Source organism: Filicampus tigris, chromosome 12, assembly GCF_054856515.1.
Source record: "Filicampus tigris isolate MCC_2025a chromosome 12, RoL_Ftig_1.0, whole genome shotgun sequence".
Lineage (NCBI taxonomy): Eukaryota > Metazoa > Chordata > Actinopteri > Syngnathiformes > Syngnathidae > Filicampus > Filicampus tigris.
This window is the reverse complement of record NC_141228.1, coordinates 18,903,722-19,149,212: the sequence shown is the minus strand read 5'-3', so window position 1 is coordinate 19,149,212 and position 245,491 is coordinate 18,903,722. Positions and strand designations below refer to the sequence as shown.

General features: G+C 41.8%; 17 protein-coding genes and 3 long non-coding RNA genes across 45 annotated transcripts; 7 read left to right on the top strand and 13 right to left on the bottom strand.

The window, feature by feature from the left end:
- Positions 1-1,560: 1,560 nt before the first annotated feature.
- On the bottom strand, positions 1,561-8,353 carry LOC147139002 (diencephalon/mesencephalon homeobox protein 1-B-like). Its single transcript, XM_086047424.1, has 5 exons — positions 7,923-8,353; positions 5,684-5,841; positions 5,388-5,566; positions 3,917-4,334; positions 1,561-2,067 (listed from the first exon to the last, which is right to left on the bottom strand). The coding sequence occupies exons 2-5, from the start codon at positions 5,835-5,837 to the stop codon at positions 1,649-1,651; spliced, it is 1,170 nt and encodes a 389-aa protein (XP_085903550.1). The 5' UTR covers positions 5,838-5,841; positions 7,923-8,353; the 3' UTR covers positions 1,561-1,648.
- On the top strand, positions 8,271-15,489 carry LOC147139001 (uncharacterized). The gene is made up of 3 exons (XR_015088986.1): positions 8,271-8,971; positions 12,501-12,690; positions 15,222-15,489. It is a non-coding gene; the product is annotated as an uncharacterized LOC147139001 (long non-coding RNA).
- Positions 15,490-49,386: 33,897 nt separating this feature from the next.
- LOC147139000 (transmembrane protein 275-like) lies at positions 49,387-51,529 on the bottom strand. The gene is made up of 2 exons (XM_086047699.1): positions 51,235-51,529; positions 49,387-50,877 (listed from the first exon to the last, which is right to left on the bottom strand). The coding sequence occupies exon 2, from the start codon at positions 50,855-50,857 to the stop codon at positions 50,279-50,281; it is 579 nt and encodes a 192-aa protein (XP_085903825.1). The 5' UTR covers positions 50,858-50,877; positions 51,235-51,529; the 3' UTR covers positions 49,387-50,278.
- A 459-nt stretch (positions 51,530-51,988) lies between these two features.
- mknk1 (MAPK interacting serine/threonine kinase 1) lies at positions 51,989-60,074 on the bottom strand. 2 transcript variants are annotated; one of them, XM_086048097.1, is made up of 14 exons: positions 59,931-60,074; positions 59,214-59,276; positions 58,705-58,810; positions 58,526-58,624; positions 58,364-58,461; positions 57,192-57,271; positions 57,026-57,099; positions 56,842-56,946; positions 56,705-56,760; positions 56,485-56,580; positions 55,963-56,157; positions 54,690-54,854; positions 54,568-54,611; positions 51,989-53,716 (listed from the first exon to the last, which is right to left on the bottom strand). In XM_086048097.1, the coding sequence occupies exons 2-14, from the start codon at positions 59,265-59,267 to the stop codon at positions 53,461-53,463; spliced, it is 1,428 nt and encodes a 475-aa protein (XP_085904223.1). In that variant the 5' UTR covers positions 59,268-59,276; positions 59,931-60,074; the 3' UTR covers positions 51,989-53,460. The 2 variants fall into 2 exon arrangements, with proteins under 2 accessions (XP_085904223.1, XP_085904225.1); XM_086048099.1 differs by having other exon boundaries at positions 59,829-60,034.
- A 926-nt stretch (positions 60,075-61,000) lies between these two features.
- mob3c (MOB kinase activator 3C) lies at positions 61,001-69,492 on the bottom strand. 3 transcript variants are annotated; one of them, XM_086047192.1, is made up of 5 exons: positions 65,357-65,436; positions 65,144-65,222; positions 63,241-63,797; positions 61,683-61,885; positions 61,001-61,394 (listed from the first exon to the last, which is right to left on the bottom strand). In XM_086047192.1, exons 3-5 carry the CDS (start codon positions 63,656-63,658, stop codon positions 61,365-61,367), a joined length of 651 nt encoding a protein of 216 aa, XP_085903318.1. In that variant the 5' UTR covers positions 63,659-63,797; positions 65,144-65,222; positions 65,357-65,436; the 3' UTR covers positions 61,001-61,364. The 3 variants fall into 3 exon arrangements, with proteins under 3 accessions (XP_085903318.1, XP_085903317.1, XP_085903316.1); XM_086047191.1 differs by lacking the exons at positions 65,144-65,222; positions 65,357-65,436 and adding an exon at positions 69,343-69,492; XM_086047190.1 differs by lacking the exon at positions 65,144-65,222 and having other exon boundaries at positions 65,357-65,446.
- A 706-nt stretch (positions 69,493-70,198) lies between these two features.
- Positions 70,199-91,844, top strand: elovl1b (ELOVL fatty acid elongase 1b). Of its 4 annotated transcripts, XM_086046616.1 has the most exons (9): positions 81,618-81,762; positions 81,902-82,007; positions 86,951-87,044; positions 87,673-87,863; positions 87,962-88,042; positions 89,211-89,267; positions 89,397-89,502; positions 90,293-90,429; positions 91,043-91,844. In XM_086046616.1, the coding sequence occupies exons 3-9, from the start codon at positions 86,975-86,977 to the stop codon at positions 91,385-91,387; spliced, it is 987 nt and encodes a 328-aa protein (XP_085902742.1). In that variant the 5' UTR covers positions 81,618-81,762; positions 81,902-82,007; positions 86,951-86,974; the 3' UTR covers positions 91,388-91,844. The 4 variants fall into 4 exon arrangements, with proteins under 4 accessions (XP_085902741.1, XP_085902743.1, XP_085902742.1 ...); XM_086046615.1 differs by lacking the exons at positions 81,618-81,762; positions 81,902-82,007 and adding an exon at positions 70,199-70,373; XM_086046617.1 differs by lacking the exons at positions 81,618-81,762; positions 81,902-82,007 and adding an exon at positions 70,199-70,377.
- Positions 91,845-92,394: 550 nt separating this feature from the next.
- On the bottom strand, positions 92,395-105,199 carry zfyve9b (zinc finger, FYVE domain containing 9b). 2 transcript variants are annotated; one of them, XM_086046603.1, is made up of 16 exons: positions 105,058-105,199; positions 102,826-103,418; positions 102,638-102,737; positions 102,321-102,523; positions 101,348-101,459; positions 100,147-100,269; positions 99,898-100,071; positions 98,850-99,074; positions 98,654-98,736; positions 97,846-97,950; positions 97,621-97,771; positions 95,972-96,052; positions 95,577-95,739; positions 94,371-94,476; positions 94,095-94,274; positions 92,395-92,911 (listed from the first exon to the last, which is right to left on the bottom strand). In XM_086046603.1, the coding sequence occupies exons 1-16, from the start codon at positions 105,119-105,121 to the stop codon at positions 92,750-92,752; spliced, it is 2,625 nt and encodes an 874-aa protein (XP_085902729.1). In that variant the 5' UTR covers positions 105,122-105,199; the 3' UTR covers positions 92,395-92,749. The 2 variants fall into 2 exon arrangements, with proteins under 2 accessions (XP_085902729.1, XP_085902730.1); XM_086046604.1 differs by having other exon boundaries at positions 99,898-100,053.
- On the top strand, positions 96,425-117,357 carry LOC147138993 (uncharacterized). Its single transcript, XR_015088900.1, has 5 exons — positions 96,425-96,571; positions 98,869-99,098; positions 109,259-109,588; positions 116,358-116,531; positions 116,990-117,357. It is a non-coding gene; the product is annotated as an uncharacterized LOC147138993 (long non-coding RNA).
- On the bottom strand, positions 105,879-108,511 carry btf3l4 (basic transcription factor 3-like 4). Of its 2 annotated transcripts, XM_086046624.1 has the most exons (6): positions 108,360-108,511; positions 108,075-108,136; positions 107,138-107,251; positions 106,823-107,024; positions 106,684-106,746; positions 105,879-106,164 (listed from the first exon to the last, which is right to left on the bottom strand). In XM_086046624.1, exons 2-6 carry the CDS (start codon positions 108,126-108,128, stop codon positions 106,118-106,120), a joined length of 480 nt encoding a protein of 159 aa, XP_085902750.1. In that variant the 5' UTR covers positions 108,129-108,136; positions 108,360-108,511; the 3' UTR covers positions 105,879-106,117. The 2 variants fall into 2 exon arrangements, with proteins under 2 accessions (XP_085902750.1, XP_085902749.1); XM_086046623.1 differs by lacking the exon at positions 108,360-108,511 and having other exon boundaries at positions 108,075-108,155.
- ptgfr (prostaglandin F receptor (FP)) lies at positions 108,893-113,214 on the bottom strand. Of its 2 annotated transcripts, none has more exons than XM_086046613.1 (3): positions 112,309-113,214; positions 110,368-111,176; positions 108,893-109,608 (listed from the first exon to the last, which is right to left on the bottom strand). In XM_086046613.1, exons 2-3 carry the CDS (start codon positions 111,160-111,162, stop codon positions 109,255-109,257), a joined length of 1,149 nt encoding a protein of 382 aa, XP_085902739.1. In that variant the 5' UTR covers positions 111,163-111,176; positions 112,309-113,214; the 3' UTR covers positions 108,893-109,254. The 2 variants fall into 2 exon arrangements, with proteins under 2 accessions (XP_085902739.1, XP_085902738.1); XM_086046612.1 differs by having other exon boundaries at positions 112,295-113,210.
- LOC147138992 (alpha-N-acetylgalactosaminide alpha-2,6-sialyltransferase 5-like) lies at positions 116,718-126,933 on the bottom strand. 2 transcript variants are annotated; one of them, XM_086046620.1, is made up of 5 exons: positions 126,562-126,933; positions 122,048-122,250; positions 119,170-119,579; positions 118,201-118,308; positions 116,718-117,316 (listed from the first exon to the last, which is right to left on the bottom strand). In XM_086046620.1, the coding sequence occupies exons 1-5, from the start codon at positions 126,662-126,664 to the stop codon at positions 117,085-117,087; spliced, it is 1,056 nt and encodes a 351-aa protein (XP_085902746.1). In that variant the 5' UTR covers positions 126,665-126,933; the 3' UTR covers positions 116,718-117,084. The 2 variants fall into 2 exon arrangements, with proteins under 2 accessions (XP_085902746.1, XP_085902744.1); XM_086046618.1 differs by lacking the exon at positions 126,562-126,933 and adding an exon at positions 122,598-122,905 and having other exon boundaries at positions 122,048-122,257.
- LOC147138990 (choline transporter-like protein 5-B) lies at positions 123,688-153,224 on the top strand. Of its 4 annotated transcripts, XM_086046611.1 has the most exons (23): positions 123,692-126,672; positions 134,025-134,073; positions 138,404-138,514; positions 139,144-139,217; positions 141,157-141,235; positions 141,385-141,469; positions 141,624-141,737; positions 142,941-143,001; positions 143,071-143,182; positions 143,651-143,734; positions 144,827-144,939; positions 145,012-145,143; positions 145,265-145,364; positions 145,689-145,781; positions 146,577-146,667; positions 146,755-147,017; positions 147,955-148,049; positions 148,165-148,268; positions 148,337-148,410; positions 149,221-149,291; positions 149,440-149,528; positions 150,238-150,322; positions 151,557-153,224. In XM_086046611.1, exons 6-23 carry the CDS (start codon positions 141,425-141,427, stop codon positions 151,673-151,675), a joined length of 1,845 nt encoding a protein of 614 aa, XP_085902737.1. In that variant the 5' UTR covers positions 123,692-126,672; positions 134,025-134,073; positions 138,404-138,514; positions 139,144-139,217; positions 141,157-141,235; positions 141,385-141,424; the 3' UTR covers positions 151,676-153,224. The 4 variants fall into 4 exon arrangements, with proteins under 4 accessions (XP_085902734.1, XP_085902733.1, XP_085902737.1 ...); XM_086046608.1 differs by lacking the exon at positions 138,404-138,514 and having other exon boundaries at positions 123,688-126,672; positions 151,492-153,224; XM_086046607.1 differs by lacking the exon at positions 138,404-138,514 and having other exon boundaries at positions 123,691-126,672.
- LOC147138991 (uncharacterized) lies at positions 138,668-147,031 on the bottom strand. Of its 4 annotated transcripts, XR_015088902.1 has the most exons (5): positions 146,798-147,031; positions 144,774-145,177; positions 141,101-141,214; positions 140,877-140,945; positions 138,668-140,385 (listed from the first exon to the last, which is right to left on the bottom strand). It is a non-coding gene; the product is annotated as an uncharacterized LOC147138991 (long non-coding RNA). The 4 variants fall into 4 exon arrangements; XR_015088904.1 differs by lacking the exon at positions 144,774-145,177 and having other exon boundaries at positions 146,736-147,031; XR_015088901.1 differs by lacking the exon at positions 144,774-145,177.
- On the bottom strand, positions 152,494-166,992 carry hook1 (hook microtubule-tethering protein 1). Of its 2 annotated transcripts, XM_086046605.1 has the most exons (22): positions 166,833-166,992; positions 165,561-165,646; positions 165,365-165,437; positions 164,773-164,823; positions 164,407-164,539; positions 164,139-164,206; positions 163,957-164,019; positions 163,342-163,425; positions 161,538-161,698; positions 161,291-161,431; positions 160,073-160,274; positions 159,489-159,599; positions 159,327-159,414; positions 158,623-158,689; positions 158,413-158,553; positions 158,060-158,147; positions 157,938-157,969; positions 156,984-157,066; positions 156,810-156,910; positions 156,632-156,733; positions 155,536-155,604; positions 152,494-155,443 (listed from the first exon to the last, which is right to left on the bottom strand). In XM_086046605.1, the coding sequence occupies exons 1-22, from the start codon at positions 166,875-166,877 to the stop codon at positions 155,285-155,287; spliced, it is 2,148 nt and encodes a 715-aa protein (XP_085902731.1). In that variant the 5' UTR covers positions 166,878-166,992; the 3' UTR covers positions 152,494-155,284. The 2 variants fall into 2 exon arrangements, with proteins under 2 accessions (XP_085902731.1, XP_085902732.1); XM_086046606.1 differs by lacking the exons at positions 165,365-165,437; positions 165,561-165,646; positions 166,833-166,992 and adding an exon at positions 164,936-165,355.
- LOC147138988 (E3 ubiquitin-protein ligase RNF170) lies at positions 166,519-172,973 on the top strand. 2 transcript variants are annotated; one of them, XM_086046622.1, is made up of 7 exons: positions 166,581-166,610; positions 168,872-168,964; positions 169,906-169,999; positions 170,409-170,517; positions 171,601-171,674; positions 171,956-172,066; positions 172,572-172,973. In XM_086046622.1, exons 2-7 carry the CDS (start codon positions 168,936-168,938, stop codon positions 172,878-172,880), a joined length of 726 nt encoding a protein of 241 aa, XP_085902748.1. In that variant the 5' UTR covers positions 166,581-166,610; positions 168,872-168,935; the 3' UTR covers positions 172,881-172,973. The 2 variants fall into 2 exon arrangements, with proteins under 2 accessions (XP_085902747.1, XP_085902748.1); XM_086046621.1 differs by lacking the exon at positions 168,872-168,964 and having other exon boundaries at positions 166,519-166,610.
- Positions 172,974-173,626: 653 nt separating this feature from the next.
- Positions 173,627-187,405, bottom strand: pfas (phosphoribosylformylglycinamidine synthase). Of its 2 annotated transcripts, none has more exons than XM_086048318.1 (26): positions 187,229-187,405; positions 185,710-185,829; positions 185,358-185,493; positions 184,776-184,881; positions 183,916-184,114; positions 182,918-183,164; positions 182,723-182,847; positions 182,148-182,276; positions 181,919-182,056; positions 181,708-181,836; positions 181,211-181,284; positions 180,976-181,132; positions 180,845-180,906; positions 180,238-180,399; positions 179,246-179,482; positions 178,834-179,064; positions 178,480-178,660; positions 177,746-177,829; positions 177,513-177,668; positions 176,664-176,786; positions 175,884-176,029; positions 175,599-175,806; positions 175,027-175,118; positions 174,647-174,911; positions 174,146-174,286; positions 173,627-174,072 (listed from the first exon to the last, which is right to left on the bottom strand). In XM_086048318.1, the coding sequence occupies exons 2-26, from the start codon at positions 185,825-185,827 to the stop codon at positions 173,762-173,764; spliced, it is 3,957 nt and encodes a 1,318-aa protein (XP_085904444.1). In that variant the 5' UTR covers positions 185,828-185,829; positions 187,229-187,405; the 3' UTR covers positions 173,627-173,761. The 2 variants fall into 2 exon arrangements, with proteins under 2 accessions (XP_085904444.1, XP_085904445.1); XM_086048319.1 differs by having other exon boundaries at positions 175,027-175,115.
- A 2,383-nt stretch (positions 187,406-189,788) lies between these two features.
- Positions 189,789-214,718, bottom strand: ipo13b (importin 13b). Of its 4 annotated transcripts, XM_086047692.1 has the most exons (23): positions 214,560-214,718; positions 214,144-214,260; positions 209,073-209,198; positions 208,647-209,003; positions 208,043-208,296; positions 204,262-204,402; positions 203,961-204,102; positions 203,308-203,474; positions 203,115-203,235; positions 202,453-202,600; positions 201,751-201,932; positions 201,635-201,661; positions 200,852-200,986; positions 198,819-198,971; positions 197,729-197,809; positions 197,500-197,637; positions 197,025-197,121; positions 193,942-193,994; positions 191,898-191,964; positions 190,725-190,783; positions 190,559-190,648; positions 190,311-190,492; positions 189,789-190,133 (listed from the first exon to the last, which is right to left on the bottom strand). In XM_086047692.1, exons 2-23 carry the CDS (start codon positions 214,213-214,215, stop codon positions 190,037-190,039), a joined length of 2,889 nt encoding a protein of 962 aa, XP_085903818.1. In that variant the 5' UTR covers positions 214,216-214,260; positions 214,560-214,718; the 3' UTR covers positions 189,789-190,036. The 4 variants fall into 4 exon arrangements, 3 of the variants coding, with proteins under 3 accessions (XP_085903818.1, XP_085903820.1, XP_085903819.1); XR_015089026.1 differs by lacking the exons at positions 189,789-190,133; positions 190,311-190,492; positions 193,942-193,994; XM_086047694.1 differs by lacking the exons at positions 189,789-190,133; positions 190,311-190,492; positions 190,559-190,648; positions 190,725-190,783; positions 191,898-191,964 and adding an exon at positions 191,975-192,416.
- Positions 214,719-215,925: 1,207 nt separating this feature from the next.
- LOC147138985 (uncharacterized) lies at positions 215,926-227,998 on the top strand. Its single transcript, XM_086046366.1, has 5 exons — positions 215,926-216,174; positions 222,188-222,355; positions 223,236-223,751; positions 225,703-225,860; positions 226,581-227,998. Exons 1-5 carry the CDS (start codon positions 216,102-216,104, stop codon positions 226,623-226,625), a joined length of 960 nt encoding a protein of 319 aa, XP_085902492.1. The 5' UTR covers positions 215,926-216,101; the 3' UTR covers positions 226,626-227,998.
- Positions 223,367-233,841, bottom strand: LOC147138984 (uncharacterized). 4 transcript variants are annotated; one of them, XM_086046361.1, is made up of 13 exons: positions 233,573-233,841; positions 233,319-233,396; positions 233,051-233,093; positions 232,782-232,939; positions 232,376-232,457; positions 232,186-232,300; positions 232,045-232,118; positions 231,818-231,894; positions 230,658-230,752; positions 230,518-230,585; positions 230,077-230,202; positions 229,300-229,449; positions 223,367-225,806 (listed from the first exon to the last, which is right to left on the bottom strand). In XM_086046361.1, exons 2-12 carry the CDS (start codon positions 233,382-233,384, stop codon positions 229,316-229,318), a joined length of 1,038 nt encoding a protein of 345 aa, XP_085902487.1. In that variant the 5' UTR covers positions 233,385-233,396; positions 233,573-233,841; the 3' UTR covers positions 223,367-225,806; positions 229,300-229,315. The 4 variants fall into 4 exon arrangements, with proteins under 4 accessions (XP_085902487.1, XP_085902491.1, XP_085902490.1 ...); XM_086046364.1 differs by lacking the exon at positions 223,367-225,806 and adding an exon at positions 227,680-228,381; XM_086046363.1 differs by lacking the exon at positions 223,367-225,806 and adding an exon at positions 228,389-228,777.
- Positions 233,842-234,052: 211 nt separating this feature from the next.
- Positions 234,053-236,858, top strand: mmachc (metabolism of cobalamin associated C). The gene is made up of 5 exons (XM_086046368.1): positions 234,053-234,197; positions 234,360-234,557; positions 235,421-235,573; positions 235,797-235,973; positions 236,048-236,858. The coding sequence occupies exons 1-5, from the start codon at positions 234,108-234,110 to the stop codon at positions 236,228-236,230; spliced, it is 801 nt and encodes a 266-aa protein (XP_085902494.1). The 5' UTR covers positions 234,053-234,107; the 3' UTR covers positions 236,231-236,858.
- Positions 236,859-245,491: the final 8,633 nt, after the last annotated feature.

The window sequence follows — 245,491 nt, the reverse complement described above, 5'->3', positions numbered from 1 at the left end:
CATCTTAAATGTACAGAGATAATATACATAGACTTGGCTCGCTCTTGTTTTTTTGTTTTTAAAGCGACAACTTGTCGAATTTTGACAGTTTCTCTTGTCGCTTCTGTGGTGTAAAATTCTTTTGGACCAGCCCGACACACGTTGCTCACGTTCCCTTTTTTTTTTTTTGCAGTTTGCTCAAATGATCAGACAGCGCTTATTTCAAGATTTCCCATAACAATACGGCTGTTTTGTTTTTTTTGTTTTTGTTTTTTTTGTTAGCCTTAGCACGTACATTCATCGCTTGACTTCTTTAGCGATTTAAAAAAAAAATTTAAAAAAAGTGAATAATCATTTGTGTTTGAATTTAAAACAACTCATTGTACTTTCCATTTTATACAGTAATCCCTAACAACATTCATGGTTTGCTTATCACAAATTCACCTATTTGCATTTTTTTTTGGGGGGGGTAATTTCTGTTATTCACAAAAAAATAACTCACTTATTTCAATTTTTTGTGCTCTTTTGGAAATCCAATAAGACGGCGCCACAGCCTTGTCTAAAAAGGGAAATAAAGTAAAGTTCGTCCAAGAGGGTATGTTGAAGTGGTACATCTCGACTGAGAGACAAGCTTTGTATGTTGGGGAGCTAAGCTCAGCCTGGGTTGTTACGGAGAGTCTTCTTCACATGTACTGCACGTGTCCACTTCCGGTTCCTTTTTTTTTTTTTTCTAAACCCAGTCATCTGGAAGCCACATTTTTAACAGTATTGTTGTAAGATGAGTAGAAATTATATAAACGCGCTAGGATCCTATTTTGTGATATGTTTACGGTTTAAACTACCGCTAATAATATAGGCAATTATGAAGTGTGTGAGGGAGGGGCATCAATTACTCTTGATTTTTCACTGTTCGCGGGAGGCGGGGATTGCTGTGTTTTTTTTTTTTGTTTTTTTTTCCAAGTTAATTTACACTTCACATCAACTGAGGGAGCACTTGAGCAAAAATAAGTGTGCGCATTACTGTTATGATGTCAAGCATTTAAAAAAAAAAAAAAATCAAAGTAAACAAACACTATGAATTTGGATTATAGCGACCAATTTATATTCCGAACTTGCTTTTTGTTGAACGTTAATTCAACGGCAACGGAAAGCCTTGCTTCAGCTCAATGCGATGTTTGCAAGCATGCATCTGGCTTATGAGAGGATTTCATTCTGTTGCAAAAGTGGAATAGGAAACGCAACAATATCCACAAGCATAGTGTACAGTGAAGCCCTACTTTTTTTTTTCTTTTTTTTTTTTCTTTTCCGAAAACTAACTATTGCTGGAAAAACTCACCTACTCTTGATCATCTCGGTGCCAAAGAAGTAGACTGAAGTGAGTCGAATTTCAACGGCTTTGCCGCCCTCTTGTGGCATCTTTAGACAATTACAAACATTTTTTGCGGGTGCCATCAATTGTAGATTTAGAGTTCACTCCAGTGCATTCATCTTACCCCCCCCCCCCCCCTTATCTTCTCCCGGCAGCCACATGCTCATGTCGAAGTTTTTGCGCGCAGGCGAGATGGTCGAGTGAGGAAATCGCCCGTCGCCCCCGGCCCCCCCCCCCCCCTGCCTCGGGATCGTAGGGCGAACACGCAAAGTGCGGACGCGCTTTGGCATGGCAGCGCCCTCAGTTGGGGAGCGTGTCCAATCCCAGCGAGGCGGCATGCTGCTTGGCTCTCAGCCGGAGGTTCTCGATGCTGGTGGTCTTGCTATTGAGGCTCCCCGTAAGGCCGCCCGAGGCCCCCGGCAGCAGCGGGCTGTTCCACACCTGCTGGGCTTGTGACAGCGTCTGGTAGTACGACTGGCAGGGCAGCGAGCCCAGCGGCGGCGGCATGTTGACGTTCATGCCCAAGTAGGGCAGCGAGGACGGCGCGCTCATGTCGAAGGACGGGTAGTGCACCAGGTTGTTGGTGGCCGCCATGTGCTGGCGGAACTGCTCCTGCAGCCGGAAGAGGCTGAGAGGCGACGACGCGTACGAGTTGCCCTGGGCCGGGCCGCCCGACGCGCTGCTGGAGGACGGCAGGGCGGGCGAGCTCAGGGGGGAGTCTGAGAGACAGGAAGAGGATTTGGTTACTTCACGTCAACGCGCCTTGACAAAAAAAAAAAAAAAAGTACATTTTTCATCGATTGGCACCAGCCGTTGGGGTTCCGATTCGGCTACGAATAGTTTTGAGTGTTTTTGAGGGCCGATTGCAAAATGTCCGCGTCAAACTAAAATGGCTGACTTTCCGTGTCTTTTTGAGCATGGTTCCTTGAGACTTGTTTGTGGCTCTCGAAATATACGTCAGGGGCGGGGCCAGAACGTGGCTAATGGGTGGGCCTGGAAAAATCAGGGTGGGCCTGAATATTTCCCTCACTGAGCACAATCCTCCTGTCCAATGACAAACTGAATAATATCAAGTTCAGATCTTCCTTCGACAACCACAATTGTGCCATTCTTAATCTTCAATACAATAAAAAAAAAACCAACGACACACAAATTCAAAAATGATTTCATAATTTACAAAAAATGTAAAAGTGTATTTTTTGCATGAATCTCACTGGGTCTGCCAAATTTCAAGTTGCTAAGTGAAACTGGTATCACATGCATGCCCCTAAAACTAGAATTATTGGACATTGGTGTTTTATGGGGAGTTATAAAATTTCGCCAATGCTTAATGTGTCTTTTCGAGACATGGGTTCTTTTTTTTTTTTGTGGGTCTACTCATAAGAGACATGCCTACCAAAATGTTATGTTGCTACGCCTAACTGGGTTCGGGAGCTGAATTTTCAATCAACTCTTTTTATAAATAACTGATGTGGTTGCACAAGTATGCACATCGTCTCCTCTTATAAAAGTGTGGATGTTTTCAAAACAAGACATGACATTCGATCGAATGTTAAATGGGAGTCAGCGCACACTTGCCACCGGTCCAGTCTGATTAATCCCAAATAAGCTTCAGCTGTCCTAGTAGGCTTTTCCTACTTGAAGAAAAACAGCCGCAAGGGATGAGGCCGCCACCACCGTGCTACACTGCAGGTGTGGTGTTTGTTTGGATGATGCGCAGTGTTGTTCTCACCAAACATATACCTTTTAGAATTAAGGCCCTGTCGTTGCGTTTTTAAGCGCCGTCTGATTAGTGTAGTGGCCACCGTCGTAGTGTCGTAACCCGTCTTGGGGGCGTTTACGTATGTTGAATCGGCGTCGCCAGTCGTGACATTTGATCACTCTGATTTGCTGTTAGCTAGCAAATCCGCGCTCGGAGCACCTACGTGGAGTGACAAAGGCGGAAAAACAGCGAGCACGCCTCCGCCGACTTTATCTTCTTACAAGTACAAGAGCGAGAGTTGACCATGTAAGTATTTCACAATACCGTGTCAAGAACGTGATGGTTTACTGCGCGTGGGAGTTCATCGTGAGCGAAGAATAGAGCCGAATGCATCGTTTACGTTGTTATAATCCGCCCAACATTTTACCGGTTGGAGTTTTCTAACCATGAGAAATGGTGACTACCGCCGCCGATGGTATGGAATGGTATTACATCTTATGCGCGCAGAAGGTACATTAATTGTCAGCGTCGCTGTCTGTTGTTGCGGTGTGCTTTGCCAGCGTGACGTGCCGACAGCCGGCCGGACGCCACAGGGGGTACAGTAACTTCTACCTTTGTCTCGTCAGACCACAACAAAATATCGCGCACAGATGTGGCAAAACTGTACTACTGCACTATCATTGACGAGTCGTGGAGCCTCATGAACGTCAAGTCGAGTCTTCCTTTAGGTTTAGCCGAGTCGTAAAATGAGCAACTAAGGCCCCCACCTGTGCTGCACGGTGTCACGCTTAACTTGGCATTCACACAAAACAGGCCCCAGAATAGAGTATGTTCATGTACATCTACATGAAGACAGTATTTCATACCTGAAGTCGGACTGAGTTGCTTGTAGGAAGGCGAGCTGCTACCGGGCTGCGTCTCCCCATGCCCTTGCGCCTCCTCCCTGTTCCTCCCCCTCACTCTGTCCTCCTCGGCGTCCGCGTTGTCCTCCGCCGCCGACTCGCCGTCCGACGGCTCGGGGGAGGTGACGTTCACCTCCACGCTCGTCTCACCGGGCTCGTGAGACCTTGCCGCCGCCAGCTTGTCTGACTCGGAGTGGCAGGATGAGGCAGAGGAGGGAGGAGGCGGGGTGGGGCGGGTGTCGGCGGGGGCCGTCGCCTCGGCCTTGGTGTCCTCGGCGGAGGCCTCGGCGCCTCCTGACGCCTCCTTCTGCTTCTGGAGCTGCTCCTTCTGCAGGCTGCGCTGCTTCTTGCGAAATTTGGCACGCCGGTTCTTGAACCACACCTGTAGGTAAGACATTATGCGTTTTTTGTTTTTTTTTTGTCACCATTTAACACAATAGGCCATACGGTGGAAAAGTGGTAAGCACATCCACGTCACAATTCTGAGGTTGGGGGGTTGATTCCAGGTTTCGGTCGTACTGTGCAGAGTTGACATCTTCTCCACATTTTCTCCATTGGCAAACAAAAATACACCCCACCCCTCAGTCGACAACTTAGCCGAACATTATTATTAATGTAACCGATTAATGGTCTGATTGATTTAAAAGAACAAAACAAATAAATGAACCTTGTTTTTGGTCTCTTTATAATGAAGACATGAATTACACAGGGAAATTTAGATTTTCCATTGTTATGTGTTAAAGTTTACAAGAAAGAGAAAAATCTTTATTTGCAGTTTTTTGGGGGGGATGTTTGAATGTCATCCTTTGTCGTACGCTGTGCTGTGGCAATACAAACAACAAAAAAAGATTGGCAAAAATTGGGCAATTTTTTTACTTTGAAAATATAATACATGCCAAATAAATCAGCCGGTGATAGTAAATTCACACAATTTGCTACTGCTAAAAAAAAAAAAAATGCCAGTAATTAACCTCCCCAAAAATGACCAAAGGACTAACTTCCACTAACAACCCAGGCTAAACTGAGCTCCTTCCCAAAATACAAAGATGATGTCTCACTTGAGATCTATCACTTCAAAATACGTCTTTGACTTTATTTTCCGATTAGCCTGGGCTTCCTTCTTCCCCATCTTGTGGCATCTTGGGGCATTCCAATCAGCCAAAAGCTGAGCTAGTTGTTGATGTTGCAAAGTTGTTTTAAACACGCGATTCCCTTTGTTTGATGTTTAGTTTGACAGTAAACTTCAACCGGGCTCTTCGTTCCAGCCTTTTCGTCAGCAATTGATCACTGTCTGCCCCACTTGTACTTGTGGTGAAGTGAGTTGAGTTCCGTGCCACCATACGGCGCTTGTATCTCAAATTTTTGCTCCCAAGTCAAAGCAGAAAAAAAATTTAAAAACATCCTAATGACCGATCGTATCTCGTCGGCGTTTTACCTGCACTCGGGCCTCGGGCAAGTTGGTGCACATGGCCAGACGCTCCCGCATGACTACGTCCGGGTAGTGCGTCTTCTGGAAGGTCTTCTCCAGAGCTTCCAGCTGCTGGGCGGTGAAGGCCGTCCTGCTGCGTCGCTGCTTTCGGTGCTGAGAGCCGTAGCGGGCCTCCAGGATGATGTCTTGAAATGTGCAGCCGTTGAGAGGAAAAACAAGCCACGCGGCACGTTGAATTCAGGCCCCCCTCGGCCGCAGGGGGCGTCGGCGGCGACGCCTCGTGACCGGCGGCTGATACTTACCAGCCAGTCTTTCGGCCAACGTGAGGGCGTGCACCGAGGGCCGGTAGTCGGGGGCGTGCTGGGCCTGCTGCGCCGCCTGCTGGTGGAGGTTATACATGGCGCTGAGGGAGTTCATGGCGTGCAGGGAGTAGCCGTTTACCCCGTAGTGCTGCATGACCCTGGAGGAAGCATCAGGTCAGTGTCAGGCCACTAATTGCTGTGTTTCCAACCTTGATTGAGCCTAATGCGTATTTTACATTTCTAAAAAATTTAAAGGCACCAGCCCAAAGTGGATATGACTTTTGCTTAAGAGCGTTTGCCTGTCACTATACGTCACCGGCATAGATGGATGAATTATTTATAAAGAGTCGTTTTCTGGTTGTTCTCTGGGTGATGTGCAACACAAAATGTACACTATACTGCCAACTGCAGAGTGTAAGAATTTCTCCGTGGGGGTTATAACCAGCACAAATGAGAAATATAAGAGTCAACTTGAAGGAAGCGTTATCATTTTTTTATCGTTGAGTTTGGTGTTGGGTCATTTAGATGGCAACAGGTGGAAGCAAGTCGACAGTATGTGTGTGTGCGTGTGATTTAGAATTGGCATCAATGAATTGTAAATTGACCAGAACAGTAAGGTTGCATTTAAAGCAAAATTTCTCACACTCAATGTCGTTATAAAAAAAAAAAAGGGCTTGTGATGCTGTGGACAAATGAATAAAATAATCATACTATTACTACACTCTTATTATTTAGGTTACGCATACGACAAAAAATACATTCATGTTCAATTTAGTTGTATATTTCAAACTAAGAATGTCTAATTTAAAAAAAGAATTTAATCACATTTGCATCCTTGTGCAATTTGTTCACAGAAAATGTTGCAATCAAATGAAATGTTTTATACTAGAATAAGTATAATTACGTTTTGCAAAAAATGTCTTGATCATGATGCTTCGTTATCATCGTCAACTTATGCAATAGAACTACTTTGCAGGAAATAATTGGCTCTTCTGAACAACGATAGTCATTTTATATATCCGGTATATTTTTTCTCTTTACACTATGTTCTTTTTGTATCAAAATATTTTTCTAGTCATGTTTTTTTAAATCATTCTGACATTGACAACTTTTCAGAGTTTTTGTTTGATATTATTTATACCTTGAAATACACGTTCTTACATTCCTCTTTATATATATATATTGTTTTTCTTTTTAAAGTTGACGATGGCTATTATACATTATTAATGACCTGCCCATATCAATTGTTTTCTTTACTGTGTGACAGTTTAACTCGTTTTTTTTGGTTGTTGCTGTTTTTTTGTTTTGTTTTGTTTTGTTTTTTTTCGGGTCCTGCATGGCTCCGTGTTATGTTCCAAACGCCTGCAGGCTGACTGACACATTTGCGTGGGGTCCCCGTGGACTCTTGTCTAATGTGGGTGCAAATAGGTTTGAACTGTACCGGGCTATTAATTTATCATTCTGGCTGACACATGAAAGGTCGCGCGTGTGATCAAATTTCCTTATAAAATAACATTATCTTTCATTCTTTTGCCCACATCAACCCGAGGCAGTATTACTGATTGATCTTGGTGTAATCTGCACCGTTTTAAGATGCATTAAAGAAGAGAATAAAAATCAACATTGTCGTCGTTCAGGACACGTGGCTCCGGGCTGTGATTTAACCCTCATTATGCTAATTGCCGTGGATTTATGAGTTGCATAGCATTTGGCTCCAGGCGTGGAAGTTGTATTGAAAACGTTGTGGGGTGAAAAAAAACAAACGTGAAACGGAGATTAAAAAAAAAAGCATTTGTCATCTTACAATATCTACAATTTAAATACAATTTAAAGTACTGTGCAAAAAGTATTACAGCGCCATCCTTTATGAATCGTTTTCACAGCATTTATTTTTGACTTTAGTAATTAATAGGACATTTAGCAGAGTACACGCACACACGAAAATACAAAAACAATTTCTTGAAAACAAGTATATTGAAATAATCCGGATAATGGTGCCGATAGAGCAATTTCTGTTTTCTTTTTACCGCGTTTTAGTCTCAATATCGACTAACAAAATGCAAAGCGATGAGGTTGGCACATTTATTTATCTTTTTTTTTTGCGTTACATTTCTAAACAGCTATGTGGATTTTAACGAGTATTTTTCCTTACTTTAACAAAATAACCATAATCAACACCAAAGTAAAATTGGATATTGTCATCACAAAACAATATACTTTTCAATGTTACCCCACTTACCTCTTTCCTCGTTGTGCTCTTTTCAAGTGAAATATCTCCACCCGCTCCTAAATCGTCACACCAAATATCCTCATATTTTCATTATTTGGTTTGAAAATGTAATTTAAATGTTTCCCGTTTGACTTAGTGAGTATCCTGAAAACATCCCGGTTGGTCCCTGAAAAGTGGAGAGGATGCTTGTGGCGTCCATCTCTTGGCCCTTTTAAAAGTGCAGTGGGCGCAGTGACGTCGCCACGGGTTCGGCCAATCACGTCGCTCTCTTCCAACTAGCAGCCCCGCCTCCTTCCACCACTGAAGTTTCGCATCGGTACTTTCCTGCCAACATACATCCTTAATTTTCATTGTGGTTTGTTTTGTATAAAAAAAAGAAAACGTTTATTAACCATGCGTTATTTATTCATATGAAATTCTATTCAGATCTATTTTTTATTTGTATTTAAATGAGTGGGCCTAGTAAACTTTAGCATCCGCACTTTCATGCCAACGTCTCAGAATTAACGACTACCTACTTATTTTGTATTTACTATTCGAACTATTATTTTATCCAATATTATTAATTATTTTTACATTTGCATTTATACAAAAGAAAACTCGTGCTCTTTTGATACCGTGACCTGCTGTCATTTAAAAAGATATTGTGTTTAATGGTAATTATGACGACAAAAGAGCTTTAAATTTGAATTAATTAAGTCTTTTTTTTTTTCTGGTTCATTCGGGCCCGTTAGTTAGCGGCTGATCACCGGAAAATCACCCGAGCTGGAAACGCAGGCTGCCGGGCTCTTGCCTGCAGCATCTCCCGGGCGGGCCCCCAAGGGATTTATTTGGGGGTTCAGGATTTGGTAGACAAGACGCCATCTCACTCACACCCTCCCTAAAAAAAAAAAAAAAATGTCTTCAAATGACTGCTGGTAAGAGGATTAAAACAATAATGCCCCGCGCTCCTCTTCAAGGTTTTTCCTCAAAAGATTTCTTCTCCGCAAGGAAAAAAAAAACGTTTAGGTTTGGGAATTAAGGGCAGCGAAAAGAAGAAGACGAAGTAGCCTTTTAATGTAAGTAAAGCTTGCATATTTTGTGGAGTGCAGAGTGGGGGACAAAAAAGGGACGGGGGGGGGGGGGTTGCCGTGAGATGCTAAACTTCACCGGCGATGTTTGGACACATTTGTAGCCATGCAGCGTGGGAAAGAAAATTAACAATTGACATTTTTGTTGTATTTTTCCTCCCATGCAACAGATGGTTGGTTATCCTTGCATGTCGCCCGATTTATTTCAGAAATAAAAACATCTTTTTTTTTACTCATTTTTGTTTTAAATATTTAGATTTTTTTTTTTTGTTTGTTCCCTCAGGCCACAAAGCCCTGCATTGCCTTTTGGCCTAAAGAGAAAAGGACAATCGGATTAACTTTGTGAGCCAATGGAAATAAGACCTCTGCATTCCTGATGTGGGCAAACAATTTAAAAAGCAATTAAAACAAGAAGGAATCTCAAATCTACCTTTAAAGTCACGGAATTATCTGCTATTACAGTGGAATCCATTAAGATAAAGTATGTAGAAACACACATTATGCAGCATGTCAATGCACACAGATTTTCTTGACTGTATACAGCAAATTACATTATTTCATCAATTTAATGAGATTGACAAAAAAAAAGAAAGAACCATGTTAATATCCAAGATGAAAAAAATCTTTATAGGAACGATTTAACCATTTTGTCTGTAACATATGTAAAATAAAGAAATAAACTATAACATTGAGTCAAAAGGGGATGTTAATAGCAGAACAAAAATGGATGGATGATAGACTGATTTTTCTTTTCTTCAAACAGAAATTGATTTGAATATCACAACACGTGATTTCTTTTTTTTTTTTTTGTAGAGGAATTCAACCATGTGTGGTCTGCAACATGTAAAAATGGTATTTAAAGACTGAGCCAAAACAAATTTTAAAAGTAGGACAGGGATGGGTGGATATGCACATTAAAGTACAAAGTGCGAAGAAGCAAAATAGTGAAAATACATGTATGCATAAATGATGTGTTTGAATAGCAAATGCTGTATAAGCTGTGCAATGGGGAACTGTAAATGTATAATTGTGTGTGTACATAGAAATATTCCTCAACACGCACACACATGCACACTTTTTTGGACAAAGAAAAGCAAGTCAGTCAGTTCTCATCTGATTGATTTATTCAAAGTTGCAGCTCATTGGCTTTCGAATGGCAACCATTTTGTTCTTTTCTGGGCTGCCGCGATGGAAGTTTTCGCTCTCCTTTTGCAGACGCGGCCGTTCATTGTGCTCACCTCCAGGCTGCTAACTTTCCCTAAACCTCAAATTCATCTGAGATTTCCGTGGATTTCCCGGGCGCTCTCATTGTTCTGTGCGCCGGGCCCGCATTCAGCCCCCACTTTTAAGCCCCTCTCCAGATCTAACTCATCGCCTTTTCCTCTCCGTCATCCTCTTCCCGCCTGCAAACTTTATCCCTGCATCAGGACTCGAGGCGGCTCAGCCGAGGCGATTTATGAACCTCGTTCGGATTTTAATCAGGTTTTAGAACGCCGGCATGTTTGTCATTTCACTCCTCCAGTGGCCACTGCACAGCCTTGCGCGTCAAGTCGAGGAGAAAGTTGACGCCTTCAGCCTTCAGAGCCCATTAACTTGTATCATTAAGCTTTCTTGAACTTCATGAATATATTAGCGGGACGTGGCGCGCGCGCGCGCTCGCCGTCAAGGTTAGCCCGCACGCGCGCTCATTTGGGTGGAATTAATCATTTTGATGTATGGCCGGGAATGGAGCCCTTCCAAGGGACTCCTGCGACTGGAGCAACAAAGCGAGCTGCCATTAGCCATCCTCGGACTTGCAATTAGGCCTGTTGGCCTGGCGTGTGTCCCACGCCACGTGTCGGAATGCGGCGACCTTCTCTGCCAAACGGCAAACGGCAATGTCGCGCAGGCCTTCCACGCTGCTGGACGCCAGATGACAACTGTATTAAAAAAATAACCCAATCGTGGGTCATAAATGGACTGATCCACTACTTGGGTTCCTTTGTTGGACAGAACAACCCCAGAAATTGGGTCCTTTTGTACAGAACAACCCCCAAATTTGTGTCGTTTTGTATAAAACAATCCAGAAAGTTTGGTCAAATTGACCCAAGTAGTGGATGGGTCCATTTTTGATCCAAATGTTTAGAGTTTGTACTCAACTAAAAACATTTGTGTGGAAAAATAACCTCATTATGGGTCAATAAGGATCCAACTGCAACTTGGGTCAATTAGACCCGACTTTTGGGGTCAAATGAATAACCTATAAAACTTACCCATAATTAGGTCGTTTTTGGAATCACACGAACGATGGGGTCAGCTACACTCTAAAAAGAGTTGGGTTAAAAATAACACAATTTTGGGTCAAAAATGGACCGATCCACAAATTGTGTCAATTTGACCCACTTTTCTTGCATTGTTTTGACCAAGTTGGGTCAAACTGACCCGAGAGTGTGTGGATATGAAAAGTTTACACACCCCTGTTCAAATTACTCTCAGTTAGGTCAAAAATACGCCCCCACAAAAAATCTGCCAGGAAAAACCCACTTGAACATCTGAAATTTATTTGAGGGTTAATTAGAGGCACTTTAAATGGAGGCAGGTGTGTGCTTACTCCCATTTAACTTGAGTTGGAATGTGATTGATTCATTTTGAACACAGCCGCATCCCAGATAAGAGCGCGTCGCGTGCACACTCCTGCAACCACATTACCTCACTTGTTGATTTTTACTTTGCCCTCTAAAGATCATTTTTAAAAATGCATTGAGTTGTGCACAGTTCACCTTATCCATCCATGCATTGACTCATCTTGATGTAATTGTTTATAATATCATAAAAACTGACAATTGAACAGGGCTGTGTAGACGTGTTACTGCCATCGCTTTACTGACAATGGTGAGTCGCCTCATCCAAAGCAGATATCCGCTGTAGTACCGGCTCTGACCTGCGTGAGGCGGCGTGATGCCAAAGGGCAACCAGACTGACCTAAAATCCAAACAGGACAACATAATATTTGAGTCCCTTTTTTTTTCTCAGCCATTCACTGAAAAACTCCCGTTTGTATGTTTTCTTCTTCTTTTTTTTTTTTTTGCTCTTTCACTAGATGGCAAAATGGAGAACATAGTAATTGGTGTCAAAGAAGTAACATTAAAGTGATACATTTCGACTTCGGGAGGAGCTAAGTTTAACCTGGGTTGTTGGTGGAAGCTACAGAGAATTTTCAAGTACAGACAGGGGCAGAGCTACGCGGTGGCCAGAGGTAGCCGTGGCCACCTCCACGTCTAGGAGAAAATGTGACTTTTTTGCCATTTTTCCACGGACACAGTATTCTTAGGTACTCTACTTGATACTCTACCACAATTAATTTAGAATAGCTGCATATTTAAAAAAAAAAAAAAAAACTTAGTTGATCTGAATGTGAACTTTAAAAGCAAATCATTTTTTTATGCACCATAGCAAGCAAAAAAAATAAAAATAATAATAATTCATCATAAATGTCCCTAGGATATCTGACGGATGACGTTTTTCTCTTCCCGGACAGTTTAACGGACATGCTGATGCGTCGGTGCCAAGCAGCTCCAGAACATCCCGTAAAGACCTTGCCCACTTCCGTGAAGGTGACCACGAGTTTTGCTCACCAGTTTATCCCGACGCGATCCTGCGCAGGCAACCCGAGGCCGCTCCGGCGAAACGCTCCCCTCTTGCAGACGTTGACATATCGAGGTTGGCAGGTTTGTTTCCTCCCTCTTTCTCAGAGCCGCGCTTTGCTTGTGCCCCTCGGGCTGCGGCCCAGCACAAGGGTTCCTATTGTCGGGCCCTAATCCTGGGGCTACACCGCTTTAGCAACATGGTGGGATAAAAGCCCATCAAACCACTACTTTACGGGGGAAAATCTTTCCTAATCCCTCGCTTTATGGAAACAAAAGGAGAGAAACAAGAGGAGAGAAAGAAATTGTGCAGACGCAGGGCAAGAGCGGGGGCTAAGATGCAAAGAAGTAGTTTCTCTGGAGAAGCTAACCATTTTTGACAGGCTTTCACTAAACGATTGACACAAAACGGACAGCGGGATTGCAAAAAAGGGCCATTCAGGGTCTCTCCTTTTATTCTCAAATTGATCTTTAAAATCCTCGGCGGGATGTGTTGAAATTAGCCAGATTAAATTCCAGAACTGTAAGAGGAGGAATTGCGAGGGGGCACCTGTCAGATTTGGAAGCTGTTCCGGGTTTGCACGGATGATGTAAACTACGAGGTCTTGAACTTTGGCTCGCTCGGGGTGGGGGGTGAGGGAATGTCTCTTGTCCTGACCGTGACCTAAAAAAAAAAAAGCTCCCGGGTCAGGAAGAATCGAGCCGATTCCACGTGTGGGGATTCCCCCAAAAGACACTGAATGGCAGCGACAAACCCTAAGTCTGTTTCGACCAGCTTGCAGACGCGTCGGCCTTTGTGCGAGCGGACCTCCCGCGCACACGCGCGCCATCTCGCCGCACGCACGGCCGACGAATCCCCGTGACCCCGTTTCGCTGCCGATTCCAATTTGTGTCCGGGCCTTCCAATCCCGAGCGTCGCGTCGGGCAAATGAGCGAGCTCGGCGCTCCATTTTCTAAATGGACCACCAGAGGACCATTCGGGTCCCAAGGAGTGCTGTGAGAACAGGTCGCTTTGTTCTGGTTCTCCAAAGTCCATAAACTAGCATCGCTCCGAGGCTCTCAGGCGACGATGATAATTTACTAGCCCGCCACTGCGTACGCTACCGCTCTCCTCTCGAGACTTGAAACTTCTGGATTTTGAAAATGTGATGTACATCACGGGTACAAATGGACTTTGCTGGAATGCTATTTGTCGTCGTCCCGCCCCCACCTCCTAGCGCGGTGCCCTGTTACCCCCTGGAAGGGGGTAATTAAGAGATAACAGGCTGGGGGATGCTCATGAGGGAATGAGTGATTAGTGATTCATTACATGAGCTTAGAAGGAGCAAAAAAAAAAAAAAAAAAAGGAGGAAGTGGTCTAGTGGGGAAGTGCGGGGGGCTGACGGTGCTACTGGAGAAATTGCCAATGGATTTATCTGGGAGTAATTACCTATCACCCAGGGGAAGGGGGCGCTCCCAAACCTACAGCAGAGTCAGAGTGGAGAGGAATCCCGAACGGAGTCGGTTAATTACTATTATTGGGATGATTTCAAATGGTTACTTTGACATGTTTTCATAGCATTTACAACACTACAAACAGAGAAAACAACGCCAATGGCTAGCGCAAATGTTGCGCTAGCGGGCTACCGATCCCTCTGTGTTTACAGTAAAGAAATTGTGTTTTATTACTTATCATCTCAAAATATACATCAATAATCATGCCTGTAAATATATATGATCAAATCGACCGACAGCCGCCGCTTCCTTAGGGCGTACAATGCAGGATCAGAGCGGATTACATCATTTTCAACAAAAACTAGCTAAATAACTTCCTGTTTCCTTCTTCTTTCAAATCGACACCATATCCGACTAAATAAGTGTGCCGCCATCTCATGGTTGAGAGTGGAATTACACTCAAAATAAACACGCGTCAGCGCAAAATAGTTTTTACTGTAAATACGTCATTATTATTCTTATTCAAGGTGATGGCCGAGTGGTAGGACAGCCCTCTAGCGCCCGCTATTGGCCAGCCGCCACTGCTACACATCCTGAATTTGTGTGGAAATGCAGGAGCATTGCCCTCCAAGAACAACGTGCACGGCCCACACAATGGCTCCCATCCACTATTTGACTCCCGTGATCCTATAAAGTCCACATTCCCGTCTTCATAGTCCTCCTAAAGCCAGGCTCCCATCCAGGAGTAATCCTCTCTGGTCCACATGAGCCGCACAAAGCGGCGCGCTCTTACACGGAGAAGTTGGGTTTTCTCCGTCTGTTTTTATCTGATTTGGGAGCACTTAGAAACAGCTCGCGCTCTTTACGCCATTCAAACGGACGGGCGGCGCGATAGTGCCAAATACCGCTCGACATCTGTCTTTTGTTGTCAAATCTGCGCTAAAGCATCTGCGGGTCATGTGGATTCTGACATTTAGAGAATTGAGGCTCATCTGTGCAGCTTAAGCGCAGTCTTCTCTCAAAGGCCTTCATTGCAATAATGGCTGCTGATATATTGAAGTTAGCATGCACATACGCATGCAGGGGGGCTTCTTTTTGTAAGCTTTATTACTGTACGGTGTTGTTTTGTGAAATGAGCATAAGGGATTGTTTTTTATTGTTGCTTTATAATCTGGTTTTAGGCCGTGTTCTGCAAAGAGCCTTCTTAGAAAGGCTTTGGCTGACCTCCTCCAGTGAAGAGCCGCATCCGCCATTAAGCCACTGAGCAAGCAGTCGCGGCCTGCGAGGGCATGTGAAACAAACGCGGAGGTGCTGGAGGGTCAAATGCTGCCCGGCGGGTATGTAGAGACCCTACGGGAGCAATATTTTTTTTGTAAAAAAAAAAAACATGCCCCTGAACTTTACACTGTGCTTTATTGCTATTTGTATTGTGCAAGGTGACACGTCTTATCATGGATAACTGGCTAGTGAAACTGCATAATATTGGAATAAGTAGTATTGAAAATAGGTTTAGAAAAACATTGATTGAAATGACAATATTTCATGGTTAAGTCTAATTTTGGGAAGCGGGACAGGCAGCAAGAATATGTTCTATGCAAGCCCACTAGTTGAAACAGGGCATTCTGATAAATATTGCGCTTGTGGAATAAGTGTTAATCCACTCGTTTTTAGCCATCTCTGGGGGCGGCCATTTTGTCACTTCTGTCGATTGAAAATGACATCACAACTGCTCACAACGACCAATCACGACTCACATTCAGAAAACAGGTCAGCCGTGATTGGTCGTTGTGAGCAGTGGACAGAAGACAAAATGGCCGCCCCCAGAGAGGGCTAAAAACAGGTGCATTTTCACGCAACATGAATCAAAATGCGGTATTTCAACTAGTGGGCCTGCTGGAATGTTTGGGTTGACTCCCGCTTTAAATTAATCTTTTCAATTGTATTGATGAAATACAATAATCCTGTATAAAATGTGCAATGGGGAAATGTACTGTATATTACCTAACCCTAACGCTAAACCCTAAATACAAGAATAAACGATCAGATCAATATTCAGGACACTTTGCTTGATAAAAAAAAAAAAAAAAAGTAATAATTTTATCCAATGTTTATCCAGTTGGAGACAAATCTGCTGTCTTATTTTTGATGGGCCGACAATCATGTTTTAATGTTGGTCATTGCGGCCGTACTTATATGTGGTATAGAAATAAACATGGAGGTTGATGTTCTTATAGTAGCTATAAAAAGTTTGAAACTCACTTGACTATTATTACTAGTACTAATATACTACTACTAAGCTAATAATCGCTCCAGCTCACAGTGGTGGCAGTGAGGAGACATCAGACCCAAGCCAGCCAGAGCCGATGTGTATTTACAGTATTTGCGGACTCTACTAATGAGTGGCTCTTAGCTGCCTGCTGAGCTGTAAACGGGAGAGAATGCCACCCTAAGTACACAGCGTGGGGTGGATTTGTATTTTACAGCGTATGGTGTACTTTTCTTTCGTTCTATAAAAGTGGCGTACATATTCTTTATTGTTTATTTTGCTGACACGATTTTACGGGCTTTAATGAAGCAAATTCCAAGTTACTGTGGCATAACCTTATTCAGCTATAGCTGCTGGCCTTGCGCGGACAAATTGGAACTCTGATTCATTAAAGCGGAAGTCAACCCAAACATATTTTTTTTAAGAATATGTTCTATGCAAGCCCACTAGTTGAAACGAGGCATTCTGATAAATATTGCGTTTGTGGAATAAGGGTTAATCCACTTGTTTTTAGCCATCTCCGGGGGCGGCCATTTTGTCACCTTTGTCGACTGAAAATGACATCGCATTTGCCCAGTTAACGACCAATCATGGCTGACCTGTTTTTTGAAGCTGAGCTGCGATTGGTCGTTACTTGAGCCCGGCCCTGAGTAGTTGTGATGTCCTTTTCAGTCGACAGAAATGACAAAATGGCCGCCCCCTGAGATGGCTAAAAAACGGGTGGATTAACTCCTATTCCACAAACGCAATATTAATAAGAATGCCGTGTTTCAACTACTGGTCCTGCTGGGAACATATTGTTGAAAAAAAAAAAACATGTTCGGGTTGATTTCCATCCATCCATCCATCCATCCATTATCTGTACCGCTTCTCCTCACAAGGGTCACGGGGCGTGCTGGAGCCTATCCCAGCTGTCTTTGGGCAGTAGGCGGGGGACACCCTGAACTGGTTGCCAGCCAATCGCAGGGCACACAGAGACAAACAACCGCACTCACAATCACACCTAGGGGCAATTTAGAGTATCCAATCAACTTACCATGCATGTTTTTGGAATGTGGGAGGAAACCGGAGTGCCCGGAGAAAACCCACGCAGGCACGGGGAGAACATGCAAACTCCACACAGGGAGGCCGGAGCCGGGATCGAACCCACGACCTCTGAACTGTGAGGCGGACGTGCTAACCAGTTGACCACCGTGCCGCCGGGTTGATTTCCTTCCTTAAAAAATTGCTAATATAGTACTACTGACTCTGACTATCATTTCTTATTTTTTGGCTCATGTAAATTTCCCCAAATACTTCCTTGTCTCAAGACTTGCGACAAGAATCAAAGCGGTGTTGATTTTTGTTTGGCGTCCAAGAACAAGCAACTGGGATACATGTGGACATAATAGACTTGCTAATATTAGTCCATTTGGCTCATGACTCTGAATGAGATGAATGAGCTGCTAACACACAAGGGAGTGTCATGGAAGCTGATGACAGTGCACTAAAAGGACGCGCGGGGACTTCTCACTCACACCCCCCGTCCGTCACTGATATGATCAAGTGGCCGCAGTCACATTCTGTGTGTGTGTGTGTGTGTGCGCACGGGTGTGTTTCAGCGCCGCGCCGTCAGATGGTTATGAATAATGTATTGATCGCCGGCCCCCCCTGTGGTATAGTCCTCGCAATCCCGCCGTGTGTTGTGCTGCGTTGTGTTTAGGCTGCCCAGCTGGCGGGGGTCGCACACGCACACGCACGTTTTCAGTCGGTCCCACGAGAGGTGTGTGCGTGTCCATGTTCGCTTTTCATTCATCAATCAGTGGCCCAAAGTGTTTAACAGCAACAATGGGGCTGTTAAGAGGCCCCTCTCCACGTAGCGGGAGTGGTGATAATTACCCAAACATGAAGTTGTCACTCTTCAGCGTGCCTCCTCCTCAGCATCTGCCCCCCTAATTTCCTCCTCCTGTTTTTTTTTTTTTTTTCTTAAATGTATGCCGAGGCAAGCGTGACACCGGGATGGACAGTAATTGGTGAGATTGATTTTTAAAAGCATGTTCATTTGGCCCCTTCCTTTGTGCGGAGGGAGGGTTTTCATTAAGCCTGATAAATGCTTCAGTGTGTTTCCTGTCACACACTATATTTAATGTCCTCAAACATCGTTTTTATCCGTTATATCAAAGGAACCCTTCGCTCATTTCATTGGAATTATGTCCAGTCAGCGACCTTCATCCTAATTGCACATTGATTAAAATGAATATGTATAAGATTTAGGCAACACGTGTGACAATAGGGATTTCAAAATGCAAACTCATTTTCAAATTTTCAATTTCACATAGATTGGAGTGAAACTGCATTTCAGGGGATCTCAAACAAGACCCCCCCAAACTACTTTTTCAAGAATATGGTCTATGCCAGCCCACTAGTTGAAACAAGGCATTCTGATGAATATTGCGTTTGTGGAATAAGAGTTAATCCACCCGTTTTTCGCCATCTCTGGGGGCGGCCATTTTGTCACTTTTGTCGACTGAAAATGACATCACAACCGCTCAGGGCTCAGGTAACGACCAATCACAGCTGACCTTTTTTCTAAAGCTGAGCCGCGATTGGTCGTTACCTGAGCTCTGAGCAGTTGTGATGTCATTTTCAGTCGACAGAAGTGACAAAATGGCCGCCCCCGGAGACAGCTAAAAACGAGTGAATTAACTCTTATTCCACAAACGCAATATTTATCAGAAAGCCTTGTTTCAACAACTCGCCTTGCATAGAACATATTCTTCAAAAAATATACGTTTGGGTTGATTTACGCTTTAAATCAAAGTACCGCTGTATGGGATTTTATGGGGCTAATTGTCCTTCAACTGCATCACTTGTATTGAAGTTAAGCAACGCTATGCTACAAAGTTCAAAAAAGGTCTTTATTAGTGGGCCAAGAGTGCCGCGCAAACAAACCCGACAAGCGTGATCGCATAGCCTGGAAACTCATGAGGCTAATCCATGATATTGATCAGTGCGTTTCCTATGGGCCCCTGTAATCCATCAAGCTAACAGTGTGGGATAGGCCTAATTTATATCATCTGAAAGGTGTAATCAAAGATGAATGAGCCCCGGCGTGATAGAAATGTGCGCTGGGTCATAATTTCCAGCTCCGTGAGTAATGATAGAAGAGCATGGAGAGAAACTACAAGTAGAAACAACATCCAAACTTCATGCGATATAAGGCCCCGTCCACACGTAGCCGTGGTTTTTGAAAACGCCGGATATAAGCCTGCGGTTAGCTCCATCATCCACACGTCCCCGGAGTTTTTTTTCAGTGAAAACTTGTGTTTCCGTGCGAGCTAATATGGATTCCCGCGGCGCTGCGTTGGTTATAGCCATTCTCGATGCGTTTTTTGCTTACGTATTTGTCCGCAACCAACCACTGCTTCTCGTTGAAAGGTTTAAAAGCAATCCTGACCTCTTGTCGGTTCTCCCGAACGGGTTTGGCGCCGTGTTTTTGGTTTTGTGGAAGTGACGTCAAAGGACGGAAGCTCTTCCGAATGGACAGCATTTGGCTAACTACTGCCGCCTAGAGGCTTGGCGCACTTCCGCGGTTTCCTCTGGATGCGTTTTTTTAATGTGCAGGTGGGGGGGATATACGGTTGTAAAAAAAAAAACCCGGCTACGTGTAGACAAGGCCTTGCTTTAGTCTCAACAAAAACGGGAACGTCCTTCAAATCATAGGATTCAAAATTTTTGCAAAAATTCTGGGGAAAAAAAAAAAAAAAAGAAAAAGAAATGACCATGGAAATGATTGCTGTGTTAGGACCGTGGACTCTGTTGTCAATCATAAAGGAGAGCTGCGTTAGCGTGAAGAGAATCACCTCCCAGGCAGGTGAGCTTCACGCGTTCCTGTTGCGAATAACAAACACGGGCAAATGACGTATACAGATGCGAATCAAAAGTGTACCTGGGGCGTTGCGTGAAAAGCAGCCGGCGTCTTAAGCTTACACAAAAACGCGCATAGCGCGTACGTTCGCCGAATTAGCGAACAACAGCTTGAGCCGCAACACAAAAGGCAGGCTTCGTGTAACGCGTTGACCCCGAAGGCAGGGAGATGGCGGCACCGCGAGGGAGTGTGTGTCAATAGAAGTGTAAATATATATGAATGTTTCCCCCGCTTAAGAAGCGCAACCCTTTAAATAAGGCCAGGAATAATCTGTTTCCCTCGTCGCGGTCGATCCGGCGGAGGGATTTGCGGAAACATTCGCCAGTTTGACACAGATCTACATAATCATTTTAAGTTCCTCGCCGCTCCTTCCAATGATTCTGCTGCTGTCACTTTAGATACCGCTAAAACTGATTTGGGCGCCCTAATCTCCCGCTATTTCTTAGACTGGAAAAATCTCTAATATTATAAGGAGATTATTTCATTTATAATTGATTGAGTGCATTTGCCGGAGTGCCACTTCAAAGTTGGCTGAATTAAAGACGCCTTTAAGACGCACCGGTGCCGGGCACAGCCACCCAGTCGGGGTTGTGTTTAAGAGGAGAGGTGGGAACGGTGTGTGTGGATGTTGTGGGTGTCGGGAGGTGGGGGGGGGGGGGCGATTCATGCAGATTTCTTTAAAGTGGGCTCAGGCAAAGAATCCTGCTCTTGAGAAGGCAATTTAACAGCAGGCCGACTGATTCAAATATGGATAATATTGATACGATGGTTGGTATGGAGACTGGTGCGTGCTAGTTTTTCAATTGTATGTTGTGCTTTGGTTTCGTCAAATATTTGCTTTCGTATATTTTCACCGACTGTCTCTGCGGAAATTATTAGTGTTATTATTATCGCTAATGAACCGCATTTTTGAGGGCCTAAACATAAGGCCTGGCGCAAAATGTGATATTTCAAAGTCTGTAGCGCGGATGTTTACGGATGTTTAACCGAGCCCTAATCCCAGTACGTTTGACCGAGGACTACGGAACTCGGGAGGCACCTGTAGAAACCCGAGACGTCCAAAATAGACTTTCATAGTCATGCCTTAAAATGTACAGGAAGTGAGCTATGAGTATTTGAACGTCAAATTTGGATCCATTTTTGGACATTTACTTGTCATATGGGGTTAACCTGATAGAGTTTTAGAAATATCATTTGACAGGACAGAGGCATCAAATTTGGATTCTCAAAATTACTTCTTAAAGCAACACTGTGTCATATGTCAGTTTTTGTTGATTATGGCGGCGCCATGTGGACAAAAGCGGTAGTGTTTTGACAAAAGTCAACCACATTTCCCGTGGTGTCGTGAAATCCTGAGCGCTCGCTGGCCTGCTAGTTGGACATTTGACATTTCTATTTCCAGTGGCTGTGTGAAAGATGAATAACGATGAGGTAATCAATCTAATTTTGTTCAAACAATACTTTAGTCTGTTTTGGGGCTTCTGCCATGACACCAGTAATAGACATTCGAAACGACTTCGGTCCTTATAGCGAAAGGAGGAAGTGAGTATGCCGTAAAGCAATTCAGGACATTTGTATTTTTTTGTGTGTCGGGGTTACTCCCATCCTTCTCAAAGTTGGTTAGTGCCAGTAAAAACGATACAGACCCCACCCAAACCCACCCTCCCCCCCAGGGCATGACAAAGGTCCCATTCAACTACTTGTAAGTCAATGTTTCATCAAAGGAGTTGTAAAAAAAAAAATGATTAAGGTCGAATTCTTGCCCAGTGCTGCTTTAACGAAGCATTCTCGGTTGTATATTAGCAACTCCTCGTGGTCCTTGATTTGAGTTTGATTTCTCATTGCCTCGCAACACATTTATTGCCGTTTTTGGCTATCAGGAAGTCTGGTATCGGGCTATTTCAGTATCTGCCCAATACTCGTTGAGGGTCAGAAGACTGAGAATTAATTTCCGAATGGGGTGAAACAAAAACTCGATTCACAAATGGACCCTAATGAGTAGCATCCTCCAGCACTGGCACTTTGTGTGGGGTCGGGCGACTGTAAGAGGGATCAAGCGATGCCCAATTTCCCAAATTGAAAAAGTCAAAAGCCACGTGGATCAGCCGCGTATTCATCATCCGCACGGCCGTCTTAATTGGAATTCAATTTAGCGGACGCTCTTGGCTAAATTGCCTCTGCTTGATGGGCCCTAAATTACATTTGAGCGGACTTAGATACACTTGTCACATGATCAAACGGGGGAGATACGAAGCGAGTGAACGGTGAATGAGCTTGCACTTTCTTCTGGGAGGGGCGGGGGTGGGGGGGGGGGGGGGTGGGCATCATTGGCTTCTATCATTTTTGTGCCCCCTCTGAAAACCACCCAGCAACCTCTCTCACTCTCCTTCTCACACACTTTTTTGCGCCGGTTGCTTTCATGTCATTTAGATGAATGGTTAATAAAGCGCAGCGTTAAGAGGATTATGATGTGGTCGGGCTGCAGTGTCGCTGCTGCTGCTGCTGGACAGGGGGAGGGGGCGTCAGAGCATTTAAGGCAGTGAGATATATCTGAGATGATGGGGGGGGGGGTGTCCATTGACTGGTTACAATACTGGGCTGAGCATCCTCCTCACTGTCAAGACTCATTTAGTCAGAACTAAGCACTCCAATCGTCCATATCGTCTTTCCTTTCTTTTGGCCAATGTGTCTTTAAAGACTCTCTATCTCTTTCTCTGCATTAATAAAGACCCTTAAAGAAGTGGACCAATGAGAGGGTGTTTCAAGACGGATGAGGAATCTGGGAGGCAAGGGGGGGGGGTTAAAATTTTTAGGGTCCGGTGTCCATCCGCAGAAGGAGCTTATGAAGGAAAAAAGGGCATTCCGAGGATGAGTGATATTCAAGTCTCTTCCAGGTGGACTTCCCGAAGGGCGCTTAATCCGACGTGTTCTCAAGCAACTGTGAGGACGGACAAAGCTTCAGGCGGTGTCTGTGGTGTCCTCGATACCGCAATATTTGCTTTTGATACGATGCCGAATACAGAGACGGATCACTGATATCAAGTAAATACAGGGCTAAGATTGCTGATACCGATAGCGATGCCAAGCAAACACGGGACCAGTATCGCCCATATCACCGATATCGATACCAAGTCAGTATCACCGATACCAATTTTTAATACCAAGTGCAGGTTGGGTATTTACTTTACTTTCACTTTAACTGTTACAGAGGGATAATGTACAATCATTTCAATAATAAAATGTAAATGCAGCCGATTATAGCCAAATGGCTAATATCCATTGGTAGCTAAGCTAACAGGAGTTACCATGTACCCTCTGTTGTCCGTTGTTATTGCTGGTTGTTCTCTCGTCTGTCTCTCTTTGTCCTTTCAGTTGTTTTTGTCGTTGGTTGCTTTTGCTTGTTCTCTCTTCTTTCTGTCCGGCACTTGCGGCTCACTGCTTTTGCTTTTTTTCTCCTCTCTCTTGTTTCTGTCTTTTGCCATCCAAAGATATTTCTGTTGTCTGTGGTCTCTCTTCCTTCTTTGCGTCCTCTCTGTTGCTGTTGTTGCTTCTCCCTACAACAGGAGGAGTAATCACAAAAAGACATGCAGACCACCTGAACTGCATGAATAAGATAACGTACAGGACAGGTTGAAAAATAAAACAAAACAAAGATAATATGGCGCAGAGCTTATCTTAATTAATTACAAAACGAATGTGTTTATGCTCTTTAAAGGAATATCAAATATGTTTTAGCAGATAGAGTTGGAGGTTTAAAAAAAAAAAAAAAATGTTTTCAAATAAATATTAGCACGAGAAAACTGGTTGAAGCGGCCGGCCTTCTCTCTTTACTCCCCTTGTATCACTTGAGCATGAAATAGAGCGCTACGGTTCTCCATTTGTCGCACCCGCTGTGATAAAAAGTGTCTTTCCTTTCAGCCGTCGACAAGTGAACGCCGTAACTCCTGTTAGGTTAACTAAAGACACCATGTCCGCGGGCTTTGTGAGGCCTGTTTGCTTTGCGCACATCTTGTTTTCTTGGGGCTCCTCGGCACTCTAATGTCCTTTTCAGGGAGTTTATGAGGGCCCGCGAAAAGCCTCGGCTGCGTTCGCTTCGGGGAATAGTCTGCTGACAAGCTGCTAAAGGAGCATGTCGGCGCACGGGGAGCGCAGCAGCAGAAGAAACCGCCCCTCGAAATCTGTCACACCTCCTCCAGAATAAAACGCTGCAAAGATTTTGGCACACTTCTGTCAGGGTTCGTGCTTAGTCTCCTGCCCCAAGATTGAGAGCAGAGGTGATGTTGTCATCTGTGCATCTTTACTGAGCTATAAAACACACTTGATTAGACTTATATTTCCTTATGAGGACTTTAACATGAATGACAGAAACTGTCTGCGAAATATAAAGCCATAAACGGGGCAGACATTGCGAGTTTTACCCTTCTTAGTCTTCCTAATTAGAACAATAACTCGCTATAAGCTAGTTGCTAGTAAAGTAGCTAACTAGTTAAGCACTTTTTATGCCTCTTTAGTAGGATTGGATGTTGCTATAGTTGTGCAAAGCAATTACCGATACAGTATGTACCTCCTTCCTCAGGACATGTTGAAAAAATTGTAATTCATTTACGGTAAATTAACTGTTAAGTCTTTGCGCACATAGGTAGCTAGCCAGGTAGCTAGCCAGGTAGCTAGATGGATAGATAGATGGATAGCAACTTTTTAGTTTGATTTAAGAAATCATATGGTGATGATGTGGAAGGCTGTACTGCTCCGCTCCATTTCTGAGATCTGCTTGGTACCAAATGCAAGTGGACAGTAACTTCAAAAAAGTGAGTACCGAAAACTGATATCTTTTTTTTTTTTTTTTTTTTAATCGGAGCCCCACCAAATATTCATGGATATTTGCATCTGTATTGCTCCTCCGTAAAAACGAATGGAAATTGGTTCTGTACCAACCAAAAACCATCCAACTTAACTTTTTCACGTTAGCACACATACCTGTATGTTCAAATTGTAGTGAACTGTCTAAAAAAGGTGATTTCCACTGACTTAAAATGCAGTTGGAATGTAGGTGAAACACAAAAATACTGTTGAAATATACCATTTTGAAAGAACGTTGTCCCAAGAAAACGTTGGCCGACATCTCAGTATTTGAAGTCAAATTAGTCCTGTGCTGTAGGAAAAAAAAGGCAACCTACTGTATATGTTTTCTTTCTAGCGAATTGAGGTATCTTTGTTCCCCAAAAGCCAGCATAAAATTCCCTTGAATAGGTGTCTGTGTTGTCATGTCAGTCCGTCACAGGCCGTCACGCTCGCCGAATGCGAGGAGGCGCTGCAGGAGGGCCAGACGACGAGGTGGCGTATTTGGCGTGGCCTGTCGGAGGTTTAACTCCCGCGCTGGCGTCGGGAGCATCGCCTCGCATATTCAGATTTGGGCCGGGGCTGCCATGTGGGCTCGGAGATACTCTGCTAACGCCCCCCCCCCCACCCCCTTTCCCCCCCCCCCCATGCTCCATTCAGGGGCTTGTGAGGAGCCTCGGCATGGCGTTTAAAAAGGAGATTAAGTTTCCTGCAGAAAGCAAAGCTCCTTAAGGGGGTATCTGTGTGCCTCTCAGCCGCTTGGTCAGTGAGGGATGCGCCGGGGGGGGGGGGGGGGGGGGGGGGGGGGGGGGGGCTCGGTGTGGACCCTCTAGAGGCGGTGAGAAGCGAAAGGGGGTGAGGCTGACCTGACTCCTGACCTCTGACAAGCCTTCACCTGTACCGGCCAACCTTTGGGTGTTAGTGGAAAGAGCACAAAGAAGTGGATGTTAGCACTTAAGGGCTGTTTACGCGACATGAAAATGTAGTTAATTATTATTATTATTATTTTTAATGGCATTTTTTTTAATGGCTGTTTTTTAGAAAACATGTTTAAAAGTAGCAATAGTTCGTTCTGCCTGAGATCGGCTGCGATATCGGCTCCACCTAATCTGGATAAAATGGAGGGTCAATATATATTGATGTTAGATATCAATATATGTCATTATGAAAAATATTACATGGTCTCCCCTAATTGTTTGGGTGTCACAAGTCACATTATTATGGTGCAGAGTATTTTGAAGACCGTCCATTTCCTATACCGCTTTGTAAAGGAGAAGCAAAGTGACTTTAGCACCTGTCTTTTTTGCAACTAAAACCTTTCGAGTACTTTGAATGATGAAAATCACCCACTTGGATTAGACCAAGAGTGACTTAGCGTGATATGAGATGGGTAACAGTGCAGTCAGATCGTAGATTTAAAAAAAATATATATATGTATTATGAAAATATTTTAAAAAATGAATGAAGTTGAAATCTACCCTTGAAAAGGCTTTGGTATGATCCCCTGAGCCAAAGTTGAGCGATTGGAGGAGAAGAGGGGGGAAAACCCTTACGTGTTCTTTAAGTTGATTAGCAATACTGATGACTTGAATGAAAGAGGGGCAAGAAAAAAAAAAATTCTAATGCATGGTTAAAAAAAAAAAAAAAAAAAAAAAGCCTTATCTGCTCTATTCAGCAGAGGCCTCGCCTGGGAAGCACTGTCAGATCCTGCCAATAGCCGTAATGGGCCCTAATTCCACATCAATGCAGCCTAAATGAAGTGTCACGGGAAGATTGATCTGCTCAGGAGAAGGTTGTTCTTCTGCACCTCGGTGCTTCTCCTCCTCAAACACCCTCAGGTCCTCATGTGACGCCAGTGACAGGCTGTGCATTTGCTAGCTGGGCCTTCAAATGGGACTTGGACCGATTGAATCCGCCTCTCACCACCAATGGCATCACGTCGCCATCGTAGAAACCACCAATACTATAGAAAAATGTGATATAACATAATTATAATAATCATCATCTGGCGCGGTTTGGAATAAAAATATGTTTTTAAATGATATGAGAAAAACATAAAATATTTAAATACAATACATAATTCTTACCAGCAATGGTAACATTGGTCTACATTTTTTTTTTTTTAATAAATGTTTTAATCAGAGATGCTCATATACATTTCTAGATTCATTTTTTTGTGCTGATTCTGAATTGTTCTGTAGCACATCTGGTTTTCATATTAATAATAATAATAACAACAAACTGTTATTTAATATTATATTTAGTCATTATTATGAATTGATGGTTAGGTTCAGCAATCAGCAGGTTAGGTCAAGTGGAATTTTTTTCTAAAATGTCATATCTATAAATTATAGTGCGCAAATTTTTATAGGTCAAACTTCAAAAACAAAGAAAATATCTCAAAACCTGATATGCTAGAAAAAAGTAAACATATTTTTTAAATCAGCGTCAAAAATACGTTCGGGGACACATACCGCCATCTCTGATTAAATTTTGCTGTTGACCAGTCCGGACGTGTTTTGCTAGTGGAACTTGACTAACGAATTTTGCTCTGACCAACCAATCGGAAGACGGAAAAATGCTGACATCATCGAGGGTCAACACTCTGAGCCTGTGAGGATGAATTTGAAATATGATCGAAAACAGTCCCATTGCTAATATAGTTAGCAAATGACATCAGTCAGCATTGCTGATTCTGAAGGCCCTGGGCAGATTACAGTATTGACATGGCAACACTTTGAAGCTGAAATATGATTGGACAAAAATTCAAACAGCCACATACGCATACTGGGAGCAGGTAGCCAAGAGAATCGGTAGGAAATGAAGAGGGGGAACGCGTGTGCGTACGTGTGATTACACAGTTTAAAAAAAAAAAAAAAGAGTCTTAAATATATTAAAATAAATCATTTTCCGGAGGCATCGGGGGGCCGCGCCGTCGCTAATGTTTGAAGGTTGTCTAATATTTGCTAGGCCGCTTTTGATGAAGGCGCGTTGACTCGTCGTCTTGTGTTGTCTGACAGGTGCACGGGCGCCATAATGCCGCCGGCGGGAGACTTTGCAGGGAGCTTAAACACGAGCAGTCCTCCTACTGTACACATCTAAACCCCCCATTTTGCTCCTTTGCGTGAGTAATTCTTGTCCACAGAAGTGGATTTTTACTCTCTGTCACTTTTTAAGCGCTACTTTCTCCTCTTTGCGGCGCATTAGGCTAATCGCGCACTAATTCTTAACTTCTCAGAATATACTGGGTGGCGTTGCCGGGCTCGCTTTGCCTCGTATCTACAATGAAGGATTCACCTGGCGCTCAAGGCCATGTCATTCCAGCACAACCAAAATCATATTCACGCTATTTTAAACATTTGTACACGTTGTCAACAGTACATTATATACCTTTGGTTCTCAAAATGTGGCATCATTTTTCACATTTTTTTGTAGAGGCGAGGCAAGGTGAACCAGGCAAAATATTTGCAGCCTGGAAGCACATACCTCGGGTCAAAAATGTTATGCGTTGATGAATAACTGCTTTTTTTAAAAAAAAATTTTAACAGCATGTTTTGGGAAAGTTCACCGCCATTGATTGACTTTGTGATTGTCTGCTAAGGTGCTGGCCAAGAATTTTTTTTTTTTAACCCTTTAGTAGACAAGATACAGAACAAGCACTTTGGCAATAATGAGGGATACAGTAACGAGGAATTACACTTGCTAGTCACATTTTTGAAAAGTAGTCGCTAGTGGGGTATTATCACTAGATTATCGAATATATTTTCAAAAAAGATGGTAAAGTATTTTATACAGCACCTTCATTAAGAACCGCGTAAAAACTTTCCCACAAAAGGATGACTGTCAGAGGTGTTAATTTCTCAGTATAATTTTTTTGGAGTTGTCCAAATTCTCGCCTTTTTAAAAACATATGAAACGGCTGTTATTGTATGTATCCAAATTGAACGGACATCATTTGGACTCCCTTCCAGTGACTTAAAAGTGTGACAAATGAGGTCGATAGACCCTCGTATGCTCCATTTGATGTTTAAATCACATTGAGGCGATGCTTCGAAGCTCACAGTAAAGGACCGCTCACATCAAACAGACTTTTTTTCCCCACTTAATTGGAACTCGCCCGAGAGTGTGTTTGTGTGTATGGGTGCGCGCGTGTTTGTAAGCAAACACATGCATGTGTTGTTGAAGTGTGCACTTAAGAGCCAGCAGGCCCCCGGATGAGCTTCCCAGGTGAGGCGTCAGATTGCGGCAAGTGTGTCGGTGTCACTTTGATTAAGTCGAAAAGCGCAGCTTTTGGCGCATGCGGTCAGGTTAATGAAACTCAGTGAGAAGGCACTTTTCCTCCCGCTTTCTTCCCCACCGCCAAGCCGCGGGTGATGGGATGAGGTTCATGGATTCCCTCCAACAAACTCTACCCCCTTTCCTTTCTCCCCGATCATAGGGCAGTTTGCAAATATTACTGCAACATGGCTTGACATCTTTTTTTTTTTTTTTTTTTTCCATTGGCAAAATTACCAGGCAGAGGTGGGGGCCTCAAGTATGTAACTTTTTTAGGAGCGGAGGAGCCTTTTCACCCAAGCCACTTTGAGTGGAAATGACACAATGCCGATTAAGCCTATCTGCTCTTCTGACATCTTGCTCTATTTTTCGTTATTTATCATCTATTATGTTATATTTTGTGTCGAAGGTCGAAGGCCCACTGCATTGCGCACTGAAAATGACGTAGCGGAAATGACGGGCCAGAAATGACGTTCCAGAAATGACACACTTTAGCTAGCAGTAGGCAGTGCTTATCTTATCTAAATATACTAAATATAGCTGCCCAACATGTTGCCCGACGTAAAATACATCATTCTGTCTGGTATCTTCGTCACAAACACAGACCGGCTTTGATGTAAAAAAGGAAAACAATAACTGCCGTGAACGAAGTCCACACATCTTACAAGGACCAAATACAGCATGACAAAACAAAACATCTTCTCAAGGACTTACTCGTAAGAGCTGCCCAACAAGGTGCCTGATGTAAAATACACAAAGCACAGAGTTATTGGTTAAATAATTCAAATTAAATGAATTATTATTATTCTTATTCTTATTATTATTATGAAAAACAACATCTTAAAAGTATCATCAATTGTTATTTAATTATTAAAATCAATTATTCTACATCATTTTAACCTTTTCATTAACCTCCTCTATGAATGACCTGGCCCACCTCTCCAGTTCAGAAATCAAATCTGGCACCAAAGCACACAATTCCTGAGTATTTTTTTATATTGTCTATCTGTCTAAATACGTTGCCCAACCATTTGTTCGAATATCCAGTGCTTCAAGGATTATAACACCACAATTATTTGTTAGCATTAAGCTAACGGACTTTAAGGCCAAGTTATTTAGTTGTTTTAAATACACGTGTAATTCTCTTCCATGTTTATTTGCTCGTCCTGAAGTGAGTTGAGTCGACTTGATTGTCACCATACATCGCTCGGATCTCAAATTTCTGCTCTCAAGTCAAAGCCAAAAAATCGAGCTGCGCTTTACTTGAAACTAGTGATTGCGCTCCAGTTTGTTTGATTCAAGAGGAAATCCCATACCGACCCTCCTGAGTGAAAACTTTCTTGAGGCTGCACCTCTGGGAGGATGACACGCCAGAAGCTTCCATCGATCAAAAAGCAGCCCCCCCCCACGCCCCCCCGCCATTCACCCAAGCCACCCACTTCACTTCTTTCCCCACTTTTCTGCGTCTCACTGAGGTTATCGAGACAGCGGCTCAAGTCCTTTAAAGTGTTTCTCTTTGCTCCCTCTTTCTTTGCTGACACAGAAGTAGGCCACAGCGGAGAATAAGCGACACAATTGGAGGGCATCCTGTCCCTTTAAGAGGGGTGGGGGGGGGGGGACCCTTCTAATCTTTGCCTATCCACTCAGGCCCTGGATTTATACATTTCCTGCAATCTCAAAGCCGTCTTGATTTTGAGAGAGTGTGAGAGAGGAAGTGTAGGACTGGCAAGAGGTACTATAGTGGGGGGGGGGGGGGTGTTGTGTGAGTTGAGGGTGGGATAGGGGGGGGGTTGTGGTTTGTTTGTGCTGTCCTTTAGAAAAAGAGCTTACGGGTTGAGCAGAAGAAACGCGGGGAGCTAATGTGAAGATTTAGGACTTTCTCCGAGGCTTGGCCCCGTCTAAGCTCTGTTTGCTTGAGCCGTTTGTGGGGTCCTGCTCGCGCTAAACCCAGATTAATATTCCCCCCATATCCAAGCGGCCCAGACACCGGCACCCGGCCTCGCTGTCCCGCAGCAAACGCTCCCTCCCTACCCCGCCTCGCTGCGCGCACACACACACACACACCTCACCCCCAAACCCTTCTCTCACTGCCTTTCCTGGCCCGGCTCGTCTCCTTTTCCCTAATCCAAGTCCGCTGCCTCTCATCTTGCTCTTTATCTGCTCTAAGTAAGCACCTTTCTCATGGCCGCTTTCCATAAAGGGGAGTGTGTGTGTGTGTGTGTGTGTGGGAGGAGTGTAAATATGTTTATACCTCCCCGCCGACGCCCCCCCCCCCCCATCCTCCTCACTGACCTCTTTGGGTTGTTATTGTCACAGTGAATGCCAGAGCCAGAGATTGCTTTTAGCATGTTTGCTAAGGGGAGCAAGGCTTGTTTTAACGACCCATATTGGGTTACATACCGTGCAAGAAGTCGGGGGTGGGGTGGGGGGTACACCCCGGAGTGGTTGCGAGTCAACCTCTTTTATGCACCAATCCACCCACAAAATGAGATATTACTCACATTTTTGACTTTTTGTAAGTAAGTACAGATGCTCTGGTCAAACTAGTGACTGATTCAACTCCTTGAAGCGGAAGGCAACCCAAGCGTATTTTTTTTCAAGAATATGTTCTATGCAGGCCCACTAGCAATATGATTAATATGAAATATGAGGCAAGCAGCAAAATCCGCCCGTTTTTAGCCGTCTCCGGGGGCGGCCATTTTGTCACTTCTGTCGACTGAGAATGACATCACACACCCTCGGGGCTCGGATAACGACAAATCACGGCTCGCCTGTTTTCTGAAGCCGAGCTATGATTGGTCCGTATATTTTTACTAAATTGGCAAAATAAGGTAACCAAAATTAGAATAATTATTATTTGTCATTTCTACATTTGAGTACTTGCCAATACACAGTATGGGTACTTGTTAATGACATTATAGCTTGCAATTGTGATGAAAATGTGTTTTACTTTGACCAGCTATTGTTCAGAAGGAAAAAAAAACACAATGGGTACACACATTCAGTATTGTCACCGAAACCCAATACTGGTATTGACGCATCTGTCATAAAAATATTGCTCAATGAATACCTCCCTGCAAGTGTCAGTCAAAACATGACACGACCTTTGTAAAGGCGGCTCGTGTATTGGAATTTTGTTTGAGTGTGTACCTAATATTGTGGCTAATAAGTTACAATACTTTATTGCGATTTAACTGTTAGAGTTGCACAAGAATCAGCTTCTTCTCTTTTTTTTTCGTTGCCCTCCTCTCTCGTTCATTTTCCCGATCTGGATCGAGACCGAGCGAAGAATAACAAATGCATTTTGAGCTGAGAGAGAATGAATTTGGCGTGCTAAACAGGCGGGCTAAACCCATTACCTAAGTGTTCTTTATCTTCCCATATGCTTTTGTTGTTTAATCAGCTTTGTATCTCTCCAAATCCTGGATTGAGATAACAAACAAATGGATGAGCTCAACACGCAGAAGAAGAAAAAAAAAAAAAAGCCTTTCTGCTGGCATCTTAAAGAGGCCATTCCTGGTGCCGACTCGCGGTCAGAGCACAAAACAGAAGTGGGTCACATTTTTTTCTTCTTTTTTTTTGTTGTTGTTGCCATTTTTGGCCGCGCAGCCCGCTGTGCCGCTCTCACCTAAAACCACCCCTCGTGTTTCCCTGCGACTGGCCGCCGGGTGAGGGAGGAGGGAAGGCCGCAGCTGACAGATTTGCACTCATCGGCGACGACTTCTCTTCTTTCGTCTTCAACATAAGAAAAGGAGGATTGCGGTTCCAGATTAGCTCTGGCATTCAAAGCCGAGCGCGGGGAGCCGTCCAATGCGGAGAGAGCTTCACTGCCAGTGTGCTTGTACTGCAGCCACACTCCTTATCAGATTTACTTCTGATTTGGCCTGATGTTTGCGGTTGCTTTCGGGGCTGGGGGTCATTTACTTTTTTTTTTTTTCTTTTTAATGTTTTATGGACGAATATTCTTAATAGGTCTTCTCAAAATTAAATTGTAAATCAAATTAAATATGACGTCACTTTCCAGCTCTTGCCAGAGGCAATATATTTACATGTCTTTGGGTCACACTATATTAATTGTTTCCATATAACACTTGGATTTACCGGCAAATATAATTTTTGAATTATAATTTTTTTTTTAATCACTATGTTCAAAGGCTGTCAATTCCAATATAATTTACAACACAGTTTCTGGATGACAGGTTTTTAGAGAGTGTGAGAGATGTTTTTGTTGTGTGTGAGAGGATTTTTTTCACATGTGAGTGGCAGCGTGAGTTTTTTTTTTGTGTTTTATCCTGCATGTGAAAGTTTTGTGTGAGTGTCATTTGTTTGTGTGCGAGTGTGAGATTTCTTTTTGTTAATGTGAGAGGTTTCTTTGCCTGAGTTTTTTCATTGTGAATGAGAGTTTCTCTGATATGAGAGTTTTTTCTGCGTGCGAGTTTTTTTCATGTGTGAGTTTTTGTGCTCTGTGTGAGAGGATTTTTTGTACATGTGAGAGTTTTTTGAAAGCGCGATGTTTTGGGGTGTATAACAGTTTTTTCGGTGAGTGTGAAAGGTTTTTGGTATGTCGTTTTTGGGGGTTTCAGAGCACTTTTGAGTGTCATGGGAGGTTTTTGGCAACTGTGAGAAGTCTTGGTGTGTATGAGAATTTTTCAGTGCCTGTGTGAGAGTTGTATTGGTGAGGTGAGAGATGAGTTCTTTTTAGGCATGAGAGTTTTTCAGTGTGTCTGTGTGAAACGTTTTGTCAGGGTTAGGGGTAAAGGTTCTATTTGGTGTATGTTAGGTTAATATATTAAACGTCTACATATTCCCCAAATTATTCTTAGGAAAATATGATCCCAAAAATATTTCTTTGGATGAAATTCTACAAAATCCTTACAGGCTCTCTTTGGCATGCACTCTCATTTTCGGGACTGTGATGGTGACTTGCTAAAACTAACGCCAAAAAGTTTTGCCTCACTTCTTTCCCTGAGCTTTCAAAGTTCCATCTAAAGTGACACGTTTACTATCATCTGGGGGAGGGAAAAAAAAAAAAAAAAAAACGACGCACCGAAACAATTGTGAACATTGCGATGATGAGTGCGCGAGCAGGCCACCACCGTGTGCATCTCACAGTTGAATTCCCTCAGGGGAGAGTGGCTCATCGCCGTACCCCCATCAACACGCACGCACACACACACACACACACACACACATCAACGTGCGGTAATGCTGGAGGGAAATAACCCTCATTTATTATCGCCATGCCTCGTCTCGTCCCCTCGGTTCAGCGGGTGCGGCGCCAAAGCACGCCTTCCGCCGCCAATGTCACACAATTACTTCTTAACTGCTCAAACAAATAGAGCGACCCGACGAGTGACATCAAATCAAAACTGTCACAGGTGATTGAGTCTAGTCATCAAGGCGGACCGCCCGCTACCTGTCAGAGGGCCCACAATGTGATGGCTGCTTTATAACGGAGCCCTATTAATAGACCCCGTGCCCCCCCCCCCGCCCCCCATAACCAACCCCACCACCACCATATTGAAGTTGGGCACCGAGTCGGGTGGCGTGCCCTCCTTTTCCGGCTGCCCCGCTCCCACTCGGGACTCAAGGAGGAGAGAAGCGCCTGCCGGATGGCTCGGGATGATGAGGGCAAAACGATAGAAGGGAGATTGAAATTTTCCATCGTCTCTCAACCGTGCCGATTCCCGGCTGGCCATGTTGTGGGAATGTGGGAGGAAGTCGGAGCGTGTGGAGAAAACCCACGCGATCGCTTGGGTGGGGTGGGGATATGGGGGTCCGGCCCGTCATACAGCAATAGCAATAGATAGCTATAGGTAGATATAGATATGGATAGATTTTCAGCGTTGCTTAGATACGGGCGCTGTCAGGTGGTAGGGAACTCAATTCAATAAAAGGTGCACTTTGTCAAAAAGTGAAAAATTCGGAAAAAAAAAAGAAGCTTCGAGCTGTTTATCGCCACTCCCAATTGAAGTTTACTGTCAAATTAAACATCAAACTAGGAGGATTGCATGTTGTGTATTGTAAAACAATTAGCCTGTAGTCCATTAGTTGAATGCTAATTGAACACAAATGGTGAAGCAAGACATTTAGACATTCAGTACAGATGTCCATGTGTGTTTAGCTCTTGTACTGCCCCCAGGTGGCCAAGGTGGGTATTATTAGCACAATGCCATTCCATTGATGCAAAGTGTGACAACAAATTGTTAATTCATTTTAAATGTATGTAATTACCGTGTGTTTGAGTGATCAAAAAAGGGACATTTGTAAGTGACCCCCAAACTTTGGAACGGTAGTGTATATTTACAACAATGCGCTTTGTTTGGGTGAAACCTTTGGATGTTTGTGTGTCTATATACAGTAAAGATGGGAAGCATTATTGTTAAAGGAATGTACAGTCCCTTAAAAAAAGTCAACTCCAAAAACAGTTGGGTCAAAAATACACTTTTTGGGTTCAATAGATAACTCATAACTGGGTTAATTTTTTAACCTCAATTTTTGGGGGTTGTTTTATGGGTTTTTGTAGAAAACCCAATTTCTCAGGTTGTTTGGTGGGTTATTCATTTGACCCAACTTTTTGGGTTAAATAAATGAACCAAAACCCCAAAAGTTGGGTTGTTCGCTTTTTGATCCAATTTGGGTCATTTTTGACCCCAATGTTTTTAAGCGTGTAAGCTTAAAAGTTTAGTTTGACAGCTTAGGACTCAATTGTCAGCTCCCCAAACGGCTCCTTGGCGGAGGTAACAGCGGCGCGTCACCCAGAGAAACAACAAAGACATCAAGGCGATGCGAGGGGACATTAGGGACGACGACGATGATGACGATGCGGTCGGTGTCTGATGTAAATTGGAAAACGACACAGTCGACAGACACGGTTGGCCGCCTTGCTCGCCGCCGCCTTGACACTGACAAATGGAATATTTCAGAGGACTTAATCAGAGGAAATGGGGTTTGGTCTGCAGGTGACACGCGTCCCGCTCCGGCGCTCGCGCAGAGAAAACGGATTGCCTGCTTTGACACCGCCTCCGTCGCCGCCTCTCCGGTTCCACCTCTGTTTGTCTCCTACCTTTTGCCTCTTGCGCGTGCCTTTAAGACATTAGGACATCGCAAATATGAAGACATTTCACTACAAAATGTAAACGTCGTGAGGAATCACCCAATGGCTTAATAACATTCAACAGCAGTTCGATTGACCAGAAGTATTTGCAAAGTACAAGTACTTCATTCACCAGCAGGCCCACTCGTTGAAACACGGCATTCTGATTCATTTTGCGTTTGTGGAATATAAGTTAAGCAGCAAGATGCACTTGTTTTTAGCCATATCCGGGGGCGGCCATTTTGTCTTCTATCGAGTGAAAATGACACCATAACTGCTCACCACGACCACTGAGCCGTGATTGGTCGTTGTGAGCAGTTGTGATGTCATTTTCACGCGACAGAAAACAAAATGGCCGCCCCCGGAGATGGCTAAAAACGAGAGGATTCACATTTATTCCACAAACGCAATATTTATCCGAATGCTCTGTTTCAACTCATCGGCTTGTATAGAACATATTCTTGAAAAAAAAGGTTGGTCTCGACCAAGGTTGACTTTACCTCTCTACTTTTACATCTTTACATTTACATTTTCCACCTGTAGACGTTGAAGCATTCCTTGAACCCGTGTATCACGACACGTATCGAATCGTCTTTTATTCGTAGGCCTATTACACCGAGTAATAAGCCTATTTTGACAAAGTAAAGAGCAACGAGAGTCCTCAGAACAATAAATACTCAAGAAAAGTACAGACACCTGAAAAATCGAATTCTTTACAGTAACAGTAACAAAGTACGTGTGCCTCACGACTCCTCCGACGCTGACAAAAACTAGACTAAAGTCCTTTGTTCCAACTCCATCACAAAATGCACGTCAGCTGCTGATTAGCTGCCTGAAGTCCAGCAGCCCCGGTATGAATCACAGCACAAGGGGCCGCTGCCCTGTCGCGGCGGCTGCAGATCAATGATAATTACCGCCTTGACACGAGTACGCTTATTACTGAACAGGATCAGGGTCCGGGGGGCCCCCAGAATGCGCTGGCCTTAGGGACCGATCGATAGTCTGGGAAAAATGGCTCTCCGGCGCCAGGGATTGGACTTTGGCGCTAAACAAGCCATAGCGGCCCGCACGCATGACAGCTTAGGTGGAGATACGCGTCCTAACGTCGCCTTCGCTCCGCGGCTCCCCCTCGCCTCGGTGCTCCATCTTGTCACGGAGCGTTACGGGCAGGCGAGACGTTGGCGCCTCGGGCCTTGAGATGTGTTAACAAGAAGTGAGTGATCAGGGCAAGCGTGCCGCAGCAGAACAATACGTCGCTTTCGGAGGAAAGGAAAAAAGAGGGGGCCCGATAACGTGCCCTGAGATGTGCCGGCGAGCGCTGAGATCAAACGCCGCCGCGCCCGCACGTGAACACAAACAAGGCAGGAATAAGCACATCAATGAGTAGAAGTGATGCTGATCCGTCTTTGGCAGGCCTCATCTTCTTTTCTCTTTGATTTTTTTTTTTCCCTCCTCCAGATCCCTTGTTTTTTTCCCCTCCCCCCTCTCTCCATTTTTTTTTTTTTTTTTTTTAATCCGGTCACACCTGTAATCGGGCTGTGAGACAGGAAACTTCAGAGAATCAATTAGTCGCCGCCTCATCCTGCAGCCAAGACGATTCCTCTCGACTTGAGCCGCAAACTCCTTCTATCAGGAGTCATTCTGGCTGCCTAACACCCAGACTCCTCTCTCCTGAGCCCGGATACGTTTGACTCTAAGCTTCTAAAACGTTGACAACCCAAAGCGCCTTTCTCTCACAGCCAGCCTCACCCTGGCCCTTTTTTTCCTCCTCTCCCTTTTCCTTTTTAGACGCTACCGTCGCTGCTAAATAAGGACGGAGTTGTCATTTATGTTGTTGTTTTGATTTCTTATGGCATTTCAACCACAGTTAAAGGGGGGGGGGGGGGAATCAACGCAAACATTTTTTTTTTTTTTCAAGAATATGTTCTATGCAAGCCCACTAGTTGAAATAGGGTATTCTGATAAATATTGCATTAAGTGTTAATCCACTCGTTTTTAGCCATCTCCGGGGGCGGCCATTTTGTCTTCTGTCGACTGAAAATGACATCACAACGGCCAATCACGGCTCGGATTCAGAAAACAGGTCAGCCGTGATTGGTCGTTGTGAGCAGTTGTGATGTCATTTTCAGTCGACAGAAGACAAAATGGCCGCCCCCAGAGAAGGCTGAAAACGAGTGCATTTTGCTGCTTCATTTATATTCCACAAACGCAAAATGAATCAGAATGTTTCAACTAGTGGGCCTGCTGGGAACATATTCTTGAAAAAAAAAAATGTTTGGGTTGTCTTCCACTTTACGTAAACATTTTCGGTAAAAAGATGGCGGCACATATGGGAGAAGCTAGCAAGCCCTGCCCCACTTGATAGCAGTTTTTCTATTTGTGTACAAGTGGACCCCAGCCTATTTGCGGTGGGCAATTAATCAAAATGTAATCCTAAATGTAATCCAAATATTTCTTTCTTATTTTTTTTTTTCAATTGAGTTGCACAGGTTACATTTAACATTAATGGTGGAAAGAATTTCGAAATGATTTATCTTGGTCTCATTTTTCATATCACAAAAACCTGGCATTCCAGCAGGGGTGTGTAGACTTTTTATATCCACTCCATATATAAAAATCCAACTGACAGTGGCGCTAATCCAAGCAGCCCCAAACCCAATCCAAAAGTGAGCCTCCTCCGCCGGCCCCTCCAATGGAGTCGGGAACAAACAGAACATTGAGGGGTCAGATTTAATCCCCTGCCCCTTTTCTTTTGTATTCAGATTAGAGACTAAGGAGGATTTAGAGGAGCCCGGAGTCTCTTGTTAAGAGACGGTGTTCTCCACTTAACCTGCAATTTACCTGTCACTTAAACCATCATCCAACACCTTCTATTTCCCGGGGGGAGCTTTTCTTTTTGGCTTGTTTACAACACTGAGCAGAGGTGTTGTGTTCACTTGAGCCCCTGGAAATCGTGCTTATGGAGGTCAGAGCAGCGTACACCTCTCACTTAAATGAAATCTTGACCCCCCCCCCCCCCCCCCCTACAAAGGTCAAACAAGCCTAATTTGGATCACCACTTGGTTGTACACCTCTTCTATGTGCTTCAATTTTGTCATTAAGATTCAAGCAGCACTTTCCCCGAGAAGTCACGGGTGACTAGTTTTACTTTATTTGAGTTATATTTGAGTCACTGAGAGCTGAAGTGGCCCAAATCCGTTTTTGTCATCTTTTGGTAATGTGCAGAAAGGAAGAGGGGATGCAAATCTCAAGATTTATCGCTTCAACTTACTTCCTTGATACCAATTACTGTTTTCCTATTAGCCCAGAGCTAATATAAGTGAATTTGTAACCAGATTCTCATCAAAACGGAAAGGAGATGCAAGGTAGAGAAGTAAAATATAATAAAATAAATTTTAAAAAATTATCAATTTTGGGCAAAAATTGGACTGACCCACTGCAACTTTCTGGGTTTTGTACTAAACTCAATTTTTTGTGTGTTTTGTGTGAAAACAACCCAAAGTTGCATCAAATTGACTCAAGTCATTTTTTTTCAACCAAAATGGGGTTATTTCTGACCCAGCAGTATTAGGGGTGCGGTGCTCTGCCTATCAAATGTCTTCAAAAAGCGAGTAGTTTTATTTTAGTTTTGTTTTTCGGTGGTTAACCTTTAAAGAAATAAACCAATTAAGAGGTCAAAAATGGACCGACCCCACTTGGGTTAATTTGACCCTTTCTAGCTTCATCATTTAACCCAACAATTGCTCTTCAACAAAAATCCCTTGTATGACATTCAAGGATCCATTTTCATTCTTTGTCTTCTTTTACCCTCTATTAAGCTTCTCCCACTCGCGCCATGTGATTCATTCCAAAGAAAGAAGGTTGCATCCAGGTCCATTCCATCCTTCCACAAGTTGAGTTCACTTTCAGAAAAAGAACATTCGAGGTCAACAGCAGCTGTGCTTCAAATGAGCCACTTGAGTCGCAACCAAGAGCTCTTTTTCCTCCCGTTTCCCTTTTTTTCCTTTGCAAAGGCAGACGGCGAGCAAACAAACGCGCGGCTCCGGATGGAGCTTTGCGCCAGACTTTGATACGTCCCTTAATCTCCACTAAACTGTCCCACTGGTTTTAACACCCGTACGCATTAGCCTATGTCTTAAAACTTAAGAGTTTATCGTTAGCCGCTAAATTTAGACGCCCTGCCTTAAGACTGCAGGCAGCTTGGAATCCGCGCGCGTATAAACACGCACGGAGCATATACAGCATGCAAAATTATAAACCTTCCCAAACAAAGGATGTGAAGTGTTCTTTTGTTTTTCAATTAAATCACTCATTCCCCGCTTTTGTATGCCCGTAAGGGATGACTTAAAGGCACTTTGCTGTGAAGACATTCCGTTTAGCTTCATGCTAACAAACAAAGGCAAAACCCAGGCTAACAAATAGCGCCTGTGTCGCGGTGTTCTAACCCTTTAAAGCCCAAGTCAACGCAAACATATTTTTTCATGAATATGTTCTATGTAAGACCACTAGTTGAAACAAGGCATTTTGATAAATATTGCGTTTGAGGAATAAGAGTTAATCCACTAATTTTTAGCCATCTCTGGGGGCGGCCATTTTGTCTTCTGCCGACTGAAAATGACATCACAACGGCACACAATGACCAATCACGGCTCAGTTTGACCCAAAAAAAAAAGGTCAGCCGTGGTCGTGGTGAGCAGTTGTGATGTCATTTTCACTCGACAGAAGACAAAATGGCCGCCCCCAGAGATGGCTAAAAACGAGTGCATTTTGCTGCTTAACTTATATTCCAAAATCAATCAGAATGCCGTGTTTCAAAATATGTTTGGGTTGACTTCCACTTTAAGGCTAAGAAATGTTTATTTGAATATAACATCAAGTATTTTCTTTATCCTCTGCAAAAAATATTTAAAGGAATAGCGCAATGTTCATTGAATTAAAAAGACTTTTAATTCTTCACATTCTATTTCATTATGCCATTAACATTTGGTTTTATAGGCTACAATACTATAGAGTGTGTGTGTGTGTGTGTTTTCTTTTTTTTTTTTTTTTTTAATAAAAACACAGTGCCAATATTTTTGTAGTTTTTTTGGGGTAGACTGGAATGGACTAATGGAATTTCCATTAATTTGTTCATTTTGATTGCTAAAAGATGATTTGAGTGATCTCCAGGCACCAAATGATTTAGCGTTTACAATGTTATTAATAACCTCTTCACAGGCCATGTTTGAACTTTTTATCCTACCTTTATTGATCATCAGTTTTATTCTGTACACTTATTGCATAGCGACGCCTTTATTTCGCTGCCTAAAAGAGGTTTGCCATCATCCATTCCTTATTTTTAGAATATCATCTCCTCTCTAGCCAAGGCCCCTGGAGACTTCCCCTCCGTCTTTATTCGGCAGCAACCCACCTGTCAAAAAAAAAAAAACGTCCCCGATGGGCTCGGCCGGTAAATTCCCCAACTTAAAACCCATTAGCGAGCTATCAGCCAGGCCATAATGCAGTCTAACCACCTCATTTACCTAAGTGTCAAGCGCTGTCAGGAAGCACGGGCCTAGAGACGGTCCGAGAGTGGGTCTGCTTGGAGGCATCACACACACACACACACACACACACACATGCACGGCTGGCTGGCCATCATCAAAACCAGAAAAGGACGCTCAAATATATCACACGGGAGGGTGAGAGACTTTCCGAATGAAAATGCAGAGTATTTCATTTACCATATCCACTCTATTAGTGTGATGTTGGGGGTGCGTTTTGATAGGTAAGTGAGGTGTGGTGATTGAGGGGGGGGGGGGGGGGGGGGGGCGGGGGGTTGAGGGGGCGCTTGGGAGGGTGGTCATGGAGAAATGGCGGTCACAGCAGGGCTTTTCCAGCTCACCCCAAATCAATTTGAGGAGTTGCTGTGGGTGTAAAAATGGATTATGTGCATATAAATACAAACATGGTGAACAACCCCGCCCCAGAATGCGAATGGTAGAGCCCTGACGCCTAATCTTGATGTCTAAAACGTAACATATATATATTTGTTTTGTTTTAATGAGGTTACACTGAATGATTGAATTTTTTTTTTAATTAAAATGTTCCAGCCATTTGGGGCAAAAAGATCGACCAAAAGTAGTGCAGACTTTGGAAGTGGGTGCAGGTGGTGGTATGCGTGGTGAGCAGAGAGCAAAAATAGGGGCGGGGTCTTGCCAGTTGAGGCGTTTTGATTTGAGACAGTGCAAGTCGATTTTCCATCCATCTGCTCATGCCTAACCAGTCATTTTTCATCATTTTAAAATACGGATACACACGGAAACAGGACATGTCACAACTCTTCAGCGGTAATATTAGTTGTTCTTCGTAGAAGATAAATAATATATGCCCGGTGACTATTGTTATAACATCTGCGTAACGCACACATTTACTCAGTCGATAAAGACATTTACTTGAGTACGTGTGTGTGTGTTGGAGCAGTGTGTGAATGCGTGTCTCCTCGGATCTCCCAGCGTACCTTTCTGTGAAAATGATATGGTAAATATGGAAAGGGGCCCCAAGGGCACAAAAGGCCCGGCCCCCTCTTTAGGAGTGGATAATTGACTCCTTTTTCCTGCTTGATAATTCATTGCTTGCATATGCCAGCTAATACATCAGATGAAAAGTGCCCTGGCCCCTCATCTCCCTTGACACACACACACACACACACACACACACACACACACACACACACTCGACTACAGCGCCATGCATTAAATGACAAATGGGGGCACTTCTAGATCCATGAATGAATTATGTCTTCTAAATACCTTGAGCAGAGGCAACTGTCACTCGGCTAATCTGGGACAAAATATGACCAGCTCGGCGTTACAAAGGCCGGCTAGAGAATGAGGCGAGAAATGAACGCACATTAACACGGAACGTCTGATTCAGCGTCGCTGGGCATTTGCGCATTTATCAAGAGATGGAAATACACCCCCCTTTTCGTTTTCTTTCCCGCACACACATACGCTCGCGCCCGGGCCGTCCCGTCTGTCATTTTAATGCGGGGCCCTGGCATTGAAATAGATGAGGATTATTCCAGCAGGACAGAGATATCATTTGTTTTACAACAGCCGAGTCAGCACTCACAACAGTCGTTAGGGAATTAGAAAGAGAAGGCCCTTCGCAAAGTGAAAAGAAGCGTCCAATAACGGATAAGACGAGACGCTAAACGCCCGCTCGCCAAAAACACGGCCGACGAGGCGGAAAGACAAACAGTAACGTGAGAAACGCGTGAACTCAGTCACCGGATTGTGTTCATGCCAGGGCGGTCCCCCCCCCAAAAAAAAAAAAAAAAATGTTTGACTTGCGGGAAATGCGTTCATTTAAATGTGATTTTCTGTACGCTGAACGCAAGGGCCAGCAAATAGTTGACATCCCTCGACAGCAATAGCATTAGCTAGCATACTAGCCGGAGTTACACGCTAGCACAAAGTGACGTGACATCGACAAATAATGTGCACCGACGTTTTACACAAGTAGTGTTAAATCATTAAACTCACCTTTTTGGCATTCACACATAATACTAAATATTAGGGAATATAGATATTTATATAATATATAATTATACAGTAAAGTAGACGAGCTAAGCGGGACACGCAGACAAAAAAAAAAAAGTGGATTCACCAAGTGCGAACCAAAGCCATTTTAAAAGTACATTTTAAAGGCGTTTGGCTTGAACTCAATCTCCTGATTTTGTTCACCAAGGGCGATCAAACGCATGTTGACCTTGCGATTGTTCTCTGTTGGGATATTTTGCCAATGAAATGTTTTACCTGCGGGAAATGGATCCCCCCCCCCCCCCCCAGCTATTCAATGCTGCAGGGCAATATTCAAATTCCCCTGAAAGTAGTGCTCGAGGCTCAAGGACCAAATAAATAGAAGACAGACAGTGATGCATTCAAGGCCCCCCCCCCAAATCTGCATTTTTTTTTGACACTCTGTTTTATTCAAACAATGAAAAAGGGAATCAAGTCTCACTTTTTATTTGAATTTAACAATGTTCACCAATTGTTTCATTTCATTGAATGTACATACAAAAATATAAACTCAACCCCAAGCCAATAGTGGGTTATTTATACCCAGAACATTGGGTCAACATTTATTTAGACTTCAGTACGCTGCCCGAAATGGTGACCAAATCCAATCTTCAACCCAATCTGTTCAAAATTCGACAGCTATCTAGCGAATGGTTTAGAAACACAACACAGTATTTTTTAGTGTGTGTTCCCAAAATTCCAATTTCTCTCAAGTATTGCTCGCAAATCTGTCTAATCCATTTACTTCACAGGTGCGGCATATCAAGATGCTGATTAAACAGCAGGATAATTGCACAAGTGGGTCTTAGGCTGCCCACAAGATAGGTTTTACTGTATCGTGGGTGTGTTTTGACACTTACTGCTTTCGATACAATAAGTGAGACCCTAATGAGGACAAACACTATCGGACTGTGTGGAAACAAAAGGATTGTTCCTTCTTCAGAAGGATGACTATCAGTGCACCGTCTGAATGATGAGACTACCCTCTAGTGGCGGACGTCCGTACTCCATCAACGATTTGTATCACCCAATGTGTAACCTCAACCCAAACAAAAACAACAAAAGTGAAATATAAAATCTGCTTTGAAACCCTGCCCCTGGTTTGAAACCTTAACTACTTTAAAATCTAAGGACACAAATTCTGACAGCCGAATTTTTTTAATGCAAATTTCGTAACCGATGTTAAAAATGGTGGCCTTAATTGGAAAGCTAAAACCTCCCTTGAAACGTTACTTTGAAAAACGAACCCTAGTTGAAAACCCTACATTGAAACCCTAATCCTGATACATTACTTTGAAACACTAAACCCTAGTTTGTGCTACATGTTTAACCCCAACCCTAACAAAAACAACATAACTGAAATATAAAATCTGTATCTATCCCTAGTTTGAAACCCTATCTCTAAACCCTAACCCTAATTTGAAACCCTACCTATAAACCCTAACCCCAGTTTGAAACCCTATCTCTAAACCCTAACCCTAGTTTGAAAACCCTACCTATAAACCCTAACCCTAGTTTGAAACCCTATCTCTAAACCCTAACCCTAGTCTGAAACCCTACCTATAAACCCTAACCCTAGTTTGAAACCCTATCTCTAAACCCTAACCCTAATTTGAAACCCTACCTATAAACCCTAACCCTAGTTTGAAACCCTATCTCTAAACCCTAACCCTAGTTTGAAACCCTATCTCTAAACCCTAACCCTAGTTTGAAACCCTATCTCTAAACCCTAACCCTAGTTTGAAACCCTACCTATAAACCCTAACCCTAGTTTGAAACCCTATCTCTAAACCCTAACCCTAGTTTGAAACCCTGTCTCTAAACCCTAACCCTAGTTTGAAACCCTACCTATAAACCCTAACCCTAGTTTGAAACCCTATCTCTAAACCCTAACCCTTATTTGAAACCCTACCTATAAACCCTAACCCTAGTTTGAAACCCTATCTCTAAACCCTAACCCTAGTTTGAAACCCTATCTCTAAACCCTAACCCTAGTTTGAAACCCTATCTCTAAACCCTAACCCTAGTTTGAAACCCTATCTCTAAACCCTAACCCTAGTTTGAAACCCTATCTCTAAACCCTAACCCTAGTTTGAAACCCTACCTATAAACCCTAACCCTAGTTTGAAAGCCTATCTCTAAACCCTAACCCTAGTTTGAAACCCTGTCTCTAAACCCTAACCCTAGTTTGAAACCCTACCTATAAACCCTAACCCTAGTTTGAAACCCTATCTCTAAACCCTAACCCTTATTTGAAACCCTACCTATAAACCCTAACCCTAGTTTGAAACCCTATCTCTAAACCCTAACCCTAATTTGAAACCCTACCTATAAACCCTAACCCTAGTTTGAAACCCTATCTCTAAACCCTAACCCTAGTTTGAAACCCTATCTCTAAACCCTAACCCTAGTTTGAAACCCTACCTATAAACCCTAACCCTAGTTTGAAACCCTACCTATAAACCCTAACCCTAGTAAGAAACCCTATCTCTAAACCCTAACCCTGGTTTGAAACCCTACCTATAAACCCTAACCCTAGTTTGAAACCCTATCTCTAAACACTAACCCTAGTTTGAAACCCTACCTATAAACCCTAACCCTAGTTTGAAACCCTATCTCTAAACCCTAACCCTAATTTGAAACCCTACCTATAAACCCTAACCCTAGTTTGAAACCCTATCTCTAAACCCTAACCCTAGTTTGAAACCCTATCTCTAAACCCTAACCCTAGTTTGAAACCCTACCTATAAACCCTAACCCTAGTTTGAAACCCTATCTCTAAACCCTAACCCTAGTTTGAAACCCTGTCTCTAAACCCTAACCCTAGTTTGAAACCCTACCTATAAACCCTAACCCTAGTTTGAAACCCTATCTCTAAACCCTAACCCTTATTTGAAACCCTACCTATAAACCCTAACCCTAGTTTGAAACCCTATCTCTAAACCCTAACCCTAGTTTGAAACCCTACCTATAAACCCTAACCCTAGCTTGAAACCCTATCTCTAAACCCTAACCCTAGTTTGAAACCCTATCTCTAAACCCTAACCCTAGTTTGAAACCCTATCTCTAAACCCTAACCCTAGTTTGAAACCCTACCTATAAACCCTAACCCTAGTTTGAAACCCTATCTCTAAACCCTAACCCTAATTTGAAACCCTACCTATAAACCCTAACCCTAGTTTGAAACCCTATCTCTAAACCCTAACCCTAGTTTGAAACCCTACCTATAAACCCTAACCCTAGCTTGAAACCCTATCTCTAAACCCTAACCCTAGTTTGAAACCCTACCTATAAACCCTAACCCTAGTTTGAAACCCTATCTCTAAACCCTAACCCTAATTTGAAACCCTATCTCTAAACCCTAACCCTAGTTTGAAACCCTACCTATAAACCCTAACCCTAGTTTGAAACCCTATCTCTAAACCCTAACCCTAATTTGAAACCCTACCTATAAACCCTAACCCTAGTTTGAAACCCTATCTCTAAACCCTAACCCTAGTTTGAAACCCTACCTATAAACCCTAACCCTAGCTTGAAACCCTATCTCTAAACCCTAACCCTAGTTTGAAACCCTACCTATAAACCCTAACCCTAGTTTGAAACCCTATCTCTAAACCCTAACCCTAATTTGAAACCCTACCTATAAACCCTAACCCCAGTTTGAAACCCTTTCTCTAAACCCTAACCCTAGTTTGAAACCCTACCTATAAACCCTAACCCTAGTTTGAAACCCTATCTCTAAACCCTAACCCTAGTTTGAAACCCTACCTATAAACCCTAACCCTAGTTTGAAACCCTATCTCTAAACCCTAACCCTAATTTGAAACCCTATCTCTAAACCCTAACCCTAGTTTGAAACCCTACCTATAAACCCTAACCCCAGTTTGAAACCCTATCTCTAAACCCTAACCCTAATTTGAAACCCTACCTATAAACCCTAACCCTAGTTTGAAACCCTATCTCTAAACCCTAACCCTAATTTGAAACCCTACCTATAAACCCTAACCCCAGTTTGAAACCCTTTCTCTAAACCCTAACCCTAGTTTGAAACCCTACCTATAAACCCTAACCCTAGTTTGAAACCCTATCTCTAAACCCTAACCCTAGTTTGAAACCCTACCTATAAACCCTAACCCTAGTTTGAAACCCTATCTCTAAACCCTAACCCTAGTTTGAAACCCTACCTATAAACCCTAACCCTAGTTCGAAATTAGGGCTGTGCCGGCTAGTCGACATAGTCGACATCACCGATTACGTCAATACGTCGGGACGCACATACCGTCGAGTGTCGATAATTAAAATACGTCAACACGTGCATACCGCCAGTTGTAAACAAGCGCACACAGCAGAAAAGAAAGGAGAACAAAAAAAAAAAAAAGAACAGTATAAATGGTGGCGGCGCGCTGGTTCATGCGTTCAGGGCGGGGAGGAGGAGAGCAGCATCACGAAGCAGCTAAAAAGCGAACAAGATTTCAACAAAAAGTCAAACGAGTTGGTCGTCTGTATCCTTTGTAAAGCCGAGTGATGAACGAACATAAACATTAACTTTTATTTTAAAAACCAGCATGTATAGTATGACGTTTTTGGGGGAAAAAACTACCATGTATAGTATGGTGTTTTTTCCCCCAAAAACGTATGGCGTCTTTTTTTTTTTTTTTTTTTTAAACGACCATGTATAGTATGGCATTTTGGGGAAAAAAAACAACAGACAACAGTGCGGCAGTGTAAAATCAGTGCCAAGACGCTAGTAAACCGCAACAGTGGATTGATGTAATCTGCCAGTGCAAGGTGACCTCCTCTTTTGGTTTGCCAAGACCGTCACACCGCATTCTTCTTTATAGAAACATTTGAAACTATTGGCGACTTTCATAATACAGACAAAAGAGAGACGTGGGCGCTGCAAAAAGATTGGGCAGGCCGATAGGCCTCTTATCGCTGCTACACAATGGCTGAGTTAAACTAGTCTGTTTGTTTACACGCACACACACACCCTCACACACACACAAACGCCATGCTGAGTAAACACGAATCTCACCTCGACCCGGCAGCTGCTGGCACAGACTGAAGTCCCTGATAAGTGGCTTGTAAATTTGACAAATCACAAAGTAGAGCAACTGACTAATTGGAATGAGGAAAAAAAAAAGTCAGGTATATAAAATGAGGCTGCTAAATCGTGAAAAATCAAACTATCGTCACTGCCCTCAAACACAGTGGGCGTGTCCGCTGAATGTGCTGAATCCACGCCCCGTTCAACTGTCCTCTTTCTTATGCCTACAAATACAGTAACTCTATATGTGAGCCGTCAAATATATATATTTATATCCGCGTAAAGCTTACGGTGGCCGGAATATAGTATCCCACTGGGTCATGACAACGGGGCGCTCTAAAGCGGCCACACCAGCGCAAGGCACTTTAGAAAAAGAGTTTTGCTGTCATGAGTATGTACAGGCAATCTAGAATGAAGTGTTGCTCAGTGAGCCTCCAGTCACAACTTTGAGCTAATTCAACAGTAACTTTATTTGTACACGCTACAATACAAAGAAGCCGACATTGCAAGCGCTCACAGACCAAGCCATTAGGTCCACTTGCACACTAACCAGACTCAGCAGATAACTGCAAAGAAGAAACCGTTTCCCTTCACCTTGTCTTTTTCAGGTGTATTGTGTAATTGTTAAAAATTTAAAATAAAATCCCATTTTGGAAAGATGCTGAAATATCAAATGTGAAGCAGTGAAACCCACCTACTCGCAGTTTGCTATTCACAAACTCACCCGTTCCAGATATTTGTGCTCTTTCTGCAATGCCCTAAAATGCCACAAGATGGTGCCGAAAACACAGGCTAATAGTAAAGAAGGAATTGATGTCAAGGAAGCGGGATGAAGTGACAAGAATATATAATTTTCGTATGTCAGATGCCAGCTAAGTTTAGCCTGGGTCATTAGTGGAAATTATAGAGTCTCCAACCTATGTGTATATTTTTGTTCTGCTACTTGTGTGCACAATGAAAATGACAAATCTAGTAAATGTTCGTAAGTCGGGGAGGAGCTAATGTTAGCTCTGCCAGTTGAAGTTACAGAGAGTCTTTTCATGCACATTCATTTTTAAGGATGATACTGTAAGATGAGTTTGAAATGATTGTAAAGTGTTTTGGTATCAGCTTGTGATATATTACAGATTCAGCTTTTAATGTACGCAATTATAAAACAAATTTAGTAGGAGGTACATTTTTCATCAGGCTCAGGTCCCTATCTGTACTTTCTGAATGCGCCGTGCTGAAAACATTCAACAAAATTCTACTCGTCAACACACCACATCAACTTGCCGGCAGAATTCATATCTGCCGGACTTTCAGTGACCACACACGCCACATGCTCATCGCCGCCGCCGCCGCCACCGGGACACGCAGGCAGCGCGGCGTCACAGGCGTGGGACCCACGCGACGAGGCGGGCGAGCTGCTGGGGCTGAGCTGGAGCGCCGTGGTGTCCTGCAGCGTGTGCTCGCTGGTCTCCATCTCGAAGGCCGCCCGCGCCGGCCCCTGGACTCGGGGGTCGGAGCCCGCCGGCAGGCCCCCGCCGCCGCCGGCGGCGCAGCACGCCACGAAGAAAGCCAAGGCGGTGAGCAGAAGGAGCGGCCCGATGACGATGGGGGGGTTGTCGCTCGGGACGAAAGTGCCGAAGGCGAAGGCGCCCACGAGGGTGATGTTGACGCCGGCCAGCAGCATGCACAGGCCGCACGCGCAGCAGAGCGGCGGCGAGGGCAGGCGCGCGTTGGGTTTTGGGACCCGCTTGCACGTGTTTTCTGGCAGCACCATGGAGGAGCGCGTGAGGCGTCCGGAGCAGCTGAAGATTAGATGCAGAAGCGATGGACTCATCACCTGAGATGAAGAAGAGGCTGGAAGAAATGATGAACAATCATCGGCAATGTTGCCACCTTAAAGCGCAAGTCAACCCAAACATATTTTTTTCAAGAATATGTTCTATGCAAGCCCACTATAGTTGAAATTGGGATAAATTCATCCACTCGTTTTTAGCCATCTCATTTACAGTTCTAATAACTTCCTTCATATTAATTGACAACGTATTGCATCCAACCCTCTCAAAGTGAACCGTAACATATCGAATCGTAATGCCACTGAATCTAATCGCATCGCACTTAATGTATAGTGGCGAGATGCACACGTCACGTTACTCCAGACAGTAACGTGCGCACCAAGCAGTGTTCAAAGTTCGGCGTATAACATTTACTTACTTTATATGGGAGACGTTAATGGTGATTGTCCGTCCATGTCGAAGTGAAGGCGGTGTAGCAGAATCGGACATCACGTGTCGTCTCTCTGCGGGTGCGGAGCACACAGAGCTGCTGTCTCCGCTCTGGTGCACGAAACAGAAACGGCACGCCCACTTTTAAACCTGGAATACAATCAATTACACACGCGCGCCCGAAATCATGTGGATTCATAAGTCCAATAAAAAATTGATTGTACACATAATTCAATTAAATTGAAATCAATGTAATGAAATAACACTCAATTAAAAAAACTGAAAAAAAAAATAAAAACACAAAATCAAATAAACTCGATAAAAGGAAATGGCACACGAATAATTGAAATGAAAAACTGTTTTAAAACGTAACACTAAATACAAACAAGAGCAGTATCAGTACGTTGAATCAAAAACAGTTAAATGAAGTAACACCAAATTAAAAGAAAATGTATTTAAATAACATAGCGTTAAATTGCATTCAATCACAAACAGTATAGCAAACCAATTACATTCAATTAAAAATCGATATGAAGCAGCAAAAAAATTTAAAACAAATAACTCTTGACAGTGCACAAAATAAAACACTAAAATTTAGTACCAGTAAAATAGAATGCTAAATTAAATTAATAAATGAACAGTATTTTTTTTCTAACTAATATGCTTATGTGGTTTGAGTTCGCAGAAGTGTACTTGCACTCAAGTGTTCTAAAGTGAGTTCATCTAGTGACACAACACAGTAATTCATCACCAATATTTTATTGAAAACAGCATGCCAGGGAAAATATCCTCCGCACATTACACACCAACTTGACCATAACAGCTATAAAAAAAAAAAAAAATACAAATTCAATGGTGGAAGAGTTCTGTAATTGCATACCATTCTCATTTGCTGCCACTTGCTTTAATGGTGCAAACAAACGGACAGCAGATAAGAGGCTTTTAATTTAGCCAGGGCTCGTTTTCCCCCTGCTCGTCCTGTGAGGCAGCAGCTCAGTGTTGCCATAGAGATGTTGTGTCCACGGCAACCACGTGGAATCAAAGGTGCGGACACCGGACTGCCTTACGCAAGCACACAACATATGAAAGTAACCTCTGCCAAATACAAAAATACTTCTTTAAATATCAAATTCACATGTAACGTAGAGCTCAGCTATGGTTGGTTTGCGCATCGTTCTTGGCACTCGGGAGAAACAACGTTAATGCGCCGGGTATCTGATCAATGAAAAACACTTTTCTTTGACAGGGACAGTAAACTTAAGAGGCCATACCCAGATAGCGATGAAGGATTGCTGACAAAGTTCTCTTTGGTCAGCGAAGCATGTATTCTTTATCCTCATCCGTCCAATCGATACACTACACTCACATAAAGAAAAAAAAATCCCTTTTAATACCAATATGTAATTCCATATACCGATGTTAACCTCAACAAGTGAACTGCTCACATTTTACTTAGCGAGGCATAAAATGAGGAAGGAACAGGCTAGAATAAAAAAATAAAAATAAAAAAAACTGATAACCTTGTCTCGTGCAAAACGGGCTCAAACGTGACTGCGCTGAGACGAATCCAGATTCACAACACGTGTGAACTATACTGTAAATGATATGTCAAACTTTTAAAGTACATCAGTGCTGCAGGTAAATCAAACACTGTATGTGGAAGCTTCATGACAAAAAAAAAAAATAAATCATTACTACCTCTTTCTTCACAGTCTGGAAACTGAACTAAAATTCACAACCCACTTTGAGCTAAGTACAAATCCAGACATTCCCGTTCACATACACTGACAGGCTTCATAAAAGCTACATATAATAATAATAAAAAAAAAAGATAATTCTGTTTCTTCATGCGATTATGAGGCAATCATATAAAGCAAGGTGTTGGACTACAATAAATACAAAAATAATATATGACCTACTAAATTCTTGTTTCTTAAAAAAAAAAAAGGTTAACACAAACATGTTTGGTTTAAAATGTCAGGAGCTTCCCCGAGGTTTCCAAGAGGAAGTGCTACTTTGCTGCAAGTGATAAGATTACAGGCAGTGGGAAGGGGAAAGAAAAAGTTTCCACAACACAACTTATCAATTCTGATAGGCTGGCCCATCACACACACACACACACACACACACACACACACACGCCCACACACAAACGGAGAAAGAGAGGACAGATTATCAAACGAGGTCGGAAAACAGGATGGCGAGCGGCTCGATTTCAGGCCTTGAGCTGGGCCGCGCCGTCTCGGCCGCGCAGGGCGTTGGACTGCGCCCTCCTGCGAGCCAGTCTGGAGTTGGATGGCGGAGAGAGCCTCATGGAGCAAGCAACGACGGGACACGCGACTTCCGCTTCTTCTTCCTCCTCCTCCTCCTGCTGCTGCTGCTGCTGCTGCTGCTCGTCGTGCTGCGACAGCTGCCGGTGGAAGGCGATGGCTTCGGCCGCAAATTGGCTCAGGTCTTTGGTGCTGCTGTTCCTACGAGGTCGACGCACAGAACGCTTCAGAGATGTTCTTTGACGTGAAAGGCTCAACATAAATGAGGAGAACCATTTTAACCCTACTGTTACGGTTACTTCTTTGGTACACGCAAAAATGAGCACGGCCTGCTGTATGTTAAATTGAGAGAAAAAAAAAAAGGGCTTAATAATATGGATTGTTGGGAGGCCAATATTGGTCAGAATACTATTCTAATAACGATTAATCGGCCAGTTAATTTAAATAATATAGGATGACTAAAATAAGGTCCTTTTTTTTTTTTATCCCTGTACAACAACAACGATATGAATTACAGGCAGAACATTGGAATGTTTGACAATACCTTGTGCTTTATATTTGTGCAACATTACAGAAAGAAAAAGTCTGGCAAAAATGGACAAATTTTTTGAAGGTTTTTTTTTCATATTTGTTTGAAACTCATTATTTTGTGTTGTTAATGTGTTTATGTTGGGAAAAAAAACCCTACAAAAATAGGCAGATTTTTTTTTAAGAGCTAATACAATGTAATACTATCCGCCCGATTAATCGGTCAGGCCCTCAAAAAAAAAATCTGCCTTTTTTTGCAGATTTTTTTTCCTCCAACATAAACACATTAACAACACAAAATAACGAGATTCAAACAAACATGAAAAAAAAACCCTGCAAAAAATGTGTCGATTTTTGCCAAATTGTTTTCTCTCTGTATTGTTGCACAAATATAAAGCAACCTGTTTTTTCCAAAATGTTCTAAAAATAGAGTGGGTGCGGCTTATATAACGGTGCGGCTTATAGCACGGTAAGTACCTATTTGCACGATATCTATTTGAGTGGTTTTATGACTTCTGTCTTACCTCTGTAGGGCATGAGGAGTTGGAAGACCTCTCTCTGGTGCGTTCTGTACAAAGGGAGGTAAAGCAATGTGAAACACAGGTCTTCAATCATGAACCCTCAAACACCAAAAAACAAAACCTACCCCCTGCACCCACGGGTGCTTTAGGACCCGAGCGGCACTGAGGCGCAGAGTGGCGTCTCGTACCAGCAGCTTGCTGATAAGATCCTTGGCGGCGTCTGTGATGTGAGCCCAGTCCTTGTCCGGAAACTCGTACTTGCCCTGCTGGATGCTCTCGAACAGGTGACTCTGGGGGCGGAACATTACGCGCCGTCTTAATTAGACACGGGTGACGCATTCTAGAACGGAGGCGACATTCTCAGCATGCTAACTCCATGTTCCTACTGCGGCGGCGTTCTATTTTTGAAACGCGATCTGCTCGCGACTACATGCGGCCGTCGCCCGATGGAGCGTTAGTCAGACGATGGTCAGGTGACGGCAGGGGACAAAGGTAATGAACGCCCTTCGCCTCCAACGCTCCTACTTCAGATGCACCAACTTGTTCAACGCCCGGCAGTGATAGGCGAGGCGCAAAAAATATATATAGACATTTGTGTCTATATTAGGGCTGAACAATGAATGGAATTCAAATCGATAACTCGATGAAGTAGAATGCAATTTTTAAATCACAAAGGCTGCAATTTTTTTTTGGGGGGGGGGGGGAGCCTCAAGTCTGTCAATCGGCTTTATTTTTCGTATATGTACTACTCAGTGCTTAAGAAGTGGATTACAAATGTTTACATATTTCATGAAGCATTGCAAAGTTGAAGCCACAGATTTTTTGCATTATTTTGTAATCTGCAATCTTATGATTTAATGATTTATGTTTACGCCACACGTGTTTGGCAGTATTTTGTGTCTTTCATTCTAAAGATGGGCAGAGAGGGAGCTTGCCTAATGTTTAGCTTGTTTATTTATCTAATTTATTGATTGTGTTCATTAAAAATACACGGGGAGGGAAAAATTATTGCATGTTATTTTTCAATTGCAATATTGAAGAGGGGTGGAGTCGCAATTATCTTATTTTTTTAAATTGTCAGCCCAAGCATATGTGTTTAAGTGACGGGATTAAAAAATAAATAAATTCCACTGAAAATAGTGTAAATTTAATCAAGTTCTTCTAAATTCCGTCACCATAAAAAAAACCCTTACAACCCGACAGGCAATGTTTTAAGGAATATTTTAACAATCCTAGCTGTCATCCAAGCATAAAGAGGGGTTGAAAAATAAGTTTTCTCTTTCTTTCCAAAAACATTTCAACAGGACTTTGTAAACTTTGCTTTTAGGCCAACAATATGTGGATAAGTCACACGAGAGGCCGCCGCGTAGTTGACAAGTCCAAGCTGGGCGAGCGTACCTGGCACGTGCGGCATGTTTCCCCCCGGTCCCACCCACAGTCGCTGCCACAGTGGCCCGTGAAGGGGGGGCTGCCACTTAACAGGATGTAGAGAATGACCCCGAGGCTCCACAGGTCGCAGCGTTTGTCGTAGAAGGACGCCTCGTCGGTGAACACCTCCACCACTTCTGGGGCCATGTATTCTGCTGAGCCACACTGAAAAACGACAACAAATGGCCACAGGTTTGCAGCGTTGTAGTGAGCAGCATAAGGCGCTCCGTTACACATTACAACCAGTGTTTCTCGAGCCTCATTGAACAGAGTTAAATGCTAATTCAGTTGTATGAATGACGGGTTAATTGTATCTTCCGCCATCTAGTGGGCGAACATTGAATTGTTCTGCCTGCCACTATCTCTCGCTGGCAAAGACCAATAAAGAGACATTTGTAATACCGTAAATGATTTTTGGGGGACCAACTGATCTCTCCTGGGCCGCGAATGTGCCGTAAAACAGTGGTTGGGATCACAAGCTACAAATCTTACCGGCGTGGTGAGTTCTGGAGTGGTAATAGGCGTGCAGGCGCTGCTGAGCTGCACACCGCTTCCCAGGTCAAAGTCACAGATCTTAACCGGCGACACCTGAGGAGAGACAAATGGAGGCTTCCTTAAGGTCAGAAAAAATGTTGGTGAAATGAATGGTCTACATAATCACATTCAGGCACTTTTTAGGACTTTTTAATCGCCTCACAGCAGCCTGGCTTACTTGATCAGTGTATTCACAAAGGACGTTCTCCAGTTTGAGGTCCCTGTGAGCGATGCCTGTAAGGACAACACGCTGTTACCGTGACAACTAGGACAGGTCAGCCGGATGTGGGCGGATTGGACAAGAAGGCGACTTACCCTTTATGTGTAGGAAGTCAAGCGCTTGGGCGATGTCGCGGACCACCTTGCTGGCCTCCAGCTCATCAAAGTGCTTCCGGTTCTGGATGTGCGTAAGAATGGAGCCTGGGACACCAAACAATCACATTGCGGGGGTGTCGCATAGAGCGCGCGGACAAAATGGTCGCCGTTACTTTCCGCTCACCTCCTCGTAACTTTTCAAACACCAAATAAAAGCAGGCGTCGTCTTCAAAGAACTCGATCAGTTCCAAAATGTTCCTGAGTCGAAATAGCTCCAATTTAGTTTCAGTTAACGTTAATTGTGGTACTTCCAAGGAATGTCTTTCAAACAATGACGTGAATTCCCTCACTTGTTTCCTTGACACTGGTAAAGCGTCTCCACTTCTCGGAAGACTCGGCTGCGGCTGTGACCTGCGCTCTTTTCGATGATCTGCGTGACGGACCAAAAATGTATTTCAATGCAATGTTATGTAACTATCTGCCTAGTTTCTCTTGCTTAGAGAAACTATCAGTCTTCAAACATTTCAATCTACAACAACCGCACCCACCTCAAAAAATACACAAACAGCGATTTTTTTTTTCTAAACAAGAACCGTTGACGGTTCGTTGGAAGTGTATGAGGAATTACTCAATTTGTATCCCCCAAAAAAATGAATGTATTCAACGCTTCGTAGTGGTAAACATGTTACACTATCATGATGCAGCACACTAGGATGATGGATCACCAGCTATGCAGAGAGGAGACATCAGGGATGAATTTTATTGCCCTATACTGCACTGTGTTATCCACCTCATTCCTAGCACCTATGAGCCTTTGCGGGAATTATGGGTGCATCTCCAAAAACTCAGAAGTCAGGTCACGGTTAGCTCATAGTCTGAATCGGAATCGAGAATCGTTAGGAACCCGAAAGTCTTTGCTATTGGGTGGAAACCTTGCATGTGTATTTTAACTACATTTGATTTGCGAATTTGCGACTAAAACTATTAAGCATTTTTGCCCCAAAGACTAAGACTAAATCAAAAATGCCTGCCAAAAACAACACAAAAACAACAATTTTTTGTAGTGCTCCACAAAAGCAGGTGGATCACTTTTGTTTTTATTTTTTTTTTTAAAAAACAGGCATTTGCAAACATATTTTACTTTGGAAAACACTGTTCAACCTCTTTGCCCATTTTGTGACATTTTGGGAAGCAAACAGAATTATAATCAATTTACGTTTGACCATTTTCTGCACTGTCAATTTGAATTAATTCTCTCTTTTTGATTAAAGGCACTGAATTTTTTTTTTAAGTTGTTTTTTTCTAAACGGCCCATTCATCAAAAACAATCGGAGCGATTATTCGATGATTTTAAAAATAAAAATGTAAGTTGCAGCCCTACATATAGCCCATAAATTTTGAATGTCGCTCTGAGGACTTAAAAAACTGAACAGAAAAGTACCCAACTGTGCTTTGAATGCTCAACTAATCCTATCAAAATGTCTCACATTGCCCTTTCGTAGAAACAAATTTTGAAAGTCACCTTTACTGCATACTCCTGCCCGTTCTGCAGACTGACGCATCCTTGGACTTTGGCAAAGGCACCCTGGCCAAGCACCTCATCTGTCAGCTTGTAGAGGTCTGAAATGAATGACCAGTTAAATACATATCGCAATGAGTCATATTCAAATCCTGCCATTGTTACCATCAAAAGTGCCAGTGGAGCTGTTTGTGGCTCTTGATCTTTTCTTCTTCTTTCGTTTGGCGGCATTTGGGATGTTCAAAGGCTGGCTTTTCTCAACTTCTGATGCGGCACATAAGGACAACAACAAATAGAGACATTTGAAACTATGTCGGCCGCACTGCACGATGGGGCTGTCGTACCTGCAGGGACTTGAGCGATGTGCTGCCTGTCATCTGAAACGATCCCATTCTGCTGCGGTTGTTCCCCATAACACTGCCCTACTTGGCCCAGAGCCAGGGGGTTGCCCTGGAACAGACAGGAAACGAAGGGAGGGAACGTAGGGAAGTGTGGTGTGAAATGTGCTTATGATTCTGCTGAGAAAGTAGAAGAGGCAATGTATGGTTTTCTACTCCTTCTAAACACTTATTTTTGAGAGCTACCATGCCACCAGGGGCTTTTTTTTTTTTTTTTGCAAGAACCACTATTTTTAATGCACCCCTTCTCTAAGGCAACCTGCCAGAACAGTAGCTCCCTGTCATTATGCAAAATGCCAATGTTATCAGCTATTACCGGCAGTATCTACACATACAGCCAACGTACATGACTCACTGAGAGTGATGAAACGTGTATGTGTGGAAAGGTAGATAAGGCTGACAAGTCAGTGCACAGATAAGCGGATGTTTCACATCAACGCGGTGGCGTATCATACCTGGAGCGAACGCTGGAAGACATGCAACTCCGTCATCACGCTGTGCCTCACCATAGTTGCCAACTGAGGGAACATTACAAATATTTAGTTGACCTGGAATACCTTGCAGCAGCCAAAACTTACTCAGATGCAATAACAAGATAAGCTCATGTCAAGAACACCATGTCACGCGTCAAATACTGCCTTACAGAAGGATTATTTCTTAGGGTACACATAAAAAAAATATTCAATAATAACTAAGTAACTTTGTTTATGATAGTGTAGTCCACGTGTTAATTAACTTTAGGTTGTGTCGATTTTGCATTTTGACCATATAAATAAATCGCTTTGTCAGTCCTCTGAGAGAAGCGCTATATAAATAAATGGTCTTACCAGGACACATCAGTATGAAATGCAATAGCTAGCCAACGTTTGCAAATCCAAACCAGGTCATGACGTCATCGACAGCCAAGACATCGTCAAAAGGTCTTACATATGAATTTAATATATTAAATTAATATCTTCCCATAACCGCTAGGTAAAAGAACTGAAAAGCGTCTATGTATTGAAAAGGACACACAAACGACGTAATGTTGTCAGCGTTAGCCACAGCTAGCTGGCTAGCCTAACACAAACCTGTAAAACACTGTCCGACTGTCATTCATGCCGTCCCTACGTATTTCAAAGAAAAGCCCGGTGCCGTCCAAGCGAATATTAGACATGAAATGGTCTTGTAACCTGAACATTCTCCGAACTGGCCTATTCCCCGCCGGTCAGAGCCTCCGAAAGCTGATGTGAACTGACAAGCCTGCCATCGCTAGCTGAAAGCCCCAGTCAACCGTGACGCGTTCAGCGGGAAACCACACGAAACGATATCGCCACGCCTACTTCCGCGTATTCTCTCTTCTTATTGGTTTGATAAAACGTCACGTTGACGTAATTTTGCACGCCTCTTTAAGTTACAGTACAGTATAGGAAATGTTTTATCCCGCTGGTGAACTTTACTCTGTTTCCTTCTTTATGCCTTTCACAGCATGTCATTTGTACTTTATTTTATTAGATTTACTTTATATTTAATCACTACAACTGAGAACTTTGACAACCTAATTTCCCTAATGATTAAAGTGTCTGTCTGTCTGGCTAACCTAGTCAAATCTATTCGCCATATTTTGATCGGTCTGGTGAATTTCAGAGGGTGTATTGTTTCCCCTCTTTATGCCTTTCATAGACAGTCATTTATACCAGGCAATAATTTGCAAACCCAAATTATTTTTGTGTTGAATGAGCGCACATGCTAATTTTTTAAGTCAGGGGACCCCTTACAGGGGAGAAAGGTTTTCAACATAGCACCAATTAAACAAGACTTTCATCATGGGTGCTTTGGAGTTTTATTTATTTATTGTACATTTAAATTCGAGACTTTTAAATTTGAGACCTGGTCAATCGAAACGAACGTAACCAAATTCACTTTTTTTTAAGAGGTAAGAAGCCAGAGTACCTGAAGCAAACTGACACAAGCACAGGAAAAACAAGATTGCCAAAGACATTGTGCCCATTTATATGTTGCAAAAGCAGTTATTTATGCACATTTTAAACTTTTACATTATACAGTATGTGCAGTGCTTACAAGCTGCAAATATTTTTCAACGGTCACAAATAAAATGTTTATTATGCTTGTTTTATTGGCTAGTCAGTTCCCATCTGTAGGTATGCTTTTTTATTTTGCTGACCACAAAGTAACAGCTCATAGATCCCTGGTGGACCAAAGTTTGAGAACCAATACATATAGGTAACAAACACACAGCAGGTAACTTCCATTCATTCATATTTATTGTTTCCCTTTCAGCTTGACCCTAACTTGGGGTTTCTAAAAACTTCTAAAATACAAAATATTTACTCAATAAAAGTCAAAATAAAGGCCAACCATAAATACATGCACAGGATGAAAGACAAGAGAGGAAATCATAAACCAGCTCAGAGCCAAATAAAAACAGCACCATTGTTACCCTAAGTAACACACATTTTGACACCACCTGTAAAAGTGTGGTTGGATAGGAAAAATTCACAGTGACACTCAAACCGCTCACATGATAATATGTTACACATTCATGTGAAAGTTCTTAGTTCAGAGTCCATTACCGGTGAGCATTTTGTCTTCTTCATCTTTGCAGTTTAATTGCAAATCTTCTCTGTCATCTCTTTCTGAAAGACAGCAAAACAGCGAGAGGATCACATTAAAAAACTGTGCCAGTAAGTTAATCACTGAGGGGCAAGCTTCATTTTCAATGTAGGAAAAAAAAAGTGTGTGGAGATATGAGCCTCGTCCCGATTTCATTTTACATCCCAAATTATTAAACGGCCTGAGCTTTACAATAATGAAAGCCAATGTGATGGCTTTTATATCAGTCTCATTTCATGCTTCGCGATTAGCAACATTTGACAATGACATTTCGATTGATCGTGGAACACAAGGTCGCACTGATGTCTCACCAGGGGCTCAAGTTCAGAGTGGTCGATGAGGTTGAACTCCGAAATGAAGAAGTAGTAGTGCTTGTAGCAGGTATTGATGTGTGCCTCGGCGCCCATGCTGCAGATGCTGTCAAAGTGATGGATGTAAACATGCACAAACACCCTGAAGAGCCGGCTCAGGATCTTCTTGCACACCTGCTGGAAATTCTTGGGGAAAGGAACACCTGCAGTGGACATGAAAAAATGTGTTCACTGTTCTTTCGGGGTTTAATTTATCTGCCCAGGGCCTACAGAATCAGTAGCACTTGACATTTATAGTAACAGCATGAGACTGATTTTTTAACCAATCATATTGCAAATATTCCTCACAGGGACACCTAGCTGGCTCACAACATGTCAGCATTTTTCCCTCCTCTGATTTAAACAAAACAGAACAAAACCCTTACACCTAAGTTAGACTAGCAAAATGTCGATCTGTATCACGATTCATTCTAATTTGCTACGCCCACAATGGCTGATGGAGAATTTAACATATTCTTGGACATACTTAAAAATCCACTTTCAAGGCGGACCTTTCTAGGAAATCTAGACATCGTTAATTAATGTGGTGGTATTAAGCGGTGGATTTTAATCAGGTAAATTCCCACTGAAGACCCAGGTAACATTTCAACTGATCGTCACTCACAAATGTTTTTTTAAAAGAGCCTTTTGTTGGGAAGATATAGCTGCATGTACAACAGATTTGGAGGAAATACAACCTTTGTGAATAAGGGATAATTTTCCTAATAGGACTAAATCTGGCAGCATGGTTAGCATGACTAGCACATTTTCATCTCAGGTTCATTGAGGACTAACATTTCCAGAGCTGTAAGTGTGACTGCATGGTTGCTTGTCTATATGTATACCCAAAAGTCATCTGAGATAAGCTCCAGCTCTAAAGAAAATGGACGGATTAAACGCAGGGCTATTTCGTTGTGACAACCTATCATCGTGCCCAACAATCTATGCAATTGTGGTAATTATCAAGTCTGCTGATGCGACAAAACATGGCCACCATTTGATTGCTTCTAAATGTCAGCCCCACGGTTCAATTAACCTTGTTTGGATCTGTAGCACATTAATGAAGCTTAAAGAGGGAACTGAACCCAAACATATTTTTTACAAGAATATAATTGATATTGCGATTATGGAATATGAGTTAATCAGCAAAATCCACCCCTTCTTAGCCATCCCATGGGGCGGCCATTTTGTCACTTCTGTCGAGTGAAAGGCTCAGGTAAGGACCAATCACGGCTCATCTTGAGAAAACAGGTCAGCCGTGATTGGTCGTTACCTTAGCCCTGAGTGGTTGTGATGTCATTTTCAGTCGACAGAAGTGACAAAATGGCCGCGCCCGGAGATGGCTAAAAACGAGTGGATTAAGCACTATTTCACAAACGCTATATTTATCAGAAAGCCTTATTTCAACTAGCGGGCTTGCATAGAACATATTCTTGAAAAAAATATGTTTGGGTTGACATCCGTTTTAATGAAAGCAACCGTTACAATACACACATTCGATAAAGGACTCCTCACTCACCTACTCTGGTGGGGAAGATTTCCTCATCGTTGATGAGCGACTCTATCCAGTCCATCATCAGGTTCATGTACTTGAGAGCTGGCAGCTTGGTGGGTTTCCTGTAGTCGTCGCCGTCCTGCCACCTGTACTCGTACCTGAGCCCCCCGGACATGATCGGACAGGTGCGTTCGGTGCAGTACTCGCTGACCGTGCCGTAGATCAGGTTGATTCTGTTAAAAAAATCCACCACGTGCATGGCGATCCAGTCATTGAGGCTCTCGCCCTCAGGAAGCTGCACCACCTTTCTCAGGTCAAGGCCGGACTTGAGCGAGGCTTGGGCCTTCTTGTACAGTTCAAAACGCTGGGTGCCGGGTTCAAAGCGTTTCCTAGGTCGGAACGTTTTGTCTTTGCTGAACACCTGGCCCAGACACAGAGCCATGTCCTCAGCAGTTTCTCGCCACAGATGGACAGTTTGTACTCTCCAGAATCGGCGTTTGATTGTCTTGAAGAGAGCAGTTTCTGGCCTGGGTGAGGTCACACCAGGGGAAGAGCCTGGTCAATTTGGTTCGGGACGTTCACTGTGAAGCATAAAAGAATTTAAGTTTCATGACTTTTTCTGCCAATCTTTAACGTCAGTTCTAGAAAGTGTGTGTCGCGATTGTGAGAAAACTTGATGCAATTTGTGGAGTGAATGAGGAATGCCATGTAAAAAAGCCACTGACGTCAATTCCAACCATAGAGCATGTTTTTTTTTTTTTTTTGCCATTTCTCGGTTGTCACAAGAGCAAAACATTTTAGCATTAAATGGTTGGTCAGGAACTGGATAAACCAACCATGTTCTTGCTTGAAACAAGCTTTTTTTTTCTGGTGACACTATTGTTTTGGTAATATTCTGTGGGTCTTGAAAATCAATCAAAATGCTCTAAAACGGCTGCTAACATGAGGAAATCTGCTTTGGGAAGTTAATTGAATTAGTTCATTCCTAAATTATCGTGGCGTGAATTTGAGTCTGTATGGTTGTTTGTCTATATGTGCCCTGCAAGTTGGCCTCTTGCCCAAAGTCACCTGGGATCAGCTCCACACGGATTTGCACCCGTGACCCTTGTTAGGAGAAGTAGTTTAGAATATGGATGTTTATTTTATATCTTTACCCCACAAATGCAGATGCTAAACCTTTTTACCTGTCATAAATGTTATCCATCTCATGAAAAAAAACAAAAAAACGCCTCAAGTCATTTAACCCACCTAGCAAGCATGCGTACCATTTGGCAATCACTGAAGCTGGAGACTTCGGATAAATGTCAACAACGAACCAAGCAGACACAATAAACAGCACATTACATTTGATTACTATGATTTGGCATTTGGAATACGCCAGTTTTTTTTTTTTTAACTCTCTTGGGATTATGGTCTCTATAGTGAACTTTCCATTTAGATTAGAGCATGACCTCCGCTGATTGGACTCTACAGTCAAGCGACCTTGGGTGCAACTTGACACTATCATCAACATTTGTGTGTAAAGTGACTCCATACAATTCCTGCTGTTGTTCTTCTCTGAAACATTATCAGCAAACGTTTCATTTTCGTTTTGAGTTCACAAGTCAGTCTGTGTCCAAATGTGACAGTTTGTCCATTGCTGATTGATCAAACACCCCCGAAAGAAATTGTATAGGGGAAAAGATGATGTCACCATTATGATCTGAGAGTGTGTGATCTGCAAAAGAGATCATTTTTCTTCCTCTACTGGCCAGTTCGGGGGAGTGTGAATACGTGGTCATGAGACAGCTCCATAACAAAAGGGCTTCAGAGGAAGACTCAAATATCAACCAAAGACAAACATGGACACCCTTTACTAGTGAATAAGTGTATTAACTAAAAAAGATGAACACATGCGGGCTCAAAACCTTTTGACTCCCTGCCATACCCTCAATCTTGAAGCATGTCTGATCCTGCACTCGTCTCACGTCCACACATACTTCCCGGGTGTTTACTGACGCAACACACTAAAAAAAAAAAAAAAAAAAAAAAAAACATTGAAGGCCTGCATGGTCGAATTCAAAACACGGGCTTGGCGGTTCAAAACAAGAACTTAAAGGAGATTTTCTCACAAATAGGACAAAATAGGAAAAAGTTGTACCTGGTTGCTGTCTTACAGTGGAGGCTCCACAATGTTGGCAAAAGCTTTGGGAGAGGCCGGAGTGGATTTTGGAGGACAGCTCCAGCTGCTTTACCCCCTTCTCCTCCCCCCCTGTCTCCCCCTCTCTCCCCCCTTCTCTCCGTGCTTTAAACAGACGTCCAACTTCACTCCACAGCAAAGCACAAGTCAAGGAAAAGTTGAACTAGTCGTTTGGCTTCCCTTCCTGCGGCTGATGTCACATCCTGACTTTGTCTTGTGGGCCTGCTCTTGCTACATATGCCGTAGCGTGTGAACGCAGGAGGGCCGGGAAAGGACTTCTCTCAGTCCTTCCTCTTTCTTTTCCCCTTACTTTTCCTCATCCTACCAGCCCACGGAAGCCCGGCCCCCTCTCTGCTGAAGTGGGCCACGTCTATCGGCCACAAGTACAGAGCAGAGAGCGCGACAATCCCACAAATATGTCAAAAGATCTGGCAGAGCGGGCTGCTGTTTCATGGCAACGTATCATTTAAATCATTCGCCTCTTTAAAATGCTTTCTGGGAAGCCGGTATAAAATGGGGATTTAGTCAAAAGTTCATAATAGGAAAAAGGTTGTCCAAGGTGTTTTGTGGCCCTTTAAAAGTGAATAATGGCGCAGTAGGTATTAGTTTCGCAGTTAGTTATTCAGATAGACAACAAGAAGACTCTTTCTACACATGTTGGGGGTATGAGTCACCAAGATACATGGGTGATGAAAACAATTCCCACGTGAAAGCTAGTTCACGAGTTTCAGATTCTGAAATTGTTTGCAAGAAGAAATGAAACTTCATATTTGTATATTCCGAAGTTTAATTTAAAGGTTAGTACATGTTTTGGACTATTTATAGACAGTGGTAATGAAACAAAAATACAGTTTAATTCACTCTTGTAACTCAAAACACTCGGCTCACAAATCAGCTTTCACCATTCAAATGAATGGAAACGCCAGGCCTCCCCTCGAAACAACAATGAAAATATATGTACTGTGTTTTTAAAAAGGAAAATAGCATTCTTTAACATCATCCTTTATGAGAAATAGATCAATGACATAATAAAATGTTCAATTTTATGATTAGTTCAGTGGGACTCCTTTTGGTTGGTGTGTCCACCAGATAATACAGGCATGCAGACGCAAGCAAAAATGTTCACAATTACCGTTTCTTGATAAAGAATATGTGAGTATTGTTATATTATCTGTCTATATGTGTCCATTGCTTAAAATGGTAACACAACCACATGATGCTATTCGTTAGCCTGTCTATGGCTTTTCGGATTATGGGTTAGTGTTAAGATAACAGACTTGAAAGCAATGTTATATTATTGTTTTCAATACAAAAATTCTTCACAGCAAATAAATAAATAAATAAATAAATAAATAAGGTATCTTAAGTCAAGGCACAACCACCATTTTTTATCTTCTATTTAACACAAGTCGCTGTACCTCTACCTAGCTACAGATAACAGATTGTGAGTACTGTACTTGTGTTACAGTGTTACTTGAGTTTGTACCTAATTTACCAACACAGAAAGTAATACAGTATAGTTGTAGTAACTAAAATCGCCCAGTTGGGGTCCTCCTGACACATGCGTAAGGGAAATTTAACAAGACAGTTTGAAAAGGCAACATGTCAGATCCTCCACAACCATTGTTTGTCCTGCCTCTTACAAAGTTTGCCCCGGTAGAAACATTTGTCTATGAAACAACTGTATCGTGTTCGGACACCCAAATGTTACCTTTGTGGTTGTGGGGAATACAAATACAATACATATGCTATTGTCCAGCTGCTACCTGTCAAAATTTATAACGATATACAAATATAACAAAGAGTGCTTACGTATAAAAACTAGACTTCAACAATCTGTAAATGCTATAGGCCAGCAATTTGAACACATAAGAGATTGTACTTGTAATATATTATAATTGCAATTTAAAAGATTTTTTTTTTTGTCGTGGTAAAAAGTTATCAATTTCGGTAATATAGCGCCCCCATGTGGCCAATGCGCACACACTAGAAGGAGCAGCACAGTGTCCATTGAATTGAAGAAAAAAATGTACCAAAAACCGTTTACAGTAAGTCCTTTGCATTCTATCTGATTCTATCATTGCTGTGTGTTTTATAAAGTGCAAAAGAAAGGGCTATTTTTTTTGGGGGGGGGGGGCCGTAATGGATTGTGATTTCCATTCATTTCGATAGGGAAATGTGATTTGAGATACATATGTAATGTATGATTTTATATACAGCGTATGTTTTTACTTGATCACTTCACTTGGCCAGGGAATAAACTTAAAATAAAGAAACCAATTTATTGCAACATGCGATCAAATGTATGGAAACAGTAGTTGTATAATTCATGTTAGGCATATCCTCATATAGCCCCTTCTAAAGCAGTGCCTTTCACTCTAGGAATGTGGCCATTGCGTCACCTTAACCTTGTTCACTTCAGTAATGACTCTGCTTCAAAATGGCCTATTGAAAAACTATGTGATCTCATTGGAAGAGTTGTCAGGTCAATGTGTGGATGCATTCCATATGCCTGAAACTGTCATAGGTTTCATGCCAGATGTTTTTGTCAACAGTCAGAAATGTGACACATGAGGAAGTGGAACCAGTCGGGTCTCAGTTGTCACGCTGACACTAAAAGCACTACAAAGGTAATCATGGTAAAAACACAGCCTGACATGTTAAGGACTTCCCATCCATTCTCAGAATCAACATTGACTGTGACTTGAAAGCCAATCAAGAAAATAGCTGTTCAAGACTGAAATTCTTTCACTTCATTTGGTGCACCTGCACTCCATCCATCTGTTTTCTTTTCTCGCTTGTCTGCACGCAGGTCGAGGCTGAGCTGGAGCCTATCCCAGCTGACATTGGGCAAGCTGGTTACACCCCGAACTGGACGCCAGTCAGTCACAGAGCACATAACTCGCATTTCAAGACACGCTGCAAATGAACTTAAACTTCAACATTCATTTACTTGTCCCTTCCAGGCAAGGGGTGTCATGAAAAGAGTCCCCAGCAGCAGCTGCTTTGACCTAAACTCTGTTAAATATGACAAGCATGTGGTGCAAAAGCATGTTTTTTTTACAGTGCACCTGTGCTAATCATCCGGTTGAGCTGATGTTTGACAGACAAGTACAAGTGGACTTTTATCCTTGTTTCGGACCAGGTTCTGGGATTCCTATGAAACCTGAATGGGCCGCAGGGTGACCCTGTTGAGTTGATTGTCTCTCTTTTGTAGGCTTGTATGGCAACAGGTGGATTAGACTAGACTATGACTATGTCTAGGTCTAATAGTCTAGGTCTAGTCAAGAAGAGCATGACATAGGGCCGGTTGATTAATTACGTTTATAAATGATTTCAAATGAATTGGTCGGGATCATCCTTCGATTTACTTAGCGAAACTTTTTGACCCAAGGTATTTGCTATTTTGCCGAACTCGCCTTGCCTGACCACATTTTAGGATGCTAAATTGCCCAATGTTAATACATGTTTTGAGAAAAACATTTTCCAAACATAAGCTTTTTATAAGCAAAGGGAGGGAAGGGGGGTATCAAAATGGGAAGACTGATTTTTGTGGAGAAAACAAAACAAATCTTACACTTCCAGTTACAGTGAGACAAATTGAGATGTTTGAAACAACATTATTGAATGACTATAACCCTGGATAATACATCACAAAATATATGGTAAACATTACTGTTCAAGCATTTGGGACAATTTTATATTTTCCATTAAAACACTGCTGTATTACCCTTGGTTTTTGTTATACCCCAACACACATACACACACTCACAAATACATTTTTATATGGGTATTGGTTGTTCACAATCATACTGCTCATCCAAACTCAATTTATAAGGGGTCAGTCAGTCCATCATTTTCTCAGTCCAAACACACAGAATTTTCATATGTTGTAAGATGATCAAAGGCAAAAAATGAAGGCGTTATCAAAAAAGTCTTGCACTTACCAACCATACATTCATAGTTCAGTTGTACTCGCTTTACCACTAATAAGCGGTATAGATAATGGATGGATGGATTTTGAACAGCAAACAATCCCTTGACAATATATAAAATGCATGTGCCATGAACAATAACAAAATGTAACTTGAGAATGTGAGTGCAGTAGTACACACACAGGCAATAATGCAAAGCCTTTAGAAACTTTGGCCAATTAGAGAGCGTCCCGCAGTGATGTATTGATTTTATTTATGATCTCAGTCCAATGACATTGACTCATACTTACTTTGTTTTAGTCATTTTAGGCACATTTGTATGACAGCACCAAATTCTGAATTGAAAAAGTAGGGCTAGCTCGCCCAAGCTGGATAGGTGAGAAGCAGGGTACACCTTATACTAGTTGCCAGACAATTGCGGGGCAAATAAATTCAGAACTCTGAGGCAGACTTTCTATCCGCATAGAGACCCTTGCTAGCCCTTCATAGCTGCCTGGTGGTGGCCGGTTGGGGGCCTTGACTATTGGTCCAAAACAATTACGCAACTGGACTATCACGCTTTTGTTTATGTCAATTTTCTAATAAAAAGATGGATTTTCTTGTCTATCATCCTGGTTTTTCCTCTTCTGCGGCACCAGGTGGACACAGTCCTACTAGTACAAAATTGTCTTACTAATGAAGACAAAAAGTGTACCACAATTAGATCAGGTGTCAGAATTCCCAGTGTTGTGTCAATCATTATTTCAGTAAATATTACTACTTTTTGTGGCAAATTTTTATTATTATTTTTTGTGACATATTTGTTTGTCAGTCAAGTTGTCAGTTGATGACGTAGAAATGGGGCGACTCAAAAGAGCGTCGGGGAGTCTGACTCCACCTTCTCTGAGCGCCATCAAAGGCATTTTGCTGTGCTCGGCTTCGGAGATTGATGCGGAAATGAACAGGTGGAGGCAACGTGACACACGCGCCGGGCCACATTAGCCGTCTCGTTTCGACCGTCTCCGCTGGCTTTATCTGACCCTGTGCCCCCCACCCCCCAAAAAGTGAGTGAGTAACCAACACGCCATGAAGAGACTTCCTAAAGTTACCGAGTTTAGTGCGAATTACATCTCCGTCCCGCCAATTTTAAGCAGCGCCGTACTCACTTTAAACTTTCTGTTTTTATATGTTCTGTATGTTGCCTGTTGTGAATGTAAAGCCTCTTGCAATTTTTGTGGCTATAATGTGTGACATCGGTTGTGCTTTGTGCCATCGTCATAGGTTTGCACCTGTGGCTGCTCACAACGAGATTATTGACACACACCCTCTTCGTTTTACCACCACGTTGTTGATAGACGTTGCATGCATGCATCTCAGTGCTGTGGTATGTGTGTGCAGGTTTGGTCAGTTGTGGGTGTATTTAATTGCAGCCTTGTTGAGTTAAACCATTAAAGAAGAAGCTATTAAAAATAGGAGATTGGTACTATGAAGTACACATGGCCCTTTTTTCCCTAATGCATACAAGATAAATGTATACAAGTTTAAAGTTAAAGACAACTGAATAGGAGTTAGGCAGTGATTCTGCCACATGCCACTAGTGCACAGATGTCAAACTCAGGGTCGGGGTCAGAACCCAGGCAAATCATGCACGTGGACTTAATGTTTCTTGCTAAATTTCCCAAATTTGTAAATTGTGTTTTTGACTTTTAATGACATTGAGATATTGCAAGCATGTTTTTAAAATTACCAACTCTCCTTTTGAAATAAATTGAAAAGTAGATCATTTTTTTTTACTGGCTTCTGAGTTCAAAACTAGTTATTAGGGGTGTAAAAAAAAAACTATTTGAATAAGAAAATCGTTTTTTGTTTTAAAAGATGCCGATGCATTGACTCAAACTGAATCGAACTGTTCCACTTCAACCTGGTGAGTTTGGTCATGTTTTTTTTAGCAAGCTGAGCCGTGAATGGTCGTTACATGTACGCTGAACAACTGTCATTTTACACGTATCCTCCTGAACTGAGCTGGACCATATAAAATCAAATCGTCGACGAACAGAATCGATCCCCAAAATCGTTCCCCTTTGAAATCGAACCATCCTTGAATTGTTTCGCACCCCAGATCGGAAACCGAATTGAATAATCTTTTGTGGAGAGATGCACACCCTTACTAGTTATCCATCAATTTTTTTGTGTATATGTGACAATATAAGGCAATGCATTTGTACAGGTTCACAGTTATAATGGAAGGAAAGCCATAACTACAATGTGGCCCGTGACCAAAATGAATTTAACATTAATGGTACACGTGCCACAATTTGAGAATACCTGCAGTATGGTAGTTTGTTCATTTCCAATATGAGTATGATTTTTGATTCAGGAAAGTGTTTTGTAACATGGAGGACTCTCACTTTTTCCTCCCGTTACCTCATGGTCTTCAAACACAATTTTCGTACACCGTTTAGAAGCAGTTTAAACCTTGCAATTTTTCCGTTAAAAAATGTGGCCTACTTTTAAAATTTTGCATAGTCTGTTGCCCGTGGTGTGTGATTATGTAAAGCATGCAGTTTACACAGCAAACTGTCATACTGTTTACACTGGTTTCAGTTTTTGCCCGAATTAAATAAGTAGTGGGTCAAAATATTCAGTCAATAACTGTATGGTGGGTTAAAGTTTAAACTCTATTTGTATTGTTTGTATTTTTAAAAGACCTGGCAAGTTGATTCTTACTACAGCAGCCACCATATTAAAGGGCAATGCAACCGCCATACTATTGTGCATGCACAAATGCTCATCAAAAAAACAATACTCGATATTTGACGACGCGTCACACCGACTGTCAAAAACAACAAGGAAAAAAGTATTTTTGGCTGTGTTGGCATATTAGACTTTCTATCCTGTTATTAAATTTGTCAAATAAACGTGCCTAGTTTTAAGCTGGTGCCGCAGCCACAACGTTGTTTGTTGGAGCTCGAGCTGAAACAGTATGATAATTTAATTTCACAATAATTGTGAGCAAGATTGTCATTAGGGATTCACTGAGCATGCATCCGTCTGCTGTAGAAGAGTAGTACCACACGCCCTCCAGCTCTCTCGCAACTCTTCTCATGAAGAGTTGTAAAGGTGAGGCAAAGCGACCTTGGCATAATATTTATGGCTTGTGAGCATGCATGCCAGGTCAAAATTTTCCGACAATTATAACTGCTTCTGAAGCACAAGAGGGCACAGTCTGTGGAAATGTTCAGCATGTGTGATACCATTGTCTGTTTATTAGTGGGAATTAAAATCACTATAGTCCCCTCTCCCCCCCACCCCCACCCACAAAAAAAAAATAGCCATAGATAGATTGAAAAATCCATTAAGTTGGCAGCACTGCCGGTGCTTCTGTAGACTAGCTTCTCTCTGTTCACAGACATGTTGTTGGTGCAAGTGGTGCACATTAGCAAGGGCGCAGTTTGCACTGAAGAAGCCATTAAAAAAAAAAAAAATGGGAGTAAAGTCCTCAGCCTCTTTTGAGAATTTATCAGGGCAAACAAATCTATCTTTATGTTTGGACCGTCAGCAATTATCCAAACTCACAACTGGTGGAAACGACATATCAGACAAATGAGTGGAAAATGATCGAGGGGGAAGCCAGTCTACGTTGCTGTCGTTTGTTACAGTCAAACTTTGACTTTGACTTTTATAGAACCCTGTCAATACGCTTTGATTTAATTTCCTGTAACAGGAAGTCAGACCAATGGAAGCGTGCGTTTACTCAGGCCAGTTGAGTCCTTCGCAAATTGTTGACTACGATGGAAATTGTGAACCAGTTTATTTAAAAACAATTGGCCTGTCGTTGTGACATGATGTCGCTCCATTTAACCGGAGCCAACTTGAGAATTTCTATTATGCTTTTTAAAGCCTGTTAACTTTTGAATGATTAAATGGTGGTTGGCAGAGAAAAAATTAGGGATGTCCCGAGCACATATTTTTTTGCATCCAAATCAGAATCAGACACTTGATTATTATTATTTATTTATTTTTATTTATTTTTTGTCCCGTTCCGACCGATACTTTGGCAATGCTTTAAGAACAAAAAAGGAGAGCACATCCAACAATTGGAATAAAGGTACAAATACAACACGGTTCACCATTGTAGAAGTAAAAACTTAACTCTGCATCAAACAGTGACGTTAGGATAACATCCGTTTGGATAATGCTGTGTGTGTCGCTTAGGAGCTGGTGTTCTAGCTCTTGAGTTTGTCACATGTGTATTACGCTGAGGACAGAACAAATAGTTGTTTACAAACGAGAGTGACGAGACTAGACTTCCTTCGCGGCACCAAACTCAATTCCAACTATGTACTGTAGTTGTAAGTTAGTCTATGGCTGCGCCTACTCTTGCGTTGTTCAATCTGTTGTTTAAACACGGGCGCGAGTAACAAATTAAGTTTTTGCATTCAGGAACTCACCCTGGCCTTCCATAGCTTCACATGTTCATTACTTTTCATTTTTAGGCTGTTCATCCCCAAAAGACATTTCACTAAGTGAGCAATTTCAGCGGTGCAAATGATCATATGGTTAAAATCATGAAAGCATTTTAAAAATGTATTATTTGGGAAAATTAGATCAAAGGTCACTTTGCTTCAAATGCAAAGTGACAACAATGTTGTTTCCGTCATACCAAAAGCCTTGCGTAATCCAACTAGTCTGCCAGGTTAATTTTGCACTTTCCCCATTTGTTATCCAGTGAGTTGGGTGTTTCTAGAAAAAAAAAAAAAAAAAAAAAATTTCACCCTCAGGGGTTACAATTGTCATGGGTGTGATGCTCTCCGATATGCTTATGTATATCATTGACGCATTTCAAACTTTTGGAACGTAACTCCACCTTGGAAAAGATACTTTATGTAATTTGAACATGGCTTTTTGTCTCTTTGGCAAAAGCAGGTACTAACAGGTATCATTTTAAATACCTGCCAAGTTGGCATGGGCCGATAATGGACTCTGACCGTATGATAACCGTGATTTACAGCTCTAAAAACGGCTTTTTGAAATATTTAAATAAAGACAGCATTTTTTCCCTCTGTTGAATTGAACCTATTTTTAAACAAAATATACTACAAAGCTGTATCATGTTAATTTAAAATAAATAACTACATGTAAATATTCTTCTTCAGTTTTAATCCTTCTCAGTAAGTCAAGAGTTTTCGATCACTGGTGAGCTATTTTTGGAACGGACCCGTGGGCCACTCATGATGTCCTTTGTGCTAACTAGCACCCGCTGGTATGCTATTTTTTTTATTTTTTATTTTTTTAGAAAGACAGTACACTTTAATCAAAGTAAAAGGGCATCTGTGTTGGCAATATCTGGTCTTGTCCGCTCCCTTTAGTCTCCTTCGCAGAAAAGTAAATGCACAAGACCCTCGGTCTGTTGTTAAGGTTTGAACAAAAAAAATATTCCCTTTGGTTTTATGTAACGGCAAAACAGTCACTAAACATAACATGAATATATATGCTGCTTAAAAACAAATGATCCCTGAAAATGTAAACGGAATCCTGCAACGACTTCAAGTATAATGCCGTGTTAATTATTTACACTAATTGGCAACTATTTACCTTGTTTCACATCCACCGAGTGCTAAAGGTGCAGCTCAACTTTGTCCTGCTATCCAGTGCAGACATGTGAAATCATCAAAATGTGTAGCCACGCCCACATTTCAGGCTTTTGGTTTGACTCCAAACAACTGGATATGGGCAGAGTGCAAAGCGACTCGCACCAGCTGAAAGGCAGTTTTCTCCGCCGTCGGGCATGAGCTCATTCATAGGGATGCAGCGGTGCACTTTTGTTGGTTGTGGAAAGTTCCAGAAATGTGAATCATAGGTGAGCGGGAGAAACCTGTGGAGGAGGGAAGGAAGGTGTGGCATTGGTAGAATGAGACCGGTAAAGGTGAAGGGTCATGGCTTTTTGAACAAGGTTGGGGGATGGGGCGGGGGATGCCTCTCAACCGCCCACCCACAGCAGCAGCACCTTACACCCACCCCTCATCCAAATCCATGAAACAAAGGAGAGTGAACAATGAATATGGCAGTCCTCGGGCTAGTCGTGCGACATTCCAGTAAGCTGAGGGGGGCGGTGGGGGTGCTGTAACAGTAAATTACGACTTGACTCCCGAGTAATCTCTGTCCTGTTTAAGTAATTATTCATTTGAATAGTCTGAACTTGATGATGTTCCATTTTTAGCTTTGGCTTGCCCTGTATGGTTTGCAACTGAGGCCACATTGAATAATAATTAGCATTTTTAATTCATAAAGTTTGGATGTTTTCCCCCTAAAATTGGTTGATTCAAATGTATTTATTTTTAAAAAAATCATTTATCGCAATGAATATTAATGAAAGAAAATTGTCAAATTAAAAGTGAAATATGCATTTATTGGACTAAATTGGTTGATTTATTTTTTTTTAAATTTTAAACAATTGAATTTTTTTTAATAGTTTGTCATTTTGTTTCCATCATCTCCAAATGTTCATTGTAAAAATCTTAAGTACAAACAAAAAATGCGATGTCCTTTTGTTTAAAAATAGCCTCTGAAAATGCATGTACTGCATGCTACATTTTTAAACGCTGTTTCAAATGCTATGATGCTATCATGCTAGCTATGACGCCCGCTAGTCAAAGGCTAAACTGCAGTATTTTTGTTAAGATTAACTAGTGACCAGAGCACACGTGAGTAACATTTCCTGTCCCTTACCTAACATGTTCCTTGTGGGAACTTGGTATGCCTCTGTATTTTTACCCCCAAAAAAAGTTCTTACAAACTATCCGTGACCCACTTTGAGGTCCCCACCCACCAGTTGAGAATCGCTGCTCTAGGGTATTCAAAGTAGTTCATTTCTTAACATTGTTAGGAAACTCGTTCCACAGTTTCACCTCCCTTTACCTGATTGACAATTTTAATCTCTTTTTATCTCCTTTCTCCCCCATCAAACATAAGTATTACATGTAGATTATTGATTCGAAAACTGAAGAAGCAAGTGTAATCATGCTTTGGTTTGGTTTTATTTGTTTTTATACTAGCATGGTGGGTCGGAGTGCCCTACTGTATGTTCTTCGTCTGATGCACCTAGTTGGGAAAAAAACCATAGATATCAATTGTCTTGATATATTCATACACAAACTTTTATTCTATGTAATGAATTTATTATGGCTGTTCAGTAACGGTACAAACAGCCGTGGCAGTAGACAGAACTCACTCCGAACTTTGACAATACATTTAATATGTTATTGTAAATTACACATCTAATGGCATTGACCTCGGTGCGCTAAATAATCCTTAATTTGCAAAGGGATTATAATACGACTCTTTATAAAGTAAACATTGCACAGTGTTTATGTTGAGTCTTCTTGCTACATAGCTGCCGTATGAGTGTTCAGTTTTACTTTTTTTTTTTTTTTTTTTTTCTCCTCTCGTAGCGACAAAGCGGCAGAGCAAGTTTTGTTGACATTGAGCTGCGAACAGTGTAGAATGACACCGTCTTGTTACTGCTCATTTTGACTTTGGCTCCATCCCCGGTAGCCTCAGGTTGCACCTTAATGTTTTGTCCTCCCATCGGTTTGATTTATTCAATTTTAAGGTGGATGATTATTTCGAGCGCGTGTTCACCACATCAAATGTTTTTTTTTGTATTTTTTTGTCAACTTTTAAATATGTGACATTGCTAATGTTTTTTAACAAACATACAAATGATGTATCATGGAAATATAATATGTTTTGCAAAATATGACATGAGAACCCTTCCTCTGCACGCTCATGGACGTTTGTAATCGATTTTAACGATCGAAACAATCGAATTTAGCCGATGCTACATGACGAATCTTCACTGTCTAGACTATTTTGTTGTATGTAAAGTGCTTTGTTACAGCTGTAGTTGTTGTGAAATGCGCCACATAAATAAAATTGTACTAATAAAATACTTTTAAAAAATAAATTAATAAATTGTAATATTTATTTTGAAATTTTTGATTTTAATTTTTTCTTGAAAAAAAAAATACATTGATAAATTGTAATTTATTTTGAATTTTTTTTTTTTCTTGCATATTTAACTAAGATGCATTCAATATATACACACAGATTGCCAAGATTGTACTGCAACAACAACATTTAAGATTCCTTTCAGTCAAACCTAATTTTGTTTTCTCATTTTCAATGTATTACTATTAAATGCTGTAAATTCTCATTCATCAACTTGTCATAACTTTATGGCCACTTGCGATGAGATCCAGTACAAGAGCTAATTTCCTCTGTGGAATTTTACTTTACAAAGATAGTGTTCAAAGGCAATGTTCAGTTTTGATTGACACTGTCAGAGAGGTATTAACAAGTTATTCATTATCGTGGTTGTAGCTCTGCACTGGTGTAGAGCTAGCTGCACTGCATTATAATGAGCGTTGTCTAATATGTTGGTTTCCTTAATTCTACACAACCACATTTATGAATGTGTCGTTAAATGAATACCTCGCTGACATTGGCAGTCAAAACTCACAATATAAGGTAGATGCAAAGATTTTATAATGTTGTTGGTAAAGTTTGTCAAAAAAAAAATCTGATTCAAATCGCCTTTGGTTACACACCTATTCCCATTGAACATTTTTACAAATTGCTGTAATTTTGCAACTCTTCTCAGGAGTAAACTCATCCATAAATTCTGTATTTCTATTTTTAAATGTAGGCTTTTATGCAAATGAGTCTGTTCTGCAAGATTCGCCTCAGGGTCAGGTGTTATAGCACTGCTTGTTGCTTTGAAACATGCACTCAAATGTTTTTTTTTTTTTTTAACTTAACTTAATCACCTTTCCTGGTGTGGCCATGTAAAGCGCACTGCAAGTATTTCACACGGGACATCAACAACAGAGCAAGTGTGGGCCTGACAGTAATGTCAGACTCCTCGCACCAACGTGGAAAATGGCGATGAATGTTTGCACTCGCTGCCTTAATGCGTTAGCAGCACACGCTTGATGTTTTAAATATCATTGAGTTGTTTTACTTTGTGTATGGCAATTATGATGATGATGATGATGTGGCAGCAACTCAAAAATCTTTAAACTCCACACCCAATGATATGATTTGTACATTAGGTCATAGATAGGTTACTAGAGATGGCAATGCATTGTTGCACGCGAGATGTATCAGCAATACATCTTGTCACTGGAATTTTACTGACTTCTACGTCTTGTGACTTATCCGGGTGATTGTGGCGGCGGCAGCGGACCAAATAACGTCATTGTGGCCACTAGTGTTGGGCTGAACGAGTTATCATTTTTTGGGGATCGAAATCATGATGCCAGACAGCGATCACATGATTGTCAAAATTTTTCTTTTTTTTTGTTCTTTTTTTTCTTTTTCAGCATTCCCGACTTACCCAGAATCAGTTGTATCATCTCTCTATCACACAAACGCCATCTCACTCTTAACTAATCATAAGCGGCATGCTACTTGTGAGAGGTCATGCAAACCAATCGGCTCCGAACTGCTGCTTGCGAACCGGGGGAGGCTAAAACGTGCCACATCAAGGTACAAGCTACAAGCTGCGCTTGCTATCTGGCACGGGTAAAACATCCTCCCGTGGTGCAGATCCTCTCCTCTAAGTAACTAGTCCTCGGCTCTGTGGCGGCAACTAAGACAAATTTCTTCATTATTCCTAGGCGGATGACTAGTAGCAACATCAACAGAGAGAGCACAAGGAGAAAATGCTAATCGCTAAGCTAATGGGTCTGGTCGCCAATCGCCAGAAAAATTGCTCAGCTGTCCGGCACATTTTATCACAGAAGTCTGGCAACTAGCAAGGAACATCAAATTAGCAATGCTAAATCGCTAAGCTAGTGGTTTTGGTCGCCAAACGCAAGAAAAATTGCTCAACTGTCCGGCACATTTTATCACAGAAGTCTGGCAACTAGCAAGGAACATCAAATTAGCAATGCTAAATCGCTAAGCTAGTGGTTATGGTTGCTAAAAACGCCAGAAAAATTGCTCGGCTGTACGGCACACTTTATCACGGAAGCCTGGCAACTAGCAAGGAACATCAAATTGTCAGGTCAATTAATAAGTGTTTTGATTGAAAATAGCACAGCGAATAATGACACCGTAAGCACCCCGTCAAAACAGAAACTAAGTTGCGGGCGAGGCGCTTATAAGGTCAAAAGTATTTTCTGAAAGCATCAATATTGGGCCATGTCCGGCAAAGTACGTACATTGCAGCAGAAAGGAGGCGTGAAGTCTTTCATAACTAGCTTTGAAACTAAACCACTATAATTGGCATTTCCACTTCCTCTAAGGCCACTATTTATAAGGTCGCTCATTTGACGAGGCGTTGGCCTCACGGGGCGAGATGACGATCATTTCTGAAATGGTGCTGTCAGCGACTGCGGCGCAGAACGATGGTGTATTTTGCTGTCAGGTGTGTTGTGGTATTTGGAGGAGGGGCGCTGGACCGCTGCCACCACCGCCACCCGCAAACCCGCAGCCCAACGGGGCTTGAGTGACAAGTCGAACCAGCCCAGTCGGTCTGTGCACCAGTGCACCTCTGCACTTTGTTTTAGTCAAATCCAGATTTATTTACGGTACCTGAAAGTGCCGTTCTATTCATTTCAAGTAGTTAGTGTGTGGAGCATTTGCCGAGTCGTGTATTTTTTTTTTTTTTTTTTTTTTTTTTTTTTTTAAATGACCCGCTTAAGTGACACATGACGATCTTATGAATGAAATTCCAGTGCCTCCGTTTGCATTGTTCCCCACAGTGGCTATTTAAATCCTACTAAAGAAGTGTCACAAATGGAGAATGTCACTATTGCTATTATATGACTACTACTGTTTCAAATTTGGGCTCCGACAACACAAGCGTGTGGCGGTGAAGTCATGGGGGAAAAAAATGCTAATGCTAGTTTTTATTCCTTGTGACATCCCGTTGCTATGTTTGTCACATGCGTAATTATATTTTCTGAGAAGGTTTTGCTCAGTGTTCAATTACTTGGGTTGCTCTAAAACACAAGAAGTTGCTTTCCTGACGAGGAGTTAAAAGAATTTTGAGGCATTATTGTCCTATCCAGTCATGTAGTTGGGCATCTGTTGTCATCAAGTGCCATTATCGGCCGCGCTTGCTAGCCCTCGAGTAAACATCATGGTCGGTTGGCGATGGCGCCCAGCTATGGTGTTGATTGTTCCGACAAAGCAGTTGTGCGTGATGTGTGTGTTGGCAATGTTGTCCATCAATGACGGACATATGAAATGTAGACCCAAACATGAAGAAATGACTCGCCTAATTTGTGTTTCGGCTTAAATGGTCGTGTCAGTTTTTTCAGTCTGTATTAGCACACAATCAGAATACATGGGGAAAAAAAATGCTAATGCTAGTTTTTATTCCTTGTGACATCCCGTTGCTATGTTTCTCACATGCGTAATTATATTTTCTGAGAAGGTTTTGCTCAGTATTCAATTACTTGGGTTGCTCTAAAACACAAGTGTACTTGACAACCATCATCTTGCAGCGTTATGTTTAAAATTTCACATACAATCATAGGGAATACAGTATGATTCAATTCTCATTTTTGTTGTTGTTCAGTGACAAGTGAGTACTAAATGAGTATTAATCACAAACAAATCAAAGCCATAAATGTCATTGTGAAGGCCCACCATGACAATTGTCGGCCAATGACAAAACCCAGTATTGATCACATGAGAGAAAATTCTAATTTGTTCCACGACCGCGCTTGAAACTCCAAACTCTTATCGCAAATCATCTTTACGCATTGAAATAAACGTCATTAATCTGTTCCCAAAGTAACACTCTATAATATTGTATTTTTTCAATTTTTTTTTTTAAGTTTTTTTTTTTTTTTTTTTGTGTTTTTTTTTTTTAAAGGCTCCTTCTGATGTGTGCGCCTTGGCCACCGGAGGGCATAACAATACAGTAAAGTCAGCACTACTTTCAATCAGGTGCAAGAACATACGTCTTTTATTTGTGATATCGAATCTATGCCCCTGAGTGTTACGATATTGTCCATCCGCATGTGTTGCTGCGCCCTTTGCGCTAACACCGCAACACCTCTGTTAATTGTTCAGCCCTCGTACATTCAGCAGCAGCCGCAATAAAATAGAACAATGACTGGCCTTCATCTGAATAATATTCAACTCCCACAGCGTGGAGGACAAACAGGGCAACTCGAGAGCCAGGTTTCCATGTGTGTGTAGGGTGTGGCCAGGAGAGTCGTTGAGTGGTGGGAGGAGAGACGGAGGACTGTGGGAGGGGAGTTGCGCTGAAAGTCAGGCCGTGGTCTCGGGCCGAGCAGTTTCATTTGAAACGATGTGTGTTTAAACAGGGTCGGCGACGCCACTGTAGACGCACACACATCGCCTCTCTTGACTCTCGTTCTCAACTCCTCTCCCTCCTCCTTCCGTTTCTGTGCTGGTTATTCATCCACCGGGGTGAGTCAGGGAGGGTGGGGAGTCGGAAGACGGCTGTACCAGTCGCGTTTTTTTTTTTTTTTTTTTTCCCCTTCATTCCCTCCTTCCCTCCCCTCCGTTCCACACACACACTCTGATTCTCTCCCTCATCGCACTGCAGTTTCTACTCGCTCCGCTCTTCTCTCCAAGAGAGAAGCTGCCCAAGAGGATTCTCTCAACGCTGGCTTTAGTTTTCCGAAGCTGGAAATTCCGCTTTTTTCAGCTGGGTAAGTCATTCACTTGAAGTTGAACTAGCATTTGTGCGCCCCCAATTTTTGAGCGGTGCTGTGTTTCATGTTATTTTCACTTTTGATTTTTTTTTTCTTTTTCAAAGTTGTTTATAAGTGTGTACTCTGGTGCTGGAGGTTACATATTTGGCTTTTCCATAACAAACTTTGTATTTTGGGTGTTTTTTTTTTTTTTTTTACTGTCATCCCTTCTCCCGGTTTGTTCATTAACTCTTCCCACCTTTTTTTTTTTTTTTTCCATCCTGTGATTCATTGACTCTGAACAGGAAACACTCCACTTTGTCTCCTTGACTAGACGTAAACCAGCCACTTTGTTGTCAAGGCTGCGATAAAACAACTCACGCAAAAATCTGTAACGTGACTATAATGTTGTAATGTATTTTTTCTGGTTGGGGCACTGACTAAAAATGCTGCGGAGATCATGAGTGATGGTGTCATGTGAGCTGGAAAAAAACCAAACATCTTGCACGATTTGGGAAGTTTCTGTCTTCTGGTGCAGCGTTTCTTAAAGAGTTGCTTTCTTAATATTGTAATTGTCAGTAGGGCTGAGCTTTCCTATCAGTTCATTGATAGTTGAATTCACTCAATTTGTGTGCACTTTTGATTTTCTGATGAGTCGTCTCTTGACGTAGTCGGGCGTGCGCTACTTGGCTTAAACCCGCAGATGCACTCTCAACGTGCTTTCGAAGAACGGCAAATTGAGCTCCATCCGTGCTGCGTCGCACCTCCTCCAGGCAGACTTAATCTGCTCAATACAACATTGGCATGTAAACAGGAGTTCAGAACGCCAATGAAATCGATTTGGTCCAATTCACTTTCAAGCAGGACACAATTTTTGGTAGTGTTTAAAAAAAAAAAAAAATGTCCCCCTTTTGTAGGTTTTGTCTCATGGATGCATCGAATTTACCACTGCACTTTGACAATTATAGCTTGAACTCTGTTAAATTGCCAAACACATATTTTAGCTTTGACAACACTGACCCTTTGCTGAAATCAACAGGTGGTCGAAAACTAGCAGCAGTTCCCCAAACGTGTGGGAACGTTTTTCTAAAAAATCAGGCTGGTGGCACACTCACTCACAAAATACGCACGTCTATCCGCAAAAATCACAAGCGCTATGAGTGCCCATCCGAAAAGGCATCCGCTAACGCTAGCTAGTGGCTATGAGGCTAAATCCTCATGTCGGCAAATTCACGAAAGGCCTTTCTGTAAAAATGAAGAGACGACCTAAGCCTTCATCCCGCTCGCGATCCTCTTCCTCCTTCCGCTGGCCCCACCCCTTTTAGTCACATCCAATCACAGACACCTTTGTAGTCTCACAGGCAGTCGCATCTCAAATCTTACGACAATCCACGCAACACAACTATTGCAAAGCATTCCTTCCAAATTTTTCCGTAAATTTGATACTCCAATTCTATACTGCAACAACGCTGCTGTTGTGTTGCGTGAATTGGTGTGTTTTTCATTTACAAGGTCCAACTGTTTGCGAGGCCTTGAAGGTACGGTATCAGATTGTGATTGGATGAACAAATCTGGTGTTGGGCCAGTGCAACCAAAAGTGATTAAGTTAGCGTTTGTCTTGGAGAGGCGTGAGAGTTTGGAGGCAAAAATGCTACACAGCGAGTTTACAACAGAGGAAAAAAAGTCTATGATGTCAATTAATGGCCGCGGACTTGACTAAAAATAAAAATCTGAAGTTGTTCAAGCTCCAGTTTGCCCATCCATGTTTGTTGTGTTCCGTAACGCCACTTTTCATACGGCAATGCATGATATATTTTTGTTTGTACAGTCGATCAGATCGGCGGATCTTTTGCCTCCCGTGCAAAATCAGTGATTGGTTGTAATGTCATGATTTGCAGATCGCTCAATTGGCATCATTGATCGATCTGCAAATGATGACATTACAGCAAACACAATCTCAAAATTAATAGTCCAAATTTTCTCATCATATACTGTCTTGATTTTTTTTTTTTTTTTTTTTTTTCCCCAGTATTTAGAAATAATTTGGGGGTTTGTCAGGAGTGTTTATCAATGAATGTTTTTGGGAGAATTTTTAGGGTTTAATTGTTTTTTTTTCCTCAATGCACTTCAATGAGTGTCAATTATACACAAATTTTGGCTTTTCCTGGGCCGGGCCAATCCCAATCCCCCGCAAATGGTGGGGGTCGACTGTCCAGCAAATTGTTCAAATATATTGGATGGATTGGTCCAACTTTTGATCGGATATTTTGTTTTGTTTCTTTTTTTTTTTTTTAACTCGCTGATCGGTTTTCGGCTTCAAAATCCTGATGGTGTAAAGCCTATTTGTAAGTTTGGGTCCTCGGTGGGAACCAAGTTTGTAATTTGGATCTTGAGATGAAAAGGTTTGGAATTGTACTGTAATTTTTATGTGTAACTGCTGACTGGCTGAAGTCACTCCATTTGCAATGCAGTGTGTGTAAGACTATAATTAAAGAGGGTGAGGACAGATGGTGGTGGTTTAGTTTGCGTTGAAGTGATGGACAAAGTGGAAATGGAACAATTGAATTGGTTGTCAATGGCAAGTTTTTATGGTTTTCATCCCGGTGCAAAGGCGGAGGTTTAATTTCAATTTCCCTTCAACTTTGATCTTTATCTGGGTTTCAGGTGACACGCATGTTTCTCCCTTTCCTTATGGTTGTCATGGTTGGGAGATTTTTACGCCTGATTTTTGAACTCGAATGGACGCGAGATCATTTCAGACACTTAAGGAGCTTAAGTGATAAGCTGGCAGCGGAGAGCAAATCTCATACTGCTGCTAAAAAATACAAATAAAAAACGTCCAGCGTAAGTCCCGGTTAAGGGAGAAGCTCCGCCTTCCTTTCAGCTGAACCTCTACAGTATGTTTTCTCCACAATTCAAAGTCTAGGTGTGTTTCCCCCGACCAGATGGTGACTGATCATCTGGTCGACTTAACTGTTGAGCATTTTTCCTCAGAACAAGACCTTGAAGTTTGCACTCATCACAGACATGAGTGTGCACTTGCTGAAATGCGAGGCGCCCGCCCCAAATACCTCGCCGTTGCTCAAAAACAGCCACAGAGTTTTGTGTAAGAGTTTTGTGAAATGTCATTTATCTGATGTTGTCATGCCACGCACCGCCATTTGCGATAACGCTCGGACGAAACTGCTGTCTAAATAAGTTTCGACGAGTCAGCGGAAGGGCTTACTGACTTGAGTGTTTCTTAGAGTGTGTTCGGGCAGGCCCAGATGTTTCTAGAATATTTGAAGTAGGTGGTCTAAAGATTTATATAAAAAAATGTATATATATTTTTCTGGTAAAGTTTGAGAGACACTGACTTGTTGAACGCACAAAAAGTCAATCGTAGCTGTCACTTTATGCCTGTGGAGATTTGACTGACTTGGATTCAAAATGGCGCCATTTTGAATCCAAGTCAGTTTTGTTTGGAACGTGTTTGTTTTGTTTGGCTTTCAACAATGGGCTAAAATTGGTAAAACCTGCTTCGATTTTGACAAAGTACGGTAGTATCTTGACTTTCTTGCGCCTTTTCTGAATTACCAGTTGTCATGTTTTCAATTTTTTTTTTTTTTTTTTTTTTATAGAAAGGAACAAAAAAGAAACACAGCTATGTGGTCATTTTAAATGTCCCGGGTAATCCTGTTTACACATTTCAACCGTGAGTGGCGATAGACAGCTTGAAGCCTTTTTTTTTTTTTTTTTTTTGGGAGAAATTGTTCATTATCTATCAAACCGCTGCTTGTTGTTGAAGTAAGTTGAGTTCACTGCCATCAGGCAGTGAGAATCACACTTAGATTCTCAACGCTCCAAAGACAATTGTGCTGAATGCATCGCTGGGGGGGCTTTAAATTCCAAATCTTGTTCAATCCTATCTATGGTAAATACTTAACCCGCCTTTGTTTGCGTTCCCTCGCGACAACGTATCGGCTTGTAATGATATTGGCTCAAGGCGGGCTTCTCTTGTGCGGTCGGTCATTGTTGATTGTACATCAAACAATGGCGCTTTCTGGCTCTACTTTCAAAGGAGAACACGCCCCGTTTGTCCCCAATAGTCATCAGGGTTTCAGAGTACTAGCAACATTCCTGTGAGCATGCTCGGCGTATTTGGAGTTGGCACTCATTCCGTGCGAGTAAGGCCACAGTAAGTTTAAGCTTGCCGAAGGAGATGTTACAGTTGCCCCCCCCCCCCTCGATATTTCCGCGTTGGGATTGAGAGGTGAGAAAGCAGCCAGGAGTGCCGCCTCGTCTCAGGGCGAGGAAAGACGTCCCACTTCGCCCGTGGCCCCTCCCCGGCTCATGTCAGGCCATGTCGCATGAGCAGAGCCAGGCATCCTGGGATTTTCATTGGGGTTTTTTTAGGTTGGGGAAGTACTTGGCTTTGGTAAAATTGTATTTTTGTCCAGCGGAATCAGGATTTGTCTCAAATTGCAGCTCCTTGAATTGAGAAGGCTTTAATTACTTTTTTATCCCTTAGTGGCAGCACATTTACCTCATTTATTGCCAGACATTTTCAGACTCTATTTTACCCTAACGTTTGAAAAAAAAAAAAATGTGATTTTTTAAAATTTTTTATAAATTGCTGGGATTGAATGGCTGGACTGTGAAAATACAAATAAATACGTCATTGGCAGTAAATGAGTTAAAATGTTTGGAAATTTTTGTCATTTCAGTGATCTTACTGTTTAATTTCCTAATGTCTTTGGAAATTGCAGGGTTGAGTAATGATTGACCACTTTTTTTTTACGAGGCGTGAACTCGTGCAGACTGCGAAACGTGTCACAAGGTTCCGCAAAAGAAGCGGAAGGAACGAATAAGTGTAATATGGAACCGAAAAAAAGTCGATGTGGTTTTATTTTGTTTGTGGTGTGATTTGGTGTATTAGACTTTGAGTTGAAGTGTCTTTTTTTCATACTCTCTTTTTTTAGACCACTGGCTACAAAACGGCAAACATGCTGCAGGAGATGAAGGAGTTTGGCTCACATGCCATGGATATATATGACTACCTCATCGCAGGAGTTGGTCAGTCTTTTCACCTTTTAAGTAACCTTTCACGTAAAGATTATGATTTGTACTTCTAAATGTGCATTGGAGGTGCAGTAATTGAATTTAAAAAAAAAACAATGTTAGTGCATTTTCTGCAGTCAATTTGGGAAAAAAAAGGTTCCATTTTTGAATAAAGGGATAGGCATGTTTCTTTAAATCGTATAGAAATTAAAGCATGTTTCTTTAAATCTGATTAGTCAACAGAATAATCATCAAAATCATTAGTTGCAGCCCTCGCGTTCACCTTATGGATTTATTTTTTTCAGCTAAGTTTGTGAAACGGATGTTGATTAATCGCAACCTGTTGAGTCAAATTGGAGCGCACTACTTTGTTGCAACCAGCGGAGGTGCTCTTGAGTCACTCAACTAGTTTGTTTCCCTGAAGAAGAATAATAAGACATCTTTAGAAAGTCTTAATCGTCCATTCAACGGCACAGCAAATTCTGGCAGCGTTCACCTGCTGTTTTTGATGTTGACATTAAAACAAGTATTTAGAGCATTCATAGAGCCGCCCCAAATAATATTTTAAAAAAGGAACCAATAAAATGTTTTGGTTTTTTTTCCCAATTCACATCTCTCAACCAATGTATTCTTCCCCCTCCAGATCCTCGACTGAAGAATCATTTCCTAATGCAGAGTCCTATTCCCATGACTGTAATTTTGCTGTGCTACCTGTTCTTCGTACTGTACCTGGGCCCTCGCATCATGGCCAATCGAAAGCCCTTCCAGCTGAAGGAGGCCATGATAGTCTACAACTTTGCACTTGTGGCGCTTTCGATATACATCGTCTATGAGGTGAGTATGCTTTTCATCCTCGACTATGTTGAAGCTGTATTTTTTTTTTTTTTTTTGTAAGTTTTCAACTTTTTTTTTTCCTCTCTCCCCGTCTTTAGTTCTTGATGTCTGGATGGGCCACAACGTATACTTGGCGATGTGACGCAATCGATGTGTCCAACAGCCCTGAAGCACTTAGAGTAAGTTCATGATTTTTTTTTTTTTTTTTTCCTATTCAAGCGACTGAGGCGGGAAGTGATGCAATTGAAAGTTTTAATGGAAGTGGGGGGAAAAAAAAATAAAATCGAACATCGTCACAGTGCACTGAAATGACGCAGATGCAAGGAAATGCAGAGTGGGAAAGAGTTTTGTCAGAGGCAGAATGGCATGACCCCTTCTTGTGATTGGCTCCAAGTGAGCCCTTAAGGAGTGGGCAACTCGGGTCCTCAAAAGCCGTTGTCCTGCATTTTTTTTTTATTTTTTAAGCTGCTTCCCTCCCTGCCTTATATCAATCCGAAGCTCTGACGTTGCATTGCCAAATAGATATTATGTTGCAGTATTTTTAGTTTTTCTTTGTCGGGTTCCAAAAATGAGTGCACCTGGTTTTCACCCCCCTTTCAAACACGTCCCTTAATGCCACCAAACAAGCCATCGTAATTCGTCTCAGGTGTCATAAATCAGACTGCACGTGACAAATGCAGCTTTTTTTTTTTTTTTTTTTTTTTGCCATTGCGAATTAGTTCCAATGTGTTTTTCGACATGGTGAAGCAGCATGTGGCATCATTGAAAAAGTTATTGTCTGTTCAGTGTTTAGTTTAAGTGGTAAAGCAGCTGCCATTGTTGCTCCCCCCTTGTGTGCTGCATTCTTAGAACGATAATTCTTGGTGTTTATTGTGGTAATATAGAACATGTTGCCACAACAGATCCTATCAACAATTGCGTAAAAGTCGCCGTTAACGTTGACGCAGCAGGAAAGGTGCCTGGAAGGCGAGCCCCCCCCCAGCATAAAATACTAAGCGTAGCTGGACAAACACGCATGTACAGTGCTTAACAAATATGTTTAACCAGCAGAAGTCATAAATCAATTAAATTAAATACACTAGGATCAGAGTCGTTTAAATGTACCTATGTTTATAGTTTAAGCTGTAAACATACCATGAACTATGATCCCAAAAGAGTTGAATAAAGTTTCAAGATAATCTAACATTACTCTTAAAAATAAATTGCTTCCAGATGACTTTATTTCAAATATGCACTGTGATTATTTTATATATATCCGAACAGTAACTAATATATATTTTTTAATATAATTAATTGACTATTTATGAGCGATGATTCGATGGAAGTCTCTTCTGTTCTTTCCTTCAGATGGTCGAGGTGGCCTGGCTGTTTTGGTTCTCCAAAATCATTGAGCTCATGGACACCGTAAGTCACACATTTGATTTCTTTCCCACTGGCGTACACGTGGGGGCCAAAAGTTAAGTTTTGTGTAGAAACCCTTTTTTTTTTTTTTTTTTTTTTTTTTTTTTTTTTTTTTTTTTCTTTCAATGTTAGATCTTCTTTGTGTTGAGAAAAAAGAGCGGCCAGATCACCTTCCTACACATCTTCCACCACTCCTTCATGCCCTGGACCTGGTGGTGGGGAGTTGGCTATGCTCCCGGTGAGTACACATGAACTCAAGCTGGCTTCCATCCCGGACGTGACCCCGCGCTCGCTACCTGCATACCAATCTTTTGCTATCTTGTCAAAGAGCCTTTGTCTGGAGACACTCTGGCCTACTGATAACTGTTTATAGTCGGATGAAAACCTGGTATGTCTGTTCCCTATTTTGTGCAAAAAAAAAAAAAATCTTGATAACTGTGACTTGGTCCATGGAAATACACCACAAGCGACTGTTGTTAGTCCCCCCCCCCCACCCATTCCTAAATTCAAAAGTAATTTTCAAGAAGAGTGTGCAGTTTTGAAGCTGCTAGCAAGATTTGAATGTAGCCCGCTAACGTGATTTGTTCATGAAGGAATATTGCCAAAAATGAAATGTTACCGGTTTTGGAAATTATAATCAATTGAAATACGAGAGATGATCTGTGTCCCCATGAGCCTCTGTGAGCGGCGACGCGCGTGAGCAAATCCATCACAACTTCTTTCTGTAGTTTCTGATTGGCTAGTTTTATCCGCACCGTGATAAGGTATGAAATAATCATTCAGAATTATTATAGGCATGAGTGGTGCCAGAGAGGGACGTTTGTCCTCACGGAACATTTGAATAAAATTCTGTTAGGTTAAGATGGTTTTAACATATATGACAATCAGAATCACTTCAATCAGTTATTGCCCCAAAGATTTTTGGTGAGCTTTTTGTTTCATGGCGTGCAGTGAGATTTTTCCAACGCGCCTTGGCCCCATCGCGTTTGCGAAACAACACCTTACGTTATGTGTGGTTCCGACCTCAGGTGGAATGGGGTCCTTCCACGCGATGGTGAATTCTTCCGTCCACGTGATAATGTACTTCTACTACTTCCTGGCTGCCGCCGGACCTCGCTTCCAGAAGTTCCTGTGGTGGAAGAAATACATGACAGCCATTCAGCTCGTACGTACTGCTGTACAGTCTTGAAGCTAGACTTCTCTTTCTCTTTTTTTTTTTTTTTTTTTTTCCTTTTTTTAACTTTGTGCTTGTTTTTCTTTTTCATTTTCTTCTTTTTCTTTTTCATCTTTTTTTCCTTTTTCTTTTCATTTTCCTTTTTATTTTTGTCTGCTATCTTGTTTTTACTATTTTTTTATCTTGTCTCGTCTCTTTTCTGTTTTCTTCATTTTCCACCTTGTTTTCTTTTTTTGTTTTTTTCGTACTTTTTTGTGTTCATCTTTTTACCTTTTCTTTTGCTTGTGTATTTTCTTGTTTCTTTTCCATTTTTCTTTTTTCACTTTTTTCCGCATCATTTTCATATTTTTCGTCTTCTCGGTCTTCAGCTTTTTTTCTTCATATTTTTCCCCGTTTTCCACTCTTTTAGTATTGTTTATTTTCGATTTGACCTTTTTCTTTTTTTTTTAATCATTTGCTTTTTTGGTTTTCATTTATATTTTTCTGTTGCTCTTTTTTGGTTTATAATTTTCTTTTCCCTCTTCTGTCTTTTTCATCTCGGTCTCTTTCACCGTTACTCTTTCGCTCCTCGTCATTTATTCGTCCCGCTTTTGTCCCCCGACAGATCCAGTTCGTCCTGGTATCCCTCCATGTGACTCAGTATTACTTCATGGACAGCTGCGACTACCAGTTCCCCATGATCATCCACATGGTGTGGGTTTACGGCACCTTCTTCTTTGTACTTTTCTCCAACTTCTGGGTTCAGGCGTACGTCAAGGGCAAGCGGTTGCCCAAGCAGGACATCAGGCCGTGTCGGAACGGCACCGCCGCCTCTTCCACCCCCGCCGTGTACGCCAACGGCAAGCACCGCGAGAACGGCGTCAAACACGGCACGGCCAACGGCACCAGCAATGGCACGGCCCACCACGAAAATGGCAGCGCTCCCATGGGCAAGATGAAGAAGGCCTAAGGGCGGCGGGAAGGAAACTCCCAAAAAGTATGACCTCGCGAAGCCGTCACACCGATCACGGATTCCAAAGATGATTTTGGCTGCGTTTCTTGTCCTATTTTTAGTTTTCTATGTGAAACGGGGGAGGGAGGGGAGTAACGCAGTCTGTGACTTCCACAAAGGGGGATTCCACATTTGTTTGCTTTCGTTTGTCTCTCTGAATTTTTTTTTTGGGAATGCACAATGTATGAAGAGAAGATATCCACTGACATGCAAGTTTAGTATCACACTGGTTGCCTTTCACTTAAGACATGTCTTCATATCACCCCTTTGTGGACAGATGACTGTACAGAAGACTTGAAAATACTTTTATCTGTAAATAGTTTTACAACAAAATAACTAATTGTATTGGTTAGGCTTTCTACTTTCTAAATTGTGTATTTAAAAATAAAATGCCAATAAACCATGCCATAAATGATCTTAGGTGCATTACGCGTCCTTTTTCTATTTCTGCTTTCGGGTGGAATTTCAGCATGGCTTGATTTCCTTTTTTTTTGTGATGAGATTTTTGTGTAGCCATCGTCATCATCACACCAGAGTGTGACATTGTACTGCGTTGCAACAAAGAAGAAAAGCATGTGCTTGTCTTGTGCCCCTCGCCTGGGATATGCAAAGAATGTGACGCTCTCTCGTAGGAGTTACACAAGCTACGCATTCTGCTTTGTTGAAGCAGCAGAGAAGACGGAGCACCCCCTCGGTTCAGCTGGTTCATTGGCAGAAACAAAGGGACACTTGTGTAGTTTTGCATTCAACTAATGAGCAAATATGGAAGAAAAAAAAACAAAAGGGAGGGGGAGTAAAAATATTGGATGCTATATATCGGTATGTATCATTTTACAGCAAAAATAAATGTATTCTAGTATTTTGTTATATTGATTGTCATTAAATGTATTATCACACATTATTTTTAATACACCACTTCTTGATGAATGTTTTTATGACTGATACATACACACTCCGAAAACATCTTTCTCCAGAGAAGTTATTTTCATTGCAAAGTTTAATTCCAGGCTGACCATTAAATTCAACATTCCATTCAAGAGCATCCTTCAGGCATTCATTCCATGTGCATCTACTACTCACTAAGTCATTCTCTTTGATTAAAACTAGCGGGGGCTGAATCCAGCCCCTATGTTAAAGGTATTTTTTCCCACACAAGCTGTGGAGCTGCTACTAATATTTTGTCTATTTCTTGATTGACACCCACGTTGCTGCGGGGTAAGCTCAGAAAACCACCTCGGGTGGAATCGTTGTCCTTATGAGCGGATTGTCCCGATGACTCTCAGGGGAAAAGATGCGATTAGTGGTGCGTTTGAGGTACTTCTATGTGATGTACTCAAGGATGTAAAAGATGAGCTCCATCACTATGGGCTCGTCGCCTCTCTTGCGCCCCCTGCTGTGGATGACTGGAATGAGCGTGCTGTCCAGGGCGTTCAGGTACTGAGGGGGGAGTGGATGCCCGTTGCTGCCTGCCACGAAGCCCACCTGAAATTGCGAAAAAATAAATACAGAAAGGACAATACTGTATTTTAAAAAAAAATAGACGAAAAACAATTCTAATGCATTTCAAATGCAGGTTTACCGCAATTCGTGGTCACATCAATGAAAAACTATACGGATTTTACACATAAATTACAAAGAGCAAATATTAATTTAATTCGCTATATATATAATGAAGATAAATATATATAACAAAATTTATAGATGAACGATGGCACACATTAGAAATTAAATTAAGAAAGAAATGAGAAATTAGTAATTACTGCCTGAAATGTGTATACATTCATACATATACCTGCATGTATATATATATATATATATATATATGAGAGAGAGAGAGAGAATACGTTCATAGCAACAATTATTAACACTCAAAAGTAAATCCAAATACGATCCGAAATTACTGTATGTATAATAAAAATATGAAGATGATTAAAACGACAGTAATGAGTTTTTTTTATAATTAAACCTGAAAAAATTGAAAAATTAATACAGATTAATTTTTTATAACAACAACAATAATACATCCATCCAATTTTTATACAACCTTTACATTTCAGGTTCAGGTTCGCGTGTGATGATTATAATGATCACTTGAAAAAATGCAATCACAAAAATAAAATAAAATGAAATATGTAGTCGTAATAATAATAATAATGAAATAATAAGAGGTTCGGATAATGGATGAATGGATAAATATAATAATAATAATAATAATAGTCTGAACAAAAATAAGAATACTTCTTTCAACAACAAAAAAACTACTGAAAGTGTCGACATCTAATAAAAATGCTGAAAAATATAAGAGCAATAATAAAAATAATTTAAAACTGTAAATGTGTTGTGAACTTCAAATCTTCATCTCACACCCTTCATTGAACATTTGGTTGACCCCCAACGTAGAATGAAACTATCTTTTATTTTTTTTCATCATACTGAGATGTCATTGTAATACTATGTTGCCCTGTTGCTGGAATTGAATAAGACAAATATTAGAAACAGCTGTCAGTACCAGACAGTCAACTGCAACAACAATAAATATTATCAAACAAATACCTCTCTGACAGTGTCAATCAAAAGTCAACATTAATATTATCTTTGTAAAGTCAGAATGTTCTGTTTCTCTTATTGGAATGCGCAGGTGTTCCCAATGAAGTGTCACACCGACCTGCTGGGGGTCAAAGGTAACACGCAGCCCCAACTTGGCCATGCCGTCCTCCTTGAGGAGTTTCAGGTATGGACACAGCGCCAAGCAAAAGGCTCTTGCGATCCGCTCCGTCAGCCGGTTGTGTTCCGGTATGTTGGCCGATATTCCTTTCGCGGGCTCGGCCCTCTGCAGGTAGAACACCTGCACAGTGCACACAACATACATTTACGTAAAACCTTCCAGAACTAAAAAAAAAAATAATATTTACATTATGATTTAATAGCGAGCCAAGCATACCTCTGTCCAGTGGATAATCTTCCCGTTTTCTTTGTATTCGGATTTCTGGAACATCTTTGTACTGCTGATGGACTCCATGGATTTACCATCAATGGGGCTTATAACCCTGTGAACAACAAGAAAACATCTATTAACTGTTGACTATTGTTGTTAAATAAAATTTAGGAACACGCAGAGAATTTAGTAACAAAGGCACAAAGTGGCACAGAAATTTCAGCTCATGTAATCTTCAATGAACCTAACTCCATGTTTTTATTTTCGCTGTTTTCCTGGCACCAAGAGGGCACCAAAGCACTACTTTTTCTAAATGAAGCTTCTCAACTCATGTCAACATTTCGTTTTCATTCATTCATTTGCAACATTTGCTTGGCACCAAGATGCCACAAGATGGTGCTGAAGGGCTATGTTAATCTAAATAATGTTCCTCGACTCACTTCAACTTAGTTCCTTGGCACCGAGATGCCACAAAACACTACTTTTGTCTAAAATGAAGCTTTTCTAATTAGTTCAACATAATTCCCACAGTTGGCCTGTGATATTGCAAGATAGATGGAGCCAAGGTGGTGCTTTTGTTAAAAAGAAGGTCCTCTACTCACTTCAAATTAGTTCCCAAGGCAGCAAAGCACTGCTTTTTACCAAAGTTAAGCTCACTTCAAAATAGTTAATTGGCGACATGATGGCATCAAAGCATGTCATCTGTCAAAATGAAGCTCCTCACCACACTCACTATAGCTTATTTGTCAGCATGATGTTGAAAGATGGTGCCAAAGCACTAGTTTTGTCCATATGAAATACTTCAAGTCGACTTAATTCCTATGCACCGAGATGCCACAAGATGGCACCAAAGAACTGCTTTTGTCAAAAAGAAGCTCCTCAACGCACTTCATCTACACTATTTAATCAATAACAAGATGCCATATGATAGTGCCCAAGCACATTTATCTAAATTAAGCTCCTCAACTCACTTCAAAATAGTAGAGTGGCCTCGGAATTATGAGGCACAAGTGCTCACCATTCCACTCCTATTTGCAAGTCCATTAATGATTCACAGCGAGCGCCGTAAACTGTCAACCTAAAAATTATTAACAGGATCTTTAATAAAATACAAAATAAATAATAATAAAAAAAAAGATTGTCTGTGCAAGCGTGCATGAATACTGATTTGGATCAAGAGCAATAAACTCCAAGCCGCTGGAGGAGCCCCACCCTTTATTGAGGGCGGACTTGGCCTCCAACCACTGCACACAAACGAGCTCCTGGCTGTCGGCTTGGTCCACGCGGCCGCAGGCGACGGCGTAGTCCTTCATCTCCCGGAGCGACCTGCGCAGCTCTGCCATGGTCTCCGGGGTAATCTGCACCATTAGTCCATCTGGGGCGAGGGGGGCACACACACACACACGCACACCCACACACGCACGCACACGCACACGCACGCACACACACATGCATACTCATTTGTCAACATTGACAGACAGTGCCAAACAGGCTGTTCAAGTAAACACACACACATTTGCAGTAAATGAACAAATATGAACATTGTGGATGAATGTCAATAATTAAATAGTTAAGTCCATCTTGTCGTGGAAGATGGAAGATGTTACCTTCTACTATACTGGACTTGGCGAAGTAACCTGCAGTTGCTTTCAGTGCACTGCTGAATATGAAAAAACACGAGCCAGTCACTGGAAAAGGGGAGAACAACGACAAACAAACACGTGTTTAAAACATTTTTTGTACACAAATAGCACAATCACGTGTAGCCCGGTGGTGGGGAACTTTATAGGTAGCTATGTAGTAGATGGTCGGGTTGGTAGGTTTACTGTAAGGTTTGCTGTATGTGGTAGGTGGCATTATAAAAGGATATTCGGGCGTTTTGACCTCAACTCTTCCTGATGTAATCCTGTGACAAACTAAGGGTTAAAATAGAAATAATAATAATAAATAATAATAAATTAAATTATATTGTATATATTATATTACATTATATTCCCTTCAATCTATAAACCATATATTATGTTTGAGAAAATCTGCCAAAAGTGAACGAATTGAACCGGAAGTCCCTCCTCCACAGCACGTTAGACGAATGTACCGTAGCAGAGAAAAAAAAAAAAATCAGAAACAACATTAAAAGTGAATAAAATCCATCGTATTCACATATAAAATCAACGAGGACAGCCGTAGAAGTCAGGACACTTGACCAGGTACCGGGAGAAACGTGTTTTGATCTTTATTGACCTCATAAGCAGTAACTTAATTGACAGAAGGGCTAATAGCTAAGCTAAGCTATGGCAAGGTATCATCTCAATATTAAGTGTTTCTTAAAATATTAATGCCAATGCAGAAATTTTCTTGTAGTTAATTTAATGGGTAATGCTTTACATACAAGCAAACATTACTGAAAGGGATGTTAGTATGTTTTAAGTGTTCTGATATACACGGGGATTGAAGTCCATTGGCACTCATTTCTATCACCTGTTGTTTAAAAACTTGAGTATAAATTACTATTCCAGTTACATATAAGATGTTATTGTATTGCGGGGGTCTAGTCTATTGTTTGCTTTGGCGGACCTGCATATAGCTGCCTGTAATGAGGGAGGAATAAATACAATCAGCACAATTTTTTTAGGAGTGCTGCAGTACACTCTAGTGGCTCAAGTTACGAGTTGAATGACAGATTTTTCTGAGGGTTACCTTTAAATGTTTTCACACTTTTAAAAAGGCCGTTTTTATTTATCCATTCATGCATCTATTTAAAATAGTTTATTTTCAATTCAATTATAGCAGTTAAAATCATTTCAAAATGCCACTCCGCATTTGTGTGTGAGGGCATTTCTGTGGTGTGAAAAATGAATGTGGAATTTGACTTCATTTTTCATAATCACATCATGTTAAGATACTTTTACTGAATCAAAATACATTTATTTCAGTTTATGGACAAACCTCTCATCTCAATAAATTACAATATAGTGGCAATTTAATTACGCATGTGAATTCCACAAGTGAAACTCATAGATTTTCTACACAGAGTGAAATCATTATTGATTTGATTGTGTATAATTTTGATGCTTCCGGCATGCGGCTTGTTTCGAGTCCAACGCTATAGATAATGGATGAATGGCTTTTCCAATGGCTCTTCTTTTAAACTGAATTTGAATTGTATCAACATTTCGGCCTTTAAACATATCCGAATTTTGTCATTTCAACCATGACCAAAAAAAAATCCAACAGTGTTGAAGGTGTGCTTGGTTACCTTTACGTGGCTGGTTGTGGATACTGATGGCTTGCGTCTGGTACTGGCCGTCGTCCCTTTGCACGCAGATGAGGTGAGAGTCAGCCTCCTCGTTGAAGCAAGCCCCCATGGCCAGGACCTGCTCGTTACACTTGTTCATGGCCTTCATTAGCTGACGGGACATGAAACGTGCACCGTGAATGAAAAGGTTTTCAAAATGACACAGCACCAAATCTTCCATCTCACCTCGTTGTACCCGGTCGTTGGTATCTTTATGCAGGTCTTCTGAGCCTCCAGGTCCACTGTGAGCCCTGGCACCATTGGGAGACTATAACGGAAATTCCTAAAGTCCTGCGCAGGATTGGGGGGGGATGGTTGCAAAGCGGGGAAATACAATATAAATTCACATGACATTACCTTCACGTTCACTAGCTTAATGCTAACACATAATGGGAAACACGATAGACGGGCTACCAGATGGTGTCGATGTGGCGGTGAATAGTTGAGCACAAACGGCGCAGCAACACGTGTAGACAGACAATATAACACTCACAGACATAGTCTTTATCCTCTGCAAAAAAAAACGACTAACATTACTGCAGTTAATGAGTCACTCACAGTAGTTGTGAAAGTCTTCTTCATTTGTGATGACAGACACCAGAAGGAGCTGCAATCAATTCATCATGATGCACAAACTGTTTCATTCTTTACATTCTACTTAATTATGTTATTACTGTCTTGATAAAGAACACTATTATAGAGTACTATTTTCCTTCTTGGACACTCTACCAAAAAAAATGCTGTTTTTGGGGGGGGGTGGATAGGACAGACAAATGGCATTTTTGTTCACTTCCACATGTAAGGTGATTTGATTACTCAAATCTCAAGGCACCACTGTATTCCAATTTACTGAGATGCACCTATAAAGGTGTCAAAAAATCTGAAATAAAATACAGTCTAAATAAATTTTAAAAATCCCATTAATCCAATTGAAAGCTTCCAAATTTGATACCCCGAATGGTGCAAATCTGAACAGCACACAACTCTTACTTACCACTAAAAGCCTCATGACTGTGTGGCCTATGTCCCCAAACAAAGGCTTCCTAAAGCGCACGCTGTACAGAGGACAAGGGTAAACTGCAAAACAAAACAAAAAAAGAGAGAGAGAGAACAAAAGTAATTAAGGCCCCAAAATAACATTTTGCATTGGGACTCATGGAGGCGCGGCCAGCTCTGACATAGAGACTCACATCGGTACTCTGCACCCAGGCGCAGCATGAGACGCAAGGGAAACGTCTTGGCCCAGACCACCTCGGCCCGGTGGAGCAGCAGGCCGAAGAGGTACGGCTGGCTGGGCAGGGGCAGACCCTGAAGGCACTGACGGGTGGGACGGACAAACAAGAGGCCCGCGTGCTCATCGCTGCCCAGGAAGCGGCTGCCGAACAGTGACAGCGACAGGTGCTTTATCACCTTCCCTGCGGCGCGAAAGAGAACGGAAGGTAAGTTGTGCGGAATGCATTCAAGCTTTTTTTGCTTACCACGCCGGGACAGAAAATATCGGATAAAGAGCCTCATGCTGCTTCACCGTGAGCCTATATTAGCAGCCCTGTTGTGGTAAATATTCATTCAATCACGTGGCACACAGTCTGGACAATTCAACTAAAACTGACTGGCTCAGTCTTTAACTCATTCATTGGCAGACATTTTCAGACCCTCTTTTACCCTAAATGTTTGAAAAAAAAAATAGAAAAAAATAAATAAATAATTAAATTAAATTAAATTAAAATTAAATAAATTCCAGCAAATGAATGGCTGGACTGTGAAAAGACAAATAAATACATCAATGGCAGTGAAAGAGTTAAGAACCTTGGACCGGATTGTCAACGACTCGTATCCCATGACAGCAACGAAATATAAACACCACTAAAATCCAGCCGTCCTGAAATGCAAAATGAGGCGGACAGAAAGGAAAAAAATAATTTCAAATATGGGCTTCATTAGATCATTTTCAATGTGAGAATAATACACCTAAATTTAGTCAATGGCCCTCTCACTTGTGCCACCATATTGAATTGAACTGAATTAAGATTTTTTTTTTTTTTTTTTTTTTTTTTTTCTAAGGAAGGGCTCATCCAAGAGTTGAACCCCCTCGCACCCTAAGCGAGAATCATACCCGTAGACCAACAAGCCACAAGAAACATTGGGTGATCAATTACTTGCCACTCGAGCCTAGTATATAGCTAGCTAAACTGGACAAATGACTAGATAGAGGAGGTGTACCTAATGAAATGTCCTCACCCGTGAGGCTGTCCCTGTACAGCTGGACAAAGTGGCTGAAGATGTCCCTGGGGAAGCTGTTCTCCTCAGGCAGACACTGCAGGAGCACCACCACCTCCACCTGGCCCACAGCGTGCATCCCCTTGGTGGTCACACACCAACACTTCCTGTTAACGTCTGACCCACAAGCATGCGCTATGATCAGAAGTGTCAAACGAGTGCGGCAGGAGGGGGGTGGGGTCACGATTTTCAAAAAAAACAACAACTTACAGTTGACCATCTTGACCATGGCGAGCAAGTTGGCATTGAGGACAAACACCAGAGGTTTGGAGCGGCCGCTCTCCAGCTCTTGGATGAGCAACGTCTCCGAGGGCCGCTCCTCCACGGTGTAATCTGAGTAGGGACCAGATTAAAGTGCTTTGAACAGCCGAAGGGCACCCGAAGCTGTAATTATTCTGACATCGGCCTTATCTGCGGGACCTCCAAAATTAGTCACGCTGCTTGAAAAGAAATCACTGTGAAATTGTTCTGCCTGGAGCCGCAAGGTCGGGCAACTTTGAATTTTAAGGCAAAACTGTAGTGCAGGCGTTGTCATACTCTGTTTTTTTTTTTTTTTTGGTGCATTGTAATTACAGTTTTTACAGTTACATTATGACTGTGGAATCCAAAATGGAACGCTATAAGAATGAATAGCTAACGTTACTTCGGAATGAATATGCAAAATGTCCGCTTATACCCCAGACCCTCGAACACCAATCTTGTCTCCGTAACTTCACCAGACCACGGAAGCCAGAGATTTAGTTCCTGTATCTGTGTACCAGCTGGTCTCTAAACTATGACCTATACTGTAAACGTTTTCCATTGCCTGACTTTTATGAGCTAAAAACCTAAACAGTCCCAGTGCCGTAATTTCTGGCACAAGTCTGCTGAAAGGCCAGTTAATTCAAACAATGTTTACAGAGATCAGAATTGAGTTAAAGGACGGCTGGTACAATATTGAATGAGTACACCTCTAATATGTTTATGTCTGAGTGAAAGAGGTTTGCGAACCACTGACTGAAACCGTAAATATATGCCGAACTGTGATCCCAAAACAGTTTAATATTGTCTTATAACATTACATCCTTTTCCCGACATAATTTACTGATGATTTGACTTCCGGGGGCAAAAAAAGCACCAAATGTGTGTGTGCGAAAACTCTCCGTAATATCTCAATTTATCTCCTTGCCGGCATTCACAAATTTGAGTAATATCTCAGTGAAGTTGTATCACTTCAACATACTTCCTTGACACCAATAACTACTTTCACTTTAAGACAGGCCTTTGGTGCCATCTTGTGGCATTTTAGGTCACAAAAACACACAAATCGGTGAGTTTCTCAAGAACTAGCTAAGGATAGCTAGGTATCACAGACCAAAAAAAAAAAAATGATAATAGTTGCGAATCGTGAATATGCGGGTGTTCTCTGTACCTCCTTTGACTCCTGTGGAGGTGAGGATAGGCGGCACTCCTTCTAGCGGGATGAGGTTGGACGAGCTGTTCACAAGAGTGGACATCCCTCGACTTCGAGGAGCGCACGCCTCCTGAGGGAGGGGGAGGACGGCGTCAAAACAAGACAGAGAATGATATGATTAAGATTAGGTCTGGGATTGGGACGGTGGCGGTTACGGATGAAATCGAAATCCAAATGAAATTTGAGAATTAGATTAGGATGACTCCTGACGCCGAAATCGTGGATAACATTTAGGATGGAACTGAGAGTTTTGTTTAATTTTAAGATTGAGAACAAAATTGGAATTACAAAAGGAGCTCTGATTAAGAATGAGGTTGTGTTACGATTACAACTGATAACAGAAGATTAGAGATGATTGGGATTAAGTCCAAGATCAAGATTTAAATCCAAAAGTGCATTTACGATAAATACTATAACTACCAATAGGGTTGAGATCTGAGATTGAAATAATGATTAATATTAGGGCTGGATTTGAAAATACAACACAGGTTGACATTAGTGCTGAAGTGGATATCAAGTTTAAAATTCTAAACTAATTAGATTTAATCCAAGAATGTGATTTAAAATTCTGAATAAATGTTGAAATTTAATATTCACATTAAGACCGCATTTCAATTACAAAAGGGAATGAAGTTAGATTTTAGTTTGACATTAAGATTTAGAATAAATTGAAGATGGGGATTTAGAGTAGGTCCATGGTGAAGATAAATCCTAAAATTAGTCTTTAGATTAAGTCACAATAGACTTTGAAAATAGATTTCGAGATTGCGATAAAGATGACAATTTAGAAATAAATGAAGATTGATGATCATTGCGCTATATTTTTAGCAGATCCGGACTGACATTGATATAAAATGAAAGCAACATTTGGCGATTCAGTCGAAGGATTACAAATCAGACAAGGGTGGTGTTTTCGTTTGCGTGATCCTACATTAGCGCCCACTTGTGGCCTGGAGGCTCTCCTCAGCTGCGGAGACCCTGCCGAACCTTTGGCCGTTCCGCTTCGCGCCGCTCGGCTCACCGACGGCGAGAACGCCTGCCCCCTGACGGGCGTGGCAGGAGCGGACTCGGACCGCTTGCCGATGTGGAACTCGTCTGCGAACCACACCTTCCTTTTCCCCCTCGGTGACGTGCCTGAGAGTAAGATGCCGGTTGTTATTGCGCTGTTTTAGAAAGACCCCCCGCCCCGCCCAAAAAAAAAAAAACAACAGACCATCGGCTGAGAAAATAAAACAAAAAGTGTCTCACTTTTAATGAGGGTTGAATGACAGGAAACACAAACCCGCCCCTCCTTGCCATCCAGATGTGTAAGTCTGAACTTCAGGCCGGAGCAAAGTGCACAAAACACCTGACGACACACACATGCGCATGCACACACGTATTGAATGACTTCAAAAGTGCACCAAACGCCAGCTGGGACGCAGTACGAGCCTCACCTTGCCACAGGCGCGGCAGTGGTGCCTCCGTTTGGTAAACGTGAACTTGACGCCGCACTTCATGCACACGAGAGCCTCGGCATCCGGGATCCAGACTGGAGCGACCTCCCCCAAGGCGTCGGCTCGATCTTTGGTCAGGATGCCCACCGGCCCGGACTCGTTGTCGGGATCCGCCGGGGACGACGCGGAGGCTTTTCCCTCTTCTCCTCCATTGGACACAACATCTTTCAAATGATTCTGGAGGTCTTGGGATTCCTCCATCTCCTTCTCCTCGATCACAGAGTCCTCCTTGGAGGTCTTGAGCTTCCTCTCCTCCTGGGCCAGACTCAGAACCAGAGGACCGGGTGGCTTTTCGCCCTGGCCTTCGCCCCACGGGGTCACCATGCAGCCGCCTTCCTCCACGTGGAGCATCTTGCCGGGAGCTTTTTCTTCACACGGCATGACTGCTTCATCCGCGGAGGGCTTGGAAGAAGGGACTTCCGATCTGATTTGACCCGATTTGGACATATCTCCTGCATCTTTGAGCACCAGGAGATACGGTCTGCTTAGCCAGGGCAGCTTAGTGTCACCGAGGGATGGGTTGTCTCCTTCATCTGTTTCGAGGAGAGCATATCGTTGGCCTAATGATAAAAGGGGAGCTTTAACTGACTCAAGAACTGTCTATGTTCCCACCACGTTTGCACAGGTTCCCACAGAAACAGGCACGTGTTGTTTTCATGGGGGACTGTCGGAACTGTTCAATATATGCAAAGGTGGACTTGACACAGGGACACAACAATACAGGTACTTGGAAAATATACTTTCCCTTTTCTTTGAAACATTGATGAAGACTTAATCATTGGTAATCTGAGGGAGAAAAATTCCATTTTACTTTTGGGCCTGAGTACGTCTTGGGGTCTGTAGTTTTTACTAAAGTAAAAGACTTCCAAAGTCTTAAAGGGAGAAAGGTACTCGCTCACTAAGTGGCCATTAAGGAACATGTGTTGAATCATCTGGAGGTCAGCCTTGAGAGGTTTGTGAGATGATGCACCAACACCCTCAAAAGTCACCTCCAAAGTGTTCGAAAGACGCCAGCCGAGCAAGCAAGACTGCAGCAAAAATGAGAATGACAATGCACAAATGCAATGTAGGGATATTGGGATTAAAACTGAAAATTACATTTGTTAAATTTGAGACTGTGATTGAGATTACACTCTAAAAACAGTTGGGTTAAAAATAACACAATTTGGGGTCAACTATGGACCGATCCAGTACTTGGGTCAATATGACCCAACTTTTCTGCAAAAACATTAGTGCATCAGTCCATTTTTGACACAAATCGTTTTCCATTTAACCTAACAGTTTTTAGAGTGTACAACGCTACTAGGTTGGAGTTTGTTATTATAATATGAATTACATTCAAATTAACGTTGATTAGAGTTGGATTAATATGAGCTCCTCGAGGGCGTTTTGGGAAAAATTCCCCCCAAATAAGAGGTCCCTCAACCCAAAAAGTTTGGGAACCTGCATTAATGAAAGTGATCTATATTTTGACTCAATCACAGCGTGAGAGTAGATTAGTAAAACCCAACTGCGCTATCCGATGTACGTATGCGCTGGTTTCGTCTCCGCCGTAGGAACAGAAAACCGTCCGTCGTAAACAAGGACCCCCTTGTCAGGTATTTTCCCTTTTTTTAGTGACTCATCATAACGTCAAATTGCATGCGGGATGACAGATTAGCGCACATGGCAAAGGGGGGGGGGGTGATACATTATGACCACATGACAATTTCACATGTTTTTGGAGCATTAAATCCCCTCAAGATGTATTAATGTCACGTGTCCGAGCTATTTCGCCTGCAAACGCATCATGAATATGGTGATAAAAGTGACACGCTTGCTGCAGTTTGTGTGACGCATCGAGTTCAATCCGACCGCAAACGCGCCGAGCTCGCCAATGCGACACTCGTCCGGCAGAGTGAGCGGACGCCAATGGGACACTCCATTTAATCCTATTTTTCATTTGTATGCATTCGTTGATTTTTGTGAGGATCAACAACGTGGAAACCACTCCAAGGAAAGCGCGTGGTGGATAAATGCTGCATCAGCGCTTTTCACGCAAAAAACATCATCATCATCATCATCATCATCATCATCGTCGTCGTCATCGTGACGCACACGCAAAAAGGCATCATGGATGGAGAGTAACAAGAAGATAGGGGGGAAAAAAATATGATGTCGTCTACTTCTCACCTTCTGCGATGCCCCCCAGGAGACTCTCGTTGTCGTCGTCCCGCGCGGAGAACAACTTCAACATGGTCTTGCACTTACATCGCACAGTAGCAGCAGCAGCACCAGCAGAAATGATGGTGATGGGTTGGGGAAGGAAATGGGGGCGGGGGGGGGGGTGATGATTTTGCCTCTCTCCCCCAACCTCCCCGCCCCGCACCCCCTGTGAACGACCCCCTCCCTCCCCCCTTGTGTTTCTCTGCAGCTCTTCAAAAGGGGAGGAAACTCTCGAGGTGAATGGCCCATTATTGCGTCAAGGGAGCTGTCGTGACGTCACATGCGCTGCACTCAACCAGATATTCATGCTTCCAGTTTGTATCATACTGACAGATGATGTCTTTGCTTAATCAGATAAAGCGGGGTCCGCAGACTCGAGGGGTGCACGAGTCGGAGTTTTGTGGGTCCATAAAATGAATTTGGAGTAAAATCAAATGTTCGGGAATGGGTTGTTATTACAATGACTACGACTGACGGACGTCTTGAACAGGGACAGACAGTACAGACAAACAAACATAAGCAACAGCAAAGCGGACTAATACATGCCGATATGCTAGAAAAAGTGGGTGGCAAAAGATTTAAACGTAATGTAAATATAATATTGGCAAATTTACTAATTACTTGTGTTACAATGCAAAAACTACTGTGACTGAGTCGGTTCTGTAAACCCCAACGCGAACTACGGTATAATGCAAACCAACAGAGCTCTTTCATTGTGTCGGTGTACCTAATGTTGTGACCCTGCTGTTATTAATTCTTTTTGAAGCAATGAGGATGACAGCGGCCTCTAAAAACGTTAACCCCCTTTATTTTGTTTCATACACAAACAAATGAAGACATTTAAAACGAATGTGGCAACAACAGAAGCTCAAATTTTGTTTTAAAAGCCAGTCAGCCATCTTGGACATCTGGGAAAAGAAAAGTCTCTGTCGTGTGTGTGCGTGTGCGTGTGTTTGTCTCCATTCTGATATGTCTGGATCAGTAGAAATGAAAACGTTGCAGTGTTTTTCCGGTTTTGTCGCAGTCGTCAGTTGTCTTCATTCTTAGACGCTTCGTCAAAGTTCTCCACCAAATCTGCATGGCAATAACACAAAATCGTTTTCATACACAGCAATAGTAAACTGGATAGCGCCACACTAACTTATGTGGGGTACACACCCCCTGATAATCGAGCCAAATTTGAGCATTCCCCCTTTCGATCAAAGTCAGCAAAGGCCTGATTACTGATGATTAATCTGTGGATTTTTCTCAGAGCTAACAATCGTAAGTGTTCAACCAGTTCAATATTTACGATGGCAAATCCTTATGTGTGTGTGGTTGGGTTGAACTGAATCATAATGACAGCCAATCAGGATGCTCGCTAAAGCAAGCACTGTTGCCGGACAGAAATAAAGATGCAACTAGTTGTGTTGAGCGCAACCACACACAACAAGAGCAGTAAAAACACGTGGGTAATTCCCCCCCCCCCCCCCCCCACTCCCCATCATGTGTGGGATCACTCACAATTTAAAATTGGGTAAGATGCTCAAATTGGCATGTTTGTATCAGGCTTCGATCATTTATGCAACAGATACAACAACAACAAAAAACTACCTGGAACATCATCATCCTCCTCTTCCTCGATGTCTTCTACTTTTGGAGATTTACTGTCAAGTGCTGGAATGAAGAATCAAGCACATTGGCGCTTCAGTGAAAGAATCATAATACTACATCGCCCGGTAGATGCACCCACCTTGGCGCGGGAACTGCTCGGCCAGCTTTCGCAGGCTGCTCAGGCTGTCGGCCCCCAGCTGGCTGAGGATGCCCGGCAGCATCTCGGTCAGCTGCTTGGTCTCGGCGTGGCCCGTGACGGCGAACGTGTTGGCCGACAGCGAGGCCTGCACTTTGGGGTTGTTGAAATGGATCACCGTGCCGTCGTCCTTGATCATGTTGACCTGGGAGGGGAACGTCACAATGACAGTTACTCTCTGATTGTTTACCCAAACTATTTGAGGAAATGCTGGAACAAAATGCTGCACATGCGCATTGTGCAGTCGCACCAATTCACCTCCTCGATCCCGGCGATATTGTTCACAGCCAACTTCTTCAGGGAACTCTGAAGCTTTTTGTCGTCCGCTGTGGCGGTTCGGTGTACCACCTTCTTCTTCCTACGTGCCGAACCCTGAAACGACATAAAAATATTTTAATTCTTGACAGTCTGAGCAAGCACCAACGCATTTGTAAATTCAGTGGCACCTTGACTATTTTGTGGGAATTAATAGGCCAGTATTTAAATATGGAATTGTGACAAGAAAGGGTCTTGCAATTGTATGTTTTCATAACCTCAATTTTGCTGAATCTGTGCCATAGAAAGATAGCGATAAAGGCTTTTTGTTCTATTTTATTCACTCTTTCTGTACAATAATACTTTGTTCGAGCTGTGATTGTTTTTGTGGTCTATAAACAAAGATGGGTCAAGCATGTCAAAAGAAGCCATGCAAGTCTATGTATACAATACACAGACCATAATGTATAGCGAAACAGCAAATGGCTCATAAATCAGATGTGGTGCTAATATTAACATGCTTGCACTTGTTTGTGCTATTATTGCTTGTATTATAATTGTTTTAATGGTGTTTAATTATAATATTGTAAAGCGCAGTTTTACAATTATAAATTATTCATTTTGAAGAATTTCTTTGTTCCTCCATGACAGAGGGAAAGAGGCAGAACACACTTTTCCACTAGATGGCAGAAGGTACAATTTACCTGTGCATCCACTATGTTGCCATTTACACAACAAACTAATACCTTTGTTTCAACTAAACAGGCCCAGATTTCACACTGAGTAATTAAATTTGTGGGTTGATTGCGACAAGTCAGTTTATAGACTTTTGGTGACATTTCTGTTTCGTGGTATTTTTTTTCTTCTGTAAAAAATGTGCCTTGTTTCAATAAAGGTTTGGAAACACCAGACAAAGACTCACTTCCGGGTTCGCACTTACCTTTCCTCCTATCCGCACTTGGGCCTGAAGTTTGGCCAATTTTTCCTGATTCATCTTGTTACCTGCGGTAAGACAACACGTAGCTGAAGCAAAACAAAATTGAAACACAATGTGCACATGAATGTCCAATTATTAAAATGAGTATTAAGTAACACACGCGACATGAAGCGAGCTATTAGCTACCTACCTCGGTGTAGCACGACAACAACAGAACAAAACATACATAACAACGTCTCCTACGCGACACGGCACAAACTCCAACATTGTAACGTTTAATACTCCAACCTGCTCAAGTTTCCACGGAGGCATGCGGGGGGTTATACAAAAAAAAAAAGGATTAATTATAAGGAAGACGTTTTCATTAGACACAAATGGATGTGGATTTATCCTCTTCCTCCTTGCGACGAATTTGAGGCGTTGGTAAATGGTGGTGCCGTCGTCTGGATGATAGGGGTATTACATCAACAAACGCCCTCACGGACTACTGCATCCACTGTACATTGGAATATTGTGCGAAAACGTATTTTTAAATAATTGTTCATTTCATTAAGTTCATCCCATAAACAAATAATGAATTATTTCACTTTATTTGAGCAACGTTTTTTTAAAGTGCTCTATAAATGAAGTTCGAGCGTGTCAACGTAGAGCGTACTGTTTGGGCTCGATTTATTTAATAGATTCTATTATTGTATTAGTCATTTCATAGTAATTGGAATTGTGTTAAAGTATTTTTGTCGTCCACCCATATCAATGTATCAGATTCAGTTAATTGTTATGCGTGCATGTTGACTTGACCGTCTCTCAATACACCCGACACACATTTTCCTATTATTTTATTATTGACTTCCATCCACTGTATAGGAACACTTTTTACGTTGTGCAAATGGCTTGATAGTGACAACATTAGCTGCCTTAATAAATTAAGACAAAAGATGACATTTAATAATACATGTGATGTGCTACCACACTACTGATCCACCAACAGGCCCTTGTCTGAAATTTTCATTCAAAAGGACAACAACACATTTTATAGTAAATCTGTGAGGAATTATGCACAACACACAACTGTAACATACATGAGTTAACACAGGTCACTCCATCTACATCACGTGCTAACTGTTAGTGTTTTCACCTTGACATTAATATTCCATCAACCTTCACTATATCTTCCCATTTTCTTTCAGCCTTTCTTCCACACGGATAGCACCATGTGAAACACTTCGGTCTTGGAGTCGTCAGACAGACTGATGTGAGTGTTTTGTATGAGTAAGCCGTCCAAGAGGCACGCGGGTGGGCTGAACTTGGAGTGGCTGGAGCTTTGCAGGAAGCTTTGCCGCCAGCGCACCGGCTCCCGCGACTTGGACTTGCAGCAGCGTTGTAACATGAGATAGAATTTCTTCAGCACGGCCTTCCTCAGCAGGATGTAGACCCAGGGGTCCAGGATCTGGTTCCACGTGGCTATGCGTACCAGAAACAGCAGTTTGTCGGATGCTGGGTCATAATCGTCTTTGGAGGTCAGTAGGATGATGCGGCTCTGTACAAAGTCATACATAAAAAAAAGAAATAATAAATCAGTCAATACTATAGGAAAACTACCACATGAAATATTAGTGGGTTAATAGTAGTGCGGTATGTTTTATTTACACTCAAATGAGATGATAGAACATAACGGGAAACACCATGGATGGGCTTACAATTGGGATCTGTGTGGCAGTGTTATAACACTTTAAGCAACGGTTATTTGAACACAAATGTGCAACATCACATGTAGACAGACAATATAACAATACTCACAGGCACGTTTTATTTATCCTCTGTGAAGAATGACTAATATTACTGCGGGTTACTGGCTCACTTATAGTGGTTAAGTGAAATCTTCATTTGCATAACTATATTATTCTGCCACCTGGTGGCCAAGTTGTGCACTCCAGAAGCAACCACAATGAATTCATCCTAGCGCAAAATTATTAACATTGTAAATATGTTATTGCTATATATGTTATAAAGTAAAATATTTTAGCGTTATTTTCCTCAGTAAAAAACACATTCCAACATTTTTTTGTGGATTTTTGAGGGGAGGCTGGAACCAAATGAAAAGGAAAAAAAATCTAAATGCCTTAATTAATCTTCCTATACTATATATACTTACATACTTAATATACTTTGTGTCTTTGTTGAATTATATCTATGCCTGCGATGTAGGGTGAGGCAAAAACAATTCAATTAAACTAAAGGGCAGAAGGTTTCAAGTAAAACAGGTTGAAAAACCCTTGCCTGGTGTCGCTCTGCTTACCAATAAAGGCCCCCAGCAAACACAGGAAACCAACATGATGGCCATGAGCTGGCAGATCATCTCAATGTGGTAAGACGTTCCTCTGCTGTGATGCTTGCGCTGCATTGTGGACAACAGCAGGGAGCAGCTGGTCACCGTATTGCAAACGATAGAGAAGAGCAGCGCCAGCAAGCCCAGCAGAGCGAAGAGCAGAGGCAGGAACACATCCAGCCAGTCGTCGGGCTCGTCCAAATTGTAAAAGCACCAGCTCCTGGATCTCTGCACCCTGTAGGACTTCCTCAGCACCACCGGCAACGCAGCCACCAGGGCGGCCAGGAACCAGATGACAGACAGCAGCTTATTCATGTGGCGGAAGGCTAAGCCGGTAGAGTGGTAAAAAGGCTTGGTGACCCCGATGCAGCGCTCTATCGCCATGGCGCTTCCCAGGAACAGCGGGCTTAGACCGAAGAAGACCAAGGTGGCGCCAAAGAGGTTGCACACCCTGCCGCTGGGGTCGAACGTCTCCCAACGCTTGCGCAAGCTGTAGACGTAAAGGACCACGGAGCCGTTGACCAGGTGGCCCAGCAGGTCCGTGACCACCAGGCTGGTGGCGAACACCGAGAAGGGCGCCTTGGATTTCAGCGGCACGCGCTTGGAGGATTTGAGCAGGATGAAGAAGGCCAGGCTGTTGGACAGGATGCCGACGGTCATGGAGATAAGCGAGGTGGTCACCGACAGTTTCTTCTCCACGCGGTTGATGTGTGTGGGCGTGGCCTCTTCCCAGCTCGTCAGATCAGAGCTCTCACTGGCCGACATTATGGGCGCGAGATCTGGAAGATAGCGCGTAATTTTGATTAAAACATCCCTCGAAAAAACACGAAACGTCAAAATCCAAGCAGTTTGTACAGTGGGGGTTGTTGTTAATTTTTTCATATTTTTCCAGTATTTGGTACCTTGGCCTTCAGTGGGGACTTCTCCCACTTAAATCCACCTCTTAGTACCATAATGTCACAAATGTCGAAAACACCAATACTACGCAAAAGAACAGCATGCAACTGTGCCGCATACATCAAATGGAGCAGCAAACCACCACAATAGATTTCAAATCAATTGTGAAATGTGACTGAGGTGTACTTTCACCTTTAATTTAATAGCTTTCACAAATGAGTACAATTGCCATTAAGTGATTGCAGCCATTTGCGTACCTCCATTTTCAGGGGCTCAAAAGTACTTTGTAGCTTTTGGACTGCAAAAGGTTAATTGGCCGGGGGCGCATTCTCTTGTTAATTCAAGACAAATGACACAGGTAACGGAGTTGGCATTTGGCAACTCTTTGACTGAAACAACCCACATGAATTTCAAGAGGATCTCAAAGCAAGTGGAGGAGGACAAAAGTGCACCAGTGAAGTCAACACCACCAGAAAATCATCGTAGACAATTAGAGCGATGATGGCAAGAAAAAAAAAAAACCCCATCAAAACAGGAGTCAATAATATTCTAGAGAAGGTAAGAAAAAAAAATAGAGAATGACAGGAACAGCTCATGATCCAAAGCATAACACATCATAAGTCAAACTTGATGGCTGCGCATGGATGGAAACGAAAGGAATGCGTGCGCTGGTGGTTGATGCGACAATCTGACAGAAGTAACAAGATAGGAGGTGAATCGTAGATCTATATTCTCTGCTAAAGTTCAAACTAAAGCAAAAAAATTGGCTAAATTGGTGGCACGAGATAAATCCAATTTTCACTTGCTTCAGACCCAAATGAAGGCAGCAAGACATGCAAACAAGCAGAAAGTGAAGTGAATTTTGAAACTCAGAATCTGATGATGTCCTTTGACTCAAGACTCTTGACATTGAAAGGCATATTACGGACTTTTTGGAAGTTGAAAAATCCAAATACATTTTCCAGTAGGACCAAACAAAATCGCGGAAAAGATTTGTTACCTGAGCCTTGTTACCTCACGTCATGAAGCTTCTTCTGCTTTTGCTGCGGTGTCAGTAAGTCAACTTCAGCATCCAGTCGATGTAGCTTATGAGTCGGAGAAGTGCTGACTACTGTCTTCTGACTTCAGCTGTTGCTACTGCTGGAAAAAAAAAGAAAAAAGAAAAAAGGACAGACATGCGCGTCCTCCTACGGCGACGGTTCCTCCAACCAATATAATGCAGCATAACACACACAAGCTCACGCACGTTTTCAAATGTGTGTGTGGGCACCCAAAATGCTCTTTCGACTGTTGCCTTTTTTTTTTAAAGGATCACAATCTACTGACGAAAGTGCTGACTCACAAACCAAGCCGGTCAAGCAATTCGGGATGTGCTACTTGATCCAGTTCCAATTTAGACATGTTGCATGTGTACTACACAAAGAATTTATACAGACACAAGAAAGATGCAACGTTTTGGTTACGTAGTGTGATGTTCATTCACAAGTATTATAAAATACTTTCAACGTGTGGCATAACACATTACCACAACAGTAAGTAATCGAAATTGAAGCATTCAGCGTCAAAGATGCTGTTCTTGTAACCTTAATTTTTCCTAAACTTGCCCTGTGAAAGTTCAAAATAGTTACCGTGAAGTCCTATTATTAGCCCTATGTGGCTACAATAGTTGAATTGTACTCCTATTATGTGAAAACACTTTTTTGATCTGAGAATACAATACATCATAATGATTCAGAGATACAGGTCGATAATTAGCAGAGTTGAAGCTTTAGTTATACAAATTATTTCTGCCCCACTGCCAAATTGTAGCACCAAAGGCTTAACATTAACATTTATTCGCCTATTTCTATTCCGAGGAAAACATGCAGGTACTTTTTTGGTTGCACATGTACCCGCCCTCAAAGAATTTGCAGTCTAAATAGTTTCAATTTGAGAAGGAAATCGGGGGCCTTGAATCGGAATTCCCCACGTTCAAGTGCCAGTTTGGTTTCTTATGTGCTCGATCCACACCTCATGGAAACGATGATGATAAAGCTGATAAAGTTATTATTGGATGCAGAAATACTTGTTCTTAGGACTTACGGTACTTCACTTGTTCAATCGACAAGGGCGTGAAGTGCAAACACATCCACCGCCTGAAACGTAACAACAACGTGTTATCTTTTTCTTTGGTACACTTGCATCTGGAGTGACTTTCATTTGCTACCATACTCAACACACTCTTCGAAAAAAATTCAATTTCTATTTCTGTACCTGTTTTTGGTCCTGAGCACAAGTTGGTAAACCCTCACATCTTCTGAAAATAAAAGTCTAAATATATAAAGCATGAGCAACTTTTGCGGTTAAGAGCCACATTGGATTTTTAAATCGAACCGATGAGCCAGTTCATTCATAGATGAGGGTTGAAACCCCACAAAAAAATCATTTTAAATGTGTATGTAGAATATGCAATAAGTAATATTATCATTTTAGACAGATAGATATGGATGATTAGTGTTAATGAACTAAAATAAGATATATGTCAAATGGGATAGTTGACTAACATTTGTAGTTTACAATATAATTTGCATTCTATTGACAATATAATGTATATTAATTAACCAATTATTTAATGAGCCAAATGAATAAAAAAATGAATTTGGTGATTACTCATACACAGATGTCAGTGTTTCTCTCCCAGCTGTTGCCCGAAAAATTATTCACAGTGGATTATATTTTACACCAGAAAAAAGCATGGTGAGATGTTCTACTAAGAGGAGACCAATAGTATTGTTATGACAATTATTTTCGTAATTATTAACCTTATGTAATAATATATATTTATATTTTCTGAGCGTTTCATAAATAAGACACAAAAAAAAAAAGAAGAGGTTTGATAACTACTTTGAAAAATTCTGGTTAACATAATTTTTTTTTTTTTTACCCTCAACATTTGACAGACATAAGAAAATATGAACGCTAAACTGAAAATTCATTAATTTGTGATCTAAAAGTTAACTTGACATGGGAAACAAGCAAGCGAATTTCTAAATTGTTTGCAAAAGTATAGCGGGAAAAAAAACTGTCTATAGTCTGCATAGTCAGGTATACAATCGTTTTCGTGTTGTTGTGTGACTAGCTTGTACCGTAATTAGCTAGCAGGCTATTTCCTTCGTTCCGGGAGACATATACCACATCGTTCTTGATTCTGGGGCGGGGGTGAATGCATCCTACGTTATTCAAATACAAAACAACAAAAAAATAACAATAGGGTGTCAAAAGTCGTCTTATCCTTTTCTTTCTTGAGACGCCTAACAACCCCAAATCACTCCCGGGTTTGACATCGCACCATCTAAGTGTGCCGTCACAGACGGAAACATGGGCGGCATTGGTCCACATGCACCAGACCAAAAATCACATCCTTTTGTTGGATGCCTTAATAGGCAAGGCCAAGCTCGGAAGGGTGGGGTTGTGTTCGGCAGGAGTAATAGAAAATGAGCCATAATGTTAGCTTCGACAGTACTGTCCTGGACCTAATCACAAGAAGCACTCCAACAGCAAAAGTCACAGGTATCAAACGTACTCTTCCCCTGTTCGTACTCGGCGTCGTCATTTTCTCGCCATCACACAGCCCCAAGTGGCCTGAAATGGTCCCCAGCCAGCAATTTTACAGATTAGTAATGGTGCCACAAGGAGAAAAAAAGGCCTTCAAAGAACCATATGTTCATCATCGTCAGTGTACTTTGCCGTTTAAAAAAAAAAGATTCTAGTGGTTCACTATTCACAAATTCACCTATTCACATTTTTTTTCTGTAGAACATATCCTCAGCAATTTGCTAAGAAATTAGCATTTTTTTGTGCTCTTCTGAAATCCTAAGACACCACAAGAGGGGACCAAAGCCCACTCTAATAGGAAAGTAGTTGAGTGGATATTTGAACACAAATGTTGGAGGAACATACATAGACAGATGATACAACAATACCGACAGGCATACAATATATTCTTAATCCTCTGCGAAGAAAGACTAATCTTCATGCAACTTACTGAGGAACTGTGACCGTCGTCATCCGTTTCTGTAGTGCTTCCATTTTCCCTTAACTTTTGAAGCTCCGTTGCAAAAACGATATTAAATATCTGAGTAGTATTTCTAACTGTTGTGATACTTTTTGCCAGCAGGTGGCAGCACAAACTTACAATCCTGTTATTTTAATGACTTGGTCCCCAAGAAGCTGAACAAATAATGAGAGTAATGATAAATTATTCATGGGTATTTGTAGTGTTGACATGCAGGTTTAAAATGAATACGATTTATATTTTTTGTGATTTCTCAAATGCTGTGGATGCTCTCAGCGGGCCATGGCATGTGCTGCAAAATGTAACTGCACAGATGTCAGAAAGAGCCTAATAGAACATCTGCACTTTGTTTGGAGTTAATCAGAGTCACTTGAAATGGTGAAAGTGTGTGCTGACTCCCATTTAACACGAGTTTGAACGTGATTGATTTGTTTCTGAATGTAGCCACACCCCCGAGTCAAAAGAGGACGTGCGCACTTTTGCAACCATATTATCTCAGCTGTTTATTTTTGCTTCCTCTCTTACGATGTTTTTAAATGATTTCTCTTGGTCTCATAGTGGAAGTGGAGTGTCAAAATAATACATAAGTTTATTCTCACTCAATACTTAACACGCGATCGCTCTTTTGACCCGAACAGCTCAACACTGTTGTTTACCTCCTCGGTTACGTTCAAGGTCAGCGGAAATAATGACGCCGCCTGGAGCATCCTTGTCAGAGGCTGCCTGGGCAGGCTCATTTGCCGCCAGCTTGACATTTGAAGCCTTTGAGGGAAAATAAGTCAAGATTTCTAGTTACACCTGAAGGGCCCAGTCATCTGTATGCGGGGCACACAGGGCAACGTAGCATGGCGCCCCGGCGCCGCATGCTCCGTCTCGGTTCAGAGCACTTGAGATCATTTAAGATTCCGCACTTGGCGCTGGCTCCTGTGGTCAAATTCGTAAGACGTTCTCGTAACACACGGGAACGGGCAGCAGTCCAAAGTGAAGTGCATTTTTTTTTTTTTCAAAGCAGGACAAAGCATATGCGGGATTCTGTAGCAGGCCTCTGGAGATATGGATGCAGACCTGCATGGTAATCCCCCTTCTGAAAACTATGTCAGGTGCAGAAGCAACACTGAGGCATCTGCGCTGATGTACAGCGGTGCCTTGAGATTCAACTGACTCAACTTGTGAGTTTTTGGAGGTACGCAGACTCGAGGTACGAGCGCTGTGTGGCGGCGGGGGGACTCGACTCATTTTACAACAAGCAGCAGTTTGAGAGATACATCAACAAAAAACGGACACACATTCAGAAAGAGAAGAGAGGACAACATCTAATCAGTGGTGTCTATAAATACTGGTCAACACATTGTCACCGTTTTTTTTTGTTTTTTAATCAGAGATGTGCGTAAGTAAACCAGATTTTCATAATAGTAATAAGAGAATGACAACGATATACTCTGTAATGTAGTAACATATTTAAAAATATCCATGAATTAAGGGTTAGGTTCAGCTCTAAATTACAACACCTGGTAAAATCCGCATTGTGCAAACTTTTACAGGTCCAATTTAAAAACAAAACAAAAAAAAATCTCTTAACCAAGTCATGACAGTTTGTGCGTTGAATCTTTCTCTGAGACGCGTTTGTTGAACTATTTCCAGACTTCCTCATCCCGTCCCAGAACCAGCCCGTCAAGTTGGTCCGAGAGGGAATCTCGCAAGGCAAGGACAGTCCTTCCCTTCTCTTCTCGAGGATCTCAGGATCCAGTCCCAATGGCGCTGGAGAGATTTCCCGCCGCTGCGGGTTTCCAGTCCGGCTGGTGAAAATGGATGTCGAGGCTCCGAGCCCAGTTGGCAAAGGCCATCTTCTCGGTGATGAAGCGGTGGTGGCTCCCTCGCCGGCTTCTCTCGTGGGTCAGGTACATGGCGCACTCGGAGGGGCCGGAGGGCTCGTAGTAGTGATATGGCACTGACGGATTGGAGGGGGATCTGCGGTATATGAGAGGCAGGATATGGGAGGAAATCAGTTGGGTTGCACAGAACAATTCACTTAAACAAATACAGTTGTCCCTTGATTTCATGTTCCGCCGTAGAAATGCCATTCGTTTGTTGAAAAAAGTTATTGTACTTTATAAAACACGCAGAACATAGAGAATTAAACAGTTTGTGCATCGTGAGGATTCGATGGGCATCGTCCTGTTCCTCCCGGCGCCTTCCCGTGTCCATGCCTTTGCCGCCGGGCGGCAGTATCACATTGACTAACACGCGACATGTTGATTTGATTTTGAAACGCAAGAGCGTCGCGGCTAAACGGCAGTAATATTGGTCGTTTTTCACTGAGGATAAAGAATCTATGCCTGTGTATATTGCTGTATGCTGTCTGCATGGGTTGCCGCCGCCTGTGTTGTTTAAGGCTTAGAATTCTTGTGACGTTGCTGCTAGTTTAATTAGTTTAACTCCAGTGTGTAATCGTACAACAGTTCGGAATATTCCCGGCAAGATTAATAACTGTTTTTTTCAGTGTGTTATCATTGGGACAAATTAGTATTCTACACTCAGGGTTGTCTCTTGCCTTTGTCACCGAGGGTAAGCAAACTCCCCGTTGCCGCCGCCGGTTGAGGACGTTATTAAAGATGAACGAGGTGCGGGGAGCGCCATAAAACAAAATCAGAGTGGGGCTGTTACAAAACAAACCATCTGCTCCTTTTTATGCACTATTTGTCGGAGTCACTCAAAAAGGAGGCGGCAGAGTCAAACGTGGACTTGAAATAATACTGTAGTTAAAACGGAAGTTGAATGCAAAATGGCTGCCAGTATACCCAGAACGCAAAGAGCAACAACAACCAACTTTTAAAATGAAAACGTGAATGTACCTGCAGTGGTCAGGCGGCACCATGCCATACACGTTGATCCTGTCACACAGCTCCAGGGCAATGGCCATCGTGAACCAGCCGGTGCTCAGCCAGGAGTTGGAACTTTTCCTGAACATATATGTTGACATTTAAAAAAAAAAAAAAATCAATTATTATTGATTACGGTACATCCGCATATATTTACGCTGTGCCTTCTTTAGTCAAGTGTGTCATCCAGTTAAAGCAACACCGTGTCATATGTCAGTTTTGGTTGATTATGGCGGCGCCATGTGGACAAAAAAGCGGTAGTGTTATGACAAAAGTCAACCAGGTTTCCCGTAGTGTCGTGAAATCCGGAGCTCTCGCTGGCCTGCAAGTTGGACTGAATGACATTTCTATTTCCAGTGGCTGTGTGAAAGATGAATAGCATTGAGGTAATGAATCACGTTTTGTTTAAATAATACTTTTGCTTGTTTATTTTTGGGGGATTTCTGTCATGACACCAGTAATAGCGCGTAGACGTTCGAATCGACTTCCGTCCTTGTAGCGAAAGGAGGAAGTGAAGCCGTAAAGCAATTCAGGATATTTGTATTTTTTATGTGTGCCAGGGTGGCTCCCATCCTCCTCAAAGTTGCTTAGTGCCAGTAAAAACGATACAGACCCCCCGCCCCCACCCAGGGCATGACAAAAGTCCCATTCAACTACTTGTAAGTCAATGTTTCATCAAAAGAGTTGTGAATTTTTTTTTTTTTATTAAGGTCGAATTCTTGCCCAGTGCTGCTTTAAGAAAACTAAACAATCATTGTGGTTGTAGTTTGCACTGCAGTCCCCCTCATGTTGGTAACCAAAATATGAGAAACACCTCTCGTCATGATGCAGTGTATTTCCACAGCGCTGCAAACACAGCTGTTGTACTGAATGTGAATATAACGAGCTGATGTACATTAGTTGTACATCTCGCGTTAGACAATTTTCAAATGAAGTATTTACCTGTCAATGCCGGTTTCATTTTTGAAAAGTTCATCAAAGGCCATCATTTTAAGTCGAGAAATGATATAAACTTTGAGGCTGGGCAATTGCTGGCTCAACATCTTCAGGTGGTTGTAAACGTGGCCCCTGCCGTCGCGTTTCATGCAGCTGCTCGGCCCCCAGAAGACGAACGCCGCGCCCTGGCTGGCGTTGAGCAACTCCCGTTGTCTGCGGAGCACCCGCTGCAGGCTGGAATGCGCTATCACGCGTAGACTGGTGCGCCGGCCCACGTCCCGCTCGTAGCCCACGCTGGGGGCGTCGTTCATACGGATGACGCACTCGGAGCGGTCGATTTCTTGGCCCCTCTCTCCGCCGGTGAGCTGGCCCGAGCTGGTGACGAGGGAGCACGTCCGGCAGTGCATCCTTAGGGTCTACGGGTCACGTGGAATTACTTACAGACACGGGATATACATTTTTTTTTTTTTAAAAGTCTACACACCCTTGTTCAAATGCCAGGTTTTTGTGATCACGGTAAGCCTCCCTGTGACTGAAGACAAAATGGCCGCCCCCAAAGATGGCTAAAACAAGTGGATTAACACTTATTCCACAAACACAATATTTATCAGAATGCCTTGTTTCAAATAGTGGGCTTGCATAGAACATAGTCTTGGAAAAAAATATGTTTGCGTTGACTTCCGCTTTAAAAGTGTACTTCTCAAGCATTTGTTTATTTAACAGCCAATCAGAGCTGTTTTGCATACTGCGATTAATGGCCCATTCATTCAAGTAATCTGAAAAGCACAATAATACCAACATCTCTTAATTCTTCACAATTCTGAATGATGGTTTTTACGAAGGTTCGCTCTTGCTTGTGTTATGAATGTGTTGAGCAAGGTTCTGCATATTTATTTCATGAAACCATGACTGCGGATGGTATGATAAACCATGACTTCTCAGCCATGTTATGTGCTTGCTATGGTGTGAAAATGATAGCTAGAATTCACGTTGACCGCATTCAATTCTTATGACAGATTCTTATAAAATTTGTATTCAGACCTGACTCCTGACCAATGCTGGTTAGCGCATAGTTTTGCCACTGATGTCAATTGTTTGAGTCTACTGTCCATATCGTAAATGGATTAATGGGCTGCTCTCTCTAAATTGTGGGCTAGTCTCTTGGGGGTAAAATGCAGGAAAATAATTCAATAGCACCGAATTGGCCCCAAATAGATGCCGGCCCACTGGGCATCTTCCCTGTATGCCAGATGGACAGCCCCGTTTGTGATGTAAACAAAAAGAAAAATCCCCACTTATTGGGCGTAGACACTTGCGCATCGAAATTGCGCAAAAAATTATATATGTGCTTGAGGGCCACATTTGATTTTGAAAATGAACAGATGGGCCGGCAAAAATGGAATCAGCTCAAATCCATCCATCCATCGTCTATTCCAGTGGTCCCCACCCACGGCTCTGCGAGCATGGTCAAAACAGCTTCGCAATCAACAGCAGCAGCGCAATGCTATCAAGTTGTGATTATGCACGGGGCTTTGTGCGGTGTGAGCGTGCGCGGCTTCCCTCCATGCGGCAGCCAGCGGTCGACCTCAGATGCCCCCGATGAAAAACGGATACAGTGCAACTGTATGTGCCGCGGCAAATGTCCGCTGCGGTTCGTCAACGAGCTGCAGCGGCCCGGTGGCAAGCCACAGCAGAGGGTCCTCGTCACAGAAGTGGGGTGTGGGAAGCGGTTTGAAATAAATGGGTTCGAAAGAACTCATTTCACCCGCTTTTACGAGAAAGTAATGAAGGCAGCAGGGTGGTCGAAATGACGGGTCACCGCATCGTATCACAAGGGAGGGAACTCGGCAGTAATCGCTCAAGTAGAAATCTATACCCGCTTTGTGTTTTTCGTTCGCTAAATCTTTTATGGTGAACACATGAATTAGGAATCGAGAAAGTATAAACTAGGGAAATCCACCCTTTTTTAGCCATCTCATGGGGCGGTCATTTTGCCACTTTCAGTCAACTGAAATTGACATCACAGTTGCTCAGGTAACGACCAATCACGGCTCACCTGTTTTTTTTTTAAAGCTGAGCCATGATTGGTTGTCATTTTCAGCTGACGGCAAGTGACAAAATGGCCACCCCCTGAGATGGACAAAAACAGGTGGATTTTACTACCGGTACTTAAAGCGGACACAAACATTTTTTTTTCAAGAATATGTTCTATGCAAGCCCACTAGTTGAAACAAGGCATTTTGATAAATATTGCGTTTGTGGAATAAGTGTTAATCCACTCGTTTTTAGCCATCTTTGGGGGCGGCCATTTTGTCTTCTGTCGACTGAAAATGACATCACAACTTCTCACAACGACCAATCACGGCTCACATTCAGAAAACAGGTCAGCCGTGATTGGTCGTTGTGAGCAGTTGTGATGTCATTTTCAGCCGACAGAAGACAAAATGGCCGCCCCCGGGGATGGCTAAAAACGACTGCATTTTGCTGCTTAACTTATATTCCACAAACACAACATTTATCAGAATGCTGTGTTTCAACTAGTGGGCCTGCTGGAAACATATCCTTGAAAAAAATATGTTCCCAGCAGTCCCACTAGTTTAAAACACAACATTCGGATTAATTTTGCATTTGTGGAATATAAGTACAACACAAATACACTAATGTGTTCAACTATATTTGATATGGTTTGTGTTTAAAAAATGTTTGTACAAATTTAAATCATTTTAAACAATTATTTATAAGAGGGGTAAAACAATTCAAACATTTTATATGGTCTCCCTCGATTGCAGATTTGTACCTATTGCAGGTGGGTCTGGAACATATGCATCAGGATAGAACGGGGAAAAAATAATAAAACAATGTGCAATTGCTGCATAATATTTACCTTGCGGTCCACGACACCTGCGAAACTCCCTTGTGTTGATACCAAAGCCATCTGTGCTCTTTTTCTCACGGCAGACGCGGGACCTTCTCTTTGTCGGGAGGATGGAGATGATAACGCTGAGGATGATCTGCCGCCACCAGATCTCCTGTTGTACGCCACCATCAAACTGGTAACCATGGTGACGACAATGATGCTACTAACACCTTGGCACTGGAGCGGAGAGACATAACACAGAGACGTCACGGCACAACACACAGCCAAAACTAGGACGGAGGTTAGTAAGACAAAAGGCGAGCAACAGACGTCTTGAGTGCATTAAAAATGGAAGGACTGTTTTTTTTTTTTTTTTTTCCCTGACAGGCAAAAAATAGCATTGCATGGATGCACCCATGTCGGTTCAATATATTCCGAACAGTGTAATAATATATAATGCTAATTCACAAGCTGGCGCTTCTTCAGAGCATCACTGAATTCTAAAGCACCTGACCCCCTCCCAAAGCAAAAAGGCACTACCCACATATTTCCCCCTACGGGTCTCATTTATAATTACCAAGCGTATCCTCATTTTCCTCTCCTCTCGTTTGGAGCCCTCATCCTTTCTCGGCCAGAACTCGCACGGAGCGTCGGTTCTGCTCGGCACGCATGAGTGGGACCTCAGCGCGGGGCTTGAAGCGAAGCGACTCTCCGGTGATGCTTCCCGCCCCTCCCTTTCCCCATGGCAGCTTACGCATCCTCAACTCTCCTCCCCATGATCCTAAACACCTCCGTTACTCGAGTACTGTAAGGCAGCAAGTCCCAGTGCAGCGTTTGCAAACCTTGATTGAGCCGAGGCATTTATTTTGCAAATTTTGCAAGCCAAAATGAAAGATTGTCAGTATTCATACAATGAGAAAAATGCACACATGGTCCCGACAGGAAGTAAACGTGCGAATTCTTGATTGTCAGCATTCACACAATGGCCGACAGCCCTTTTTCCGCACAAATGAACCACCCGCGGTGAAAATAAATACGACGGCATTGTTGGCTTATCGTTTCGCTTTGACTGCAACAGTCGAAAAGCTTCACAGGAGTTAATTAAGATAGCGCGCGGATGGATTTTTGAGATTAGAAATCTGTATTCTCACCTCGCATGGTTAACAGCCGATAGCGCTTGACTGGCGCTGGGAGATAATTGACAAGAACAGAAGAGTAGTGGCGAACATATTCTCCTCGTTTGTCACAGAAACCGGAGCAGGCCACGGCTTCTCAAGGGGAAAAGACTCGCTGGAAACTGTAATCGATTTGCGTAAAGCTGCATGGGAAAGATTGGTGTAATTAAGAAAAATAAAATCGCGACGTTTTTAGCATATCGTTAGCCTAGTAGCATAATTCCCCAAGTCATTTACTCGACAATGGTAATCTGCAAAGGTCGAATCGAGGCAACTGTGCTCTTCTTGTTTGTTGAAATTGTTAAAAAGAAAGGCCATAAGGCGAATATTTTACATTTATACATTTTAAATAACATTTACACATCCCTTTGTCTTGCACTGGTATGAAGAGGCCTTAACCACTTTGTGACAAATAAATGAATAAAACTAAAATAGAGTCAAATTTTTCACCTTTTTAAGATGTACGGAGCTAGTCAGAATGAGCTCCACTTCCGCTTCTATGGTTATCGACATCTTTTAGCTTTTTTTTTTTTCTTCTTAAAATTCATTAAAATGCATTAATTTTTTTCTATTTATTTATCTAATTGCATAGTTGCTTATTTTATTAATTTATAAATGATGACAATTTTGGTCAGCTACGGTTTAGTGACTTGAGTGCAAATATAGTTTCTGATGCGATGCAATTCTACACCTACAAAAACATAATCCAAATAATAGGTCTATATTTTTAAATAAATGATCACAAAAACGGAATCGTGTGCCAAATGTGGTGGCCGGTGAATGTATGTACGCAATCCAACAAAACAAAAACATTTGCGACTGTCTACGCAAGGAACATTTTGCAGTAAAAAAAAAAAAAGTCACTGTCCAAGCCTCTGAAAATAGAAAGAGTCCTTCAAGTCCGCTCATTCGTTTTATTTGACATCACAATCAATGCAATTTTCAACTCACTCCCACAAAACAAAATAAACGAGGGCCAAAACTGAGACAATATCTCCGGGCTCCTGCCACTTTTAAGACACTGTTGATGAAAACAAATTGCATCTAATGAATTATTTATTGGGTTACATGATGCAGATCAGAGAGAAAATGAGCACAGTCAAGCACAAACAAGAAAAACGTCATCTGTACAGAGCCGGGCGGCCAACTGCAATGTGTCGTGTAGAGAGTAAATCAAACAAAAAGTTCCGAAGTCGAGTTAGGTGGGACATTTTATAGCAGGGGGGAAAAGATGGGAGCGGGTCCATTCGCTTGTGCCGTCTATTTATAGCATCAAGGCCCGACCGCATCACTTGCTGGGGAGCACACATTCACAGTCACAGCGATGCCTTTGTAGCCTCTGTTTCTTTTGTGTCCTCTGTGAGGCAGAGGGCCAACATTCAGAGAAAAATGATATATATATATATATTTTTTTTTTAAAAGGCCATTTTCAAACTAAACTCTAATATCTGTTCCATTACATAATTTTCCCGCCAAAAGTCTATTCTTTTTTTTATTTATTTATTTTTTAATCCACTCAGACTTGAGCCTCCCCACACACACACAGCTACTGTTTCCTTAACCAATCCGATTTCAGCGTTATATTAGCACGTTAGCATTTTCCATCCTCTGATTGGTTGGTCAGAGCAAGCCGAGTTCGATGAGCAAAAACACAATCTGTAGCGCTCTTCCCCCCCATTTAACAATCATCATCTCTGCTGAGAATGAGGTATTAGTCAATTATTAGATACAAATATTGATTGCGAACAGCTCCGGATGATGCACATGGCACAGTTGCATGCTGTTTCTGTATATTGTGTTTTCGTATAGTAATACCATCACTACCATGTCACAATTATAGAAACCATCGTTAAGACTGGCAGAGAGTCTGACAGTCTTTAAAGCAAATTAATTACGCCCCTTTCGAGTCCAATAAAATGTTAAAGGGGTGACATACTGTACATCGGGGGTACAATAGTCTGGCAATTGCAATTACTGTAACATCCAGGTTGGTGCCTTGGCTGCAGCTGTGAAATGATGAAATACGCGTGTCGCAGTGTTAATTGTACACCCTGCGGCTCGTGGCTCCCCCACTAGTTAAGCAAGGTCAATTTGTGTCAAAAAGTACGGAGGGAAGGAACAGCTCTTATTCCAAAGCTTATCACATCGCGCATCAAACAAGGCAGAGGCAGCGTTATAATGCGGGTAGATCTCATCTTTTTGTGTTGCCGTTCACCTGACAAAAATAAATGCAACTTCAATGTGAAGGGAACGCGTCCGTGAGGTGACACGAGTTCGCTCCAAAATGTGACACGCATTACACGAAGTATATGAAACAGTTATATATAAAGTTATATATAGTTTCATATATGAAACAGTCGAAAAGCATCTGACAGCATCTTTCGCAACAGACTCTTTTCTGCCATTAGATTTTGCGCCCGTCTGTTTTGTCGAACAATCGTGACCTTTTCTATAGGTCAGATGAGCGCCCATACTGCATTTGCATTGGATACATATCAATTTATGTAAAACGCCTGGGTCGGATTTGAAAAATATCTGAATTGTACAGTTGACGTTGACATGAAAAAAAATGATCATGACACATTGGGCAAAAAAAAAAAAAAATGGAATGTACCTGCAGTATGAACATTGTGCAAGTGTGTCACTGGGTGCCTGATATTGACTGGCCGTTCGGGAATCTCCTGAAATTCCAGATAGCCACCACACTGGGCTGTGGGGGGAAAATGTCCGATGGGTGCCATTCAAGGTTGGACCGCCAATGTAGTACAGCACTTGGTTCAACTGTTTTCGAGTGTGCTCTGTAAATAAACAAACATTACTGATTCACTTTATTACTTAGTCACGTACTTATTTCTGATTGTCAATTTAAAATGGGAAGAAAATTATACACTCCTTTGTTTAAAAAAAAAAGGAGAGGGGCGGGGGGCTTTGATTTACCACGCAAATCCCTGCAGGGGTCAGTGTTTTGCTTAACTTTCTCAGTCAAGCAAAAACAAAGGCGGTAGTATTATATTTATTAGTAATAAACCCTAACCAATCCGATATTACATGAATTTCTCTATTTTAGCGCCAACTCTCCTTGAATCTATCCAAATATAACGGCAGGAGTAAACAAAGGAAAAAGGCAAGGAAAGTCGTACCGAACAAAGAAATGACAGCGGCGGCCCCTTTAAGAGCATTTTGGAATAATTAATGAAGTCAAGCTGTAAACACCACTGAAGCTGAGCTGCGTGGCCGAAGCGCGAGCATCCTCCAGTCCGGACCTGACGAGACCCCGGAGCCGGGTGGCCGCGTGTTTTCTTGGGCTCACGGCGGTTCCCCTGCACCCCCCCCCCACCACCACCACCCCCCGTCCTCCACCTGCACACCTCGACTCGGCATATGCGGTCCCCAGGTCCAAGGCGACGACGGCGCTGCATCGGTCCCGTTTGAAGCGTGCCATGGCTCGGAAGACGGTCATCCCCCCCATGTACTATGGTGAGTGTTTTGTTGTTGTTGACTCCCAACATTGTCAAGCCGCTCTCTGTCTTTCTTTTGTCCGGTAACATCATGACAGCGCTCCCCCCGGTATCCCTCGGTGGTTCCGAGGAGTCCAGTGAAGGAATGTTAGCCGGCTGCTAACAGACAATTGTTTTTGTAACAAGTTATAATTGATGTTTTTTTTTTTTTTTAAAGGTTATCTGTGCTTTCGATGGAGCACTTTCGGTTCTTTGTGACCACATATTTTTCTGTCTTCATTTTTATTTTTGACTATTTATGCATCCACTCTTGTTCTTTTACGTATGTTTTATTTTTTTAAATTTTTTTAATTATGTTGTGTGTGTGTATTTTAATTGAGCCGTCTAATTTTTGTCGTCACCCCTCGTCGCCGTGGATGCTTGATGCATAAGTGTGATGACAGTGACATCTCGCTCTCTGGGCTATTGTAGAAGGTACCAGCGAATTTGGTTTCTGACGCGAGCACAGAAGGACAATAACAAAGGATGCGATGGGTGAGATCTTATTTTTACACTGTTCAATAATGTTGAAACGTAAATGGTTTGTATTTGATGATGTCACTGTAATTATCATAGTTTGCAAGTGACATCATCAACTAGTGTCTGGTAATTAAGATTGTAAAGGATTCTGTGGGAAGTGAGGCTAATTTCAATGGAAAGGTATAATCTTCAAGTATCAATATGAATATTTTGTTTTGTCATACGCAGACATCTGTGCAAAATTTGAATATATTGCTCACCTTTCCCACATGGGAGGGCATTAAATCTTGCTTGCTTTGCTGCATGAATTTAATTAAAAATATCGCTATCGCTATAGTCGACAATCATATCGCATGTTTTTCCAATATCGTGCAGCCCTACTACAAATCTGATTTCACATCCCGTTATGTGCCATTTGTCAATTATGGACAGTGATGTAATATTATCACAGGGTAAAGAATGCCATTCTGTTATAGATTGACATAAGTACATAATTTCACCATTCTCGCGCCCAAGTTGTGCATGACAATTGCAGTACAATAGCTGGGCTGCCTTCTGTCGACTGCGTTGTCATGCATCTTGGTGCCGAGAGCCCACAGTGCCTCTCTGCTATTGACCCTTGGTGTCCCTGGCGTCTCGTGACGGCAATGCTCTGCCAATCGTGACCGCAACCCGTCAGTCGTAGTTTGATTGCCAGCGTTCTCTGCGGATGTTAGCTGGCTTGAGTTTCATGAAAAATCTCCGGTACTCTGAAAACCATGTAGGAAATTCCGCGCTCACAAAATGAACAGTTGGAAACGAACCCGAGCACTTATGTCAAAGATGCTAAAACCACGTCTTTGTCTATTTTGTGAAACAGCATGAGGCGCATTAGCCAGTGTCATTTTTGAACGCCTTGTCGTGTGGTAATCGATTGAATGTCTGTGATGGTGATGGAGTTACACGACGTTTCGTCCAAGTGGGACAGCAGCTACCGTGTTGTTCCCTGTTTGCCAAACTTCTGCTTGTTGTGAAGTGAGCTGAGTTCTTCACGTCTTAAAAAAAACTTGTGAGCCGGGTCATCTGTCTACCAAACAATGTGTGTGTAACGCAATGCTGTTTGTCATACACACAGTATAATACGGCGGTGTTCTTTCACCCTCCACACTAGTGAGACAAGTCAATTAATGAGGTTAATTGCGCCACAGCGGTGTTCAATGCATCAAGCTAATGGGGCATTTTGTGGCGTCATGGTGTGAGCAAGTGGTAGAAATAGTCATGGCGCTAGCGACAATGCATTCCTGGCTTTTTAAAAAAAAAATTTTTTTTAATTCACCATTTGAAAATACTCTCTATGACACTTGTTTCTTTATAGTCGTAAATGTCAACGCAGGTCCCTTGTTAATCTTTGATTTAAGGTTCCTGTGGTGTGCAATTACTGAAATGTAGATAATATCATAATCATTCAGGGACAGGGTATGTGATGCGATTAGATAGTTGAAAAAAAAAAAAAAAAAAGGAGAGAGGTGTTAAGTCTGGCGAAGTTAATTAAGAAATTTCTCGCATGGGCGGCTTCCCTAAATCCTGCATTCTCACAGCGAGCCAACTTAGACGCTTAAGATGAAGTCCTGTCACACTACAGTCAGACAACACTGTGGATGGTATTACACTTTCATGGAAGCCTTAATGTGACTTATCCCAAAGTAAATCGAGATGCAGAATTGCTCCTGTACATTTTTTTTTTCAGTCAGAATCTACCTATTTTACTGTGTCTTTGCACCAGAGCTTCAGAGTAGCTTATTTTAATAATTCAAATAAAACCAACCTGTCTTTCCCCCCAAAATTTCGGCGGGTGGGTAATGCAAAATAAATACACGTCGTGGTAATCCATTCTAGCATCAAACAGTCATCATAATAAAACTCTGACATCATAAAACTGTTGTCTGGATTTTACTGTCACTCAAGTATTATAAAAATAAATGAACCGCTGGTTATATTAAAACACAAAAGCAGAAGTCTTTAAGACGAATGATGAAGTAATCAGAAATTTTTTCAAACATAATTATCGGTTAATAAGTCACACATATGACACATACAATTAGATGCAACAATACAAACTCTGTCAAACGTACTATAGGAAGTGAAAACATGCTTTCTCCAACATGGTATCTTGAATGAATTGACTCTCAGCTCATTTGCATGGCTCGATTGCATTTGTCAGTGACCAGGTCAATCTCCTTCAACTTGACGGCTGCATCGTTGGCACTGTCTGGATTTCGACACGATCTGGCAGACCTGAATACCGATTCGAATGCTTCAATTTGTCTGGATTTCATTTAGAAAACGTGCACTGCTAACGCTTCAAAATGGAACTCAATGAAAAATTCCTTTACAGTGAGTATAATTTTTGTGATTTGATTTATAAACTGGGAACTTGATGCTCCCAGGATTGGAAAAATCCGCAAATAAACCGCATCTTTGTTTAAACCCCAGGGGCTAAAGTTGACCTTCACGGCGTCACCAAAATGAAAAACATTAGCACAAAAGTCACTGTTGTGTATAAAATATTGATTTAAAAAAAAAAAAAAGTTTTTTTTTTTTGGGGGTCCAAAATAGGTGATTTGTGTGAAGCCAACAAATATTCTACTACTGATTACAAAAAAAAATTAATAAGGTAGAAACAAAGTTGAAGAGACTGAAATCTTTCATTTGGTAGTTTCTGTGTTTACATAAAGCACAATTATCGACATAAAACACTATAATAGACTCCAAAAAGAGTTAATAGCCACTCAGCTGTGCAAAAACATACACATGCAGCAATGACTTTCTGTAACAACCCAGGCTAAACGTAACCCCTCCCCGACATACAAAGATTTTAGAGCAGTTGAGATGTATAAGTTCAATACAAGTTCAGTACTACTTTCCTATTAGCCATGTTGTGGCATCATGAGATCATAGGTGAGTTTTCAGCCAATTTCTAAGTGTTGGTTCCACACACAAAAAAAAAAAAACGTCAATAAATGAATTAAGATTCACTGTATTTAACTGCACATATCCAGGAGCACATTTGAATATTTGAATTTCAATTTACGGCCTGTCCTTTGATGATCGAAGCATCCCGGCCAAACCCGGTTCAGCCTCTTCCTAGTGGACAAAAGCGCGGCTTCCCACAGTACTAGTCAAGGTCACACGGCAGCGAGAACATTTCGAGCCAACAGCGCAGAAGCAGCAGGCTAGCTGTCAACGGTTGACAACGCTCAGACGCTAACACCCCTCCCGGGGGTCGAATCCCAACCCGCATCCCCCGCTGTTGTTTTTTAAAAAGGTTGTCAGTGAGCATTGACTGTCTTTTTTTTTCCCCCCCCTCCCGCTCTCCCTTTAAAAATACAGTGTTAAGAGATGATCCAGTAGGCTTAAAAAAAAAAAAAAAAAAAAAAAAAAAGACAGATTGCTGACTACTCCGTCCTCCAAAGCTTGCTAATATTTGAAAATCTCCCAAGGTGGGGTTGCCGCTAAATCAATTTAAAGCACACATCTGGATGCTGATGCCTCGTCTCAGTAAGGAGACCAGAACTTAAAAGGTTAGGCTTTTCTCAGGAGGGCAACCGTGTGAGCAAGGATACGGCAAGGACAATTGAGAGCAACAAAAGTGGGAGGAAAAAAGGATGGATATTATCTTGAAACACCCTTAATGTTAGAAGGAGTGTGAAAAAAAAAAAAAAAAAAAAGAGCCATCTGGTGCCTCTTAGCTGCAGTGATTGCTTCCGAGATGGAGTCCAACAGGAACTGTGGGGGACTGGTGTGATCATTTTGTGCGCGCGTGAGAGAGCGAGTGGCCGCGAGCTGTTCCGTGCACAAAACGAGGTGGTAACACTTGGCGCAGGCGTGATTCAGACCGCGGTAGTAAACAAACTTTTGTTGAAAATATATGTGTCTGTGTACAGTGGTGCCTGTAGTAAGCATTAATCAAAATTAATTGATTACCTTTCCACACAAGCAACGAGCTTGAGAAGTCTATGTTTATCATACCATCTACCGTCAGGGTTTCATGAGGGAAAAAAAAAAAAAAAAAAGCACAAAGGGAAAAGACAAAAACTAGTTTTGAATACTGTCATTGACATTTGCTGTCATCAGCGAAGGGGGGGGGGAAATCGAAATCAGAAATCGTATTTTTCCTGTATCGCCCAGTTTTGTCTTCCTCCACCCAGTCCATGTCGGCGACACTGAAAAAAAAAGCAAGAAAAGTAGCTTCTGACCCCACCCTGCCGTGGCGTGTCTCCGTGTGTTTACGGGTATTTTTAGAAGAGATACCCATGCACGGTGGTCCGCTGGAGCAGATCATTTCATGTTCCACTCCCTTACTGTCCGCCGCTTGTATTTTAGAGTAGATTCCGGAGGAAAACACCGAAGCCCAAAAGGCATGTTTTTTGCTATTGCTTTCCACAGCGGTCTGTGCAGAAGCAAGTGCTTTCATCAAAAATGAATGGACGTACAGCGCAGCATACAGCATCCCTCACTTACTTGCCCAATGGCTCCATCCTGCTGGACCGCATCATTCATTTGCTGCATTTCAAGTAGAGATGCACCGATACCACTTTTTAAAATGGTTTCATCGTCATTTGAGTGCTTGCCTTAAATGTAGCGTTTCAGTTATAACATAAAATGGTTAGCGAGGACCAAAAGTGAAACGGTATCACACCGTGCTTGCCTTTACTCAACATGCACATCGCCCAGCCGGGCCTCCCACGCTTGGTGACGCAAGCGCGGCCGGCCCGGCGGAAGCAGGGCAGCGTAGAGCGGAGCCAGAGACACTTGATGCCCGCTCGACGGCCCGGCCGCCGCGTCCGTCGCTGCTCGAGCGGAGTTCGTTTATGCAAATTATGTTCTACCAAATGGACGATGAATCTGAGAGGTTCTAGGACGGCGCTCTGCGGCGCTCCGTGGCGACTTAAGAGTTGTCATCCCGTGTTTTAATTTACGTGGACAGAAATATAAGGGCAGGACCGGATTTGCAGAAAGACCCGGGTTCCTTTTTTTTCTCCCAGATCAAAAAAAAACAAGGGTTAATCAAGAGCCATACAATTAGCAGTTTAGTACAAAACGTAAATAATTGATATGTAACGGGAATTGTATTTGCAAGTATCCAAAATATGTGGGTTCCTACTCCATTTGCGATGAAATGACGGAATGCGATGGCATGACGAAAGACCTCTTGGAAAGACTTTTCAACATAAGTTTGAATTTGGGGAAAATTGCAACGCAAGCGGTCCCGGCCTAGCATGCCTGTCAGGTTTTTTCCAAATACCGTTGACCGCAGTGCTTCATTGAGCCTGACTGCCACCACTGGTGCATTTTCTACACTTGCAGACTGCGGTGCAGGCCAAACAGATGCCATCCAATACGGAGGCAGCTGGTAGCTTGGCATCATTGGCATTCCCCAACCTCTTTAACGCCTAATTACCTGTTTGCTTTTTCTCTAGTTTGTGAAGCTGAATTATGCCAAACTTTTATCATTAAAGTGCGTACGCAACGTCAGTGAAGGAGGCCATTGAATGCAAAGGCGCCATGTTATATATTCCGCGGTACAGCCAATAGAAGGACGGATGCTACTCGTATGGTTGGTGTATGAGAGGAGATGACTTTAGGAAAAATGTCTTATACCATGACTCACAATCTGTCATCTCCCCCCCCCCCCCCACTGACTCTCTGTGATTTCATTTCACCCTGCTGCGGCCATATGGACTAATCTGTGTTTATCCTGCCCTGCGGAGTACTTGACCAGATTATATGTTTTTAACATAAAGGCAGTCTACAAACCATGTGTCAAATATGTGTTAGAATTGTGGAATCAACAAGCAAAACCTTGATTTTAAAAAAATTTTTTTATGGGTTTCTGGAATTTGATATATTTATTGAGTCATCGTGGGGTGCCTCAGAGTTCAATCCTCGGACATGTGTTTTTTTTGCTTGTATTTCTTTCATTCCATTTTGTTCTGTTAGATGCGTATTTTTTTTCGATCGACAACTGTTTTTCCCAAAAATTTCCCATTTCAATTTTTTCCCATTGACCGGCTTGATTTAAAGTGGTGAAAAAATGATTCAGTACGCATTTTTATGTGATTTGAGTATTTTGCGTGGAGGAAAAACATCTTTGATATTACAGTCAAAGCTTCTCACTTTTCCCAAGAAACTGGTTCAATCTTGTTTTTCTCCGCAAGCTTCTGAAAAAGGCCTGATTCATTTCAACCTTGCTTTGACAATTGAGAAAATAATGCGATTGTCTTGTTTATACCATTTGTTGCTAAAACTAGTCTGGAATTATTGGATTTTTCAGTTGGTCCTGCATGCAGCAGGAGTTGGGATCGGTCAAGAATCAAGATGGCCTTTGTGGCCCAATTACTGCACAGTTCTTGGCTTTATTTGAAAAATTTGTATTTTACTGATCACACTCACAGGTCTTCTTTTTGAGCTGCATTCTGTCAGTTTTCAAACCCTTAATGCAAAACTCTCCACGAACTCCGCTCACATCTAATTGCAGCTGAATGTCCCACATTTTTAAATGAGGACTGTTCTGGCTTTGCATTCTTCATTTCTATTATTAATTAGGGAGTTGAAAAGCTCTTACTGAAATTTCTAGCCCAGCAAATGTTTCTGTCAATTTCTCCGATGCGAGTTGATGAATCGCGCAATAACTTCTGGGTTGTGCTAGTATTTAAAGCCCAATATTAAACAATCAATTGAAATACATGTTACAAGTTTATTATTAAAAAAAAAATAAAGACAGATTCTTACATAAATGTGTATTTAGCTATTATTGCTGATGACCCTTGTCTCTCTCTTCATTTTGTTCATGTATTTTTCTTGTCTTCATAGGTGAGCCACGCAAGTTTGACCCGAGGTTCAGAGGGCCAATTAATAACAGGTATTGATTCTTCTCACAATCATAACCGTTTGATGAACTACTTTTGGGTCTGTTAGAAAACCAAGATGCAGCATTTATTTTCGACTACATCTGCCTAAAACTCAGCTTGTGACGTGCATGTATCGATTCTGCCCATTGTGTAAGCTTTCTGCCTGGGATGTGACGGATTGATCATTTGTCATGCTAGGTTAATACAGACGGAGGTGAAGTGCCGGCGGCGCTCTCCGCTTCAACACACAAATCAATGAGCATAAGTCAAACTGGTGATGGGGGGGGGGGGGGGGGGGGGCGGTGTTGTCTGATGGCACATGTTCTGGAGTGATCATCCTGAACTTGAAGCAACTCTTCTTCGTGCCTGTCTTCATGTCTGTATTACACTGGCCCCCGGTGGCCAAAGCAGGCACAACAGTAGCACATTGAAATAGAATGTTTTTTATAATGTAGAATATTACAGAATGCTATTTTATTTATATAAAAACGCATAGTAATCATTTTGTATTTTTATTTTCAGAGACTGTGGTGGTTTAATGGCATTTCCATTCATTTCAATTGGGAAGGATGATTTGATTATTTGTACCATTGTTTTAAAACTGTGGAATCAACTTGTAAAAAAAAATATTTTCCTTGGTTCATCAATTTCTGGAATTTTTATTTATGTATTTATTTAACCTGTATTTTTTTTTTGGCCCATACCCCTTGTACATATAAAAGTAGGTCACAATTTAAGGACCGTGGGAAAATGTGCTTCACTTAATCCACACGTTTACGTATGCCTGAGAAAATCCAAAAGATTTTCAATGCACGGTGGTTTTCGATGACCATGCCTTTTTATTCCTCTCGTCGTCAAGGGAAACATTTTCGATACTGTTCTTGTCTTGGATCTTATCTAGTGCAGGTGTTCCTAATGAGTTGGCTCATGGGTGTTGAGGGATTCCAGTGGCACAATGCAGAAGAGATTTTTGTATTGAAGCACTAACAAACCTCCCCGAGGGTCTCCACGGGCTTTTTTGGGGTTGTTTCTTTTGATGATGTAGTCATTTTCAGAGGTAATGCAAGATCGTATCTTGGTTCAATTCAATGTCTGCAGGCTTCTTTAAGGGGTGTTTTGGCTTTCACTCTTGCCGTCTCTTTACTCCCTCCTCTGCAGAGCATGTCTCTGCTCCATCTGGGTAAAGGCACCACACACACTTTGATGTTTCTTTGGCTGAGAGGCTTTCTCCTAACGAGACCCTTCAGAGAGCATGCACTTCTGCGCACGTTTTATCTCGTTTTTCCACGCGCGCTCCCACGTAGGCCTTTAACAAAACACGATTAAAACCGAAAATCGCACCACTCTTAAGAAATGTCACCTTTGATGCCACGCCTCCAGAGCTCGTGCCTCTAATACAGATACAGTTTGTGCATTATTATTATTATTATTATTATAAAGTAATTTAACAAACACAATCCTAGATTGAAGACACATTTCTTTTTTTTTTCTGGTGACGGCCATCTGACCGGAGTGAGCGAAACTGAAGCTACCGCTCATGCTAACCTTGCTAGGTGTGGATGAGAGGAGGAAACGTGGCTAGTATGTCAAAAAGCCCTGAAATTGCGGCGCTTCAACCTCATTTAGGTCTACTATATTTTGATGAAAACAGATGAAATTCAACAAAACCCAGAATATTTATCCTAAGTGCTTGAAAAAAAAAAAAAAAACATCCCAGAGTCACGCCAGACATGTTAATGCGCCTTCAAAGACACCAAACCCGAAATTCATTTAAGTGGGGCACATTATATATACATCTTCATAGCAATACAGACAAAACGAAAATAAACCTAGTAAATTTTAGGTGTACTGGAAAATGAACATTTTAGGAATATCAATATACATTTAAATCAAAAGTGTGTGTTACAACGTTGATTTGCATATCTTGTGTTGAGGTTATTCACGTCTCTGTTGAACTGGAAAACAACTCCAAAGAGTGGAGAAAACTAAGAAGACTGAAACAGGACTGTGCCGGTATGCAGTTTCTGTAATCATTTCGAGATAAAGCTAAGCATGACATTTTTTTCCAAACTTACCAACCTTTCATCCCACAATATACATCGATAAATATGCCTAAAGACATACAATATACGATTAATCTACAGATGTTGTTTTCTGTAGACATAAAAAGCAGGATTACAGAGGATTCAACGATAATTGTCAACACAAACTAGGCTGACCTTAAAATACTTCTCCCTGATGTGTCTTCTTTGAATTTTACAGCGTAAAACAATAGTGTGCCGCCATCACGTGGCCAACAGAGGAATTACACCAAAAATGACCAAAGTCCACACCAAAATAGCTACAGCAAAAATCCGCGAAATACCCCGACTATGAACCTGCGACCCGTGATGTGGGTACTGTATATATATATTTTTTAATATTTATCAAAAAATGCACTGTGGGTCAGATGGTGTATCTTTACTGTCCCACTCCCACCCTAATAAATACATTCTTGAAAGTGCTGCTTGTGTGTTATTCAACCGGCCATCCACTTTTACCATATGTGGGAATCAACCAAGAATGAATTAAGCAGACTCTGTGGCCTGCCTTCCTGAGATAAGAGAACAAAGGAAAAATTGTTTTCGCTCTCACTTTGTCAGCTTCCCCGCATCACTCACACTGGCACGCTTCTGGGGTGACTTTGTACCGCTGCTGTGTTTGCACTTTGTCTTAATACACGTGCGTCGCCATAGCGGGTAGTTGACACATCTGCTCTAACGCTCTCATTGCTGCGGAGGAGCAAGGTCAGCTGGCTGCCAGCCGCCGCCACAGATCCCCGCAATCTTAATCGTCGATGATGCGCCCAAGCGATCGCTACCGTACTCTGTGCGAGCGTGGAAGGATGGGAGGTTTCAAAGAGGGGGATGGCGGCGGTTGCCATGGCAATCTGAGCAGCGCTTCCTCTTCCCGTTCTTTTACGATTGAAGGAAAACGCTAACGCCATTGCCTGCCGCCGAAGCGACGCTGCTGTTCTTGTCTTGACTGCCCCCTTTTGAAATGGTGGCCGTCTTCCCGAGGCAAACGTGTGCCCACTTTCACTGCTTTCATGCCTTCTTTGTTGCCAAAAAACACATTCATTTATCGTGGAGGATTCACATACTGTACATGATAGTCAATTTGTGTCTTCTTTAAAAGGTGCACATTTAGGTTTGGTACATGAGAGGTGAAAAATTGGATCCCAGCTCAGCGGTTTGTCTTTGCAGCGCTCATTTTTGAACACGTTGGAAATTACATTGTTAATTTGTGCATGCATCCAACTATTCTAGTATAATTTTCGTCCATAAATGACAAAGATTGAGGTTATATTCTTTTTTCCTCTTCTTCTCTTTTATAAACATTATCTGCAATCCCCGGAAGCGCTTAACCCGTTCCGTGTTTACTGCACGGGCATTACCCGAGTAAACGGTGGAATAATCTAAAAGATAATCGATTCTAAAAAGATTTGTTTGTGAGAGCCCTACCCGCCTCACTGCTCACTTTTCTGCTTTTAAAATGGAAGTCAACCCAAACGGTTTTTTTTTTTCAAGAATATGTTCTATGCAGGCCCACTAGTTGAAACAAGACATTCTGATAATTATTGCATTGCAATTAGTTTTAATCCACCGGTTTTTAGCCATGTCAGGGGTCGGCCATTTTGTCACTTCTCTCGACCGAAAATGACATCACAGTTGCTCAGGTAACAACCAATCACAGCTCGCCCCTTTTCTGAAGCTGAACCATGATTGGTCGTCCATCCGAGCCCTGAGCATTTGTGATGTCATTTTCAGTCGACAGAAGTGACAAAATGGCCGCCCCCGGAGATGGATAAAAACAGGTGGATGAATTCTTATTCCACACATGCAATATTAATTAGAATCCCTTTGTTTCAACTAGTGGGCCTGCATAGAACATATTCGTGAAAAAAATATGTTTGGGTTGACTTCCAAGAGGCTGGACTGACAGCTTCTCCCACAATGTAAAGGAGCTTGTTATGAGGGAGGATAGTGAAGAAGGAACTCGCTTTGAAGAAATGCAGACTATTGTGGAGTCGAGACAAAATCAGGCTTCAAATAGATGCGCCTGTGGGATAGTCCACCCCTGAAAGGGATTTTTTTTTTTTTTACGTGTCTCACTTTCAGAAAGTCCATAAAGCTCCAGCAGCAGTTCTCGCTCAACATATTGCCCGGATATCTCTGAGCAAAGTACTATACACAAAAACACACCATTTTAAAGCCTCATTTGAATCTACTTTGTGATTTTATTCATTAATCAAATTTGGCAGTGTGCCTAATTTTGAATACATTTCTTTTCACTTTACAGGGACTTGTGTGCCTGGACTAGTACAATCTCACCAAATCCAGTGGAACCTTGGTTCACAAACTTAATTTGATCCTCGACTCTATTTGCCAACTGAAATATTTCCAACCTGAGGTAATTTAAATGAATGGAAAATGGAATTAACACATTGCAGCCCCACAACAAAGTTATATTGACCTTATGTGGTTAAAAGTAAATACAGTACAATTTAGTTACACCGTAGGTGGTAACACACTTTATTTGGAAGAAATTACATGGTGTGTTCGCTTACCGCCGCGTAGCATCTTAGCATTTTCGTATGTTGTTGCGCCTTTCGGCTTGTCCACCCAGGGCTTGCTACAGGTAGACTTTATGCTTTGGGGAACCACGTTGCGTTGTGGGATGTGGCGGCCATTTTGTGCCAGGAGTATCCATTGTGTACTAGTAGACATGGCTGCGTAGCCTGCTAGCTCGCTGTCGCTACCTAGCGACTCCTCGTTCCTCAAAGGGACTGCTTAGCTTGCTGCATACACAAAGTCTTAAGGATTTTTTTTTCTTGTCTTTGGCTTTATGTGCCCCTATGTCATATATCTTTGAGGTAATTTGTCTTTACAAATGTTGTTTTCGTTCCACTGTAAGCATTTCTATCGCCCCTCTGTCAATCCCAGTGCTAAATGAATGACAGAATCAAGTGCTTCCTTCTTTCTTCTCATCCCCTAGTTTCACGTTCATGATCCTTTTCCCACAACTTTTTATCTTTGCAGGGAGCGCACGGATGTGATCTGCAGTGTTATTTTTGTCAGCGTCATCTTCGCCTACATCATACTGGGCCTTGTGGGTGAGAGTGACACACTGCTGCTGATTATATCACACAACATTTCGTAATCACACAAATGCACGCTTACGTGCATTCAGCGAGAGGGGGGGGAGGGGAAAAAAATCACGTTCCAAAATGAGTTCATCGATGGTTGAAACCCGAATGACAGGAATGTAAGCGAACACAGCGTGAGGTGAAGTTTCCCACAGCCTCTCCCCACTGGGCCTCGCTCGCGCAAAGACTGCCGGTGGCCTGTTTGCCGCTTGGACAAATCTTACTTTCGGTGACTCTTGTCCCCGCCAAAGCAAGAACCTTATTGATTTTTCATGACAATAATGCCCCCCCTCCCCCGCATATTTGCTTTTCACTTTTCACCTATTCACTTTTTTTTTTTTTTCCAGTGGCTCCTATCCGCAGCTATTCACTGTTTTTGTGCTCTTTCTGGTGCCGCAAGACTGTGCCAAAGCCATGTCTAATGTGCAAGTAGCACGGTCGTGTCAAAGAAGCATGTTGTCACGATACAAACTATTATTACTGCAGCTAATTGGGAAGCTGAGCATTTTCACTTTGTCTGCTACCGTTTTCAAACACTGTACAATATCTTTGAAGTGCTAGTGCTGATTGTGTGACTCCTCTATAAGATGCAGAAGCACTTGCAGGGGAAAAAAAAAAAAAAAAAAAGCAGGCGTGTATCATATCAGGGTGGCTTATCCAACAAGATGTCTGCTGGTGGGAAGTGCGGGGGTGTTGATAAACTTGGCTCCCCCGGAGGATGGGTTATTCTTTTAACAAACAGCACAGCTTTCTTGTATGGCTCACTCTGCGTTGTGCCCTCATTTACATCCTCGCCTCGAGGTCATTAATTGTTAAAGGATCCACGCGATATATACGAAAGCAATGCAATCGTCTGCAATCTCTTTAGTTTGCCTTCTTGAGATTTTGGGATCATCTTTGTCGCCATCCTTTTTGCTGCCTTGACAGGAGAAGTCGTGGCTTTCGATCAGGGATGGTCTCTATATGCTTCTTTGTCATTTGAAAGAGCATGAGCAAGAACAATGGACGATCATCCAAAAAGTCACTGACACAGTCCGCTGTTAACTGAAGCGCGGTATCCTTTCGCTTCGTCTTTCTTCAATGTCAGGCTTTTGAAGGCTGTCTTCATATCCAGCGCGCTATTTTTTATAGACAGCTAGCAAGGTGAAGAAAGGTCGTTATTGTCATAATAATGGATGGAGGGATGGAAGTCAACCCAAACATTTTTTTCAAGAATATGTTTCCAGCAGACCCACTAGTTGAAACACGGCATTCAGATTAATTTTGTGTGGAAAATAAATTAAGATGCAAAATGCACTCGTTTTTGGGGGCAGCCATTTTGTCTTCTGACGACTGAAAATGACATCACAGCTGCTCACAACGACCAATCACGGCTCAGATTCAGAAAACAGGTCAGCCGCGATTGGTCGGTTGCGAGCAGTTGCGATGTCATTTTCAGTCGGCAGAAGACAAAATGGCCGCCCCCAGAGATGGCTAAAAACCAGTGGATTAACACTCATTCCACAAACGCAATATTTATCAGAATGCCCTCTTTCAACTAGTGGGCTTGCATGGAACATATTCTTCCGCTTTAAACATACATCATATGAACAACATGTAAAATTCTATAACGGAACTCATACTCACCAATGAGAGGTGAATGTACTGCACAAAGCCGCATCGTAAGTATCAACCTTCAATTTGACGTATACTGTACTAAGAGTAAGAACAGAGTAGCAATCGCATGTAGATATAAACTGGACAAGAAAATCTGTTAAAAAGCCAATCCTAGCCCAAAAAAAAAAAAAAAAAAAAACACACAAAAAAGAATAAACGTCATTATTTCGCCCTAAGCTTGACTTCCTCCTTACCTGTACTTAGTCAAGTGTCCAGTTTGCTTGTGACAGCCAATTCTTCATGCTTTCAGCCTGGTTCAACGGCGATCTGAAGAAAGCCTCCTTCCCAACCGACAGCTACGGGAAGTTCTGCGGCGAGAAGGAAAACGCGTGAGTCTTCGTCTTCCTACAGTTTGTCACCACCTTCGGACCGGAAAGAGGCCGTGGCCGTAACGTTCCAAAAAATGTTGAAAATGCCTTTTGGATGAAACACCGTCATGCCGCTTTTCCATCTAACCGCCCTCTTTGCTCACCCGCAGAAACAAAACCAAATTGTTCTATACCAACTTTCTCAGATGTATGAATCCCGTAGTGTGGATTAACCTTCAGTGCCCTACAACCCAGGTAGGACGTTGCCCCGCCCACCGAGCCCCGCCATGCTCTTCCACTGTGTGTTTTATGTGCCTCAAACTTTTCCCCCCCACGCTCGGTTATGCAAGATTGATGGGCCTTCTCGTTAAGATGATGTGTTGCCCCCCCCACCCCCCTCCCCTCCCAGCTCTGTGTCTACAAGTGCCCTGACAAATTTATGACACTTCGGGATGCCGTGCGTAACGACACTCAATGGGAGTATTATAAGGAATTCTGCAAACGAGGAGTACGGCGACTCACGGTATGAGAGTTATTTTTTTTTTTTTTTTTGTGTGTGTGTGATTTTTTTTTTTCATAAGATGAGCATCTGTCTGCAGGTCACCATGTGCAAAGTAAACAAAAAAAGCAAAACGTCTCGGGCTAGAACCCACCAGCCACATTATTAGGGACAGTAAACTGGATGATGCAGTGATGTGCTAACACAAGCTCGGCAACAAAAAGAACATCAGGTGAAATGACAGTCGGAATGTACTGTGTGGAACCAACGCCTGACGCTTTGATGTTCATTTTGGTCGACGGTAGGGGGTGATATCGAGCAAGATTGACGAATTATTAGTCAGAATACCAAATTTTGTCTCGTGCTGATTATTGTGTGTAGTTTAGTTGTCCGACTTGAAAGATAAATGTGTCATCCAACTCACGATGGATTTCCACAAAAATGACAGTCTGTCACGATGCCGAGTCTGGTTGGAATGGCCTCTTCAACCTGAGTAAAACGCACCAAGAATTTTGAAAATCGGATGATCGGTTCTGGAGAAATTGAGTTTTTTGTGTAGGGGGTGAAAAAAAGGCCTTTTTGGAGAATGTTTTTGTATGATATCACCTATAGAAAAAGTGGTCAAAAAACACCTTGGAAGTAGAGAAAAACGATATGACTTCATTGTTTCTCAATGTTCTCCTCTACCCTTTCATTTCGTTTTCTACTGGGGGAACCCCCTTCTCCGAAGATTCAGTTAAAAATGTCCCCCAATTGCTCGTACGGGCCAAAAATCCGAGACATCAACAGGTCGTAATGACCTCGATGTTTCAAACACCGATACTTGCCCTGAAAATTCGACCTAGCTAGCGCAAATGGAAGATTATTTGGTGAGAAGAGCAGTGGAATTGGTCATGTACTTCAGCAAGTCAATTGCTTAAGGCAACTGAAATGCTCCTTCTCTATTTCTTAGAAAATTCAAAGATGGCGCCTACTTGTCACGTTTCTCGTAATATGTTGCAACATTCCAGTTCAATGAAGCATTAAAAGGCAATCCTTTGGATTTTTCGCTGAATCGTTGATTGGCCTTCCCACGTGCGCTCCCCATGACGGCATTTGCATCACTTCTAACTAGACTTGTCAAAATGAATCAATGCAGATAACTATTGTAACTATCGAGTCATAATTTAGAGCGGGGGTTTACTGTCATTTTCTTTACAACTGTTTGTCTTCTTTACCACCCATTAGAGCATTCCAGACCTCATCAAAAATGAAGACTGCCCATCCATGATCTGGCCAAGCGCACCTTGTAAGTCAAAGCGCACGTAGCCATTTCTTCACCATACCCCTAAAAACCCTGCGTTTACTCCCCCCCCAGTTCTTAAGCGGTGCTTTCCCAGTTTCATCGAGAGTAATGGGAATATATCCAACCAGACATTTAATGATGGCAAAGAAGACGTTACTGCCACAGACTTGAAAAATGCTGCCAGGTAAGAGGCTGATTACCTGCAAATCTTCCCATCTTAAATGGGGCGCAACGTGCATTAAAGGAATACAAGTTCAAACTCAATACGATGATTTGGATGAGCGGCCCTGGCTTAAATAGGAAGTCAACCCAAACATATTTTTTTCAAGAATGTTCTATGCAAGGCCACTAGTTGGAACAAGGCATTCTGATAAATATTGCGTTTGTGGAATAAGAGTTAATCCACTCGTTTTTAGCCATCTCTGGGGGCGGCCATTTTGTCACTTCTGTCGATTGCATGTGTGCTAGCTAGCATGCTAATCGGAGCTAACTGATCAGGAGTGCTTTGGTTACCTTTGTGCTGCCTCTTTGACAAAAAGTGGCTCACGTAATCTTCGAAACAGCGTTTCAACTTGCGCCACAATGTGAAAATGTTTTTGACAAAGTTATTCTGTCTGCTAATGCCCTCTTTTCTCTCCCTCCTACGTGGCAGCAACACGTCCCTTATGCTGCTTGCTAAAGATGTGAGCGCAAAGGTCTTTGAGGATTTTGCAGAATCCTGGCAATGGATCCTGGTGTGAGTTTATTTGTTACATTCAATATTGCTAAATAATTGTCTTGATTGACGTTATCTTCGGCTTGTAATTTTCCGTGGCATAACAACTGCTCTGTATCACAAGCCTATTTTCCAATATTCTGCTTGCTTGATTTAGCAACGTAGCATAAAACCAAACAGTACATCTTAATAAAAAGAAATCGACCGTAATAATTTGTTTTCACAACTCTTTTGATCAAACATTGACTTACAAATACAGTAGTTGAATGGGACTTCACGCCCTGAGGGGGTCTGTATCATTTTTTTCTGGCACAAAGCAACTTTGAGGAGGATGGGATCAATCCTGGCACACCAAAAAAAAAAAAATACAAATGTCCTGAATTGCTTTACTGCATACTCGCTTCCTCCTTTCGCTATAAGGACGGCTCAGGATTTCCCGACACTACGCGCTGGCACGCATGGGAAATGTGGTTGATTTTTTAACAAAACACTACCGCTTTTGTCCACATGGCGCCGCCCTAATCAACAAAAACTGACATATGACACAGTGTTGCTTTAACATAACTTAAACCTGTAAAACAGTATTAAAGACAGATTGAGTAGTCAACAGAAATCTCAAAGTATCAAAAAATAACAGCCAAGCCGGAAAAAAAACAAGTAACAATTTAACATAAATTGATTCATCGCTACTTCACCTTTCAGATTACATTCTTGTGGAATGTTACTAATGACCAGGGGCGGAGCCACGGGGGGGCCTTGGTGTGCACAGGCCCACCCAGATTGACAGACTGCCCACCCAGTGAGATTCATGAAAAAAATCTATACTTTGAAATTTTTTGTAAATTATTATTAAATTAAATATACAATGTGTCGGGATAGGCGGATTGTGCTCAGTGAGAGAAATATTCAGGCCCACCCATTAGCCACGTTCTGGCTCCGCCCCTGCTAACGACTCATTAAAATTAGGCTGAGAGTCGATTCCACAACCAAGAGTTTTGAAAAAAAAAAACCCCACCTGAGATTTCATTTTCAAGATTGTATCACCCAGCCCTAGGTGTACCTAATGATGTGTCCAGCGAATGTATTTTGCATCACAAGTGTGTGACGTCGCAGAGGGATGGCAATCACGATGGTGGTCAGCCTGATCTTCCTCCTGCTGCTGCGCTTCATTGCCGGCTTTCTGGTGTGGCTCATCATCGGCGGCATCATTTGCGCCGTCATCTACGGTGAGTTCCGTGCGCCCTTATCCCGACGTGTCCCAAAGGTGCATTTGATTCCATCGCTGCGTCGTATCTCAGGTATCGGCCACTGCTTCTGGGAGTACCATAAGCTTCGCGGGAAGGAGGGCGCTGAGGTCACCATCTCCGAGCTGGGCTTCGATCCAGACTTTTCTGTCTACCTGGAGCTCAGGCAGACGTGGTTCATTTTCAGTACGCTTTAACGATGGCAGTGGGTTCTCTCCGACTTGTAGGGCGAAAAAAAAAAAAAAAGAAATAACAAAACAAAACAAAAAATAACAAAAGTAAATGGACATGTGGTCTTGTTTTAAAGTGATTATTCTATGTCTGATCGGGGGCATCATTCTACTTATCGTGGTTTTCCTGAGGGAGCGGTTGATGATCGCCATTGCGCTGCTGAAGGAATCGAGCAAGTGGGTACCGCCGATCTTCATTTTGAACCCTTTCACACTGAACTGGTGCCATGGCTGGATGATTTCAGGAGGTAGAATTTTTTTCTGACAGTGCAATTCAATTCATGTTTTTTTTTTTTTTTTTTTTTCCCTAATCAAGCTTTAATCAGATGTATTCTTCTTTCTGCTAGTTTTGATTCAAATTCTGCATTGTCCTGTAAAAATGCTGTCTGACATGATTTTTGCACTGGCATCTGCTCAGTACGAAAGGTTTATTCATCTTCACACCTCAAACAAGATGCTCGACCACTTTTTTTTTTAATTTTTAATTTTTTTTCTCCGTAGGGCCGTCAGCTACATGATGGCTGCTCTTTTCTACCCCATCGTCACCTTCCTCCTGTTGTTTCTCGCCATCAGTTACGGAGCCGTCGTAGCGCTGTATCCTTGCAAACGCTTGAGACATCGCTCTCCGCTGGCGGAATATAAATTGTTCATGGAGTGCAAATGTTTTAGCACCCCTTGGAAGTTTTTTCGACATTTTGCCACATTTCGGGTATGAAACATGAAGATATAAAATTGGATTCTTTTGTGAAAATTTCAACACCAAGTGGGACACGATCATGAAGTGGAAAACACAATATTTTTAAGCTTTTTTTTTTTTTTTTTTAAAACTGAAAAGTAGGACATGCGAAATTATTTACCCCCTTTTCTCTCAGTGCAGCCAACTGACTCGTTCCCTGATGCTCTGTGATGTGTGTCATTTGGTAGAAATGTACTTGCTCTGTGATGGTCTGATGAGCTCTTTTCAAAGAATATTGCGGAGCAAACAGCATTACGAAACATTTTTCTTTCGTATTGAAATGGAGAAAGTATCAGACCGCCGACGTAATGTACGGTACGGAGTAGATCCGGCTAACGGATGTGCCGATGTGTCGGCCATGTTGGTCGTGCTGACGTTATCAACAAAGGCAATCGAAAGCATGGACGTCAATTTAGCGTCGCCGTAGGCACGCAACTCAATGCCGACGTAGCCACGCCCCTTCCCAGACCTCACTTTTTTCTCGTTATAATGTCGGATTGTTAATCATGAATGTTCAGGTGTGTTTATGTTATTTTTTTTTTTCCTTCCTACCCTTCACGATTAACGCGGGGTTACTGTACTTTGAAAGCATCACGGCGCATACCCGACCGAGTGTGTACGTGCGCGTGCGCCTTAACTTGTTTACACTTCAGGTGTTTAGCGACGTCCAGCGTCGCCACCTACACGATCACGCCAACAAATGACAAATGCATACTAGGCGAGGACACCGCGTGCACCCCAGAGGTTAATAACCCTTAACGTTTTCCTTTGCTCCTCTCGGAACGTCGATCCGAAAGCTTCAAATAACGCACCGGCGATTCAATCTTTCAGACGTTCGATCCGAGCAGCCTGCAGGGAGATTGCGCAAACTCACGCTGCTTCTTCAACTCCTACGTCAGCGAGGGCTTCTACAACAACTGCATCGCGCTCCTCCAAGCGATCAATGTGTTCGTCTTCTTGTGGCTGGTCAACTTTGTCATCGCGCTGGGCCAGTGCACCCTGGCCGGAGCCTTCGCCTCCTACTACTGGTCCGTGAGGAAGCCCAAAGACATTCCCCCCTGCCCACTCCTTGCGTCTTTCAATCGAGCCTTACGGTAGGTGGCGGAACGGACGCGGAAAAAACAGGCACGGCTCAAAAAAAAAAGTCCAAACGTGGACATAATTAAGGTGAACCGCCTTTTTGATCCAGCGATTCGTAGATACTCTTATTTGAATAATCCCTCGGATGTTGGTGCTCCACTCTTGGCGGAATCGCTTATTCTTATTATGATAGTGTTTGTGTCGAAACTATCCAACTATTAGCATCTTTTGGGTGGTCTTTCTGAAATGGTCCCCAAAAGACTATTGACGGTGGATTACTCTTAAAACACTTATCTCCAATTTTGGATTTTTTTTTTTTAATTTTCACATTTAATACGATTTCTGCAACGCGGGAACATGATTCAGGTAAAAATGAGAAAATGAAAAAAAAAATGGAGGTAAGTGTTTTTCACATGACAGCGACGATATGTATGTATATGTGTGTGTATATGTACATAAAAATCAAACAAATCTCCAAACCAGTCTCGGCCTGGGGAAAAGGACATTTTAAGATATTATGTTTGATTTGTTTTGCAACCACGATTGTAACTTAAAACATGAACAGTTTCAGTAGTCTGTCATAATAATATCAGTTGTTTTTTGCAGAGGATAAAGAATATACACTGCCCTCCATTATTATTGACACCTCTGGTTAAGATGTGTTCTTTAGCTTCTAATAAATTTGTTTTTGTCTTAGTAACATAGGACCTTTTTTTTTTTTTTTTTTTTTTTAAAAAGGACAAAAAAAAAGATGAAACTCCAACCTTTCATTCAGTTGCATTGTTTCAGTGGGGGAAAAAAGCTTCAGGGCTGTTTTCACAAGTTGTCATTTTTTGTTTGGTCCGAGTATCAACTTTAGCTGGGAGTGGCGTGAAACATCTTAAAAGCCTCTTTTGTTTAAGATTTTTTTTTTTTTTTTTCTCACCATGCCAACCTTGCTCCTTGTCGCAGTTACCACGTGGGCTCACTGGCCCTTGGTGCGCTCATCCTCTCTGCGGTGCAAATGATCCGCGTCGGTCTCGAATACCTGAGTCAAAAACTGAAGGGTAAGCTTAAACCGCTGAAAAAAAACAAAACAAAACAAAAAAAAAAAAACTTCCAACATTCCCCGTGATTTTGTTGACGACAAAATGGGACGCGTGGCTTGTGTTCCTTTCGTAGGTACCCAGACTGCATTCGGTCGCTTCATGCTGTCCTGCCTCAAATATTGTTTCTGGTGCCTGGAACGTTTCATCAAGTTCATCAACAGAAACGCGTACATCATGGTGAGTCGCTTTACAAAGTAGCGCCCGCCCAGCCACCTGACGTGATCCGCCGCCTGTCGCCTCAACAGATGGCAATACACGGAAAAAGCTTCTGCGCCTCCTCCAAGGATGCTTTCTTCCTGCTGATGAGGAACGTTCTCCGGTAGGCTTTTCCTTTCACGCAGTAGAATTTCACTCGTCAAGCGTAGACCTCCGCCCAGGAAAAAATAATCACAGAGCGCATTACTTTGACTTACACTTTTTTTCGTTGCGTTTCATAGTCAACCAATACGAGGGAAATGCATTTGTGTGTCCGCAATTTTTATTCCGGCTTGAGAATGCCTCCAACCCCAAGCAGAGAGTCCGGCAAGAAGACAAATTAGGTCAAGAAAATGCCGTAAAATAGGAAGCGGATTATAAATGGACACAAATCCGCCTCGTTTTCTTCGAAATGCGACAAGCCGTGAAAGATTCCACTCGGAGCCTCAAAAGTACACAGCGAACCGTTGACAGTTCGTTTGAAGTGCGTGATAATTTTTTTTTTTTTTTTTTTTTTTTTATTGGCTTCAACGCTTTTGTAGAGCATTAAAATATCTTAAGATACTCTTTTGTGCATTGGTGCAATAACAAAGTGACACATGCACATATTGTGTCATCATTTAAATTGGCAGCCTTGCGAAGTCCCATGTGGCCCCCCCCACCCCCATCCATCATTTCAGTTGCCCAGCTCCGAGTTCCCAAGAACCCTAGCGAGGGTTCAGCGGAATGAATGAATGAATGAATGAATGAATGAATGCATTGGCTGGGATTCGAACCCCAGTCCTCCCACATGGCAGGCGCGAATCCTACGATTGGCCCACCAATGCTGATGTGCTGAATCAAATATGCGGTAGACGTCAGCAGTTTGTATCTTTCAAGTACAATATTACATTCAAGGTTGTTTTTGCATCTCTCTCTCTCTCTCTGCTTGTAGTGTGGCCGTCCTGGACAAGGTAACCGACTTCCTGCTATTCCTGGGGAAACTTCTCGTTGCAGGATTTGTCGGTGAGTCCGCCAGCGAGCCCACGTCAAGCCCTTTTCCTTCATTTGCTTGGCGCTAGCTGATTGTTTTGTGCACTTGCGCTCATTGTTTTTCCTGCAATTTGAACATTCCGTTGAAATTGTTTTTCCCCTCTGATTCCATGTGCGCCAGGTGCGCTTGCATTTTTCTTCTTCACCCGTAAAATAACACTCCTTAAAGGGGAGGCGCCAACCCTAAACTACTACGGGGTCCCTCTGGTGGTAAGGAAAGTTTTCATATTAGGTGTACAGTAAAGTTTGCAAAAAAAAAACAAAAAAACCAAAAAAACGAGATGACTAAGAGAAAAAAGTTTATATTTGCCTATATTAATTGATTAAAACATACACGTTACAAAATAAAATCCTAAAATATTTTAATATAATTCCAAATTCTTTACCCTTAAAAATAAATAACTTACAGAAAATCTTGTGCTTTTATTAAATTATCCTATAACATTATACCTAATATTGTTTTGAAATTACATTTTGCAGTCTAAATCTACATTGGTTTGGGATAAAAAAAAAAAAATACCCCCCAAAATATCAAGATGCACTTTTTGTTAGTGATGATATATGTTAAATACATTTTTTTCCCTCCTTTCTTTTTTTTTAGAATTTTTTTTATTTATGTAACGGTAACACTTTTTCCAGGAGAAAATTACACTGCTTCTTGAAAACATGTTTTTCTTTTTCTTTTTTTAATTGTCAAGTATGACCTTTTTTTGCCCCATTTTTAAATGAGTTTCTCATTTTTCCGCCCATCATAATTAATAAATGTAAATATAACTACACCAAGTGAGGTTCAGCAGTACAGACAATGGATGGATGGATGATTATGAACTTTTAGTCATAACTTTGTTATCTTCTTTTGTTGCCCAAATGCTTTTTCACGATTATTCTTATTTACAATTTTTTCCCCTCGTTCTTCCAGGCGGTGATATTGGCATCCTACTTGGTTGCACATGGATTTTTTAGTGTCTACTCCATTTGCGTGGACACGATGTTCCTGTGTTTTTGTAAGTAGCCTTATTTTCCATGACACACCGTGACACTGACTTTTAAAGACAGACTTATTAACACTACATCGTGTGGCGTATGAGATGTTAACTACACATTTCTATTCCTCCTTTCAAACTTTCTCCACGACTAAATCAAATGACTTTTAGGCCAGGCACTTCCTGTTGATCGGCCAGTTCAATTTCTTCTGCTCTGTCAAACTCTAGTGATTGGAGGATTAACATTATATTTTACGTACAGGAAAAAAAAAAAAAAAAAAACACAATTAAAGTGGGAGTCAAGTCAGAAATGTTCTTTTCAATAATATATTCTGTGACCCCATTAGTCTTAACACGGTAATATTGCACTTTTTTTTTTGGCCATCTCCGGGGGCGGCCATTTTTTCTTCTGTCGACTGAAAATGACATCACAACTGCCTACAACGGCCAACCACAGCTGACCCGTTCTCTGAATCTGAGCCGTGATTGGTCGTTATGAGCAGTTGTGATGTCATTTTCAGTCGACAGAAGACAAAATGGCCGCCCCCGGAGATGGCTAAAAACGAGTGGATTAACACTTATTCCACAAGCGCAATATTTATCAGAATGCCCTGTTTCAACTAGTGGGCTTGCATATTCTTGAAAAAAATATGTTTGCGTTGACTTCCGCTTTAAGCAGCAAAATCCACCCAGGTGTGCTTAGCGCGTGGCGACGTAAAATGGCCGCCGGTGGCTTCATTTCACCCGACGGCGAGTAAGCGGCGTTGTTCGTCAATTCATATATACGTCCGTGGGTGAGATGGATAAAACGGGTGGGTTTTCTTGCTAACCACAAACGAATCATCAATCAGAATGCCGTGTTTAGACTACTGTGGAAAAAAAACGACCTGGCTTCCTCTTTAAATAATGATTCAAATAAAAACAATACAGAACTTCGCGTAAGATAAAAAAGTATGCCTTCACGTGATTGGACGAGCAAGTTTGGGGAGGGGGGCGGGGCGACGGGGCGTTACAAACAGAAAAAAAAATCTAAAAGTCGTCATTGATAAGCCAACATGGACTCGATTATCACCACCTTAGCGTCAACTACTGCCGAAGACGATGACAAGCCAAAAATAATCGTGACTGGCCGATATTGGCTTCTATTGATTCTTGCGTGTCTCTTTGCTATTATTTCACTCCTCACTCAGCTGCTCTGCATTGCTTTTCTTTTCCCGCCTGCTGCTTTCATTTCTGCATTTTCCACGCTGGTCAGGCGAAGATCTGGAGAGGAACGACGGGTCCTTCATGAGGCCCTACTACATGTCCCGTGAGCTGCGCGAGATCCTGGGCAAGCACAACGAGGAGCCCATTAGCGAGAATGCTTCCCAGTGAGCCATTTGGCTTCGGCTGTTCCACTCAAAACAAACTGGTGAACGACACTCGCCCTTCTTCCTACCTGCGGCAACAACTTTCGAGCTGCCGTTTCGGGGGCGGGGGGGGGGATGTCGGAAAAGGACAACTCCATTGAAGTCCTCACTTTAAGAATGCACGTCCTTTTTTTTTGTGTGTTGCATTTTCCTGCATTTTCTGCCTTACGGATTGCAATCACATGCCACAATGATGATTATAAAGACAAAAAAACAAAAAATGAGGACTTATACGGGGGCTCCCCGTGGTATAAGGCAAGCGCCATATTTAAGTGGTGGCACACTTTGGTCTTCTGGTCTAACATGTTTTGTATGCACTTTCACTTCCGAGTTAATTAGAAAGTCAACGCAACCCTGTTGAAATAGTTGTGAGAAAAAGGAAAAAAACAAAACGTGAACATGTAGAATCCAATGGAAACAATTGAAAAAGAACAATTGTCATTTTTTGCGCCGATTCTGTATCCGCCCTCGTTTATTTATTTATTTTTTCTCAAGCACGTCAGGTTGTACTAATCATAATATAATGACAGTAATATATGTCTTAGTAATATTTAGGAATTAAGGGATAGGTTGAGCAACAGGTGAAACTTTTTTTTCCCAAGGCGTCGTAGCTAGAAATTCCAAGCTTTTATCGGTCATAAACAAACCAAGCTTTTATCGGTCATAAACAAAAAATGAGCTCCGCGACACTTCTCAAACATCAAGCGTTCAAGAGAGCGAATACATTTCTGTTGTCGTTACTTAAAATTGGTTAATATGTAGAAAAAAAACAGACAACATGGGGACAGACCAATATTTTTTTTATTTGATTTGTGGGAAAAAAAATGACAAGACCAAATTTGGCAATTTCCACCTGACAAGTCCTGTGGGAAGATTGACACATTCTTACTGTATCGTCCTTTCTTCTTCTAATGTACAAAAAGCTTTTGTTGTAACACGGTTGTGTTGACTTTCTTTATCCACTTGACGTGTGTCTAGCATGATTCCTTTAATGGCTGTGGAGGTTTGCCATTCTTGGTTGCTATCTTCCACCATCCTTTTACTTACACACCCACACACACTGAGCCACAAAAAAACAAAAAAAAAAAAAAGGTGTGTTTTATTCAGTCATGACTTCTTCACACATGGCCGTGATGCTCATTTATGTACTGACTTTTAAACCAGACTTGGTGGGAGGTCAAAACTCAAGGGGGAGGGGCTCATGGTGTCTTTTTGTGCCTAGTTGTGGGCGGGTTAGGTGAAATTCTTCTTCTGTGGTTTTAGAGCTAACACCGGAAACTTTTAGCGATATAGTTTGTAAAAGGATGTCAAAGCCATTTTGGGTATTTTTTTTTTTTTTTAAATTGGGTTGTTCAGATGATGTAGTGCTGTTTTAATACTAAGTATAATCGCACATCTGTCTGAAGGTTATTCCGTCTTTTGCATAGAGGACTTTTTTTATCAATGAAATCCAATGACAATGTTGAGTCATTTTGTAAAAAAAAAAAATCAATAAAATTGAATGGTTTAAATGCCTTGTGAGTTGGTTACTGTAACACGCTTGCCGCCGCTGCTACTTCAGTGTTGCGGTTTGGAGCCCAACAACGGCGCCCCTCAAGCGGCCATAGATGCATTTTCAACACCACTTTTTGAGTGGTTCTGATTGCGATCCATTCATTGATCGGTCGGTTCAGTGGTTCTTCCGCAAGCCGGAAAAGTGTATCCTGTGAACTCCTCACACGATTGGGAAAAGCTCATTTAATTGATTCACAATTTTATTTCATTTAAACATTTCTTACATAAGCCCCGCCCCCTTACCCCCCCAACATTACATACAGACAAGTGCACCTCTACTTGACCTTAACATCCAAGAATCTGCATTTGCTCTTACAGTTTGCATATTAAAACATTCTGACAAGAGCCTGCTAGGGGGGGGGGGGGGGGGGCAGATTAAAGCATTAAACCAAAACCAGAATATTTATGAATTTTAGCCCAATCCTGTGTGGGACATTAAGATTAAAAAAAAAAAAAAAAAAAAAAAAAAGCTGGTGTTAAAATCACAATCTTATCAGTGCAACTCTATGGCTAATAACATGATACGTGCTGGATTTCTTGTCCCCTGATTGTAACGTCAGATGACGAACTTTTATTTTGCTAAGCATCTTTGCACACATAAGTAGTATTTTAGCAATTTCCAGGCGCGTGCGAGCGGTCGGCGGCTGGCAACAAATCGACCCATCAAGTCTGACTTTCCACGTACGTAATGCGAGTTAAAGGTTGCGGGGATCCTGTTCAGTCAGCGTGGGAGATATTCCTGATGTGGTGGCGTCCGGGCGACGTCGGATCAGACGGGCGCGGCCTTAAATCTCGTCAGCCGAGCACTCGACGGCCTCATCCTTCACCCGGCCGCCCGCCAAGCGCTGACACGTTTAAGGTCACTTGAGTGTGGATTGCTCCCCTTAGCTCAGTGAGTCCCAACCACTATGCCGCGGCAGTGTCATGAGAGGTGATCAGGTGTAGGGCCCGACCGATTAATCAGCCAGCTGATGTTAGGCCTTTTCAAGACAATAGTAATGAGGAAGTTTTGCCGATGAAAAGCTGACATAATCGTACTTTCTCATGAAACAGTAAATGCTGTTCGGTAGGTATGGGCAGGAAGTAAAGGATTTCATCATATATATATATATATAAATATATATCATCGCTGTCCTGTAAAAAAACACTTATGTCCAATTTTGGATTTTTTTATTTATTTTCACATTAATGCGATGTCTTTAACGCGGAAACACCATTCACGTAAAAATAAGAAAATTGAAAAATGTATCGGAATCCAGATGATTTTGTTGTACAGCCACTTCACAAAATAAAATTGGAGTAAATTCAACCACCATTTTTTTTTTTTTTTCATTCTAATTATTTATTATAACTGCAGTAAATATACAAATGTAACCGGAAATGTAAGGGAAACTTTTCCCAATTTAGTTAAGTAGGCCTATTTCATAGCTTTTTCGGTACTCAAAATATATGATTTGAATTTATGCAATTAAAACGCAAATGGTTGTCCTACATTTATTGGGTACATTCTATAGGTTGTTCGAAGCATTAAGGCACCCAAAAATAAAAGTATTATTTAGAAATATATATGTATTTTTTTTCAAGTGTTAAAAAAAAACAAACAGTTTTGTTGTAAATATGTTTGCTGTGTCTAAATGAATTTTATTTTATTTTTTAAACATTCCAATAGCTCCTTTTGTCTTGGTCAACATATACTTTCTATTTGATGATTTTACTCAAGTAAATATCTCATAAGCTCCGTCGAAAATAGAAGAAAATGTAGGTACATTTTTTCTGCCAACTATCGAAATCAGCCTAAAAAAAAATCTATCGGTCGGGCCCTGATCAGGTGTGTTGTGGGAAATGATCCAATGTCACTTAATTGGTCTGAAAATGATTTACTAACTGCAAAAATGGGCTTGTTGTGCCATTTTTGTTCGATGTGCGCTATTTCTCAGGTAGAAAAACATGCCTTGGCTCAATAACGGTTGGGAATCACTGTTTTAGCGGGACAGGCGGAGGCACGTGGCTCCGAGCGGCCCTACTTGGAGGTGGCGCCGGGCACGCTGATGGAGAGCGCCCGGCGAGGGGCATTGGACACTTGCCGCTGTTGGGACAAGAAGGACTGGCCGGGGGACAGCGCCGAGCCGGCGCGGCCGCCCAGACGCGACTCGATGGCCAGCTTCTGAAAGTTCAGACTCTGAGGGGAAAACAGCGCAGCGCGTTCCTGCGTAACGTGGGTGTGGACGACGACGACGGCGGCGGCTTCGGGGATCACATCTTTGACCTTACCTTGTTGTACCAGGCCGAGACTATCAGCTTCTCCTCGTACTCGCGCAGTCGGGCCTGCTCGCACTGACGCTGCGGGGCGACAATTGGAAAATGTTTCAGCGGGTGCTACACTTCGGCAGTTCACTTTTTTAAAATCTGACTTGTGCGGCAATATGGTGTATGCAGACAATCAAATGTGCCCCCCCCCCAAAAAAAAATGATCGCCTCACCTACTTGCAAATTTATCTGTAGAAATAACTATGTTTTTTTTTTTAATAACTTCATAAGATGGCATCCTCATAGATAAAATCGTTCAATGTGTGGACATGAGTCACCAACAGTCATTTTTTTTTTTTTTTTTTGCAACGGTCCAGTCCAAGTCGGGTTCGGCTGCAGCAATTGTTAATTGATTTCATCATTTCAAATCAATGCGGTAAGGATTTAAAGTAGAGATAGACCGATATGCTTTTGTCAGGGCCGATACCGATTATTAGTAGTCAAGGAGGCCGATAACCGATATTTGGAGCCGATACTCATTTTCAGTGAAAAGTAAAATATTGTCATTCAAATCGAAAGAAAAATGTACGCTTATCTTTGTGGTAACGTATTTAAGCAATAATCGTCCCGGTCTATAATCGATCCATCCCTAATTTAAATACGGAAATACGCAATGAGAAAAGCAATAAAATAAAAAAGAAACATACAAACTGCAGCTTGTAGCCAATCTGTTTTTCCACTTTACCTTAATCCATCATCAATATCATTTACATGACCATGAATGGGAAAGAAAAAAAAAAAAATGTCGAAATCAGTTTTTCAATTTTGGCATATCATTAATAAGTATACAACCCGTTTTTGCAGTTGCCTTCTGTTACATCATGAATTCATAAATTGTATTATTTTTTCAATTATTATTGTAAACCATTGTTGGTATATATGCAACACAGCATCGTATTTTATTTGGTGAATGAGGGGTGGGGTATTTATAAGTTCTTTGAACTTCAACCTACTCCTTTGAGTTTCAATTGAAATCTTATTTTGAAACATGTGAATTTTGTTTTAAACATGATGCTCAAATAATTTTTTTTAAAAAAAAGACCATGTGGAGCGGCATTACCTCCAGGTTGAGGATCTGCTTGTCTCTGTCAGCCAGCTGGTTCCTCAGAGCCTGAATCTCAGCTGTGGCGGGGTTCAGTTTGGGGTCCAGAGCTCGGATGACCTGGGGGGGGGCAAGCACGCCAAGGATCAAAAGCCTCGCCCCCGCTCCGAGGAGAGCGGAAGACCGACCGACTCACATTGCGAGCTTTCTCCAGGTACATCTTGTACCTTTCCTCCATGGCGCTCATGTCGTCGTCCTTCTTTTTCAGCGCAGCCATCAGCTCGTCCACCTTTAATGCTAAGCAAAAAAAAATAATAATTAAAAAAAATATTTGGGAGTCATTAGAAGAGTGCGGCGGCGTGACACTCACAGTTGTGAGTGTTGTCGGGCTGCAGGTCCTCCAGCAGCTCTTTCTTCTTCATGATTTCATCCTGGGCCTCATTCAGCTGGACCCTGAAGAAACAAGTGGGCGGGTTTAGTGTACACGGCATCCGGAAAATATTCAACGCGCTACATTTTGTTATGTTACAGCCTTATTCGAACGTGGACAAAATTCGGTGCGCCCCTCAAAAAAAAAAAAAAAAAAAAAAAAAAATCAACAACACCCAATAATGAGAACCTCCGAACAATATTGACGGTGTATCCCTGATTCTTTAAGAACTTTTTAGGGTTACATTTATTTATTTATTTTTCCAACGCAATTGAATGGGTGTCAATTTTTTTTTATTTGCAGGCTGGCCTGGTCCCTAGACATTTTTTTTTTAAATTCCTTCACAGTACATTTTAACAAAATGTCAAAACATCTTTTCTCACATTCTCAATATGGGTTGTTGTCGAATTTTGAGGGGGACAAAAAAAAAAAATATTTTCATCAATTTTAGAATCATGTTGTGACTAAACCCAAAAAGTATTCTCAGCATTTTACTTTTTTCCCCCCACACATTTAGCCATTTTGAATAAATTCTTAAGAATTTTTTTTTTTTTTTTTTTAAATCATGTCATTATGGATTGTTGTGTGAAGAATTTTGAATTGAATTGAATCCATTTTGGGGATAAGGCCGTAACGGTGCTGTGAATACTTTGCGGGCTATATTATATACTATATTCGATTGCCACATTTTGAACTAGTTTGCATAAGAATAAAAAAAGGCAGGCTCACTTTCCTTATTGTGTTCATTTGATTAGTTTTTTTCCTTACAAATAATGACTGTAATTATGTTAGTTAGAGACTACTGCACTATTTTATAAATCCATTGTGAAGCGAGGCGGCGCCCCCCCCCCCCCACATCTTTCAATTTCCTTCCTGTTATGACCGACGACTTACATGTGAGCATCCAGTTTCCGCTTCAGGTTTGACTGTGAGGTGGTGAACATGGAAAAAGCGTTAATATGGATCCGCACGGCATTCCGATGGAACGTCCGCCAGGAACCGTTTGGCGCACTCACGTCATCGGGCTTGACCGCCTGACTCTGTAGCGCCCTCTGGAGGTCCTCAACCTGCTGCTGCAGCTCGCCGACCCGCTGGCGACTCAATCTGCACATTGAGCAGGTCGCGCAGGGGAAAAGGAGAGGACGCGTGACGCAAATCAAGCAGGTTGCAGCAAGCGACGCCCGGGTAAGAACGGAGTGGAGAAAAGCGAGGTGCGCACATAATCGGGTCAGATTTGAGCATTTTCGCTCGCGAGGTGACATCGGAGAGAGATATCGGAAAACCAAAGCACGCAAAATTGCTCAAATTTGGCCCAATTGCGGGTTAGGTGCGTACCCCGCTTAGGAAGGGCGGAGTCAGCCCCAGTAACCTGTTCTCTGTGTCCAATTGGCTTCGACTCTTGTGAGCGTCCTCCAGCTGAGCTTGCAGGGAGGCGATCTTCTCCCTCTCCGACTCTTCCCGCTGCACTCTCAGCATCCTGTTCTCGTGCTGGAGCCTGATGAACTTCTCTCTAGACGCGAGCCCAAAATCAAGTCAGCGCCCCGCGCGGCGACGAGGTCCGTCGGCGAGGACTTTGCACCTGTGCTCGACGGGAATCAATTCCGCTGCCAGGTTCTCGTGGCTGGGGCTGCTGCAGGAAGGCATCCCTGCAACATGAGACAGTTTGTGTGCACTTTAGAACTCGGGAGATGGACACGCGACATCACAGCGAGGTACTGTAAAAATATTAGATCGAGTGATGCCTTAACCTTTGTGTTTAATTTGTTCCGCGACCTAGCTTGAAACCCAAAACGCCCCCATAAATCCATTTTTTTTTTTTTTTGGGGTAACATCGTTTAATAAGAAAAACAGCACTCTAAAGTACTGTACTTTTTGAAAACACACAATAATAACAAATACAATTCAAAGAATTAAAACGTTTGCACATTATTATTTCATGCTTTAATGCATTGTGTTGCACATTTTGGCCACCAGGGGGCAGTATATTAAAATAATCTACTCAGTAAACTGCACTAATATTCGCCCGGTTTCTCCTGTAGAATTTTGAGGAACAAATGAATTTTGGCGTCACGTAATAACATTTTAAAAAGTGGAGTGAATACTTTCCAAAATGTACTGCGCAGTGCTTTAGCGTTCCCGCATTTAAAAAAAATATCATAAAATAAAAAAAAATCATCATTTTGTGGTGTTGTGTGTAGAATTTTAAAAGAAAATAAAAACTGGTCTGTAAAATAAAATGTGATAAAAGTGAAGCCCTCTTAGCACTTTGAGGATGCGCCGTACCTGCTCGGGAGAGCTGGTGCTGTTGCGCTTGGGTGCAGCGAAGCTCTTCGTTGAGCTCCTTCAGAGAGTCTCGCTCCGCGATGATGCGCTGCCGGCGGAAACGAGCGTTACAAATGCCCCTCCCGTCCCCCGCAACCCTCGACTGTTTCACGCGAGTCGCACCTCTTTCTCCTTGGTCACCAGCTCGTGTTTCTCCTCCAGCTTGGTCAACTCAAAGGCCTGGTTGTCCGCTCGCCTGGTTTCATCCGACAACTTCCTGTGGAGCTCTTGGACCTGATGGGGAGCGCGCGACCAGACGAGCTCAGGTATCCGTTCATTACTTTTTCAAAATCAAATCATCTCTTCCCCTAAAAATAAATGGCCTCACGTTTGATGTGTTTGAAATGAGCAAGTGTTTTGGGATCGTAGTTTGGGGTTGACGAAATTTAGGGTTTAAAAAAAAAAAATAGTATTTAAAAAATAAATAAATAAAAATACATGAATGAGCATACTTGAACATATACACATTACTGAATTAAGATAAGTACTGACCCTTTATTTTGATTTTTTTTTTTTGTTTTGTTTTCTTCGTGTTTTTCATGTTGTTTACATGCTCAATGAATCAATAATTAGCCTACTCGCTGATCATTTGAATTTGAAAAAAAAAAAAATCGTGTGTGTGCCTTTTTTGAGTGGTAAAATCCTCCACCCTCAAAGCCATCAGCACCCCGAAACGTCTGACGGCCCTCGCCATAGGGCGGCTCTACCTGTCGCTTGTACGTCTCCAGCTGCGCCCGGGCGGCGTTGGCCTTGCGCAGTTCCTCCTCCAGGCTGACGGTGTTCTGCATGTAGATGGTGTTGTTCTCCTCGAGAAGCTTCATCTGCCTCTTGAGGTCGCCCAGGTTCTCCAGCTTCCGCTTGTACGTCTCCACCGAGGCCTCCAGCATCACCACCCGGTCCGAACAGTTCCTAAAATGACACACTGATAGATTATTCAAGTGGAATATTTTGGACACTTAATAATCATGCACATTTTGCCAACCTTTATAATCAAAGTCAACAAAGAGCCTATTATTGAATGTCTCGAAAAAAGATTGTCAGCAATTATCCTTTGGTGTAGGGGGTGTTAAGAGTGACTTTACCTCCCGAAACGTTCAGGGCTGACAAGTGTAAACGTTAAGTCAGTTGAATATTTATGATGGTAAGTCCTTAGGTGTGTGGTCAAAACCGGAGATGCGCCGGACTGATTGAGACTTGAAACGGAATAAAAGCCAATAAGGAAAATACATCGCACGGCTCTTCTTTGTATTTCTTGCCAGTCTGGATTCCCTGTAGCATTGTGCTGCCCCTCACAGGTCAGTCTTGGTTGCAAGCCCAAGAAAAAAAAAAAAAAAAAAAGACATTTCCATAATGTGCTAAGATTACAAAACGCCATTAATGTTTTTGTTGAGACATTTTTATTTTATTTTATTTTTTTTTTTACTTTGGCTGGATTTACACTATTGGCACCAAAAATGGACATAAATCAGAAACATACCAGATATCTGCCAATGAGAGGCATTGTAATGCAGAACGTGTGCTGTATGTGGATCCTTAATAAATTCACATTTATTCGTAGATTTATAGTTTAACATTTACATTGTTACATATGTTAAATGTTAACATTTTAAATATTAATTTATAAATGAATTCGCTAGAGGGGTCCGAAAAGTTGCCAAGTTGGCGACAGATTTTCGTTTTTTAACACTAGCTCCTCTGTGTTGGCAGCCATGTTGTTGGTGTAAGCAGTGCACGTCAGCAAGGACTATGGAAACAGTTAAAAACAAAAACAACAACAAAAGCCAGAATTGTTCTGAGAAATACACTTGAATTAACCAATCAAATTGCTGTCATTATATAAAGGAATAACAGATTTTTTTTTTGCCCGGTCCTAGTAAACAGCCCCCCCCCGCCCCCAAAAATGCAAAGGAAATCAACAAACAAACCTCAGCACGTCCAGCTCGTCTTTGAGTGATCGCGACTCCTCCGCCAGGCCGGTGAGCTCGTTGTTACGATGCTGGACTTCCACCAGCTGCTTTTCCAGCTCCTCGCAGTGGATCCTGTAGTCGTCCTTGGCGGCCTCCAGCCTGAGAGGGAAAAAAACAAAAAACAAAAAAAAAAAAAAACACAATGGGTCTTAAGTCTTGGTTTCGGTTTCCTCCTCGTGGCTGTTTTGTACGTTGGGGGACTCGCCTGAAGTTCTCCTCTTGCAGCGTTTCCAGCTGCTGCTGTAGCTGGCTGTGCTTCCTGCCCGACAGCGTGTTGGGGTCGTCAAAGGTGTCCAATTGATTGGCCTGGTCGGTCAGGACGTCGCTCTCGGCCAGCAGCGTGTTTTCCTCTTGGAGAAGTGCGACCTGAGCAAGAGGTTGAGAGACGAGGGTAACCTCATAGAAGGAGAGTCTTCAAGGTGCGGTAGCGGTTAATAAAAAGAGTGCAAGTTAATCCATGCACAAACACGCAGTTAGTCAGCCCACATTTCTTCAGGTAGTACAGTAAACCGCCACTATTCACAGGGCATCGGGACCGAACCAAAAACTTTAGGGAGAACACTCTGCTTGGGCATCTCAGGGCATTAAAGAAAGAGCACAGAAATGCAGATAAGATGAGATTTTCAACAAATAGCTGAAGACGGGTTCATTGGAGGAAAAAAAAAAAATGCAAATAGGAAAATTTGTTTATAGTAAATAGGGCCGGCTGAACAATCAATCGAATTCAAATCGGCATCACAGTGGAGTAGAATGCAGTTTTCATTGCATGTTTACATATTGTTTCATGAAACATGACAAGTTGAAGTGATAAAGCTGTAGATTTGTTTGGACTTTTGTTGTAATCTGATGTTAACGCCACACTTGTTTGGTAACATTTTGTGTATTGTCGTAGCCAACGCTTAAGACAGCAAGTCAACCTGCTTATTATGTTAATAACTCTAAATTAAGTAGATAAACTGTCTTTAAAATAGAGTCATGGTTCATTTGTCTTTATTTTTGCTTAATTAGAGCGCGAGCCAACCCAAACATTTTTTTTTTTTTTTCAAGAATATATTCCCAGCAGGCCCACTAGTTGAAACACAGCATTCTGATTAAATTTTGCATTTGTGGAATTTAAGCAGCAAAATGCTCTCGTTTTTAGCCCTCTGTTGGGGCGGCCATTTTGTCTTCTGTCGACTGAAAATGACATCACAACCGCTCACAACGACCAATCACGGTTGACCAGTTTTCTGAGTCTGAGCCGTGATTGATCGTTGTGAGCAGATGTGATGTCATTTTCGCGCGACAGAAGTGACAAAATGGCCGCCCCCGGAGATGGCTAAAAACGAGTGGATGAACACAAACGCGATATTTATCAGAATGCCCTGTTTCAACTAGTGGGCTTGCATAGAACATATTCTTGAAATAAAACTGCTTTAAGCCTAACGTATAAGACCAAAACATTTTTAAACTACATGAGAAAAGGACCTCCCCCCCAAAAATAATCGCATATTAAATCGCAATCACAATATTGAGAGGGGAGGAAAAAAACGTTTTTTTTTTTTTTTTAAATGCAGGTAAATGCGTGAAGAGCAAATCACACATAAGTAGGGGTTCACTGTACCATCAAATGCTAAATTGCATCATCCTGTATGTGATTCAATGCAAACAGGATGGCTGTGAAGCGTCCCGACGGAGCCACCTGTTAGCGTCAACATCCAAGCAGCGCAGCGGTTTAGTTTGGCTCACGTGGGACTTACCTGCCGGCCAACGCGGGGGCCTGGCGGAGCGGCAAAGGTGACAACTGAATCTGTCGAGAGTTCGGTTGAAGACGGGATGGGTCAGTGCCTGCTGATGAGTGCGGTGTGAACGCAGAGAGCCGCCGGGCAGACTGTATAAGCTCGCAGCCCTTCTGCCACAGCAGCTCCAGACAATGGCGAGATTTTGTTTACACTGACCCGCAGACAAGCGTGTGTGTGCTTTCACTGTGTGTGTGTGTGTCCGTGTGTGTTTAGAAGAAGAGTAGTCACCTGCTGGTCCAGCTCCTGGCAGCGTTGCGCGAGCGCTTCCTTCTCGGAGGAAAGTTCCGACACTGCCTCCAAAGCTTTAATTAGCTGGACACACGCACACGGACAAGCTAAATTAAATTAAATTAACAACATTTAGTTTTGAGGTTGGGTACACGCATTAGCTAAAATTGTTGAGTTTTCGGGTATGTTGAGGCTTTGCCAAAAAGTGATTCACTCAAACCCGTGTTCGTTGTCATTTGACCAGATTTCCTAGTAGGAGTCAATCAAAATATGAGCCATGGAATTTGCACAAAATGGTTGCTTCAAACAAAAATGGTCAACTTCCTTTTGTCCTGGGTCCTAGCGACTTTTTGGACTGTTTTGTGTCCTGGAATTCAACCCAAATAGCTGCTTCAAAACAAAATGGCAGACTTTGGACTTGGGTTTTAAAGACTTTTTCCACACATCCTGTTATGATTCATGTCGATTGTTCAAACTGGTTTCACAGGGTAATTCTTTTCCTTTTTTTTAAAGGCCTAAAGTACATTTTCACAGGAATACAAAATTGTTCTCAGGCATGCTGAGGCCCCCAAAAATGTGATTCCAGCGCTTGAACCCTATACCAATAGCACTGACCTGCTGTTCCAGGTCCCCAGACAGCTCTGCTCCTAAGGGGGACATGGTCTCTCTATGTAAGAGCTGTAAAAAAATAAAAATAAAATAATAAAATAAAGTCAGCAGGCTTTTCAACCATTTACACAAGGAAAGCGTTCCTCAGCAAGCAGTATGTGTAATGGCTTATGATGCACGGACTGGACCTCCTGTATGGCTGCCATGACGACGTGCTGCACGGACTCCTCCAGCGTCATGATGATCTGGATGTATTCTAGCAATGGGGAGATGCACACTCAATATGCTGCTGTTGTTGTTGTTGTGCGCATGTAGGGCTGGACAATACAGCCTTAAAATAAGATTTTCTTCACAAAAATCACAATTCAATCCATTTTTTCTCGTTGCTAGAAAATGCAAATAATTATGTTACATTTTTTTTTTTTGCGTTATTTGCACGTGTGGCGGGCACCCCACCTTTCTTGCGCTCGCATTTGACGGCACAGCCCAGGACGAGCTGCAGCAGCCGACCCAGCTCCGCGGGGTCCGAGTGCTCGGCAACCAGGGCCACGTCTGGCAGGGGGAAGTCAGACAGCCCCTGGACCAAGACCTGGTACGAAGTACAATGAGTTACACCTCGCACAAAATGGTGAACTTTTTGCCTCGGTAGCCTGGAGATGTGATTATATTAGCGCATACCGCACTTGATCCGAGTTTTTTTTAACCACAATGCACACTGTGTTCTTTCTTGTGCGTCTTGCTAACAACACAACGGCGCGCCTGATTGGACACGCAAACACAATGAACGAGATGAGGAGACGATGAATGACCTTTCCGGCCTACCTCATTGTAATACTCTAGCACCATCTGCAGGATCTTCTTCAGGTTGTTCAGCTGTGGAGATCACACAGCCACACGCACACATTCAGACATAAGACTATTAAAATACGGTCCTAGTACAGTAGTCAATAAAACTTGGCGAACAGATGAAATTGATAGATCTTACAGTTTAAGGTCTGCCATCCACAAACGTAAACTCTTTGTCCTCACTTTTAAAACAATTCAGCTCACACTGACAGACGAACTGTGCCTTGGTGATAATCCTAGTGTCACTTTGACTCTTCGATTAAACCTCATTAGTAAACAACTTTGCTGCATTTGGAACACTCGTAGGCTAGATCAACCAGAGTTGGAAGTTCCATTGTAACTAGAGAGAAGAAACATAACCAGAGCAGGCTTGCAGGAAGAGGCAGTGGCGGGTATTAGCTAGTAAACGTAGCGAGCAAACATAATACATGTAGGTGAGCGGGGTTTGTGTGCTGTGTTAAACTGGGAGCAGCCGCAGCAGCAGCGCCCCCTGGTGGAGGTGAGGACTAAAGCAAAGAGAGGATTTGGGAGAGCAAAAGATGGGAGATGACCGAGAGCTGCTCTCCACCTTCAGCCTCCAGTTGTCATCCACGTCTGTTTTGATGCGAGCGAGCCATCCGTCAGTGAACCATGAGGGGTCTCTGCGTGACACACACCGTGCTCATCGTTAATCACCGCATTATTCACGCCAGTGGGGTTGGCTTTTGCCATTTACTTTTTCTGAATGAATGCCCCAGGGTGTGTGTGCATGTGCTTCTCCTCACATTTGCTGCAGAGCCTGCGATATGGCGGCGCCGGTGGTCAGGTCCTCTACTGTTGTGCACGGTGCAGAGGTGTTGAAGGTCTGTAGCTGCAGAGAAGATGGGAAAAATAACTTGCAAAATGTTTCCTCATCTAACACCTCCAATCATAGTCTTATTTAATAGGTCAGCCTACTTAAGGATGTTGTTGCTTAAAGAAACCGTTAATGATAAGGACTTAATTAGATGTCGTCCGTCGTCTGCCGGGTGAACAGATTAGTGTGCTAAATGTAATCGGGTGGAGATCGATAGGCCAAAAGCTTCAAGTTATAGAATTTCACCAAATAGAGAGGCTCAGAAGTTACCGGTACTTTTGAGAGAACAAGCGCTTCACTGCACAGGTTTGCTTGAACTTGAAATTTCTCAAATCTCATTCCTAAAAAGTCAGTTTAAGACAAGCCATTAAGCCCTAGAATTGCTCAGTTTAAAATGCCACACAAATCCTCCCCCAAAAATTTGATTGACTTGAAATTTCTCACACCAATTTAGCTCAAATTCATAATAATAAAAAAAAAAGTTCTGAAATGAAAATGTAACCAGATGTGATAGGCTGCCATCAGCTCAAAAGTTAAGTGACAGCTAGGCCACGTGGCTCACCAACCAAATCTAATTGAATTTGAAAATTCTCATACAAGTCCAGCTCAGTTTACTCGACAAAAAAAAAAAAACTCTGAGGCATAGAATTACAGCTACGAAGCTCCAGTTACATTTGACAGTGCACAGGCATCTGATTGACCTGACATTTCTCACACCAATTTTGCTCAATTTTTCTCGCACAAAAAAACTTCAATCATGATTTTTCACCAAATGGTTCTGTCAGCGAGGTCAAAAGTTTGACTTCGTAGGCCAAGCAAGTGCCTATCAAAACGTTAATGAAATAAGGACTTAATTAGATGACTGCCGTTACTCGTCTGCCTGGTTAACCGGATTAGTGTTCTAAATGGGGGGATATCGTCTCGGGGGCTCCAAACTGGCAACCTTTGTTGACATTAGCTGTGGCACGCGACCTCCCGGGTAAGCCAATACAAGCCGATACGTACAATTAACTGCTGTTAAACAACTTGGATTTTAAAAATGAGATGACACGTTGTGATAATATTTGACGCTAATGTACTTTAGTTAGTATTTTTATCGAAGAGCCCGACCACCTCCAAACAGGTGCTGCCTGTTGGCATCGACTGGTTTCCGTGTGTCAGACAGCGTAGGTGCCCTGCAAAAACAAACATCAAAACTCACCCATATTATGAGGCTTTCAACCAAAATCGTTTTGCTCTCGTCCATTTGTCCCGACTATGCAGATAAATACATAAACTACGTCCTCTCCACCGCTCTGTCTCCCCGCTTTTTTTGCATTTGACCTCACCTGCTGTCGAGAGGTAAAGCTTTAACGTCAATTACGTAGAAATAGTGGAGGTAACGATCGCTCTGCCACAAATAGCGTAAAAGCGAAGGTGAATAGCAAATCGGCTTTTCGCCTTATTTTTTTCAGCGTTTACTCGCGCTGGCGGCGTATCCAATCAACGTCGAGACGCTTGAAGATTGACAGCCACGTAAACCAATCGTGGGACGTCATGAGAGATTTTTTTTTTTTGGTCAGAACAAATTAAAACAAAAAATAAGTACTAGCAATATTATTATCATTAATATAATTAATAATGAATACAAATAAATAAATATATTATACAATACAGTATGTGATTTTATTTTCGGAACTATTCTGTGGTGTGTGTGTGTGTGTTTTCTGATAATCCCTTAGATAGGGTCTCTCATAAAAGCATAAAGATAAATTAACCACTATGTCATAAAACTGCAGTAGTACTGAAAGTAAGCTACTTACCATTTGACATGATATGTCTCATGCAAGACCAGCTCAGTTTTTAGTTTATAAAGATAAAGATAGGCCAAGTGTCTATAACCAAACATGTCTTTATCGAATTTGAAATTTCTCATCACATCACAATGAGGTACACCGGAGTGTTACAAGAGTAAAATTCCTCACACAAGTCCAGCTCAATGGGCTCTACAAAAACTCATCTTGATCATGAAAATGTATCGGCCAATTTAAGTGCCTCACCAAAAAGGTCTGATTAACTCATTTCTCACACAAAAAAAGTGTCATGACCATAGAATTTCACTAGTTGGAAGGAATTTGACCAAGCTCAAAAGTTACTTTTGACAGGTCAAGCATCTCACTAAACAGGTCTGATTGACTTGGAACTTCTTTGACCTCTCTAGTCACGTTCACACAAGTCGGTAGTCTTTGACCTATGCCATAGCATCTGTTTGGCGGAATTAACATGCGTATGTAATAGATGGTATTTTATGACTTGTATTGCTTTTGTTATTGTACACTGAGCAGATGTTTACCTATACTGCAGAAGGTTCTATTTCCTGCCCTGTGCTCATCATTACACTTTGCCCCTCTTGGAGAAGAAGAAGGAAAAAAAAAAATACTGTGATGTTTAACGATGACCCAAGACTGGACTTTGGTGCAGCAGCCAGGCTTTTTATCTCTCTTCCGAGACCCTAAGCCCCCTCCCTCACTGAGTGACCTAATGCTATTTTTAGATGATCTGCTGCATGTGTAGTGCTTCTCAGTGGAAGGTGAGGACGCGTCAATATTTGCGAGGGCACTTCCCACAGGAATTGAAATTTCTCACACAAGTCCAACTTGGTGAACTGGACTCTACAAAAAAGCCGATTGGATCATTTCACCAGATGGAGGAACTGATACAAAAGTCCCCAAAGTTAGTTTGACAAGCCAGTGCCTGAATAAAAAAAAGTCTGATGGAACTTAAAATTTCTTACAGCATGGACTTTCACTAGAGGGACTGGTTGTTACAAAGCTCAAATGTTTGATTGGCTTGGAATTTCTTACTCAATTCCAGCTCTGTTCAGTCAATAAAAAGCCTCTTGGACAGTGACTTGATTGGCCTGATTTGCCTCACGAAATAGAATTTGAAATTTCTCATGTGCCTCCTGTGTGTTTATTTTAGTGCCATCATAATGAGGTAGAATGGCGCGTTAGGTAAATAATTGTCCAGGTCAGCCCTAGCCTACTTTTAAGTGGGCGTGCTCCGGTTCCTTCAATCTGCTGCAGTCGCGTGACCAGCGTTGGAATGCGCATTTCGTTTTATGGCTTGCGGCAATGTTTTTCCGCGTTCATTTGCTAATCCGACCAGCAGCGTTTACATGACTTCATGGGGTTACTGCTCGTAGCACGCAAAGCCGGAGAGGAGAAGGTGGTTGATGATTAACAGGCAGATGTCATTTAGGCCGCACCAGCATGCTGACGAGCCGCATTTCACTTCCTCCTCGCCAGCCTGCTTCAGCTTCACTATGAGCGCCCGTCACATCTCCAAGATCAGGTCAGGTTGGACGCTTGGCACGAAATCCAGCAACGCTTTTCAGTTTGAGTGGGATGTTTTGGGGATGGAAATGTGCTCCAGATGGCATACGAATGTTGTTAACCTGGAATAGGGATAGGCAACTTCAATGATGGAGAGGGCACAATTTTTCATCAGCCGTACTCCGGGGGGGTTCACATAGGACCACTCGCTTCCTAAAAAGGTGTATGACAAAAATGGCTTTTGGAGTATGTACAAAATATGTCCATGCAGTATGTCTGTTTTTTTGTAATTATTCCATGCATTGAAAAAAAATGATGGTTGGATTTACTCAATTCAATTTTGTCAAGTGGTTGCACAAAATAAAATCTGAATCCAGATAGATTTTTTAAAGCAGACTATACTAAGTTCTAACTTTAAAATTTGATTTGGATATGGATGATTTTATTATGTGCAACCACTTGACAAAAATAAAACTGAGTAAATTCAACAATCATTTTTTTCAGTGTGCTCAATGTCTGTAGAGAAGATCCAGTTTTCAACAACAAAGGGTTTAACCAATCAAAAAATAACCACGTACTGTGATGGCGATGCACATCTGTAGATATTCACGTTCGCTTGAGTTTGATACACTGTTCGGCTCATTCTGAGCGTCCAAGCAACTTTTTTTTTTCCACATGCCCATAATTCCCTCGTTCTCCAAATTTCAGTTTTCGCAATGAAAGTCTAACATTCCATATTTACAAAAACAAATTCAACAGCATTTCAATTGAGATTGGCGGCATTTACCGGCAATTTCCTCAGAAATTGCGTTCTCTGGCTTCTTAGTGCTGCTTTAAAAATGGCGCTTCATAAAATGAGCGACGCTTTAAAAAGGGATGTATGTAGTCTATGACTATTCTTATCGCAGCCATCAGATTTGAAAGGATGCGTGTTTACCTTGGCGTCCTGTCACATTGCAGATGGTGCCGTCTTCCTTCTCAAGGTCCAACTGGTCAGGGTCACCCGGGCTCGCCCCAAGGCCAGACACCGCCGCCGCCCACAACCAGCAGCATGGTAAACATGTCATCATTTCATTTTGATTTGCTGTATGTTTTTTTTTTTCTTCAACTCCCTTCTCATTTCCCCCCACCCCCCCCTGTTATGGAATTGCAATGCATTTTGAAATATGTTTGGTTTAAAGTGTCAGCTTTACAGATGCCATATCTGGTATAGTCTGTGTGGAATCAGTCTTCACAAAACCTGCCTATTATTTTTGGGGAGGCTATTATCATTGTTATATTCTAATATAATAAATACTGTATATTTAGGGATTAATATGTATGACAAGCATACAGGCTGTAAAAGCTCTCTAATATAATCCTGCCGCTCCCTTTTGGAGCTTGAACAGGGCCATAGTTGTGTCGTTTTTTTAACCCCCACCCTTTAATCTACTTTCTGCTTTATTTTGTTGTTGCTGGTGCAGGAATGTTCGCAGTTGTGTCCACCGACAAGCCAGCGAGAGCGACATTGTCCAGTGTGTCTGCAGGTGGCCAGCTTCCCCGTGCAGACCAACTGCGGACATTTATTCTGCGGTATGAGTGCGCGCGCACACATGCGGGGCTCCGCCCCTACACGGGCTGATTAGATTTGTTTATGGTGTGAGTGTGAGTGGTCAATGCTTGTCTTTCTGTGTGGATGTACCACGTTTTACGCTCCAGCTCACCCGATGAGGACAAGCGCTGTAAAAATAAATAAATCAATCAATCAATGAAATAAGAAAAAAAAAAATGGATGGATGAATGGAAAATTAATTCCAATTTAGTTTCTGAAATTGCCCAGCAGCTCTAGGAGAGATTGGGGACATTTCTTGTTCATATTCTTCAAAAAAGGAAGATTATGGCCAATTGTGATCCAGCGGTTGTTTGCCCATGCAAAAAGGTGGTCTGCTCTTGTCACACTTTTGTGTGTTTAATTCATCAGTGTGACGCGTGCGGTCTGGGGGCCATCTGTCCACTGTTTAATGACTAACTCTTATCAGCTGACTCAACTGCCCTGATAGGCAAAAACATTCATCAACCCATTCATCTACATTTTGTAATGTTTACCATTATTATTTTACTAGTCGTATTTAAAGCAACACTAGGTACGTTTTCGACCTTAATAAAATATTTTCCTAACTCCTCTGATGGAACATCGACTTACAACTGGTTGATTGGTACATTTGGCATGGCCTGAGGGGGTCTGTATCGTTTTTATTGGCACTATGCAATTTTGAGGAGGGGGGTAGGAACCCTACCACACAAAAAAACTACAAATGTGCTGACATGCTTTACGTCATATATCACTTCTCCCCGTTCCCCATTGGTTAGAAAGACAGTAGGTGATTCTCACGTCTAAGTGCAATTACTGGTGTCAAGGCAGAAGCTGCAAAACAACCAAAGAAACAAAAGGTTTTGTGTGAAGAGACAAAAAAAAGGGATTCCACTCACATATAAGACTTTGCTCGTGAAAGTCCGCCGAAGTTTGCACTCGGGATCGCTAACGGAAATGATTGAAATGATTGAAGTGATAAAAAAAAAACTGATAAAATACGGGAAAACGTACAAGTTGACAGGTATGATGTGTATTTTGCTTTCAATCATTTTTACATTTTCATTTTTTTCCTGGTCTTGCAGCTCCATGTTTGATCGCCTATTGGAGGCACGGGACATGGTTGGATGCGGTCAACTGTCCCCTCTGTAGACAAAAGGTACCAAACTACATTACGTGTTTATATATAGTGAACCGCCGCTATTTGTGGGGGAGAGTGACCGACCCCTGTAGCGACTGGCGAAAATGTAACAACACCAAGATTCGACCAGATGGTGCCAAAGTAAAGCTTTTATTGTTTAAATAAGGTGACGTGGAGGTTTTGCAATTAAAAAAATGTGCAAATATGCAAATTCACAAATATGTGGAGGCTCACTGTACATTGTTATGTGTGTTTGTTTGAATGGAGTGAGTAAGTTTAAAGTTTAAGTTTCTACTCAGGTTAGCGCCATGTGTCAGCTGTTTAACGAGAGCCGACCGGACCAGCAGTCCAAGGCAGTTCTGGGCCAAATAAGCGACTACAACAAACGCTATTCTGGAGCGCCCAGACGGGTGAGTACACCCTTAAAACAAAACTTAGAAAAAAAACATAAAATCAATTTGTTTTTTTTTTGGTTTTTTTTAATGTTGCATTTTTTCCCCAGTAGCCTATTAGTCTTACTTTTTTTTTGGTATTTTTTTTCAAGTTGTTTTATTTTAAAATATTTTAATGATTTTGATTAGATTCTATTTTTATATGTGGATGATTTTACTTATTTAGTAATTTTTTTTAATACATTTTTACGTGTTACTCTAATTTCTTAATTTTCCTAATTTTTTCTAACATATTTGAACAATTTTTGTCAGTGTATTTTTATTTTTAACTAAATGTAGTTTCTTATTAAAATAAGAAAGTACATGTTTTAAGTTTCTTTTATTTTTTGATAAGATTTTGGTTTCAATTATCATTTTGTTTTGATCATCACCATAATGTTTTCTTTTTTAATGCATTTATATTCTGTAGCCAATTTTGGCTATATGTACGTATTTGTATGTTTATGCTCCGTTCCGTTTCCAGATCCGAGACTACCTGTCGGACGCTCCCGTCCTCCTGCAGCTGGCGGTCCGCGGTTCGGGCACCCCGGGGGGTCTGGTGTGGCTCTTCTTCTTGCGGGTGGCGCTGTGCTGCGCCGGTGCCGCCGTCTCCGCGGCCTCTCAGCCATCCCCATCGGGCTCCCCGAAAACGTCCTCGTCCCTCTGCGGCCTCTTGGGCCTACTGGACGACCTGGTGGTGGTGGTCCTGCTCCTCCTGTGTGTCCTCAACGTCAATCATCAGATGGCGACGGGGAGAGGGCACTCGGATGGCGCCAGAGTTGTGGCCAGCTAGAAGAACATGCAAACATTTCAAAATCATTACGTTTAAATGGTTGGCATTCTACTAATCTGGACTGAACATCCCTGTAAATATACTGTATATTGTTTTTCTGTGTAATAAAATATTTGTTTTCTCTCAAATCAAAAATGTTTCTAGTGTTCAAATGATTTGGAAGTTTTATCAAGTTTGATTATTTTAAAATATACATTTTAAGCTTTTATTTAAATACATAGGCCCTGTCTGTTTTATATTTTGAAATTCATAATATTTTTAAATATATTACATTTTTATATTGTAGTTTTAAGGTATTAAATTGTGTTTTTTAAAATCTAGTTTACTATCCATTTTACTTTTTCTGTTTGTAATTTTCTTTTTTACAAACTTTAGTTTTAATGTAATTTTGATAACTGAAAATATTGGTACTCTATTTTAACTTTTTTTTCATTTTCATTCATTTAAAAAAAAAAAAAAAAAAAAAAAAAGTATATTCTTAATGTTTGTATTTGATTTTCTGTCACTGTCATTTTGGTTTATGGCCACTTGCGTGAAGGTCCGCCACTGTTGTATGCATTCTCGACTTCATTATGTCAGACAGATTCCATTTAGGTGACTTCTTGATTGAACAGGCCTGGAGGTAATCAGGCTTCAGTCTAATCAGGTGATCAGTGAAAATTAACTCACCATTTGTCCCAGATCTTTCATGCATCTCATCCATTTGGCGCTCCGTTTCCCCGTTCAATTGATAATACAACTTTGGATAATGCTGTGACTAGTTTAATGACTTTTTTTAAGAGAACAAAACCAAAATCACATTTTTAAAGGAAGAAAAAAATTAAAACATGTAAGGTGAAAAAAAGTACAGCAGTAACATTGGAGAAAAAAAAAAGGTGCATTCAGCATTTTTGGCTGCACCAAGCGGCGGCGTTGCGGAACATGCGCAGCCAGGGTGACGTCTTGAGCTGCGGCCTAAAGCTGCGCGGCGCCCACGGCCACTGCCAGCCCAGCGTGCATCGCTCAGGGTGGGGCATCATGGCCAGGTGCCTGCCATCCCCGGAGCACAGGCCCGCCACGCCCTGCGGTGAGCCGTTGGGGTTCATGGGGTATTCCTCGGTGGGCCAGCTGTCATCGTCCAGGTAACGGACTGGGGCCAGGCCGCCCGAGGTGATGTCATCTAGAACCCGGGTATTACGGAACTGCATCAAACCTACGGGGAAAAAAAAAGTGTGAAATTGTGTTCTGGAAGAATCAATGGACCAAGAGCTTGATCAGTGAAGTACCTTCTCCGTGAGCCACCCACACGCCCAGAGCCGAGCCCTCCATGCCGGCGAGCCACACGGACGGCGACGCCTGGATCCCCACGGTGACAAAGCGAGACTCGAATCTGCCCGACTTGTTATGGGTCAGAACCACGTCGGATGCTGGAGGACGGACATAAAAACAACATGTTAAATATCGGCATTTTTGTCAAGGCAAATTGCATATTCTTCAATGGTCAAGTGTAGGGCCCGATAGGACCTTTTTTTTATTTTTTATTTTTTTAAGGCCGATGCCAATTCTGATATTTTGTAAAAAAATGTGATAACCGATTAATTGGCCACTTATTTATGAATAAAATATCATTTTATGGTCCCTTTACAAAATGTAATTCAAATGAAACATTGTTCTGTCACCTTTGCAAACACTTTAAAGTGCTTTGACAGAATGAATAGAACACAATACCGATCAAGCAGCCAAAATTAGCCCTTAACAAAGTGTGACGCACGGCAGTGTATGCCAACCTGCGCCATCTTGGCTCTCTCCCACCCAGCCCAGCAGAGCGAGCAGCTGGCAGCCGTTGCACACGCCCAGGCTCAGCGTGTCAGCCCTCCGCCGGAAACGCTCAAACTGGGCTTTGGCGGCGGCGTTGTAAGCCACAGTGGCGGCCCAACCTTTGGCTGAGCCCAGCACGTCGGCGTAGCTGAAACCTCCCACGAACACGACGGCCCTGAATGGCTCCAGCGTGACGGCGGCGGTGCACAGGTCCTGCATGGTCACGTCCCACACCTACAAACCAGCGGAAATAGAGAGAATAAAAGTGAATATTTGTGAACCGAAGCCACATTTGATTGAAAATCTTGTTTGTAAAATGAGGTTCCACTGCGATGAGAAGAGCGCAAACCTCAAATCCGGCCATGTGGAGAGAGGCCGACATCTCTCGATCGCCGTTGCTGCCTTCCTCCCTTACCACGGCCACACGAGGCTGCACCGCTGCTACAACAAAAAATGCAGAATTAGAGGTGTAATGATTAATCGACAACTAATCGATTATCAAATGAATCGATAATCATTTTAGAGACCTTTTCAAATTTAAAATTGCCCACGGCCTTGGAATTTCAGCCTCTCAACAGTAAATATTTTTCTCCAAGAAAGCAGACTTATCTTTGTGTTGAATCAAAACAAAACATTTGCAAGCATCTGCTTTTACTTTGGAAAACAATAATCACGATTTTTGCAGATTTTCTGACATGTCATGGATTTAACCAGTAACAAAATGTTAATTTATATTTGTACATTTTCTACACTGTCAATGTGAAATAATGCCCTGTTTGTGAATCTAGGCAAGAACATTTTTAATCCGATTCATCTATTAATTGACAAAATAATTGATTATTGAAATAACAGCTAGACGCAGCCCAAATAAGATTTTGAATGTGAAATCCAAATCCCAGATCGGATGCAAGTTAGTCTTACCAGGCTTCTTGCAAAGGGGCATCACAGACGGGTCAAAGGTCACTTTAAAGCTGGGCTGCGTCCTCCTGGCGAGCCCCTCCTCTTCCTGTTGAACGCACAGCTCGTCGGCTTGCAGGCGCTCCAGCCGGAAGCTGGTCTCCTCCCACAAGGCTCGGAGGACGGGCAAGCGTTCCCTCAGCACTTCTTGTCCGTCCACACGTAGCGTCACCTGGGGAAGGTGCAGCGAGATATGAAGTGAAGACGGCGGACAAAAGGGAGGCGATGAAGAGGAGGACCAGGTCTCACCATGGCCTCGGGGCCGAAGCCGCTGGTTGCGCCGATGCGGTGGCACGCAACGCCGGCGTCAAGGAATCTGCGGCGCACGCTTTCTTCATCAGGCTCGGACACCTCCAGAAGCAGACCCAACTCTTCATTGAAGAGCAGCTCCATGACTGCACCGAGGATCGAGACACTTCATTAGGTACACCTGCACAATCGAATGCAAGGTGCGCAAAATACGGCCCGGGGGCCAGATACAGCCTGCTCTGTTCTTTATTCGTCATCAAATTTATTCGATTACTCATGTAGCTCATTTTAGATTGAGTTCATTTATTTATTGTAAATCATCAAAAATATTAAAGTATATGTGCATTTTGCAATGTGCTGATATTTTATTATTCAAAACTACTTAATCAAATACATACAAAATTGTTATATCATCTATACTGTATGTAGAATGTTTTGACTGATAGTAAAATTGTATGCATACATTTTAATATATGTATATTTTTAATAAGCATAGATTACTAATTAACTTTTTTGGTGCGTAACGCATGAAAAATCACAGCCATCTGTTCCGTGTAAAAATCAAATGTGGCTGTAGAGTGCAAAAGTTTGCCCACCGCTGATGGACCCTTATTGACAAACACTAAAAAGCCGAAGCAAAATTGCGCCTTTTCCAAAAATAACAAAGCTCACAATTGGTGTTTTTTACAGTTTTCCTAGACTGCTCTTGCAGGTCTCCCTAAGTGAAATCAAAATGTTTTTAATCCTCACAGATGCTAATCAAGTGGCTATCGCACTCACCTCCCGGCGCTCCCAGAGATGGCGCGTCCACGTCCACGCCACGGTTTCCAGCAAACGCCATTTCAAGTACGCAGGAGATGAGGCCTCCGTCGCTGATGTCATGTCCTGCGCTCAGCAGACGATCTGAAGGAGCGCACATAGCAGGACATTAGAGTAATTCATAACAACGCTGTTTGAGTTGTTATTTTAAAAATATGAAGGCAATGCATCTTACTCAAATCATGATTTTATGTTTTCCATTCAATTTTAAATCGAAAACAATTTTTAAAAAATCTCCTCAAATACCATTCATTTTAATTATTATTTTATTTTAATAATCTATACATCAAATCCTGCACATTTGTCTTATTTTAACATTTCATCAAATGATAATGAAATTTATGGTCACATAATTAGAAACATCCTCAAACACTCTAAATGTTTTGTTTTATTTTTTTAAAGATTTTTAAGATTTAAATTCTGTTTGTTTTTTAATTAACTTGGCCCAATCTTTTTATTTTGATTTATATATATTATTTATTTATTACATTTTAATTTTTCATTTTTAATAAGAAAAATACTACTCTATAAATATTTTTTCATTTTTTAAAAATTCTTAAATTAAAAAAAAATTATATATACATATATATTTTTTTAAATCTTCAAATCCATTATTTTACTTTTATTTTAAACATTAAATGGCTTACATTTTTAAACAAAAAGTCCTCAAATAATATACATTGAACATTGCAATCAAATATAGAATAATTATAATTGTATTTCCTCTTGGTACTTAATTAATCCTGTTTTTATGTACATCGTCCATGGATGGTTCCCGTTTAAAAAAAAAAAAAAAGTAATGACACTGACCACTTATTAGCGTCTGAGTGGTGTTGAAACAGGCGGCCACGAGTTGTGGCTGCTCCATGTCGGGAGAACAATCTCCCAGCTGAGCGTAGCACTGAGCCAGAGCCGAACCTCCCAGACGGTGCTGGCCCGGACTGAGAGGAACCCACAGCAGCACACCTGCAGACGCGAATCAAGGGTCAGGGCAGGAATACCTCTTTGGTGTGTGTGTGTGCGTGTGTGTGTGCAGTTGTTACCTTTGCCATCTGGATCCTCAAGATCAGGCGTGACAGTGGCACTGATGTCTGGACACACGGCATAAGCCGAGATAACCAGAGCTCCTGAAACACAAGCAGAGAGAGCACTTACCACATGTATATATATTGGATTATTTTGTGTATATATTGCTGTGTATGATAAATAAAAATAATAAACAGCTCAGCGACCCCTCCCCACGGACGTTTGCTGTGTATACATTGGAGCAGAGCATAACACATGTATGTCCACCATTAACGTTTGTTTAATGTTGGGTGAGCGAAGAATGTCCATCAAGCACCCACTCCTCGGGTGGCATGAAAAAAGGTGTTTCTTGGAGGTGTGGTGTTTATTGAAAGGGGAAGTCAACCCAAAATAATATTTTTTGTCACGTCTGTCGACTGAAAATGACAGCACAGATGCTCAGGGCTCCGATAACGACCAATCACGGCTCACCTGTTTTCTGAAGCTGAGCCGTGATTGGTTGCTGCCCGAACCCTGAGCAACTGTGATGTCATTTTTGGTCGACAGCAACTGACAAAATGGCCGCCCCCTGAGATGGCTAAAAACGGGTGGATTTTGCTGCTTAACTCATATTCCATAAATTCAATATGAATCAGAATGCCGAGTTTACACTAGTGGAGGTGCATAGAACATATTGTCAAGAAAACTTCTGGGTTGACTTCCACTTTAAGTGGACAATGCAGGTTGCACTGACTAACATTTGCGAGCCTACCTGGAGCTTTGACAGTCTCCTTCCCCACGCGCGCGGCCATACTCAGCGAGTCCTTGCCGCCGTCAATGGCCACGCCCAGTTCCCCCATCACATTACACATGGCTTGGCATGACTCCCAAAGGAGCGCCCCCTCGCCAGGTAGCTTGGCGGCCCACATCCAGTTCCCGCTACATTTTACATCCTCGAACACACACACACACAAAAAATTGCTCCAGAAGACAGAAAGTCGATCGGTACCTTAACTTACAAGTACTCAAAATGAAAGATTTTTCAAGTTCGGAGCCGCTGCTTGGTTATTTTTTGTTGCGAAATTGTTCTGTCCTATGAACGGCTGAAAGTGAGGTGTGTGCTCACCTTTAACGCGGTGACTCTCGCAAACATCAGGTTGGTGAGCGCTTCGCCAACCGCCATGCGAGCGCCTGCCGCCGCGTTTACCAGCGCTTTGACGGGCTGCTCGCCAATGGCTGTCGCCGCCCCCTCCAGGCCCAACGGCGACAGGGCCACCACGGCCACGTCCGCCAGCGGCGTGTGAAGCGGGCCCACGCACTGTTGCCGGGCCACCAATCCCGTCACGGACCTGTCCACCTGTAAAAAGCACCGCAAGTCATGAAGGGGGATCAAGTTTTTGGGCCATGGTTCATATTTGCATATCTTGTGTTGTATTACTAGCAATCACTTTATTCATGTGAAATCTCGGATTAAGGCTACGGGAAACAAAATTCGACTAAATCGGATTAGCCGACCACAAAAGGTAACAAGAACGAACCTTATTGGTAAGGTAGCGTTTGGAGGCCACAGCGGGCAAGCGTAAAACTCTCTCCAGGGCCTCTCTGACCGTAAGCCCGACAGGTAGCAGCAACGGCCGAAGCATGGAGCTCAGCCGCTCCATCCTGAACTCCTTCTGGGGCATCTTGCCCAGCACCCATTCCAGCTCCAGGTCCACGGGATGGCGCCTGTCGCCAGCTGGCTCGCCGCCTGTGCTCTCGTCGTCCACCAACACAATCTGAGGGAGCGTAGAAGCTTTGAGTTGAATGCAGAAGAGGCGCGCGCACACACTTTTTGGACTTGAAGGAGACGGGTAAAACTGACTTCATGGTTTGTGTACAAACAGTTGAGTCTAGCCGCATTCTGGAACAGTCATTTACAAAATGACCGCCCTTCACCCCGAGTTTCTCTGGCCATGACATGATCAGCATGGGTTTGTGAATAACAGTTACTGTATTCTTTTGTAATATTTACAGTATGTATTTTCCTCTATTATTTTGTGTCTATTTTGTGGGGCTAAAATTTCTATAATTTTGCGATATTTGTCTATTTTCCATCACATATGTTTTTATTTTTATATTATTTTCTCATAAGTTACAAAATGTCTTCTAGTATTTGCAAATGTTCAGCTAATATTTATTTTTATCTCCTCATAGACCCCCCCCGCAAAATATATATATTTTAAACTCTAATCATTTTGTACTAATTTCCAATAGTTTTGTTAGATTTTTAATACTTTTCATCATCATTTTTAAAATGTTTTATATTTCAGGAAGGCTGGGTGAAGATCCTGTGCCATTTTCAGGTAACTGCTCAGCAAAACTGTGAAACACTGTCACGCAGAACACTACCCACACACTATGGGCTCTACTTACACACATAGAAGTATGCAATAGGGTGTGTAAAGTGTATCACGTTAGTTGATAGTTGGGTATTTTGACAAAAACCCCCCCCCAAAAAACAGCATAATACTTCTCCTTGAAGGACAAGCACCTTGCCGTCGCCGGTGATGTTCCCCACAAAGTCCACAGGGCATTTCTCCCGCTGACACACCCTCTCCAGGAAGGAGCGGTCGGACGGGCGTAGCAGCAGGGCGTTGCTCTCCTGATACTCGGCCCCCCACAACTCCAGCACGCTCAGTGTCGGGTCGCCCTTCTGAAATGACACAGACAAACTCACAAATGTTTCTGTGCAACTGAAATAATGTTTCCCATTAAAGTGACTGAAACAGGAATCAATTTGCTCCTGTCCTAGAAAGATTGTTCTTATTGCTGTGTGGTTAAAAAAAATAATAGTGAACAGCGATTGCGGCATTACGTTATGTACAGCAAGTATAGTGGTCCTTGAGATACGAGGGACCCGACTTGCGAGGTTTGCTTTGACTTGCGAGCAGAACTTTGAGATATGAGCGCTGTATGGTGGCGATGAACTCAACACAAGTAGTTTGGCTAATGAAAAATTTCAGTTTATTGCCACGCCCAGCTCAAGTGAGAATTATATGTTGTGTATTTAAAACAACCAAATAAGTTGAGTCTTAAAGTGCGCAAGCTTAATGCTAACACACAATGGGATTTTATTTATTACTTTATCATTATCTCACCTTGAATCGGCTGCAGTAGATGACAGCACCAGCAGGCTCGCTCAGCTCCTTTAGAACATTTCCTGGAAAAGAACATTTCCTCAAATTCTGAGTTTCATCATTCAATCGCCTCAGGAATATTTCCGTCCTACCGTTGCCTCCCGCTCCCTGGTCATGGATGCTGCAGATGGGGTTGCCGCCGCGTCGTTCCAGGCAGGCCCTCAGCGCTCGATTCATCTTCTGCTCCATCTCGGCGTCCCCACGCTGCACGGCGCCCAGGTCTCTGTCGCTGGAGTTGTCGCCTTGCACCTGCCAGGTGCCAAAACAAATTCAAGCCTTAAAATGGAGAAATTGAGCATCGCACATCAGAGGTTTTAGCGGCCATACTTGCACAGAGGAAGCCGCTCCTCCTCCCACGCCGATTCGGTACACCGGGCCGCCAATCTTCACCACTTCCATACCTTATATATTGAATGAATGAGAAACGAGAGCTCATACAAGAGTCGTGTTTATTATTGTGGTTGTCTTCAGCTGTGAGGTGGAACTAATATTTTGTCTCTTTCTTATGTCACCACATATCAAATAAAAATAAATGTAATTTATATCACAAATTAAATACAAATAAAAACATATTTTTAAGTGCGCAAAATGAATAAAAATATATCTATATTTTTTACTCATTCACTGCCACCCAGTTAAAATGGATTTTTGACTTGAGTTAAGCTAAATGCAAATATTGAAACACGCATATACCTTTCACATTTTTAATGCTAACAGTTAAAATATGGTACACTAGAATTTATAAAAAAATATATATGATAAGGATTATATAGCAGTAGTCCGAACATAAAAAAGTAAACTAATATTGTAAAAACTAACTCTACCTTTCTCTGGCTGCTCTTTCTTCACATGTGCATCTTCAATGGAACCGAGTCCTCCACTGAACATGATGGGCTTAATCCACTCTCGCCGCTCCCCATTGGGCAGCCGCATGCCAAAGGAACGGGCGAATCCTAGGAAAAAATAAAATACCAGTCAATTTTTTTTTAATAGTGTATTTTGTCTTAGAGTTGCGTGTGCAGATGTCTCCACCACCTGACAGAACCGGCTCTCCAAACTTATTGCCGTAGTCCGAGGCGCCATCGCTGGCCTCGATGGCCACCTGCAATGGCGGGGCGAAGCCGGTGGGGTACTCCCATCCGTCGCCGTCTTGCTCCCATGGAAGCACGTAACCTGCAGAGCATGTGGGAAGGCATTAAAGTGGTGGTGGGAGTTGGGGGGGGGTGCAAACTCCAGCGGCTTTGAAAGCAGATGAGTCTTGGACCTGGAATGTGCAGGTTGCCAAAGCAATATCCAGCGGTGCCAGCGATGACGTGGCCTCCCCGTCCGGCACTCTGGACGTCTCGTATACGGCCCCCGGTGCCTGTGGTGGCGCCGCTAAATGGAGCCACGCCTGTGCGTTAAACACATGGGAAAGTTATGGATGGAAATCGATTTAAAAGAGGACATTATGAAAATTGACATTTTTAATTGCATGTATATAAATATTTGGGTTTCTGGAGTGCCTGCCCACCCATTAAGTGTGAAATTTAAAAAAAGTAAACAAGTATTGCTGCGTGCTGGGTTTGTATGTGTTGCTGCGTCATGTGTGTTAAAGTAGCATTTTATTTAAGGTTTATAATGACTTCAACATCGTCTACGGCGTTTTGCATTATGTTAGCATTAAGCTAGTGGACTTTGATTAGACAAATTGAAATGGTTTTGTTACACATTTTGGTGTTTAAACATACAGTGTTTAATCCTATGTTGTTGTACGAGTCAATTTTAGTTTTTTTCTCATGCGAAATACATGCCTTGGGGCACAAAATTATTGGGAAACATGAGCCTAAGTGATCTGACCTGTTGGGAAGTTGTGTGTCTCGGCGGTGAAGATGACATGTCGCAGCGACCGCCGTGTTTCGTAGGGAGAGGCTTGAGAAGTATCTTTGGGGTAGATGCACTCCACCTCCATGCCTTTGATGCCACTAAACACGCACACATACACAAACTGACGCGGCTCCCAAAGACCCAGCGTGGTGCTCGCCCGTGTCCTACCTGCTGTTGTCGCAGAACTTGATGACGTTGTTGCCGTTGCTGCGCTCCTGCGTGTTCATGATGAGGCGGAAGAGCGTCTCCTTCTGCTCCTGCCCATCGATGAGCATGCGGCCGCGGAAGAACCAGTGGCGGCTGTGCTCGCTGTTGGACTGGGCCAGGTCGAAACACTCCACGCTGGTCGGGTTCCTCTGGATCCTCTGGAACATCGCCGTGTACAAGTCCAGATCCCAGGCGTCAAAGGCCAGACCTGCGTGACGCACACTTATGAGATTCTCACTTGTGCCCTTCTTCGACTCTATATTTGTTATTTTGGATCATAGCAGGGAAAAAAAGAAAAAAAAAAAAACCCCGAAATAAATGGGGAAAAAATCATGCGTTACCAGTGAGTGTTTTTTTTTTTCTTGTTTGTAATTTAAATGTGTTCAAGAAATATTTTGATTAAAGTAATATCATTTGTACGAGTATATTTATTTTTTCCCCCATAAATTCTTCGTAATGGTGCATTACAAGCATGGAAGCATTAAGAAAGAAAATTGTCACAAATATGAATGTTTTCAATATTTTGTTCAATATTTCATTTTCTAATTTATGGACTTTTCATCCAATATTTGTTTACATTTTTGGTCTGTTATTTTTTCCCACAATATTTGTGTATTGTTCTTTCATACATTTGCATTATTTGTCCAATAATTTGAATATTTTCAACCAGCATTTTCCCCCCCTAATATTTGTGCATTTTTGGAATATTTTTGAGTGTCCAGTGAGCATGTCACATTGGTTGCTTCCATGTGTGGTCACACACAAGCACGTGCAAGATAATGAGAAGCATGGCGGTGGTGTGACTAGTAATAACATTAGCGCGGGCTCATGTGACACTATTACCTCCACCAGCGGACAGAGAGCAGCCACACTGAAAAGGGGCCGTGAAGAAGAGAACACAAGGTTGATATGTACGCTAATAAGGGAATAAACTATAAAGACATCAAAGGACATTTCACCCAGCTGGTCATTGGCCTTCTCCAGCGCAGTTCGCCCTTCGCCCAGGATGTCCACCTCAAATATGGGCTGCGCTCGGGCGTCCACGGCGAAGGAAGCGACGGGACGCTCGTAGACGCACTCCGTCATGCTGTCGTGCAGGAGTACGATCAGGTTTGTTACGTCCTTCTGGAAGTCAGTCACGCCGCCTTCATCCTTCGGCTTGGGGAGGAGAAGACACAGAAAGTACCATGTCACCAATGCGCTGTGCACGTATTCAAAGTATCAGAGTTATTCAAATGTTTCAATAAAGGGCTGAAAAGTGAATTGGAAATGCAAGGGCATTCAGGTAAAATAGTAAACTGGAAAAATAAAAAATCTGCAATACAATGGGGGTACAAACAATGAATCGCAATATAGCGGCTGGTAATAACAAAAGTACAGCGATACAAACATGGTCAAATTAATCATTATAATGCAAACTCGTGAGTCTGTTTTAATTCTTCTTTGATGTCACCACAGAAGAATAGGAGTAATGATAACCATAGAACCGGTAACAGAACTTAGCTTTTCTGGGACACAATTTATTGTCATTGTCCCTTTTTTTTGTGTGCAATATTTTTCTTGCTAACATTTGCATCCTTTTCAATCAAAATCATGTGATTTACACATTTTTTTACATAACATATTTATTAGACAAAAACACTTTTCATCGACACTTTCAATCTAATCTTACATTTTTTTACTAATACTTGAAGTATTTTTCATGTCACTGTACAACAGGAAATGGTCTGATGCTAAACAGTCGGCCAACGTGCCATCAGCATAATAATTTGATGAACATATTCAATCTTATTCCTAAATTCCTATGAGGCATGCTCACCTTGATAAGGAATCTCCGTGACAATTCTACCCGTGCGACGTTGGCGAGGCCGGCACTCTGGCAGATGGACACGGCATTGGTGGACCACGCAGTGGAGAAGTTTAGCCTGAAGAGCACAATAATAAGAACGCTCATTTTGAACATTCATTAGAAAAAAGAAAAAAGGCAAAGTACAGACCAGACAGAGACTTAGGGTGCCCTATTAAATAAAGCTGAGTTGGGTCATGTATTTTTGTCTAATATTTTGGCAAATAATGTATAATTGTATCTGTATGATTACAATTATTTTCAGTAATTTTTTCTAAAATCACATTTTTTAAAAACTGTTTGTCACATTTTTTTAAATCATATTTGTATACTTTTCTATGTAATCATTTTTTTATCTAGTAGTTTTTAATGTATTCTAACAAGTCTGTCTAATATTTTTTGTATTGTTTTCTAACAAGTCTGTTTAATTGGATTATTTTCTGCATCAATATACTGTATATAGTTTTTAATGATTGTCTTAAAACAAAAACAAAAAAAAACATCACACGTGATTACACTTTTGAGTCTGACTTTTGAAACATTGGGTTCGAGTACCTGGGTCCAATCTCCACCAGCGTAGCCCCGTCCGCCTCTTGTAGTTTGGGCGTCTCAGAGAGCGTTTCTGCCTGCAGCGGCGGTTGGAACAACCAGACGAGGACCTCCTTGTGCTCTGCACTCAGACTGTCAATTCCTGCCGCAAACAAAGATCATTGTCACTGATTATACAGACTATAAAAAGTCTACACCCCCCCATGTGCAAATGCCAGAATTTTTGTGAGACCGAGATGAATCATTTCAAAACCTTTTCTTTCACACTATCTAATTTGTTTACATGACAAAAACCTGGCATTTGAATGTGTAGACTTGTTACCGTATGCCAGGTATGTGACATTTATTTAGCACTTACCCGTCAGCTCCACATTGTAGCAAAGCTCTGTGGCAATGGACAGCCGGGGGTAGAGCTTGGCCGCCCGCTGGAGGCTCCGCCCCCTCACCTCACCACCATAAAACCTCACCACAGCCATTGCTGACACAAATGAAAATGTTGAAAAACTTTTAAAAAGGTTGAACACAGCCCATTCTGGTGCATATTATTATTTCATTTTATCATGGTGTTTTTCGTTTTACTATGTTCGTATCTATTTTATATATATTTTTCATTAGTATTTGTTATTTTTTCTTTTATCTTTGTTTTTAAGATTAGCATATTTTTCAATTGTTTTTTTTATTTTGTCTAATATTTTGTATTATTTTCAAATTTTTTTGTTTACATGGTTGTATTATAATGCCTTTTTCCATCTAATATTTTGGTATTATTTGTTTGCTAACAATTTCTGTTTGCGTATTTCATATAAATGTTTTGTATCGTCAAATCTTTGTCATTTTTAATTTAATCTAATATTTTTCCTAGTATTTCTACTACTTGGGTACTTTCTATCATTAGAATTATTTTCATCCTTTTTGCCATCAAAAATGTTTTTTTTTTTTTTACAATTTCATTTCTTTTTCTTGTTGTTTTGCATGATATGCCATAATAGACTAAACAATCAGAAATCTAAATTCAGCATGTGAGTACAAATACAGAAAATATGTCAGCTCAGCGTCGACCGGTTCAACAACGACAATCTCATCAGCTCCCAACAGGCATGACACAGTCCAAGTTGATCCTGGGACTAGATTTTTTTTTTTAATATAAATTGGACATTTACAATCAATCGCGTGACTTGCCTGATCGATGATAATAATTAGAGTCCATCAGGTCCACAGGTTTCCCCACAATATACACATCGAGAACAAATGCACACAATCCATTTTCTAATTGTGCGAGTGTGGTTTTCACGCATGACACTTATAATTGGAAGATTCAGACAAACGCGCACACATTAGGCAAGACCACTTATAGCGTGGTATTTTGAAGGTCACACACACAATAGGAGGGTCAGGCGCTTTCTGTTTAATGTTGGATTGATTTTCTCACACGCGCGCGCGCACACGTGCGCACACACACTACAAACTCACTTTCTCAATCACAAACTCACTGTCTAGCATTCACCCTCTCTCACATATACAATCAAACTCTGCAAGTCTCTCTCATACACAACCAAACTCTCTGTCACTCACACGCACGCATACAAACTCAGAAACACACACACGTACTGTAACTTTACTCACAACTAAACACATACCACACGTGATAATAAACATGCGTGATGGCAAGAGTTGAGACACACAGCTTCACATCATTTTCTCGACACAGTACGACATTGATACATATTCGTCTTCTATTACTGAACGACTACCAGTGGATCAATTAAGGCGAATAATAACTTTTTAGGGTTTATTTTTGTAATTTGGCGCCATTAGTTACGACAGAAGCTAAACTAGCTGCTAGCTTAGTCCTCCTGCATAAAAGTTGGCTAACTTACGTCTAAGTGTTAGTGTGCTGTTCTTCTCGTCCCCGCAGAAGGCGACGTGTCGTCGGCAGAGGCGAGAGCGGCGTGACGTGACCGTGGACGGTGGTGTGGCAGCTGACAGGATGGATGAAAGCGCGTGGACTTCACTGGGAGACTCAGACTCGGTGGTGGTGCTGTTTTGCGCAGGCGCAGTGCTTATCTCGAAGAGGGAAGGAGGGGGATTTTAAGGAAGTGACACTTGAACGCATCATGGGCCTCAACAGAGAATTGATTGAGTGGCCTCATCTCGCCGCCAATAAATCAATTAATGCTCGATTATTGTTGGATTTTCCCCTCCAATATTTTTGGATTACCTTCTAATATTTTATTGTAACTCCAAAAAAAGTTCACTCCTTTGTTTCCATTTGCGTAATTAACATCCAATTAATATGTTGTATGCACATTTTTTTTACATTTCATTATTTCCTTTACATTTTTGTGTAATATTTTTATGTCAGTTTTATATTTTTGCGATTTAAAAAAATAACCGATATTTTTAATGATTGTTTTTTTTCCCTCTTGTATTTGTCATAATTAAAAAAAAAAATTCTCTAAGGGGTGGGCCACTATTCTGGATGGTTTTTTTTTTATATATTTCGGTCCTCCAACACACTTGATTATAATGATCAGGAGTTGCCCACCTCTAATATCTGACTTTGTGTTTTCTCATCTATTCTTATGCAATTAGTTTTTTATATACTTTAAATATATCAGTTAATGGTATAATTTTGTTGCAATATTTTTCAAATTTCTTAAGCATTTTTTCTATGTGTGCACTTTCATTTCATATTTCTTTGCCCCAATATTTTCCTTTTTTTTTTTTTTTTTTATTGTGTACTTTTTATCAACACTTGTGTACTAACCCTGAGCCTGTGGACATATAATTTTATCTTTTACAATATTCTTTCAAATTAATATTTTTCCCTCTAATCTGTATTACTCATTTATGTTTTGTATTATTGCCCTTTTAGAAAACATTAAGTCAGGAGCAAGTTGCAGTCTTAGATATATTTAATAAATTAAAGCCAAGGTACAAAAAAACAATGTACATTTCAAACACTCCACCAACTCCTTTTCACTTCTTTCCCCTCACTCATATGAGCATCCAGTCTGTCACTGTTCAAATCCAAACTCCTTCGACTTCCCGTCTCAAAAGCCTCCCCGCCTTCCCCCACTAAACACAAACACATGCTACATGTCTGCAGGCACCTCGGATAAGACAGCAGGATTAGAGTGTGGATGGGAGTAGATACATTTGAATGCTGATGATGGTCCCCTTCGTCCGTATTCTCATCCTCTAATCCCGTTGGATCCTCCGTTGAGACGACAACTCCCGATTTTGGGGAGTCTGGTCCATGACGGTCTGGTGAGAAGCTGTGAGGCTTGAACAAGTGCCTTGTTTTTTAATGACGTGAAAGATGAGGTGGAGGTTATGCTCGTGTACTTGTAGGTCCAATATAAGTGCGCTGAACGAGTGGCTAAAGATGCAGCTATGAACACACACACACACTCAAAATACGCAGCAGAAATGACATAATATGCACTATTTTGATTATTTTTATGATCGGTGCGGGGGTGGGGAAACCATTGCACACGGTGGCCCTAAAGTCTGGACACATGGGCCACTGACAGCTTGAATGTGACATTATCGCATCACGTCACAAATGTTGAAAATGTTATTTGATATTATTTCAATTGGATAAAATGTCCAAAATGTGCTTGGATCAAGTATTTTTTTACATTCACAGTTATGGACAATTAAGTCTTCAATTGACCTAAATGACCTTTTGGTGAGAGAAGCGGGCTCCACCCTTGAATGGTTGCCATCAGAGCTCAGGGCACAGATTGATAAAGAAAAAAAAAGCGATCACACTTATAGTCTTAAATGAACCCGACACACATGCTTTTGGAATGTGGGAGAAAGTCGGAAGACATGCAAACTCCACATAGGAAGGATTGAGCCAAAATCCAAGCCCCGAACCTCTGAACTGTGAGGCAGATTGGACAACCACTTGGAAACATAATTTCACAAAAATGTGTTGTTTTTTTTGGTCTGTGTCCAGACTTTAGAGATGCCTTGTTATCCTCCGAGCCTTATTCAAATGAACAAATAATGAATGACGATTCATCGGGCTCTCGCAGCTTCCCCACCTGTGGCCCCGCCTCGCTTTTCCCAGAGTTCCCTTCTCGTCCTTTAGTTTCAAACGGGTTCTAGGAAGACGTGTGTAACATACACGACTTGATCATTTGGCAAGAGCAGGTATCACAGGGCAGTCCAGAATCTTCCCCCACCACCCAATGACATTTACACCACTTGCTCCCCAGTAGCAGCAGCACGACTTCCTCTCTCGATATAAATATATATGTATAATATACGTATATTTATACATAAGTCATTCTGAATGAGTACGTCTAGTAGCTACGTTATGATACCATTTTCATTTCACATGGATAATCACCAGGAAACCACAGGAAGATTGAGAGAAGGTCGAACAAGAACCAACCTCCCCCCCCCCCCCCCCCACACACACACACCCCACCCCCAAAATGGATTTTTTTTTTCCTTCCCCATTTTGAGGGATCTTGCAGTGAAAGGAACTTGGAGGGGACACGAGGCAGCATGCTGGGAAGCTGAAGGAGGACGGAAAAAAATAGCCTCCCTAAAAGCCACAAGGGTGTTTGTCCATTAAAAGGGGTTCCACGTCTTGTCCCGCCATCACGAGTTGCTTGACAACTGTCTCGTCCGTTGGGGTTTCGCTTTTTTTCCCCCGGCGTCGGTTCTCAGTACTCGGCGGCGTACTCGGTGCCGTGCAGGCCTCGGCAAAGCAGCGTGAACTCCTTGACGATTTCCTTCACCCGCCGCTTGTTCACTCGCTCTCTACGTGGAAAAAATACCCCAAAAATGATTTGAAATGCTGGTACTTTGAAACTCTAACCCCACACATGACTTCCTATGGGACAAATGGCTTGGAAGTCAATCAGTATCGGGTTGTGTCGAACTTCCAACGGTTCCGCTGCATTTAATAAGCTTGTACAAATTAGCCCGTGGTGCTACCTGAGTATCTGCTGGGAGAAGTGCTCCTTCTGTTGCGACGTGACTCGTGACGACGGGAAACCCGGCGGCTGCAGCGCCACCTTCAGCCACACGGCCAGCAGCGAGAAGCAGTGCTTGTTCAGGCTGAACAGCACCTCCGCAAACTGGTCCATCAGGTTCCGAGAAGCCCCGCCACCGATACCCTGAGAGAGGGGGAAAATTAAAATAGTGATCTCTCACCATTTGAGGTCATTTGGAACATTCCCCACCTCCAGAAGGGCCTGGATCAGCAGCTTGCCATCCTCCTGCAGCAGCCTGGCCACCGGAGGCACGTCTGAGCAGCGGGGCAACAGCTCAGTCTGAAAGGGACACAAGACCATCAGCGACACGGGTCCATCGCCATTTCACGCAAGCGCTTGCGACGTGCGCACTCACAAAGAAGAGGCATGTCGACTTGACGGTTGGGGCCTCGGGAAATTTAAGCGATAGAAGCCCTGCGAGTGGGAAAGAAACAGTACAATCACAGTGGTGTCCACATTTTATAGGCACTGGCAGTTTATGGTACATAACGGTGTCAAAGTTTTTGTGCCAATAAAAAGTCCGCTTTCCACCAAGCAATGCCGTTTGGTTGGTAAGAGATATTTGTTGGGATGTGTTTGTGATGAGATTCTATATGTAATCTTAGAATTAAAATGTGAAATTTTAAGGGAAAAAGTTATACATTTCTTATGTAAAAATATTTGAGAAAAGACGAATTTTACTCTTTTGAGAATAAAGTTCTATATTATCAAGTACAATGTATATTTTCAAGAATAGTCATATGATGAAAATGAAGTAAATTTGACACAAAAAAAGTTGTTTCGGAGAAAAATTGAGACTTGTAATCTTTGCTATTTTCCAGACAAAAAACATGATTACAATCATAACCTTATGAGAATAAAGTTTCATATTTAGTAGCTAAAACAGTCAAATATATTTGAGACAAAAAGTCGCACGTTTTGAAGATTTATGTCACAATTTTACCAGGATAAAGTTGTATACTTTCGAAATTTTTTATTTTTTCCAGATGTACTTACATGAGAAATGGTTGCATATTAGACTTAAAAAGTCGTAGATTTATTTAGCTGTAAAATTGTATACCAAGACAAAAAGTAGTATATTTTGCGGACAAAAATCTAAATTAAAGGTGTAATCTCGCAAGAATCAAATTGTAATTTGGAGAATTTTTTTTGTATATTTTCGAGACAAAAAGAAATCTGAAGAATATAGTTGTATAGTTTTTGGATAAAAAAAAAAGACTAGATAAAACGTACATTTGAGATCAATATTTAAGAGATAATATTACAAGACTCAATTTGTACATTTCCAAGATTGTATATTTTAAGTACTGATCTTGCCTCAATTTACTCATAAATGTACTAATGTGAGTGTACCTTGACTTATTCTGTTGTCTGAACGGCAACAGGTTACCGGTAATTGTACCTTCTGCCGTCTGTTGGAATTAACTTCCTCACTCTATCCAATTTCAACCAAAACCGTGAACTTCTTAAAAACCAACGCTCGACCTGCACAGCTTGGTGGAAACGCGACGTTGACGCACAAACTTACCACAGTGGTACACGGCTTTTACGTCGAGACTCTCAGACAAGTACAAATCGGGCTTCCGTTTGAGGGCCTAAGAGGCAAACAAAAGCGTTGTGTGGGTTTGTTGAGACCGTGCGGTGGAAAAGTACATCATCTTTTACCTGCCTGGTAGTCAGATCTGACAGCAATGTGAGACTGAGAACAGATCTGCCTACCAGGCCGCGGTGCTTTGCTTGACTATCCAAAAACTCTGAGAGCGATGCTCTCTCGCGCAACTCCGCAGGTATAACAAACAAATTGCAACCAAAAGTTTGAAATAACTGGAAACTGAAGTCAAAACTAATGGCAATGGTGGTTTGGGGCTGACACTTGAAAATAAATGCTACGACTGTTTTTAATGTGTGTGTTTTTGGTTGAATATGCAACAAAAGTGTGCAGGTAATCAACATGTACAGATAAAGAGAAATACAACTCATCTCATAAACAACTCATTCAGGATGGAGGAGAGGAGAGAGGAGAGGAGGAGAAAGATGGAGGTCAGATCTATCCAAAGATAAAAAACAAAAGGGAGAGGAATGAAGACAACAACGACAACAAAAATAATTATTTGAATAAAACAGACAATCCATCAGCCAATTTGTCTGAAGCGATTAATATCAAAGTTGAATATTAATTCTTTGGGGGCTCTGATTGGCTGTGGCTGGAATGACTTGAGAGGAGGAGGGCGCTCACAGACTAAGCCGTCACCTTGGCGATGGCATCACGGTGAAAATTTGAGGACAGGCTACAACTAAATGACTGACTTGAAATGTGTTGGGCTACGGCTTTTCTGTATGCAGTTTGCATGCTGTCCCATGCCTGCGTGGCTTTTCTGCAGGGACTACAGCTTCCTCCATATGCCAAAAGATGCATACGCAGTTCACTGAACACCGTAAATTGTACATCTGAATGTAAGTGCAAATGCATGTCTAGAAATTCCCTCGGGTAAAAAAAAATAAAAAAATGCTAGCCATAATGCTAGCCGTTCTAGAGCATTTTCACTAACTTTGAGGACTCGCAATATTGTTGAGTAGACTCTTCTTTCAGAGCTTTATCAAAACTACTGGTTTCTGACTAAAAAGTTGAGAAAGTGAGCAGAACTATGAACTTTTTAAGTGGTAGTCAAGGCCTTTGACGGCAAAATAATTTATTTACAGGTATACAACGATGAAATCAGATGTGAGCGATGTTGACTCACTGCATGGCTCGAGCCGTTTTTAAAAACATTTTTTTTACATGCACTCTTCCTTCACTCCATCTTTTGTCGCAATTGCGACATACTCGGTTTTAAGGTTGCAACTGACAATTTCAATTGTCAACAGCAAATTTTAATCAGATACGACTTGACGTGTCTTTCACCGTATTTATGACCCTGATTTAAAAAACATTTTTTTATTCGAGTACAATATTTTTGAGATATTTTAACTATCTTTTTAACATTTGTTGAGTCGTTGCAGTTCTCTGAAGTATTTCTTTAAAGTTTTAAATCTGAGAATATTTACTATAGGGCATGAAATTTCAAGGATTTGGGCAATTTTAGAGTAAGCAAAGTCTCCAAATTATTAATTGATTATCAAAATAATTCTTGATTAATTTGATCCTTAGTTGTTGACTAACCGCTGCATCTCTGCTCTGGTTATACCATAGATATACATAATATATTCAAATGTGAGGTGCCTAAACTTGTCCGACTTCCAACGCGTTGGCACTTCCCTCCCTCGAAATCGACGTTGACAAGTCACCGAAAAAAATTCAACTCAATTCAAAGTGCTGCTACATTTCCCACCGCCCCCAAATTCGCCGAGCATGGCCATGTTTCATGCGTTTATGTGTGGCAAGGTGACTGTTAACAATGCTGAGCGTTTGAGGAGGAAAGTCATTCCAAAGCCTCGCCATACACGACGGGACATTTTATGGTCTGTTCACCAAGGCGAGAGGAGGAGAGGAAGAGCACAGAGAGAAAAAGAGGAATTAGAAAAAGAGGAAGAGAGAAACCCAAAGTGAGTGAAATAAGTAACCAAAAACACACCTGAGCTTGGAGTTGCATAAATGAATCAACAATATCAGGATGATCCCTGGGTCCTAAAATATAATAAAGATGAAACTTAAGAAATCAAAAGAGAATAAGAATAATATACAAACAGCAACGGAACAGATTCAACAGTCATGTGGAACTCAAAAGAGAACTCAAAAGTAGTTCATTGAAATAATTCACATGTGAGTAAGGAACAAAGAGGGGAGGCGGGGAGGGGGAGGGGGGCGTTTTGGGAAGGGGGCGTGTGAAGCGTTGGCGGACTCTTGGAGGGAGAAAGAAAGAAAAGAATAGGCAGGAGACGGAGACATGGGTCTGTTTTTCGACAACAAAGAAAGAAGTAACGAAGAGAGAAACAGAAGAAACCTAAGAAAGAAAAGTGGCTTTGGAGTGGGAACCCAGGAGGCACCTCTGTTACTGTGACGCTTTGGAGGAAAGGGGACCAATCTGCCCGTTTGCTTGCCTGCTTACCCTGAAACACCAGCCAGATCATGACCGAGGTACATGAAGGCCTTTTTACGTTTGCCGTAAAAGCTGGAATTTTCCTACTTTTTCCTATATTGTTGTTCTGTACCAACAGGGAATGTGAGAGGATTTTAATATCGCCAGAAAGTGCCTTTGGTGTCCTAATCATAATCACAGTCATCATGATAATGTAGCTGAAGAATGAAATTGTGTTCTGCTTTTTTTTCCTCTATTTCTTACCCTGTGGTATTCATCTGTACAAAGTACAAACAGTGCCAACATGAAATGTTGGAACAAAGTTAACCTGCCAATATTCGACTTTTGGAGGTAGTCTCTTAACCCCCCCCCAAAAAAAATCCTGCATTCTGTCTTTTTGCCATATGAAGGGCATCAACAAAATCGACCCGCCAATATTCCGCCTTGGGAGGTAGTATCTCAAGCCACTGCCGCACTACCTGTAAAATCAGGCATATTGCACCAGGTTTTGTATAAAAGACAGAGGTGGACACATTCAACGCGGACGGTGCAAAAATCTCGGGATGAACGAGGCTTGTGTTTCAGGGGAAGGCGTCGCCGTGAAGGGTTCGTTGGAAGACCCCCTTTGCTCCAAAGATGAACCCTCAGTGTGAAATCATCGGTCGGGTATACTGCTGGACACAGACCACTTGACATTTCTTTTCAAATGATAGTACCAATTACAAATATATACAAACAAAACAATGATGGACATTTGAAGAGACAGTTTCAGTGAAGAAGCCGTCCAATGGCCTGAAACTGAGGGGCCACAATTGACGTTGCGATGACCACCGTCTGTAGTAAGCGTCCAGCTTTAGCCGTTCCCACACTCCAAACACGTTTCAGGCTCAACAAACCAAGACCGCCCGGCAGCCCTACATTCATATATCCTCACGCACACACAGATAGACTAACTCTCTCTCAAACGTAGACTAACAAACGGAACACAGTGCTTATTCAGAGGGCTGCCAAGCAGCTCTAGTAGTGCCGTATGCCAGTATTACATGCCAGCCATATGAATAAGCGAGCGCTCTCTATGTTGTGAGCATACAGTACCCCGCCTAACTGAAGAAAGGCACCTGCTCGGAAAGGAAAGAGTCATGGCGTGAGGCAGCCATACAGAGGCAATCAAAAGCAGGGAAGCAGGAGACAGTGGTTGGTCGGGGAAGGGGGGCGCGGGGGGACGAGGCAACATTAAGGGAAGCAAGAGAGGCAGACGTCAATGTCTTGTTTTCCCCCTTCTTTCATCTTCCTTTTTTCGGGTTCAATGTCTGGCTTGAGTGCCAATTCCCAAAAATGCATTTCCAGGCTACACCGGAGTAATACAGTCAGTGGACACAACATTAGGTACACCTTCACACTCTAATGAAATCATTTGCATCAAAAAATTCTGCATTTACAAAGATAAATAAAATGCTCAGTTATAAGCAACATTTGATTTTAGTGTCAGCAACTATATTGATTATCAAGAGTCCTTTTGTCGCATGAATTTAGTCGTTCATTTGAATGTATTCACTTAGCCCTCCATCCATTTTCTGTTGTGATTGTCCTCATGACACTTACAGAGTTTCAACAAAACAAAAAAACAAAACAAGAAAAAATGTATAATACAGTATAATGTGTATTCCTGAAAAGGAAAAAAAAAATCCCCTTAATAAAGATCAGGACTTTTTCTTATTCAAACATGACTGGACCAACAAAATGCTATTTATTCTAGTATGATTTAAAAAAAAATAGAAAAAGATTTTCCAAAAATAAAAGAAAAAAAAAATAAAGATATTATATTATAGATTTTATTCTTAAAATGTTATAAGATGTTTTTTGTTTTTAACCAAAAGAATTACAATATTCTGCTAATGATTTTAGAGTTGCCATATGAAAACCATCAGATGTGATTCATTTCTTTTAGTTTATTCCTTCGTTTAAAAAAAATGGTTTATGCGTTAAGGATTACCACTGCTTCTATTAAACAACTTTATTGTTGTAAGATCACAATTTATAGATACATACACATATATACAAAAAAACTTTAAAATGTTTTAAAAAAGAAACTGGTTTCCTCTAATAAATAGAACATTTATTATTGTAAGAGCTGAATGTATTTTTCCAATGAAAAGACAATTTAGGCTCCACAGGGCCACGTGCAGCCAATCAATGCATTTAATTTGTATGGCTCAAGTTCAACTTTTGATTTGTATGGTTTAGTGAACACCTATCTGACAATATCATGATAAACTGAGTATCATTATCTTCATGAAGGCAGAATTTTCCACAACAGCTCTTGCATTGGCTCATTATGCTGTGCAAGTGTAACAAGTGTCGTGTCTGGCAAACGTTCTGAATATTTCAACAAATTGACACAGAATATTCAAGTACAACATTTGAACAATGATGTTTTTCTATGTCCCGATAGGCTTAGCTTTAATTTTTAAAGCCATGGTAAGGAATAGGTCTCTATAGCACAAAATACATGAAATAGGCAAAATGCAGTTTCACTCAACTGTTTTGTGTGCTACTTTTGGACCGTGTGGAATGAAAGGCAACAAACACTTTGAAACATCTACCACCGGGGTGCATTTCACAGTATTACAAAGCCATACCTTGCTGGAAGATGGACAGCGTTACAGAGGTAACAAGTTCAAACAGAGCCTTGATGGGCGGGAAATGCTCCGTCTGGCTGGCAAAGATGTGGACCATCTGAAAAAAAAAAAAAAAAAGGGGGGAACGCAATCAGACCTACAATAAACCTGTGTTAAAGATCCTTTAAGATCTGCAGTCACAGTCATTTGGTTGTTTTTAGAAACGACCACACGTGCTAGACTACTTGGCAGAGTTGCCCTGGCAACCCATGTTTTGCCTCAACGTCAAAGAACGACATTAAAAAACAAGTCAAAGGGGTTGGATAAAAATAACACAGGCATATTTAGAAGAAAAAAAAAAAAGTAACGTTTTAGAGGGTGTGGCTAGAGGCGGCCCTATGTTTGTATCTGTAGAGTACTCAACCTTCCTTACGGAAAATAGGAATAGGAACACAAGTGCTATTAGGGCCCCCATTAAATGTTTATTTGTGCCTACCTGTCGTGTTAGGTCGAGGGCCGAGGCTTGGGGGATGGTGCTGTACATCTGTCCCAGCATTTGGCTCAGCTGCGAGACCATGGGGGCAAAGTTGTGCAGGAGCGTCTTTACTGACTTCTCGAAGATGGCGCACACCGCCTGAGGAGCACACATGAAATCCATCCAACCCGCTCGTGAGCCGACAGAGATGTCCCCAAATTCCAGTGGGACAAGAAAGGAGGTGACGCACCTCGACCACCTGGGAGTCGTTCAGCCACTTGCCGAGTATGTTCTGTATGAGGGCAAACACTTGCTGCAGGACCACCACCACCTGTGGGCACACAAAAGTACCGCGATATCTCGCTGTCAGAAATGCCCCTCGTTTGCGCGTTCCTGCAGAGGAATACTTTATCATGTAAAAGCTAATATATTGCTGGCATCGGGCAGAAAGCTAAGTCCAAATTTAGTCAATTTGATATTTTTTCACAAATTGATACTATTGGTCACTCCAAATGTGGGTCTCTTATTTTTACAAATGATTAACCAACCTTAAGCGTTGGAACTGGCTTGCTCTCTTTGGTGATGCAATGACTCAACAAAAGGTGTGTGGGCTGTTTTTTGTTTTGTTTTGTTTTTTGCTTCCTGATAAATGATGGTTTTGGAGATGCAAGGATTTTGCCCGACGCCAGTGATACATAACTAATAACACAGAGATTAATCCAATTACATAAAGAAAACAAATGACTAATGTTCTAATTGAGCATTTACACAGCATATCGGATATACTACAGCAAAGTGGGGATGAAAAAAAAATGCCAGGACTATGAACCTGCCCACTAATACACTGACTCAATGCTCCTCTGCGATCTACTGAACACAATTTCAAACATTAGACTGAGGCAAACTATGAACAATAAGAGAGGAAAAAAGAGAACTGTGCATTGGTTTTCTTACATTTTGTGGTATAAATTAATCTTGTGTTGAGCAATTTTTCCATTTTAAACAAGGCGGCAAATCTTAGCAGCTGCGGGATTATCCTTCTATTTTTGTCTAAAGATGTTCATTAGCGGTGAAAAATGGCGAATGTGTCAATTTTTCATTTGATTTGATCAAGGGGGGACTAATCATTTCATTAATATCTTCCGCTACCTTAAATCACAATTTTGGTATTGCGACAACACCAGTTCACTGTACGTGAACAGAGGCTATGGTTGAATGCATTGTTTTCCTCCTGCAGTGGAAGTGCATCACAGCACATGTCTGCACTCAATGTGACACTCATTCTTCTCACTCATATTACTCATAATGATGGCAGGGAATGATGGTGGGGGAGCACTGACCGGGTTGGGTCCGGGTGGGGGAGGGGCCGTTTTGACAGGTGCAACCGAGCCATCCGGCGAGTCGTCATCCTGCTTGCTGATGTCAAGGGTGGTGAACAAATTGGACAGCAGCCCCAAGATGTGGATGATAGCTAACTTATTGGATGGATTCGGCTGAAAGGAGTAACAGAAGAAAGAGGAAAAACACCATAAGAAATCACGCATTCAGTATACACTGGAGTGGAACAACTTAATTTGGACAAATCATGGAAAACTGACATTTTAATGGCTTGTATACAAATACCGGTAACTGGTTCTCTGGAGTGCCTGCCCAATCATCAAGTGTGAAATTAACCAAATAAGTATTTTGTCAGCTGACTATTTCTTTTTGTGAGCGACCCTTTGAGAATATGGATTTTGAATTTACATAATTTGCCATAGTTTTGGGGGGTAACGTTGCAATCCCCAAAAATACATACATAGTTACCACGATACACAGGCTTGCAAATAATTGCTGAGTTTTCAGACATTCTTTCGCAAAGAGGAATCGTCTATATAGTCTATATAGACGCCTCTGCAGTTAATAAGACCGTGTTTGGTTCATGACTAATGAGTCCCTGCTTTATTTGATTACTTTCGCATGACTTGCATTAATCCTAATGAACCCACATTAGCGCAGCAACAGACACGGTGTGACTCGTGACCATTCTGTATGTATGTCTTATGAGCAGCACGTGTTCATGAGTATAACTCAATAAAATCTGTTGTTTTGCAGGCTATTTCTTTAGGGATTCATATTCAGCCACACCTCATTCAGTTAATGGCTCACAGTCAAGAGTTTTGGTCGCCGTTGTTTCTATGGTGATGTGACGCATTACAAATGGCAATGCTTTTATTTCAATATTCAAGGCTGACTCGGAGAGGTTGAAGGTCTGCCCACTAGGAGCCACTATTTGTCCAGCGACGGGCGTTCGGGCTCAATTACCAGTCTGATGTAATGCTGACAAAGCAAATGCAAGACAGTAAACAATGGCTGGGAGGCAGCGAGGATCGATGAGGTAGTTTGTTACTCTTGTGTGTAGGCTGCGAACAAAGACGAAGGAAAAGATTCATCTTGGCTGACGTCTGGTGGCAAACTGCAGCCATCAGCAACAACTCTGTTTGCTAATCAGTAGGTGGAAAAAAGGCTCCGCTGTGTCGCACAGGTCAGAAAATACTGACTACTTCAAAGCGGATATTAAAAATGTTTTTGTTTTTTTTACTGACAAGTGGGGGCAGAGCCTTGGGCATTGCAATGAAGGGTTGCTCGGAGAGAGCTGTCGGGTTTTGTTTCAAACTTATTCCATGTTTTAGTAATCATAAGTAACACATGGATTAGGTTCATCCAAATCACCCATTTTGGGAACAAAGAAATGAAGAAAACAAGCTTTCTGTGTTTTAAACACAACAGTGACTTTGATGCTAATAATTTTTGCGACAGTGATGCCTCAAACATCTGAACAGTCCTTTTTTTCTATAAAACATCAACAACAATCAAAATGTGCTTTGAATGGCAAAATAATGTATTTACTTAACAGTGCAACAATTTTACAAAACTATTTGCACATTATTTGGTAGTAAAAGTATTTGGTAGTGTGTGTGCAAGTGTGCCATGCATGTGTGCGTGTATATCACTTCTAATCTTACATTTAAATAATGTTTTCTCTCTCTTATGGCACTCTTCGTAGTAGATTTAACAGGGCAAACATTTGTTTGGAACAGGCACATTTACAATACAATAGGGTCCTGAATACTTAATGAGATTCTTATTTGTTTTCTAAATACATTTGAGATACATTTGAGAAGAAAAAAAACAGTTTTTCCACCTCAACAATATGGGATATGGGTCATGTGTAAACCTTTGAGGGAAAAAATATTTAAATCAGTTTTGGAACGAGGCCGTTAAATAAAATGTGAAAAATGTGAAGCTCTGTGAAAGTCTGACTTTTTGAAAGCAGGATATTGAATGTGTGTGTGGGGGTGCGTGTGTCCATGTGTGTGTGTGGTCCACGCACCGTCTCCTCCGCCAGCTTCTCCAGTTGCTGGATGTAAGGCGTGATTAGCGAGTGAAGGTTCCTCAGGATGTCCTCCACCGGTAGCGCAGAAAGCAGGAAGCCCAACGCCTGCATCAGCCACATGCACTGACTCGTCTAGAAAAACAAAGGAGGATGTCATGACTTAAAAAAAGAGCCATTTTTAACGCCATAGTATACAATAGTCACAAAACCAAACCAGCAAATTAAGAAGAACAAAAAAGTATTTGTCAGCTTTCGAGCATATTTAGGTAACACCAGCAGGCCTGCAAGTCCCAGTGCCCAATTCCAATTTAATACCAGTTGCTCTTTAGTTTTATTTTTTTTTTGGTCTGTTTCCATTCACAATTGGAGTGACACACAGAATATATGAATGTCGCTTGTGGAGATGCCCAAGTTACTTGTCATAATTCACTGAGTCACTAGAGTGCCATGAGAGATCCTCAGATTAGCCAAGGAAAATGAGCCACTTTCACCTAAATTAGTCTGAAAATTATTTCCCACAAACAATGTAACTTTGCAAGCGACGTATCATAATGGGCAGAACAATTACATGCTCTCCCTCTAGATGGCAGAAGTTACAAAATTGATATATGTATCCACTTTTTGTGGAATTTGTTTTTTGTTTGGTGGCGTGAGATGTAAAATATGTGTCTTGCCTCAAAGGTTGGGAAACACTGTCACAATTCATGGTATATCTTCAATGAACCCTGAATTTAATTGAACTAAATGATTTAATCAAAACGAGCCTGACCATAAACTGACCTTGTGGATCTGCTTTATTAGAACCTCCTGTAAAATAAAGAAGAAAAAAAAAGAAACAAGAATTACTACTCGCACAGTGAACATTAATGTGGTCATGACGAATAAAACAAACATACCTGAGATACGGCTACTATGTTGGTGGCATAAGGCGGCAAGTCGCTTTTGCATTCGCGGCAGATCTTCTTAAGTGTGGAAACGGATGAGATGGAAAGATCCGGGTTGCCCAGAGCCTGCAGCACTAAGGGCAGGACGCTGCTCAGCATCACCGGGTGGTCTGCCAACCACTCAGCCAGAGCACCTGATACAAAGATTTACAGTAGAGCAGTCAAGCAACAGCACAAGCTTCAGGTGGCTTGACTTTTAAGGCGATTTCCAGAGCTGGGCATTTTACTAAAAAAAGGCTTCCGTCATTATCACTCACTCGCCACGCTGGCCGCGGCCATCGAAGCCTTGCCGCGAAAAATAGACTTAAGACGGACTACAGACGAAAGACGGATTAAATACATTGGCTTCTGACTATGCTTAGTCCGTCGATTATAAAATTTTACCTGTCATTCGTCAACAAAATAGGCATCCGTCATAGGCGGATAGACGGGCCGGTCCGTCACGTAGACGGAACGCCCAGCTCACTATACACACACACACACTATAGTACCAGTAAGCACACACATGCCAATTTTTCCTTGCCATGAGTGAGGTCTGCCGTATTTTAAAAATCAGAAAAGATGCTAAAAATCACTAGGTGATTTTGCTCACGAGGCTTTGTTATATAACAGAAGCAAAATTGTCTATGAGGGACATGACAGTAAAAGTCTCACCTATAGTGAACATCACCGTGTCAGCCAGCTGAACGTTGTTGATGCTGATTCTGGGGATGAGGCCTATGAGGCCCGGAATGACGTCAGAGTAATTGACGTCTATCGTCTCCGCTATGGACTGGAAACCGTATAGCAACGCCTCTGTGTGCTGGAGGAGGAATATTCACTGCGTTAGTGTATTTTTAACAGTGACAGTGAGTCGCCAATAAGCTACTCAACTTCTTTTTTTTTTTTAAACTTTCAATAAATATAAGTACTTTATAAAAGCTTGTATACAAGTACTCTGGAATGCCTACACACCCAAACCTAACCCTAAATTAAACAACCAAGCTCAGCAATGGTCAAATTAGCCAATAGTGGCTTCATGCAATGTAAGCAGAGCTGCACTAAGTTTTTTTGTAATGCACAAATTTTCTTTAGCTTCAGATACGTGGTATTTGACTGCTGGGTTAAAATTCTCGATGCAGTGTGGGTAACATCAGTATTTGCGTTTGACGATGTATGGATCCACAACATTGGATGAAGTGTGGCGTATGAAGTGCTGCTTCCACGACTGAAAAAGCCACACCTCAACATGAAAATGGTGCAAAGAAAAAAAAAATGCAAATCTACAGTGAAACATTTTGAGAAATGTCATCTGAGCAACACGGCGCCCCACCCACCTGCCATGACGTGGGCTGCTCTGTATTCGTCAGGAGTCGTCCCAGTTTGTCATAAAGATTACTCAGCAGCTCAGCACCCAGCATCTCGTAGACATACATGAGCGTGTCGGAGATGTCCACCCTGAAGGAAACATACTACGTTTAGTCTCTTTCAAGAAAAAAAGAAAAACAAATGCCCACAGAGCCCACAGACCTGTAGATACGGAACTGCTCTTTTTCATCCGAGGACCAGGATGCGTACTCTTGGTCCGAGGGGAACTGGGCTTTGTGGAGGAGAACGTCCACTAGCTGGAAATACACCGGCCTGTACACCTGCAGGTACACTGCCTGCTTGTTTGACTCAAATGACATGATTTCATCCTGGAAGGCAATAAAAGACAATCTTAAAGCGGAAGTCAACCCAAACATATTTTTTTCAAGAATATGTTCCCAGCAGGCCCACTAGTTGAAACACGGGATTCTGATTAATTTTGCGTTTGTGGAATACACGTTAAGCAGCAAAATGCACTCGTTTTTAGCCATCTCCGGGGGCGGCCATTTTGTCTTCTGTCGACTGAAAATGACATCACAATTGCTCACAATGACCAATCACAGCTCAGATTCAGAGAACAGGTCAGCCGTGATTGGTCGTTGCGAGCAGTTGTGATGTCATTTTCAGTGGACAGAAGACAAAATGGCCACCTCCAGAGATGGCTAAAAACAAGTGCATTTTGCTGCTTAACTTATATTCCACAAACGCAAAATTAATCAGAATGCCGTGTTTCAATTAGTGGGCTTGCATAGAAAATATTCTTGAAAAAAAATGTTTGGCCAACACTGTAGACAGTCCACGACGTGAAGCCTTACTTGCAGCGTGTACCAGAAGGTGAGTGTGAGCGAGCTGGTGGTCTCATTGACCGGGTAGTGGCCGGGGATGCCCGTGCAAAACATGATCATGTTGACTAAAGCCAGGAAGCTCTGCCAGTGATCCACCTGCTCCAACAAAATCCTAAAAAGAGAGAAAGTGGAAAAATGTTGGATGCAGCTGATATGGATTATTTGACTAAATATATATGATTCAATCTTCGGGCGTTGGTGATTTTACTACTTTCGGAGTGGTTCAAGTCCCAAGTGTGTACATATTGTTAAGAGACAAACACAAACCAACCTGGAGTGGTTCTCTCCCAACGTGACAGCAATGCGGCAAATGCCGTGGCAAGTCTCCATGTCGCCGCTCTGGACGGCCTCTCTGAGCTGCTCCTGGAGAGCCAGCACTGGAGGGACCAGCTTCAGCAACGTGTTCACGTACCTGTACCACACACAAACACAAACAATAAAATCAACAACCGCCAAAGATGCCTACTTCCAGTCGAGGTTCACTTTGGTGAATTCTCTAGTAGTAGTTCAAAGTACAGGCAAAGGAATTCGCCTAAAATGGCCAACTTCCTGTTCAATTTCAAACATGGGTCCTTGGGACATATTTGTGCATTCTATTATAATTAACAATGTCCATCCAATTTCATGTCAGTCAGTGAAACTGTTGTCTGTGTTTTTCCTTTTTTTTTCTCCTTTCTTTTTTTTAATCCGTGACAGTGGAAATTAGTCCCCCCCTGGTGTCGAAGGCTAATTTTTTCCATTTCATCCATCGCGCCCACCAATTTACACCTACACAACATTGAAATCAAAGCTATTGCTCAGAGGAAAAACAGCTATCAGTAAGTATTTTGTCTTCCTCTTCATCCACTAAAACACATTCACACACGGCTAATTTACTCTCGGATTGGCTCGCACGACAATCATGAGACAATGTCATCCTTAATGTCATCATGAGACATTTAAAGATCAAAGGCGTGTATGTGTGTCGAAACGTCACGGACGATTTGTCTGTGCGATAAAGCAAAAAAAAATAAAGAGCCGCGTGTGAGCATGCATGTGCATATGTGAGAGTCTCTCTGGGGAGTTTTGGAGAATGTCGATAAGGGCAGTGGTTCCAGGTTGATTCCTATTTTGCAATGACATGACAAGGTTGGGTGAGGAAAGTATTTTCGGAGGTCATCACGCTGCTTTTTCCCCAACAAATGAACGCATGTAATTGCGTCACACAAGCAAATGCATTTGAGTACATATAAACACACTCGGGGCTACATTTTGGTGATCTATCTATGTAGCTCTCTCTATAGAAAGAACGTGAGTGGGAGCGAGAGAGCGAAGAGAGAAAAATGAAGACGGACATCCATTTTACCTGCTTTGTGTGCCTTGCCGACGGACTGACTGCACTTAAATCTAATGAGCGACTCTGCAAGTAGCACTTAACGGCTCATTCATTTTTAACCAGTGCTGGCTGTAAAGTTGTGGGTCATGTCCTATAAAAAGAGACACATGATGCATTTTGGGGGGGATTTTTTTTTCTCCAATTAATGGTGTTTGAATAGATCCAGTTGGGAAAATGTTATTCGATATACAGTAGAACCAACAGACCCCGAGCCAATGGACTTGTGATTTAACGGACAGAATATAGTGTCTAGTTCACTCAAAATGCCCCTTTGTACAGTAGCAGTCAAAGTCTGCTACTTGCAGAATTGGCCGTAGTTGGCCAAAGCGCCAGTAAACGGCGCGGTGGCGCAATCAACAGAGTCTGGTACATGTATTTCCGGGTTTGACGCTGTTGCCACAGATATCCAGTAGACTTCAGCAGACTTCACATTTATGTAACCTACGTGGCGGCCATGTTGGCAGGGGCAACTGTCCCATCAAGGTCCCATCGAGGTAATGGAAAGCATGGACATTAGCTTAGCATTGCCATAGGCAGGCAGCTAAAAAGGAGCTTGTTGTATCGACCTATTCATACCTATGGCTGTTTACTCAACCGCTAGTCATGTATACATCGCTCAAACGTGCTATTTTTGAGACAGAATACAGTTGTTTTTTTGTCAAGCCCTTATCCACAGAATACAATTGTAACAGAGATAAAAGAGGAAGTTCACTCACATCGCGGCTTGATAGGTGGGCGTCTATTCACTATTAATTTTGTATGTGCATCTTATCAGAAGCAAAGAGCACAGTGTTAGGTTTAGCTAATGCTAATCTGTGCTATATTGTCAATTAATCCCACAGTAATGAAACCGTAGGGCTAAAGTGCAGAAGGGATCGCTCGCATACAAGTTTTCAGAAATAGATAACAAAATATTTATTTCGTTGTTTAATTTCACATTCACATGAGTGGGCAGGAACTCCAGAGACCCAATTATTTGCATTTAACTATCAAAAGGTCCATTTTGCAAACTATCGCGCCTTTAAGGAAGACAAGTGGCATTACGTGGAGGGTTTGTTGCGGTCTCCTCTCTCCCCTTCAGTCATACACTTCCCGACTACTCCCTGTTGCGATCCCCTCTGCAATTACCTCAGAGACAGGGGGAAAAGGGTTGCCTGGCAACAGGATGCGGCTGGACCAATCGTGTGCCCTCCAATGAGTTGATTGTGATGAGTTTAAACAGAGGGAGAGAACCCAAGGCGGGGGGGGGGGGGGGGAATAGACGGGAGAGTAAACATCAATCTATAGATTCTGGAGGATGTAAAAATAGCTTGAGGCACCCTTTCCACTAGAGCTAATATACAGTATTACCCATCACGTTAAAAGTGACAGGTCAGTGTCTACATCCTGTCCAGTCTGTGAAGCTGAGGTAAGATCCACTATCTTCTCCCCTCCCCTCCCCTCCCGACCCGACCACCACCACCACCACCACCCTGGCGCTCGCTTTCCTCTTTTCGGAGAGAAGGGGTAACGAGCGCTCGCCACATCTGAATCGACCGATCGTGATGACATCTCGCCCCGGCTCTGTAACCATAGCGACCCCAGCCAACCAAGACATGCCGCTTTCTTCCTCCACCACCTCGCCTCTCCTCCCTCCTTTTAGCTGTCAACATGCCCCTGAATCACATCCCTCCCTCCTTCATGCCCAGCCAGTGCCCACCCACCCTGTCTGCTCCTAATGAAGTTAAAACGCTCACTATTCCCCAAGGCAAATTTTTCCATCATTCCCCATGACAAGTTTCACGCAGTTACAGTGGAATTTATATTGTAAAATTTTGAGTTTGAACAACATTATTGAGAAAATCATGCCTTAAAGTGCATATGTCATGGGAAGTAGGGCACGACTGATTATATGAACCGATAATTGGCCTTTTTGAAATGATAATAATCGAGCAGGAGAAAACAAGCGCACCTATTAAAAAGTATGTGAAATGTCTTTTCAAACATAAACACAAAAAGCAATTCAATTGATGAAAGATAACATTTCAAACAATTAAATAGATTAAAGATAAAACATTCATAAAACAACTATCAAGAGGAAAAATACCATTGAAAATATCTGGTTGTAAAACTAATTTTCAAGGAATGTATATTGTTGTGTGCACTGTAACGTTGCGCAATGTTGTAAACATCCATGCTCCTCCAGCAGTGCACCAAATGCTTATTTGTGGAAGACGCTACTCCAAAGCAGTATAGTTGATGCATTTACATTAACCTTCATTCATTGTTCATACAATGTAAGCATTGCGATCTAATACACATTTGGAGTGCTGGCTCATTATGTCATAGGACATTTTTTACTTGCCTGAGAAGTGTGCAGTTGAGTGTCGGAGCTAGCAAGTCATTTACTAATACACCACGTACCCATCCGAAGGTGTTTCGATCTTGTTAGCATGCACAATCTAATCTTATTTCAAGGGTTGCACTGAGGCGACTAGTCATTTATCTTAAAGACGTTAAAGCTAAGCCACGCTTTCATTTAGCGTACGTATGCCACACACATGCTCGCTCCCGTGTACCCTAATTGCTCAACTTTTTTCTAATTGCTCAATATTCCACTCGAGCGGCGGCAACCAAATCGAGGTGCCACCCTGTATGCGACTTCTCATTTGGATTCGACCACACATTTGACACGCACCTCTGGGAGTCTGGCTGTGAGATGGCATTGACTAGCGCCTCCACGGCGGTGTCAAAGAGCTCGGGGTCGGGCAGGGCAACAAAGCAGTCGTGCACCAGGCCTTCGCTCTCGCTGAGCGGCACATCCAGCAGCACCCAAGACGACAGGCAGCGTAGCACTCGGGCCTTCACTGCTCCGGGGCTATCCGTCCGTCGCAAAAGCTGCTGCAGCAGCGGGCACACGGAACCCCACTCCCTGCCCAGGGCACCCCGGACCTAATGGCAAGAATAATCATCAGGATTTGTTACACTTTAGTAACAACATCTACAGTGGAACATCCAAAGTCGAGCCTCCTCAAAGATCATTTTTTTGCCCGGAAAAATACACCCCAGTAGGGCTGGGCAATTAATTGATTTTAGTAATCAATTCAATCTTTTTTCGCCCGATTTTTTTATTTTTAAAGATTTTTTCAGGGTGTTTTTTGTCATTCAATGTGCATTATTGACGATGGGCACTGTGCGCAACAACAGCATGGCTAGGAAGAGAGAGGAGGAGCTCCAGCTCCCCCATTAACCCTAATGTGGGCAAGGCAATGGATGAATGGAAGTCAACCACACAGACATACCTGTCCCTTTCTGTACTGCGGCAAGCGGCTGGTCTGGAACTCCTCCGGAAGGACGGTGAGCAGCTCCAGCAGCGCCAGGCAGCGCGCCCGCCCGTCAATGCCCCCGCCCTCCTCCTGGAACACCCGCACCATCTCGGCCACGGCGCCGGGCCAGGCCTCGGGCATGGTGTTGAGTGCCAGCGACGCCAGCGCCACGCACAGCCGCGTCAGCACCATCTTGGCGCCCGAGGAGAAGCAGGCGATCTGCGAGAACAGCTGGCTTTTCAGCGACTCGTACTGGTTGCTGGGGATGTCCGACCAGTAGCGGGAGATCTTGGTGTGGAGCGCGCTGGCGCCGAAATACTGGATCTCCGGCACCTGTGGAGCGACATGATGAATGCTGTTCAATTTTACTACTCTGTATGTGACAGTGCGGGAGTTTTGTACCTTGTCTGGGCTGAGCAGAGCCCAGCAGAACTGCCAGGCCTGAGGAGACACCTGGGCCTGCATAAGCCACTTCTGGGCCAGATTTTTGTTGTCGATATTGGGATCATAGTACAGCTGGTGGAGGGCCTGCCAGCAAATACACACAGAGGAGAATACAACTCAATCAAATCGATATTCCATACAACCACCCAGATAACATCATCTTAGAAACATTTAGAGTTGAAACTACAAATTCACATGCGTTATATAGAAGTGTTGTTTTTTTTTACCTCACTGGCTGCGTTTCAGATTAAAACCCTGATTGGAATAAAACCGCTTCATGTACACTCTCCATTCGGAATATTTTATACAATACAATACAATTTTATTTATGTTGTACATTTCACAACAGCTACAGCTGTAACAAAGCACTTAACATACAAAAACAAAAACAGCCATAACACAACAAGCGAAATCAATAAATTAACACAAAACACTGGAAAACAAGCTCAGCAACATTGTTTAATATCATTCCCAAAAAAGCCTCGGGACACCTTTTTTTTTTTTTACACTATTAGCAAAAGCATTGACCTAAAAAAAAAAAAACGGCACTCTGAAGTACAGCTGCTGAGTAGGACTGAGCAGCAATGGGTTATAGAACGCAGTTGAGATGAATGATGGTTTATGAATGCACACAGGCACAAATTCGCAATAAAATCCTGGTTTTACAACAGGGCACCATCAATCAGCCACAACATTAAAACCACTGACAGGTTCGACATTGCAATAATCGTGCCTGCGAGAGCTTTAATCTTCAAATTCATACTGAATCTGCTTGAATGTAGTTGAAGCTGTAACTAGTATTCGGTGGTATCGCATACTCCTAAAAGGTGTACTAGTTGGTAACCGAGCAATAATATTGGCTGGAAAAGGGTATCAAAGAAGCTTGTAGACTTGTTAAAGGTTGCATGATGGCAACAGCTTCAGGCTGGAACACTAACTGAATTCCACTCATCATTTCCTTTCTGCATATGATCTAATATTAATATTCTTCTGTCTGGCTAGAAGATTTATAATGAAGTTCATTTCCTATTTTGGTCATGATGCCATGCTTTCTTTTTTTGTGTATAAAATGAGATAAATGAAGTCTAAACCAGCTCTGGAAATCTTCCATCACTGTAACAAACAAATGTGCATAAGGATGCTCTTGTGAGTCAGCACCGCTCTATTTCCCCATTCGACTAATTGCGCTCTTAGAGTTATACGCAGCAAACGGGGTGATGGTGGATCATTAGTAAACCGCGTAGGCCTCACTTTATTTCCCAAACCTTCCGTTACAAATGTTAAGGAGAAAATAGACTTATTATGCATAAAACAGATCAAGAATGACGTTTTTTGTTTCGGAACATTCGAGCAAGGTACTGAATACACTGCCCCGTGAACTCCAGGGCCAATAGCAAAGCTGGATTTCGTTACCATGACAACGAGGGGCAGAACCCTGACTGTAGTGACCACTAATGCAAGAGAGAAGAGTCCAGTATTGACATACAGTAGCAGGGGCGTCACATGTGGGTGTTTCTGCATCATAGTGTTTCTATCAGTCTGGCCGTTGCTTGAAAGTGGGACTGGATCTTCACCCAGCCTAACTGATCTTGTCAAAGAACATTTGTTCGGAACTAAACAACAGTCAGAAAAATGAAGATTTAATTGGTTGTTCAATTTCACACTTGATGGGTGGGCAAGAACTTAGACACCGAACGACAGCTGTACCTTGACTTACAAATGCCCCAACTTATGAGTTTTCATCCATCTCAAGGTGGAGCCATTTTGACATTCCACCAACCTCTGCTGTCAACTGGAATTAACGTCAAGTTCCCTTGGGCTCGCGCTGCAAACGTCACAGCTCACCTGTTTTCTGGGTTTGGTCACATGACGCACGCAATGCGAGCCCGAGGGCACTTTGACGTTAATTCCCAGAGCTACCCCTCAATTTCATCACTCTCTAGCTACAGGCAGCGGAAACCCGCCTGTGCCACCGGCTGCACCTGAATAAAGTGGGCTGTCGAAAGACCGGCCGTCAGAGGCGGAGGAGTGACGCGAGTGAGAAAATGTCCCGTCGGTTACAGCCTCGCCATCTGTTCTCATATTATTTTTGCCAAAGTCGCACTAAATTGTGCCAACTGACTCAAGCTAATGCAAAAAGCCAGCCGCAAAGGATCAATGACGAGCAATGATAGATGCAAAAAATAATGCCTGCTTTTACTGGCAATGTAATAGGGGCTCACATTTTATGTTTTTGCAAAAATAAAGGAGCTGGCTTCACAACGACAAAGAGCTGCTGAGCGTGGACTCAGGATGCTAATGCTAACAACGAAGCGGCGTGCTTCCCTCATCTTTCGCTTTAAGAGGCCGCGTTAGAGTGTGTGGCTGGAAAGTGTGGACAATGTGGAACGTTGTCTTTCGGACCGAAGAAAGAACAAAAGTGTGGCCGCCGAGCCAGGAGCCATCATCTCCACAAAAATCAACACACACGAACCCGCCATCACAATGGGACACACTACACTGACTTGACATTCAGTGAGTGTGAATATCCATCAGTCAGTGGTGGTTAGTACCGGGCCTTCAGCTTCAGTTTACCCGAATTAATCCACCTCTTAATACGACCACTATCACATCACAATTACAGAAACCATCAATACTATACAAAAACACATGACTATGGCTCTCTTTTCCCACAGTAAGCATACAAGGAACCCCTACATACGTTTTGAAATTTGCAAATCCACCATTGGTGTCATTTTGCGGCATATTGGTATCAAAGCTATGTTGATGTGAGTTGAGGTGAGCTTTGCCTCCATCTTGTGTCACCTTGGTGCCAAGCAACATAGCAGCATCTTAAAGTTGAAGAGTGTCCTTGAGACAAAAGTAGTGCTTTGCGACCACCTTTACGCCACCTTGTGGCATACTGCTACCAAGAAACTGTGTTGAATTAAGTTGAGGAGCTCCATTTAGACAAAAGTTGCACATTATCAGCATCTTATTGTATCTATCAGAAATTACCATTTTGAGGGATGTCACCTACTTGTGGATTTTCGTTATTTGCAGCAGTAGCACAAACCCATAATAAAAGGTTGGTTAATTTAAACGCTATATAACAGGAGGTCATTTCACAGTTGCCCTAATCTCTCGGCTTCACGGGACGGGGTTCTGCATGTAGCTCATATGGTTCATACCACCCACATTAGGTACTTTCACTATAGATCACTTGAACGTGAATACGTTATTAATGAACCTCACAGAAACATTAATTATGTATGCAATGGTTATTTAGTTCCTGTCTGAATTGGAAAATGACAGGAAAGGTCCTGAAATTTTTTTAAAATGAAGGCAGTGCAATAGCAGCATCGTCATTGTGCCTTTAATGACATCGCCATCCTTCATGTATGCCCCTCCCCCTCTAGTCCACTTTGCACCCCCCCCAGCCCCCACTCCAGCACATTACTCTGCTCTCTCTTCCACACACAGACACACACACCTTCCTGTCTCCATCCTCCCCCACCCATCCCTTCAGTAGCGTCTGTGGCCACCCAGCAGGGAGATTTATGGCAGCAACACAACACTACACACAGTTCAACACCCTAAATCAATGTTGTACAAAATGGTGGATGACCAGGCATTACTGTTGCTTTAAAATCTAAAGAGATGCGCAACTCAAAAAATGTCATTTCAGCCAAAATCACAGAATTGATGTACTACGTGGTGTAGTAATTGTCTCCAGCCCTAGCAAGTGTTTCATTGTTATACAGGCAAGATTCAGCACTATTACTGACTGGTTGCCGGCACGGAGTAAAGATGTAGATGTGGCTATGTTAGCTTCTCACGCTCGCCACTTGCTTGTTAGCCACTGCACGATTCACAGTCAATTACATCTTGTTAAAATAACAGAAATGTAATAGACACTTTGTCACCATCGGCCAAGTACTCACATCCGTTTGTGATGTTTGACAAGGACCACTGATGAAAAGACATAGACAGCACAGTGCATGTTAGCCTCCTGCGCTAGCTGCCAACTGGTAAGCAGGCACATTATGCAAGTTCCATGTGAAAATGACCTAAATGTTGTACACATTTTGCCACAATACACCAATTAGTTTTTGGAGTTGCATAAGGTTGTGCTCTTAAGTGATACAAGTAACGATGAAGACTACGGGTATATTAGTTTCTTGTGCTAGCCAATATTTGTTAGCGTAGACAAATCTTGTCACCGCGAGACAGATTTGTCACAATGACGTGTCCAAATTCATGCAGCTTTTAAATGAGCAAAGGCTGTTCTTCGGCCTTTTAAATGTAAGTATAAGTTTTTGTATTCAATCTTAAAACATCACTTATTTATAACGTAAGACACATTAGTTCTGTCCAAATTTGCCACAATTTAGGCAGTCCACGGAGGCTACATGAGGGAGGAGCCTTTGAATGACCCAGTTTGCAAATGGTCCTTCAGAGGACACAGCCTATGAATTTTGACACAACTATTGACTTGGTGAAACCCTTGGAATTTCGGCCTGTTGCCTGGAGCTTATTGGAGGACATTTTTTTAACAGTAACTTGTCAGCCAATAAGAGAAGGAGTTACCCAAGTAGCAGACAAAATGAAAGGATTGAGCGGATTCGTTGAGAATCTATTAAGTTATATTGTTTTGTTCGAATTTGAAGGTACTGCATATTCTGACCAGACTTTCTATTGGCGACGTCACACAAAAATATTCCACAAAAAGGTCATTCTACACCCCCCCCACCCTCGACAGGAATTATTATTATTATTATTATTATGCAGCACTGGGTAAAGACGTGCACAAGATTCCCACCATAGCTTCCTGCTAGCTATATAATCATAGCAATATTCTGTTCCAGTGTGCCAAGTTCATTTCTGAGTCGCGTCCGTTTGTGCTGTTTGGCAAATAGGAACACTCAGTAAAGATATAGCCTGTTAAGTTAGCCTCTTGTGCTAGCACTCATAAGCATGAGTTGTCGGATGTTATGCATATGCACAATACAACATGGCAATCAGTCAATAGCCAGATCAATAGCCTCACCTTTTCAACATTCTCCACGGTGAAGTCCAAGGCGTCCTGTGTATTTGATATCCTCCCCGGCGTCTCCATCATAGTAGCCCCCTCTGGGGCACGGTGCTGTCAAATGTCCCCTAACCTCTTAAAAAACACGCAAACACAGAAAAAGGAAAGTTAGGTGAGCTGGCATCACAATAAGGTGATAGTGGATGCTAGCCGCCGCGCTAACGTTAGCTCGCCCGTCTTGACAGTGGCGAGCTAACCGATGCTAACGCGAACACATAGAGACACATACAACACGGCGAGAGGCGAGGCTAACTTTAGCAACGCGCGCCGTCACTAGACAGCAAAACAATACAAAACAATACAAGCGATTAATTTGTGGGAGCCGGCGCCTGACCCAGTGAGCAATAAGCCAATCATAATGAGGTTTCCCACACCTTTGTGTTCGGTGTGGGAGAGCGACGATGCGGGCTGTTTGGCAGGCAGCTTGATGCCGCTGCTTCGCTTTCGCCTCGGAACTCTGTGCTGCGTTGAAGTGTTGTAGGAACTCTTAGTGTTAACACCGCTACTGATGAAGACTGACAGAGTGTTCCTTAATTTTAAATCTTCAATTTTCTTCGTAGATGACAATATCACTCATATCAATGTGTTGCCAAAAAAAAAAACGACGGTTATGACACCGACGTAGTTCCTGAACGCAACACGCTGAACACGGTCTGGGCACGCCGCAATTTAATTAAGCATTTTTGGCTGCGTTCACGTTTTGTAGTAACCATGGATGTCAATCGACCTGTGGACTAAGACATTCGGTTCGTCAGTAAACGTTACCAAGTTATTACATATCTTATTTTCTCCTTAAATGACAATGACATATGATAATGTTGTGCAAACGCAATATCGTTTGGCTAAATATACAGTACCATACAACGAAATTAGGGTGCTACTCCATGATTATGTCATTAAAGGATAATAATAATAATAACTGCAAATAAATTATGTTATAAAAAACACTATCGTAAATACGTTGTAAAGTCAACATGCCAGTAATGTGTTACTGTATACAGTAGCATCAGAGTATGTTTCATTATTTTTTTTAAGTAGCAGTAATATGGAATATGTGTTTGTGTCATATTGTGAATTCAGTGCAGTGATGGATTGTGGGAAGAAGCTGTCCGGGAGTCTGTTCCATTCCAGAACGGTCCTGATGGACCTGGCACTTGCTAGAGGACAAAAAGTGCAAGAGGCAGCAGTACTGAAATGTATATGGGACTAAAAAAATTTTAATAGTCAGATTAAAAGTGACATACGTTGTTTTGGTGCCTGTCTGTTTCACAAATATACATCGTGTGTGCGAAGGGGTGAGCTAAAGGCATTAAATTCGTGTACTTTCTAGCTATATGAAGTTCAGTCCATTAATTTGCATTTGTTTACGGGCAGATCTGACACATTCAATATGGCGGACGCGCATATGTATCCTAGCAACGGGCTAACGAAGACAAGTAAATCTTAACCGCGGGACAACAGCGCCATTACGTGGCCAAATATTAGCATTACAAGACGGTTCATGAAAATTGTGTCACTTGACACGAACGAAATGAGACTTCTTTAAAAAATAAAAAAAACACAAACACTGTACTATACTTTTTGTTTTTAATGGATTAACTCGGCTGTGTTGAGACGGATCTGACCTTTAGTGACTGTCAAAGGGGTGAGCTCAGTGGTCTATTTTTGAACCGAGAACACGTGGCACTGTTTCTGGTAAACGAGAGTGAGAGAGAGAGAGAGAGAGAGCGAGAGAGCGAGAGAGAGAGAGAGAACGAGAGAGAGAGAGAGAGAGCGAAAGAGAGCGGGAGAGGGATCGAGAGAGAGACCTGTTTCAGCCACGAACACAACACAGTAGCAGAAACTGCAGCGCACTACTGTACACTAGTGATTGAGTGACCGTGGATTATACAGAACCATAAAGGAAACAAGCAGAGATGACGATGGGGGTTGGAGTGTATATTTACCTTGGTGCCTTGCTGCTGCTTCATGCGGGATCTGCTGATCATGGTAGGCGTCACTTTTTGTTATTTTGTCTTCTTTAAATTTGGTCAGATTGCAGTGGTGGGAAGTACAACTGCTCACAATAATTTGTACTTTGTTACATTGTTTGACCTCGGTCAAGTAACGTGAACTTTCCCGAGTTGTCACTCAAGGGTAAAGGGAAGCACTGTGTCATGCTCAAAAACTAAAATATAATAGAACTGCACACCCTCTTAAAATGCCGATGACGAGAAGGTGCAGGAAGGATAAAAAAAAAGGATAATAAAAATGATAAGTGCAGTTTGTTGGCAATACATTGGTATTTTAGTTTTGGGAGCGTGGGAGGAGGTCAGACAACCCCAATGCAGGTTTATTTCAGTTTTTTTCCCCCAAGAATTTGGAGGTTGTAAAAAAAATATGTTTTTTCCTATGCATTTTTAATGGCCACAGTGATACATGGATTTTCGTTATTTGCGGGGCGTCCTGGTTCCCAAGCCTTGTAATAGTGGGACCACTGTACAAGTATATCAAATACATTTTCCCCATAGAAATGAATTGTAATTGTAAATCTATTCTGGCTCCCAAAAACAGTACCATTTTTTGTTGTGTGTTTACTACAGTAAAAACAAACAGCAATGCATTGTATAATAAAAACATAATTAAAAAAAAAAAGAGATTGTAAAGAAATAACTGGTTTTATAAAGTGCAACTACTGTATCTACTGCATTTGTGTGCCTTTAAGGGGCGTGGTCTTGTGAGTGACATCAGGAGTTGGCGTTGGCTGGAGTCATGCCTAATGTTCTCATTTTGTATTTGTGTATTTGACAGTTTGTCCTGTTCAGTAAACGGCTGAAAGTGAATCACTAAATATGGCTCTCCTTTCCCACATGCGAGGGCATTAGAGTACCTTAATTCCTCCATTTTTTTCCCACTTCAATCAAGCGGTGGGACGTCTTTAGCTTGCTTGTGACTCGCAACACCAAGCAAAAACTCCAACACTTGCTTGGGTCAAGGTAACGCCTGTCCACGCTATTAGCATTAGCATCTCCTTTTGGATATAATTTGCCTCACAGGCGAAAAATTCAACTCAGATTACCTGAAGATCTCGGCGTGATGTTACTAAATATAGTTCTTTGTCTCATGAAGGGCAAACAGGAGCTGGCGTTACTTCTCTGTCATTAATTTCACACGTTTGCCTTTCACACATTTCCCACTCCTCTTCCTCTTTCAGCACGCCTATTACACAAAGCCTGTATGTTCACACTGTTCCCCCGTCAGTCCTTCAATTCTGCGATGAAAGTTCCCATTTATTGGCTGTCAGTGGACAAGGGAAGCGCACAGCGAGGCATAATGACATCTCTAACTAACGTCTTCACACTTAATTGGGCCCCTGCCGTAGGCTACTGTAGGCCGTGCGTGGACTTTCCGCTCGCAGTGTTTTGAAGTGGCCTTTTGACTTTGTCATGCAGGCTATTATCAGATTATAACGAGCTATAGTAAGTACAAAAATCCAGCCAGGAAGCACTTCATCAAGTAATTACAAGACTCCAACACATGCAGAGATGGCAGCTAATTAACGCTCCTCACATCTCTCACATTCTGCTATTTTTGTCCAGACGGAAGAAGAAAAGGTTCTTGCGTGTTATATGATTTAAAAAATAAAAAATAAAAAAAAACGACAGAAGATATAGCAAGGTGAAAGGCATAAAACCTTGACATTTGTCACACATTCATTTTTTCAATTTTAGTCCAGACAGAAGGAGAAAATGTTCCTGTGTTTTATTATCGCGTCTGTCACTTGTCCATTCTTTTATTGTAGTCGGGACAGAAGTGAATGTTTCAGCGTCTTATGTGATTGTTTGCCCGACTAACATTTACATGTTTATATCAAAAGAGAAGTTGTTACAAAAGGGGATAGAACGGTATAAGACATTAAACATGTTATTGTGTATGTTACATTCTTCTATTTTACTCAAAATAGAAGGAGAAACAATTCCTGCATGATTTCTCGCACTAATGTTATGCATGGTAAAAAATAAATAAATAAATAAAAATGATGTCTGTACGGTAACTATTGAAAGGTGAATGTCATAAAACCTTCACATCTGTTTTTCTATTTTACTCCAAACAGAAGAAATGGGTATTTGGCTGTGTTCTGAATGAACTAATTCCATTCAAACTATTTATTAAATAGTAGTCACAACACACCTGCCATTGTTTAAAGTGCCTCCACTTAAACCCAAATAAAGTTCAGCTGTTTTAGTCGACTTTTACTGGATTTTTCTTTGCATTCCAGCAGAAGCCTGGCGGTTTTTTGCTCACACTTACTGTGCTATTTGGAACTGTTCATAATTCCCTCCACCTTGACAAAGGCTCCAGTTTCACCTGAAGAAGATCAGCCCCAAAGTATGATGCAGCCACCACCATGCTTCTCTGTAGGAATTATTTTGGTGATAAGCAGTGTTGTGTTTTTGCCAAACATACTTTTAGGGAATTACGGCTCACCTTGGTTTCACCATATTTCCCCACATATCTGGGAGAAGTTTGTTTTTGCAAACCGTAACCAGATTTAGGATGCTTTTCTTTGTACAAAGTAATATAAGCCTCCTGTCCTGCCGCTCGACCACATAGCACAGACTTATGAATAAGACAGCTGTCACATACTAAACACCCGGTACTCGGCAGAAATTCCTGCAGCTCCTTCAAAGTTGCCTTTGGGCTCTTGGCTACCTCGTGACACAAAAACCTGGCATTTACCTGTGTGGACCAACCACTATCAAAATCAGCAAGAAAGGCCAGACCAGCCAGAGCCTAGACCTAAACCCTAATTGAACTTGTGACCCCTCGCAATTGGACACATTTCAAGAGCGCATATATTGCAAAGTCAAGCCGATTTGAACACAATCCGCATTATATTTCCTCATGTTATTCTTTTTTTTTTTTTTTTTTGAGCAGACACTAAAGTTCCCAGAGACGATTGTAACGTTCATTACAGGCTGACATATCGGAGCAGAGGGGAAAATGACAGACTAGAGATAGTTTGAGGTCAGTCAGTTGGCGGTGAACACCTGCAATATGTGCACTGAAAAAAGGCCCGTTAGCCATGTGAGGGAAAATCGCTTCAAATACAAAATGCTAACATGCTACTAAGAGAGGGAAAATATTATAATGGGTGATTAAAGCTTTAAAACTTTAGCGTTTGACTCACTTTTTTAGGTGAAATTGTGGCTTAAATGTCACGCAATAGACTCCATCTGTGTGTGATGTTTGACACGAAAGAGCACTGAGTGAAGCTATAGAATGCTACGTTAACTTATCGTGCTAGCTACACGGCCTCCTTCATCCAAAACAAGCTGGGATAGGTTCCAGCTCCACTGTAAAATTAATGAGGGTAAGGATATAGCAAATGGATGGATGGAACTTGTGTTTACATGTATGATGGTTCCGAAAGTTAAAAAAAAAAACATTGTCTGTACATTTCCTGAAGGTAAGCTAAGGTACTAAAGATGGTAAAACAGACTTCCTGCTTTGAGGATTGCAGGAGCAAGTTACTACATGTCGAGTCTCATGTCGACCAACTCGAACTTGGAGCACGTGTGTAACAGTGGTTCTCTGTACTGCATGACCCCACTCTGCACACATGCACGGAGCATAAGATATACAAAAACTCAAAAGTCTCATAGAGTATCAGAGTCAGGTTGCTTCACAAGGCCGGTATTATAAGGCTCTGCACCTCTTGTCTATTTACGTGCATATTTTGGTAGTAGCACGTTACATTTATTCCGTTACAGTTTCTGACGAAACTTTTTAAATAAAATTCTACATGTCAGTGTAGTCTTAATGTAACATACTTTTTATTTTTGCTTGAGTATTTGTGTTAAGAAGAAACAGTGCTTTTGCTCTATTACACAGAGCTACTGTACATTCTGCTTAGGGTTTCAAGATTATGGCCAAAATGATAATCACAATTTTTTTTATAGTATTTTACCATACTGTAATATAACACTCGCCAACAGGAAATTTTAATCAGAGATGACTTTATGTGTCTAAACTCCCTAAACATATTTTTGATGCTGATAAAGTAAATGTCATTACTTTTTTCTAGCACATGTTTTTGAGATATTTTCTTGCACAATACGGATTTTACCATGCATTGTTATTTGTAGCTGTGATATAATGTGTAATATTATTATTACTGTTATTATTATTAAGAATAATAGTGACTGTGACTGGATAATGATATAGAGCGGCGATTCTCAAAGTGTCGTGGTACGGGAAAGAATCAGTTGTATTTAACTTTTAACATCAATACATTTGCATTTAATCTTTAGGAACTGTTACTGATCGTAGCTGTGACTGAGCAATCATATAAAGAATTCGTAGTAAATAACCCTAAAAATATCTCATATTGATAGTGACTTGTGACCGGTTTAACAATATGGACAATTCATAGTAAATGTTGCTGAAAATAAGTTCTACTGCACGCACTGATGAACTGTGCGTGTGTGAGTGATTGTTGAGGTAATGAAAGGCATTGTGCTAATGAGCTAGCCAGCACTAATGACATTACGTTACATGAGCATTCTGGTTTGCCTCAAAGAGATGTTGGGAAGGGGGAGGAGGAGGACAAAACTTGTTAAACTGATCAAGAGCAGTGGAAATGGGAAGCCGCGTTTGCTCAATAAGCAAATTAAAGCCTAGAAAGGCATGATTAGTTCATGTCGTAGCATCATATTGCTAGAATTCAATATTCAAAAAAAATGTTTGAGGGTAGAAAGGGCGAATATAACCTATGAGGGAGAGGGAATTTTATAACCTAGCTTTGGCACACAGAAAGTAAAAGTGTTGTTCATTTAAAAACAAAGGTTAAGAATGTATTTTTTGAAAAGCAGTGATTGTTATAATAGTTTCTTGTTTTTGTAAAACACAAGGAATGTGGAGTTTATGCACGATATAAGTAGATATTGATGCTTTTGGGTGCAGATGATTGTGTACGTTTGTATTTGTGTATTTTTGTACCGGTATTTTATTATTAAGCAGTGCTTCAGCCGTAACACTTCACTCAGCTGTTAATTTTTTGTATATATGTTCTTGATTGTTTGACTTACGATTTATGATGATGCTGACTGAAATAAAACATTTTATAGTGATTCATAGTACCGGTAAATGTAGTTGAAAATATAGTATTGGTCATGATTATATGAGTGAGCAATAACAGGGAAAATTCATAGCAAAAGTAGCTGAAAATGTCATATTGATTGCCATTTTGATCGAACAATGAACTGAATGATTGTGCTTGTGACTCCAAAAATCTCTCCAAACAAAATCTCCCAAACACAAAATACAATTTGTTATGGTCTGATGAAACCAAGGTTGGATTTTGAAGGTTGAAAAGTGCTCATCAACAAAAAAATGTCATATCTTATCTACAGTGAAGCATGGTGGTGGCAGTGTCATGATTTGCATCAAATTTTCTTCCAGCATCTTAAATTTGAACGTGATTGGTTATTTCTGAAACAGCCACATCCCATGTTCTAAGAGGATGTGCGCACTTGTGTAACCACATTATTACAGTTGTTTTTACTTCCTTTCTCGGAAAAAAAAACCCAACCTCAATTGTGTTGTACAGGTAATAGGTCACAGCGGTGGAAAACGTTTTGAAATTATTCATCTCAAAAACATTTTTTTTTAAAGCCCTGTATGTCATGTTGATAGTATGGATGAATAAATACAGCAAATAGCTGAAAACATATCGTGTACTGATAGTGATTGTGACCACGGAATAATACAGAAAAATAATCGTCAATGCTATAGCCACAAATATCCCCCGGCGTCGTTTTTATAAGGGCTTTAAATACTTGCTTGCTGACAATGCTTACTCACACAGCTTTCACTGACTATGCAACTTTTGTGTCCACATGTAACACAAACTTGTAATTCTGATGTTTTTGGATCGTGCGTGAACTGCATTTTAGCAAACCGGTTGCCCACAACACCAAATAACCATTAATCAAGCTTGGCTCTGCTTGCCTCCCATCAGGTAATGAGCACACTGCGCAGCCAGCACCAGAACGCGACCTGGATCTCACCAGCAACCCGCCGCCCATTATTGCTCCAAAGAGCTCCAACACCACTTCCTCTACTGGCAGCAGTACGACGACACATTGGGAAGTAGCCATTGCGACGCCACAACCAAGCAGAGGGAATGGTAAGTGCGGAGGTTCATGGACTCCGCGCACTACGGGAAGTCATTAAGATGGTCTAAATTTGCTCATTATCGTGGATCGTCGAGGAGGTCGACACATGGTGATAAGCTGATTAAGTGCCACCAACGTAGGGCATGCAGAGGCAAAGAGGAAAAGACATGAAAAAAGTCATTTTCAGCAGCGTGAAAAAAGGTGGCAAACAGTGACCAATTCTTTAAAAAAAAAAAAAAAAAAGAAGCTTCAAGCTTCTCGTTGCCACTCCCCGTTAAAGTTTGCTTCACTAAAAGCTAAACAGATAATTACACTTGGTGTACTTAAAACTACTACATAGCTTTGTTTTACGGCAGTTTACGCTCGTTTAGCTTAATGCTAACAAACAAGGGAAAATGCAATAGATGGGCTAACATAATAACATTGGTGTTGCGGCGTTACAACCCTTTCAGCAATGGATATTTGAACACAAATGTGGAGCAACTTATTATTCTACAGTTATGCCGTGTGAGACTTTTCACCATGACGTGAGAAAAGTAGCAATGGTAGGAACGCACAGGCCCAAACGCACACACATTCCCAGGCACTTGAAGGTTATATCAGACGACAGTTTACTTTCACGACTCGGCACCACCTAGCTCTGCAGATAGCGGCGCCCTTCATTTAGTGTTGTTACTCTGCTGTTTTGGTCATCATCTGACTTCAAATAGGCTCAATGGTTGTTAATGAATGTGTTGTTGTGAACAATATGAACTGAGATAAATAGTTTCAAACAAGATTTTTTTCAAAAAAGGAATAGGTTTGAAGGAGGCATTTATTTGTTTAAGTCCATCAACAAATACATGAAAATTTAATCAATTAATCTAAAAATAACACGATTCTCTTTGGCAGCCACCGACATGGAGGTAATTTCAGCGACGTCCATCCCAGAAAGATCCATCAACCTGACCGACGTGGTGACACCAAAGCCTTCTGTTCCCCTAACGTTCACCACCCAAGCCCCCGACACGTCTCCTCACGGCCCTTCAAACAAAACCTACCCCAACGCTACTTCACACCAGCCGCCGGACTCACTTCCTGTCTCCACTACGACAATGAGCCGGACATCTCCCGGGGAAACGTATACCCCCACGTCCACTCCCTTGTCTCGCACCACCCCGCATAAAACGCCCACGACGACTCAGCAATCGACCACGCCCACTACCACGCCCACCACCACCACCACGAACAGCTTAACAACCAGCTCGGCCAGGGAGACCTCCACCTTTCAGACGACGATTCTCATGCCACCGCAGAGGACCTTCAGCGAAGCCCCCCCGCAGACCACCGTCGCCCCACCGAGCGTCACATCCACGCAGGCTAAAGTGCATGCAGACACCCCGTCGCAACTCAATGTAAAGGGCGACAGTAAGTATAGTACTAAAGTCTACTTTATCTTCAAGCGTAGTTTAATTCACTAGGACCTGACCGATATGGATTATTTGGGGGGCTAACACCAGTTCCAATATTTAGAAGAATAAAATTCCGGTAACTGATTAACTGACCGATTAATAATAAAATAAAAACATAATAAATAAAACAACTTCTTTTTTGGTCCCTTAACATGATGCTTACCAATCAGGGGTACGCATGCACATTGCAGGGAGTACATGGAAGTATTTGATCATTTATTTCCTAGATGCTAAGTTAATATTTTCAGTAATTTCATTAGCCCGTCAATAAAATAGTTTATCTGTGCCACATCTTGTTTCCCCGGGGAGACGGGGAGATGCCCTAGATGCCCTATATGCAAAACAGCCACCGAGTGCTTTCTAAATATGTCCTCGGCTTTTCACTGTTTGGATGATGACAGAGGCTAAATTGGCCTAAGAACAAAAGCAACACTGTTGTTTTTTTTTTTTTTTTTTGCTTAGACACAAGCCAGCTCTTTTCTTCTTATACACACAAGTACCGTCGCCACCAGGCCGTCCATAGTGGTCCCTCTGTTTGGAGACAGTCATGGGACTCGTGTTCCGTGGCTCTTTATCTGCCCGCTCAATTATTTAGACACCCACAGTGGCGTTTTCGATCCACTTTGGGAGCGTGCCGTCCTATTCATTTTATCTTTCCATCTGCCTGGCAAAGAATTTTCTAGGACATCGGCGAAAAAAAAAACAAACCCTCACATGATGCTTTTCTGGTAGTGTGGTTTTATTAGTCCACACTTGGCACTTTGCCTTTTTCCATGAGCCAGAGAAAGAGGGATGGCTCACTCCTCTGTGGTTGTTTTTACTTGATGATGTGAAAACCGTTGAGTTGGCAAAACAGTGCTCCATAGCAACGTGTGTAGATAGCAGTGACGGGCCGTGCATTTGGGACACGGACCTTGAGTGGGGACTTTCCAGACCTAATCCACCTCTTAAAACTATCAGGTCACAATTATAGAATAGAAAGTAATACAAAAAGGCAATTTAACAAGACACAGTTGTGCCACGTACATTATAGAATCAACATTTATCTGCTTAAAAGCAAAAATAAATGCATAAATAGAAAAAGTAAATCCAGCAGTTTTTATTTCATCTGTTTAACCAGTCGAAGGTGACTATAACACGTGTTGCTCTGACCAACCAATCAGAGGACTGAAAACTGCTGACATCATCGAGAGCCAGAGCTCTGGCCCTGTGAGGATGAATTAAAAATAAATAAATAAATGTAGTTTTAACTTAAATCAATTCAAAACTGAAATGAGAACTACATTTTCAAAAAGACTATTGTACAAATAATACAAAAATAATAAATTTTTAAATACATTTAAAAATAATACAATTAAATGAAAATCATTAACATTTTAATCCGATTAAGGGGGTAACATTTTTAATTAAAATTTGTGAACTTTGAAGTGCCTCATACGTAGATGTTGATTAAAACTAAATTGTTTTTTATTCAAATTAAAAAGCAAGTCTTATTTTTATTGCCTCAGTCATTTTTCAATATTTTTGGAAGACAAGAAAAAACACAGATTTTAGAACACACATTGGTATTTTTTTTTGATATTCATACAAAAACTTCAACCAGATGGCTGAACAGGTAAGCGAAAGGAAAAAGGAAAAATACCAATGTGTACTGTAATAATTTTAAGTTTAATAATTTAAGTTGAAATGAAAATTTTTTCATTTTAAATCAAATTCAGATTAAGATTTTAAATTAAAATTAGTATATTGGAAATGAGTAAAATGTAATTTAAGTCAAATTCAAATCAAATTGAAATAATTACAATGTAGCTGTAAACAGGGTTAGGTTTGGTAGGCACAGTGCACTTTTGTGTACCTTTTAGTGAAAAGCTCCAACATGTCCCTTGTGCTTTGTGATCCCACTCCAGCTGTCATGGTCCATGACTCCCCGACGCTGGATCCCCTGCTGGCCGGCTTGGTGTCGGCCTTCATCATCAGCGCTGCCGTCATCACCCTGCTCCTCTTCCTCAAACTGCGACGACGAGACAACAGGCCAGAATTCCGCAGGCTACAAGACTTGCCCATGGTGAGGGAGAAGGATTTTCAAAACTCAAGTCTCAACACCATCAAACATGTTTCAATTTTGAAAGGCAATAGCCGGAAGCATAAATATTTCAAAACGAAGAGTTTTTAAAGTTTAAGTGCCAACATTATCATATGTGGATTTATTTTTATTTTATTTTGAAAGGCAAGCACCACAAACACATTTTTTCCCTGTCTACATTTCAAAAGAAAATATGTTACAAAATTAAAATCCAAAACACTATCAGCAAGGATTGGCAATGTAAATATTTCCATTTACTAGCAAATTAAATTATATGCAAAATAAAAGCCCCAAAATAATTCTATTTTGAAAGGCAAACAATGAAAATGAAAAATGTCATGGGCCAGCATTTCAAAATAAAACTCGCAACAACCCTGGATTTGGAAATAGTTTTATTTTGAAAGGCCAGCATAAAAGCAAAAATGTAAGGCTCCAGAATCATCATAAACTTTACAAACATATTCATTACTGTCGGGCTGAAATTAACTTGTTTTGCGCAAGTGAGTGATTGATTAACCCTGCCCCACATACTTCTGGTCAAATGGAGAGTAAGGCTTTTGTTACTATGACAACGTGGGGCAGCCTCAGCGTTGGGACTTGAGTGGATTCAGAGACCCAACTATTTACACGTGGCCATTAGCAAGTCAATTTCCCATTACGTCTCCTTTTATGTTAACTGGCTTTTGTGTTTCTCTTGTTCAGGACGACATGATGGAGGAAACACCTTTGTCTATGTACAGCTACTGATATGGATGTACAGCCAAACAATGACTCCCCCCTCCCAAAAGCCTCCTTTCTTCAAGGGTAATATTTGTCATGATTCAACCACCCGGTCTGTCTTTTTGTGACTCCTGATCCTGATCAATCCAGGTTTTGTGTGACCACATACGCTTATGTGGGCAGCTACAATTGTATCCAGGTCTGATGGCGGCTCTAATGCATGACACGCAGATGCCACCTATGTCAGGTTCTATAGCAAATGTCAATTTCTGATTCATACGCACAAAATGCACCCATTTCTCATTTGGGCATTTACTGTATTTCCTCCAATAGTTGCCTGGGTAAAAATAAAAATAACCTCCCATCAGGAAAAAAAAAAAAAAAAAAAAAAAGAGTACTAAGTGTAATTATCTCAGTTCACACATGCCATTGTTCACCCACGGGCATTAAGCAGTTGAACTCTTTCGCAAACCAAAACAGCAGGACCTACTGAGAGACTTCAATAGTTTCTCAGGCAAACTACAATCTGGAGTCTTTATGTTGAGTTCAATCAGCAGTATAAAGTGTTGGGTAGAGCACAACGCAACGTTTAATATTATTCCAAAAGTGTGTTTTGGGGGACAAACTAACGCCTCTACTCATCTGCAGTGGAGAAATTAAACATCCTAGTCCGCTATTTTGAGGAAATACAGAACTCTTGTCATGAAAGGCTTTTTGGATGACTCAAAGGCTCAAGAGGAGGACATAACAAACGGCCTGATTATATGTTTAATGAGGTTGCACTTTATTTTCATTTTCTATGTTTGTTATTAGAAAAATTTGTTTGTGCGGGCGCGTTTTAGCTGTGCGTGCGTTTTTAAGTGAGTGTTGTAAATTTGTGTGTGCTCACGGGTTATTTAATGCATACACTAGTCGGCCACAACATTAGGTACACCTGTGCAAGCAATACAAGAGCTTCGTGGCACATTCACAAAGGTAATGACGCTCTGATTTGATTGAGTGGGTGTGTCTAATGAAGTGTCCAATGTGTGATCAAATAGTGTTGTCGGTGACGCCCCCCCCCCCCCCCCCCCCATTGCAGTTTAGGTGAGAGTGCCTTTTAAACATTTACATTCATGTCATTTCCACATGTGACATGAACATACGACCGGAGCAGTGGCCTTTATGAAGTGTTCATACTGTAAATACTATTGTTGTTGAGTGCGTAGATTAATTTATAAAAACTCAAATAAGATGCATTCCCCTATGAGATGGATCCGTGTGGAAATCCACATTTTGAAATGATGCACTTGTGTTTATCTATTGAGGTGTCAAACGCATCATTGTTGAATAGTGAGGCTTTGCTGGTCAATGTGGATTACGGACAATTATTATTACTATTAAAAGGTATTTCAAATGTATCCCCGTGTTTTCTCTCTTTATTTTCAGCGCCGACAAATCAGGTATTTGTGTTCACGCGCCACTATTGTGGTCTTGTATGTAGTGTTGCCGCCAAGTAAAAATAGACTTTACGGGAGCTTGCTTTCTTCTTTCCACACTCTGGGCTCTACCTCTGCAAGTAGAAGGAAGCAACTGACTGCAGTGCACATTTTCTGGCAAGATCCGGCCTGCTGTGATGCATACACTTGCCAAAAGATGACAAGAGACAGCCCATCGTGAACAGTACACAGACTTGCTGATGAGTTCCAGCCTGCTGTTACAATCATACAGTCACCGGCAAGATCCAATCCACTGTTGCGCATACACTTCCTGGCGAGATGATGAGAGCCATCCCACTGTGGCGCTGGAGAAGAAGTGGCAAAAAAACGCTCGCCGGCGAGATTCGGCCCGCTGTGATACTTGCTGGTAAGATCCAAGCTGTTGTTTCGCATACACTAGATGGCAAGATGAGCAAGCCTGCCTGCCGAGCAACGCATAAGACAAGATGGCCGAATGCCGGGTGGAACGTGCACACTCGCCGGCGAGATCCAGCCGACTGTTACATTCGCCAGTAAGATCTGAGCCGCCCTCCCAAGAGTTTTTGTCCGATCATCTAGAGGCAAGTCCGCGTGAGAGTGTCTGGGTGAGAGCTGTGGCCAACAGCAGCATCTGCCTGAATGTGCTGACTGTTTTACTGTTCTCCCGGCGTTCAATTAATGGCTGAAAGGTGCGTCTGGAGTCTGGCTCTCCTTTCCCACATCTGAGGGCATTATAATAAGTATACTGTAAAAATCTATAAGAAAGATCGCTTTAAATAGTGCGATATAGCGGGGATGCAAATAACAGAGATGGCTTCATGTCCCTAAATGTATGGTTGACGCTGATTTAAAAAAATGTCTTTACTTTCTAGCACATCAGATTTTTGTTTTTATGTTTGCCCTTGCGCAATACAGATTTTACTGTGCGTTTTAATTTATAGCTTTTAATTTTTTTTTACCTGTTGCTGAACCGAACCTTCATTCATAAATATTACTAAATATATTACATAAATATTAGTTATTATTATTATGAAAACCTGATGTGCTAGAAGGCAGAGCAAGAACCAGTCCAAAAAAAAAAAAAAAAGTTTATGTGCATCTCTGACTAAAAAAAAAAATTGGGAAAATTAGTTGGCCAGAGTAATGAACTGCGATAAAGCGGGAGAACTCTGTTAAGCAGCCCGGAAACCGCAAACCGCAATGCCCTGCTGATCGGCATCCCCAAAACTGTTCCAATGACTGACCTCACAAAAAAGAGGATCACAGGTCCGTCAGACTCAGGTCAGATCCTAACTCTGGGTTCACGTCATCGTCGTCATCCAGAATGTCGTCATATTCCTCCTCGTCTAGGAAGTCACTCTTTACTCTGGACGGAACACTCCGGTGCTCATGAGCTGGCGGAGGAGCAGAGGAAGTTGTTCGTTAATGAGTGTGCGTGTGAGGTCATCCTTCGCTGCACTTGGGATTACAGTGGAAGACACGCAGAGTAATTTCCCATAAGCACGACTGCACTGGTTCTGTTTGTATGTGTGTGATAATAAACAATGAGCCTAAATGACTCTGGGAAGTATTTGGAGTCTCCTCTGGGATCTTGTGTTACAGTAAGCCCATACGCACAGTTTCCCCAAATTACATTAACTAAGTAACTAATCAACAACACTGCGCCGTCTACACTTAATGATTTCTTTAAAAACTTGATAGATATTGTCCTGCTTTGATGGAGGTCTATGCTCTGCAGAATGTTATCCACTAACATTATCAGCCCATATTCCATCCATCGACTTTTCTTTCCAGGGAAGTGGTGAGCTGGCACTTATCCCAGCTGACTTCTGGTGAAAGGCAGACTACACAGGCCACATATAGAGAGAGACCATCCACACCATCACAGAGTGGGGGACCGGAACCCAAGCTTGTCTGCATGGGAGTCAGGCGAGCAGCTAACTTTCTTCCTCAGAAGAAAGGGCTAAAAATGGAATTATAGTTAAGGTTTATCGTGCCACCGAGGAATTTGTTTGACTCACGCAGATCATCCAGCAGTGATAGATCTGAGCTGATCTCAGCGAGGCTAAGTGTCGGGCTTAAGTCCGAGTCCCAGTCCTGCTTGGCCTCTTCAACTTTGAGCCTTCCGCCGAGCCTGGGCGAGCCATCTGGGTGAAAAGCAAAGCACGGTCGACACTAAAAAAATATTGTGCAAAGGATTTCCTAGGCTGGATTTAGACTGCATATTTCAAATGAGAGAAATTCAATTTTTCTTTTTTTTTTTTATGCCTTGAAGTAGCACAATTGGGATATGAGTCCTGGTGCATAATGAGGAAAAAAAGACAAATGGGATCGGACATCTTCAGACCGACCTCTCAATCAGGTCTTTTCCAAATGTGGATAAAAATACGATATATATTCGATATTTAAAAATGGAGATGAGATATACCGTTGAACTACATTGATTGAGCACTTGGTCTTACTTGCTGGTTGCGCGGCTTGGCGCTCACGAAGACGCATGACCTCGCCCTCTAGTTCTGACACAGTGGCGCTGTTGTGAGATTGCACGCCGGTGAATCAGAGAGCGAACATCCAAAACGTGCAAAAGTAAACACATGCCTACCTGATGTGGCGGATCTCCTTTTGCGCATACTCAAAAGCACTTTTGGCCAGATCTGTGCTGTGAGATTTGTAGCGGTCCGTCAGCTCCTGAAGCATCTGCTTGAAAAAAAACATAGACAACACGGTACTGAGATACAAAATTGGAAATATGTACTGTATGTGGAACCTCTAAATTCGAACACAATTAGTTCTGTGACGCTGATTGACATCCAAGTTCTAAAACAATCCTTTCAAATGAAATAATGTGACATGAAGGTACTTTGACTTTTGAGATTGTAAAACTCTCCCGACTTTCATACAAGTGTAAAGTTACCGGTAATTGTATTGCTCAAGCAGCCAGCACTTTTTCCATTGCTGGTTCTATCTTCTATCATCACAATTTACCACTTGCACACAAAAATCATTAAGATGCTCACTGCAATGAACTCTCACAAGAATCTTTGATGTCACGCATGATGCCTTGAAGTATTATTGGACTTTTACAGCACATTTATCCAGAAAATTTCAATTGGATCAAAAAAAAAAAAAAGTCAGCTTTGGAGGCTCCACTTTATTGGCTTTACCCTTTTTTTCATCATCTGTCGTAAAACTTTAATAGGTATGGAGCCCTCAGCCAATAGCAAAAAAACGCAAGTAATTGAAGCAGCCTCAAAAATGTTTAGAATTGCCGTAAATATAGCATAAACTATAAACTACTATATTTTCGGTCATCTAACATTAAAAAATGCTAAGGAGGAACCACTTTCATATACTGCAGTTTTTATACATACACGACTACAGTTATTTGGGGAACACTGCTAAATCACAGCTTTCTATTAAAGGTGATAAGGCTAACATTTAAGGACTTTCTACGATTTCTGGGGTGGCCTGTGAGCCACTGCACTGAGAAGCACTCGAATCACATTTCCACATTCAGAACCAAAACAATAGCAATCTATAGTAAGCTGACGATCTTTAAAGCAGCCTTTGACTTCAGGTTCATTAATGTTATCGGTTCATAAATTAGGCATAGCAGAAAGTGGAGCAGAAAGTAGAGATGAAAAAAATAAAAATCATGACCAGCGGGCTGATCTTTGGAAACCGATATTGTAAACCTTAATCGAAATACATGTGTTAAAAAAGTACACCAACATAGCACACAAGCAAACAAAATGGATGCACCTCACTGCTATGCTGGCACTGTCGCCGGCTCTCTCGGGCCCCTTTCTCCTGGAGCATCATCGCCTCCTCTTGCTTCCCTATCCCCGTAGCAAAAATAAAAAATAAGCAAATAAAAAGACATGGAGAGATGAAGTTGATGTTTTGGGCAAGATCGTGCAAGCCCCTTTTCTTTGAAGGCCAACAATGGGGCTCAGGACTTGTACAGTCCTGAAGATTTAGTGACTCACTCAGTCGCGTTTTCAGCTGGTCTACCTCTTTGCAGAGGTGTTCCAGCTCCGCTCGGCACACCTTGGAGCTCCAGCTATGATAAGAGGGGAAGATGAAAGATTTTCTTGCAAGCTCTCTTGGGTGAAGAATTTTCAACGCACCTCTCCTTAGGGAAGGCGGCTGATCCAACATCGCTCATCCCTTTCTCCACTCCTGGAAAGTCCTCTTTCTCACGTCTCCTTCCTCTCAGGTCTTCACGCAACCTGTCAACCTCCGCTGGAAGACACATTGTTATTATAGATCGACTATTTTTGCTCCTAATGCTCATATCCAATCGCGATTTTGCGTTACCTTGCAGTGTCTGGATGTGAAATTGCTGAGATTGTTTCTCCCGTTCCATGTCGTCGAGTTTCTTGGTGAGTGACTCAATTGCCTTGAAAAAAAGACATTGGTGGTACTAGGAAGGAAACTTGGAATTCTTTCACCTTCAAAACCCTTTGTTCGTTTCATTCGGTTCAAGTGCAGAAATGATCAAGATCCAATAAAATTCAACCAAAAAGGTTCTGGGAAAAATATGCCTCAAATCTTTAAATTCAAACCAGTGATCATATGCCTGACATCCAAAAATCATTTTGTGTGGTTCACAAATATCAAATATAGTGGTGTCTTGAGATACAAATTTAATTTGTTCCATTTGGAACCTATTAGACTATGCAGGTGAAGTGCCCGGCAAGTGTAATCCATCTCACACAATTACTTGGTTCTGTGTCTGGAGCTGAGATTGGATGGAGGCTACATCTGCCCACTGCACCGCGGGACTGACAGGAAGAAGCTCCCGTGCACTCGGGGATGGAGCACGAACGGCGTGGCTGTCAAAATCTGAATCATGAAACTTCTCCCTGATTGGGAATAATTCTGAAGAGAAGCAGGCATGTTGGTTGAAATTTCACCAACAAGAATGACTGAACTCTGTTATGTGGGGATTTCCTCCTATTCTGTTATACATATACAGGAAGTTTCACCCACCATCTTCCCTTTTGCTGGAGTTCCCCAGTAAGGACAGTCTCCCCTGGGGAAAAATTTGTAGTAAACAAATGATTTTATCAACTAGATTAAAGTTGATATACAGTTGGGAATCAATGATTTACAGTTCAAAACACCTTTACCTTACCTTCATGTGCGCACCTAGTCTTCAAAATAATCAACAATGCATGTGTGTGTGGGAAGGTGGGGGGTTTTGGCACATATATTGATGCAGAGGAATGACATTTGAATGTAGGCCTTGCCTACTCACCCTCATGTTGGCCACGCTGTCGTCTGCTGCAGAGAGGATGGAGCTCAGCTGGCGGTCCCAGTTCATCTTGCATTTGATCTACAGGGAAAGAAAGAAAGCATCCCTTTAGTCATCAGTGTTTAACAAGCAGGCTGACAACAAGTAACTTTACACTTCTGTGCCGAAGTAACAGCCTCGTTAACAGCTTTGACACTTGCTGATGAGATTCAATTACAACGGCACTCCTACTCTGGGGTAGGCTTTTTTATACTGACCTGAGCACAAAATGCGGCAGATGAACGTGAATTAACCGATATTTTCTTCCCAGGCTAAATTTGACAAAATGCCGGCTAACTATTTGAGTTAGGAGACAGTGACGGACGGTAAACAGACAGTAATAACTATGTTGTTATGACGATATCAAATGTAAGCCCACAAGACGGTCATACAGATTCTACATATGGCTTAAATCACAAATATTTCATGACGAAAAGTGTAAATATTACTCCTAGCTTCGCCAGCCACTTTTAAATAAAGGAGCCCAGATTGGTGCGTGAAGACGTCACAGGCAAGCCCCGACGACATTTGGGAATTGTAGTTGTGATCGGTGACTATTTTTTCATTTTAATACCAACACAGCCGTATTAACAAAATAGCAAACTCGTGAATTAATTATATTGTGTTTTGCATTTATTTTATTTTAGACTGTGGATATTTTCATTGTCATGTTTCATTTATTCGTAGTGTCATCACGGCGGCAAGAGAACACAATATCCCACAATACCCTGCAGTGATTATGTCACATCGAAAATGGCGGCCTCTGCCGTCAACATGGAAACTATAAAAAAGTTACTCGAGGAGAGTCTTGTAAAACTCGGATTTGAAGTGTACACCTTAAAGGTATTTGCGCTTCAACTTCCAATGTATTGTTTCTGAGACTTTCCTAACTTTACATATCACCGCAAACGCCAAAATGCCACATTACACAGCATCTAGCTAGCAGATACACTGCTGTCCCACTGTGTTGCGTCCTCTTGACAGCTTCTGTGCTCCTGTTTTCAGGTAGGTTGGTATAACTCTGTGTTGCCCGCCAAACTGCACCTGCCTTACCCGGATGATAGCTTGGCCGTGGTGCTCCTCAGCACTCCAGCCATGTTCGAGCAAGCCTTCCTTCCCTTCATGGAGGAGAGAGGCTGCCAGGGACTCTCTGACCCCATTGACCAGTGTGTTAAACACTGTGTCACCTCTGCTCTCTCACAGGTTTGTGGTATTCATATCCTGGAAATATGAAGCTAATGCTTAATATTATAGAAATACAGTGAACCCTCACTATCCGTGGGGCTTAGGACCAGGACTCGACGTGAATAGCAAGAAATTGTAAGTAATAGATGCCCCCTCCAATAGAATAAAAATTCAACTAAATAAATGTACTAGTGATGAACCATTAATGATACCAGCCTTATTTTAACGTATCGGGTTCTCGTGTTGTCTGCTGATATCAACCACCGATATTTAAAATAAAAGCATCAGACATTGAGTAAGTCCTCCTTGGCAGTAGTTGATGCTATACTGCAGCAGTGTGATACACTGACAAATTATCATCTGTGTCAAGAAAAAAAAAAGATCTTTGTTGACAATTTTGTTGTCATTGTATTAAATTATATATATTAAAAATACTACAGGCATTGGTAGTCTATTTCAGTGAGTACTCAAAGATTGAATACCCGTACTTGTATCGGCCCCAGGAAAAGATGGTGTCAAACGTCCCTAAATTTTTAACTCCTCTTAAAAAAATACCTTTAGAAATAAATTGCTTACAGATGATTAGTCTGTGTGAAATAATGCTTTGAATTTTCAAGCCACATTTTGCCTCAACCTTTTTTGTGGAATTGATTTAATCGAGTTTTTCGATCAATCGTTGCAGCCCTAGAAATCGGATAAGTCCAAATTGGTGTGTTTTTTTTTTGTTTTTTTGTTTTTTCTTTTCAGCAAATGGTTTCAGTTATGCTGAAGCAAAACACAAGTAGATGAGTTTGTGAGGGTTCACTGTAGGGAATAATTGCCCCCCCTTACACCCCTATAATCGTTTCCCCTCCCTTTTGTGTCTCCTCTGTCGTCTGCAGAACTTTCCTGGACAGAAGGTGGACGTGAGGTACGACTATGAGCTGCTGCCCAGTAGAAAGCCCAAATTCTTAGCACAGACCGCCGCACACGTGTCAGGAGCGGCTTTCTACTACCAGCAGTCTGACGTTAGCGACCAACCCTGGGCCAACAAAGTAATCCTAATCACCTTTTATAGTTTACCTCAGAACTATTGTTGTAACCTGACTTGTGACTTACTGACTTATGTTTACTTATGGCATATTAAATTGTGATTACAATATTGAGGGGGAAAAAATGATTGCAAATAGATTATTTGTCAAAATCGTTCAGCCCGACAAATATGCCTGCCTGGGTGTAGCCTTGGTCTGACTTTTCGCCATCCTATTTTGTCAACAGAAGATGTTCGGTGTGTGCGTGCATCCCAAACTTGGAGGCTGGTTCGCCATCAGAGCTCTGCTGGTGTTCCAAGACATCAAAATGGACCCGGAGGAGATACAGCCTGACCCTCCAGATTGTGTGCCCTCCAGGGAGGCTAGGATTCAGTTACTGGAGGATTTCAACTTGCGGTGGCAGGTACCGCGGCACCTAAATGAAACATTTCATGTTAACTCTTCACGTTCCCATCACCACATTGATTTACGCCGTAGGACTGGAGCTACAGGAACATCATCACTCCTTTGCAGACTTACTCCCAGAAACAAATGGATTATTTCGCCACACCACCTGCCCAGCGAAATGCTCTGCTCAGGAGATGGGGTCTCCTGCCAGAGTTGGATGACGCGCCCTCTGACAGCCCGGGAGAACACGCTCAGGTGAATGGACACGGCTGAGGTAGAAAGATGCTATATTTCTGTGGTAGCTTTATTCAACTAGGTTAAGATAGACACTCGCAAAAATGGCGTATCATCTTCGGAGGCCTCTATATGTATCCAGTATATATATTATTTTAATTTTGGGAGTAATAATAAGCAATTTTACATAAGTATAAAAACAGTGTACCAGTGATTAGCACGTCTGCCTTACACTCGTGAAATTCCGGGTTTGAATTTGGACTATGACGTCCTGCATGGAGTTTGCATCTTCTCCCTATGCTTGAGTGGGTTTTCCTTCCACATCCTAAAAACATGCATGTTAGTTCATGTTAGGTTGCAAGTGCAAATCAAAGGGTTGAGGGAACTTCTTATTTATACATACCAGTATTTAACTTTTTTTTTTTTAAATGCTGACACTACTTGCATGTCAGTTCATGTTAGGTTGCAAGTGCAAATCAATGGGTTGAGGGAACTTCTTATTTATACATATTTAACTTTTTTTAAAATGCTGACACTATAAATTATTGGTGTTTTTTTTCTCGAAATTCCGCTGGAGAGGTTTACATTCACTCCGCGTGGACGCAATTGCCATATTATGGATGAAAAGAAATGGACATCTTGAAAATAAATCTGTACATGAAAATGATTTTTGCTGGATTTATTTTTAATTAAATATGCCGTGGGGAAAAAAACTCAAACTGATCTTCAATTAAAAAAAAAAAAAAATAAAATAAAAATATATATATATATATATATATATATATACATATATATATATATATATACATATATATATATATATATATATATATATATATATATATATATATATATATATATATATATATATATATATACGTATGTATACTGTGTTTATGTAACTGCATGTACAATTAAATATGAACAACAGTAATACACTGTAAGGATGTGCATGTGACGAGAGGGGTTGAAAACTATAATAAAAGTTAATAAAAGTTACAAAAGGGTGTGTATACCCTCTCATAACTGGGAAGTGCCTATTTTCAGAATTAACTGTATCTGTGGCCTAAATGCAGCGGTTTCCCCCCTCCAAATAATGAAAGTATACTTTTGAAATTAATTTCTCTTTAAATTATTGATTTATTGTAAATAATACCATGAAAAATATGAGTTGAATGTGTTTTCCTATTTAATTAGTTAATTAATGATCAATAATACACAATTATGGGAATATATTTGAATGGTTCAGCCGCTAGGTGTCAGTATTGTAGTGCTCTTTGGTGAGTCTGCATGGCTTGAACGACTCCTCACAACATAATCTATTCTGTAATAATGTATGGAGAATCTTTTTATAACTGTTTCACGACAGCTTTGCGATTTTATTGTGTTTCTACTCTGCCCCTTATCTATAATGAGCCTCTCACCTGAGCCCGTTCTCCCGCCCGTGCCATTAGAACTATCTGTGTACCGAATCAGCACTCTCGCAGAGTTAATTATACTCCCACTGATATGGCATCGCCTCTCAGTCTCCTCACCTCTATCTCTTTCACTTTTAGCTCATACGCTATGCTGCGTGTGTCATTCCAAGTTGAGTCAGATTTGCAGGGGAAAAAAATATAAAAGGATAACAAAGAGCGCAGTGATGTGCTGTTGTTGCACAGAATTTTAATTTAGCAATCATGTCATTCTTTTGAACGCATGAAGGCATTGTTGAATGTATTTGTATTCATTTTTTCATGTGACTAAAAACCATTTTTTATTTGAAAATACTTTATTACTGTTCTGTTAGATGGCAAAATAGCTTTAAAAATCTCTCAAATGGAACCGCTCATGATTCAACGCATACAGGTCATTGACATTACACTTTTTTTTTACTTTTTAAAAATGTGTAATATTTCTAAGACATTAATTGGAGAGTTGTGTTTTTATTTTTAGCTGAACGTTAAATACAGTACTTAAATAGAAATAATACATACTTTAAAATTTGATTTAAAAATCCACACTGTACAGTATAATAATTTTCAATTATTACTTTCAATAACTACATCAAATTAAATGAAAGATGCAATAAATTGCTTCATTGAAAAAAATAAAATAAAATATGACCATTTCCTTATTCAAAACCATCACACAAGTTTTATTTGTTCCGTCACCAATGTCTTAAGTCAATTTACTTGTATCATATCCATTTTCTGCATTTAATGATTTCAAATTCCATTCATCTGTTGCAGCCCTACAAAAAAAATCACAGCATATTTTTTAAGCATTTTTGATTAAAGAAAACTAGCTCTCTACAAGTATTATAAAGTACAAAGACCATTACAATATAGTTTGATTACTGTACTGTGTTCATGTGTAGGATGTGAGTCTTTAAGGGGCATGGCCTAGTGAGTGATGTCGCGTGAGCGTCCGGGCGTGAGTTGTGGCCTACAGCAGCTCCTTGTGAGTGGTTTTATTTTGTATTTAGCACTTCACTGGCCGGGATCAATCACACGTTTCATTGATCTTGCGGTGAGGAATCCAGTTAGTATATAACGCACTTAAAAGGACTACAATGTCAATGTGTATTCGCTAAACAAGTGCGTCCTACATTTTGAGAGTTTCGGCATTTTAAAGCTCAAAGAAGAGCAAATTGGGTAGAAATGTTGGTTGCAAAAAAGCAGCACCGCAGCTGCCGTGATTCCGATTTGGGTGTGCAGATGAAAAGAGCAGAGGCAGAGAATGAGCAGCAGAGTGGCGCTTTGATAAGTTGTGGTCGAGTGAAGCGGCAGCAGCCGCCCACGGGCCTCAGCCAGTTAGTTCACAAGGAGCGCGGGCAAAGGCCGAATTATAGTTTGCAGTGGTGTGCAAACTGCTACCACAATAATTAATAAGCATATTTTTCAGTTAATACCTACCCTTTCTTATTATCAGAATTATTATTACAGAATTACCTAATGAGTTGTCTAGTGAGTGTATTTCCTCTCTGTACCCGCTGCGGTTTGTCTGCATTGTTTCCAAGCAATTTCTCCTTCTTCTTATCAGTCTCATTGGATTAGCATAATTAGCCCGGCCTCTGGCACCCAAATCTCACCGACGTTAGCCTGACCGGTCTGTGAAGATGCCTGTGAAGGTGAAGAGGGTGGTCAGATAAGGACAAAAAAATTGTTGGGGGGGGGGGGGCAGTTGTGTCAGCAGTGAGTGGTGGATGAGGACCAGTGGCGGTTTTGTTTGGAAAAAAGTACAAGGGCACCAAGTATTATGTATATGCAAGTTGTTGTTGGGCAGAATTGACGTGCCACAATTCCTCCTACGAGACACGATTCAGCCAATCAAAATAGACCCCGAGACGCTGAGCCATTTGAACTCCATTGCTAACCAAAACAGCAGCACACCTCTGCATTTATCCATCATACAGTAATCTCTTGCTACTCGTGGGTCATTCTTATTTGGAGGGGGTTCACAGATTTGTCCCAAATACATAATAGCAAATAATATGATAATATATGATTGAAAGTGAATTCAAAAGCTATTTCAATCAACAACATCTAAACAGATCAAGTTGCATTTTAACATAGGATGTTATTTTTTGATAGCAGCGTGGCAATTCTTGCATCCAAAATGAGTATTCTACATGAGAAATCATGGTGAGTAAAAACCACCATACTGCAGCTCACAATAATTGTACAAGCAGCCATTTTCCAATTGAAACGTATTAAATACCAAATACATAGTCGTCATTTATTCACAGACATCAACCACATCTTAATACAGTATATGCTGTCATGCCATCTCGCAGTCTCTGCATCTGCCCGATGGCCATCCCTGCATGAACACACAAACGCTGGACTCTCGTGGGCTGCCATTAGCGAGGCCCACAGATCAAGCGTCGCTGATTATTCACAACAAGACGCTGGCGGCGACCTAGCCAAGTAGTCGGCATACACGATGTATGACGAATAGGTTGCTACGCCGGGAAGGCAGCATGCGAGTGTTTAGCGCCGATATGGAAATGGGATTACACTTGTTATTCCTCCGAGGGGGACGACAACGCAACATCATTCACCTGGCAACCCCGACGTCGCTGTTAAAAAACAAATAAACAAACAAACAAATAAATAATCCCATCAAAGGGCAGACAAGATAAGGTTGCACTTGCATAATCCAGTGGTTTAGCTTTCTCCTTTCAAGCTTCACTTTAGTTCTTATATACACTGTGTTTCAAATTATTATGCACGGTGGATGCAAGTTAAAAAGGTTTTTGGACTTACTCAACAGCTCTTAATTCCACTTCTTGACGTCTACATATATGTTCACATAGCACATACATATATATTTCCCGGCAGGTATTGGAAGCCGGGCTTTGTTGTATACCAATCGGTGCCACAGGACCGCAATGATATTGTCCCACATTGTTTGTATTTCACCACACTGTGTGAATTTTTTGCTCCAAAAGCACTTGATCGCACAAACTGCAGTGACTATACTGTATACAGTTTATAAAAACACACCTTCAGAAACACTTACGGTAACTAACGTTCGGTCTTATCGCAGCATGGAGGAGGGAACATTTTCTTGACACTACCCCTCCTGCCTTTTTTTTTTTTTTCTTCTTTGAGCGATTAGCTTTGGGCCTGGCTAAATGCACACGTGGCTAATTCATAGCCATGCATCAAGTATTACATCACTGCCAATGAATGCTCATGAATTCTGCTACTTTAGCGTATTACACCCCCTCCTTTGCCCCCCCCCCCCCAAAATCCACCACACGTGCACTTTCACGGCCATTTGCATAATCCATCTTCTTGTTCCTTCTCTTCTTGCTGATGCGTCATCCAGAAAAATTAAACGCCTCACATTTACGAAAAATAAAAGACGGGTAGTAAGGAGGGCCCGACTGATTAATCAGCCAGCCAATCATTGAATTATTTATTAATTCAACTGCTGGCAACACAAACACATATATGACAAGGATTAATGTCCCTATAACTACTTTTTATGAATTTTTAAAACTATTTACAGTATTTATAGTTGACCCCTGCCATTCGCGGTGAAAGAGAGACGAGGTGCCGTTTGCTTTGCGCGCCGAGCGTAATGTGAGAACACGTGAATTCATTAAGGCTCACGATGACCCGCTCGGATGAGCCATTTAGCTTCAACACACACTCTTGAAGCACCTGCGGGAAAGGAAGCAAATTAGCATTTCAAATAGGGATCACTTTAGGCCAGGCCACTCTGCGTGGATGTGTGTGTGCATAACTACACACACGGAAATGCTCACTCACGGCTGAGGTTGAAGTATTGAAAAAAACATTACGCCTACATGCTTACACCTTTCATGGAAAAAAAGAAATCTAAATCCAGTGGAGAGGCTGAGCTGACCGCAGCTGGAAAGCACTCGAATGTGACGTAACAAAGTACTCCCACAGCAACAGTTTAAATCACACACCACTTTGATATGATCTAGCGCAGCTCAGCTTTAGTCCAGGCGTTGTTGTTTTCTTGTCTGTTTTCCAGTTCGATTAGCAGCAGCTCACAAAAATGTTGACCTGAATTCTATTTTTGTGAAGGATCGATCCATGTGGTTGTACAGTAAGACAATTGCAAAATTACCCCAAAAAATACCTCAAAATTAGGAGAGCAATATTGTACTTGTTAAACAAAAAATACCCCAACCATGAACTTGTATATATTTAGAATAGTATTTAAGAATAGTTGTACATGTTTTTAATTGAAAAAAATTAAGTTAAAACGTTTTTGAGATCATTTTAAATAGTCAGATTTTTTTTAAATGGTAATATTTTCAAGGGGAACAAGTCATACACTTTCAAGACAAGTCCTAATCTTGTGAGGTGTATGTTTTCAGGGGAACAAAAGGTCTACAAGATAAAGACCCAATCTTTTGGAAATAAAGTTGTATATTTAAAAAAAAAAAATCATATTTTCAAGGTGCGAAGTCAAATGTCATAACTTATTCAAATATGTAATTTATAATATATAATAATTTTGTATTGACTATTTTTTGTGAGGTGAGGGTCATGTTTTGCAAAAAAGTATTTTTGTAGCACGTTTTAAAATTGTTTTTTATATATATGTGTGTGTGTATATATATATATATATATATATATATATATATATATATATATGTTGTTTTTTTTAAATTCATTTTAAAGAATAAATGCATAATCTTGAAAATAATGTCATTTCATTTTTTAAGAAAAGTCATTACTAGAGGGCGGATATTTAAAATTTATACATTTTTTTTTCATTCGGGAATAAATATCACTTCTTTAGAAAAAAGTTGTATCATGTTTGTCATGTTTCATGAATACATTTGTAACCTTTTGAAAATGGTCACATATTTTCAAGAAAAAAAAAGTACAATCAATTTTCTAGTTTTTTTTCCCTTTTCAAACTTCTACGAAAAAAACCCAAGTGTCTGTTTTGCATAGAAAAGTGCTCCCTATTGACGTGGGCGTCCGTGAGTTTCCACAAGTAGCCTTCTTCCACAAAGCCACTCACTTCGGCATGCAAATGCATCTGGCCGTGTTAAATCCATTAGCACTTTAGCCTCCAGTCACCAGTTATCTCTGTTATCAGCCAGGCGGGAAAAAAAAGAAGCTACAAAACCAACATGGCCTCAAAGAGACACGTTAGATAAACGACTTTCATAGAGAGAATCCATTTACATGAGGAGAGGGATGACAGATGATTCTTCATCTTTATCGGCATTCATTCATCATGCTGTCAAGAGCACAAGAGAGCATACAACTTGTGAGATGACTCTTTAGACAACAGTGAAGGGAAAACATTTTTTACACAATTTGCAAAAAAGATGTAGAGTTTCAAGTAAAAAAAAATATTTTGAGGGGAGGGGACTGGGGCAACAGATTTTTTTCTTTTGTTGTAAATTTTCCAAATTTGAAGTCATGTGATGACTGAAATTGTGATATTTTCCAGCAAAAAAAAAAAAAAGATTTTCAAGAAACAAAGTAGCATATTTTGAGAATGATTGAATTATAACAAAGTTGTCTATTTTAGAGGAAAACGTCATTCTTGCAATTACTTTGATGCGCCTCAACGTCACACATTCGGTTTATGCAATCATTCCAGACACTAGTGCCAATATTAAGTTCATCCATGTGTCTCTATAAGTCTTCTTTGCCAGTACACGGAAAAAAGTTTTTGTCAAATTTATTCAATCTTATTTCGTCAAGTGGTTGCACAAAATAAAATCATCTGGATCCAGATAGATTTTTTTAAGTAGACTATACAGTATATCAACTTGAAAAATCAGTCCAAACTCTTGGCATTCTCTCGAATCATTCAGCTTCAAGAGGTAGTCACCTGAAATGGTTTTCCAACAGTCTTGAAGAAGTTCGCAGAGGTTTTTTAGCACTTGTTGGCGCCTTTGCCTTCACTCTGCGATCCAGCTCACCCCAAACCATCTTGATTGGGGTCAAAACATGAGTCATGAGAATAAAGAAACCGCATTGAATGAGAAGGTGTGTCCAAACCTTTGGCCTGTACTGTAGATGAATAGTCTACTACTGATACTACAGACATTGGTTGGTGAAAAAAAAATTTATCGAACATTGCTAATGATCATGATACGCTAACTGCATTTAATCATTTTTTTATAAAGAGCAATACTGTAGTATGCTATTTTTCTTATTAACTCATTCACTGCCATCGACGTATTTATTTGTCTTTTCACAGTCCAGCCATTCAATCCCAGGAATTTATTTATATATATATATATATATATATATATATATATATATATATATATATATATTTTTTTTTTTATTTTTTATTTTTTTTTTTCTATTTTTTTCAAACAGGGTAAAAGAGGGTCTGAAAATGCCTGGTAGTGGATGAGTTAAAAAATAAGTTCTATATATTTTGGGTTTCTTTTGGGTGACTGCAACAGATTAATGGCATTTCTATTCATTTCAATAGGAAAAGATGATCCGAGTGTTTATGTGTGACAAATACTGTCACAGAATGAAATGAATGTAAGTCAAGGCGCACTGTGACGCCTGACTGAAGATATGAGGACAAAAAGACAAAATGAGACCTCATTCAGGTTACCACCTCGGAAGTGTGTGCGTGTGTGTGTGTGTGGTGGGCCTCGGAAGCCCCCCACCCCACCCCAAGAGGCTCAGTTCGGGATGGAGAGGAGATTGAGGTTGGGAATTGTTGCCTAAAGAGTTTAAATCGGTATATGTGGAAGAGAAAGGGGAGGTCCGGGGGATTTGTGCGTCACAAAATGCAGGTACAGGGGGGAGGGGTCCGAGTGGTCCTTGGAGGGGCGGTCTGATGGTAATGAGCTGTTATTCTCATAGGAGGACCACGTCTATTCCAGGAAGTGGGAAACACTCTATTCTGAGCTTTCGTGTGACGATGCTTCACCTCTCATTAAAAGGGAAATGCTAAAATTAATGCAGGGGTCTACTTTGAAACTCTAACACTGACTTAAAAACCCTACAATGAAACCTTGACGTCCTATTTTGAAACCCCATCACTGACTTAAAACCCTACTTAGAAACTCTCAAAAACGCTAATTCGAAACCCTAAAATTAACATCAAAGCTCAACTTTCATACTCTAACCCTACGTTGAAAGCTTAACGACTTGAAACCCAAACCCTGATTTAAAAACGGGCGCAACTGTACTTTGTTGTAATTAGACAGACAGACTGACAGACAGTTCAAGTCAACTACAGGGAACACAAAGTACCAGAGGCACAGCAGCATTGCTCCGGATGACGCTTTGTGTAATGCCCGCGTGTGTGCGTGCTCGGTCTGATCCGGTTATTTCTCTAAGGGGGAATGTTAATTCCTGAGCGTAAAGTCCACATAGACTATCTAATGCAATAAGTCACACACACACACATGCGCACACACACTGCACCAGCCTGCCGGGGTTGCACACGAGTAGTTTGTTCTTCAAGTGTGGACTAGCATGCTTTAGCGCAAGCGCACATACTGTAAAAGGCAACGAGGCGGCCCGGCCGGGCTTAACGGAGGCTGAAGCCGACATCCTCGGAGGTCGACCTCTGCGTCAAATGGGAAGCTCACCTCGCTTGGCGCGCCGTCTCGCTCCCCTCGTCTCAGGTCGCGGGGACAAAAATATGGCAAAAGTGACTTTTTAATGGCTTGTATGGCAGATAGTTGTCTCTCTGGAGTGCCCCTCTGGTGTAAAATTCAACAATAAAGTAAATCTTGAGTTTCTGGAAATGTGGCTGTGATCAAGCACTTTTGTATTTGGCTGAATTATGATGTCACATTTTCGTTTACTTAGTACCACATCTTCACCG

Bases quoted from the DNA above. Each gene is read 5' to 3' on its own strand.
- zfyve9b (XM_086046603.1), bottom strand. From the start codon at position 105,121: ATGTTGAAGTTGTTCTCCGCGCGGGACGACGACAACGAGAGTCTCCTG. The intron at 100,270-101,347 runs GTACAGAGAACA...GTCCCTACTCAG, and splicing joins CTCCACAGGAGTCAAAGGAG to ATTACACCGTGGAGGAGCGG. The intron at 95,740-95,971 runs GTAACATCTTCC...CCCTCGCCCCAG, and splicing joins CAAGTCCAGTATAGTAGAAG to ATGGACTAATGGTGCAGATT.
- btf3l4 (XM_086046624.1), bottom strand. From the start codon at position 108,128: ATGAATCAGGAAAAATTGGCCAAACTTCAGGCCCAAGTGCGGATAGGA. The intron at 107,252-108,074 runs GTAAGTGCGAAC...ATGTCGTTTCAG, and splicing joins AAGTGCGGATAGGAGGAAAG to GGTTCGGCACGTAGGAAGAA. The intron at 106,165-106,683 runs GTAGTTTTTTGT...ATTGCCATGCAG, and splicing joins GGAGGATGATGATGTTCCAG to ATTTGGTGGAGAACTTTGAC.
- LOC147138992 (XM_086046620.1), bottom strand. From the start codon at position 126,664: ATGGGGGGGATGACCGTCTTCCGAGCCATGGCACGCTTCAAACGGGAC. The intron at 122,251-126,561 runs GTGCAGGTGGAG...TCCAGTGCCAAG, and splicing joins CGCATATGCCGAGTCGAGGT to GTGTTAGTAGCATCATTGTC. The intron at 118,309-119,169 runs GTAAATACTTCA...ATATATGTTCAG, and splicing joins AATGAAACCGGCATTGACAG to GAAAAGTTCCAACTCCTGGC.
- LOC147139000 (XM_086047699.1), bottom strand. From the start codon at position 50,857: ATGAGTCCATCGCTTCTGCATCTAATCTTCAGCTGCTCCGGACGCCTC.
- elovl1b (XM_086046615.1), top strand. From the start codon at position 86,975: ATGCTGCAGGAGATGAAGGAGTTTGGCTCACATGCCATGGATATATAT. The intron at 87,864-87,961 runs GTGAGTATGCTT...CCCCGTCTTTAG, and splicing joins CGATATACATCGTCTATGAG to TTCTTGATGTCTGGATGGGC. The intron at 89,268-89,396 runs GTAAGTCACACA...TTTCAATGTTAG, and splicing joins TCATTGAGCTCATGGACACC to ATCTTCTTTGTGTTGAGAAA.
- hook1 (XM_086046605.1), bottom strand. From the start codon at position 166,877: ATGGACGAGAGCAAAACGATTTTGGTTGAAAGCCTCATAATATGG. The intron at 161,432-161,537 runs GCGAGTCCCCCA...TTTCCCTCTCAG, and splicing joins CTGCAAGAGGAGAACTTCAG to GCTGGAGGCCGCCAAGGACG. The intron at 157,067-157,937 runs GTAAGTCGTCGG...TTGTTTCTTCAG, and splicing joins CGGAAACTGGATGCTCACAT to GGTCCAGCTGAATGAGGCCC.
- LOC147138988 (XM_086046621.1), top strand. From the start codon at position 166,537: ATGGGGGGATATCGTCTCGGGGGCTCCAAACTGGCAACCTTTGTTGAC. The intron at 170,518-171,600 runs GTATGAGTGCGC...CTGGTCTTGCAG, and splicing joins CTGCGGACATTTATTCTGCG to CTCCATGTTTGATCGCCTAT. The intron at 171,675-171,955 runs GTACCAAACTAC...GTTTCTACTCAG, and splicing joins GTCCCCTCTGTAGACAAAAG to GTTAGCGCCATGTGTCAGCT.
- LOC147138985 (XM_086046366.1), top strand. From the start codon at position 216,102: ATGACGATGGGGGTTGGAGTGTATATTTACCTTGGTGCCTTGCTGCTG. The intron at 223,752-225,702 runs GTAAGTATAGTA...ATCCCACTCCAG, and splicing joins ACTCAATGTAAAGGGCGACA to CTGTCATGGTCCATGACTCC. The intron at 225,861-226,580 runs GTGAGGGAGAAG...TCTCTTGTTCAG, and splicing joins GGCTACAAGACTTGCCCATG to GACGACATGATGGAGGAAAC.
- LOC147138990 (XM_086046607.1), top strand. From the start codon at position 126,636: ATGGCTCGGAAGACGGTCATCCCCCCCATGTACTATG. The intron at 145,365-145,688 runs GTGGGTACCGCC...TTTTCTCCGTAG, and splicing joins CTGCTGAAGGAATCGAGCAA to GGCCGTCAGCTACATGATGG. The intron at 150,323-151,556 runs GTAAGTAGCCTT...CACGCTGGTCAG, and splicing joins CACGATGTTCCTGTGTTTTT to GCGAAGATCTGGAGAGGAAC.
- LOC147139002 (XM_086047424.1), bottom strand. From the start codon at position 5,837: ATGCAGCACTACGGGGTAAACGGCTACTCCCTGCACGCCATGAACTCC. The intron at 5,567-5,683 runs GTAAGTATCAGC...GCACATTTCAAG, and splicing joins GTTGGCCGAAAGACTGGCTG to ACATCATCCTGGAGGCCCGC. The intron at 4,335-5,387 runs GTAAAACGCCGA...TCTTACCTACAG, and splicing joins TGCCCGAGGCCCGAGTGCAG to GTGTGGTTCAAGAACCGGCG.
- mob3c (XM_086047191.1), bottom strand. From the start codon at position 63,658: ATGGCTCTGTGTCTGGGCCAGGTGTTCAGCAAAGACAAAACGTTCCGA. The intron at 61,886-63,240 runs GTGAGTGAGGAG...TGTCCACTGCAG, and splicing joins AATCTTCCCCACCAGAGTAG to GTGTTCCTTTCCCCAAGAAT. The intron at 61,395-61,682 runs GTGAGACATCAG...GCTGTCTTTCAG, and splicing joins ACTCTGAACTTGAGCCCCTG to AAAGAGATGACAGAGAAGAT.
- mmachc (XM_086046368.1), top strand. From the start codon at position 234,108: ATGGCGGCCTCTGCCGTCAACATGGAAACTATAAAAAAGTTACTCGAG. The intron at 234,198-234,359 runs GTATTTGCGCTT...TCCTGTTTTCAG, and splicing joins TTGAAGTGTACACCTTAAAG to GTAGGTTGGTATAACTCTGT. The intron at 235,974-236,047 runs GTACCGCGGCAC...TTTACGCCGTAG, and splicing joins ATTTCAACTTGCGGTGGCAG to GACTGGAGCTACAGGAACAT.
- mknk1 (XM_086048097.1), bottom strand. From the start codon at position 59,267: ATGGTGAGGCACAGCGTGATGACGGAGTTGCATGTCTTCCAGCGTTCG. The intron at 58,625-58,704 runs GTACGACAGCCC...GTGCCGCATCAG, and splicing joins CATCGCTCAAGTCCCTGCAG to AAGTTGAGAAAAGCCAGCCT. The intron at 56,947-57,025 runs GTGAGCGGAAAG...TTGGTGTCCCAG, and splicing joins GTTTGAAAAGTTACGAGGAG to GCTCCATTCTTACGCACATC.
- LOC147138984 (XM_086046361.1), bottom strand. From the start codon at position 233,384: ATGAACTGGGACCGCCAGCTGAGCTCCATCCTCTCTGCAGCAGACGAC. The intron at 233,094-233,318 runs GTGAGTAGGCAA...ATTTTTCCCCAG, and splicing joins ACAGCGTGGCCAACATGAGG to GGGAGACTGTCCTTACTGGG. The intron at 230,586-230,657 runs GTAGGCATGTGT...ATCTCACAACAG, and splicing joins AAGGAGATCCGCCACATCAG to CGCCACTGTGTCAGAACTAG.
- ptgfr (XM_086046613.1), bottom strand. From the start codon at position 111,162: ATGTCGGCCAGTGAGAGCTCTGATCTGACGAGCTGGGAAGAGGCCACG. The intron at 109,609-110,367 runs GTAAGCAGAGCG...GACTTTGTACAG, and splicing joins TTTGCTGGGGGCCTTTATTG to AGCCGCATCATCCTACTGAC.
- pfas (XM_086048318.1), bottom strand. From the start codon at position 185,827: ATGGCTGTGGTGAGGTTTTATGGTGGTGAGGTGAGGGGGCGGAGCCTC. The intron at 183,165-183,915 runs GTGAAATGTCCT...TGCGTCACGCAG, and splicing joins GAAGGCCAATGACCAGCTGG to GTCTGGCCTTTGACGCCTGG. The intron at 177,669-177,745 runs GTAACAACTGCA...TCGCGTCTGCAG, and splicing joins TGAGGATCCAGATGGCAAAG to GTGTGCTGCTGTGGGTTCCT.
- ipo13b (XM_086047692.1), bottom strand. From the start codon at position 214,215: ATGATGGAGACGCCGGGGAGGATATCAAATACACAGGACGCCTTGGAC. The intron at 204,103-204,261 runs GTTGGTTTGTGT...CTCTCTTTTTAG, and splicing joins TTGGGAGAGAACCACTCCAG to GATTTTGTTGGAGCAGGTGG. The intron at 190,649-190,724 runs GTGAGTGCGCAC...TGTCCCTTTCAG, and splicing joins AGTCGACATGCCTCTTCTTT to ACTGAGCTGTTGCCCCGCTG.